This window comes from Adiantum capillus-veneris, chromosome 6, assembly GCF_014529385.1.
Source record: "Adiantum capillus-veneris isolate H3 chromosome 6, ASM1452938v2, whole genome shotgun sequence".
Taxonomy (NCBI): Eukaryota; Viridiplantae; Streptophyta; class Polypodiopsida; order Polypodiales; family Pteridaceae; genus Adiantum; species Adiantum capillus-veneris.
Window position 1 is genome coordinate 105,358,575 of NC_140936.1, and position 288,358 is coordinate 105,646,932.

At 44.1% G+C, this 288,358-nt stretch overlaps 3 protein-coding genes across 6 annotated transcripts; 1 reads left to right on the forward strand and 2 right to left on the reverse strand.

Moving 5' to 3' along the window:
- Positions 1-10,207: 10,207 nt before the first annotated feature.
- Positions 10,208-139,096, forward strand: CAT9 (cationic amino acid transporter 9). The gene is made up of 8 exons (XM_086514600.1): positions 10,208-10,671; positions 43,390-43,802; positions 46,066-46,242; positions 46,338-46,562; positions 97,955-98,131; positions 98,208-98,450; positions 138,513-138,602; positions 138,698-139,096. The coding sequence occupies exons 1-8, from the start codon at positions 10,302-10,304 to the stop codon at positions 138,863-138,865; spliced, it is 1,863 nt and encodes a 620-aa protein (XP_086370726.1). The 5' UTR covers positions 10,208-10,301; the 3' UTR covers positions 138,866-139,096.
- A 16,326-nt stretch (positions 139,097-155,422) lies between these two features.
- On the reverse strand, positions 155,423-157,193 carry LOC147456026 (uncharacterized). The gene is made up of 3 exons (XM_086513793.1): positions 157,143-157,193; positions 156,424-156,897; positions 155,423-155,797 (listed from the first exon to the last, which is right to left on the reverse strand). Exons 1-3 carry the CDS (start codon positions 157,191-157,193, stop codon positions 155,423-155,425), a joined length of 900 nt encoding a protein of 299 aa, XP_086369919.1.
- A 37,232-nt stretch (positions 157,194-194,425) lies between these two features.
- Positions 194,426-207,412, reverse strand: LOC147456027 (cationic amino acid transporter 9, chloroplastic-like). 4 transcript variants are annotated; one of them, XM_086514605.1, is made up of 3 exons: positions 207,031-207,412; positions 194,920-195,009; positions 194,426-194,824 (listed from the first exon to the last, which is right to left on the reverse strand). In XM_086514605.1, exons 2-3 carry the CDS (start codon positions 194,983-194,985, stop codon positions 194,657-194,659), a joined length of 234 nt encoding a protein of 77 aa, XP_086370731.1. In that variant the 5' UTR covers positions 194,986-195,009; positions 207,031-207,412; the 3' UTR covers positions 194,426-194,656. The 4 variants fall into 4 exon arrangements, with proteins under 4 accessions (XP_086370731.1, XP_086370730.1, XP_086370729.1 ...); XM_086514604.1 differs by having other exon boundaries at positions 207,023-207,412; XM_086514603.1 differs by having other exon boundaries at positions 207,009-207,412.
- Positions 207,413-288,358: the final 80,946 nt, after the last annotated feature.

Here is a 288,358-nt window from a genome sequence, read left to right on the forward strand (position 1 = left end):
GGCAACTTGATTGTGCTTACCAGCTATGTGAGCAATATGGAAATTAAATTGCGAAAGAAAATTTGCCCACCTCATTTGTTTGTTGGAAAGCTTGGTTTGCATCATGAAATACTTGAGACTTTGGTGGTCGGTTCGTAGGATAAATGGAGTCCCCAATAGGTAGTGCTTCCATGTGTCTAGGGCATGTAGAACAGCTAAAAGCTCTTTCTCATAAATGCCCAAGACTCGTTCATCATTATTGAGCCTTCGGCTCTCATATGCTATGGCATGCCCTTCTTGAAGCCAAAACCGCTCCAAGGCAATCACCACACGCATCACATTGGACCTCAAATGGCTTTGAGAGATCCGGAAGCACGAGGACTGGTTGGGAAGTAAGCTTCTCTTTGAGTTTTTCAAAAGAATTTTGCTCCTTAGCAGTCCATACAAACTTAACGTTCTTCTTTGTTAAGTCGTGTAGTGGTCCTGCTACTTGAGAGAATTTTGCTATGAAGCGTCTATAGTATGCACACATTCCAATAAAGCTTCTTAGCTCTGTAGATTCCTTGGGTTAGGCCATGATTTTATTACCTCTAACTTTGATGGATCCATACGAATACCATCGTGAGAGATAATATGACCTAGATATTGAATCTCTTGAAGGAAGAATTCACTTTTCTTTTGGTTGAGAAAAAGTTTGTTCTCACTCAAGGCTTGAAAAATCACTTGGAGATGTTGCTTATGTTCCTCCAAAGACTTGGAGTAGATGATGATATCATCAAAGAACACTCCAGTGAATTTACGATATGGTCTAAAAATTTTCTCCATGAGACGATTGAAAGTAGCTGGTGCATTAGTCAAGCCAAAAGGCATGACTAGATATTCATAAAGACCAAATGTTGTGCGAAACGCGGTCTTTAGGATATCTTCATCCACTATCCTTATTTGATGATAGCCACTCTTAAGGTCAATCCTACTGAAGTAGGTAGAGCCTTGTAGCTTATCAAACAGATCTTCTACCCGAGGCACGGGAAATTTGTTTTTGATAGTGATATGGTTTAGTGCTCGATAGTCCACACACATACGGTATGTAGCATCTTTCTTTTGCACTAAAAGGACTGGAGAACAAAAGGGAGAGGAACTAGGCCTCACCATCCCTTTGTCTACCAATTCCTGTACTTGCCTCATAATCTCCTCTTGTTGAGCTTGTGAGACTCGATAAGGAGGTTTGTTAGGCAGTGAGCTTCCTGGAAGGAGCTCAATACGATGGTCATCATCCCCTCATTTTGGAGGTAGGTCCATAGGGATATCATCGATGAACACATCTTGGAATCCTTTTAGAAAAGTAGACAATTCTAACTCTTCTTGATTCCTATCATTTTCATTTGATAAAACATTATTAGCTTTTAGAGACTCTTTGACATAAATCATGTACGCAGAAACTGAGCTCTTCATTGATTTATCAAAAGAAAGAGGATTTACAAGTGGAATAGTGCGACCACGCTCACTAGCATCTATATACATGTTCTTTCCCCTGTAGGTGAAGTAAATTCTCCTTTTAGGGAACTTCATGTTGCTTCATGTTTGTAGCCATGCGATCAAACAATGGTGCCCCTAGGATAACATCCTGATGTTGCAGAGGAGAGATGAAGAAGTCTTCTTTGTCGACATAGCTTTGGACATGAAGCCTCAACTTCCCAATCAAGGGAGTAACAGAGGCTTGTTGTCCCTTGAAAGCTGCATCGGCTGTTACTATATCTCCCATCTCAAAAGCTTGAATGCCCAACTTGGTGGCCAACTCTATTGATATGAAGTTGAGAGTAGAGCCTGGGTCAAACAAGATGAAGGCATCATGCTCTCTTACCTTTCCCCACGCATAGGAAAGTGATGATCCTTTGCAATGACCATCCTCTTTTGGAGCTTCGATGGTGGAAGCCCTAGGAGTCTCATTGCGAGTATTCTTCTTGGGGCAAGAACGATAGCCATGTCCTTGCTCTCCACACTTGAAACACTTATGGTCCTTGCGAAAAGCTTCAAGCTCTTCAGGAGAGAGTTTGTTTTTACCTTTGTAAACTCCCTTCTCCTTGGACCGATTGTTGTTGTTGTTGTTGTTGTTGGAAGTGCCTTGGGAATTATTTTGAGCATTGGATTTCCCCTTTGCATCATTTTTATCTTTGTTTTCCATGGGCTTGACATTACGTCTAGCCCCTTGATGGAAATTGATGCGTGAAGCAACCATGGTGTGGTGGATTACTTCGGTAATAGTACCGGGCCGTTGAGAGTTGATGTATTCGGCCATCTCTTCAGGTAATCCTGCACAGAATTGATGTCTTTGTTCTGCAAAGTCTATCTTTTGAAAGACAGTAGCTTTGAGATGTAAATCCCAAAACTTGTCTACATACTTGTTGATAGACTCATGAGAGAGAAGCTTCAAGCCGCGCCATTCGGTAAGAACTTTATCTTTAGTATCACTTGGAAGAAATTGCTTCATGATGGAAACTCGTCGAGTTTTCCAGGTCTTTGGGGATTCTCCATTGCCACGAAGGCTAGCCCACCATTGACGAGCTGATTTTTGGAAGTGCATAGCTACATGGCGTAGCTTGGAGGACTCTATAAAGCCCTCGTCCCCAAAGGCCGCATCAAATTGCTGGATGAAGGCCAACACTTTGTCGGTAGCACCAAAGGTGCCATCATAGGTGAGAAAAGAGATACTCTTTCCTCCCTCCTTGAACTTCTTTAGATTTTGTGACCTTCGCCATGCAGGAAATGATTTGCGATGTCCTCCCCTCTTGTATTCTCTAGGAGAATAGCCATAACTTTCATCGGAAGAGGAGGAAGGTGAAGAAGAAGGAGAAGAGGGTGACCTCTTCCTAGCCCTTTTCTTCCTTTGTTTCCTCTCTTGCCTTTCAGAGTGATGAGGAGAAGAACTATAGGTTGCTCTTTTCCTCTTGGGAGGAGTAGGCGATCGTCTAGATCGCCGTCTTCGTGGAGCCACATCTTCAGAAGAACTTAGACTGTCATTGCTTTCTTTCTCTTTGGATTCCTCCTCTCGAATGGGAGAGAGTCTTCTTTTGGGGGTCTCTTCAAGAGGCCTCCTAAGCTCTCTCTCCTCTGGGAGAGGAAGGGAAATTCCATAAGCACGAAGTTGTTGAGTAACTTCGGCTTGCAAAACAGGGTTGCCCATAGCTTGTTGCAACCTAGTGACGAGATAATTCACAAACATGGGAGCATCATCATTAGCACCTTCATGTGCAAAATCAAAGCTATCAATGTTCATTCTACTCTCTTGATTATTGTCAGCCATGTTAACAAAATTTATGTTTATACTTAGTGTATGCTTTGGCAATACAAAACCTTAGTTGCCACTCCTCTTAGCCTTTGAAAATCGGCTCTTAAGTATCTACACCCACGGCTCAAAGTGGTTAATTATAGAGAGTAGAGGAGTAGGTCTAACATAGCAGAGTTGCCAAGGGTTAGTTCCTTTCGGACTTCTTATGGCTCAATAATGGTAAAGCCGTAGGCAAGTCTAGAAAGACTCCATTATTAAGTCCAAAGATCCCGAGGTGTGCACCATCCCCCACATAGTGGGCTTAACAAAACCGATAATAGATCCCAATTCCACTTACCCTATTATAATTAACAACATCAACCATTTATAGGCTACTTAAGGACCTCTCTTCTTAAGCAAGAAAAGAGAAACCAAATGCTCTGATACCAATGTAATGGAATTTGCCTATTCAATTTGAGAGTAGCGGAATTTAATGAGAGTACTTTCAAGAAATGATTTTGTGAGCATAGCGGGTTGACATAATTGAAGATAGCAACATAATCATAGCAATTAGTTAACTTGGCATAGACAATACTTTTGCAAGAGAGAGAATTTAGAGAACATGACAACAGTTGAGGACCGGATTTATGTGGAGCGCTCTGATACCAATGTAATGGAATTTGCCTATTCAATTTGAGAGTAGCGGAATTTAATGAGAGTACTTTCAAGAAATGATTTTGTGAGCATAGCGGGTTGACATAATTGAAGATAGCAACATAATCATAGCAATTAGTTAACTTGGCATAGACAATACTTTTGCAAGAGAGAGAATTTAGAAAACATGACAACAGTTAAGGACCGGATTTATGTGGAGCCGGTCCCCCCTCCAATAGGCATTTGTATTATGATTTCTCCCATAAAGAGAGACTTGTTACAATACATTATTTGTGTTCCTTGTGACCTAGGTGAAGCAATGAAGATGGAAAGCTTCATGCATCACCATCATAGCATAACCTAAACTTGAAGAAAGCTTTAACTATACCAAGCCTCAGTCCCAAGACCTCAAACACCTTCGAAGGTGGAGAGAGCTAGCAGGGAATGAGGACAGGGAAGAGGAAGAAGAAACATTTCGTAGGAGAAAGAATTAGTTCCTCACTTATCATACTCTTGTTGCTAGCATACATAATAGCATAGTAATGAAGAAGAAGGAGATGGAAAACTTAAGCATTGAAGCATGGCTCTTGGTTGGATTTGCACTCCATAGCCAAGAGTGTTGGTGTAGGCTCTCAACCTTTACTTGCTTGGAGAGGGAGCTCTTCCACTTTGCATAGCACACAATGAGAGTGCTTGTGAGTGTGTGTGGGTGAGTATACCCCCTAAGCATCCCCCTAGCTTTCTTGGGTCGACCCCCCCTTGTAGCTCATGCTTGAAGCTCATTGGACCCCTCCAGGCCTAGCCAATCACAAGCAGAAGCCATTACAAGCAACAGGGATAGCCTTGGGACAAGTGTCCCCCTTTCCCCTTTGAGAGAGAGGACTTGATAAATGCAAAAACAATTAGATAATTCAAGTAATTTATCATTCGACCCCTTTGAAGCCTAGCCAATAGGCTTCCAACAACACATGAAGGTAACATGGGTAGGGACCTGACATGTGTCCTTGCTGCCTCTTCAAGCTGGGCTTCCCTTGTGAGTGTGAGTGTGTGTTCTCTCTCTAATCCCTAGGAAAAGGGCTCGCCCCCCCTCTTGTAGGGATGCTTTTGACTTTAGGAGCTCAAGCACCTTAGTCATCAAGCATGACAAAGCACTTGGACTAGGGGGTATTCCCACAAGCATCTCAGGCAAGCATGTCAAGGCACCTCAAGCACCTTAATCAAGCGGCAAGTCAAGCACCTCAAGCATGGAGTAAGTCAAGCACCTCAAGCACCTTAATCAAGCACCTCAAGCAGGACAAACACCTCAAGCATGACAAGCACCTCAAGCAGGTCAAGCACCTCGAGCTTGGGCTGGGTTCCCACCTCAAGCTCAGCCCTAGCTTACCTAAGGTCAAAGGAATTTTACACACATTATTGGAGGTCTTCAATGAAGCTAACCCTAAGGTCTTATGCTCCATTGGTTAGCCTTGCTCTTGATAGACCATCTCCCATTTGGGCCCCTTTACTATTGGCCCCGTGTTGAGATACATCTATAAGCACATATCTATATCTTAACACTTGTTCCCGTTTATTCTCCCACATTAAGTGATCAATTTAATATGAGAAAATCATTTGGGTTGGTTAGATATTAGATTTTATGACAGATTTTGTGATGCATTCGGGTTCGCTAGTGATTGCGAGAGGTGCCAGGAGAGGTACAGGTTACCCATTGTATGTGGATCACGGGAGAGACGATGTTGTCTCTGTGATCATGCAGCCAGGTAGACAACGAGAGAGCAGGCGAGTCTCTTTTGCTTGTGGGTTGCAGGATGCTTTGCATGGAGTGCAGAGTAGTGAGCTCGTTGTGCACACAGTTGGGGCACGACTTGAGCAGTCACACAGAGAGGTGACAGAGTCAGACATGCATGCTTTGCTAGTGAGTGAGCAAAGCAGAGAGTCAGTTGTGCGAGATACTTCTATAAAGGATAGACACGTAGAGCGGTCTTGCTCTAGTGAGTCACGACAGGAGGACGTTGTGCAAGAGTCTATGCATACAGAGTTAGAGCATGAGAGCTCTAGTGAGTCACAGCAGATTGAGTGGTCATGTTTGCAGTGGATGATTGCAGAGGAGGCTGAGATGTCAACGATTATGCAGTCATTCCTTTCTATGCTCGACAGTGAGCATGTGGATATTGTTGTGCAGGATATGTCTTCCAGCAGACACCTAGAGCAGCTGGTTTGCTTTGAGGTTGCACGACAGGTTGATGCGTCTTTTGCGGACAGTCAGGAGATGCATGTGGCTGACACGCCTTGTCAGTCAGAGATGCCTATTGCCAGGGATATATATGTTGATGCATGCTCTGTAGAGCTAGCAGGGCCCGCCTAGCATTGCATCGGCATTCGGTGGTCTCATGTATGAGATGCTGATCTTGAGACCGGATATCGCAGCTGCAGTGGGAGCATTTGCAGTTGGGGTTGTGAGTCGTTTGTTGACTGATGATGGCATAGTGCACGAGGGAGATATGCAGGTATTGCGTACATACTTGCAGTACGTGTGCGGTACGTCTGGTGGTGTATGGACTTACACGGGAGCAGGTTTGCCGGATGCACACGATTACAGCCAGCCAGTGGGCATTGGTTGAGAGCGGTTTTCTCTCGCCTTTTGTAGTCTTTAGACTAGGTTCTATTGCTTAAAGGCACAGTCGCCTTTAAGTGGGAGGTTGTTGGGGTATAGGCGCCTGTGCCTTGCCCGGCCGCCCAGAGTCTGGGCGCCCACTGACTTGTATACCTTATACATAGCATAAGTGTATAGGGAGCTGCTCACTCTTGGAGTCTCCCCACCCATATCTGTGTGTCGTGTGTCTCCTTCTCTCGCTCACTCTCCGTCTGTGGTGCTCCCCGATCCCCTTCACTTATGAAGCATGGCATGATAGGAAGCCATCTATTGATCACATGCACCTTTTTGGTTGTTTAGCTTCTGCTTTGGTGCCACGAATGAAACACAAAAAATTGGATGATAAGGTTGTCAAATGCATTCTTGTTGGTTACAGTATTGAGAGCAAAGGTTACAGGTTATACCATCCGCAAATGAAAGGTATCCTGGTGTCATGAGATGTTGTGTTTGTGGAAGATTATGTTCAACCCTTGTTGTCATGTACTAGAGACAGTAATGTAAGATCACATGACATTTACAACAGTTTGTTGCCTCATTTGAGCGGTGGAAGTTCGAATGTAGATTCAAATGAGGCAAATGTGTAGCCTATGGGGGATTCAAAAAATGCTACGGATCAGCCAATTTCTGTTGCAGATGTACATGATGTACTTGATGTGGAAAGGACTGAGAATGAGCAGGCTAGAGGTATGCCAAAATGGCTGGTGACTTTGTGTGTCAGTAAATTGGATGCACATTTGTCTAGTCTTACTCGTTTAGGTTTTCGCCATGCATCCTATGCATTAGATTGTTACGCTTTGGCTTATGTGATGTAGAGTAACCTCTATCTTTTGATGAAGCATAGAATTTTAAAAATTGGATGGCTGACATGCTATCAGAATATGATGTACTTATAGAAAATGACACATGGACTTTATGTGATTTGCCTCCCGGAAAAAAGGCCATTGGTACGAAGTGGGTTTACAAGTTGAAATGCAAGCCAGATGGTGAAATTGATAAGGCTTGACTTGTTTTAAAAGTCTATGCACAAAAGAAAGGTATAGATTATGAAGAGACTTTTTCTCCCACTTGTCATATGACTACTGTGCATTTTCTATGTGCATTGGTAGCTCATTTTGTATGGGATGTACATCAATCAGACATTGTTACTACTTTCTTGAATGGTGACATATTTGAGGAAGTTTATGTAACGCAGCCTTGTGGTTTTGTCAAGAAAGGACAACAGAATAGAGTGTGCAAAATGTAAGAAAGCTTTGTATGCTTGAAGCGGTCTCCTCGTGCTTAGTATGAGAAAGATGACACTCATTTGGTTAAACGAGGATTTTGTAATAGTCCAACAGAAAGCACTTTGTGAGGGTGATGTACTTTGCATTGTTGTTATATATGTGGATGATTTGCTGATCACTGGACCAAATGAGACACATATTACTTAATTTAAAACTGATTTGAATGCTACTTTCTAGATGAATGATTTGGGGTTGTTGCATCATTACTTGGGCATACATTTTAAGGAGTGTGATGGTGGTATTGCCTTGCGTCAAACAAGTTATATAGAGACGTTACTATGTAAGTTTGGACTTGAGAATTGCAAGCCTATTGCTACTCCCATGGAAACATGTTTGAAGTTGAGTCTTCATGATGCTGGTGATCCTGTTGATGTCACTCTTCACCGGATTGTTGTTGGATTCCTTATTTATGTATGCAATACGAGGCTAGATATTCAGTTTGCAGTCTCACAGATCAGCAAATTTATTCATAGCCCAAGGTCTAAGCATTGGCTAGTTGTTAAGAGGATGTTTTGCTACTTGAGTGGCACTTTACATCTTGGGTTGTTTCATCCCAAGGGGGGATCATTGCCACCAGATTTACATGCTTTTTTGGACTCAGATTGGGATGTTTGCTTTGACATGCGAGTGTCCACAAGTGGTTTTTGGTTCATGCTCGATAGTTCATACATATCATGGTTGATCAAGAAGCAACCTACTGTGGCCACTTCCAGTTGTGAGGCTGAGTACATGGTAGTCTTCACAACTACGGTTGAGTGTGTATGGCTCATAAGCCTTATGGCCGATTTGCGTGTTGGACAGGACACTGCCAACATAATCTACACTGACAGTCAAAGCGCATTGGCAGTTGCGAGGAGCCCAATTTTTCATGCTCGCACAAAGCACATTGAGGTGCATTTGGCTTATGTGCCGACATAGGATAACCTTGCAGATATTTTCACAAAGGCATTGCCTCATGAGAAGTTCAAATCTTTCAGCAAAGCTTTGGGCTTACACCCCTTTGTGTACTGATCTCGTCCTTCGGGCATGGCACTTCTCTATACACAAGGTGCCAACCCTTGTTCACCGCATCACTCCTAGGGGGGAATTGTTACCATGTGAACACACTTAGGACCGCCGAGGCATTTTTTCCCTCACTAGGAGTTTTTTTCTTTCCTTTCATTGCATATTTATCTCTATACATAACCTTTTCTTTGCTAGACTAAGGGCTAAGGGTTATCCCTCCCCCCTTTTAGAAGCATGCTTTCTATACATCTCCTATGACTCTAGACCCTCTCTCTTCCAAGGAGTTCCTAGAACCAATCCCCCACCAACCATTGTCAAGGTTCCTTTTTCACTTCTAACCCGCAATCTCAAACTATCCCACTCCATTAACAAGCCTCTCACTAAACTCCTCAAATCCAACCCCTCACAAAAATTACCTTTTCAAATCCATTTTTGCCCCAGGGCAAAAATTACCTGCAATCGGGTGGTCAGGACAACTCGAAGGTGTGTCACTAGGGATGCCAAGCCACAAGAGAGGGACAACAAGCCGGTCGATGAGGCTAGTGACCAGGAGATGACTAGAGAGGAGGTGGTGGAAGAGACTGTCACCCTGGTCGTTGACCAAGATATGTCTTAGGAAGAGGTGGTTAAAGAATCTGTCTACTTGCAGCAGTTGAGGTGTAGAAGACTACAACTGTGAATGGAAAACATTCTATTGAGGCCTCGTTGTAGATTGGACCTTTGCGTGAGAAAAAGCAAAGAGACTGAGAGCCCGGACTGAGGAAATGGAGGATAGACTTGAGCCGAGATGCGGATGTCTAGTGAATCTTGCTAGCTTGAGCCGATTACAAGTGATGCTCAAGACTTTAAAACAGACCCATCAGCTGTATTGTTAAGGTTAAGGGTAATAAGACCAATACTAGCACTGTTAGCTTGCTTAAATAGAAGAAGAAGAAGAAAAGATGACTTTGCTAGTTTCTTCTATCAACGGGTAGTTCCTGGTGCCTTGGCTTGGTGGTCAAGGGGATTGCTGTGACAAAGCTTTCTCCTTGGTGGCAACCCCAAGCACTCTTAGCTCTTCGTTGCTACTTATGGTCTCAGGGTGGATCACTTTGTCAACTGATGTATGGGGTGGTCGTATGGTTTGGATGATATGATGGGTCGGTTGTTGGTAGAAGCCATGGCACATGGCTTCCATTGTAACTTCTTTGTTTTCGTAATATTCATATACACTTACTATTGTGAGTTTGGGACAACCCCCCCCCCCCCCCCCCCCCCCCCCCCCCAAACAAAAACCCTCATACACTCATGTGATACCATAGAATAAACCTTAGCGAATACCCCGGGCTTTTGATATCGAAGAGGTCATCACTTCGACGTCCAAGTTTCGAGAGTTGCTTGAACTCTTGAACTCGAACACATTATAAAGCCGATAGCATTGCAGATCTATGTAGTGAGTCGTGAGGACATCACTTCTACATGTATGCATAGAGGTGCAAAGCAATGGCTCGGGAAGAGAAGACCGACAGAATGGGATAGCGAGAGCCTGATTTTCTTTCCTGCGAAGCTCTCTACCTCTAGAGGAAGAAGCAGCAGCTACTACAAGTCCATGGCCCCACGTAGGCTGGCCACGTGGTGGTCAGATTTTAGCCATGCGGCAATGCGTTCTAAAAGCCCTGCTGTTGGGCATCAAAATGTGCAGGAGAAGCCATCTTCTTCATCGTCCGAAGCAGGAGAGGGTGCCCTCTCTCGGCGCTTGGGTGTCTTTGACCTCATCTTACTTGGTATTGGAGCCTCCATTGGGGCTGGCATCTTCGTTGTCACTGGCACCATAGCTAATGACACTGGCCCGGGTATTTTTGATGCTATTCCATGTTCATGATACACAGCTTACTATTTTGAACTTCGGTTAATACAATGTGTTTGTTCACTGAATCTATCAATGACAGTCCAATTGAAAAAACAAGCAATAGGACACTCAAAGATAAAGTACATAATTATTCATTCTCATGGGTGGAATGAAATGGGAAATGATTGAAGTAATCTCAAAATCTTCTTGTTTTCTACGAATATTAGACCGATGGAGAAAGAGTTTTATCTCTTTAATAGTTGGCTGTAGCTCTTGATATCTCACATAAGGAGAGCATAAGACTCGAGCAGAGCCGTCGGTTGTAAATAACCGACGTATAAAACTTGGAAATCAAAGGCAGAGGACATTCATCTATTTCATTATCTTTGCAAAAATTAGGAGATTGTTATGGAAAACAGAAGAGACTTTGCTGATCGGTCTAAATGTCGAACCTTGCTCCAATAAGGTGATGTTTTTGGAAGTTGAGAGCACGACTAACAGATAATTACAAGCAATCCTTTTCATAGGTATCAATAGGACAATTGGGGTTCTTGTGGGCAACCGCCTAGAGAATCCGATTGCTATCGTGAGCTTAAAACAACTCCGATAATATAGTGATAGGGTACAAGCTTAGGAATGTAAGATCTCTTTAAGCAACACAAATTAAGAATAGAATCAATGTGTCGGTGACATTGTATGTGACCTATGTATTATGGCCTCTCCACCATCGCTATGGGAACAAAGTAGATGTGGCAGTGCGGCTCTTGTAGTGGTTTCCAAGGTGCATGGTAGAGTCTCTACTTAACAGTGCCATCTCTAGGGGTGCTCAATGTGGGTGGGTGGCTAGGCTCTGAATTGCCACTATGGCTCCATCCTTGTTCATGAGTAAGTAATACAACTGGAGCTTATGAACCTCTTGAAATTCCCACCTTTTGTGGCGGGTGAGGCTCCTCATCTCTCTGCGTGGCATTGCATGATCTCTCTGAATGCATGTAGTGCATGGAGCCTTTTGTATAGCTCTCTGCTGTCACAAAGTGATGACTGTGTCCACCGTTTGGCCAACACCTGAACAGAGGAAGAGAGATGGAGCTCAATTGCTGATGTGGCATCCCGAGAATTGCTGATTCGCGATGGAATTTGTGCTGCAAAAAGCGGGCGTCCGTATGCTGGTGATGTGGCAACTTTTCAGCATTCAGTCATGAAGCAATTGAGTGGCAAGCTTTTGGGGTGTTGGTTTTTAGGGGGATGCTTTTGCCAGGGCACCTAGCTTTTGGATCAATGCCTTTAAATATAAGCCTTGGGGGTCTACTATGGCAGATTAGTGCATGTTTGCATAGTTGCAGAGCAGACTCCCCAACAATTGTACTCCACGACTATCAATACAAAAAGAAGTACTGGAAAGGGCGCCAACCTTTCGGGCCAGAGTGCCCTAGCTTTTGGATCAATGCCTTTAAATATAAGCCTTGGGGGTCTACTATGGCAAATTAGTGCATGTTTGCATAGTTGCAGAGCAGACTCCCCAACAATTGTACTCCACGACTATCAATACAAAAAGAAGTACTGGAAAGGGCGCCAACCTTTCGGGCCAGAGCATTTGGAAGTGGAACTTAGCCACTTTGTGTCACGACTTCAGTTGGTTTTGAGTTCAAGTTTTTCAGTTATGTTTGTGTGTGTTTGTGCTGAGGAATTGCTGCCTTGTCATTGTCAATCCGGTTACAACGGTTTCAAATCTTGAGTTGATCCAACTCCTATAGAGATTTTGGTTCGACTTTTCGGAAAACACGGCATGGATTTTGATAGAGAGTCTGATCAAGAATGTGAAATTGTCCCAAGCACAATTTTGAGGGATGACGAACCCAATGGCAACGAAGCTTCCAACAATAATAGATTTGCCAATGATAGAATTCCAGCCCTTGTCTCAAGTTGGCAATGAAAGCTAAATCGACGCTGAAATCTGATACTAGGTCTTCTTTTTCTACTTCTTTTGAAGAATTTGAATGAGGAGTAGAACACGAGGTTAACAAAATGATGAAGCTTAGGAAATACTGTTGCAAAGGGCAGAAGGTCGAGGCTTTTCCCGGATACCTTGGGTGACAATCAACTTTTAAAGATTTGACTGAGAAGGGGTCTAAAAGAAAACAACGCCGATGTGTTCGCTTTGATGACGACTCTAGTTCATCTTTTTCTTTTTTTAGTTCTAGCTCCAACAGGGAAGAGCGGCGGAAGTTGAGTAGAAGAAAACACCAGAAAAGCAGGTCAAGAAAGCATCATGAGTGCTCTCGCAACTCAGATATGGATATTCCTCCATCTTCTGATTATTTTGATGATGGATCATATACTTTCGGCTCTGCTTTGGCAAAAAGAAGAACCATCCGATTCTAGAAACAAAGTAGGACATTTTAGAGCGGAGAAAGGGCAAGAAAGAATAAAAGGATGGTGATGAAAGGGTAAAGCTCGCCACTTTTTCGAGCCACAGGGATACAAATAGAACTTTGTCCTTTATTCAAGAATTCGACACCGCTTTTTGTGGAGGCAACTTTACTGAGACCTCCAAAGTTAGAAAAGGAGATCCATTTTTGAAAGGCAACGCGCAGACATGGTGGTCAACTCTATTGTTGCACGGGAAAGCTCCACGACGATGGGTGAAATTACAATGTTTGTTTGCATCTATTTGCTTGACACCGCAATATGAAGCTGATGTATTGACGGCATGGAACCACCTTTGCATGAAGAAAGATGACACCTTGTCTCTTACAATCAGACAATTTTGGGACACTTTCCTACCGGTAGCTTCTTTCTGAAAGGCATCTTCAAAGGAACAGATGGAGCGATAGTGTTGGTGTCTACCCAAGGAAATTCAACGTTATTGTGTGAAGTAGAAATTGGCTAGCATACAACAGCCTATGGATCATGCTATGGACAAGCACTTTATGTTTTTTGGTTCCTTGACTTATGTTACTGATGAGCTAGTATCCAAAGCTTCAAATGAAGATCCTTTCCAAGGGAAGGAAGAAGGTAAATAGGTGGTTCACAAAAAGAAATTCACAACCTCTCAATTGTTTGCGAAACAGAAGGCGAGATACTACAAGCAGGGAAAGTGCTATGGGTGTAGTGAAGAGGGACACATTCTTGCAAAGTGTTCAAAGAGAGAGGAGAAGATTGAGGACAAACCATGAGTATAAAGCAAAGAAACAAAAGACGAGAAGGGCCTGTACTGGATTGATGGGGATGCTTGTAGATCACGAGGATGAGAGTATTGAGCTCTGCAAAAGGGTTTGGTTCTTCACGAATTGTGTGTCACAAGTTGGTGACATGGCATGACCCCAAGGGGGTTAGGATTATTGGAATCCTCCAAGGGACAAAACCAGCCAAAAATCAAAGAACCCCTAGAAAGTGATGACGTGGCAATAAGTTTGAACGCCCAAAAATATTGCTGCAAATGGTGAAAGATTGTACAGACTCTTTGTAAAACGTGGAAGAGTCTCATGGGCGCAAGCTTTTGGGTCCAAGTGCTTTTGAAGGACAAGCTTTTCATAACAGTTGCTTTTGGGGCCAAGGAAGGTGTAACAACGTGCTGACGTGTCAAAGCCTAAATAATGGAGCCAACTTACAGATGACGTGGCTGCTCGAGAGCAAAAACCCTAACCCTAATTTTTGCCAGAAACCCTAACTGTTGAAACCCTAATTCTGGAAACCCTAACCCTAAAACCTGCAAACCCTAATTCTAGAAACCCTAAGAAGAACAAGTAACAGAAGAAGAAGTCCTACCAACTTATGGGGACCCCGTCCGATGGGGCCCCAAGTGACCTAAAGACATTAAAAATAAAGCAGAACACACTCAAAAGACTTTGCACATTAAAATATGATGATGTGGCACCTGTACAGACGTTTCGGAATTCGCGGCGGATTTTTTAGGGAAATCCCGAAATTTTAGGAAAGTGATTTTTGGGGTCAGCTTTTCATATTTGATGCTTTTAGGCTTTGGGCCTTTAAATATGAGCCTTGGGGGCCCTCTCTGGCACTTTTTAGCGCACAGCTGTTGTACTTTGCGAATCAACAGTAATATAAAGAAATACCGAAAGGGGCGCCAAGGTTTGGGGCCAATACTCTCTAGGGTGGAATTCCACCACTCCGTGTCGCATGTCGTCTCTCTCTATTTCAGTTCAGTTGTTATTTGAAGTGCTTAAATTTGTTCAGTCTGTTCTTTTCTATTGGCACTTGGTGCCCGTCTTGTGACAGTGGTATCAGAGCATGAGGCGTGCGCTTTTCTGAAAGCATACTCGTTCTACAAAAGAGCAGATAGAGCTATTGGAATTTTACCGGACTTATTAGCCACTCCCACCCATACTTCATCGCGCATTGGGCGCACTCCCGTCTTCACCGCTCATGTCTTACAGGGCATAAGCCAATTAAGATCACTTGCAAGAGAAGGATCCGGATTTGTTTCAAGTCACTGTTTTTCTCAGAAGCAGTGCCATGCAGATGTTGATGTCTACAGCTACCAAGGAGCATACTCCAAGTACTTGGCAAGCTTTCAAGAAAAAATAAATAAATTTGCCCGAAGTTATATGGTTTCTGACATCTTTCTTCGGAGTGCAACTTCTGTCAAAGTGGGGTATCTTGAAATGGTTGCCATGGAAACCCTAGCAGATTATAACTTGAAATTTCTGGTCATCTCTCAATAGATGTCTCTTCTCGAGTTGATAACCTTGGAGGTTCGGTGTGATTGCTATCTCCTGGGACTACCATCGCCGCCAAAGAAACACTGTTTGTCCAAGAGCTTATGAACCATGCTGTGCTCGGCTACGACCTTATGGAATGAACCTAACCCTAATTTTTGGTGCAGGTCGCAGGATGGAAAGTCGGTCGACTTTTCGAGGTCGACTGATGTCGAGATTGCTTTTTTAAGTTTCAAATATGTTTGAGAACTTGTTTGGTGATCTTGTTTGGAATTTGTTTGAAATGATTGCTACCTGTTTTGGTGCCAATTTGAATTGTTTGACTCTGGTTTGATACTGGTTTCAATGATTGGTGATTTTACTCCCGGGTGGAGAAGTGAGAAATGATGTTTGAGAATGCTTGTTCATACTCATGGCCCGGACCCTTGTGGTTATTTGCGGGGGGAGTAATGAATGATTGAAAAGTGTTGTTTTTACTCATGGCCCGGACCCTTGTGGTTATTTACGGGGGGACTATTGTTGTTGTTACTCATGGCCCGGACCTATATGGTTATGCGGGAGGAGTATTAAGAAGTTTGAGCAGTGGTTACTCTCAGCACCTCCAAACGACGCAGGCTGCGGTCTGGGGGGCGTTTGGTTGTAAAAGGCCTCTATATCTCATGGCCCGGACCTTTTTAGGTTATTTGCGGGAGGAGTGATGAGGGAGTCGTTGAACAGCTCATGGCCCGGACCTGGATGGTTATTTGCGGGGGGAGTGTTTATCGGCGGCTTTATGTTTCTATGTTTTGTAACATGCATATGTGAGCATTTGTGTTGCATTGTGATGTGCCAACTACTGAATATTCCTAATTGGACGAGATTGCCTGGGTATGTAATTTTAGTGCATCAAGACACCCGTGGAAGATCAGTACGGTCTGGGTGTGGTGGCTAATTTTACTACGCTAGAATATCAAGAGTTCCGATCTGGCTGAAAGGAGAAGCTAACTCCTTGATCAAAACAGCCGAAAGGAGAAGCTAACTCCTTGATCAAAAGAGCAGAAAGGAGAAGCTAACTCCTTAATAAAAAGAGCAAACTGATTGTCCCTCGGAATGTCCCTCGAAAATTTTTGAGCTAACTTGAGTTGTTTTGCAGATATGCTGTAATCGAGGACGATTACTCTCTTTCAAGAAGGGAAGATGTAACAAACTGCTGACGTGTCAAAGCCTAAAGAATGGAGCCAACTTACAAATGATGTGGCTGCCCGAGAGCAGAAACCCTAACCCTAATTTTTGCCAGAAACCCTAACTGCTGAAACCCTAATTCTGGAAACCCTAACCCTAAAACCTACAAACCCTAATTCTAGAAACCCTAAGAAGAACAAGTAACAGAAGAAGAAGTCCTACCAACTTATGGGGACCCCGTCCGATGGGGCCCCAAGTGACCTAAAGGCATTAAAAATAAAGCAGAACACGCTCAAAAGACTTTGCACATCAAAATATGATGATGTGGCACCTGTACGGACGTTCCGGAATTCGCGGCGGATTTTTTAGGGAAATCCCGAAATTTTAGGAAAGTGATTTTTGGGGTCAGCTTTTCATATTTGATGCTTTTAGGCTTTGGGCCTTTAAATATGAGCCTTGGGGGCCCTCTCTGGCACTTTTTAGCACACACATTGTAGAACAGGTGCTCCCCGACTGTTGTACTTTGCGAATCAGCAGTAATATATAGAAATACCGAAAGGGGCGCCAAGGTTTGGGGCCAATACTCTCTGGGGTGGAATTCCACCACTCCATGTCGCATGTCGTCTCTCTCTATTTCAGTTCAGTTGTTATTTGAAGTGCTTAAAGTTGTTCAGTCTGTTCTTTTCTATTGGCACTTGGTGCCCGTCTTGTGACAGAAGGCCCTTTAAATATGAGCCTTGGGGGATCCACTTTGGCATTCTGGTGTGCAAAGGCAAAGGTGGAAGCTCCCCGGCAGTTGTACCTTTGTGAAGCAATATAAAAGAAATACTGAAAGGGGTGCCAAGGTTTTGGGGCTAGTGCTCTAGGAGTGGAACTCAACCACTCCGTGCCTACCGTGTGGATCTCTCTCTCTCTCTCTCTCTCTCTCTCTCTCCAGTTAATTCGAAGTGCTAAAAGTCTGTTTCAATCTGTTCTTGGCACGTGGTGCCCTCCCATAATAGAGGTACCATAGCTTCAGTGGTCTGCTCTTTGGATGAGCAAACTGATCATTTTCCGAATAGATAGGACAAGATGGCGCTTCTTGATTCCACTAAGCATTTGCAATTCCTCCTCGATGAACTTCACAACATACTATTAGAGTTCAAGCATCTCTCTGGATTCGTCTAGTCGGTCCCAATTTCTCCCATGGACAGGTGTTAGGGAGTGAGGGCTGTTTTGTGGTGGTGTCCGGCTAGTGTGAGGTAGGTTTCTCATGTCGGGTTGTGTCTAGTCATGTTTAGCCTTGGGTTTTGGCTTGGTTCCATGGCCATCTGTGCTCCTGCAAGCTAGGAATATTATTGTCGAGCCTTGTGATATTTTTCCCCTATGCCCCATGGGCATCCGGTGCCTCCTTTCCACTCTCCCCCTATTTTTCTCTATTTTATCTAGGTCGTGGAGGTATAGGGCTGGGTTGGGCAGGCTGAGGTTTTGCCTATATATGCAGAGGGGGGGGATCACCTCCAGACAATGCAGATCAGCCCCAGTCAGGAGCGTCCTCCCTTTGGGGCCCTAGGGGGCAGTCTTTTTGCCCATCGCTAGAGGACAGGAAGGAGGCAGCCCAGCGTTTTTGGGCAGCCCTCTCCTCAGTGTTCTCTGGGCAGCCGGTAACCAGCATGCCAGTGTTTTTGGTTGGCAGCACCTGGCGATTTCCAGCCCATGCAGAGGGCAGTGTCTCTATGATGATGCGGGCTCTAGGAGAGCAGAGAATCGAGATAGTCACTCATCTAGAGGGCAGCCGTGCAGTGGCCAGCCTTGAGGGTTGCTAATCCTCTCTCCCCAGATTTGGGTTGGTGCCAAGAGGTAGATCTGTGTTGGGGTTTCCTTCCCTTGATCACTTGTATGAGCAGCTTTTTATCAGGCCTTTCCCAGGTCTCTCTCTCTCTCTCTCTCTCTCTCTCTCTCTCTCTCTCTCTCTCTCTCTCACACACACACACACACACACACACACACACACACACACACACACACACACACACACACATAGATGTCTTGTCTCTTTCTACCTCTGTGATCTCTCTTCTCCATAGGTGTGGCTTGTTCATGTGTTTGGCATTGTAAGTGTTCTAGATCTAAGTCGAGGTGCCTATCTGATCACGAGCCAGTTCTTGTCTTCATTGCATCTTCCGCTGCCACCTTTGACATGGTATCGGAGCCTTAGGTTCACGACCACCTTGGAGGCTTTGATTTGGCTGATCCAGTACCGTTTTGGACATGATTGAGAGAGAAGAATCTTGTTGTTTTTTCCTGGTTTTCTCCAAGTTTGGGGCAGATTTGGGTATGTGGAGGCCTTGGACCCTCGTCTACAACCTCCCCGTCTTTACCCTTGATTACCCGACCTCTCTTCATCGAGGGCAACGCGATCGAGGCTTCAGGGTGTGTAGCAATGCGGGATTGCTTTGGTTTTGTCTCAGATGGAGTCATGTTACGGTGCCTTCTCGCAAGGGGAGCAAGCATGTAGGTGTTGGATCTAGAGGGGGAGCTATTCATTTCCAACTTCTTCTTCAGAAAGAAGTGTTTGGACAACAGTAGAATCTTCTTCAACACTTTTGGAGCAGGTTTCTATGGCTGTGTTTTCTTCGAGGAGATGGATTGGCAGATTTGCCGTGCCTTTTGCAAATGCACGTCTTTCCTGCAATTGTCGACGGAGCTACCTATCTGGGGTAGCAGCTTGATGATTCAATTGCACTTGCGTACCAGATTGTGGATTATGGATGACAGAGGGGGATCTCTTTTCTTCTGGAAGTCGAGGATGCTCTTTGATTTTCCCTTGTCCAAATAAGGATGGAAGTTCTAGTTTTGGCTTCGGTTGACACTTGTTCATGCAATTAAGGTGCATGTGTTGGAGTTGGCTTTGACAGGCAGAGGGGGATACTTCTATCTCCAAAACCACTTCTTGTTTGATCATCTGACTTTCTTGGATGAGATCTAGAGGTGGAGCATGTCGTGCCAGACCCTTAACCAACAAAGACCCTTAACCAACAATGACAATAGTTAGAGGAACTTTTGATGGAGTATGGACTTCTCCTTTCTCCATGTTCTCTCCTTCCCCGCTGGTAGTGTGGCTCTATAGATTTGGTCACTTCTTTGCCCTCTTGTGAGCTTGTCAGCACCAATTTTGGGACAGGTCTGCAACCTTTTAAGGTCTGTTTCCTTGATGTTCGACAGTAAATTTGTCGAGATTCTTTGGATGACAGGTTTGCACATAGTGTCGACAGTTGGTGGGGACATCTAGTTCCTACTCCCGTAGTTAGCAACATTTGGATGCTTCTTTCATACATCCCTTTGGAGAGCTCCAACCTTGGGGAGAGTCCTTCAGGTGGTGCAGATTTTGCCACGATTGACTAGTAAGCAGGTTTTTTTCCCTTGCAGTTGTTTGCCCAGCTTTCTGGCATGGTACAAATCAACCCCAACGTACTTCAAGGGCTTGTTCCCTGAGCCGGTTCCTTTACTCTCCCTTTGAGTATTGGTTTCATGTTGTGTATTGGATATTGATTGCACAATTCAGTTGTGGGTATATTCTCTTTAGTACAAGTACAAAAGACAAATTTATTGAAGATTTTAAGGAAGCAAGTTACAACAGTAGGAGTGTATGTGCTCTTTTGAGTCTGTATGCAGTTTGGCATATTGTATTGGATTGTATCTACAGATTTGATCTTAGCAGATGCAGAAAAGTGGCGGACATTAGGTTTGATCTCAGGGAGTTTGCTTGAGTAGCTTGGTTCTTTCTGGACCCTGATGGCTTCTTTGGTAAACATGATCCTCGGGTGACGACGTTTCAGGTCTTCCTATTCTTAGCCGTCCTAGTTTATCGATGGTGTGATTCCCTTTGAGTCTCGAGTTCCATGAGATTAAGGTTTTGCTATTCAGTTAATAGAGACTCGAGATTCAGGTTTTGCTATTCAGAGAGAAAGCAATTTTACTCCAGATTGTCTCAAATTTCTTTTCGGTGGTACTCATTCTCTTTCGTAGGATTGAGCGGGAGGGGGGACTTCCTATCTTGGGAAGAGTTCTCAGCTTTAGCTCTTGAGCTTTCAATGACAGTGTCTGCTGTGCTCCGATGTGGGATTGAGTCAGTTGTTACCTTGTAGTGTACTTTTAAGGATACTTCTCTTTTAGAGGGGGCTTCCAGGTTATTATCTTCAGTCGACTATTGGTGCTCCATTCAGCGGAGTACCATGCATGGTGTCTTCCAGTCCTTGGTTTCCTTGCCCATTTCTTGAGGCTTTGGATGGTGTGCTTCAACCCACAGTGTAGTCAATATCTTGGCGGATGTTCTTCTTTAGCCATTTCGGTGTTTGCCTTGTCTTTCGGATTTGTGGTGAGACGGTTGCTCTTCCCAGTGTTCGAGCAGTAGTTCCTATGCCTTGTCGTCCAGATTGATCCCCGGAGGCTGTACCATACAGGACACACCTACTTCCCTTATCCTTAGACTGGCATGTTGCTTCGTATAGGTGGATAGTGGTCCTTTCGGACTAGGAATCATTTATCGTTAGCCATGGCATTCTTCAAAGAGGGGAGACAGTTCTCCCAAATTTGGTTCTAGGTTCCACAGGTATATTATTTTCCTTTTGGATTCACATATCTCGGGTGATCGAGTTACATAGGTAGAGACTGTTGGAGAGTTATGACAGTTATCCATGGTTCCGATGTTCTCCCTTCAGAGGGGGATGTGGAGCCAACTTGGGAGTGAGTTTGCGCAGACTACTTCCTTCACTTTAGTGGTTCCACATGCAGCGGACAGGAGTGACAATCTATGCGGTGTCTTTTTATAGTGCCTTGTACTTCTCTTGCAGAGCTTGGGTGCAAGGTCTCTTTATCTTGCTGTATTAGGTGCAGCCTCATTATTGATGTGTGTTGCTCTTTTGCGAGATGTTTGTTCCCGATTCACTCTGAGAGTGGGGTAATATTCTCTCGAGTGGTGTTCGAGGGAGATATCAATATCAATTTTCACTCTTAGTTCCGATGAAGTTCCTTCAGATGCAGTTTGCAGTTCATCATTCTATATGGTGGTTGGTGCAGTTCTTTGGTTCTTTGTCATCAGATAGTTACTTTCTCAGTAGTCTTGGTTTTCCCATTCTTTGGATTTCCCATAGCAGCTTGGAGATTTTGGCATGTGGTATATGACCGAAGGTGTAGATTTTCGACTCTTTCCTCAGGGTGGAGCACTTTAGAGTTGGGAAATGATACGGATACTAGTAGTCTATGCCTTTACCCTCAGTTTTGATGCATTCTCTTGGAGCGGTCAACAACAATACCTTCTGTAGATGCTAGTTGTGCGATTTGTGAGTCGGTTGGCTTAAGGAGATTCTTGATAGAGCTGGATTTACTTTTAGCGGACAATGTTATATTTCTCGGATGTCTTTTGGGGGTAGCGGTTGGATGGTATACTGGCTAGGTACTATTCAACCTTGGAGTTTTGTAGCAGATATCCTCTTCCACAAAACCCTCTCTGTACAGTTGTAGATTGCTTACTCTAGCTCTCTGGTCCGACTTCTTTTCCAGGAGCTAAGAGGGGGTGTTAAGAGTTCAGTCATATCTCTTGATTTGTCCAGTCGGTCCCAGTTTCTCCCAGGGACAAGTGTTAGGGAGTGAGGGTTGTTTTGTGGCTGTGCTCGACCAGTGTGAGGTAGGTTTCTCATGTCGGGTTGTGTCTAGCCATGTTTAGCCTTGGGTTTTGACTTGGTTCCTTGGCCATCTATGCTCTTGCAGGCTGGGAATATTATTCCTAAGCCTTGTGATATTTTTCCCCTGTGCCCCATGGGCATCCAGTGCCTCCTTTCCACTCTCTCCCTATTTTTCCTTATTTTATCTAGGTCGTGGAGATATAGGGTTGGGTCGGGAAGGGTGAGGTTTTGGCTATATATGCAGAGGGGGGGATCACCTCCAGACAGTGCAGATCAGCCCTAGTTAGAGGCCCCGCGCCCTCCCTTTGGGGCCCTAGGGGCAGTCTTTTTGTTGGTTGGCAGCACCTAGCGTTTTCCATCCCATGCAGAGGGCATCATCTCTACGATGATGTGAGTCCCGCATCTAGAGGGCAGCCGTTCAGTGGCTAGCCTTGAAGGTTGTCGATCCTCTCTCTCGAGATCTAGGTTGGTGCGAGGAGGTGGATTTGTGTTGGTGTAACCTTCTCATGAAGAGACCGTGTTAGTGGTCTTGTGTGCAGGAGTAGTTGGCAGTGCCAGTAGGTAGCTGTCGTAGTTGTGTGCACCTCTGGTCTATCCAGTTGGCATGTCAGTGCTATGCCGGACCACCCTTGGTCACTTGTATGAGTAGCTTGTTATCAACATAGAGGGCCTTTCCCAGATCTGTCTCTCTCGTTTTCTCTCTCTCTCTCTCTCTCTCTCTCTCTCTCTCTCTCTCTCATTCTTAGATGTCCTCTCTCTTTCTACCTTAGTGATCTCTCTTCTCCACAGGGGTGCCTTTTTCATGTGTTTGGCATTGCAGGTGTTCTAGATTGGAGTCGAGGTGCCTACCAGATCACGAGCCAGTTCTTGTCTTCATTGCATCTTCCGCTGCCACCTTTGACGCATACTCTCGAGATACCCTCAATAGAACCTACCTATTTTGCAAAACTTCCTGCAATTTTCGTTTCCTCCGGCACTAGAAAGTGCAAGGGCCTCTTTTCGACATACTACATTGTCTTCTATTCCGATTGGGGGAGTTTTCAGAAATATGGTTGCACCATCCGATTTTTACCTTGTCACCTCCTTCGCCACCGCCGTTGCCACCACCTCCCCCATCAATACCCGTGTTTAGCGGTTGGAGCCCGTATGCCCACCCCTACTATCCACCTCTAGGGCTGGGACCAAATCAACTCAAAAGACTTAAAGGATGGTGGATCTATGGTGAAAGTTCACTTTTTTGGGAGTGAAAGATCAGAAGAAAGCATTGCAGTTGCTTCAATAGTTCGACAATATTTGTGCACTGGGAAACTACACTGAAGAATCCACAATCTCTCGAGCATCTTTTTTTTCTCAAAGATAATGCTAAGCAATGGTGTAGTTCTATGATTACAAAGCCTCACGCTCCAAGGACTTGGCAAGCTTTCAAGAATATTTTTCGCCCGAAGTGATTGCCTTCTTTAAAGTCTAGCTTCTAGCGTAATAGGGTAACTCGAAAATACTGGCCACTGAAACTAAGGACGACTACAATCTTAAGTTTTTAGACATCTACCTCCCTGTCTTTTTTTTCATACTGATAACCTTGCAGGTCGAGTGTGAGTGCTATACCATAGGACTGCCATCGTCACTTTAGGAATACTGTTTGTCCAAACAAGTCTCTGCCATCCAAGAGCTCATGGACCATGTTGCTGTTAGCAACAAACTCATGAAGGGAAGACTTGAATTTACAAATGACTATCAATCGGCAAATACAGAGAATCCTCGACCACAATGCACAAGTTCTTAAGATTCTTGCGACACTTCCCTGCATGACCTCGCTTGACTGCCCGCCAACGAGAAACTATGCAACAAGAAGGGAGGTGCTTCAAATGTTTCTAGACGGGGCACACTTCCTAAGTCTGCCTCCACAAAGGTGACAAACCACCAGAGCAACGTCCCGCCAAGAAAGCTAGAGCCACAGTGGACTTGTTCCAAATAGTTATGCAATTTTTGTACTCAATGCTTTCAAGAAATTATGGAGAGCCTATGGAAAGATTCGTGACCACTAAACACTTATGTTCTTCGATCTAGGAGCCATCGAAAACTTCATCCACCCAGAGTTCCTCAAGTAGATGGACTTCGAGTATGACCCATGGATGCATTGAGGCCGAGCTAGCTACAGGAGATACCCGCACAGTTGTCCCACTTATTGTTGGTGCCCTTGCTATCTCCATTCAAGGGTACCACAGCAAGGCAAATTTTTACATCATGAAGTTAGGGCATTGTGACTCTCTTTTGGGCATCCCTTGGCACGACAAAAACGATGCTATTATTCAGATTCGAAACAAAACCATCATTTTGAACCAGGATGACAAGACAATCATCCTTCGAGCTCCTATGAACAAAACCAACCGCGAATGGTTTCAGTTTTGCTTTGTATTTAGATACTTTTTTGAAAATTGTTTCGAAGAGATCATATCTGTTTTAAACTTGTCTTGGTGTCAATTGAATTTGTCTGATTCTGGTTTTAATGCTGGTTTCAAGGCTAGATAATGTAGTCTAGTTGTACTTGGGACCTCTTAACGACGCAAGCTGCTGTATGGGAAGAGTTTAGCTGTAGATGGAAATTTCTGAACGGTGGGACTGTGGCCTGGGGAGCGTTTAGTTGTATATGGAACCCTTTAAATGACGTAGGCCTTGGTCCGGGGAGCGTTTGGTTGTATTTGGATATCTTTTATGTTATGTGTTTGCACATGTGAATTTTGTGTCATTTGTAAAGCATTTCGTGAAGCATATGAATCTGGTGCATCAATAGTTCCGATTTGGATGAGATTGCCCGGGTTAGGAGATGGGACCACAGATGGACGCAGTGTTAGCGACGCCAAGGCATGTGCCATGAAGTCCTTGTAATGCTTGTCATTGGCAAACTTCAGTTGCATTGCTAGAATTACTTGGGGCATGAGGACTTCCACATCATGCCTTTGGTAGGGTGTGATGTACGCTTGGGGATTCCATGGCATCATAAGAACAATGTCCCGGTGGACTATTGGGCTAGGAAATTCAGTAAAAAAATAATAAGTGTGCAGTTGTGATCTTGGATGTAAAGTTAAAAGGCAAGCGCACTTGTATCAGCTGTGGCGGTTTCCAAATTAATGAAATCAAGTCACTCTTTCTAAATAACTGAGCAAAAAATGAGAACTCAAATTTGCGAGAGTTAAGAGTTAGTGTCAATTTTCTTCATGATTTGTTTCTCAATGGGTTTGCATAGTGAGTTACCTTTTGAAAGGTAAGAATATTTTCTGGCAGCACTCCATCGAGCCGGCCACCTTAGAGAGTAAACAAAGCCGAGAATGAAGAAATCATGAGCCAAGTGACCTTTGGGAGAAAGGTTTATTCAGCCCAATTCTTCACCTTTCTGTTCTCCAATGAAGAAAGATGGAGACTAAGGGCTCTTAATGAAATCACCATTAAGAATAGGTTTCCAATACCCAAGATAGATGATATACTTGATTTATTATAGGGTATCTACTTGTTTCAACAGAATCGATCTCAAAAGTGGCTATCATCAGATCAAGATTGCTCTTGGAGATGTATACAAGACCGTATTCATGGAATCTCTCGAATTGTATGAGTATTTGGTGCGGCCTTTTGGTCTCACAAATGCTCGTGCAATGTTCAATAGGATGATGGAAAGGATCTTTCGAGAGCATGGAGAGTTTGTGGAAAGAAGTAAGAGTTGTTTCTGCTAGAGATACACTTTTTGGGACTTGGTGGTTTGTCCTAGGGTATTAGCATGGATTGAGCTAAAGTGGCAGCTATTTGAGATTGGCCTACATTGAGAAATGTACATAAAGTTCCGAGTTTTTTGGGATTATGATCTCACTGCGGGTCGTTCATCAGACAATTTACGGAGATTGCTTTGTTGTTGCATGCCCGACTCAGAAAGGAGTACTATTCACTTGGGGGCCTCAACAGATTGTAGCGTTTGAGAGACTCAAGCAGTAGCTTGCTACAAGGCTAGTTTTGGTTTTTGCTAGACTTACATAAATCTTGTGAGGCTTACTATGATGCTTGTGGGAAGCAGTTTGGGTGCGGTCTTAATGTAGGAAGGCAATGTTATCGCTTATGAGAGTTGGATGGTGTCTAAGCCAGGGAGAGTTGCACAAATTTATGAGAAGGAGCTCTTAGTAGTCATTCATGCTTTGACTCAGTGGAGGCATAACTTGCTTGGGATAGATTTTACAATGTACACGGATTATTAGAGTTTACGATACTTCTTGTCCTTGAACAAGCCTTTTGAGAAGCACATAAGATGGGCAAATATATTGTCGTAATTGTATTTTTTGATTGTATATCTGAAGGGAAAGGAGAATGGAGTGGCAGATGCATTGTCTTGCAAGCCACGGATATCCGTTGATCGTTTAGTGCATCATCAAGACTTTGATGCAATGTGGGAGCGGGAGCAGTATGCCGCATACGCGAATTTTGGTGAGATTTTTGACAAGGTACAGAGTGGGGTGACCGTTGCAAGATATTCTCTCAAGGAAAGTTATTTGATGTGATAAACCATGTTGTCTGTGACACATGGTTTGAGGAAAAAGGTGTTGACGAAATGTCACAATCTTTTTTTTGTTGGGCAGAGGGGCATAGAGGCAACACTCAAGAAGGTGCGAAGAGATACCTATATTGGCCACAACTCAAGAAGGATGTGGATAAGTTTGTGCGAACTTGTTTGGTATGTCAGAAAGTGAAGCATAATAGGGACAAAGTGATAGGACTCCTACAACCTTTACCTATTCTGGATCGACCATGGGAAAGTATAAGGATGAACTTCATTGTCGATCTTCTCAAGACTCAGATTGGGCCTGGACTATTGTAGACAGGTTAGCAAGCAGGCTTATTTTGTACTAGTATAGAAGACAGTGAAGGCTGATCAGTTGGCAAAGCTCTTTGATTTGAACATCATTCAATTGTAAGTTTGTTGTTTCAAATAATCTCCCCTTAGATGCCTAGCTGGGGACCAGATTTGGTCCCAATTTATTATCATGTGAGATGATGTGATATAGTTCTTAGAGTGCCCGGTTATTTATCAAGGCAGTTTGTACGATACTAAGTAGGGCAACTTTGGGGACTCCATATACATGGACCCCTATCCCTTTGCATTGTATCAGTGATTCATTAGCATTCAGCGTTTGGGAATTCTAACACTCAGTAGCATTTCTCTCTCCTCTCTCTAGTGTTTCCAAGTGCATGTGCGATCTTTCTAGAGCATTTTCAAGTGCATGTGCGATCTCTCTTTCTCTCTCTTTGCTAGCGTTTTCATTGCGATCTCTCTACTTCTCTCTAGCGCTTCACTCTCTGCTTCCCCCCTTCTCCTTATGCATGCTTACTTGCAGGTGTTGCACCTGAGGCCTGTATAGTTGGCGGTTGACATGGAGGAGATTTGTTGCTGTAGATTCGAGATTTGGTGGCTGTCTGGTTAAAGAGGAGGTTTGCTCTCGGTAGCAGACTTGATCGTCATGCGATCACCTCTCCTGTTGCACCTTTGACAATTTTTGACAACAAAACTCAAGTATTTGCCATTGGTGGAGTTTGAACTTTGCTTACAACAACACTGTTCACACTTATATGGGGAAGGCACCATTTGAGATTGTTGAGGGTGGCAAAAAGATTTTGCCCATTTTGTGCACCAAGGACAAGATCTTTTAGGCCGATCATTTTGCATAGGATCTGGAGACTCCTTGTGCCAAGGTCAAGGAGGCTTTGTAGAAGCCTCAAGAACGGCATAAAAAAGCAACAGATAAGCACCAACTCGACTTGCGGTTGAAGGAAAATGAAAGGGTATATAGAGGCTTTTCCCAAAGCTAAGTATGTCATACTATGGGCCCTTCCAGGTTTTGGAAAGGATCAAAGATGTGCTCTTCAGACTGAGGTTGCCAGTTACTTGGAAGATTCACAATGCTTTTGATGTGTCTATTGAGACCTTTCAAGGGCGAGGTGCGAGAGGACAAGGAGCCAGAGAAGCAACCAGAGGTAGAAGAAACTTAGGAGATTCTTGTACCAGAATAGGTTGTAACCGGCCTGTTAACTTCAAAAAGGGCGGTAGACTTTACTTCAAACCTTGATTTAGCTTTCACCCATTATTAGTCGTCTATTCTACCTGTGCTATAATGACACAAGAGAGGGGAATGGGATACAGATGCTAGAATGCATCTGTATGCGAGTCAGACACCAGATTGGCCCCTAAATTAAGCGCCCCTTTCGGTATTTCTTTATTCTTTAACAGAGGGAATAAAAGCTGTGGTTCCCTACAAGCTGCCCCGCACAATCTTGGCTGAATTTCAACTGTTCTGGCCTGATTTCGGCAACATAACTGTACTAGGACCCTTCACAGTTAGTATTCCCATGCATTGGATGACTTTCCCGACGCATACGGACACTTTACAAAACCTGGCGAGAATCTGGAGCATGCTGAATTCTCTGTTTTCTGCCCCGAAAATGCGCCAGATCACCTATACAACGGTCCCCTTGCGTCCCCGAACCTCCTGGGGTATTAGGGTCCGTTTAGGGCCAAAACCCTAAACCTGCAAAAATACACAGCAGGCTGTAATTCACTGTTTCGGGCTCCGTTTCGTGTGCCGGTCACATCCGTAGCAAGTCCTCGAGCTCCCGCACCTGTAGGGCCACTTGCCCTTTGAATCGGACGAGATTTCGCACGTGAAACCTCTCCGAATCACTTGTACCTGCGGGGGATTAGCCGCTAGCTAATCCAGTACTTGTGCAAGAGGCTCTTGCCTCGGCAATTGTGCATGAACCCACACAACTGTACATTGGTTGATTGAAAAGCCCACTAGAGGGGCATAACCATAAAGAATAGGGGAGAGAGAGAGCAGTGAGAGGTGTGCAGGTCATGACATCCTGCACCTCACTTTACATAGAGGGTAAGCCAGCACTCCATTGAAGCTCTCCCACCTGTGACAGCACTCAAAAACGAGCTCACAGCTGAAAATCACGTTTTTGCCTTCTCTTTAAGTAGTAAACTGGCCTCAGAGTGCCATGTGTCACTCATTTGTGCAGTTTCCCGCTTCAGACCCTCGGGTCTAAAAATATCTCACCTGCAGCCTCTGTTGACTTGGCCACAGAGTAACAAAATTCTTCTAGGTCATCTGACCCTCTTTGTACACTGCAGCCACACCCAAAAGTGAAATGTAGCCTATGTAGCAAAGGATTCCGCTTTGGCTGGCCAATGACCCCACTTTGGCTAACCATAGTCCTTGTCTAACCTTAGTGCTCTTTAGCCCTCAGGCCTGGACTCTCTCTGAACAGTTCCACACTGGCTATGCAATGCAGGGCAGTTGAGGGGTGTTTCCAAAAGGTAAAACAAACGAAATTCCCCAAAGAAAGAGAAAATAAACAAAAATGGAATTGCCACTGGCTGGTGACATTCCCCCCCTCTTGAAATCTCAAACGTCCTCGTGTGCACCTATGTCGTACATGCTTACAATCAGCACTCGGGTGTCCGGACACCGTGTCGACACATGTACGACACATACATGCTCACAGTCAACACCTCGTTGACACATGTATTGCCGGCGTGTGAACCCTGTCCCAATGACATAGTGGAAGCGTCACACTCTGCCATTGCTTTGAGTCCATAACTTTCCAATGACAAAATGGAAGCGTCACATTTTGCCACTGTCTTTTAGTACACGTTGGATCCAGTAACCTTTCGAGCATACCCAAACCGACAGTTTAAGAATGCAGTTACACATGTACTCTTCAATAGAAATAATTGTTGTACCCTTGACAAACGGACAAGAAATACTCACTTCTATAGCACTAAACAAACTTTTGGACATTCCATAAGAGCAGTTGCCAAACTGACAATCTGTACAGCTCTAACATTCATGTAACATGCACTTCATTTGAGCTCACTGTAAGTAACATGTACATCATTTCTTTCAGAAGCCATTGTCACAGTGACAATCCATGTAGCTCTGAATCTCAAGGGGTCAAGGTAGGTTGCAAACCAAGGTTTTAAGTTCCCATACTTTTAGTTACTGTGCAAGTTCACTTTTTTCCATCCACTTGACATCCAGAGGTGAATAGCTTTTGAACTTTACCAAAAAGCACCTTGCAACCTTGCCTTTTCTTTTCTTTCTTTATGTGCCAAAATCTGTTCCGGGACCAAGATCTCGTCAAGTTCCTCAACTTCCGGCTGATCTTCAGGTGGCATATCTTCTAGCACATCACCCACATAGGGTCTGAGAAGACTCAGGTGAAACGCATTGTGAATCTTCCAACTCTCAGGCAATTTCAGCCTTTATGCAATATCACTGATTTGCATACTGAGCATCGAAAACAATCTTTCTATGCTCTTCATCTTGATCTTTGGAGATTAACCTGTGATCTACCCTTATGCTGTCACTTTTATTGGGCTGAGAATTCTCTTTTTGACCCAATTTTGGCAGCATAACTGTAGTAGAAACCTTCACAAGTGATTATCCACGCATAATAGAGCACTTTTGCAAACTTGTCCTGGAAATTCAGCACGCTGAATACTCTGTTTTTAGCTCCTAAAATGCTCCAGATCACTTGTATTACTGTCCTCTAGCTGCCCCGAAGCTCTTGGGACAAAAAGGCATCAAATAGGGTCAAAACCCTAAATCTGCAGAAAAATACAGCAAGCTGTATTTTCTTCTTTCGGGCTCTGTTTTGCGTGCCAATCGCACCAATTCGTCGCCTTTGATCTTCTGCATCAATAGGACTACTTGCCCTTTGATTTACACGAGATTTCTCGCAAGAAATCTTGTTAAATCATCCTGTACCTGTTTTGAATTAGCCTTTAGCTAATTCGGTACCTGTATGAAATCATTCCAAGTGGAAGGAGTCTGTCCTTGTAACAACAGTGTATTCCACCACTGACTTGCATTTTTTTTTTCCAGAAAAGTGGCAGCTTTCCTGACTTTAAATGCTCCTTCCAACAAATGCTTTGTCAAACTGTTTGAGGAAAGAGAAAACCTTTGTCCTCTCATCAAAGCCATTGAATTTGTCAATGGACTCACTGATTATCTTCTTTGTATGGCTTTAGCTTATCCATTGACTCCAAATTGTCAAAAGAGACAGTTTGCATAATGGGTACACCTGTGGGAGCCATCTGTACTCCTTGGCTAGTAACATGTTGATGTCCTGGTGTCATATTCACTCATGGGATTGAAAAATGAGCCATACCCAAGTTGCCTTGTGACACCCCAAACTGACCTTGTGTGCCCTGAAATCCTGGGTGCAAACCAATGTTTGTATACATGGGGTTGGGCACCATGCCTTGCATACCCCTAAACACTGTTCCTGGCATGCCAAAATTGCCTTGAACTTGATGTGCTTTTTTTTTTTTTTCCGAGAAAAAGATCCTTCTATTAGTTAATGAAAACTGCCCATAGGGCTACATCCACCTCTGCAAGAGAGGGCTACAACAAGCATGATGGGGAGACTCTCCCAATGAAAAAGCAGCATATATACAATGAGGCTAAATCAAGAGATGGGAGGAGGGAAGAGCCACACAGGTGGACAGTAGTGCCATCTGAGCACCCCCTGGACTATGGTGTAGAAAGGCCCAGGGCGCCAGAGTCGAAGGAAAGCCTCGCGGCGCTCCTGCATGCGGTCGGAGCTGCCCTGTAGTCCCTCAAGCTGTCCTCTGAGAGTATGGATCAGCTCTAGCCAAAAGTCACGAACAGTCTCTGCTGGTGGCACAGGGCGAGCCTCAAAGATGCGGAAACAGCGGGCCCGCCAGATGAACCAGAGAGCTAGGCCACTGATGAGCTCCCAACACTCCTCTCTCTCACTGCACCACTCCTGTGGAGTAAGCTCTGTAGCAGGCTGGAGTGTAGGACGTCCCCCCTGCATCACTATCATCCTGTTGGTGGAAGATAGCTCAAACTGAAGTGCCGGGCCCGTGAGGGTGGACCAAGCCGCTGCCCCCCAAGTGTATTGTCGAGCCTTGGAGAGGGCAGGCATCAGCCGAAGAACTCGTAGCCACACCTGCTGGGCCGATGGACAGTCCCAAAGACAGTGACGCTGACTCTCCACCAACTGGTCACAGGCTGCACATGCGGCCGAGAGACCACTATGTACAAGCCAGCTCCCTACTGCTGTGGCTCTATGTGCAACCAGCCATTGGAACAAAGTGACGCGCCTCGACTGTCTGGAGTCCCATAGCCTCTGCCAAAAGGCTGCCAAGAACTCGACTGTGAGGCCCTCCTCTTGCCAATGACGTGCTGCAGCGGGGCGGGCCTCTCTCTGTGCTGCAAGTATATGACGTCCAAGCCGAACAGTGTACTGAAAGAAGGGGACTCCTGGGCGGTCTGCAGAAGAGAAGGGGTCCCTCCATAGCCGCTCACCAGGATTCCACTGTACTCGTGCCAGTGGACCACACTCCCAAGCCCATAGCCTCCAGTGTCCAGTCTGAAGAGCTGCTGGGTCAGGGTCTATGACGCAAGTCCTCCCACAGATGCCCACAACTCGGATCCTCTGGAAACAACACTCTGCTACCTGCGGGGCCTCTACTGCAACTCGTTGTAATCGTCCCCCACCCTGAAGCTTGAAGAACAGGGTTGGGACAGTCTCTGAGCAGGCCCTGACTGAAATGAGAACCTCCAGTCGTGTGAAGGCTCCCATCCACCGGGGTGCTACTGGCTCGAGAGGCGTGAGCCACTCAGCTGGAACTGACTCTGAAATGTCCTGACACATGCTCTGCACCCCTCTCATGCCCTGTAGCTGGACACCCTGCACCTCCTCTGACAAACCTGTGAACTCTAGCCAGTCACCTAGAGAGCGCGCTGGACCTGCTGCCGTGGGACCCCAAGAAACATGAGGCCGACTCCCAACGAAGTGGCCTCTCTGAGTGCTAACCATGGGGTTCTAGACGAGGGGCTGTCGTAGGCGCTCCTCCGTGCACGTCGGCCGTCTCTGCTCTAGGCCACGCCGTAAGAGCTCCCAAGATCGAAGCAAACTCTCAACGAATCGGTCCTCCAGTCTCCTGTTCAAACCAACTCGGCGCACCTCTGTAAAGATCCATCTGGTCGAAGGATGCCAAGGGCCTCCTGACTGAGGCACCCTGGCACGAAGCCTCTGCAGCAAGAACTCCTTCCAGGGCTCCTCGCCTGGAAGAAGTCCTCTGACGACGAACTTCCCAAGAAGGGCTCTGCTCTGCTGTGCTGGATCAATGATCCCAAGCCCTCCCTGAGAACAAGGAAGTGTGATGACCGACCAAGCCACCTTGGCTCGGGCAATCTGAGTGTCACGACCTGACCAAAGGAAGTTCTTGATCAGCCTCTCTACCTGGCTGATACAAGAACTCGAGAAGATCCAGCAAGAAGTGATGTACCACATAGTCGCCACAACACCTGGTTGGCAACTACTACTCTACCGGCCAACGAAAGTCGTGCTGAGCTCCAATGTAATAGCTTTCTCCTGATGGACAGGAGAAGAGGAGCAATCTGCTGCTCGGGGGACAAGTCCAAACCAACCTGACAACCCAAGTACCGAACTGCAGTCCCTGGAGGAATCCACCTGAAACCCTCTCCTGGCATCCAATCTGGCACAGGAGCACTGCCAACCGAGAAAGCCACTGTCTTTCTCCAGTTGATCAGTGCGCTTGAAGCACAGCAGAAGGTCTCCAAAGCCTGCTCACATCTGTGTAGATTGGCCTCCTGGCCCTCGAAGTACAAGGCTGAGTCGTCGGCAAACTCAGCGTCCTGAAGCTCATCTCCCCGTATAGGGAGTGCTAAGCCCCTCAGACCAACCTGCTGTGACACCAAAAATCTGCTCATCGCCTCCGCATAGAACAGAAAGAGAAAGGGGGCAAGAGGACAGCCCTATCTGACCGATCGTGTGAGCATGAAGCGCTCACCTCTACCTCCTGCCAAAAGCACCTGATTGTGAGCCTGTCTGTACAAAGCTGACACCCCTCTGATCCAAGCATCTGAGAAGCCCATCCTGCGTAGAGTGCCCTCTAGAAAGTCCCAGTCAACTCTGTCATATGCCTTCTCAAAATCGAGAAGAAGAATCACAAGGTCCTCCCCACGGAGCCGTGCCAGGGCAGAAGCCTCCCAGAAAGTGAAGATGTTGTCAAGGATACTGCGCTCCTTGACAAAACTTGTCTGAGTCCCATGTATAAGGCTCTCCAAAAGTGGTTGAATCCTCAAACTCAGAGCCTTGGCAAGAATTTTGTAGGCTGATTTGAGAATGGTGATGGGGCGCCACTGTCGAATCTCATCCAAGGAGCCACCCTCCTTTGGAATGAGGTAAATCAGGCCCTCACTCATGCTATTCGGCATCACTCCAGTGTGCAGAATGTACTGAAAGGCACTACAAAGATCTGGGCCAAGCAGGTCCCAGTACTCCAAGAAGAAGCTGAGAGTCAGCCCATCCTCACCTGGACAACTACCACGAGGGAGGGCCCTAAGAGCCGTGCACAGCTCCTCAAGCTGAAGAGACATCTCTAGCCTCTGGCGCATCTCCTTAGTCACAAGACAAGGCATCTGTGCCCAAACCTGCTCCCTGCATGCATCCTGCCGCTCTGACTGGGGCTCAAACGACAGTAACTCACGGTAAAAGTCAGTAGCAACTGCACGCATATCCTCGGGCTCACAAACAACTGACCCATCGGGTCTCCTTAACTAATTGACCTGGGCATGCGAGTGCTGAGGTCCCACTGTCTCAAAAAAAGCACCTGTCACTCTGTCTCCCACCTGAGTCCACTGAGATGCCTGTCGGTGAAAGGCAAACTCATGACGCCTCTCCTCTGTGCAAGCAAGCTCCTGTCGAGCCTGCTGTAACTGCTCCTCCAACCATGGACTGTCTGGATGCTGGTCCTGCATCCTCTCTATTGAAGCAATGCCTCGTCTGAGACGCTGCTCCTCCTCTCTCGCTGCAGCCCGTCGAGCCAGAGACTCCTGGAGAAAAAAGTGGCTAAGCTGAGCTAGGCCTAAGGCCACTCTGTCTGCAGGTAGAGCCTGGCTGTCCATGCCCTCTGTCCAAAGAGCCTCTACCCTCTCTTTGAGTGCCGAGTCCAACAAGACCCACTCTGGGATGCGAAGCATCGTGCTCCCACTCCTCTGCCTGTCTGCCACTGTGAGGATCACTGGTGCATGGTCCGAGAAGGATGTCCTTGCCAGGATGCCCACTGACCCCCCCAAGTCACTGAAGTGGTCACTAGTGTAGAAGCGATCTATCCGCGATAGATTCACTTCTCCCACTCTGCGGTCCGACCTAGAGAAGGCAAGACTCTCTGGAGGCCTCACAAAGCCAGAGTGCTGCCATGTATCCGAGACCCTCAAAGTCATACACAACCTCTCCCAAGCTGCTAACTCGACTCCATGCACAGTAGCATGGCTGCCTCCAATCCTGTCAGAAGGGTCCTCCAACATGTTGAAGTCCCCTCCTACACACCAATGGTCAGCCTGTGGCAAAGACTCAACAATCTGTGACCAAAACTCTGCACGAGCACTCACCACATTGGGCGCATAGATGTTTAGGAAGCCCACAAGGCCACCCTGAACCTGCATAGTAATCCACTGAGCCCTGCCTGGCACAATAATCCCTCTGCCCACAATGGCCTGCTCCACTGAGTCCGCAATAGTCATACAAACCCCACCCTGGATGCCTCCAGGTCCAAAAGCAACTGACCAAAAGGTATCATATCGTCCACGCAAAATCTGACCACATCGCCGAATGCGGCTCTCAGACAGATGGTGCTCCTGTAGCATAAGGAGATCAATCTCTCCTCCCACAAGGCAACGCTGAAGCTCCTGACGCAATCGGCCCCGCTGTCGCTGAAACTGGGGCCCACCTAGTCCCTGCACATTCCACGAGACGATCCTCATGGGGAGCGAGAGAGAACAGATGCTGCCGCAGCAGCAAGACGGGCTATCTTCGAGGCTGGCTTGGATGGGGAGTAATCCGCATCCGAGCGTCCTCTAGATAGGCGAGACTGTAGTGAGTGCCTAGCCCAAGCCCAAGCAGAGCGAGCCGTGCGTAAAGCAACCTCCTCTATCCAGGAGTCCTCATGAATGTATACATAGCAAGGCAAACACTGCGTATGAGCAAAAAAGTACACCACAATGTGTCTACATCCTATTGAGTCTGGGGGTGTCACCGCAAACTTGGCCAGTGGCCACAAAGTCTGCAGCAAATCTGTAACTCCAAGTTCTCCCATGTGGTGAGAGAACTCGAGAACTTGTATATGCAACCATCCCACCACTGAGTCGAGGGACCACTCTGTCTCGGTCCTACCACAGAGGGGGAAGGAGAAACCAACTGTTGAGTCCAAGGCCTCTGTCCCCCTAGCGGTGAGGAACAAAGCATGGACCCTGAAGCAGGCTGCCTCGTGGTCTGCTGCGGAATCGCCGAGAAAGTGAGTGAACTCGTAGTCGAAGAAATCCAAGCGGCGTCGGAGGTCAATGCTCGTCAGACCACGAGGGATAGCTGCAAGGGAAGATGTCTGAATCTGCAGAGGGGGCCGCAAGAAGAGCTGACCCTCTCTCGCTAGGCGACTCGTGGCAAAGGCACTGCCAAGAGATCTCCTAGCCGCCGGCGAGGGACCAGTCTCCTGAGTCGACTGTGGAACTGGAGTAGGAGGGGGGGGGGGGGGGCGGGGGGGAGGAAAAGCGGGGTGGGGCGAAAGAGGTAGAGGGGCGAGGTGGGGAGTGGACGGGAGCAAAGGGCGGGGGGGAGGATGAGGAGGAGGAGGGGAACTCTGAAGGGGGGGCGGTTGGCGAGGGTGAAGCGGAGGTGGAGGTTGGCGTAGGGGGCTCCTCCTGCTCAAGAGGACCAAAGCGGTTCCCCGTGGGAACCCACTGCTGCTGAGTAGGCACCTGAGGGCCACTCTGAGTGCCAGGCTGTCGCTGTGGCCCCTGGCGTCGACGGCCACGGGCCTGCTACCACCCCTCCTCCGCTGGAGCCCCAGGCTCGGAGGGTGACTCTGAATCTGTGCGCTGTGCCGCTGACTGTGGCTGCGGCCCAGCCTTGGCAGACTGGGGCTGGGGCTGGGGCTGGGGCTGGGGCTGGGACTGGGACTGGGACTGAGGCTGAGGTGCAGGTCGTGGCCTCCTCCGTGGACAGGCCTTCTCTAGGTGGCCCATCTGTTTGCAAATGAGGCACTGGTTCGGGAGACCCGAGTACTCCACACTCTGTCTAAACCACCCCCCACTCACCCGAGGCAGAAGGATGACCCTCAGGAGCGTGTGGGTATCTCTGACCAAAACTCGAACAGAGGGGATGCCAGCCGCCTTGGCAGCTACTGATGTTGCCGTACGAGGTGTCTCGAGGACAGTCCCAATGGTGGAGCCAATCCTGGAGAGAAGTGGTAGGTACTCCCTCCGTAAACCCGGAAAGCAGACTGAGATGGGGATGTCTGCCTCCTCTACAAGCACATCCGAAGTCGGGTCAAAACCATGTTGCCACTGTCGAAAGTGGGCGCGTGATGCTCGGATGGCCAGTGGACTCATAGCTATGACCTTAGAAGCCATCTCGGAGGTCTCGAACTCGATCCGGTAGTATCCCCGTCCGAGAATCTGGACATCCAAGATCTTGCCCACCTCTGCGAGAAGGCGGGCCTGGAGAAGGTCACGCAACTCTCCTCTGCTGGGTCGGGTGCCGAGAATCTTGCAAATGACAGAGGTCGCCTGCAAACGCTCTACCTCTGCGGCTAGGCTCGCTTGCTCTGTCTCGGTGAAACAGCAAGTCGAATGGTGGGCTCAGCGGAGTCGGGCGAGGGGGCTTCTGAGGAGTCCCTCTGGGGTGGAGCATGAGCCTCCATAAGTGTCTGCTGCTCTGAAGGAGAAGGGCGGACGAGAAGGCTAACGCTTGAGAGCTCGGCAAGAAGAATCCAACTGAGAATCCACTGCCAGGCAATTCAAGCGAGGCCTTCGGAGGGGGGGGGGGCGTGAGGATAAGGGGCTGGAGAGGCGAGGGCAGCGGGCAGCAAGCAAGAGGGGGGCAGTGGGCGGGGCTGCGTGCAGGCTGGGTGCAAGCTCAACAGCGCTCACGGACAGCCAGCGCGCAAGCAGGGGGCAGCGCGAGGGCGAAGGCGAAGGGGGGCTATGGCGAGGGGGAGCAGGAGCAGGCGGGGGGGGGGGGGGGGGGGGGGGGGAGGGGAGCGCGCAGGAGCAGCAACGAGCCGAGTCCACTTAGGCTAGTTTTCCTCTGAACTTGATGTGCTATTGATGAAGATTGTATGAACTCCATAAATCTTGGATTCTCCATCAATTGCTTGAACATGGTCACAGCAATAACAACCTATAAAGCTTTCTCTGCTTGGCCTGAACTTGCGCCAATTTCATGTGCACTTTGGAATAGGTTGTCTATCCTCTGAAGAGGAACCCTCTTCCTTGTTGCCATCCATCCTGTATTCAAAGAAAGACTCGTAGCCTTTCTCACCTGTATCCAAAGAAAGACTCTCGTAGCCTTTCTCACCTATAAATCCAAAGAAAGACTCGTAGCCTTTCTCACCTGTATCCAAAGAAAGACTCTCGTAGCCTTTCTCACGTGTAAATCCACTCGATTTACTTTCAAACTCTCTGTGTTTTCAAGGTCATCCCAAACTCTCTGTGTGTCTTTAACCCAAACTGGCCAAGGCTCACTTTTTGAGGAAAAAGTGATTTAATCCCGTCGATGGAACCATGTAGCCGGCCTGTTAACTTCAAAAAGGGCGGTAGACTTTACTTCAAACCTTGATTTAGCTTTCACCCATTATTAGTCGTCTATTCTACCTGTGCTATAATGACACAAGAGAGGGGAATGGGATACAGATGCTAGAATGCATCTGTATGCGAGTCAGACACCAGATTGGCCCCTAAATTAAGCGCCCCTTTCGGTATTTCTTTATTCTTTAACAGAGGGAATAAAAGCTGTGGTTCCCTACAAGCTGCCCCGCACAATCTTGGCTGAATTTCAACTGTTCTGGCCTGATTTCGGCAACATAACTGTACTAGGACCCTTCACAGTTAGTATTCCCATGCATTGGATGACTTTCCCGACGCATACGGACACTTTACAAAACCTGGCGAGAATCTGGAGCATGCTGAATTCTCTGTTTTCTGCCCCGAAAATGCGCCAGATCACCTATACAACGGTCCCCTTGCGTCCCCGAACCTCCTGGGGGTATTAGGGTCCGTTTAGGGCCAAAACCCTAAACCTGCAAAAATACACAGCAGGCTGTAATTCATTGTTTCGGGCTCCGTTTCGTGTGCCGGTCACATCCGTAGCAAGTCCTCGAGCTCCCGCACCTGTAGGGCCACTTGCCCTTTGAATCGGACGAGATTTCGCACGTGAAACCTCTCCGAATCACTTGTACCTGCGGGGGATTAGCCGCTAGCTAATCCAGTACTTGTGCAAGAGGCTCTTGCCTCGGCAATTGTGCATGAACCCACACAACTGTACATTGGTTGATTGAAAAGCCCACTAGAGGGGCATAACCATAAAGAATAGGGGAGAGAGAGAGCAGTGAGAGGTGTGCAGGTCATGACATCCTGCACCTCACTGTACATAGAGGGTAAGCCAGCACTCCATTGAAGCTCTCCCACCTGTGACAGCACTAAAAAACGAGCTCACAGCTGAAAATCACGTTTTTGCCTTCTCTTTAAGTAGTAAACTGGCCTCAGAGTGCCAAGTGTCACTCATTTGTGCAATTTCCCGCTTCAGATCCTCGGGTCTAAAAATATCTCACTTGCAGCCTCTGTTGACTTGGCCACAGAGTAACAAAATGATCCCCATGTCAAACTGCACGTAATGACGCGAAGACATTTTGCCGTCCAAAAATAGCAATCCCTAAAATTTAGGAGTTTCTGCCATTACATTCTTCTAGGTCATCTGACCCTCTTTGTACACTGCAGCCACACCCAAAACTGAAATGTAGCCTATGTAGCAAAGGATTCCGCTTTGGTTGGCCAATGACCCCACTTTGGCTAACCATAGTCCTTGTCTTACCTTAGTGCTCTTTAGCCCTCAGGCCTGGACTCTCTCTGAACAGTTCCACACTGGCTATGCAATGCAGGGCAGTTAGATTTCTAGAGGGGTGTTACCAAAAGGTAAAACAAACGAAATTCCCCAAAGAAAGAGAAAATAAACAAAAATGGAATTGCCACGGGCTGGTGACATAGGTCCTAGAGCACAAGGAAAGGAAAGTGAGTCCGTTGAGACTTTTCGAGGGCGAGGTGCGAGAGGACGGGGAACCAGAGAAGCAGAAGAAACTCAGGATTGTACCAGAAAAGGAAAGGAATGTGAAGGGTAAACTGGTTGGCAGGTATTTGGTCAAGTTCAGGAATTATCTAGCTCTTGATGCAAAGTGACAGAGGAGGAGGATGCAACAAAGACGCTTTAGATACTAGAGCTTTACCCTGAGGCTTTCGGTTTAGTTTTAACTATTCTAAAAGTGGACGTCAAATCTGTGGGTTGAAGTTGGCGTGGTGCATGTTGCACAAGAGGGGAGCCACTCCATTCCTTTGTCATAGATTTCCTAGAAGGGAATAGAGTCAATCAATATCTCTCTGAGAAATTGGGGGTGCTGATAGACAAACAATACTCTATGGTGTGATTTTATGATATGTACATAAAAATTTGACTGTAATTTGTGTGATTATGGTTTGAAATTTGTATAAGATCATGATTCGTATCGGAGATCTTGACGGGAGACAATGATGTGAATGTGATTGTGCTCGTTCAATGACTGTTGTCTTTGTGCTAGTGCATGGTTTGCATAGTCAAATGCATGTGTGCATAGAGTCTGTGTCTGCTAAGCCATTCTTCTGTCCACTGTCTGTTTTGCAGGCATAATCGAGGGTTCTTTTAAGGGGAGGTATGTCACTTTGTGATCACATGTTAGGCCAACACCCGAATAGAGGAAGAGAGACGGAACTTGATTGCTGATGTGGCATCTCGAGAATCGCGCCGCAGAAAGCGCAGAGCAGATTCCCGAGCAATTGTACTTTGTGACTATTAATACACAAAGGAGTACTGTAAGGGGCTCCAGATTTTGGGACCAAAGCATTTGGAAGTGGAACTTAGCCATTTCATGTCGCGACTTTAGTTTGTTTCAAGTTCAAGTGTTAAAGGTTTTCCAGTTCCGTGTGTACCGCCTTGTGAGTGTCACATCTGCACTTGTCACGGCATGATCCCAGATAGTGTGGTATCTCTTCAATGTCTCGTGGGGTAAGCTGCTAATAGGTGAAGTGCGTAAAGATGGCGGATAGCTGAATGGTAAGTGTCCCTAGAGGTGCTGAGTAGTCCAATTGGTAAATGCCCTCGCATGGTTGCAGAGCAGATTCCCGGGCAATTGTACTTTGTGACTATTAATACACAAAGGAGTACTGTAAGGGGCTCCAGATTTTGGGGCCAAAGCATTTGGAAGTGGAACTTAGCCATTTCATGTCGCGATTTTAGTTTGTTTCAAGTTCAAGGGTTAAAGGTTTTTCAGTTCTGTGTGTACCGCCTTGTGAGTGTCACATCTGCACTCGTCACGGCATGATCCCAGATAGTGTAGTATCTCTTCTATGTCTCGTGGGGTAAGCTGCTAATAGGTGAAGTGCGTAAAGATGGCGGATAGCTGAATGGTAAGTGTCCCTAGAGGTGCTGAGTAGTCCAATTGGTAGATGCCCTCGTACACATGGTGGATGTGGACATCAGACTTCAAAGAGATTGTGTGTGAAATGTATAGTAGGATGCAACGTTTCTGTGGTTGGTGTGTATATACGTGTGCTATCAAAGGAGAGTGATAGGTATATGTGGTTGGCAGCAGGGGCTACTAGGGGGATGGTTAAGGAGGTGAGAATGAATCCAAGTATGTAGTCCACCGTCTCCTCTCCTCCAAGGTTGTATCCGGACGTACGTACGGATCCGGGTGGTATCGTACGTCCGTACAATACTTTTCCGTACTGTATGGGTCTGTACTGTACGCTTTTAAGAAAAAATAAAAATTAGCCAGGCTTAGCCAGCGCTTGTTTTCGCCCTTGTTCTGGGTTATTTGGGCGCCTTATTCAGGAGAGCTTTCTCTGCAATAGATACAAGAAGTTACCTGCAGAGCCTTGCACAGGGAGATTACAGACTGTATTGTATGTTTTTGGCTCTAAAAAAAAAATATACGAACTTTATGCACCTAACAACTCAATCGAGTCGGTACTACGTCAGGATGGATTGAATACGTACCGTACCTTACGTACCTTTCCACCTTGCTCTCCTCTGACACTGATGGTGGGATACATGTTGATCCTTCCAAGTTGGGTCATTCTGCCATCTGTTATAGATAAGGAGACGGGGGTATGACGCTTGTCTAAGTAGGTGTTGATTGTAGGCTAGAGGGTTCACGGTGTCCTTTGAGATTTTCTCTACTCCTGCCTTATCCAAGGGGTGTAGCATCTTTGACTCTTTTAATACATAAGTCTGGTAGTGCCTCTTGTGCCTGCTTTTGAAGTCTCCTATGAGAAAAACCTCTCCTAGGCTGAAGTACTCCATGATACCCTTGGCTAGGCATGTGTATGGTGAGTGTATCTCCCTCCTCCTCCCTCCTTGGGTAGGCATGTGTATGGTGAGTGTATCTCCATCCTCCTCCCCCTCTTACCCTAGGGCGTCCATCCTTTGAGTCACCATCCATTTTTTGCAAACTTTGATCCTGATGGAGCGAGGTAAGATAGTCTATAGAGCCATGGCATGGAACACTCCCTGTGTAGCTGTAGTGTCACTCACATGGAGAGGGCCTCTACATCTCGTACCATGATCTGTACATAGTAATGTGGAAATATGAAGAGGAATGGGTAACGGGGTTGGGACGGTAGAAGGTAGGGAGCAGAGTCGGCTAAGAACATAGAAAGCCAAGCGCTGAAACTCAGCCCATGTGATCCATAGTCCTCCCACCACCTCATGGTCCCAGTCTTGAGGCGATCCACTTGTGTATCTCCCCCCCCCCCCCCCCCCCCCCCCCCCCCGGCCCCCGGCCCCCGGCCCCCCGCGTCGCAGTTGCTGCACGCTTTCTTTTTCCCATTCGTACTTGGTTCTTCCCTTTTCTCATACTGTTGGCGCCTCAGATTGCTTGTACTGTACCGCTATCTGACACTGTTCTCATCGTTTAGTAAAAATTTCAAGACTCCACTTTCTCAGAGCTGTGCTACTTTGTTATTTTTGGGGCAATTCTTGATAATGTATGGCTACTTTCTGCTACAAGGTTTCACGTGTTTTACCACTTGTGTCATGCAGGGGTTACTGTAAGCTTTGCGTTGGCTGGTTTGGCTTGTGTAGCAAATGCATTGTGCTATGCAGAACTTGCTTCTCGTTTCCCAGCTCTTGTGGGGGGGGCTTATCTTTATGCGTACAGTGCTTTCAATGAGTTAGTAGCATTTATGGTTTTCTGTCAGCTCATGGTCGACTATCATATTGGTGCTGCAAGCATTACACGCAGTTTGGCAGGGTATTTGGTCAATCTTTTGGAGCTGATTCCTGCTTTATCTGGACAAATACCTGTATGGTTTGGGCCTGGAGGGAAAACATTTTTCGGTGGATTCTTTTCTATTAATGTGCTAGCTCCTATCATCCTGCTGGTATTGACAACTGTACTTTGTCAAGGAGTTCGGGAATCTGCTGCAGTGAATGCTGTCATGACAGTCACAAAGGTAAAAGAGTCATTCACTTGCCCTGTCAGCATTAACATACTTTCTAAATGTGTGAATTATTTTGAACATGTAAAGATATTCAACTTTTCTGTTTACATAATTCAGTCCTAGCAGAAGGGCTTCTCTTCTTTGTTGAACATTCCAGCTTCAACTGCTTCATTCAGTAATCATTTAGTTACATTTTTGGGAAGAAAATTCTCTTCACTCATGTAAGGCCAAATTTTGTTGAACATCTTTTTGTCTTACATTTCATTGGCTTCTGGGTCAGTGTGCAGGCCTATCTGTGTCTATAAATACTAGTGGCTGCTACATTCTCTCTTATTGAAAGCACCCTTCCCTTGCCCTTGAGCTATCTCTAGACGTCATGTGGAAGATTATAACGTGGGACCTGTCTCTTAGCAGGAGTATCACCGATTTCGTTAGTGACCTGCTCACAATTACTCAATAACAGGCAACATCGCATGGATTATCTTTTTATTGGAATGAAGCTCAAAAGTTGACAGCCTATATGTATGCAGAGCATGGTGTTTTTTGTTTGATATGGATCTTATCCGTCACCCTCAGTTATTTTAGGGCTCCTACCTCTTTGTTTTCTTGATGCTTTCAGTAAGCAAGTCTTTGTTTTCAACCCTTTAGAAATCGTTTTGCAAAAGCAAAGTTACAAAAAACATGGCAATAGAGACATACATGGTAATGAAATTGGACTGTGAAAAACGAATGAAAACTAAACTTGTTCATCTTTTTAATATCGCATTCCCATCTAGACGGGCTCTTACCAACTCATGGAGTGTGATCCTAGACCTAGACCAGGTCATGGGTGAACTGTCTGGCCTCCTTGCATTTGTAACGCTCATTCATTGCATACTCGTTTCTCGTAAATCTTACTACTTCAGTCCATGACCGCCTTGCTAATTTTCAGCCGCACTCTCTTTCCTAATCTCTTTTCTTGATTCTTGCTGTGTACTGTTTTAACTTGGTATCAAAGCATTGGCCTTTTGACCGAGCCCGGAATCTTGCAGTCAACAAGATCTATTAGGAACAATAATTGTTCTCTTGGCACTTTGTTGAAGGCCAAGGTAGGTGCGGCTAGGGATGATCAAGATAAGACATAGTGTTGGAGTCCCCTGAAGTTCCAGATGGCTTGTGGGTGGAAGAGTGGGCTCTTTCCAATAGACTTGAAGTCCATTTGCTAAACTAGTCATGAGCACACTTCTGTACCAGAGAGTGGTGAACTTGTTGCACCTTATTCCGGACACCTGTGTAAGTTGACACTACTCTTGGCAAATGGCTACCTTTGTGTAGCTCTGTTGCCCCCTCTCCTACGTACTTTCTTTCATAGATTTTTCTCACGCTATATTTTAACGCACTTATGAAAATATGAGAGAAAAATCAAGCACAAGAAAGAGAGCTGTGGGACAAAGGCAATTGCCAACAATCTTTCTATGTACAAAATTTCCAGGCATGGTAACCTACATTGACATGCTTGCAACAGGCTTAAAGAAGCGTTTTGCATTGGAGAGATGAAAATGTTGGGAATCTCATAGAAGTATGACATTTTGTCTTAAGATGGTGAACCCACTCAAATCATCAGAAAATCTATTTGCAAGAATAACTTGTCAAAAGCAATAGAGGAAAGGAAAAAGGCATGCAAGGAATTTTGGATAGCTGTTTAAAGAACTTTTTTTGGAAAGCTCAAATCGGTAGGTGTCCATGTTGCCTAGTTTTTCCCCTTTTTAGCATGCATTCCATGCCATATTGTGCCACTGTGTGTATTAAAGGAGCTGAAAAGAAAGGGACGATTAAATGAGTACCTGGGGTGCTCTATTGTCATGTGTGTCTTAAAGCTCCTAATCTGGTTAAAGATATGGTGTTGACATATTGTTTTTTGATGCTTGAAACAATTCAGTGATTTCAGACAAGAGTAGGCTGTATATATTGCTGCTAATCCTTGCCCATATTCTTTGAGGTGCTTGATCCAACTTCTAGCGCATGCTTGTAAATATGTGTGTGGTAAGATAAGGCAGATGACAAAGCTTTACCTATCATGCACATGACGTGTAAATTTATGAATGGTTGATTGTTGCCATGAGCGGCTAGTGTGAACGATGAGCCATGCATATAAATTTTGTGAGTATTGATTGTGGATTGTTCTCATTTATCTGCTGGCTTGCAGACATAATTTCAAGTATAACTCCAGAAATGCATTTTGATTAGACTGTAAATAAATTATACTAAGTGTGGTTCTGTTTTTGTTTGAGAGCAGGTAGTGATTGTTCTTGTTGTTATTGTACTTGGTGCATTTGAGGTCGACACAGCAAACTGGACTCCATTTGCCCCTAATGGTGTACCAGCAATTGTGACTGGAGCTACAGTCGCTTACTTTGCGTATGTTGGTTTTGATGCAGTCGCCAATTCAGCAGAAGAAAGCAGAAGGCCAAAGGTGACAAGAAAACTGCAGTTACTTCTGAATGCATTTTAGCAATTAATTATTACAATATCTTGACTCGTAGCACTACTGTTTCTTGCTTAGGACAGAGGGATCTGCCAATTGGAATACTTGTCAGCCTTATCGTTTGTGCACTTCTTTATGTCGGAGTATGCTTGGTGATCACGGGAATGGTTCCCTACCAAAGTTTAGCTGGTGATGCCCCCTTGGCTGAAGCCTTTACTGAACGAGGCCTGCCATTTATCACTGCCTTGATAAGTATTGGTGCTGTCGCTGGTCTGACCACTACTGTTTTGGTTGGGTTGTATGTACAGGTAAAGCTAGTACTGATTAGATTGGAAGCAATTACTTGCATCTTAAAAGGATTTTCTCCTTTTTGTCTTACTTTCTTGTACACAAACATACAATTGCAAATGGCTCGAGCTGTTTTTTACAATTTTTGAGCCTTGTATATGCACTTCGTGAAAGCAACATGAGATTTAATAGGGTTTTATGTGCTGCACATGCATGTGAGATTATGCATGCTAGATAGGTACTGAGGTCCTTTAAGTTGCCATCTCTCAAGTTCTCAGCACATGAAGGTAGAATAGCCATGGTATTAATAATAGCCCAAATCTTATGATGATAGATCCCAATCCATATCTATTATCCCAAGAGAAGAGTGAGGAAAAGCTACTACCGAACCCTCAACATTAGCCACATCATCAAACCATATGTACTGCTAATGAGAATGGGACCAGCTTCTGGTGGTTCTCGAATTGCCAATGGATCAAACAAGGTCGTTATTGGCACTCTGGCCTTGCTTATGTAGCTCCTGGTTGCCAAAAGCAATCACCAATGCAATTGCCAAAAACAGCTCGTCCAGTGAAAGAAACTTTGATAGCATCTCTGTTGGTCTGCCACATCAGCTGCTTCCGTACAGTCTGTCCCGTCATCACTACATCTGTACAACCTGCCATGTCAGCAGTCAGCTGTCTGTATGGAACTGCCATGTCAGCTGTCTGTCTGGAACTGTCATGCCAGCACTCAGTAAAATCTGATGTGGTGTCAGTTCCATCTATGGCTCCCGCCTCAAACCCCGAGAAGGAACCACACACATGCAGGTTGTACTGTCCGCACCAGTGACATGTGTCTTACCTCTGGATCTGCTTAAAGTGCATCCTAATCTGGATCTTTCGCAGGCTGACCTGGTCACAAAATATTGCACTGAGCATGGCCTCAATAAAGAGTTTCTCAAGCCTGTTCCAAGGAAGAGACGAAAGCTTGTTCCTATCCGCAAAATCTCCTACAAGGATGATGATATTCCAAGGGAAATGCCACCTTGCCGGTGGAGTGTGAAGGCAAAAAAACTTCCTGGTTATCTTAGAGACAGGAGCGGGAGTGAGTATACCCACGGAAACAACCTGGAAAAAATGGGGTTGATTGGCTCATGGGTGCTCTGGTGTCACTAGGAGGTGTATCCTGGTGTCTACGTATTTTATTTTGCTTTTATTTATTTGATTTTCTTTCGTTTTCTCTGAAGCTCTTGCTACGGGTAAGTGGACAAAGAGCTACTTGCTTGAGGCAGGAGGGACAGCTTAGGGGCACCTAAATCAGTTTCTGGCTGATTTTTGGAAATTTTTCATAGGTTTACACAGCTACGAAGCTCCCCCAGTTGGTGTTTGCATTCATTAGAATGCGCTCCCGCACTCCTCTTCTATGTGGCATGCTCTTTTTGCAGCTGTAAACTCTCTAAAACCTGATTTTCAGTGCGTAATGTTATCCTGCTATATAGGTCCTTGCATTTGTGATGTGCAACAATGTGGGTGATGTTTATGTATCATTCATTGTGGAAATCAGAAAAATACATGGCTGATGCATTGTTTTGCGCATTAATCCGTTTTCATCGCACATAACTTTATGAAACTTGAGGGAATGATGATACAAGAAACTCCATGCTCCCATATAATTACCTCCGCGATTGCTTGCCAAAAAGTAGTCAAAACTGGGGCTGGTTTGTTGCTGCCTTTTTAGTGTTTGGCAGTAAGAATCTGGGTGAGATAGCGGGAGGTGTCATAGTATTCTGGCCTCTAGGTCTCATGTGGGAGTGATGTGGAATTGTTAGAGTTTCATCTTCTATCTGGTGGTGACTCCGGTATCTTCCAAGAGTAGATTAGGGAGTGGGGGCTGTTTTGTGGCCGTGCTAGGCCGTATTTTAGGTAACTGTACCTTTTTCTGTGGTACGAGCCATGTATGTACCCACTTGGTAGGCTGGCATGAGGTAGGATCCCTATTCCTGGGGGGCGGGGGGGGGGGGGGGGGGGGGGTGGGGGTGGGGGGGGGCGGGGGGACCGGGGCGAGTTTCCGTATACTATAGTTTTTTACTTTTAGGTTATCTAGTAGTGGCATAATTGTGCCAACTGCCAATTGGCATGGTTATGCTAGGTATCTACACTTATGGTGACGTGGCATTTTATTCCAAGCACCCTATTTTATTGGGTTGGGAAAGTTGAGGGAGTATCTATATAGGGACCCACGCCCACCCCTCTTGACACATTTCGTTGATGGATAGCAGTGAGCCAGTGTTTTGGGATCTCTCTCTCTCTCTCTCTCTCTCTCTCTCTTTCTAGTACAGTCTGTGGATTTATGCTTTCTACAACTCTGTATTCTCATCCATACTTGTCGACAACTATAGATCTCCATTGACAGTCGGCTCCGTATGTGTAGACATATAAGAGCTTGTAATCCGTTATCTCTTCTAGGTATGGATTTGAGCACCTATAAAGATTGACCTCATTGTCGTCAATGTATCTATATAGTCCTTCACTCTCATGACCAATCATCCAAACTCTCTCAACAAGATGGATCTTTATCAATTGCAAGTTTGGAAGATCCATTGTGGGAGGATATTCTTCTATCGTCGGGATCTCCAAGCTTGTGTAAGCTGCGTTTGAATCTAGGGTAGACATGATTTCTGGGCTTAAGAGCTTTTGCTTGGTTCAAGTAGACTTAGTCCACTGTGTTCAAGTTCTTTGGCTAGGGAAAAGTAGAAACTATGTCCAAAACCGCAACCGTTTCGTCACAATTCTCGCAAATTGTCGCTTTTAGACACCCCTAATTTGCGGATGCATTTTGAGGCCTTAAACGATGTTTTTTTCAAAGTTGAACTAAATGGTTGTCGTTGGCATACATTTAGTTCAAGTTTTGCTCTAAGATCTGTAGAGCCGCTCTAAGGCTACGTTTTGATATAAAAACTTTTCCGATCCGATACCGTTTGTGAAAGTTACGGCCAAAATAGTGAAATGCAGTTTAGACTAGTCAAAATGAGTCCAAATTCAATTTTAAAAGAAGATTTGGGATCTCTGTGACACTATGAACACTCATGTATGGTCAAAATTACAGTTGGACCCTAAAACTGGTCTGGAGACATCCTACGCGTAGGATGTCTATATGCTCAGAATTTAACAAAATTTGGTCCAGAGAGTCCCCTCAAGTCTAAGCAACACAATGGTATGCTCAGAATTTCATTTGGACCTAAAAATGGCCTTGAGACATCCTACGCGTAGGATGTCTTTTTGCTCAGAATGACTTGAAATTTTCACCCCAGCTTCTCCTTGATGTGTTGATCATAGTGGTGTGCTCATTGGCTCCAAAGAAGTTGATTCAAGCACAAAAAAGTCAGGAATTCATTTGGATTCCAAAACAACCACAATATCAACTTTCAAAGCGTGAATCCCGTCCCCAACCAAGCGTACAAGGGCTGAAGAAAAGACCACTGTTGACTCACACAACAAAAAGGTGGATCCCAAAGAAGTCTCTTCAAACACAAACGAAGCACGGGCAAGTATGGGTTCCCAAACGAGAGGCAGCAACAAAACAACCAATAATCGCAAAGAAATGGGTCCCAAAGAAGAACAACAAAACTGCTGTCAGTGCATCGTCGCTTGAATTCTTACAATTCTTCCTACGATTACAGTACAGTTAGAAGAGAGCAAGTCGCTTCAATCAAGCAACGATACAGGAGCTTCAAAGACCATTACATTGCTTAGAATAGGAAGCCTCGCCAACAAATGCCAATAAGCAAATTGCTTATACCCACATCTTGCACAACATAAATCTTTTCCATGCATTGACTGTGTATGCATAATAGGGCTACATTACAAGGCCTGCATAGGCACAACTTTTAATTGCCCAAGCACAACACATACCCTTTGCGATACCCTGTCGTAAATGATGACTCCGAATAGGAAGGGGGGAGGTATTTTGAATGCGGACCTAACATTATGACTATTAGAGGGCAATGTTTTGTGAGATGCATTGAATTTTTGCGTTTTATTGTGATAATTTTTTGACGAAATTTAGAGTATATGCCCTCATAGTAGTGTTATAAAGGAGTATGGGGACAAAATCCATATATGAGCCCCTAGGGACATGTGTATAGTGTACATAGCATTTAGATTTCTATTTGAATGATTTTTCTTTTGTTGAGTTGTTTTAAGATTTTTTTTGTTTATTATTAAGAAAAAATAAAAAAAATCCATAAACCACATGAAAAAAGGACTGACGAGAGGCCTGAGCACTACAAAGAGAAGAAGGTACAGGAAAACGATGAAACTTCACGAAGTATGTCTCAGCAGCCACTACAACAGCGAAGAACTTGTCACAAAGCAGTGTCAACATGCAACCGACAAGTCATAAAAGTCAGAGTCGAGTAGCTAAGCCACAAAATGAGTGAGGTGTTAGTCCCAAAGCTTCAAGTAATATTCTCTGTGGTCTAAGCGTCTTAGCTATTTTAGGTATTGCTCAAGCTGGAAGAGTTGAGCATATTTACGTTGTGTCGCCGATGCTGGTATAGGTGAGCAAAAGAGTCGAAGTCTAAGTACTTAAGTCTGGTGAAGCGAAGGAGAAGGTCCAAACGACACTCACGTACTGAGCACAATGAGATACGAGTGGAGAAACTTCTACATCGAAAACCCTTCTTGGAAAGGTGGAAGCTATTGAGACATCTTTTGATGTCACATGTGCTACATTTATTCCTCGAAACACCCATCATCTCCTTCTTTCACATTGCATGCTTTTGTTGACAAATTTCTCATATGCATATAGAGTGTCCCATAATTGGCACTTGCATCAGGCACTCTTTCCGTGTTTCACCCAAGCACTCACCTTTCATGAACATGTACTTCACGTTCAACTGCTCAACTCCAATAAGAGCGTATACCAAAGGCATTTTTTTTCCCACCGGGTTTTTTCCCTTTGGACATCCAGGTTTTAGACCCTAATCTAAAGACACCTATCACCATCCTCTTGTACATATTCCTTCTACATCAACAATAAGGAAATGCTACTCAAATCAATTGACAAATGAATTGGAGCACCAATTTCAGATCATAGCGTACTTCTCCTCAATGACGGGTCGAAGGATGGCCTACAGTGACAAAGCTGTAGACAACACTAACAACATGATTGCACCGAACAAAGAAGTCCCCAATGAAGAAGAGTAGACATAAAAGTAATCAGAGGATCTCAAAAGATGAATGGTTATGATGATAGATGTCCGCTCTAATGGGATCATAGTTCTTGTTGTGGTTCGACAAAGTTACAAGCAGTGCAACAGATGAAGCCAAAACGACAGCAAAGACCACATCACCATCGACAATGAGGTCATGTCGGGGACGACATGAACGTGGAAGGGGGGAGTGGTTACCGCTGGGTCAACAACACAACATAACTCAAGTTTCGTACCAAAGTCTTATCTTTTGCGAGTTATGAAATGCTGCGGATTATGGCTATAAACGTCATTTGTAATGAGTAGTTATTCTAGTTTCAGAAGCGGGGGTGCAATGGCACTTCCAAATTGTAAATACAAAGCCATTTGACCCTTTTAATCCCATTTTTGGTTAAACCTAAGGTAGCCTTAGTATATAAGGTACCTACGTCATTTTGTAAAGAAGAGACTTTAATCATAATCAAAACTTTAGCACTGCCGTCTACTGTGTGTGAGAGAGAAAGAGAGTGAGCGTGAGCTTTATCCTCTAGCTACGCCCGGCTCGCTCAACACATTGGAGATCCGACTGCACCATTGCTGTAGGCTCGAGGAGAGCTACGCGACAACGCCAAGCATTCCACGTGAGACGAAGCGCACACGCCGACGCATCTACGAGCTATTTGTGGCCGTAAGTGTATCAAACGATGTCTGTTTTTTGCATGCTAGTAGTCTATAGAATCGTGGCGACATAAGCTACGCATTGGTACTCATAAACTTCAGTTTCGGGCACTTTCAAAATTCTGCTCTATCATCTTACACGTTTTCCGCAGATGGGTTTAGAGTTATGGTTTTGAGTGTAGATGCTTAGGGACAGGTATATCCTAGTGAGGGGATGGTGTATCTTTAGTTTCGTACGAATCTGGCATGATTAGGTCAGTTACCTTCCGTATGTGTGTATGCGGCTAGGTGGTGTAGTTGAGAGCAGTGAGGTTCTTGATTGTGGTTTAGTTGGCCTTCCAGAGTGTTGTATGTGTAGGATGGTCTCAGCCTGACAAGCTAAAGAGATTTCCTCCGTGTGCTTATCGTGTCATCTGTGTCCTCGATTGACATTATGTTGATCTAGGTAGTGTTTGCATGCACTTCATGGGTGTGTGAGTCGCTCCTGCAACGAGAATTCCTATAGGAATTCCAAGAAGAGAGCCACCAGGATTCCCTTCAAGAGCGATAACGAGAGAAGGATTGGGAGAGTCTTTGGTTAGACTTGTAGACAATCGACGAGTTAGACCATCCCAAGTCCAGAAATGGGTAAACAGAAAATACTCCGGAGATAAAGATCCGAGAGATCACGTAACGGCTTTTAGAAGAGTGATTAGAGCAGAGGAAGTTTCAGATTTTGCGACACAGTTTGCGGGATTTGGATTGACTGTAGAAGATGATGCAGCTACATGGTTCGACTCGGTGGAAAAATGGGATTTTGAGACCCTAGATGAGCTGTTTGAGGAGTTTATTGAAGAATTCTCGCCAAAAGGCATTGCTCACAACACGGTCTCGCAAATCCATAGATTCAAACAGAAAGAGAATGAATCAGTACGCAAAGCATTATTACGACTCAAGAGATATGTTAAGCTCTGTCCGAGAGCGGAATTACCTACGCAAGCACGACTGATGCTGATCTTTATCCAGGGAATGAGACATGCGGGCCTTCAGAAGGATCTGCATATGATAAGGAGGATGACGCTAAACGAGTTGATCAAAGAAGCTCTTTATCTAGTGGATAACTGTGAGGCATACAAAGAAAAGGACTTAAAGAGTCAAGGAGATGACACATCCTCTTAGCACAGTGTTTCACAGATAAGTGAGTCCATTGCTAAGCCAACGACACCTATTGATCAAGAAAAGCTTATCGACGACTTGGTCAAGGGGTTGATTCCTCTTGTAAGGTCTGATTCGGGAGAGCCGGAGTGGTGTGAAATTGAGAGAAAATGGACGAACCATACGGGGGAAGAGTGCTATTATAGCATGGAAAATGCTAGGGAGAGGTATGTACAACCTGTTCCAGAAGCACCTACTCCACCTAGATACATTACGAAGAATGCACCAAGACCAGTAGGAGTTTTAAGGCCACAGCTTGTCTTAGGACAACAACCTCTGCTGCCAGGTGCTAGAATGCAGGTAGACATGAGATACATGCCAATGATGGAAGCCTCCAATAAACCAACTCCAGTACCAGCTACAATGTGGTATAGCAACCAAAGTGAGTACTACCCTTAAGAGCAACAAAATGTGAGAGCAACACATGGAGTGGTGAGGCCGGTACAACCTCCACCTCCTGGGTTTCAGTCGAACGAAAAAAGGTATGAAATGGACGAAAGGACATTGCGATTCATTGCAAATAACGGCTTATCTAGGTCGAAGCTTGCTTATAGCCAAGAGGAAATGCTAAAAGAATCTCCTCAACCAGAGATAGATTGTCACAAAAGTCGTGACAACCACTTGATCAAACAATGTCCTCATACGGAGATCACTGAAGTAAATGCCTATTGTCTTGAGTGTGGCATCACTCACTTGATCCTCGATTGCCCAAAAAACCAAACCAAATCAGGAAAATCACGACAAATGTATTAGGGATTGTTCAGCTCCCTAGTAGCTCAGAAAATGAAAATGTTGTACCAGTTCAAGTAGTTACGAGAGCACAAGCTCAAAAGAAAGTTGATGAGAATCCAGAGACAAAGAACACGGAAAGTGACACGAGTCCAAAGACAGATGATGGACCAAAGACTGACGTACGTAGTCAGAAAACCAAGAGCAAACGAAATAGTTGGAAAGCTAGAAAGACTAGGATGAAAGCACGCAGGGAACGAGAGCAAAAATCCCTAGCTGAGAAGCTTACCGAAGGTGAGAAGAAGATAAAACAACATGAGGAAAAGGAGACACCTTCTCTTACACAGATGGTTAAACCTCTAGAAGAACCATCCACGGATGAGAAACCGAGAAGTGCTAGTTCAGGAGGATCTGTGTTGGCAGAGAAGGTTAATGAGACATTAGATGCCCTTTTGAAAGCCTATGATGTGAGGCTCAAAAACAACCAAACCCAAGAACACCGGTGGATGACATATCCCTATGCGGAACTAGAAAAGCAAAGGTTTGAAATGTGCCAGAAAATGATTCAAACAGCCCCAGCTTTACTAGAACCACCAGTTGCAAAACTTGAGGATGTGATCCGTGTCATGTCTACACAAGTAATCCCACCAAACCAGGAACTAAAAGAGCCAGATTCTAGTCATGAGCACAGACCAAACCTCAAAGACCCAGCATTAGAACCAAGGATAGTACTGAATACCACGGATAAGTCTTCCGAGGGATTTCACCAAGCTATACCTGAGGATTGTAAAGAGATAGATGGTCTTGACGAATTGTGGAAACAAGTCAGAGGCCAATAAAGCCGATGACCTAAGAAGACGAGTAGACAAGACTGCTGATGAACTAGGAGTGTTTCTACCACCAATAGAGGAATTTGAGAAAGGATCTCAAATGAATCTAGACGTGCGATCGTATTGGGGCGACAAAGGATCTGTACAATCTATGGATAGTCAACCCCATTCGCTAAGAACACTACCGTCCTATACGGGAGAGTACGAGACCAAGTCAGATGTGGTTGCAGTCCCATCACAGAGACTGTCTCCCAACAAGGCCATCGATTCAAAGGGGCTAGTAGATATTCTATCTACCCCAGTCTCCTGTACAATAATGTTAGCCGAGTTGCTCAAAATAAGACTAAACATGTGGGCTAATGTGGGTAAATGTCTAGAGAAATTTGGTGTAAAAACCCCAATGACTCAAATCGAGGAAGGCATCAAAGAGCTTGAAATGCCTCAACTAAATACTAGGCTAGTGCCATTAAACAAAGTAGGCGAGTATTACGAGGGAGAAGATGGAAACACCACCCTTCCTATGGAATTCAATAATGTAAAAACCATGGCAATCCTTGATAGTGGAGCTGGTGTGGCCATTGCAACCAAAGAGGTTTGGAAAAAATGGGGAAACCTGCCTTGATATCCACACGAATGACCCTGCAGCTTGCAGACGGACACAAGGAAAAGCCCCTAGGACTGCTAGAAAAAGTACTTGTTACTTCTTGTGGCATTGAATATGAACACACTTTTGCTGCTGTTGACTTTGGCAAGAAGAACAACTATGACATCATTCTGGGAAGACCATTCATGCGACAATTGAAAATGGTCCAAGATTGGGGTTATGACCATATATACTTGAGACATATGGAAACCATAACAAAGATGAACTTGAGGGACCATAGCTATAGGGATGTGATGAGAACACCGGTTAAGGAGTTTGATTCCGCCACAGTAGCAGGATCAGAACTTCCAGCTTGGTCAGGTAAGCCTAAAGAACTGTGGATGTGTGGAGCTTCACAATGTGGTAGCTTGAAACTTGAGGAATGTATCCTAGAGCGGGTTATAGAGGATATGGACTATATCCCAGAATCATTTCCTGAAAAAGAGTTAGAGCCTTTTGGATGGGAACACATCTTGGCTACTCTGGACGTGTGCGCCGTAGGGGATGCTCCCACAACAAAGTTTTGTGATGAAAATGGTTATGATGTCGTTCCTTATTTTGCAGTGAGTGTAATCCAGGAAAACGAAGAGAAACAGACATCAACAAGCTCTCGAAATAAGGAGCAAACAAAGAAATGTGGAGAATCAAAAGATGAAGAAGACGACGAGTTCTATGACTCTGTAGAACACTTAGAGCTTCCAGAAGATCAACGACCCGGGAATCAATGTCATCGCTACACGAATAAAGTGCATTAAAAGTGGATTCCAAAGTCCTCGGTGAAGACACAACCACCACAAGCATCCTCATACAAGGCTCCTAATAAGGATGCAAAGACTCAGCTAGGAGGAATACGACCAGAGCAACGAGCTAACAATGCTCTAATCAATGGGTTAGAAAAGTCCTCCAAGAAACTACCACCCACGAGCAAACAGACAGTAACTTTTCACTACCTGCCAAAAAATCAAGGGAAAGTACAAGAAGTCAACCTTGCTAAGGATAGTAGCGATAGTGATGAATCTTACGACATCCCCTATCATCAACTCAGGCCATCACTATCACCAACCCCTTCAGCAACAACCATGACAGGTCAAAAGAACATGACAACAAGTCAAAGCCAAAAAGCTCGACAAATCTGGATACCAAAAAGCAAGATCGGCCAAAAACAGATATGGATCAAGAAGACAAAGATCTCTAATGACAAATCACAAGATTCAACACCAAAACAAAAACAAGGAAAGCGTGCACGAACAGGTAAGAATATCACAAAGTCGCAAGCTTTCACAACTCAGGTTTGGGCTCCAAAGAAGTTGATTCAAGCACAAAAAAGTCAGGACTTCATTTGGATTCCAAAACAACCACAGTATCAACTTTCAAAGCTTGAATCCCGTCACCAACCAAGCGTACAAGGGCTGAAGCAAAGACCACTGTCGACTCACACAACAAAAAGGTGGATCCCAAAGAAGTCTCTTCAAACACAAACGAAGCACGGGCAAGTATGGGTTCCCAAACGAGGGTCAGTAACAAAACAGCCAAGAATCGCAAAGAAATGGGTCTCAAAGAAGAACAACAAAACTGCTGTCAGTGCATCGCCGCTTGAATTCTTACAATTCTTCCTACGATTACAGTACAATTAGAAGAGAGCAAGTTGCTTCAATCAAGCAACGATACAGGAGCTTCAAAGACCATTACATTGCTTAGAATAGGAAGCCTCGCCAACAAATGCCAATAAGCAAATTGCTTATACCCACATCTTGCGCAACATAAATCTTTTCCATGCATTGACTGTGTATGCATAATAGGGCTACATTACAAGGCCTACATAGGCACAACTTTTAATTGCCCAAGCACAACACATACCCTTTGCGATACCCTGTCGTAAAGGATGACTCCAAATAGGAAGGGGGGAGGCATTCTGAATGCGGACCTAACATTATGACTATGAGAGGGCAATGTTTTGTGAGATGCATTGAATTTTTGCGTTTTATTGTGATAATTTTTTGACGAAATTTAGAGTATATGCCCTCATAGTAGTGTTATAGAGGAGTATGGGGACAAAATCCATATATGAGCCCCTAGGGACATGTGTATAGTGTACATAGCATTTAGATTTCTATTTGAATGATTTTTCTTTTGTTGAGTTGTTTTAAGATTTTTTTTGTTTATTATTAAGAAAAAATAAAAAATCCATAATCCAAATGAAGAAAAGACTGACGAGAAGCCTGAGCACTACAAAGAGAAGAAGGTATAGGGAAACGATGAAACTTCACGAAGTATGTCTCAACAGCCACTACAACAGCCGAAGAACTTGTCACAAAGCAGTATCAACAGGCAACCGACAAGTCATAAAAGTCAGAGTCGAGTAGCTAAGCCACAAAATGAGTGAGGTGTTAGTCCCAAAGCTTCAAGTAATATTCTCTGTGGTCTAAGCGTCTTAGCTATTCTAGGTATTGCTCAAGCTGGAAGAGTTGAGCATATTTACGTTGCGTCGCCGATGCTGGTATAGGTGAGCAAAAGAGTCGAAGTCTAAGTACTTAAGTCTGGTGAAGTGAAGGAGAAGGTCCAAAAGACACTCACGTACTGAGCACAGTGAGATACGAGTGGAGAAACTTCTACATCGACAACCCTTCTTGGAAAGGTGGAAGCTATTGAGACATCTTTTGATATCACATGTGCTACATTTATTTCTCGAAACAGCCATCATCTCCTTCTTTCACATTGCATGCTTTTGTTGACAAATTTCTCATATGCATATAGAGTGTCCCATAATTGGCACTTGCATCAGGCACTCTTTCCGTGTTTCACCCAAGCACTCACCTTTCATGAACATGCACTTCACGTTCAACTGCTCAACTCCAATAAGAGCGTATACCAAAGGCATTTTTTTTCCCATCGGGTTTTTTTTCCCTTTGGTCATACAGGTTTTAGACCCTAATCTAAAGACACCTATCACCATTCTCTTGTACATATTCCTTCTACATCAACAATAAGGAAATGCTACTCAAATCAATTGACAAATGAATTGGCAGCACCAATTTCAGATCATAGCATACTTCTCCTCAATGGCGAGTCGAAGAATGGCCTACGATAACGAAGCTGCAGACAACACTAACAACATGATTGTACAGGAACAAAGAAGTCCCCAATGAAGAAGAGCAGACATAAAAGTAATCCGAGGATCTCAAAAGATGAATGGTTATGATGATAGATGTCCGCTCTAATGGATCATAGTTCTTATTGTGGTTCGACAAAGTTACAAGCAGTGCAACAGATGAAGCCAAAACGAGAGCAAAGACCACATCGCCATCGACAATCAGGTCATGTCGGGGACGACATGAAGGCGGAAGGGAGAGTGTTGACCGCTGGGTCAACTGTCGACCGCTGGGTCAACAACACAACATAACTCAAGTTTCGTACCAAAGTCTTATCTTTTGCGAGTTATGAAATGCTACGGATATAAACGACATTTGTAATGAGTAGTTATTCTAGTTTCAGAAGCCGGGGTGCAATGGCACTTCCAGATTGTAAATACAAAGCCATTTGACCCTTTCAACCCATTTTTGGTTGAACCTAAGGTAGCCTTAGTATATAAGGTACCTAGGTCATTTTGTAAAGGGAAGACTTTTAATCATAATAAAAAATTTAGTGCTGCCGTCTACTGTGTGAGAGAGAGAAAGAGAGTGAGCGTGAGCTTTATCCTCTCGCTACGCCCGGCTCGCTCAACACATTGGAGATCCGACTGCACCATTGCTGTAGGCTCGAGGAGAGCTACGCGACAACGCCAAGCTTTCCACGCGAGACGAAGCGCACACGTCGACGCATCTACGAGCTATTTGTGGCCGTAAGTGTATCAAACGATGTCTGTTTTTTGCGTGCTAGTAGTCTATAGAATCGTGGCGACATAAGCTACGCATAAGTACTCATAAATTTCAGTTTCGGGCACTCTCAAAATTCTGCTCTGTCATCCTACGCGTTTTCCGCAGATGGGTCTAGAGTGAGGGTTTTGATTGTAGAAGCTTAGGGACAGGTGTATCCTAGTGAGGGGACAGGACATGCCCCTTCTGTAACACGGAACCTGAGACAGAGCTACACTATGCATGCCGCTGCCCTGTCTACTACGAGATACGAGGTCGCTTCCACTGCCTGTTCAGAGAGGGTTTTGGACCACTCTCAAGAGTCATGGGATACGAAGATCAGAGATGTCTGGGTTTGTTCTTACTCGAGCTGCGCAGACACAGAGATAGCCTGATGAATGGCGAGGCTAGCCAGTCTCAAAGACGGATCATAGACTTCTTCAAAGCAGACACGGGACAGCCGCAAGAGCCACTCCCACAACAGAGCCCCCCCTCGTCTGACGGCAGAGGCGCACTGATTGACCGAGTGATTGAACTAGGGAAATCCAGGCGCCCACGACTGCGAAGAACTACACAGCATCGACGGGTTCTACGACAGAAAATTCGGAGCACGTTGGCTAGGCATGCATGACGCCCGGTCAGACTACTAACCATGGAGGAAATTGATGAGATTCGCCAATGACCGATGCTAGATCTCTTGTGATTCAGCCATCCCAACAAGCCGCCCAAATTTTTCCGCTTAGTTTTATGCTTGGCTCACATCGACCAACTTAGGACCCCATAGTAGATATCTTTGTTTTGTACTGTTGTTAGGTTATTTTGTTACTCTGACTTTGTATCAGATCCACCACTTTGTAACTTTCGGGTCTCATAGGTCATTATGGCCTTTTGAAGACGTTAATATAACATTTCATTTCATTTCTCTCTCTCTCTAGCGTTAGCAGATTGTGCCACTTTCTTTCAATTTGTAACGGTTTGGTCTCAGACATGGTATCAGATTCACCTGTTGTAACGGTTTGGTCTCAGTAGGTCATTTTGGCCTCTTGAAGATGTTAATATATCATTTCTTTTCATTTCATTTCTCTCTAGTGTTTTCTCTATGCTCTGACTCTATATAACATTTTACAGTTCCAGCATTTTCTCATTGCAATCTCACTCTCTCTCTTTTGCCATGTGTGTTATGCGATGTCTCTAGGAGGACAACACCCTGTGGTTGCACTAGCCCGTACACAGGGCTGCCCGCTATGGAGGCTGATTTGGAGGAGTTCCATCGCTGTGGATAGGAGATTTGGTGGCGACCTGTGATGAAGAGGATGTGTTCTCGCAGCTGCATACTTGATAGTCATCCTATTCACCTTTTCCATCGCACTGTTGATGTGGTATCAGGGACACAGGGCTGCCCGCTATGGAGGCTGATTCGGAGGAGTTCGATCGCTGTAGATAGGAGATTTGGTGGCTACCTGTGATGAAGAGGATGTGTGCTCGCAGCTGCATACTTGATAGTCATCCTATTCACCTTTTCCATCGCACTGTTGATGTGGTATCAAGGGCACGGTGCTCGAGTCGGATTGGTGATTTCTGCGAGTATCCGCTGAAGAATTTTCATGACAAAGAGGAGCATATGGGTGGTGGTTGCTGTTTTTCACCCTCCTGGGGCTGGTTTAGTGCCGTTTGTGGCCGTCCTAGCCGATTCACATACCCAAGTTTTCCTCAATTGTGGATGTGAGGAAGTTGCAGATGAAGGAACAAAGAGTGACGAGGATTGGGGAGATTGGTCGCAGTTCTACTCCGGTGCGGGAGATCAACCAATCAAGATCCCTACTCTACCCACCTTCCCTACATACTGGCAATCCAATGGCAAGAGTTATGTCATTTGGAAAACGACGATGACGGCGGTCTTTGACTCATACTAGCTTGGAGGCTTTGTCAGTAGCGGTTTCAAGAAGTCGAAGGATCCAACGGGAACAAAGTTGCGGAGACGTGTCAATGCTTGGATTCGGTCATCCATCATCCTTAATAATACACCATCAGTTATTAGTCACACAAGATTGATGAAGGACGCGAAGATGATTTGGGATCGACTTGCCTCTGTATGATCGACTGCCTCCAATGAAGCGGATTGCTTTGGAGGCATAGTTGTGGGCCTTGGATGCCAAGCAGACAACCAAGAGGGACTGTATCAATAAGATGCAAGAACTCCAACAAGAGATTCTTCATACAACAAGAGGATCAATTTGGAGGACATGGCCAGTGAGCGTTTGGTCTAGTTGCCTCCCCATTACACCAATTGTTTCCCTGATTACGAGTGGTTGAGATAGTCCCAATGGTATTGGACCAAGAGGAGTGGTTCAATGTGGGGAGGAACTGAAGCTCCAAAGCCTCGACCGGTTGTTCCTGTAATGTGCAACGGAAGGTGATAACCTAGGATGAATGCTTAGTACTACGTACACAAGGTTCCTTTTATTTCATGAGAGATTGTGCAATAGACATAGAGGGAGATACTGTGAGTGATAGAGAGAGAGAGAAGACTAACACCAGATGGGCTCCCAAACCCCCCTCCAAGGGCCCGCCTCTCTATTGCTAGAAAGGTATTTGCTTTAGATTGCACAATTGCTGATACAATGGATATGGATGCTGGCGATGCGGATGGGATCGTGCACTTCAATGTTGGAGGCTGATGATATGGAAGAGGCTAAATGCTGAAATCTGGAGACGCTAATGGAATCAGCAAGGATTTGCAAACTCGGGCTGATCCGACGAGAGTGAATGCCGAAAACTGACAATGCTAATGCCTTGGACGGGGATTTGCTACATGCGGGCTGATTTGCTAAGGGGAAGGCTGAAAACCCTGATGGTTGCTGATGCTTGTGGCTGAATCTGCAAACGCTAGTGTCCGAGGGTGCTTGGCAATGATGTGGGTGAGGGAAAAACGCTGGTATGGCTGAGTGCTGGCAATGAGTGCTTCTTGAGGCAAAATGATAGTGCTGGGTACATTTTGTTGTCTGTGGGCTCTCCTTTTGTTGCCGACCATGCCCCCTTTTTTCCTCTCTTGACGTTACACCTACGAAGACAAATTGCGAGCGTTTTTAAACGCCGTTGAAGGTGAACCATTGAGAAGGGCATTGAAGGGACCTTGTTCTCATCTGATCAGCTTTGTGAGGCGTGGTAGAGGTTCGCGAAGGGCATTAATCTCGGGATCGACTTTGGGAAAGCGGCTTGCGAAAGCCATGAAGAAGTTTGTGAAGCGGGTTGGATTGTGCGGCCACCCCCTAGAGTCCGGGAAGGAACACATTACTTCCAGATCTTGTAACTTCAATATGGGCCCCCTTGCTCGAGCGCCAACAACATCAACGACCAAAACCAACAAAAGGCTATGGATAGCAGATCGACTAGCTCCCAGTTAGAAGTGGCCTTCGCACAGGAAAAGTTCTCAAGGAAGCCGTCAATTTGTTTGGCTTGAGATTGTGAAGCCAAAAGCAAATGCACGAGTTCGCTAGAGGACAAGGGCAAAGGCAAGCTTGACAAGGACGGCAGTACCAATACTTAGTTAGCTGCCTCAATACCCATGAGGTCAAACAAGCATTGTTATAAATGTGACGCAACGCTTTGTTTGGCTCGGAAGTTTGAAACCAAAGACAAAAGAGGAACTCACAAACGGACAAAGGCAAAGGCAAGCTGGACAGAGATAATGGTGATAAAGATTTGACAGAGGAGATTGGCATGGCACACGTGGTGGCGACCACAGTGGCCACGACACCACATTTCTAGTCATGAGGCTGTTGCCGCCACTAACTTTAGCTAGAGAGAGGCTTATGAGTGGCAGAGAGGGGCAAGCAGTGCTCCCTATAAATAATTTGGACCCTTGTGTTGGAGTTCAAGTTACCTGTGTTTTGAACCCGTGGGTCGGAGTTCAAGGCACATGCATCTGGCAGGGAACCATCCAGACATATTTAAAAGCACTATGGATGAGTGCACCAATTCATTGTTGTTGGTCGGATTATGGACAGGATGTGGTTCAAAGTTCATTGTCTGGAAAGTTTGGACATGATATTCTCACAGTTTACAAATGGGGATTCTTGGACGTAGTGTGCTCTACAGTTCAATTTTCTATAAGGCTCAAGATGGGATTTTTTCAAGTCAAAAAGTTGAGGGTAGCATAACCGGGTTGAGGTGTATCCAATATCCTGGCCGGTGCTGGGGCGTCCATGGCAGCTCCTTCATCAACTTGCGTCCATGGCAGCTCCTTCATCAACTTGGTCTCACTATTTATGTCCAATCTGAGTTGCAAAGAGGGTGTTAAAGTTATGGCATCTCAAGTGAACTGCCCAATGTGATCCCAATATTTATTTTGGCTCAAAGTTTGGGTAGGGCAATTTGCTAAGGTGGCTATATAAGCACACTTAGCCCCCATTGTACTATCATCGATTCATTGCAAAGGTTGGTTGGTTCAGTAGTATCTCTCTCTCTATTTCCCTCTCTTGTGTATTATCCTCGCTTATGTACGCTTCCGCATCGTCGAATTTGACAAAACTTCCTCCTGATGGCTAGGAGGAGGGGGGCAGTGTGCTGCTCTGGGAAAATTCCAAGCCAACTTAGCAGCCCAAGTAGCGAACGGGCGTCCCTGGAGGGATCCAACAAAAGCCCTCTCCAGGCATCCAGTCAGGTGTGGGAACATCACCAACCCAAAAAGCAAATGTCTTTCGCCAGTTGATCAATGCTCCCGATGAACAACAAAACACCTCCAGAGCCTGCTCACACCTGTAAAGCAAATGTCTTTCGCCAGTTGATCAATGCTCCCGATGAACAACAAAACACCTCCAGAGCCTGCTCACACCTGTGGAGATTGGCCTCGCAGCCCTCCATAAACATACCGGAGTCATCAACAAACTCAACATCCAAAAGCTCCTCTCTCTGAATGGGTAACTGTAGGCCGCTCAACCCAATCTCCTGTGAGGCCAAAAATCTGCTCATCGCCTCTGCGTAGAAAAGAAAAACTTGGGTTCTTGAGGGTCTTGGTTCTTGGGGTTCTTGAGTTTTTGAGGTTCTTTTTTCGCTTGCAATCTGTGTTAGAGAAGGATCTTCTCTTCACTTGAGTTCTGCTCTTTTCCGCGGGCGCACCCCTTCGCGGCCTTGCGCTCACACCAAGGTTGCTTTTTCCCACCTCACGTCGATTGGCCGGCCGCTAAGTGCACGGTCCGCTCTCAATGAGTGAAAAGAGGCACAAGGGGAGGCTGGACAAGCCCTTCTTTCTTGGGATTCCTGTCACTCTTCAAAAACACGATTAGGAATCGACACGCCCAACTGAACTTGGGTTCGTGCGACCGCAACAAGCAAAAAAAGTTCTTGTGATTCTTGTGGTTCTTTCCTTGAGTGATACAGAACACTGCCAAAGCTCTGATACCAATGTTAGGTGCAGCGGAATGAATGTTTGCGCTTTGCCCAAGATGAGTGCTCCGAACTGTGCTCAAGGTTCCTTTTGTTCTTATGGAAGGGAGAGCCTTCCGTTCTTAATGAGAGAATGCTATGATCACAAACAGTGAATGGACACTGTGCGTGCAAGTGTATGAGACTGAGAGATAGAGAGAGAAGAGAGATACGACACCAGAGACGTTGTAAAACCCTCCTCCGAGGTCCCACTCTCGTTGGCGAGAGTGGTCTACTATTGATTGCACAAACTGGTACAAATTGAATGCATGTGACTGGTGCAAGTCTAGGCTAGGTCGATGACGACGACGGGGATGGCGAGACCGACCTAAGGGCTGAAATCTGACGCTTATGAACTGCTGTCCAAAAATGCTGCTGGCTGAAATCTGCTACTGCTGAAAACGCTGATTTTGCTGGTCTTTATGGCTGAAAATCTTCTGCTACTTGGGACGGAAATCAGATGGTTCTTAGGGCTGAAAATTGATGATCTTTACCTGCTAAGGCTGCAGATGCTTGGCGATGATGTGACTGGAGCAAAAACACTAGGCTGAGGTCTTCTTGTGGTGGAGCTTGCTGATGAAAACGCCAACGGGCTGAGGTTGATGAAAACGCTAAGGGTCTTTGCTTGGAGGAGGAACATCCACCAAGGTTCTTGCTGAGAAGTTGCCTGTTGAGCTTGGGCTCCTGCTGCCTCTTCTGCCAATTAGTGCTAGTCTAGGTTTGCTTATATACAAACTTACTCAATTTGCCCTACCCACTTTCCAACAAAAGTCACTTAAATTAATAAGTGAAAAATGTCAAAAATGGGAAAATAGGCTAAATGCACTGGAAAATTCCCCTGAAGGATTCTGATGGGAATGCTTATGATCATGCTGTGTGCAACCGGAGGATATGCATCTACACTAAGTGTCTGGACATGCACGGTCTGCGAACAGACTCACAAAAGTGCTAGATCACTTCCTATTCTAGACTTGACTTGATTGACTGAACCCTGGTCATGCTGTAGCTTGTCCACGGACACACAGGGTTGGATGTGTCACGTGAAACCACTGCATTGTAGTATAGAATACCATCACCTTGGTTTTGCCAAGGTTTATGGAGAGCCCATTGTCATGTGCATAAGCATTTAACACATCTAGATGTCTTTGCATACTCTGTGGAGAGTCTGAAATAAGCCCAATATCATTGGCATAAAGCAATAGAGGTATCCACGTACCTCACAACTGTGCCACATTATCCCCTACAGTATCAATATAGTCAGCAATGTCATCAATATACAATCCAAAGAAAGTCGGAGAAAGTGGGCATCCTTGCTTCACCCCAATAGTAGAGTGAACAGGATCTGAAAGACCCTCTACTGTCCGTATTCTCCCTATAATTGTCTCATACAGTGCCATGATACCCCATACAAGCTCCTATGGACTCCCAAGTCATGTAGTTGCTGTATCAACCTGGCTCTCGGGAGTGTGTCAAAGGCTTTGCGGAAATCCACAAAAGCTACAATAAATCCTTATTCCATGCTCAATGATTGCTCTTAAGCGTAAAGATATGATCATGTGTAGAGAATCCCCTCTTGAATCCAGCGTGTCTTGAGGCTTGTTCACCGTCTCTCTTTGCCAATTTGCTCAATTCATGCTCAAGTATAGATGCATATAGATTGGCCAATGAGTGGCCAATCATGATAGTGCGATAGTTAGTTTGCAAGGTTGGATCTCCATACTTGAGTAGTGGTGAAATCTTAGATACTCCCAAGTCTCAAGTCAATCAGATATCTCCCATACTCTATAAACTCCTCAATATCCTGATTCCTTTGAGGTCCCGGAGAGGCCCATCTGTCTGGAGTCTAGTTCTCTCAACATCTCCTCGAAGGTGTCAAAGAAAGATGCTTGATGACATACTATCCTAGCATTGAAATCCCCACGTAGGATGACATCTCCACCCCTCAAGATCTCCCAAATATCCTCATCTAGTATCATGTATGGTGACTGCTCCGTAGGCGACGCATAATGAGATGTGCTAGGAGGGAAGTAACATATGGCAATGTAGAGAGATCTGCCTCCTCCGCTTTAACTCTGACACACATTTATGGGGAACTCTCATCTCTGCGAACCACCTGGATGATAGGATATAACTCGTCCCTAAATACCACTACTACTACTCGTGATCCTCTGCTATTGTGCTCATTACGAGCCACTTGTCTATATGTGCTCTCCCATCTGTATCCAGTCACCCTCGGGAGTGTACTGTCTGGGCTCCGATGCGTCTTTGAATAGAAAATGATGTCCCTCCCTTTGAAGGAATCCTTGAAGGCTCCGACATCCAATCGTAATGAGCCATTGCAATTCCATACCGCAAGCTTTAGGTTGGTCCCATAAGTCGCGCACCATATGCGGTGCATTTGTCAAGTACTATCACTTTGCCTCCTCTATAGAAGGTAAGTTTTCCCTTCTCTCTGGCAGGCATGATATGATGGTGAGGGAGCTGGATGTTGCAGAGATGGACTTATCTAGATTATCACAAGATGTGCATCATACTGAGTATGGATGACACTTGATAGACATGGGGACTGCTTGGATTTGCCATTTCAAATGGCCTACATAAATTTCCCGTTGCAGGAGGTTTTGCATGCTTTCCACACAGACATGGAGCCAGCACAGTGAATTATGTCATGGCACAACCGAGCTTCATCTCTAGTATCCAGGACCTCATAGTTCGACCCAAACCTGTTGGTATGCCCTTGTGTCATGACCATCTCTTTCCAGTTTAGTATAGCACACATGCCACGGGTAGCAGCCCCTACTCGCTACACCTTTACATGTGAGACGGACTCTGTCTATATAGATGGGATCTATAGATGCCTGTGCACTAAGAAGCCAGGGCGACCTCCAGAGGAGCTTACTACTATACTGACACAGACATTGCATGATGCAACAGCAAAGGCATACCCACACACCCAACCTGAGCAGAGACGACGTTCTGGGAGCATACCTTAAAACAACTGGTATGATGAGGAGTGCTGCGAGACGAGAGCCAAACTTTAGAGCGAGGTGCTTTTGGGGGACATCACTCACAGACATTGCATGATGCAGTGCCGCGAGACGAGGGCAAGACTTTAGAGCGAGGTGCTTTTGGGGGACATCACTCACAGACAGTCTTGGATTGCCTTCCGAAGCCTAGTGCGGCGGAAGAATATGGCATTTTTGGCTCGACTAGAGCAGAATCTATATCAGCTATTTTGAGTCAGGATTCAAGTGAGGCATGGTGACTCTTTCATGAGCACTCCCCCCCTCCTGCCATTACTTCTACAGAGGCCTCGGGCAAGTATGCATCATCTCTATACACAGTTCCTGGACAACCGCTTCTTCCCGACCTTCGCGAGCCATGCCCACACACGTGCTTTTTTCACTACTGAGATGGTGAAGAAGGCCATTGATAGGATGAGGACTGGAGAGCATACGATCATGATGGCTTAGTGGCTGAGGATTTTGTACATGCCAGGATCTGCCCGTAGAGCTTCTAGCAACGATGTTCAACCGTGCCATGTGTGAGGGGCTCCCTGATACTTGGAGTTTATCTACTATTGTACCTATATTCAAGTCAGGAGACCCTATGGAGCTTGGGCATTATCGCACTATCATGATTGGACACACATTGGCACAATTGTACGCATCCATTCTTGAGCAGTAGCTGTGTAGATGGGCAGAGAAGGAGGATATACGTGTAGCCGGGCAGGCAGGGTCCAGGAGAGGTTTTTCTACTCTTGACCTCATTCTGACACTCAGAGCCATTATTGAGGAGAGCAGTTCGCATGGGAGACGGATCTATTGTGGCTTTGTGGACTGCCGCAAAGCTTTTGACACAGTGCCCAAAGCTAGACTGATGCGCAGACTACAGGAGATGGGACTACCCAGAGAGCTGATTCGGGGGATCATGGTATTATACAGGTCAGTAGTGGGGCATGTACGCACTCCAGAGGGGCTATCTACATTAGTTCACTCCACTATGCAGGGCTGCCCGCTCTCTCCCACTATATTTGGTTTGTATGTGGATGAGGTTATTGACTATATTGAGAGGGATGGTGATAGAGGTGCACAACTGGCAAGGACATGGATTCCACTATTGTTATACGGTGATGATATGCGTTGATCTCCAACTCTCTGGAGGGGATGCAATGTCACTTGGATGCTTTGCATAGGTTTGCCCACGACAGTGGTTTGTCTGTTAACCTTGGTAAAACCAAGGTTATGGTGTTTAACACCACCCCACAGTGGATCAGGATGCTTACACCTACCTTGGGGTGGTCTTTAGTGGACCAACATTTTCATTGAAGAGAGCAGCAGAGACTAGACTGACCAAAGCCTATGCAGCATTGGGTGGATTGGAGAGGATGTGTTCATAGATGTAGTTTTAGGAGCCTCGGATGAAGCTCTGGCCTTTTGACACTCTGGTGGCTTCCGCATTGCTCTATGGAGTTCAGATATGGGGGCCTTCATTGGACCATCATGGGAGTCTGGTCGCACTGATGGGTGGAGATGCATGGAGAAGCCTCTGGTCTCTATGATCTCGCGGCTTATTAGAGCCAAGGCTTCAGTACCACATGACATTATTCGAGCAGAGCTAGTTGCATGCCCACTAGTGGTTAGCTATTCAGGGAGATACGGCATGCTGGTATGGGGAGATGACATCATGGTTTCAAGTACATGGGTTCAGCATTGATAGATTGCCTCCCTTCGAGTACTAATTGGATGCAATCCGAGACCACCAGGCTCATCTACCAGGACTTGACTGAGCTAGATAGTAGGAGGACCTGGATATAGCCGACACAGGAGCTGGGCACGAAGATGGATTTCTATAGAGAGCATCTTCTCCAGCTTATAGAGGATGGTTTTGTGACGAGGCTCAGATACATGGACACCCACTTATCTAATGAGATACGATGTGCTATTGGCCAGATACGCACATCTTCACACCAGCTTCAGTTCGAGACTGGCAGATACAATGGAGTACAAGTAGAGGCGAGGACATGTCCCCTATGTCACATGGAGCTTGACACAGAGTTGCACTACACATGCCACTATCCAATTTACTATGAGATATGAGGCCGGTTTCATTGCCTGTTCAGGGAGGGTTTTGGACCACTCTCTAGAGTCATGAGGTATGAGGATTAGAGATGTCTGGGTCTAATTTTGCTCGAGCTGCGTAGACAGAGAGAGAGCTTGATGAGAGGAGAGGCTAGCTAGTCTCAAAGACGAATCACAAACTTCTTTAGAGAGGGCATTGGGTAGTCGGAGGAGTAGTTACTGTAGCAGGGCTACAGTGTCACTTCACAGGACAAACAGTTGGACAGTTGGTTACAGTTGGTCTGGTTTACATTGGACGGACCCTCTGGGATGGGGAGTGACACGTGGCAGGGTACCGACGGTGGTCTAGTGGACATCGTGGCCAGGTCACCGCCACCACTCAGTTTGGAGATAGACTTAGCTGACTAGACATTTATGAGCCGTTGGTGGCTCTTTATGATTGTACATGTGAGTAGTAGCTGTTGGGTCAGGATCATCATCTTCTTCACTTCTAGTCCAGTGATGTAGTCGTCTTGATTGAGTCGGTACACAGAGCACGTCTTCACCATCCCGGCACATCTGAGCCTTGACACCCCCATTGTACCTGTGAGTCTTGGGCTGGAGCTGAGTGTGCTACCATGCGAGAGTCTGTATCAGTCTTTGAGATAGTCGAGTCACATGTTCTGGTCTGCTGTTGTGCCTTTGTGAGCTCTGTTGATGTCTATTGTTTCCTTTCTTTTCAGTTTGTTTGAGTGAGATTGTCACGCACATTGCACTGAGGACCACCCACTGTAGAGAGCACGACACATTATCCGCGCTACAGGTGCTCTCATTTTGGCGATCACGGTGGGACCTCAACTGAAATCTCACTCTGTGAGGTAAAAATCTTGAAGCTAGTTGGGTCTATCTAGCTTCGCCTACCTTGCCGAGCTTCGCCCTAGTCATCTCTTGCCTTGGTTGGACCAGTCCTCGTCCCTGGTCTAGTTCTCCTCGGCCCTGGTCCACCCTGGTCTCGTCCCTAGTCCAGCCTTGTCTAGTCACTTGCCTGGTCTAGTAGAGTCTAGACCAGTCTTCAGCCAGTTCAAGGTCTTCTTGCCCAAAGCTTGGTTGGTTGGTGGTCACTGTATGACACATACAAGGCGGTCAGTCGAGCGTCAAAGCGCACTACTGAGCCCTTTGAAGTACTACAACAGAAGACGACCTTTGGTACCTAGTAGAAGTCCATCAACCTCATCATCCATACCTCCACATACATCACCCATTCTTTCATCAGGTTCCACATCTTCCAGATCACCTTCTCCAAGCTCTCTCCTATTCTGCTACAGCAGGCTATTGAGCAACAGGCTCAGCACGGGGCCATGGAGGCTTTGGCAAGTGTTTTGGCCAAGGTAAACATCAAGTTCCCTACCTTCAAAGGACTCTCTTCAGAAGATGCTTACGACCATGCAAGGAGGTTTGTATCTCTCTGTAGGGGTCGAGGTCTTAACAGGGAAGATGCTTATTTGGTACTCTTTCCATCCACCTTGGATGGCTTAGCAGACAAATGGTACAGTCAGTTTGCAGAGAACCATTTTGCAAGCTGGGCAGCCTTAAGGCAACAGTTCTGTGCAGCTTTGAGGCCCGGTGACTACCAGGAGAAGGTGTTGGATGAGTTAGCCAACATGGTGCTCCAGCCAGAGGAGACTTTTGCAAAGCTTATGACTAAGACCAAGTCTCTGGTTGCCAAGCTTCCTCAGCAACCCGGTGAATTCATGGTTAAGAAGTGGGTGGAGAAGGTGCTTCCCAAAACTTCTCAGCAAAAACTCCGAGAGAGTCTCCAACCCGACGCCACTCTAGAGGAGTTCATCGCAGCTGCTACTAGGATAGAGGGGGCTAGGAAGCTGTTCAACAACTCCCCTCACATAGAGAACCCCTCTGTGTTTTCGGAAAGTCTTGCTGATCCATTAACTTCTTTACGCAGGGAACTGGAAGCCCTAAAGTTACAGCGAGCTCTTCAAGAGGAGAGGTCCTTCTCTCTTAGACAGGAGAAGCCTCCACATCATGAGGCATTGGAACAAATCAAGCGCGAGCTAGAAGAGCTCAAGTGTTAGCAAGAGACTAAGGCTACTGCTTGGTGTAGCTCATGCTGCTCTCCAGGGAACCCTCCACAAGAATGTCCCATTTGGGTTTACTACCACTTTTGTGAAAAATCTGGACATGAGGACAAGGATTGTTACTACCTCAAGGGATTGCGACAAATACAGAAAAGTCTTGGTGCTACTCTTCAACAAGGGCCAGCACCTGTATCCAACATGGTTTCTCCTTGTGGCCATCCACACCATATGCCACCTTGCTGACAACCCCTCCTATGCAAGGTATGTAGAGCACTTTTCCCTCTCAGAGCTTTTATCATAGCCATGCTCCCTCACCACCTCAAAGCTTCTATGTCTCCACCTCCAACTCAATGCACCAGGAGCAAGGACCACCTCGCCCTTTGACTCGCCCTTTGAATCGGCCCATTTTGTGCTACAGATGCGGGGAATATGGGCATTACCAAAGCAAATGTCCCCTGCCAGAAGGGTCCCCTCCTTGCCATCATTGCCCTGAAACAAAGGATCACTACAATAAGGATTGCCCTAAACTTCGTGCATCCATGGCTTCGAACTCAAGTCAAAGCCAAACTGAGTTTGCCTTTCCCAAGCTCAATTTGATAGCAGTGAGCACCGTTTCTCAGCCGCCCCCTTCTACCCACGTGGTTATACTCAAAATAAGCCGCCGCAGTTGGCAGAGGAGCCATCGGGCGTCCTCACCCGGACCCAGAGAGCCGCTCTCGGTCTTAGCATTCCATCAAGTTCAACTCCCCCACACATTCTCACACCAGTGGATACCCTGCCTGCAGCAGCTGTTAACAAGCCATCCCCCAGTGCCATGAAAGAATCCAAATCTTTGCTCTTCGATCTTGATGAAGCTTTCTTGGAAGCAGTTTCCGATCTACAGAAGATCAAGGTACCAGAGGAACAACAGGTAGAAAAAGAGAAGCTTACAGCAGAGACAGTCTTGAAGAACACTTTCCAACAAGTGTCCCTCTATGACATGTTGCGGCTAGATGCAAATTTTAGAAGTGACACCCTTGCTGTTGTTCAGTCACTTTATCCTGGAGCAAGTCCTAGTGGCGGGCACCTCCCAGTGCGACCATCAGGGTCCTATATGATATCCAATCCTGCTGCTCCACTCACTGATTATAGAAGCCCTCGCTTGACAGTGTCCGTTTTGGGTTGGTAGTTCTTAGGAGTGATAGTGGATGGTGGATCTGGCATCAACCTAACGCCCGAGTTCACTATGTTAGCTCTAGGTCTACAGCCTACTCGCCCTGCTCCCTTCACAGTTACATTGGCCGACCAACGGACAGTCTACCCAGTGGGCATAGTGGACAATGTGCCTCTGCAGGTACAAGACTTTACTTTTAACTTGGATTTTGTTGTGGTTCGTCTTCCCCAGGTTGAGGGCGGATTTCCCTTGCTCATTGGAAGACCATGGCTGTGACACACTAAAGCACTTAATGATTGGGGAAACGACGCAATGTGGATACATACTTCTGGCTCCCCGATGCAACCCATTCTCTTAGAAGGAGGTATGGATCCAGTGGTGCAGCAAGTTTCTTTGTCAATGGAAACCAACCCTGAACAAGAACAACCTACTACACGTGAAGGGTCAGACGAAGATCTGCTGGAGTGGTTGGAGGCTACCAAATCTATGCCTTGTTATGAAGTCTCTATTCACTCTTTGCCTGAAGGTACACCCTCTTCAAATGTTTCCACAGTAACTAAACCTAAGGAGCCACCTGAGCCTATTCAAATGTTTCTACAGTAACTAAACCTAAGGAGCCACCTGAGCCTATTCAAATGTTTCCACAGTAACTAAACCTAAGGAGCCACCTGAGCCTATGAAGAAGCATAGAAGCAGTAAAAAATCTCCTCTATAGGAGTTCACCCCCCTCAAACATCAACCCCTTTGGTGTCTGCTTCTCCGACCAAAGCTCTCCTCTGTGTCTAGCAAACTCCCTTCACAGAGCCCGTCCTTCAAGATGAATTCCAAGATCATGATAGCTGTCTTGCTCATGATAGCTGTGTGCTCCTTACTTGCCCCTATCTACCCCTATCCCCTCTACCCTACACACAATCAGAATGCCCACATCCTTAGGGTTCACAGTTGTGGCAAAGAGATCATCAAGAGCGCTGAACATTGTTGTTCCCATCATCTACAAGAGAGTCACCAAAACAAAAGAAAGCAGCACTAAGGCTGTCCCCTGCTGCTGTAGGCTCCTGGCGGCAGGCCCTACTCCATTGGTGCTGGCTCCTACATTCAGTTGTTCAGCGGCTGGTGGAGGTGGAGCTAGGTCGAGAGCAGCTGCAGGTGAGCTCCATCATCCCCGCCACTCCTCGTCCCCTCACTTGCCCTCGCCCTCGCCCTCCCTCCCTCGCCCCTATCCAAATTTTCCCTCGCCTGCCCCTACCCACCCCCTCCCTTGCCCTCGCCCCTACCCAATTTCCCCTCCTCGACCCTAGTCCCTTCCCCTCACCAACCCTCGCCCTAGTCCTCCTCACCACCCCTCGCCCCCCTACCCACCACTCGCCCTAGTCCCTTCCCCTCACCAACCCTTGCCCTAGTCCCCCTCACCACCCCTCGCACCTAGTCCCTCCCCTCACTTGCCCTCGCCCTTGCCCTCCCTCCCTCGCCCCTACCCAAATTTTCCCTCCCCTCGCCCCTACCCACCCCCTCGCCAGCTCTCGTCCCTACCCTTTCCCCCTCGCCCCTATCCAAATTTTACCTCGCCCGCCCCTACCCACCCCCTCCCTTGCCCTCGCCCCTACCCAATTTCCCCTCCTCGACCCTACCCTCCCCCTCACACCCCTCGCCCCCCTACCCACCACTCGCCCTAGTCCCTTCCCCTCACCAACCCTCGTCCTAGTCCCTTGCCCTAGTCCCCCTCACCACCCCTCGCCCCTAGTCCCTCCCCTTACTTGCCCTCCCTCCCTCGGCCCTTCCCAAATTTTCCCTCCCCTCGCCCCTACCCATCCCCTCACCAACTCTCGCCCCTACCCTCCCCCTCACACCCCCTCGCCCCCTCTCACCAGCCCTCGCCCCCCTCTCTACCCCTCGCCCCTAGTCCCTCCCCTTACTTGCCCTCGCCCTTACCCTCCCTCCCTCGCCCCTATCCAAGTTTTCCCTCGCCCACCCCTACCCACCCCCTCCCTTGCCCTCGCCCCTACCCAATTTCCCCTCGCCCCTCGCCCCTACCCACCTGTTAGGTGCAGCGGAATGAATGTTGTATTTTCTCAAGATTAGTGATCTTTATTGCTCAAGGTTCCTTTTAGTTCTTAGGGAAAGAGAGAGCTTTCCGTCTTGTAGAGTGCTATGATCACGAACAAAGTGAGTGGATTGTGCGTGCAAGTGAATGAGACTGAGAGAAGGAGAGAGAAGAGATACGACACCGAGAGGTTATAAAACCCTCCTCCGAAGGCCCCACTCTCGGCGGCGAGAGTGGTCTACTTTGATTGCACAAAGGTGTACAATGCGAATGCAATGGACAGATGCAAGTTGGACTATGCCGATGATGACAATGGTGATGACGACGACTCGATGGCTGAAATCTGTAGGCTTCTAATCGCTGAATTCGGGGACTGTTTCGTTGGCTGGAAATGACTGTTTTGGCTGCGTTTTTATGGCTGAAAATGGGGGATCATCTGCTACCAACTTGGGGTGGTTCTGCTACTGTGTCATGGCTGAAAATCTGCGTTTCTTCAAGGCTGAACTGCAGATTCCCTAGCGTTAGTGTTTGGGCTGAAAAACGCTGGAAATGGCTGAAGTCTGCTGGCGTTTTTGGGAAGGAAAACGCTGCTGAAGCTATGGCGATTCTGCAATGAAAACTCTGGCTGAATTGGCACTCTAGGGCGATCATGCAAGGGGGACAAGCGCCAGAAGGTGGAGGACTTCACGGCGAAGGAAGGTCTGTGAAAAACGCCAAGGGGAAGGGAGGTATGGTGAGGATCTACTGCTGGGGGGGTACTGTTGAGAAGTTGCCTGTTGAGCGGGAAGCTCCTGCTGCCTCTTCTGCCAGAAAGTGTGAACTTGGGTTTGCTTATATATTAACTTAGCAAAATTGCCCTACCTACTTTTGTCGGAAAGTCACTTAAACATAATAAGTGAAAATCCCAATAAATAGGAAAATAGGCTAAACACCCTAACTGATGCTAATGGATTTTGATGGGAATTCCGATGATCATGCTGTGTGCAACCGGAGGATATGCATCTATGCTAAGTGACTGGGCATGCACGGTCTACGAATAGACTCACAAAAGTGCCAGATCACTGCTAATCTAAACTGACTGAACCCTGCTGTGGTGTAGCTTGTCCGCGGACACATAGGGTTGGGATGTGTCACGTGACACCACCCCCTCACTTTCCCCTCGCCCCTACCCTCCTCCTCACATTCCCTCGCCCCTACCCACGCCCTCGCCCTAGTCCCTCCCCCTCGCCCCCTACCCACTCGCCCTTGCCCCTCACCACCCCTCTTGCACTCGCCCCTACCCACCCCCTCACCTTCCCCTTGCGCCTACCCACCCCCTCTCGCACCCCTCGCCCCTACCCACCCCCTCACATTCCCTCCTTTTACAGCTTTGAATTGGCAAGCATGGTCTGCAATGCATCGCTGCCTCGGCCGGCACCTGATCCTGGACCCCGTGAATCCTTAAATTGGTCCTCTGTCACACCTTTATCCATGGCAGCTGTTGGAGAGAACCCTCCTTGCACCGTCTTAAGGAAGTGGTCGAAATAGTTTGCACCCGACCACTTTTGATGGGCAAGAGTCTCTATCCCATGTGCCTTCCCTTGCCTCTATATGTTCTGCACGTACGCCAGCATTCTGTGCTTCACAAAACCCTTGGCAAAAGTATCTGTGATGAGAGAGTCCCCATGGAACCCTCCAAGAGTACTGAACTGCCACACATAGCCGAGCTTCGCTAAATCTGGTATAAAGCTTTGTATTTGCGCTTCCGTCATGTTGGCTGCATCCCAATTGAAAGACAGCGAGTCGAGAGATTGTACGCAAGAAATATGTGAGGGTTCATCTGCAATTGTAAGCATGGACCAGGTCATTTTCCTATTACTATGGTTAAGGAAGATAAAGCTGCGCTGGAATCAAACTAAGCGTATCTCCTTGCTGTAGAGCCTCATTTTCTTGCCAATTTAGATTCTTAGGCTATGCAATCATACATACTGGGTTCCTGCTTAGTTAGAGGCTTAAGGCAATTGCAAGCACTGCAATGTTTTTAACTCCACTTTTGAGGTATGTAAGATCATGGGCCTAACACCTGCTTAAAGATAGATGTACGGATGCAGTACCTAGTGGTTTTCCTTCACCGTTTTTTCAGTATTCCTCTCACCGAGACGGTGAGCGGTCTTGTGGCGGGTAACCTGTACAGGGCTACAATGTCACTTCACAGGACGAACAGTTGGACAGTTGGTTACAGTTGGTCTGGTTCACATTGGACGGACCCTCTGGGATGGGGAGTGACACGTGGCAGGGTACCGACGGTGGTCTAGTGGACATCGTGGCTAGGTCACCGCCACCACTCAGTTTGGAGATAGACTTAGCTGACTAGACATTTACGAGCCGTTGGTGGCTCTTTATGATTGTACATGTGAGTAGTAGCTGTTGGGTCAGGATTGTCATCTTCTTCACTTCTGGTCCAGTGACGTAGTCGTCTTGATTGAGTCGGTACACAGAGCACGTCTTCACCATCCCGGCACATCTGAGCCTTGACACCCCCATTGTACCTGGAGTCTTGGGCTGGAGCTGAGTGTGCTGCCACGCGAGAGTCTGTATCAGTCTTTGAGATAGTCGAGTCACATGTTCTGGTCTGCTGTTGTGCCTCTGTGAGCTCTGTTGATGTCTATTGTTTCCTTTCTTTTCAGTCTGTTTGAGTGAGATTGTCACGCACATTGCACTGAGGACCACCCACTGTAGAGAGCACGACACATTATCCTCGCTACAGTTACCACAACAGAGCTCACATTCTCCTCACACCAGAGGCACATTGATTGATCGAGCGACCGAGCTAGGGAAATTGAGACGCCCACGACTGCGGAGGACTACACAACATCGACGGAGGCTGCATTAGAGGATTTTGATCACTTTGGCTTGACATGCACGACGCCCAATCAGACTATTGACCATGGAGGAGATTGATGAGATCCACCAACGACCGATGATGAATCTCCTATGATTTAGCTCTTTTTGAGGATATACCCACATTGTGTTGTATTAGCCCTCATTCACTACTCTCACCCCCTACTCATATCCTACACAATTCCAGCTAGCTGCTTAGTTCGCATCTAGCAGTTAAGGATTCTGTAGTACCCCTTTTGTCCAGTACCTTTTATTTTTGGTACTTAGACATCGTATCAGATTCACCGAGTTGTAAATTTTTGGTCTCATAGGTCATTTTGGCCTTTTGAAGTCGTTAATATAACATTTCATTTCCTCTCTCTCTCTCTCTCTCTCTCTCTCTCTCTCTCTCTCTCTCTCTCAGCGATGGCGGCCATGTGCAGCGCGAAACCACGGCAGCTCGAAGCAACGCGGAGCCACGGCAGCTCGAAGCAACGCGAAGTCATGGCAGCCCTCTGCAGCGCGAGTAACCCCTCCCCCCCTGCTGCCCCCGTCCTCTGCTCTCGCGCTGGCCCCTTCACCCCCGCCCTTTGCTCGCGCGCTGCCGCTGCACCCGCCCCCTTGCTCATGCGTTGCCCCCTTCACCCCCGCCCCTTTGCTCGCGCGCTGCCCCTGCACCCGTCCCCCCCCCCCCCCCCCGCTCACGCGCTGTCCCTACCCTAACCTAGCGCGTAGAGAGAGAGAAAGAGGGGGAAAAGGGCGTAGAGAGAGAAAGAGGGCAGAGCGTAGAGAGAGAAACTTTGCGAGCGTAGAGAGAAAAAAATAAAAAATAAAAAAATTCCTGTGCGCGTAGAGAGAAAGCCTAGCCACGTAGAGAGAGAAAAAAAAGAGAATAGCCGCCTGCCTCTCCCTTCACTCCTATATCCCTCTCCCCCTCCTGTGGCGGCCTTTCGACCATGAGGAAGCAGAATGGCAAAGATGACCCGATGGAGGATGCCATCCAAAAATGCAAAGAAGAGCCGAGCGAGTCCATCAGCATGATCAACCGCCACCTCCTAGGTACTATCAACATACTTGACGCGCGCGTGGCAGCACAGGAAAGCACGATACATACTCTGGAGGATCGCATGAAGGCCCAAGATGAGGAAACCACACTACTCAAGAAAGAGCTTGCAGAGGTGCGATCGCAAAATGTCCTCGAAGAGGGAGAGCTTCAATCCTCAGTTAATTGAAGAGCTTAACACGATTAAGGAACAAGTGCGGGCCATCAAAGAAGGTGGGGAGCAACAAAAAGAAATGACGACCTCGTGGGTAGATGTCATCACAAAGACCCAACAAAAAGCAGAAAAGTCCGAAAAATGGATGGAGATTGTCAAGAAAGGGAAAGGCAAGGAAATAACCCCTACTGTAGCAGGCTACAGTGTCACTTTCACAGGACAATTAGTACAGTTGGTCTTTGGTTGGTCGGTGCACACTGGACGGACTCGCTGGACAAGGATACGTGGCAGGGATACGGTGGTCTAGTGGACATCGTGGCCAGGTCACCACCACCACTCAGTGGAGATAGACTTAGGTGCTGTCATTTATGAGCCGTTGTTGGCTCTTTATGGTTGTACATATGAGTAGTCGTTTTGGGCCATTAGCATTATCTTTACGGAGTCATTTTAGAGTGAGTCTAGACACAGAGCACGTCTCCACCATCCCTGCACATTTGAGCCTCGACACCCCATTGTACCTAAGAGTCCTGGGCTGGAGCTGAGTGTGCTGCCATGCCAGAGTCTGTATCAGTTCTTTGAGCTAGTCGAGTCATTTGTTGTGGTCTACTGTTGCTGTTGTGTGTCTCTGTGAGTTCAGTTGTTGTCTATTGTTTCCTGTTTTCCGACTGTTTTGAGTGAGATTGTCACGCACATTGCACTGAGGAGCACCCACTGTAGAGAGCTCGACACACTATCTGCGCTACAGGTGCTCTCATTTTGGCGATCTCGGTGGGACCTCAACTGAAATCTCACTCTGTGAGGTGCAAATCTTGAAGCTAGTTGGGTCTATCTAGCTTCGCCTACCTTGCCTAGCTTCGTCGACCTTGCCTTGCGGTCCAACTAGTCTAGTCCTCTCTCGCCCTCCTCTCGCCTGGTCCTCTCTCGCCCTGGTCCAGCTTGTCCTCGTCCCTGGTCTAGACCTCCTCGACCCTCGTCTAGTCCTCCTCGTCCCTGGTCCAGCCTGGTCTAGTCACTTGCCTGGTCTAGTAGAGTCTAGACTCGTTTTCAGCCAGTTCAAGGTTTTCTTGCCCAAAGGTTGGTTGGATTGGTGGTCACTGCATGACACATACAAGGCGGTCAGTCGAGCGTCAAAGCGCACTACTGAGCACTATAACAAAAGACGACCTTTGGTACCTAGTAGAAGTCCATCAACCTCATCACCTATACCTCCACATACATCACCCATTCCTTCATCCGGTTCCACATCTTCCAGATCACCTTCTCCAGTAAAGCTCTCTCCTATTCTGCTACAACAGGCTATTGAGCAACAGGCTCAGCAAGGGGCCATGGAGCCGTTGGCTAGCATTTTGGCTAATGTAAACATCAAGTTCCCTACATTCAAAGGACTCTCTTCAGAAGATGCTGACGACCATGCAAGGAGGTTTGTATCTCTCTGTAGAGGTCGTGGTCTTAACAGGAAGATGCTTATTTGGTACTCTTTCCATCCACCTTGGATGGCTTAGCAGACAAATGGTACAGTCAGTTTACAGAGAACCATTTTGCAAGCTGGGCAGCCTTAAGGCAACAGTTCTGTGCAGCTTTGAGGCCCGGTGACTACCAGGAGAAGGTGTTGGATGAGTTAGCCAACATGGTGCTCCAGCCAGAGGAGACTTTTGCAGAGCTTATGACTAAGACCAAGTCTCTGGTTGCCAAGCTTCCTCAGCAACCCGGTGAATTCATGGTTAAGAAGTGGATGGAGAAGGTGCTTCCCAAAACTTTTGAACAAAAACTCCGAGAGAGTCTCCGACCCGACGCCACTTTGGAGGAGTTCATTGCAGTTGCTACTAGGATAGAGGGGGCTAGGAAGCTGTTCAACAACTGCCCTCACATAGAGACCCCCTATGTGTTTTCGGAAAGTCCTGCTGATCCATTGACTTCTTTACGTAGAGAAATGGAAGCCCTAAAACTACAACGCGCTCTTCAAGAGGAGAAAAATATCTCTCTTCGCCAAGAGAAACCCCCACATCTTGAGGCTTTGGATCAAATCAAGAGAGAGCTAGAAGAGCTTCGGTCTCAACAAGAGACTAAGGCTATGGTACGGTGCAGCTCGTGTCGCTCTCCAGGACATCCTCCACAGGACTGTCCTCTTCGGGCTTATTGCCACTTCTGCGAGAAGTCTGGGCATGAAGACAAGGATTGCTACTATATCAAGGGATTACGCAGATACAACAAAGTCTAGGTCCTTCTCTCCAACAAGGGCTTACACCTGCATCAAACCTGGTGTCACCATATAGCCATCAGAACCCGATGCCACCTCTGCTGACAACACCTCCTATGCAAGGTATGCACTCCAATGCAGCAACGGTTGAGACCACCTCGTCCCTCAAATAGGCCAATTTTGTGCTACAGGTGCGGGGAGTATGGACACTATCAGAGCAAATGTCCCTTACCGGAAGGGTCCCCTCCTTACCGACATTGCCCTGAAGTTGAGGATCACTATAGTAAGGATTGCCCAAAACAACAAGCGTCCACATCTGCAAGCACAAGCCAGAACCAACAGGATTTTACATTTCCAAAGCTTAACCTCATCACAGTAAGCTCCATTCCACAGGCACCGCCTTCCACTCTTGTAGTTGCCTCTCAAGAAGGGTTGAAGCAAGTGGAAGAGCCGGCCTGTGTGCTCACACGGGCACAGAGAGTTGCTCTTGGCCTCAGCCTCCTTGGCGGCCCAATCTTTCCATCTCCTGTCACACAAATGAGTCAAACTCCATTAGTAGCTGACAAACCAGCAAGTAGTGTCAAGAGCCAACCTACCTTGCTTCTATCAGATATTGATGGTGCTTTCATCGAAGCAGTAGAGGACTTGCAGAAGCTTTGGATACCAGAGCAAGATCTAATCAAAGGAAACAAGCCCACAGTAGAGTCTATCTTGAAAAACACTTTTCAGCAAGTGTCACTGTACGACATGCTTCGACTTGATGCAAATTTTAGAAGTGACACCTTGTCCATCATCCAGTCTCTGTACCCTGGTGCAGGGCCTAGTGGCGGGCACCTACCTGTGTAGCCCTTGGAGTCCTACATGATTTCATATCCAGCTGCTCCCCTCACCGACTACAAAAGTCCTCGTCTCACTGTGTCTATTCTTGGGCATCAATTCTCAGGCGTCATAGTGGATGGTGGATCTGGGATCAATCTGATGCCAGAATTTACTATGTTGGCCTTAGGTCTGCAGCCTACCCGCCCTGCTCCATTCACTGTTACATTGGCAGACCAAAGGAAAGTCTACCCTATGGGCATAGTAGAGAAGGTGCCTTTGATGATTCAAGACTTCACATTTAGCTTGGATTTTGTGGTGGTCAGTCTTCCTCAGGTGGAGGGAGGATTTTCTTTGCTGATTGGTAGACCATGGTTGCGGCATACTAAGGCACTTCATGATTGGGGAAACGACGCCATGTGGATACATACTCCTGGCTTCCCCATGCAACCAATTCGGCTGGAAGGAGGTATGGATCCAGTGGTTCATCACAGCTCATTGTCAGTACAGTCCAACCCCGACCCTGAGCAGTCCATCCCACCTGACGGGTCTGACGAAGACCTGCTGCAGTGGTTGGAAGCTACCGCCTCGATGCCATGCTATATGGTCTCTATTCAAAACTCACATGTGCCGGTAACACTCTCTCTCCCAACTCCTCAAGCGGACACAGATGTCACAAGTCCTACACCAGACAGTAGTCCTACAGCAGACAGTGGACCAGTCGAAGAAGTAAGTGGGTCAGCCCCAAATTCTCATGATTCAGATGATCCTCCTATGGAAGCCCTCGGCCTCGGGGAACCTATAACACATCACCGAAGGGGGAAAAAATATCCTCTGCATGAACTCGCCAATGATTCCCCCGTTCCTCTAACATCTCCCAGGTCGGATACCCCGCCCACTCAAAAGCACTCTGTTATGTCTGTGTCTGAAGATTTACCCTTCGATGAGCTTCCACCAGGATGGTTACAAGAAGAGTATGGGGAGTTTCCAATCGATCAAACGCCAGCACATGATGTCTCGAAGCTCCAAGAGGCAGCTCATTTTTCAACTTCTGAAGTACCCTCCACAGTTACACCTCTTGACCCTGTCAAAAAAGTCAACGTGGGCGTGACAACCCTCAGCACCTCCTCTTAGCAGCTTGGTTATGGGAGCATCCCGCATTACTTGATCAGGTAGTTTCTTTTATTCACTCTTTTAAGGATGTTTTTGCTTGGTCCTACAAGGATTTGGAAGGGATTCCACTAGAATTGGGTCTCCACACCATCCCTCTGGTTGAAGGAGCTAAGCCTGTCAGAGGCCGAGTTTATAAGCTCAACCCAAAGTATGCAGAGGCTGTCAATTCAGAGCTCGAAAAAATTCAAGAGGCAGGGATTATTGTACCTGTGGAGCACTCTTAGTGGTTATCACCCATGGTGATAGCGCCTAAGAAGCAGTCCAATAAAATTCGGGTGTGTGTAGATTACCGCGTGCTGAATAAGGTAACTATTCTAGATGGTTTCCCCACACCTTTCACTGAGCGTGTGCTCGAAGATGTAGCAAGGCATGTTTTGTACAGTTTCATGGATGGGTTTAGTGGATACAATCAGTTGGACATCCATCCAGGTGATCAGCTGAAAACGGCTTTTGTTAGTCATCTTTTTAAGGTGGACACAACCCCAGAGTGGTATGGAGATGTGTTACATCTGCTCTCTACTGGCCTATATCCTGAGAATGCTTCTCCCTTGCAAAAAAGAAGACTCTTGCTGAAGTCTAGACTGTTCTCTTTGATTGGCGGACAGCTCTACAAATCTGGGCCAGATGGTGTGTTGCGCAGGCGCGTCTCCCCTTATGAAGTAGACCACATTCTGGAGGATGCACACAGTGGTCCTACAGGTGGCCACTACCCTGGTCACATCACGACGCAAAAAATCTTACAGACAGGCTTATGGTGGCCCTATATATTTAGAGATGCTATTGCTCATGTCAAGATTTGTGATGTCTGCCAGCGATGTGCGCCCAAGCCTAGCAAGCAATCAAATCGGCCTCTGGAGGTATCTATGGCGTGGTTGCCCTTTGAGAGACGGGGCTTGGACTTTGTTGGTCCAGTTACTCCATCCGCTCAACCAGGCAATTGTAAGTATCTCTTGGTAGCAACAGATTATGCAACAAAATGGGCCGAAGTGGTGGCTACCATCGACTGTACAGTCGCTAGTGTCGCAAAATTTTTGTATGAAGCATGTTTGGGTGTCCTCTGGAAGTCACCAGTGATCGAGGTAGTCATTTTGTCAACGAGTTGATCGCCACTCTCCTCACGAATTACAAGATTTTTCATCGCAAATCTTGCTCTTACTATCCTCGAGCAAATGGGCAGGCTGAAAGCACTAACAAAGTGCTAATCGCGCTTCTCAAGAAAGCTTGTCATCTGCATCCAGCATCTTCGGCTCAGGCTATCCTCGGCACAGTTTGGGCTTATCGCACCTCCTTCAAGGCAACCACTAACTACACCCCATTCCAGCTAGCTTTTGGCTTAGAAGCAATTGCACCATATCAGTTCAACTCAGGTTCAGCAAGAGTGGGAAGTGTTTGTGTCACAGCTGGGATTGCTTTAGCAAACCTCTCTCGTCTCTCAATGTTAGAAGAAAGCAGGAGGTTAGCTTCACATGCTCTCCAAGCTGAGCAACTTCGTCGCAAAGCGTAGCATGATCGCCATCTCCGAAAGCCAAAAATAACGCAAGGCACCCTGGTGCTACTCTATCAAGCTATGTATCTGAAGAAAGCTAAGAAGTTGATCCCAGCCTGGCAAGGGCCATTCAGGATACGGAGATTTTTCCACAGGGGACTGTCCAGTTACTCACTCTGGAAGGCGTTCCTTTGCCACTGGTAAATGGATCAAGAATAAAGTGCTATCACTCACTTGCTTGACTCTGACTCTTTAGAATCTGGTTATGTTATAACTCCCACCTACAACCTTATGACTGTCCCGTCCTTAGTGTCCCGTCCTCAATCCTCGGCTCTCTCTGGCTTTCCATTCTCCCTCTTCTCAGATTTACCTTATGTCAAGTTCTCATCTCAGTTGTAATGTGTGTTATGGTTAAAATTCTCCTTGTTTAATTGCGTGCATCAAATTCCTTCTCATCTCATTTCATCTCATTGATATAATTCGGGTTGGACTCCAGCTACAATCCAGCTTTTTCTTTTTAATTAGTTGAATCCACTCATAGATTGGATAATCGTCTTCCTCCTGTTTCTGTATCCATGTCTATCTATATCCCTGAGTATCTCTATCTCTAGTCCTTACAGCTTACAGCTCTCTCTCTACTGCCCTCTCTCTGTGTCCTTGTCAATTTCTTCAAAATGTCCGAGGTACAACTCTAATCGGATAGAATATGGATTTTTCTTGGTATTGTCCCTAGCGCTACTTTGGTGCATCTCTCTCTGTCTGTCCCTTACGGTATCTCTCTCACACGTGCTCACACACACTAATGCCGCTTCTCACACACATAGTTCCATAACAAAGCTCCTGCTCCTTAATATCCTTCCTCTATGTTTCCACTCCCTCTCTGTACACTATGTCTCTATCTGTGTGGAAGTCTTGATCAGCCATTAATCCTTCACCATCTACACTCTCTCTCTCTCTCTCTCTCTCTCTCTCTCTCTCTCTCTCTCTCTCTCTCTCTCTCTCTCTACCTTCGACTCCAAATTGCTGTTACTGCAGTTGTATCACAAGGCATCTCTGGAGAACAGAACCTGAAGCTACTGCTGCAACTGCTGGCCTAAATATTCCAAAACGCCATATGTGCTGCTTACCTAGAAAGTTTCCTTTTGTTGTTGCCGCTTTCTGCTCAGTACCGAACTCTTTTTGCTGATGAGCCTAAGCATTGGATTACTGGGAACTGCTGATGAGCCTAAGCATCTGACCCCGTCCTAACCAACCCCTCCCCTCGCCCTCGCCCCCGCCCCTACACACTTTTTTCCTCGCCCCTACCCTCCCCTTACTCCCTCGCCCCTACCCACCCCTCACACCCCCTCGCCCCTACCCTTCCCTTACTCCCCCTCGCCCCTACCCACCCCCTCATCACTCTCGCCCCTACCCACCCCCTTACTCCCCTCGCCCCTACCCTTCCCTTACTCCCCCTCGCCCCTACCCACCCCCTCATCACTGTCGCCCCTACCCACCCCCTTACTCCTCTCGCCCCTACCCTTCCCTTACTCCCCCTCGCCCCTACCCACCTACTCCAACCTCGCCCCTACCCACTCTCTCTGGCCCTCACCCCTATCCTTCCCTTACTCCCCCTCGCCCCTACCCACCCCCTCATCACTCTCGCCTCTACCCACCTACTCCAACCTCGCCCCTACCCACTCTCTCTGGCCCTCGCCCCTACCCACCCCTCATCACTCTCGCCCGTACCTACCTACAAAACCTCGCCCCTACCCACCCTCTCTGGCCCTCGTCCCTACCCACCATCCCCTACTCGCCCCTATCCAACATAACCCTTGCCCCATATTCGCCTCCCCTACCGAGTTTAATTTTAACTTCGTCCTCCTCCTGCATCTGTCACCTGACTCTTCTTCCCTGCGTAATCAAGCTTTTTCCAAGTGCAGCGCTACAGCTGGGGATCTGGGAGTAGAGTTCATCTGCACACTGGCCAGAGAGCGTTACATCTCACACTGCACGATGGCTAGTACAAGCAAACAATCTAGGAAGAAGAAAGCCTTGTCTCGATAGAGGCCAACTGAAACATCCCATAGTTCTACAGAGGAAGAGGATGTGGATACCTTCAGCCATGGCCTCACAGATGTGTCCTCCACTGATCACAGTGATGAGAATTACAAAGCGTCTGACTCAGGCTCTGCTTCCGACTCTGACTCTGACTTAGAGTCTCCTAGCAAAGAGGAGGAAGATGATGAACACGAAGATGTGAAAAATCAAAAGAAGAGGAAAACCATCATGCAGGTACTGGGTCATCAAATTCCTCGGCCTCCTTCTTCGAAAACCCAAACCAAGTTCACTTTGAACTTCCATCTGCAGTAGCCTCATCCGTCTCTTCGAGAAGTCTTATCAAAAGATCAGCTACATACGCTAGGTCTGTCAGCATTAGCAGAGGCCGATCTGCCTTTTGATATTCCCATGGATATGGTGCATGAAGTTCTCAAGTTTTTTCCCAAAGTCAGAGGACACCCACTGACTGCTACATGCATTGGTCACGCTTTGGGGATGACAACCTTTCCTGCAGTAAAACCGACTACGAGAACCTATTCACAACTTTTGAAAGATGCGACCATCGAGGCATGCAAAGAGCTACTTAGTACGAGTCATGTTGACTATGCAAGGAATAAAAAGCTCTGGGTCATTTTCAAGTACTTCTTTTTGGTCAGAGCTACTAAAGTAAGCAAGGGCAAGGGCAAGGGCAGATGTGACGTGCCTACTATATTCTCGCACTGCGAGGGCCTATACTGCCTCATCCACACCATCCCGTGTGGCTTTCATCAATTTCTATTTACCTCTTTACAGTCGCGGGCAAAAAGATTCAGAGCTCAGGTGCAATCTGTGCAATCTAGCTTTCAATGCTTTGCAACTCCCATGTTGGCCTGGGTCATTAACATACCTGTTAGTCCTATGGATGTGGATGCTGATATGTGGCGTAAAAGCTCTAAGGCAAAAGGGAAAGATATTGAATAGACAATGGATCTCCCTGGGAAGCCAAAGAAAAAGAGGGCAAAGGTAGTGAAGGACATAGTAGAATCTTTAGTATCACTGCAAGTTTCGGAAAGCCAGCAGTGAAGCAACCTGTTTGACGTTCTTCGCATGCTGCCGCTACTGATTCGATGGTAAGTTCAGGTGCTGCAGATCACACTATGCATGTCACAGCTGTGGCTTCTACAGTGTGTGTTCCTCTCTCTACTGCTGATATTTTTACCCCTACCACAGTAACTAGCTCCCACGTCCCAGTGGGAGTTGCTTCTTCTCCTATGCCTAGTCCTGCTGCAACCACTCCCACCATCTCTACTCCGACAGAGAGGCATGCTCCCAGTCCACCACCCACCACGAGCAGTGCCACTTGCCACACCAGTCCCACGAGCTGTACCACTTGCCAACTCTCTTCACCCTGACAATGTTACAGGACCTTCCACAGGGTTGGACTCTACATCATTTTTTTGGCTATCTGAGGTTATATTGCAGGAGTCTAGGCAAGCCATTGCCACCATTGAGCTTGGAGCAGAGCGGTTAGCAGCCACACACCAGCGTCACGCAGCTACTTACGCAGCTATGGAGGGATCTCTGCGAGTTGCTGAGAGCGCCATTGCCGATAGGGATGCCACTATTTTCGCACTCCAACAGGCCCTGAAGTTAAAGTCTCAAGTGATTAGTGACCTTCAAAATCAAGTACAAGGATTTAGAGAATTGCTTTTACATGAAATAGGGCAACCTAGCCTACCCAGCCTACGATGATGGGTATGGACTGGAGCAGGTACACCAGTGCAGCATGCAGCAACGGGTCCTTCTCAGCAATTTATGGGACTTTACTCACAGACTCCAGTTCAGTACTACAATCAACAACAACAATATCCTCCTCAGGGGTTTCTGTCGTCACCATTGCCGCAGATGCAGAATGTGACTTGCTGCGACGAAATTGCTGGAGCACATCGCCATGGGTGTGTTACTCGACGTCCTCAGTATACTACAGGACAGGTGCTACCATTTGCCCAGCAGCAGGTGGCTGGTCCCTTCTTCCCAGGGGGCCCAATTACGGACAGGAGAGCTCACATACAGCAGGGCTCCACAATAGATTTGATGGCTCCACCTCCAGAGGCTGATACTTTGGGTGCAACAGTGGCCACCACTCTATCTCTTGGATGACTTGGATGACAGATTCAGGAGCTCACCATTGTACATATGCAGTAGCTAGTAGTTTTCGTTCACAGTTTTTCAGTCTTCCTCTCACCGAGACGGTGAGCGGTCTTGTGGTGGGCAACCTATAGTAGCAGGCTACAATGTCACTTTCACAGGACAATTAGTACAGTTGGTCTTTGGTTGGTCGGTTCACACTGGACGAACTCGCTCGACAGGGATACGTGGCAGGGATACAGTGGTCTAGTGGACATCGTGGCCAGGTCACCACCACCACTCAATGGAGATAGACTTAGGTGCTGTCATTTATGAGCCGTTGGTGGCTCTTTATGGTTGTACATATGAGTAGTCATTTTGGGCCATTAGCATTATCTTTACGGAGTCATTTTAGAGTGAGTCTAGACACAGAGCACGTCTCCACCATCCCTGCACATCTGAGCCTCGACGCCCCATTGTACCTGAGAGTCCTGGGCTGGAGCTGAGTGTGCTGCCATGCCAGAGTCTGTATCAGTTCTTTGAGCTAGTCGAGTCATTTGTTGTGGTCTACTGTTGCTGTTGTGTGTCTCTGTGAGTTCAGTTGTTGTCTATTGTTTCCTGTTTTCCGTTTGTTTTGAGTGAGATTGTCACGCACATTGCACTGAGGAGCACCCACTGTAGAGAGCACGACACACTATCTGCGCTACACCTACGCCCACACCAACCATCATCAACTTGACACTAGAAGAGGAGCAAAGGAGACGTCTGCGGGCTTTACACGTAAGGATATGTGGCCTCAAAGACCAAGATAATGTGGAGGAAGAGGTGAAAGAACTCATGACTCTAGTGGGGGTCAACGAGCAGACGCATACGAGGGCCTGGAGAGTGGGCACAAAGAAAAGCGGAAGCAACGGAGAAACCTTGAAGGAAAGGGCGCTGGAAGCGAAGGACTTTATGAAGAAGAGACCGACCCTAAAGAAGACTGCCATCTTTCTTGGAGATGACCTCACCCTCTCGCAGATTTCTCATATGCAAGAAGTAATGCCGGAAATTAGAGCAGCAAGGGAAAAGGGGAAGATTGCTTTTTACAGAGATGGAAAGGTGGTGATATTGGAGCGACGTCCCGCATGACGGTGCGAGACCTATGGGACCACACTAAAGATGGCAACCTGGAATTGTAACGGGTCACTTCATCTTGATGTAGGGGCCTTTGAAGATAGCTTCATAGGGAGAGACATCATCTTCTACTCTGAGACGCATCAAGCCCCTGGGCAATCCATGCCACATGTGAGCGGGTATAGATGGGAGACAGCCTGCAGACAAGAGACCAGATCAGAATACCGAGGACGAGGCTCAGGGGGAGTGGCAGTTCTATTCATATTGGAGCTGCAGCCGTTGATATATATAGCGCGCAAGGATGAGCATGCTAGGTACATGTGGGTGAGGCTCAGGGCAGAGATGGGCAGACACCTCTACATTGCTATCTGTTACTTTTCTCCTAGTATGTCAGTATATGCATCACCTAGGGGACAATCCCCCTTTGCTATTTTGGATAATGACATATGGGAGTTTTCTAAGGATGGTGACATTATCATACTAGGGGATTTCAATGCTAGGACTACCCACCACCAGACAATATTTTATGATACCTCCGAGGAAATGCTTAGGGAGCTGGACGTTACAGAGATGGGTCTATCCAGATTATCACAAGATGAGGAATACACGGAATATGGCAGATACTTGATAGATATGGGAACCGCACATAGATTGGCCATCTTGAATGGCCTACAAAGATTTTCAACAGCTGGAGGTTTTACTTGCATTCCACACCGACATGGTGCCAGCACAGTGGATTATGTTATGGCCCAGCCATGTCTCATTCCATTCTTTCAAGATTTCATGGTGGGCACTAGGCCAGTTGGAGTGGCAGTTGATCGTGCTATCTTGTCCTTCACCCTAACGTTTCAGTTCAGCACAGCTCCATTAGGAGAGGTCCCTACACACGTCCGGTATACCTTCATGAGGGAGACAGACTCTGTGTATATGGATGAGATATACAAGAAGCTATGCACCCAGGAGCCAGGACGGCCACTAGATGAACTCACTCAGATATTGACAGAGACGCTCCATGATGCAGCATCAGAAGCATACCCCCACAGCCAGCCTACATGGAGACGATCTGGAAAAATGCCCCAGAACAGTTGGTATGATGAGGAGTGTAGAGAGATGAGGGTCAAGTTACAGAGGGAAGTGCTCATGGGTATTACCACACATAGACAGTCATGGATTATCTTTCGCCGCCTAGTGCGACGAAAGAAAAGGGCTTTTTTATCCCAGCTAGTGCAAGATTTGTATCAGTTATTTATAAGTCAGGACTCAGGCGAAGCATGGAGGCTATTCCACGAACATTCACCACCACCAGCGGTCACCTCCACTGAGACATGGGGGGAATATGCCACATCTCTCTACACAGTATCAGGACAACCACCTCTGCGAGACCCACTAGAGACATGCCCGGAGACATGTTCTTTCTTTACTGCCGAGAGGGTAAGGAAAGCTATTGACAAGATGAAGACAAGGAGAGCACATGATCATGATGGTCTGGTAGTAGAGCACTTCATCCATGCCAGAGATATGCTTGCAGAGCTCCTGGCTATGATGTTTAATCGAGCCATGTATGAAGGCTTCCCCGAGACTTGGAGTATGTCCACGATTGTGCCTATTTTCAAGTCAGGAGATTCCATGATTCCCGAGAATTATCGCACCATCATGGTTGGTCACACACTAGCTAGGTTGTATGCATCCATTCTTGAACAGGAGCTGAGTAGATGGGCAGAGCGAGAGGGCATAAGAGCACCACTGCAAGCAGGTTTCAGGAGAGGTTTCTCCACTCTTGACCAGATTCTGACACTCAGAGCTATTATTGAGGAGGGTAGACACCATGGCAAGAGGATCTATTGTAGCTTTGTGGATTTCCACAAAGCCTTCGACACAATGCCGAGAGCTAGACTTATACGCAGATTACAGGACATGGGTGTGCCTACAGAGCTGATTTGGGGGATTCTGGCTCTATACAAGACAGTGATGGGGCGGGTAAGCACCATTGAGGGAATGTTTGGCATGGTCCTCTCCACTATTGGAGTAAAGCAGGGATGCCCCCTATCCTCGACTCTTTTTGGGATGTATGTGGATGAGTTTTCGGACTATGTAGAGCGTCAGGGGGGCTCAGCTAGCAGGGACATGGATTCCGCTGTTACTATATGCTGATGATATTGTGCTGATTTTTGACTCTCCAAAGGGGATGCAATGTCATTTGGATGCTCTGCATACATTTGCTCGTGACAGTGGATTGTCTGTCAATCTGGGGAACACCAAGGTTATGGTGTTCAACACCACACCACAGTGGGTCAGGAGGTCGGCACCCACATTTATGTATGGCCAGGAGGTTGTGGAGTACACAGATGCATATACTTATCTTGGGGTAGTCTTCGTTGGACCGGTGTTGTCACTAAGGAGAGCATCAGAGACTAGACTGACGAGAACATCTGCAGCTTTGGGAGGACTAGAGAGGATGTGTTCGCAGGTTCAATTTCAGGAACCGCGAACAAAGCTTTGGCTTTTTGACACTCTAGTGACTCCAGCTATGCTCTATGGAGTTCAGGTATGGGGACCCTCAGTAGACCACCAGGGGAGATCTGGCAACACAAACGGATGGAGATGTATGGAGAGGCCTCTGGTCTCCATGATCGCTCGGATGATTCGGGCTAAGGCCTCAGTACCACATGAGATTATCTGAGCGAGCCAGCCCCCCCCCCCCCCCCCCCCCCTCGTGGTGGAGGCATTGGCGAGATCAGTTTCCTTTATGCACGGTCTATGGGATCTCCCCAGGGATAGATACGCTCGGCTTGCCCTGGAGTCATCTCGACAACTAGCTCTACAAGGCGATACAGCATGTTGGTATGGACAGATGACAACATGGTTTGAGTCGCATGGTCTCAACGTGAATAGATTACCTCCGCTTCAATACTCCCTGGATGCACCCTCTCTGTCCCTCACACGGACAGAGATCACCAGACTCATACGTCAGGATCTGATTCAGCTAAATACCAGGAGCACATGGATACAGCCGACACAGGAGCTAGGCACGAAGATGGCCTTCTACAGAGAGCATCTTCTCCAACTCACGGAGGACGGCTTTGTGACTAGGCCTGCATACATGGACACACACTTATCTCATGGGATATGATGCGCCATTGGACAGATACGGACATCCTCACATCAGCTCCAAATCGAGACTGGTCGTTTTCGAGCGGTGCCGGTAGGAGCTAGGATATGTCACCTATGTAACTTAGAGCCAGAGACAGAATTGCACTACACATGTCACTGCCCGGCATACTATGAGATACGCGGCCGCTTCCACTGCCTGTTCAGAGAAGGGTTCGGACCTTTTTCTAGAGTCATGAGATACAAGGATCAGAGGTGTCTCGGATTGTTCCTGCTAGAGCTGCGCAGACTTAGAGAGAGCTTGCTGAGGACATCAGAGGAAAGACAGTCTCAGAGACGAATCACAGATTTCTTTACTCCAGCCAAAGAAGAGCCAACGGAGCAGTCATTACAGCAGATCTTAGAGCCTACTCATACTAGAGGTACACTGCTTGATCGAGCCACGGAGCTTGGCAGATCCAGACGTCCACCACCTCGGGGGTTTCTCGCTACCGACGAAGGCTGCAACAAAAGATACAGATCACTCTAGCTCGACATGCAAGAGGCCCAACCAGAGTACTGACCATGGAGGAGGTCGATGAGATCCGACAGCGATCGATGAGAGATTTCATCTGAACCCACAACCCCCCCCCCCCCATTTCCTTTCTCCTTAGTGTTTTAGATATAGTTCTTTGTAACTCTGTAATTTCCGTACTCAGACATGGTATCAGATTCACCAATTGTAACTTTTTGGTCTCATAGGTCGTTTTGGCCTTTTGAAGACGTTAATATAACATTTCATTCCATCTCTCTCTCTCTCTCTCTCTCTCTCTCTCTCTCTCTCTCTCTCTCTCTCTCTCTACACAGCATCGACGGAGGTTGCATCAGAGGATTCGGATCACTTTTGCTCGACATGCACAACACCCGGTCAGACTACTGACCATGGAGGAGATTGATGAGATCTGCTAGCGACCGATGTTGGATCTCCTGTGATTTACCTATCCCAGCTAGTTGTTTAGCTGCTTAGTCCACACCTAGCAGTTTAGGATTCCATAGTATTCTATTTTGTCATTCTGTCATTTTGTCATCTTGTTACTCTGACTTTGTATCAGATCCACCACACTGTAACTTTCTGGTCTCATAGGTCACTTTGGCCTTTTGAAGGAGACGGCTCTATTGTTGCAGTGTGGATTTTCGCAAAGCCTTCGATACAGTGCACAGAGCTAGATTGATGCGTAGAGTGCTGGAGATGGGGGTACCCAAAGAGTGGATTTGGGGGATCATGGCTCTATACAAGTCAGTAGTGGGGCATGTACGCACTTCAGAGGGGATTTCTGATTTGGTTCACTCCACTATTGGGGTGAAACAGGGCTGCCCGCTATTTCCTACACTATTTGGCATGTATGTCGATGAGGTTGCTAACTACATTGAGAGGGATGGTGATAGAGGAGCACAGTTGGAAGGGACATGGATCCGACTATTGTTATATGCTGATGATATTGGGCTGATTTCTGACTCCCCGGAGGGGATGCAACGTCACTTAGATGCTTTGTACACATTTGCCACGATAGTGGATTGTCATTTAATCTAGGAAAGCCCAAGGTTATGGTGTTTAACACCACACCACAGTGGGTCAGGAGGTGATGACTTTTACATATGGCGAGGAGACGGTGGAGTATACAGATGCATACACCTATCTTGGGGTAGTCTTCAGTGGACCGGTCAGTGGACCGGTGTTTTCTTTGAGGAGAGCAGGAGAAACTAGATTGACGAGAGGTTATGCAGCCCTGGCAGGACCAGAGAAGATGTGTTCGTAGGTTCAGTTTCAGGAACCTCGAACAAAGATGTGGCTTTTTGACACTCTAGTGGCTTCAACTATGCTCTATGGGGTTCAGATTTGGCGACCCTCGGTAGGCCACCATGGCACATCTGGTAGCACTGATGGATGGAGATGTATGGAGAGGCCTCTAGTCTCTATGATCTCTCGGATGATTCGGGCTAAGGCCTCAGTGCCACATGAGATCAGACCGGCCTTTATGGACACTCATTTATCCTATGGGATACAATGTGCTATTGGTCAGATGCGCACATCATCGCATCAGCTAGAGATTGAGACTGGCAGATTTAGAAGAGTACCAGCAGAGGCTAGGACATGCCAGTTGTGTCATATAGAGCCAGACCCTGTGTGACAATGGAGCCTGAGACAGAGTTACACTACCAATGCCACTGCCCCGTCTACTACGAGATACGAGGCCGCTTCCACTGCTTGTTCAAAGAGGGCTTTGGACCACTCTCCAAAGTCATGAGGTACGAGGATCAGAGATGCCTGGGTTTGTTTCTGCTCGAGCTGTGCAGACACAAAGAGAGCCCGATGAGAGGAGAGGCCAGTGAGTCTCAGAGACACATCACAGACTTCTTTAGAGCAGACACGGGATACTTGGAGGAGCTACTACCACAGCAGATCTTGTCGCCTCACACTAGAGGCACACTGTTCGATCGAGCGACTGAGCTTTGCAGATCCAGACGCTCAGGACTGCGGAGGACTACACAGCATTGATGGAGGCTACATCAGAGGATTTAGATCACTTTGGCCCGACATGCACGACGCCCCGGTCAGACTGTTGACCATGGAGGAGATTGATGAGATCTGCCAACGACCGATGCTGGATCTCTTGTGACTTGTGATTTAGCAAAATTTTTATTTTATCATTTTGTCATTTCATTTTGTTACTCTGACTTTGTATCGCATTCACCACATTGTAACGCTCTGATCTCATAGGTCATTTTGGCCTTTTGAAGTCGTTAATATAACATTTCATTTCATCTCTCTCTCTCTCTCTCTCTCAGAGGATATGCAACGACAGTTGGATGAATTTCACAATTTTGCAAAGGATAGTGGGTTGTCTGTAAACCTTGGTAAAACCAAGGTTATGGTGTTTAACACCGCACCACAGTGGATCAGGAGATCAGCTCCAACTTTCACATATGGTCAGGAGATTGTAGAGTATTCGAATGCATACACTTACCTTGGGGTTGTCTTTACTGGGCCGAGGTTTTCTTTGGGGAGAGCAGCAAACACTAAACTGACTAGAGCTTAAGCGGCCTTGGGAGGATTGGAGAGGATGTGTTCGCAGGTTCAATTCTAGGAATCTCGGACAAAGTTATGGCTCTTTGATACTTTAGTAGCCTCAACTATGTTGTATGCGGTGCAGATATGGGGACCTTCTGTAGGCCAGGATGGTTGACCATTGGAGACGTATGGAGAGGCCCTTGGTATCTATGATCTCTTGACTGATCAGAGCCAAGGCCTCCGTGCCCCATGCTATCATTCGAGCAGAGCTAGCTGCCCCTCCTATGGAGATTGAGGCGCTTACTAGATCAGTCTCCTTTGTGCACAGCTTGTGGGATACTGCTAGAGGCATATATGCTAGACTGACCCTTGAGTCTTCCAGACACTTGGCTCTTCAGGGGGACACTCCATGCTGGTATGCACATATGACATCATTGTTTCAGATGCATGGCTTCACCATGGACAAGCTGCCCCCTTTCCAGTACTCTCTTTAGACACCATCGATGTCTCTTACACGGGTGGAGATTACTAGACTCATTCGTCAAGACCTCATCCAGCTTGATACCAGGAGGACATGGATAGAGCCGCCACAGGAGTTGGGCACGAAGATGGCCAGAGACAAAGCTACATTACATATGTCATTGCACAGTGTACTATGAGATTCGGGGCCGTTTCCACTGCTTATTCAGAGAGGGTTTCGGTCCTTTCTCTAGGGTCATGAGTTATGAGGATCAGAGATGTCTTGGGCTATATCTACTTGAGTTACATAGATATAGACACACTTTACTGGGGAGAGCTAGAGAGAGACAGTCCCAGAGACAGATTACAGATTTCTTTTCACTAGATATGGGACAGCCAGAGGAGCAGTCGTCAATGCAGAGCTCACTCATTCGACCACTACCGGCACTCTCATCGACCGAGCACTGGAGCTACGGAGATCCAGACAGCCATGATTGAGGAGAGGGGCTTCTAGTAGTAGTAGTATTTTTGTTCTAGTCTTTTTGTACCCAGACATGGTATCAGATTCACAATTTTGTAACAGTTTGGTCTCATAGGTCATTTTGGCCTTTTGAAGACGTTAATATAACATTTCATTTCATTTCATTTTGAAGACGTTAATATAACATTTCATTCATTTCTCTCTGTCAGTTCAGGTTGAAGGATGAAACTTCTGTTGATTTGGCATATTGTTGTTTCTGCTATAGAGACTTCAATGATCTTCGGTTTTTGTCTTGAAACTTTCTTGATTTAGCATTGCAGATAACCTAAAAGTTGTGTTTTCTGTTGCCGCACTTGTATTATGTAGTACACTACTTGGTTTTTGTAAGACGCAAATTGCTACCACAAACAAGCTCTGATTGGTGAAATCTTTTCAGTCACGCCTGTATCTTGGTCTGGGACGGGATGGACTTTTGCCGTCTTTATTTGCAAGAATCCATGTTAGACACCACACCCCTGTTATGGCTCAGATTTGGTGCGGGTCAGTTGCTGGAGTACTAGCAACGTTTTTTGATGTCAGCCATCTTTCTCGCATTCTCTCTGTGGGAACCCTGGTGAGGCTTTCATACTCTCTTTAGCATTAGAATGTTGCTAATTTAGCCAGCCTCTGATAATGATCTTTATGAACAGTCAGGATACTCAGTTGTCTGTGGTTGTGTCCTAATCTTGAGAGCATCACAGAACGATATCTCTGAGGAAAAACCTGAAAGACATTTTTTGACAAGGTCACAAGAAGCTACTAGTTGCCTTGTGGGGGTTGCCCTGTGTGGTTTTGCGGTTGGATTGTTTTTTAGGTTCTCTTTGCACTACGCCCTAATTATTGTGGGCTTGTTGGTTAGCATCGGATTAGCGGTTCCAATGTACATTCGTCAGGTAATGTCAAATTTTTAGTACCTTTTTTATTCTGAAAACTGCTTTAGGATCGTCTCTGATTGTTCTTTAGAATTTTCTTTTTGTAACTTAGTCTGTTGAATTCTCTGTTTTATGGACAAATTTCTTTTTAAAGTACTCGATGGAGCTGACAACTTTTAAAAAACAATGGAAGGGCATAGACCAGCTCCACTCTTCAATATTCTCAAGAAAAAAAGTGATGACTGAAAAAGGAATTCCTTCAAACTCATGGACTTCAGAGCTCATAGGGTATCTAACTTTGAGAGAGGCGTGTGCATATGCATGTAGGAAACATGATACCATTATTTCACTGCAATGTTGATGGCTTGATGCCGTGTCCATTAAGCAGATTGATGCAGTGTCCATTAAGCGGTTTGATCTTTTTCTCTCCAAGAAACGTGTACCCCAGAGTTTCTCCTTCAACTGCTGGATTGAAGCTAGGGGCTGCAAATCTCTCTCCTTAATTACAAATCCTCCGGCTCTTCAAAGTGAAGGACTTTCAAGCATGGCTGGACTCACCCAATGCATCTAATTTGCCACTTAATTTGAGCTCAATCAATCTATGATAAGATCCTTCACCATAAAAAAGAAACTTTCATCTGATTTGAAGGAGAGGATTAAATTAGAGGAGCTTATAGAGATATCTCAAGGTGGACCACTGGGAGATTGATGGGAGAAAGAGGAACTAAAGACACAAGAATATCACTTTCAAACAGATGAGGTAAGAGAGCTTATTGAAAGCTGGCCGCTTTTTGACCTCATTCTTAGGAATACTGAAGTGTAGAGCAATCTGCCTAAAATGAGGTACTGTTTTTGAATCAAGAAGAGAATGGTTATGCAATAATCAAGTCTTCAAAAGGGAGAGGTTTTACAAACTTAAAAAAAAGAAGTGGAGGAAAGAGGCAGATGTGATGTGCACATGGGCTTGGTGAGCCACGTGGACATACTACTACGACTCAGAGCCAAACCTAGATCGGAAACCCCTAGGGATTCTGGGTCGGCACCTTTGTGAGCTTGTTTGCAGGACCTGCATGTTTGGACAGACCCATTAGACGAGTCAAGAGCTTTAAGGGCGCTTGCTCTCAGCCAATCTGGGCGTTTTGGAGCAGCCCTATCAGAAATCCCTCTGCATTGCCCTCAAGCAGCCTTGGTGCTGGCATATTGGCAGAGAAACTCAGCCGCGACCTACCCTTTCTATGCGATTAGTTTTTGTCCTCGCTAACATTGAGACACCCCTAGAACCAGTCATTGCTGCTAGCCGTTTTGGAGGCCTCAGGTCTGCCGCGAATCAAGCAGCCATGGGCAACAACACTAGAGGGTATTGGCTGCCCATAAGGTGGTCCTTGCCCTCTGAGTTTTAGAGGTAGCATCTGTCACCAGCGTGTGACTACTATCTATCCTTTTTGTTGATTTCTTTCTTATTATCTATTTACTTTCACTTTTTGGAAACACCCCTCGGGAAATCTAACTGCCCTGCATTGCATAGCTAGTGTGGAACTGTCCAGAGGGAGTCCAGGCCTGAGGGCAAGAGAGCACTAAGGTTGGACAAGGACTATGGTTAGCCAAGTGGGGTCATTGACTAGCCAAAGTGGAATCCTTTGCTACAGAGGCTACATTTCAGTTTTGGATGTGGCCACAGTGTACAAAGAGGGTCGGATGACCTAGAAAGATATAATGGCAGCATCTCCTAAAATTTAGGGAACTGCTATTTTGGGACCTGAAAATGTCTTCGCGTCATTACGTGCAGTTTGACATGGGGATCATTTTGTTACTCTGTGGCCAAGTCAACAGAGGCTGCAGGTGAGATATTTTTAGACCCGAGGGTCTAAAGCGGGAAAATGCACAAATGAGTGACACTTGGCACTCTGAGGCCAGTTTACTACTTATAGAGAAGGCAAAAACGTGATTTATAGCTGGGAGGCTCATTTTGCAAGTCTCTGTCACAGGTTAAGAGCTATGGAGTGCTTGCTTTCCCTCTTATGCACAGTGCGGTGCCAGGAGTGATGCCCTGCACGCTACGCACTGCCCTCTCTCTCCCCTTTGGCAGTATGTTATGCCCCTCTAGTGGGCTTTTCATTTGACCAATGTACAGTTGTGTGGGTTCATGCGCGATTGCCGAGGCAAGAGCCTCTTGCACAGGTACTGGATTAGCTAGCGGCTAATCCCCCCGCAGGTACAGGTGAATTCGGAGAGGTTTCACGCCAAAAATCTCGTCCGATTCAAAGGGCAAGTAGCCCTACAGGTGCGGGAGCTCGAGGACTTGCTAGGGATGCGACCGGCACGCAGAACGGAGCCCGAAACAGTGAATTACAGCCTGCTGTGTATTTTTGCAGGTTTAGGGTTTTGGCCCTAAACGGACCCTAATACCCCCAGGAGGTTCGGGGACGCAAGGGGACCGCTGTAAAGGCGATCTGGCGCATTTTCAGGGCTGAAAACAGAGAATTCAGCGTGCTGCAGATTCTCGCCAGGTTTTGCAAAGTGCCCGTAGGCGTCGGGAAAGTCAGTCAATGCGTGGGAATACTGACCGTGAAGGGTTCTAGTACAGTTATGCTGCCGAAATCAGGCTGGAACAGTGGAAATTCAGCCGAGTTTGTGCGGGGCAGCTTGTAGGGAACCACAGCGTTTATTCCCTCTTTTGAACAATAAAGAAATACCGAAAGGGGCGCCTAAGTTAGGGGCCAATCTGGTGTCCGTCTACTCATACAGGTGCAATCTAGCAGCCTGTATCCCTCTCCCCTTTGTTGTGTCTTGAAAGTACAGGTAAAATAGACGACTAATAATGGGTGAAAGCTAAATCAAGGTTTAAAGTAAAGTCTACCGCCCTTTTTGGATTGAACAGGCCGGTTTCATGGTTCCATCGACGGGATTAAATCACTTTTTTCCATAGAAGTGAGCCTTGGTCAGTTTTGGGCTTGAAGACACAGGGGATCATAGACCAGACACAGGGAATTGTAATTATGGCTGACAGACCAGATGATGTGACTGAAGAGGTTTCCTCTTCACAGGGTCAACAGACACATGAAGTGGGTGAGTCCTCAAGACCACCACAGACTGATGATGATATATTCAGGACCCAGTTGGCTACTGCTGTGGCTATGTTCACACAAGTAATGCAGAACCCAAGGTTTTTAGCCTTTCTGCAACCTCCTGTTCCGTCTCAGCAAGTTGGGTCACTGGATCATATTCAAAAGCCTGTTAAGGCTCGAGCACAGGTGATTCATACCGCACAGTCAATGGAAACACCTGTACACTTGACGGAGAACATGCAGTCTCCACAACGTATGCCTAAGGTGCAAGAACAGGTGGCTGAGATGCCAGTTTTTCAAGCTGTACCAATTCAGCCCGCCACCTTTCAGCAGCCTATAGCTGGTTCTAATGGGCAGGGAAGCAACTTACAGGCTATGCAACAGGTCTTCCCACCACCTTCAGTACACCCTGGCTATTTTGGAGGTGGATCGGTATTTCAGAGCATGGCTGGTCATGCACCTGGAAATCAGTTTTATACGCCAGGAACAGTGTTTGGGGGTGCTCAAACGATGATGCCTAACCCCATGTATGGTGTCACAGGCATGCTACCAGGGTTTCAGAGCACTCAGGGACAATTTGGGATGCCACAAGCAAGTTTTGGTATGGCTGGAATTACAAATCAGCAGCCAAATATGGCATTTCCAGGTCAAGTTAATAGCGGCCAAGGAACACAGATGAACCTTAATAGTGTTCCCATGTTTCAGTCACTTCCATATGACAATTTAACGCCGCTGGAGAGGCCAACTCCGTACAAAGAAGGTGGCAAAGGAGTGTCATTCACGACCTTTACAGGGTTTGATGACAGGAAGAAGGCTCTTTCATTCCTCCAGCAGTTTGACAAGGCCTATGCAGGGGGAAACTTTACAGAGGCTTCAAAGGTCCGCAAGGCAGCCACTTTCTTGACAGGGAATGCGGGACAATGGTGGACAACTTTATTGCTTCAAGGGCAAGCTCCGTCCACATGGATTTACTTCAAGCAGATTTTTGCAGCAGCTTGGTTATCTGATGATTTCGAAGCAGATGTCATGACAGAATGGCACCAGCTTAATGCTGCCACTTGCAGAAATCTGGATGATTACAATCGGAAGTTTTGGAAAGCTCTACTTCCAGTAACTTCCTATAGGTTTGTGCCATTGACAGAACAGATTGAAAAATACTGTTGTGGCCTACCCAAAGGATTGAGAAAATACTGCACAAAGACCAAAGTCACTACTTTGACGCAGCTCATCGAGGTAGCAAACACTGGCAATGGTTTGCTCAAGGGAGAAGATTGTGAATTTAACACTGGCGTCAAGGCAGGATCAGGCAAGAAAAATTCAGCCAAGAAGCACGTTCCCAATGAGGCTCCTAAAGGGACTCAGGAGTCAGCCAACGCAGGGAAAGACAAAGCTACGGCTGAATCAGAAAAAGGACCAGCAAAGAAATGGAAAAGACGTTTTCCTCGCAAGTCAGAAGAGCAAAAGAAGGTCCTGAGGACAGAGAACAAATGCTTTATATGTGAGCAGCCTGGCCACATTGCTTACAACTGTCCTACAAAGAAAAGGCCAGTTGATTCTGAAGACAAGGAAGACAAGAAAGGAAAGAAGCCCATGGCTGGTCTAGTGCCAGATATGGTGGGCGACAAGCCAAATTCAGATGCAAGTGAGCTTTGCAGAGCATGGGGAAAGGTTAGGGATCAAACAGTGCTTATCTTCTTTGATCCAGGTGCCAAAGCCAACTTTATTTCCCCAGAATTGGCTTCAAAGTTGGGAATCAGACCGGAAGAGATGGGGTATACAGCAGAGGCAGGTTTGGCATGTCCTGGCCATACAGAGGCTGTGACACCCATCATTGGAAAGTTGCGTCTACATATCCAGTCCTATGTAGATGCTGAAGAATTTTACATCATGCCACTGGACGGATGTGATGTGTTGTTAGGTATTCCTTGGTTGTTTCGTGTACAGGGAATCCTGGATGCCTACAACAAAAAGATCACTGTACAGAGCAGGGGAAAGACTCATATTCTGGATGTAAAGCTTAAAGGGGAGTCTATTCCTACTGTATCAGCTTCTGCTATTACTTCTGTAATGAAAAAGCATCTTTCTGCGTACTTGGTTTTTGCACGTGAAGTGTCAGATTGTGATGAATCAAATTTATCTGTGCTAGATAAAGAAAGGTCAATGTTTTTACAACAGTATAGTGACTGTTTTTCCGATTCATTACCGTCTCAATTACCGCCAGAGAGACCCGAGGACCATGCGATAGATTTGGTGCCAGGCTGTAGCCCACCAAATAAGCCTCCGTACAGGGTTAGTGCGGCTCAGCAGAAAGAGATAATGGGCCAAGTACAGGAGCTGTTAGAAAAAGGGCTGATTCAGCCCAGTTCATCTCCATTCTGTTCTCCAGTATTGTTGGTGCAGAAAAAAGATGGCTCATGGCGTATGTGCATCGACTACCGTGCACTGAACAAGAATACCATCAAGAATAGGTTCCCTATACCTAGAATTGATGATATTATGGACAAATTAGAAGGAGCAGCTATGTTTAGCAGGATAGATCTAAAGAGTGGGTATCATCAGATCCGCATTAGATCAGAGGATGTGCACAAGACTGCTTTTAGAACAACGTTTGGCCTTTACGAATTTTTAGTGATGCCCTTTGGTCTCACAAATGCTCCTGCTACGTTTAATAGGATGATGGACAGAATTTTCCGTCCACACCAGCAGTTTGTTGGTACGTTCTTTGATGACATGATAGTCTACTCAAAGAATGAAGAGGAGCATAGGCATCACTTGGCCATTGTGTTCAAAGAGCTACGCAGTCATAGGTTGCTCATCAATGCAAAGAAAAGTGAGTTTTTTCTGGAAGAGATTCACTTTCTGGGACACATTGTCTCAAAGGATGGTGTCAGAATGGATCCTGCAAAAGTTGAAGCGATCAAGTCATGGCCAAATTTGAAGACGGTGCATGATGTCCGAAGCTTTTTGGGACTATGCTCCTATTACAGAAGGTTTATTCGAAATTTCGCTGAGATTGCTTCACCTTTACATGCTCTTCAAAAGAAGGCAGTCACCTTCAGATGGACACAGAAAGAGATTTCAGCTTTTAATCTCTTAAAGGAAAAGATGACTTCAGATCCAGTCATTGTGTTGCCGGATCTTAGGAAGTCATTTGTGGTCCAGTGTGATGCCTGCGGTAGTAGCATTGGTGCAGTGCTAATGCAAGATGGCAGGGTAGTAGCCTATGAGAGCAGAATTTTGCAAGGGCCAGAGATGACCATGCAGGTCTATGAGAAAGAGTTACTGGCTGTGATTCATGCGCTCTTAAGTTGGAAACACTACCTGCTAGGTGCAGATTTCGTTGTCCAAACGGACCATCAGACCTTGCGATACTTCTTGACACAAACAAAGTTATCTGAGAAGCATATGCGATGGGCAAATATCTTGTCCATGTTCCATTTTCAGATTGTGCATGTGGAAGGCAAGAAGAACGTTGTGGCCGATGCCTTGTCAAGGAAGCCACAAATTTCAGCTGTGTCGATTCCTTATCATCATGAACTTGATGATATGAGAGAACAGTATGCAAATGATGAAGATTTTGCAAGGGTCTTCGAGCAACTAATGGATGGACAACGTCATGAACACTATCTTCTTAAAGACGGGTTCATGATGATGCATGGCAGATTGTGTGTCACAAAGCCATTGCGACGCAAAGTTATGGAAGAGAGTCATGTCCCACCGTATGCAGGGCATCGTGGTATCGATGCTACAGTTAAAGCGGTAGAGACATTCTTCTATTGGCCTACATTGAGAAGGGATGTGGATGCCTTTGTGCGAGAATGCCTAATATGCCAAAAGGTCAAGTTTGACAGGCCAAAGGCACCAGGGTTATTGCAACCACTACCTATTCCAGATAAACCATGGGAAAGTATTGCTATGGATTTTATCTTTGATCTTCCAAGAACGCAGACAGGAAATGATGGTATTTGGACCATTATTTGCAGATTCAGCAAACAGGCTCATTTTATTCCTGTCAGGAAGAAGATAAAGCCAGATCCGATGGCACGCTTGTTTATGAGCAATATTTTCAAGTATCATGGCATGCCACAGTCGATTATTAGCGACCGTGATCCACGCATGACTAGTTTGTTCTGGAAAGGCTTGTTTGAGAATATGGGTACCACGCTCAAATTCTCTTCGTCATTTCATCCTCAAACAGATGGACAGTCAGAAGAGGCAAATTCTACTGTCCTAGATCTGCTGAAGTGCTATGTGTCAGAGCATAAAGGAACGTGGGAGCAGTATTTGCCATTGGTGGAGTATGCATACAATAATACAGTGCATTCATCAACTGGCAAGGCACCTTTTGAGATAGTTGAAGGTGGCAAGAAAGTTCCTCCCATACTGCATACAAAGGACAAGATATTTGAAGCAGATAAGTATGTTCAAGACATGGATGAAATGTACAAGAAGGTCAAAGTGGCCTTAGAAAGGACTCAGGCAAAGCAAAAGAAAGCAGCTGATCGTCACCGTCGTGAAGTGGTATATTCACTTGGTGATTGGGTGCTTCTACGGTTTGAAAAGGCAAGGTTAAAGAAGATGAAGGGCAAGGAAAGACTGTTTCCAAAGCTCAGCATGCGTTACTATGGGCCTTTTCAAGTGTGCGACATAATCAGTGATGTTGCATATAGGCTGAAATTGCCTGACAGTTGGAAGATTCACAATGCGTTTCATGTGAGTCTTCTCAGACCCTATGTGGGTGATGTGCCAGAAGATATGCCAGCTGAAGATCAGCCGGAAGTCGAGGAACTTGACGAGATCTTGGTCCCGGAACAGATTTTGGCACACAAAGAAAGGAAAGTGAAAGGCAAGGTTTTTAGGCGTTACTTGGTAAAGTTCAGAAACTATCCACCAATGGATGCTAAGTGGATGGAAGAAGGTGAACTTGCAGAGTCACCAACTGTGTTATCACTTTACCTGGAAGCCTTCGATTTGCAACCTACCTTGACCCCTTGAGTTTCAAAGCTAAATGGATTGTCAGTGTGACAATGGCTTTTGAAACAAATGATGTACATGGTATTTAAAGTGAGCTCAAATCAAATACCTGTTACATGAATGTTAGAGCTGTACAGATTGTCAGTTTGGCAATTGCTCTTATGGAATGTCCAAAAGTTTGGTTAGTGCTATAGAAGTGAGTATTTCTTGTCAGTCTGTCAAGGATACAGTGATTGCTTCTATTAAAGAGTACATGTGTAACTGCATTCTTAAACTGTCGGTTTGGGTATGCTCGAAAGTGTTACGGGATCCAACGTGTACTATAAGACAGTGGCAAAATGTGCAGCTACCATTTTGTCATTGGAAAGTTAGTGACTCAAAGCAATGGCAGAGTGCGAAGCTACCACTATGTCATTGGGACAGGGTTCACACGCAAGCAATACATGAGTCGACGAGGTGTTGAATACACCAGGGTTGACAATGAGCATGTATGTGTCGTATATGTGTCGACATGTGTTGACTACATCAGTGTTGACAGTAAGCATGGACGACATAGATGCAAACGAGGACGTTTGAGATTTCAAGAGGGGGGTATGTCACCAGCGTGTGACTACTATCTATCCTTTTTGTTGATTTCTTTCTTATTATCTATTTACTTTCACTTTTTGGAAACACCCCTCGGGAAATCTAACTGCCCTGCATTGCATAGCTAGTGTGGAACTGTCCAGAGGGAGTCCAGGCCTGAGGGCAAGAGAGCACTAAGGTTGGACAAGGACTATGGTTAGCCAAGTGGGGTCATTGACTAGCCAAAGTGGAATCCTTTGCTACAGAGGCTACATTTCAGTTTTGGATGTGGCCACAGTGTACAAAGAGGGTCGGATGACCTAGAAAGATATAATGGCAGCATCTCCTAAAATTTAGGGAACTGCTATTTTGGGACCTGAAAATGTCTTCGCGTCATTACGTGCAGTTTGACATGGGGATCATTTTGTTACTCTGTGGCCAAGTCAACAGAGGCTGCAGGTGAGATATTTTTAGACCCGAGGGTCTAAAGCGGGAAAATGCACAAATGAGTGACACTTGGCACTCTGAGGCCAGTTTACTACTTATAGAGAAGGCAAAAACGTGATTTATAGCTGGGAGGCTCATTTTGCAAGTCTCTGTCACAGGTTAAGAGCTATGGAGTGCTTGCTTTCCCTCTTATGCACAGTGCGGTGCCAGGAGTGATGCCCTGCACGCTACGCACTGCCCTCTCTCTCCCCTTTGGCAGTATGTTATGCCCCTCTAGTGGGCTTTTCATTTGACCAATGTACAGTTGTGTGGGTTCATGCGCGATTGCCGAGGCAAGAGCCTCTTGCACAGGTACTGGATTAGCTAGCGGCTAATCCCCCCGCAGGTACAGGTGAATTCGGAGAGGTTTCACGCCAAAAATCTCGTCCGATTCAAAGGGCAAGTAGCCCTACAGGTGCGGGAGCTCGAGGACTTGCTAGGGATGCGACCGGCACGCAGAACGGAGCCCGAAACAGTGAATTACAGCCTGCTGTGTATTTTTGCAGGTTTAGGGTTTTGGCCCTAAACGGACCCTAATACCCCCAGGAGGTTCGGGGACGCAAGGGGACCGCTGTAAAGGCGATCTGGCGCATTTTCAGGGCTGAAAACAGAGAATTCAGCGTGCTGCAGATTCTCGCCAGGTTTTGCAAAGTGCCCGTAGGCGTCGGGAAAGTCAGTCAATGCGTGGGAATACTGACCGTGAAGGGTTCTAGTACAGTTATGCTGCCGAAATCAGGCTGGAACAGTGGAAATTCAGCCGAGTTTGTGCGGGGCAGCTTGTAGGGAACCACAGCGTTTATTCCCTCTTTTGAACAATAAAGAAATACCGAAAGGGGCGCCTAAGTTAGGGGCCAATCTGGTGTCCGTCTACTCATACAGGTGCAATCTAGCAGCCTGTATCCCTCTCCCCTTTGTTGTGTCTTGAAAGTACAGGTAAAATAGACGACTAATAATGGGTGAAAGCTAAATCAAGGTTTAAAGTAAAGTCTACCGCCCTTTTTGGATTGAACAGGCCGGTTTCAGCATCCAGCCAGGTGGTCGTAGATTCTGTTGCCAAAGACGACACACTTATCTGCATTTTTGCAGTCATTGGCCAGCCATTATATCTGCTAGTGTACATTCAATGTTTAGACCTAGAGTAGATGCGTCAGTCCAAGAGTTTGCAGAATTTAGCCAAGAAGAAGTAGCTGTCAACACCCAAATTTTGCACCTAGACGTCGTCAAGAATCAGCTCCAAGAGGTGCCTTGTCTTGCAAGAGTTGCTTGGAGCCATTGGGTAGAGGGAATTCAGAGCGCCAGAGAGAGAATGGTTTTTTGTACGCATTGCGCAATGTAGAAGCAAATACCACTCTAGGATATCAAGGTGGCTTGTATGCTGAACATAAAACGAACCACTGGGGTGGTGCACAATGCCATGTGATGCGACCATGGTCCTTACTAAAGAGAATTGAAGATCTCATGTGTGAGGAAAGGAGCATCTATGCTGCTCCGTTGCTGTGGAGGAGCCTGCTGAAGTATCCCATCGACTGTGAAGAGTATGCTGCAGCTCAGTCCAAATGGCTGTCAAAGTGTGGATGTGCTGTGAGCCCAGAATGTGAGTACAACGAGCCTTCCACATGGTCCAAAGAGTGATGCTGCAGATTGTAGTAAAAACTATATCCCGCTGGTAGTTAGAGATGTACTTTACAGCCGGAGTCTTTGAGGAACTGTTTCTGGTTTGTCCATATGATCAGCCTGTATGGATTGCAGTTTGTTGTTTGTTGATTAGAGTGGGCATACATGATGGGTTTGTGATGTGGGGGGATAGTTGCATGGATTTTGCAATTTCTGGGGGGGTCTCACACCTTTTTCGAGGGCTTGCCAATAGATCCAGTCTTTACGCTTGCTTCATTGGGATATAGACCGGGCACTCTACAGATGATTCTAGATGCAGGTCAACATTTTGACCTGAATTGAAAGTTGGCCCTTGTATGTAAACACCTTGACGCTTGGAAGTAATGAGGCAATACCTTGGTGGATAGGGAAAACAAGCGATGGATCCCTCACATTGAAGAAGAAGTCTTTAAACGTTATACTTGAGTGCCACATTACTTTTGATGTAGTCCTCTTAAGATTAGAAGACTGGCATGTAGATGCGTCTCTATGGTCTAGGTTATGAGCAATTGATTGATGGCTCTTTTGCTTACAATATAGCCCCTATGGAAAGACCTCTTTGTAAAGAGCCTATTGTCGACTGTACTGTGTAAAACTCTCCAATTGTGGCTCTATGGCATATGGATTATAGTGGGCTACATAGCAAAAGGGAACTGGGCTGAACAAGATGTGAACAATCTCCTACAACAAATAATGTTGACAACACAGTGGTCAAGTTCTTGCTTCGCCTAGGATGTCCTTGTCGTCTATGCATAGTGGTGCTTGCTAGGAGGTAGAAACACCAACCTCTTCTAGTCTTAATCACTAAGTGCTCAGGTGAGCGATGCCTCCTCTCAAGTAGCACCGACAATTGGTGTGCCATTGGCCATTAGGTTACTTCAAGTTTAACCTATCGAAGCCTTAACCACACGCATAGGTTATCAATTTTCTTAACTGTTGTGAGCGGGATGGAAACACACACAACGCGTCTATAATGACCCGACACACACTCTTGGGATGATACACACACACACTATGGGGCACCACTCGGCTTACACAACCCACCTGGCCGAGACAGGGAACACACCGATGGAGTGACAGGAGAGAGACTATCCATTTGCCCACTCCACACACACACACACACACACACACACACACACACACACACACACACCCCCAAAAAACTCAGCTCAAAAGAGGATAATTTCTGATGTTTAGATACAATTGAGCTTGGGCCAACACCAATGGGGCAAATAGCTCACACAATATGGGTAAAATATGCCAGATACAATCACAAATTGGAGCAGAAGCTTCGCTTATAGGAGAAACTTACACAACCAAAACAGCAGAAAAACAGTGAGGAATTTGGCAAAATAGACAACGCCATCGCGTCTGGAACGGCCCAAAACCCCAGTCTACAATGTCAAAGTGCTCAAATCCGACCTTGGATGAGCAGTTTATGGCCAAAACAGGGTCCAAAAACAACAAAAACTCAGTTGCGGCTGTTCCTCCTCTTCTCTCCACGTTTTTCCTGGTCTTCTCTCTGGTTTTTCAGTTCCCACACTTAGCTTTATTACTTGGGCACCTTTGGCCTTTTAGTTGACCTCAAACGGATCCCGAACAGGCCAAAAAGTGGCCTTGCAACGCATAGTTGTCACCCTGCTGCATCCATCCGCACACCTGACACTCAGCTTTTTCCAATAATGCATCCCGCCAACACGTGAAGTGGCTCCCGAATATAGTTCTGATGATGGCCTTTTTGCATAATTATCACAAGAAAACACCCACGTTGTGTCCGTACTTATCCACGTGCAAGTATTGACCCCATTTGACCTCCTGACGCCATTAGAAGCCATCTGACGCACCTGCTTACTTCATGGCATCGGCCCGCGGATAGCTTCCTTGAGAAGTTTTAGGCGCTACCAACTCCTCATTATTATAGATAAAACACACTGATACTAGTGACGATGAAAATCGATGCACTATGTACATGCTGTCCTACCTCTACACATGTGGGCCTCACGTAACCACTTGGCTGTGGAAATGGGCAATTCTTTATTCGATGCATAATGCATGGGCATGTACATATGCGCAATCACTTCTTCCAAAAAACTCCTAACATAATTTGCCCATCCCCTAGCTTACTAGATCATTCATGATCAGCAACAGCAAAAAGAGATATGAGACTCGCCGCGTCACAGGTCTCCTCATCTCTCACCAACATTACTTGCTCCACAAACAACTCATTTTGCTCCACCATCATTAACCTGGCATGATATAATTTAAGATGCAATCCATTTACCCTTGACTTATGTAAAATCCCATCGAGGTTAGCCAGCTGATATGTACCATTCGGAAAACACTCCACTACCTTGAAAGGGCCTTCCCACTTAATTTGAAACTTCTTTTGGAAGGTGTTGTCCAGCTTACTGTTTTGCGCTAAGTCATGCTTCTTGATACCCTTACTTTTGACCTTTTTATTTATCTTTTCTAAAGCCTTATCTTGCATTTGCCCATAATGTTCCAATGCGCTCATCCTATCCAACTGAACCTCTTGTAACTGTAAGAGCCTCTCTTTGAATGCATCACTAGGCAGCCCAAGTAGCTTCTCTAGCATCTTTACTGCAAGCAACTCTACCTCCACCGGCAATAGTGCTTCCTTTCCAGATGAAATGGAGTAAACCTTGTACCGGTCTTCACCGAAGTACGGTAAGCCCATAATGCACTAGGCAATTCCAAGTCCCAATTCTTTCCTTGATGCTCTGTCACTTTCGAAAGAATTTGTATCAACTCACCATTGAATCTTTCATTTAAGCCATTTGCGTGTAATAAGGAGTGGTATGCTGGTGCCTAATCTTCATCTTCGCGCATAAGAAGTCTAGCAGTTTAGCTCTAAATCCTGGCCCCTTATCTAAAAGTAGCTCCAATGACACCCCAAACTTGCAACATATTTCATCATACACAAATTTTGCCACATCCTTTGCAGTGATTTGTTTTACTGCTATAGCCTCTGCTCATCTAGAGAGATATTCCACTGCAGGCAAAGTATAGCTTTTGCCCCTGCTTGTGATAGGTATAGTACCTATTGCATCAATCCCCAACTTTTCAAACACATCAAAGGCCATAATGGTTTTTCGTAGCTCTGGCTTCAACACTCTCTTCCCAAATGCTTGACACCTATTGCAAGACCTACACCAATGGTAAACATCCTTGTGCAAACTAGGCCATACATACCCCTCTTGCAAGATCTTATGCAAAGTGATCTTTAGAGCAAAATGTCCGCCACATGCGCCTTCATGATTCTCTTCCAACACTTTGTAAAGCTCTTCCCGCCAAGGTACACGTCTCAACACTAGATCAGCCCCTTTCATGTATAAGACATCACCAATCAATTTGTACGTGGATGCTCTACGCACAAAACCATACTTTTTAGACTTTTGAATGTCCTTCGGAATGATTCCTGTTAGCAAAAACTCCTCTTCTTGAGCCAAACTTTCCCGGCCATGATAAAGAGGTAAATTGGTGCTCAACACAAATAGCTCCCCAATCATGCTTTGAGCTGCTTCATGTGCCTCTCCATTTAGAGCACGTTCATTGTGTCTGATGCTCCATGATTCAAACTTTTTTAACAGGCCTTTAATTCTGAAACACATTTCCTTCAATTTGGTGTTCTTGCTCTTCCACACACCCAGCACTTGCTTCATAACTAACAAGGCATCACCTTTTATGCTCAGCCTTCTAATCCCATACTTCAAACAAATTTGTAATTTGGCTTCCAATGTAACATATTCAGCCTCATTGTTACTATGTGCATCCAATTTGAACCCTCTCTTGCATACTAGCTTCCCCTCTAGATCATAAAGTGCTATACTCCCTGAAGCTGCATCATGGCTCTTTTTGTATGAGCCATCAAAGAACAACACATGTGTATTGCTGATCTGTGGCACTTCTTCAACTACCCTTCTCACCACCTCTTCCTTAACAAGGAGGGCATTCTCCTTGTAAGTCAACAAATCAACTAGGGTAGCCCTTGTACTGTCTTCCACTAGAAAAGAGAACTCAAACTCTTGCAGCTCAATTACCATTCCTTGACCACATTTGACATGTTAGTGCCATTAATTAACTGTGGCAAAAAGGCGTAACTCGTTAAGAAAACAAAAGGTCGTGGTAGCAAGTAATGAGGAAATCGTCGAGAAGCAAATATTACACTGGCCATCACTAGCTCTACTTCCGAGAATTTCCTCTCTGCTAGCAACTTCACTCGGCTTGCACAATACACTGGCCTCATATAATGGTTGCCCTTCCCCTTTTGCAATAGCATGGCTCCAATGGCATCATCCCCTACTGATGGATTTACATAAAACACTTGCTCCCAATCAGGAGCCTACATGGTTGACCACCCCCCTAACACCTCTTTCACCTCTTGAAACACTTCTTCACACTTGTCATCCCATTGCAATGGTTCGTGCTTCGCCACTTGTTGTAATGGATAAAGGAGCTGTGAAGACAATGGAATAAACCGCTCCATGTACTTCACTTCGTGTATAAAGGTTGCCAATTGCTTTGTACTTGTAGGTGATGGAAGAAGAATAATAGATTTAACCTTGTCTGGATCAGCCTCAATGCCATTATCTGACACGATGTGGCCCAATAACTTCACCCTTGGCTGTGCTAGATGACATTTCTTTGGATTTAGTTGTCCTCCACATTCATCATATCGAGCCAATACCATCTGCAGCTTCTCATGGTGTTCAATCCTACTGCTGTGGACACAGAATTCGTCCATAAAAGCTTTAACACAACTACCAATGAATGGTTCCAATACCCAATTTGCTCTCTCTTGATAGAAAGATGGTCCATTTGACAACCCAAATGGTAATACCGTGTAGCAATAGCAGCCCCATGGCGTAATGAAAGTTGTCTTTGTTCGGTCCTTAAAGAGCAATCTTCAAATTGAAAATAGCCTGAAAAACCATCACACACACTGTACCTTTCATAACCTGCCACTGAATCCAAGATCTGATCGATGAATGGAAGAGGATATGGGTTCTTCTTAGTGGCTGTATTTAAGGGTTTAAAAATCTACACAAATCCTTCACTTCCCATCCTTCTTTGGGCTGACTACTACTGGACTCACCCATTTTGTGGTTTCCACTAGAACTATGAACCCTATCTTCAATAACTTGTCCACCTCTTCCCGCAAGGCTTCCATCTGCTCTTTACCCATCCTTCTTAGCCTTTTCAGCATTGGCTTAGCACCCTCTTTCAACTCTAAATGCATCTCTTCGCCCTTGAACCCTCTGATCTCTTCATATGAAGTAATGAACAAATCAGGAAAACTAGCCAGCATATGCAAATATATCTCCTTTTCCATAGTTGAGAGGTCTCCACTGATTATTTGTGTCATCAATTCTTGCTTCTTTGACAATTCAACCTTGGTTTGCATCAGCCCTTGAATCACTTCATAAGTCCCTTCACTTTCATCTTCAACCTCATTTGCAAATGCGACTAAACCAGACTCCTGGATTTCTTTGTCCATCAAAACAAAAGCAACATCAACATCCTCATCACTGCTGGTAGTACTATCATTGTCCTCATCAGTCACTGTGGAATAGTCTTGATCACTAGACTCATCCTCATCTTCATAAAGCTCCTCCAATCATTTCCTTGTGTCCATATTATATAGCTTCTTGGCACCTGTCTTTCCATAGAGGCTAATCGTACTATGTCTCCAATCTTGAACAGCTCCCACTGCACGTAACCATGGTATGCCCTGTATAATAGGATATGCTCCCAACCCCGCTGGCATCACATGAAAATTAACCACCGCCTTTGCATCATACGCCTCCAGTTCTAAGCTCTTTACATCACCCAAACATTTTACTTTTTGATGGTTTGCCAATCTAATCCGGAAGCCTGACACCCCAATCACTGTAAGACCCATCTTCTCAACGCATGAGTGTGTTATGACACATATTTGAGCCCCACCATCAACATAACCTTGTCCCAAATTTTTTCTTTCATGCCACATATCTACTATTGGACAAATGTCTGGTAGCTCATCCATCGCCAATACCTTCACTGAACCTCTCTCTGGTTCTTTCTCCATTGGGTTAACCATCCTCTTCCACTGTCGCTTTAGCTTAGACACCATCTCTATAAGCTGGCCAAAAGTAACATTTGCTTTCCTGTTTGTCAAATCCTCCTTCAAGTCATAGCTTAATTGCCCATCCCCTAGTGGAAAATCTGAAACATGAAACTTGCGACGAACACTTCTTTTCCTCTTGGCCTTGACATCCTCGCCTTCATGGCTCTTTCCCTTCTTCTTACAAGGACCTGGGGCACTTCTTCCTTCCTTGTCCTCTGTGGTCCTCTTCCCAAAATAGGCATCACTAATGTATCCTCTAGCTTTGATGCCTTCTCCAAGGTGACCACACTTATCACTTTTGTCTTTCCCTTTTCCTCCTGGGATAACCCATTGGTTCCTTCTTCTCCCTTAATTTCAATGCCATAATCATTGGACCTAATTAGCACCTGTCTTGGCAATGGATACATGTCTTCCCCCATCCTTGGTGGCTGATGTGGTCCAACTCTCCACAATTATAACACGTAGGTGTCTGCCTCCAGAACCTACCATTGCTTTGTCCAACACCATTCCTGGGCCTTTCTTCACCTCCTGGCTGATTTGCAAACCTCCCTCGACCTCGATTATTTCCCACATTACCTAACATGTTTAGGCTGAGATTCTTCATTAAATCTACCACTTGCTCATGTCTTGCTTTAGCCCATCATCTTGTACTGCTGTAGTGACCGCTGCTGGCATAACTTGAGGAGTAATAGAAACCACTGGTTCATGATGAACCCCTGGCATGCGACCTTGTAAAGAGTCCATAGGTTGAAACTCAGACCTCCTTGGCGAAGACTCCACCCCTAGCTGGCTTATTTTCCTCAGCTTCCACTCTTTGTTCCTTGCCACCTCCAATGCATCTTCATATGTTCTAGGCTTCTTTAGCTCCACTCTCCAATGTATATTCTCCCAAAGACCAGCCAAGAATCTGTCCTTCATCATGCCAGGTGGTGGTACTTGTGGTGCTCAGGCCTTGTACATCCGCTCCCATGCCAATGAAAACTTACGTATGTACGCATCTACTGGGTCACCTTCCTTTTGCACCAAACCTTGTACTTCTTGTCATACTTTGTCAGGATCTTTTGTCTTCACAAACTCCACTTCCAATCCATGCCTTAGATTGTCTCAACTCAATTTTACAGGTGGATCAGCCACACGCAACTCCTCTTCAAATGCTTTGGACCAAACTCGTGCATCACTCTTCAAACAAATTTGGAGAAGACGTAACATCTCCGCCGGGTCATGAGTCTGGTTGCTAATGCAGGCAACCTCCATCTTTTCCAAAAAGTCTTCCACATCTTCATCACTTCTTCCATGAAATTCTGGATAAGAGAAAGCCATGGCTACCCAAGTTACGATGCTTTGAGAACCCCTTCGAACACACGTGCAAGAATCCAAATCTTTTGACTGACTCAATCCCTAGAAGCTTCAATGGAGCTTGTCTTTAGATAAGGACAAACACATGCACATCAAATGAGTTTTCATAGTTAATCATCGGAATTACAACAGGCAAAGGGCATTCCAGTATCTCTTTTAATCTTCTTGGCCCGAACATAAAGACTATGCGTTGTTGAAAGGATTGAGAAAATACTGCACGAAGACCAAAGTCACTACTTTGACGCAGCTCATCGAGGTAGCAAACACTGGCAATGGTTTGATCAAGGGAGAAGATTGTGAATTCAATACTGGCGTCAAGGAAGGATCAGCCAAGAAAAATTCAGCGAAGAAGTATGTTCTCAAGGAGGTTCCTAAAGTGACTCAGGAGCCAGCCAACGCAGGGAAAGACAAAGCTACGGCTGAATCAGAAAAGGGACTAGCGAAGAAATGGAAAAGACGTTTTCCTCGCAAGTCGGAAGAACAAAAGAAGGTCCTGAGGTCAGAGAACAAATGCTTTATCTGTGAGCAGCCTGGCCGCATTGCTTACAACTGTCCTACAAAGAAAAGGCCAGCTGATTCTGAAGACAAGGAGGACAAGAAAGGAAAGAAGCCCATGGCTGGTCTAGTGCCAGATATGGTGGGCGACAAGCCAAATTCAGATGCAAGTGAGCTTTGTAGAGCATGGGGAAAGGTCAGGGATCAAACAGTGCTTATCTTCTTTGATCCACGTGCCAAAGCCAACTTCATTTCCCCAGAATTGGCTTCAAAGTTGGGAATCAGACCTGAAGAGATGGGGTATACAGCAGAGGCAGGTTTGGCATGTCCTGGCCATACAGAGGCTGTGACACCCATCATTGGAAAGTTGCACCTACATATCCAGTCCTATGTAGATGCTGAAGAATTTTACATCATGCCACTGGACGGATGTGATGTGTTGTTAGGTATTCCTTGGTTGTTTCATGTACAGGGAATCATGGATGCCTACAACAAAAAGATCACTGTACAGAGCACGGGAAAGACTCACACTCTGGATGTAAAGCTTAAAGGGGAGTCTATTCCCACTGTATCAGCTTCTGCTATTACTTCTGTAATGAAAAAGCATCTTTCTGCGTACTTGGTTTTTGCACGTGAAGTGTCAGATTGTGATGAATCAAATTTATCTATGCTAGATAAAGAAAGGTCAATGTTTTTACAACAGTATAGTGACTGTTTTTCTGAGTCATTTCCGTCTCAATTACTGCCAGAGAGACCCGAGGACCATGCGATAGATTTGGTGCCAGGCAGTAGCCCACCAAATAAGCCTCTGTACAGGGTTAGTGTGGCTCAACAGAAAGAGATAATGGGCCAAGTACAGGAGCTGTTAGAAAAGGGGCTGATTCAGCCCAGTTCATCTCCATTCTGTTCTCCAGTGTTGTTGGTGCAAAAAAAGGATGGCTCATGGCGTATGTGCATAGACTACCGTGCACTGAACAAGAATACCATCAAGAATAGGTTCCCTATACCTAGAATTGATGATATTATGGACAAATTAGAAGGAGCAACTATGTTTAGCAGGATAGATCTAAAGAGTGGGTACCATCAGATCCGCATTAGGGCAGAGGATGTGCACAAGACTGCTTTTAGAACAACGTTTGGCCTTTACGAATTTTTAGTGATGCCCTTTGGTCTCACAAATGCTCCTGCTACGTTCAATAGGATGATAGACAAAATTTTCCGTGCACACCAGCAGTTTGTTGGTACATTCTTTGATGATATGATAGTCTACTCAAAGAATGAAGAGGAGCATAGGCATCACTTGGCCATTGTGTTCGAAGAGCTACGCAGTCATAGGTTGCTCATCAATGCAAAGAAAAGTGAGTTTTTTCTGGAAGAGATTCACTTTCTTGGACACATTGTCTCAAAGGATGGTGTCAGAATGGATCCTGCAAAAGTGGAAGCGATCAAGTCATGGCCAGATTTGAAGACGGTGCATGATGTCCGAAGCTTCTTGGGACTATGCTCCTATTACATAAGGTTTATCCGAAATTTCGCTGAGATTGCTTCACCTTTACATACTCTTCAAAAGAAGGCAGTCACCTTTAGATGGACACAGAAAGAGATTTCAACTTTTAATCTCTTAAAGGAAAAGATGACTTCAGATCCAGTCATTGTGTTGCCAGATCTTAGGAAGTCATTTGTGGTCCAGTGTGACGCCTGTGGTAGTAGCATTGGTGCAGTGCTAATGCAAGATGGCAGGGTAGTAGCCTATGAGAGCAGAATTTTGCAAGGGCCAGAGATGACCATGCAGGTCTATGAGAAAGAGTTACTGGCTGTGATTCATGCGCTCTTAAGTTGGAAACACTACCTGCTAGGTGCAGATTTCGTTGTCCAAACGGACCATCAGACCTTGCGATACTTCTTGACACAGACAAAGTTATCTGAGAAGCATATGGGATGGGCAAATATCTTGTCCATGTTCCATTTTCAGATTGTGCATGTGGAAGGCAAGAAGAACGTTGTGGCTGATGCCTTGTCAAGGAAGCCACAAATTTCAGTTGTGTCGATTCCTTATCATCATGCACTTGATGATATGAGGGAACAATATGAAAATGATGAAGATTTTGCAAGGGTCTTCGAGCAGCTAATGGATGGACAACGTCATGAACACTATCTTCTCAAAGATGGGTTCATGATGATGCATGGCAGATTGTGTGTCACAAAGCCATTGCGACGCAAAGTTATAGAAGAGAGTCATGTCCCACCGTATGTAGGGCATCGTGGTATCGATGCTACAGTTAAAGCGGTTGAGACATTCTTCTATTGGCCTACATTGAGAAGGGATGTGGATGCCTTTGTGCGAGAATGCCTAATTTGCTAGAAGGTCAAGTTTGACAGGCAAAAGGCACCAGGGTTATTGCAACCACTACCTATTCCAGACAAACCATGGGAAAGTATTGCTATGGATTTTATCTTTGATCTTTCGAGAACGCAGACAGGAAACGATGGTATTTGGACTATTATTTGCAGATTCAGCAAGCAAGCTCATTTTATTCCTGCCAGGAAGAAGATAAAGCCAGATTAGATGGCACGCTTGTTTATGAGCAATATTTTCAAGTATCATGGCATGCCACAGTCGATTGTTAGCGACCGTGATCCACGCATGACAAGTTTGTTCTGGAGAGGCTTGTTTGAGAATATGGGTACCACGCTCAAATTCTCTTCGTCATTTCATCCTCAAACAGATGGGCAGTCAGAAGAGGCAAATTCTACTGTCCTAGATCTGCTGAAGTGCTATGTGTTAGAGCATAAAGGAAAGTGGGAGCAGTATTTGCCATTGGTGGAGTATGCATACAATAATACAATGCATTCATCAAGTGGCAAGGCACCTTTTGAGATAGTTGAAGGTGGCAAGAAAGTTCCTCCCATATTGCATACAAAGGACAAGATATTTGAAGCAGATAAGTATGTTTAGGATATGGATGAAATGTACAAGAAGGTCAAAGTGGCCTTGGAAAAGACTCAAGCAAAGCAAAGGAAAGCAGCTGATCGTCACCGTCGTGAAGTGGTATTTTCACTTGGTGATTGGGTGCTTTTACGCTTTGAAAAGGCAAGGTTAAAGAAGATGAAGGGCAAGGAAAGACTGTTTCCAAAGCTCAGCATGCGTTACTATGGGCCTTTTCAAGTGTGCGACATAATCAGTGATGTTGCATATAGGTTGAAATTGCCTGACAGTTGGAAGATTCACAATGCGTTTCATGTGAGTCTTCTCAGACCCTATGTGGGTGATGTGCCAGAGGATATGCCAGCTGAAGATAAGCCGGAAGTCGAGGAACTTGACGAGATCTTGGTCCCGGAACAGATTTTGGCACATAAGGAAAGAAAAGTGGAAGGCAAGGTTGCTAGGCATTACTTGGTAAAGTTCAGAAACTATCCACCAATGGATGCTAAGTGGATGGAAGAAGGTGAACTTGCAAAGTCACCAATTGTGTTATCACTTTACCTGGAAGCCTTCGATTTGCAACCTACCTTGACCCCTTGAGTTTCAGAGCTACATGGATTGTCAGTCTGACAATGGCTTTTGAAACAAATGATGTACATGGTATTTAAAGTGAGCACAAATGAAATACCTGTTACATGAATGTTAGAGCTGTACAGATTGTTAGTTTGACAATTGCTCTTATGGAATGTCCAAAAGTTTGGTTAGTGCTATAGAAGTGAGTATTTCTTGTCAGTTTGTCAAGGATACAGTAATTGCTTCTATTAAAGAGTACATGTGTAACTGCATTCTTAAACTGTCGGTTTGGGTATGCTCGAAAGTGTTACGGGATCCAACGTGTACTATAAGACAGTGGAAAAATGTGCAGCTACCATTTATTTTGTAAAATGTGCAGCTACCATTTTGTCATTGGAAAGTTAGTGACTCAAAGCAATGGCACAGTGCGAAGCTCCCACTATGTCATTGGGACAGGGTTCACACGCAGGCAATACATGAGTCGACGAGGTGTTGAATACACCAGGGTTGACAATGAGCATGTATGTGTCGTAAATGTGTCGACAGGTGTTGAATACATCAGTGTTGACCGTGAGCATGTACGACATAGATGCAAACGAGGACGTTTGAGATTTCAAGAGGGGGGTATGTCACCAGCGTGTGACTACTATTTATCCTTTTTGTTGATTTCTTTCTTATTATTTATTTACTTTCACCTTTTGGAAACACCCCTCGGGAAATCTAACTGCCCTGCATTGCATAGCTAGTGTGGAACTGTCCAAAGGGAGTCCAGGCCTGAGGGCAAGAGAGCACTAAGGTTGGACAGGGACTATGGTTAGCCAAAGTGGGGTCATTGACTAGCCAAAGCGAATCCTTTGCTACAGAGGTTACATTTCAGTTCTGGATGTGGCCACAGTGTACAACGAGGGTCGGATGACCTAGAAAGATACAATGGCAGCATCTCCTAAAATTTAGGGAACTGCTATTTTGGGACCTGAAAATGTGTTTGCGTCATTACCTCCGGAATGACAAGGAGAACATTTTCTTACTCTGCCGTGAAGTCAACTGGGCAACCGGTTGGGAGATTTTTAGGCGACAACCATGAAACGGGAAAATGCTTGTAAATGTGCCAAGTGGCACCTTCTGGTGCACTTTCCTCATGCAACAAGAAGTGGTGCTGAATTTTAAGCTGGGAGAGGCTCATTTTCAGTTTTTGTCACAAGTTACGAGCTATGGAGTGCTTGCTTTCCCTCTTATGCACAGTGCGGTGCCAGGAGTGATGCCCTGCACACTACGCATTGCCCTCTCTCCCCCCTCTGGCAGTATGTTATGCCCCACTAGTGGGCTTTTCATTTGACCAATGTACAGTTGTGTGGGTTCATGCGCGATTGCCGAGGCAAGAGCCTCTTGCACAGGTATTGGATTAGCTAGCGGCTAATCCCCCCGTAGGTATAGGTGAATTCGGAGAGGTTTCACGCGAGATATCTCGTCCAATTCAAAGGGCAAGTAGCCCTACAGGTGTGGGAGCATGAGGACTTGCTACGGATGCGATCGGCACGCGAAACGGAGCCTGAAACAGTAAATTACAGCCTGCTGTGTATTATTGCAGGTTTAGGGTTTTGGCCCTAAACGGTCCCTAATACCCTCAGGAGGTTCGGGGACGCGAGGGGACCGCTGTATAGGTGATCTGGCGCATTTTCGGGGCTGAAAACAGAGAATTCAGCGTGCTGTAGATTCTCGCCAGGTTTTGCAAAGTGCCTGTATGCGTTGGGAAAGTCAGTCAATGCGTGGGAATACTGATTGTGAAGGGTCCTAGTACAGTTATGTTGCCGAAATCGGGCCGGAACAGTTGAAATTCAGCCGAGTCTGTGCGGGGCAGCTTGTAGGGAACCACAACGTTTATTCCCTCTTTTGAACAATAAAGAAATACCGAAAGGGGCGCCTAAGTTAGGGGCCAATCTGGTGTCGGTCTACTATACAGGTGCAATCTAGCAGCCTGTATCCCTTTCCCCCGTGTTGTGTCTTGAAAGTACAAGTAGAATAGACGACTAATAATGGGTGAAAGCTAAATCAAGGTTTGAAGTAAAGTCTACCGCCCTTTTTGGATTGAACAGGCCGGTTTCACCACCCTGCTACACTTCATTACTCTTGGGGGTTTCAGAGACAGCAGGGGAGATTATTAGAGCGACTTGATAGTTTTTACATTGGCCCTTGGGCAGCAGCTCTAAGCGGATTTACTACTATATGGAGAGGGACCAGCCTCTCAGATCATTTACCCATCTCATTGTTTATCTCCTTCACTAGATCCTCTGCACAGAGACGAGGCTGCCGCATCCCTAACAGTGTTCTCACCACTCCAGTATTGCAGCAGCAGATTCGTGACTTATGGGCCACGGATGCTTCTTATTGTGGACCCCCTCGAGAGTTTCTTGCTCATTGCATTACTCAGTCTAGTATTTACTGCCGTGATCAGACTACTATTATTCATCGTCAGTTGAGAGTACGTGAGTCTGATCTTCAAATCCCTCTTGGTTCCACTTAGCGCTTGCTTGAGGAGTGGCCTCAGGATGCTTATCTCGCTGCTAGACAGACATAGCTCACAGAGGAGATTCGTCGCGTACAGGAGTCTAGGTCTGAGTTCACTCATCATGCTTCAGTATCTCATTGAGTATCTCATTGGATAGCTAAAGCTGATTGAATGAATAAAGACTTCTTCGCTGCGCATAAAGAGCGCCCTCCTGGCACCACCCTTCGGACTTTGTGCGATGCTCAAGGGACACTACATATGCATCCTGATGTTATACTTGATATGTTTGCAGATTATTTTGAGACATTGTTCACTGTTGATGTATGCACTACTGGGGTTTTACTTGCCCGTGAGCAGATCTGGCATCACACTTGACATCGTTGTCCAGACACTATGGCAGAGATCTTGTTGGCACCCTTCACACTTGCAGAGCTCAATGCTGCTATAGAGAGTCTTGATCCATCCTCGTGTCCAGGAGAGGATGGCCTCACTAGAGCTTTCTTTTTGACATATTGGGATGTATTGCATATACCACTGCTTCGCGGTTATCAGGACATCTTTGCATCAGGATATATGCATCCGGATCTTTGTTCAGGTCTCATATCTCTTATTCCGAAGGGGGGTGACACCACTCAGCTTCGACAGTGGAGACCTATTACCCTACTCCCTTCGGTCTATAAGATATTAGCGTTACTGATCAACCATTGCTTGTGGCCGTTCTTACCAGATATTATTCATACTTCTCAGACAGGCTTTGTCATGGATCGATGCATCCTGGATAATATCTTCACTTTTTATGAGGCAGTAGAGTGGGCCAGATCATCTTCTGAACCTCTCGCTTTTTTCATTCTTGACTCCGAGAAAGCATACGATCGTGTTGAGTGGGACTTTCTCAAAGGATCTTTAGCCAGGATGGGTTTCCCTTCGAGATGGATCTCAGGCATTTCCGCTCTCTTCAGGACTGCCAGCAGTGCTATTACTATTGGTGGCCGTGTCAGTCGCAGTTTTGAGCTTTCTCGATTTGTCCGTCAGGGATTTCCTTTAGCAGCATATCTCTATCTGTTTGTAGGAGAGACTATGTCCGACTTTCTTCATGCTCAGAGTCATGCATTTTGTGGCTTGACCATGCCAGTACCTACAGCTCCAGACCTTATCGATCAGGAGTTTTCTGATGACACTATGCTCATGTTGCGCTATTTGCTCGTTGCTCTTGACGCCATGCGGGAGGCCCTAGAGGTTTTTTGCATTGCCAGTGGTGCACGCATTAACTGGCATAAATCCTATGGGTTACTGGTTGCCAGTGATGACATACCTACTTGGGGGGTAGCTGATGGTTTCACATGGCTGCAGTCGGGTCAGACATGCAGATATCTGGGCTTTCAGGTTGGATTTGATGTTTCCTCACAGCAGTAGTTTGCACCCGTACTATAGTCTATTCGCAGGAAGCTATGCCATTGGTCTTCACGTCATCTGTCGTTGGCTGGCCGTGCATTGGTCGCCAACCAGGTCATTCTGGCTACAGTATGGTATACGGCCTCTTGTTGGATGTTACATTCTGGTGTGAGCTCAGCTCCGCTGACTAGTGCGGAATGTTTTATGGAGTGGCACAGATGGGAATACTGATACTCGTGCTCGAGTTCGATGGTCCACGATTATTCGTCCTAGGTCAGAGGGAGGCCTTGGCATTATTGATCCAGAGTTACAGAGCCGCGCCCTTCTTACCAAGCTTATTGTTCGGGGTCTTTTCCCCGGCCAAGAACCTTGGAAGATGCTTCTTCAGGCCGCTCTTTGCACAGTGACTCCAAGACTCGGCACTAGAGATGGTCATACTTGGCATACTGGGTATCGTTTTCTCTTTACGGATGCCCCGTTGTCCACCACCACCCTCTCAGCCTTCATCCGATCGCTCCTTCAGATTTGGGTTTCCATGCGACGGGCTATCATACGCTCACCTCCCTCATGTCGTGAGGAGATTGAGCGCCAGTCTCTCATTTGGAATGCTGCAGTTCTTGATTCTTAGGTTAATCCACCCCGTCAGCTTGGAGAGAGGACTCACATTGATTGGGCTGCTTGGGACACTGGCCCTGCTGCCTCTATGCGGTTGTTTCATGAGACACGTATGCTGGATGCAGATTTTGTGGCAGAACATTATGACATTGGTCGCGGGGTGACAGACAAACTGCTTGAGATTGATTCCGTCGTTCCTTCATAGTGGGATGCAGTCATGCGAGGCATGGTTCAGATGCCTCCCCATTGTGGCTGGGAAGGCCTCTTTGCTCAGAGCACTCTCTTATTAGTTCGTTTAGACACCATGCTGTTCACAGTTGATACTGACTACTCTGAGGGGATTCATGCTAGACTGACATATGATGCCACCTCTCCGCACCTTGTCTTCCCCGGCGCTCGATGGGAGGCCATCCGAGTAGTTGGCTCCCGCGGGAAGCGTCGTTGTGTTGACCCCCGTTTCGCTTCCGCTGATGCTGCACTTTGGAGGCTTTGGGTGTGGGAGGGTCGTGCCCTATCTCAGCTTTATTGGGACCCAGGAGAGTGGCATTGGCCTCACTCTGACCCCACTGGTGCACCTGTATCCTTCTTTGAGTACACTGTCAACATTGGAAGGTTAGCATTGATGAGACAGCAACCAGAGCAGCCCACTCGTATGCATTTCTGGTTACATTCAGGCCTCTCCCATGCCTATCTGCAGCAGTTTTGGTCCGCCATCTGGGATTTACTTGCGGCTCGTCGTATTTCTTTTTTCATGTGGATGATTGCACATGCAGGACTTCCAGTTGGGACTTGGCTAGCTACTATGGGTCATGATCCGTTATGTACTCGCTGTCCTTTGCGACTACTTGAGTCACCTGCACACTGTCTTTAGTCATGCTCAGCTTCCTATGTAGTGTGGCTTGCAGTTTGCTTTCTACTTAGCAGAGCAGGTGTTCAGCATGGATTTCTTACTTGGGGATCTGTCTCATGGTTGATGCCGATGCCCGGCCCGCATCTTTTCTACGAGGGCTCAGACACAGATCCAGCCTTTATGCTTACCTCGACTGGTTATCGGCGAGGGACTTTGGCTATGCTACCACAGATTGCTTGGCAGGGGGATTCTCAGACACGTGATGAAGTTTTTTCAGTCATCACTAGTATTACACTATGGAATGTTTGGAGAGCTCGTTGTCTCCACATTCTAAGTGCGGCTCCACAGCTCCTTCAGGAAACCCTCACTGCCATTTGGCTGGACATCATTCACACCCTGATTTGGCAGTGGGATTCTTCCTCAGGTACATCTCGAGCAGCCGAGGCTCACCGGTTTGCCTTCCTTCGGCGTTGGGCCCGATCCCCACTCTTCTTCACACTTACAGGTGGCCAGATTACGTGGCATTATGCCCCTCCTCAATGGTTTCTCCTCCACTCATCACACCGACCACCATGAGATTGTTCTAGTCGAGTTGTCACTATAGTGGCTCTCCTCCTTACATTCAACTTGTACACCCTACATGATAGGCTATTTTGGCATCCGCTGGGGATTATATTGTACTCAGTAATATACAGCCCTGACTTTTTTCAAAAAAAAAAAAGAGAGAGAGAGAGAGAGAGAGAGAGAGAGAGAGAGAGAGAGAGAGAGAGAGAGAGAGAGAGAGAGAGAGAGAGAGAGAGAGAAATGAAATGTTATATTAACGTCTTCAAAAGGCCAAAGTGACCTATGAGACCAGAAAGTTACAATGCGGTGTATCTGATACAAAGTCAGACTAACAAAATAAATTAAACTAGGATAACAAAATATAAATACTGTGGGATCCTAAACTAAGGAGTACAATGTGAAGACAATATGGGAGGGGAGTAGAGATCCATCTTCATCTGCACTCTGGACGACGAAAGAGTATGGCTTGAATCTTTTGCCATAGCCTCCTTCGAAATTGTGTAGCTCCTCTCCTCCCTCGGGGTCGTCTAGATCTCCCTAGCTCCAATGCTCGGTCTATGAGAATGCCAGTAGTGCGGGTAGACCTCTCCACCGTCGCTAGTTGCTCCTCTGTCTGTTCTTCTGGGTGTATAGTATCTAGTGTAAAGAAATCTATGATCTGTCTCTGGGGATGTCTCTCTTCACCTCTCCTCAGTAAGGTTTCTCTATGCTTGTGTAACTCAAGTAGATAAAGCCCAAGACATGTTTGATCCTCATAACTCATGACCCTAGATAGAGGCCCAAAACCTTCTCTGAATAGATAGTGAAAACGGCCTCGTATCTCATAGTACACTGTGCAATGACATTTGTAATGTACTTCTGTCTCTGGCTCTAGATGGCATAAGCGGCATATTCTGTTATTTGTTGGTGTCCCTCTGAATCTGCCAGTCTCAATCTCGAGCTGATGTGAGGACGTGCGTATCTGGCCAATGGCACAACGCAAACCATGCGAAAGATGTGTGTCCATATAGCTAGGTCGAATTACAAACCCATCCTCCGTGAGGTGGAGAAGATGCTCTCTATAGAAAGCCATCTTTGTGCCCAACTCTTGTAACGGCTCTATCCATGTCCTCCTCGTGTCCAACTGGATCAAATCCTGACGGATGAGTCTATTAATCTCTACCCGTGTCAGAGACCTCAAGGGTGCGTGAAGAGAGTATTGAAAAGGAGGCAACCTGTCCATGGTGAAACCATGTGTCTGAAACCATGATGTCATTTGAGCATACCAGCATGATGTATCCCCGTTAAGAGCTAATTGTCTGGAGGACTCTAGAGCCACCCTGGCATATCTGTCTCTGGTAGTATCTCACAGACTGTGTACAAAGGAGACTGATCTTGTGAGTGCCTCAATCTCCATAGGGGGGGCAGCTAATTCCGCTCGAATGATATCATGCGGTACAGAAACCTTGGCTCTAATCAGCCGAGAGATCATAGATACTAGGGGCTTCTCCATACGCCTCCACCCATCCTGGCCTATAGAAGGTCCCCAAACCTGCACCCCATATAACATAGTAGAGGCAACCAGAGTATCAAAGAGCCATAACTTTGTCCTAGGTTCCTGGATCTGAACCTGTGAACACATGCTCTCCATTCCTCCCAGAGCCTCACCAGCTCTAGTTAGTCTAGTCTCTGCTGCTCTTCTCAAGGAAAATCTCGGCCCAGTAAAGACTACCCCCAGGTAAGTGTATGCATCTGTATACTCCACAATCTCCTGACCATACTTGAAAGTGGGTACTGATCTCGTGACCCATTGCGGTGTGGTGTTAAACACCATAACCTTGGTTTTACCTAGGTTAACACACAATCCACTATCCTCTGCAAAATTACGTAGTGCATCCAACTGTCGTTGCATACCTTCTGGTGAGTCAGATATCAGCACAATATCATCAGCATATAGCAACAATGGGATCCACGTCCCTGCCAGCTGTGCACCTCTGTCACCCTCTCTATCGATGTAATCAGACACCTCATCAACATACATACCAAATAGAGTAGGAGACAATGGGCAGCCCTGTTTCACTGTAGAGTGAACTAAATCAGATACCCCTTCCGGAGTGCGTACCCGTCCCATCACTGATCTGTACAAAGCCATCATCCCCCAAATCACCTCTATGGGCACCCCCATCTCCTGTAGAGAGAGAGAGAGAGAGAGAGAGAGAGAGAGAGAGAGAGAGAGAGAGAGAGAGAGAGAGAGAGAGAGATGAAATGTTATATCAACGTCTTTAAAAGGCCAAAATGACCTATGAGACCAAAAAGTTGCAACACGGTGAATCTGATACAATGTTTGAGTACCAAAAAAACAAAGCAGAGGTACTGAAATGGAACTGTGTAGGATATGAGTGGGGGGGGGTGAAAGTAGTGAATGAGGGCTACACTGCTTGTGTGTGTGGTACAAGATGAGCAAGGTGAACAATTCTCAAAAGAGCTAAATCACAGGAGATTCATCATCGGTCGTTGGCGGATCTCATCAATCTCCTCCATGGTCAGTAGTCTGCTAGTCGGGCGGCGTGCATGTGGGGCCAGAGTAACCCGAATCCTTTGATGCAGCCTCCGTCGATGTTGTGTAGTCCTCTGCAGTTGTGGGCATCTGGATCTCCCTAGCTTGGCCGCTCGATTGATCAGCGTGCCTCATGTGAGCTCTGTTGTGGTAGCTGCTTCTCCGGCTGCCCAATGTCCGCTCTAAAGAAGTCCGTGATCCGTCTTTGAGACTAACTAGCCTCTCCTCTTATCAGGCTCTCTCTGTGTCTGCGCAGCTCAAGCAAAAAGAGTCCCAAACATCTCTGGTCCTCATACCCCATGACTCTAGAGAGTGGTCCAAAGCCCTCTCTGAACAGGGAGTGAAAGCGGCCTCGTATCTCATAGTAAACTGGGTAGTGGCATGTGTAGTGCAACTGTGTCTCAAGCTCCATGTGACACAGGGGATATGTCCTGGCCTCTGCTGGTACTCTGCGGTACTCTGCTGTATCTATCAGTCTCGACTCGAAGTTGGCGTGAAGATGTGCATATTTGGCTAATAGCGCATTGTATCCCATGAGAAAGTGGGTGTCCATGTATCTGGGCCTCGTCACAAATCCATCCTCGATAAGCTGGAGAAGATGCTCTCTATAGAAAGCCATCTTCGTGCCCAGTTCCTGTGCTTGCTGTATCCAAGTCCTCCTGGTATCTAGCCGAGTCAGGTCCTGGCAGATGTCCCTGGTGACCTCGGATTGTGTAAGAGTCAGAGAGGGTGCATCCAATGAGTATTGGAAAGGGGGCTATCTGTCCATGTTGAACCCATGTCCCGGAAACCATGATGTCATCTCCCCATACCAGCATGCTGTATCTCCCTGCATAGCTATCTAGGGAATCCAGCTATTCCCAGAGATCCATTCTTTCATGCATGTCATTAGAAGCATGCACAGTAACCAAATGCGAAGGTCCAAATTCAGTTTCAATGAGAAAGATAGAGCATCTACCGAATTTCTGATCTAACAGCCATTGTGGCTTGAGATCTTCTCTAATGCAAGGTGCCTGGATACTTGTTTGACTGTCGTCAGAAGCCATCAAATGGCCTCTGTAATGCATCATTGTTCTTGCTCTTTTGTGCATCATATACTCTTGCACCAAGCCATTTATTACATGTAAAGAGTTTATTGGAGTCATTCAACCACTTCACATTTAAGGTGGAGATCTTCATTGGGGGGTTCTTTCTACTATCTGAGTGTTGGAATCAGAGTCTACCTCTTTCATATTTACCTCCAAGACTGTACTTGGTTGGTCTCCTCTCTTTTTGTGGTGATATTCATTAACCACAAAATCAATGGCTGCTATATTCTCAAGAGAAGGTAGCTCATTAAGCACAATGAACATGTTGGATGAGTCATACCCCAAGGCCAAATTTCTGGCTCCAAAAGTCTTCTTGGCAGGTGGGGATGGGGCTTGGAAGCCCTCAGTCCACAGGGTGTTTACCTTTAGCGACAGGTTTGTGGGAGTGACATGTTGAACAGCAGAAGGCGGAGGTTCTTCTCCATTCCCTACATATTCATCTTCCCAAAGCTCTGTTCCTTGAGCACCAAAATTTCTCTTCCAAGGTAGGAAGGGATAAGGTGCACGTTTCCTTCAGACAGTGTTGGACACCTTTTAGAGAAGTGACCTACTTTTGCACAATGGTAATAGGAGCCTGCAAAGTTCCCCCATTTCAAGTAGAGTACAATTCTGCCAACTCTTTACAATTCTATTTTCATAGTTTTAGGGGTTTTTTAATCAGTGTGCCACATTATGCATGCACTATTCCTATTAGGGCGGTTAATTGTGGGATAGAAGAGGACTTTGCCTAAGAAGGGAGCAATTTCAATATATAGGCCACAGAAAAAAGGGCAGGTGTTCAAACTCCATCCAAACTGGGTATTTGCTTAGGTGCTCTTCTTTAATGAGTCTGACTGACTGCCATTGCAGCACATGAACTACCTGGCCACATAAATTGATGGTATGTGAGGTAAGGAAGGACTTTTGATCCTCCTCTTTAGAAGAGGAAACTTCAAATAACTATGATCCACTGTAGAAGATCTTATCAACTACGATGCATCTGAAGCCATGATCTATGAATCCCGCTATATCTTGATAGGTCAGGGTTTTCAGTAAGGGAATCCTTCAAAACATTAGCCATAACTAAATTATCAAAGGGAATTTTTGACAAACCAAGGAGTGTATCGGATGCAATATCATTAGGGTTGAGCTTGAAAGCATCAGGGAGTGCCATGCTTCACAAATCAAACATGGACCTGAGGAGTCGTGAGCTTGTTGTAGACGAACTGAGCAGAAGAAGGTGCGACCAGGGATTCAGCAGCCATATGTAACAGAGGGTACAGAGTGCAGCCCCGTATGCGGCCAAGAGCTTTCGTCGTGGGCAGAACGCAGCGCAGAAATCGGCCGAAACATTACCCTGCTCTCTCTCTCGTCGGCTAGATCTTTAAGGTCTCTTGGGTAAGTTTCCTACGACGTTAAAACTCTCTTCTTCTCTCTCTCTCTCTCTGTCTCACACACACACACACACACACACACACACACACACACACACACACACATGCCAGAGATTTACTAGCAGAGCTTCTAGCAGTTATGTTTAACCGTGCCATGTGTGAGGGCTTGCCTGATACTTGGAGCCTATCTACTATTGTACCTATCTTCAAGTCGGGACCACCCTATGGAGCCTGGGAACTATCGCACTATCATGATTGGACACACATTGGCACGGTTGTACGCATCTATTCTTGAGCAGCAGCTGAGTAGATGGGCAGAGAGGGAGGGGATACGTGCAGCTGGGCAGGCAGGTTTCAGGAGGGGTTTTTCTACTCTTGACCATATCTTGACACTCAGAGCCATCATTGAGGAGGGCAGATCGCGTGGGAGATGGATCTATTGTAGCTTTGTGGATTTCCGCAAAGCATTTGACACAGTGCCTAGAGCTAGATTGATGCGTAGATTACAGCAGATGGGAGTACCCATAGAGCTCATTTGGGGGGTCATGGCATTATACAGGTCAGTAGTGGGGCATGTACGCACCCCAGAGGGTCTATCCACACCGGTTTACTCCACTATTGGGGTGAAGCAGGGCTGCCTGCTCTCTCCTACTCTATTTGGTATGTATGTAGATGAGGTTTCTGACTACATTGAGAGAGATGGTGATAGAAGTGCACAGCTGGCAGGGACATGGATTCCACTATTGTTATATGCTGATGATATTGTGTTGGTCTCCGACTCTCCGGAGGGGATGCTTTGCTTAAGTTTGCCCAGGAAAGTGGTTTGTCCGTCAACCTTGGTAAAACCAAGGTCATGGTATTTAATACCACCCCACAGTGGATCAGGAGGTCAGCGCCCGCCTTCACATACGGCTAGGAGATGTGGACTATACAGATGCTTACACTTACCTTGGAGTGGTTTTTAGTGGGCCAGTATTTTCATTGAGGAGGGCAGCAGAGACTAGATTGACCAGAGCCCATGCAATATTGGGTAGATTGGAAAGGATGTGTTCACAGGTTCAGTTTGAGGAGCTTCGGACGAAGCTCTGGCTCTTTGACACTATGGTGGCTTCTGCATTGCTTTATGGAGCTGAGATTTGGGGACCTTCACTGGATCATCACGGGAGGACAGGTCGCAGTGATGGATGGGGGGCATGGAGAAGCCTCTGGTCTCTATGATCTTGCGGCTCATTAGAGCCAAGGCTTTAGTATCACGTGCTATTGTACGAGCAGAGCTAGCTGCCCCCCCACCAGTGGTTGAGGCGCTCACCAGATCCGTCGCATGTGGGAACTTCCCATAGACGGATATGCACGCCTTGCACTTGAGTCCTCTCGACAGTTAGCCATGCAGGGAGATACAACATGCTGGTATGGGAAGATGACATCATGGTTTCAGGCGCATGGGTTCAGCATAGACAGATTGCCTCCCTTCCAGTACTCACTGGATGCGCCCTCTCTGACTCTTACACAGTCCGAGATCACCAGGCTCATTCGCAAGGACTTGACTCAGCTAGACACCAAGAGGACATGGATACAGCCAGCACAGGAGCTGGGCACGAAGATGGCTTTCTACAGAGAGCATCTCCTCCAGCTTACGGAGGATGGTTTTGTGACGAGGCCGAGATACATGGACACCCACTTGTCTCATGGGATACGATGTGCTATTGGCCAAATACGCACATCTTCACACCAACTGCGGATCGAGACTGGGAGATACAACAGAGTACCAGCAGAGGCCAGGACATGCCCCCTGTGTGACATTGAGCCTGAGACAGAGCTGCACTACACATGCCAATGCCCCGTCTACTACGAGGTACGAGGCCGCTTCCATTGCTTGTTCAGAGAGGGCTTTGGATCGTTCTCTAGAGTCATGCGGTACGAGGATCAGAGATGCTTGGGTTTGTTTTTGCTCGAGCTGCGCAGACACAGAGAGAGCCTGATGAGAGGAGAGGCTAGCCAGTCTCAGAGACAGGTTAGAGATTTCTTTATAGCTGCCACTGGACACCCGAAGGAGTTACGCCCACGACTGCGGAGGACTACACAACATCGACAGAGGCTCCATCAGAGGATTCGGGTCACTTTGGCTCGACATGCACGACGCTCGGTCAGACTACTAGCCATGGAGGAGATTGATGAGATCCGCCAGCAACCGATGCTGGATCTCTTGTGATCTAGCTATCCCAGATAGCTGTTTAGTTGCTTAGTCCACACCTAGCAATTTAGGATTCCATAGTATTTTATTTTGTCATTCTGTCATTCTGTCATCTTGTTACTCTGACTTTGTATCAGATCCACCACATTGTAACTTTCTGGTCTCATAGGTCACTTTGGCCTTTTGAAGACGTTAATATAACATTTCATTTCATTTCATCTCTCTCTCTCTCTCTCTCTCTCTCTCTCTCTCTCTCTCTCTCTCATGCTGGTATGCTCTTGAGGTTATGGGCATGGAAAGTGTTGTGGAGTACATGATAAAGATGCGTCAAAACCTCTCACATCGACTTCCTACAATTGCATGGGAAGCAAGCAAAAAAGTTCAAAAGACGCATAAAAGCAAGATCTTGAGCACGGGATGGATGCAAGACATAAAGAAGTGGTTTGGGAGATGGGATGCATTACACTTGCTACATGATGCTTCAATTGACTCTCAAGTGAATGAAGCTTTTCTACAACGCCAATGTATTACGGCTTGGGAGAAATCCGGTGGGTCACGCTTCATACATTACACCACCTATATTGCCCCCAACTACAAAACCATGTTCTTCGCTGAAAGAGGAAACCGTACTCACACTTACATGCTTGAGCCTATTCCCTTGTCCGCGATACGCACTATCGCAGCAATTCGGCTTAGCTCCCATTTCCTTCGATGCGAGATAGGGCGTTGGGGCAATGGAGAAGAGTCAAATCGATTGTGCACATTATGCTCACTGCAAGTTCGAGAGTCTGAGTACCACACACTACTAGAGTGCTCAGCTTTTGATCACATCCGAACTTGCTTCTCTCACATTTTCAGCCATAACTTAGACCTACACACTTTCCTCTCCCCGCCAAAGTGTGGGCTCTCCATTGCGACTCTCATCACTACAATTTTGGAGCATCGAGAGGTACTTATCAGCCGTACACATACTACATCACATGTAACTTTGGTCCCATAGGTCATATTTGACCTCCGAGGACGATAATAAAATCTATCTATCTATCTCTAGCTTACGGAGGATGGTTTTGTGACGAGGCCCAGATTCATGGACACTCACCTGTCTCATGGGATACGATGTGCTATTGGCCAGATACGCACATCTTCACACCAGCTGCGGATCGAGACTGGGAGATACAACGGAGTACCAGTAGAGGCCAGGACGTGCCCCCTGTGTGACATCAAGCCTGAGATAGAGTTGCACTACACATGCCACTGCCCCGTCTACTACAAGATACGAGGCCGCTTCCATTGCTTGTTCAGAGAGGGCTTTGGACCATTCTCTAGAGTCATGCGGTTCGAGGATCAGAGATGCCTGGGTTTGTTTTTGCTTGAGTTGCGCAGACACAGAGAGAGCCTGATGAGAGGAGAGACTAGCCAGTCTCAGAGACAGATCACAGTCTTCTTTAGAGCTTCCACTGGACACCCGGAGGAGTTACTACCACAACAGAGCTCGTCGCTTTACACCAGAGGCATACTGATCGACCGAGCGACTGAGCTGGGGAGATCCAAACGCCCACGACTGCGGAGGGCATCGACAGAGGCTGCATCAGAGGATCCGGGTCACTTTGGCTCGACATGCACGACGCCTGGTCATACTACTGACTATGGAGGAGATTGATGAGATCCGGCAGCGACCAATGCTGGATCTCGTGTGATCTAGCTATCCCAGCTAGCTGTTTTAGCTGCTTAGTCCACGCCCAATAGTCTAGGATTCCATAGTATTTTATTTTGTCATTTTTTCATCTTGTTACTCTGACTTTGTATCAGATCCACCACATTGTAACTTTCTGGTCTCATAGGTCACTTTGGCCTTTTGAAGACGTTAATATAACATTTTATTTCATTTCATTATATTTCTCTCTCTCTCTCTCTCTCTCTCTCTCTCTCTCTCTCTCTCTCTCTCTCTCTCTCTCTCGTGTGTGTGAATCAAAAGGAAAAAATGGGTAGTTGCTTTGTCCTTCATGTGTCGTAAATTGGTTATCGCATGTCCCTCTTGACTAAGAGGTGTTGAGTTCAAGAAGAATAAAAAGAGGAATATTGAATAACCTTTCCATCACCCTACTGCGGTAGATTGGTTATCCCATTTCCCTCGATCTTGATGTTTGTCCCTCTAGGCTCTAAGCGTAGGTGGCAGGTGCAGCTTAAGCTCTGGGCCTGCTTGACGTAGGGACACGCATTGCAAGAGAAAGCAGGGGGCGTGCTTGGGCTGCAGTTGCTCTCCCTTTGCCACTTGCTCACACACACATCCTCATATTGTGCACATGTTACTCAACTTACAAACACATTTGATACTTTTCCCTTGCTTTTGCTTGCAGGAATAGACAGAGATGGAGGCCTCGCCTCCACCTTCTCAAAGGGATTTCCGTGAAGCCCCCTTGCCCAACCACACCCTCATATTGTACACATGTCACTCACATACAAACACATTTGACACTTTTTTATATTTTCCTTTGCTTTTGCTTGCAGCAATAGACACAGATGGAGGACTCGCCTCCGCCTTCTCAAAGGGATTTCTGTGAAGCCCCCTCACCTGACCCCATGGAATCCACCATTCAGCTTCCTCTCTTGTCATAGGAGAAGGCGAGCTTAGCAGCAATTGAGGTTGACCGCCTTTAGGCAACCTCAGTCATGTGCAAGATTATGGGCACACGACCCAACAGAGGGGAAGTTTGCAACTTGGTGCAGGCTCATCCTCGGACCTCTTGTGGAGATGGGCATGATTGTTGATGTGTAAATCTTGGGCCGTGGTTATTATCAGATTGAGTTTGGTACTGGCCAATGCAAGAGGTAGGAAATACTCAATATATGCCATCAAGATGGACTGTACAATCCTGAGATGTACATGTTGTGACCAAGTAGATAAGCAACGTAGTTTTGAGTTGTTGTATAACCCAGGCTAATTGCTGAGAGCAAGAGGATGACCATGTCAGCAGATATTACAATTGTGTGCGGCAAAACCATCTCACTTGGCCATAAGATTTGATTGCTTATCTTTGGGATTGAAAGGTAATTGTTTGAATTTTATAAAATTAACATTCAATCCTGCAGCTACTAAGCGCGATTTTGAAGCAAGTCATTGTGCAAGAGAGCCATGTATTGTGACGGTCGGGTCATCATTGATGGCAAGGGCGTTTGAATAGGGACTCCCGGCCCATGAGACATCATACATAGGAGTCACACATTGTGGTGTGGATCAGTAATGGCTCATTAGCGACACATTGTGTTTTTTTTTTTTTTTTTGGGGGGGGGGGGGGGGGGTGTTTAAGAGAGGTGATGGAAGGTAGAGACAGTACGACTCTCACAAAGACACATAAAAGCTCGTAGAGGGGACTGCCAGGCGAGAGTATACGTTTACCAATGAAAGTCATTACATAGGAAGTGTATGCGAACACAACACTTCCAGAGGCTGAGATGGTCTTTTATAGACAAGTGCTACAAGGAGAGAGTACACAATATGGTAGGGGACTAGAGGCCCGATTTAGATAGCTACATGAAAAGCACTTTTATACATTGCTATATGCTACTCCCCACATCAGGGTTGAAGTTTTCTTGGTAGGAGAGACCAAGAGGAGTGAGGCACCATAGACGAGGAGGAGATAGACTTTCACCGTACTCGTGTAGCTAAGGGGATTATGTATTACTCTAGCCTAGGGAAGTCTTCCTCATTGGAGACTTCAATGAGCAAACACAGAGCAAGCATTGCGAGAGACTTGACTTCGAAGCGTCTGAGATGCTACACCCTTTGTATAAGTGAAGAGGAACTGAGAGGATACCGCAACTCACACGACATATAATTTGATGGCATAGTGGTCCAATTCTCGAGGACTGGCATATATTCGACCATTGATTGGAGAGGGAGGCAGCATTGTAGACTACATACTGGGTCCAGAGAGGCAGCACATCTCATAACTTCCTTCACCATCCCTCCATTACCCATTCGTGCTGACCGCACGAAAAGCACTCTCATTTGATAGCAGGCACCCACTTACATACCACCTACGCGCACACCTCAAACCACCATACACTTCAGATAGAGACTGCTCTGTCCTGCAGACGACACCAAGGGCGTAAGTACCGGACCACAAGGCTACATCAGAAGAAGATTAGAGAGATCCAAGCGCGGGCATCAGCAGGTCAGACAGATGAGGGTGGAGCAGGCTTTCTCAGACCCTGCTGCCATTCTTCATGGACTGGTCACCCCTAATTTACCCATGCACAACCACTATTGTGGTACATGGAGCTATATATATTGGCATGCATATCATGGTTGTACTCCAGCAGATAGCTTTGTCCCCACTACATGTACACATGTAGTTCCCAGCTTTCCTCAGCTAGTTTGTAGTAATAATTTTTACTTTGTTCCTTTTTTCTTTTTCTTGGATTGACAGTGGACAAGTACATGTATTTCGATTTGTCTCACAGGACGATTTCGGCCTTTAGAAGACATTAACAAATGTTTCTTTCTTTCTCTCTACTGTTTTGCTGCTGTAGCATTTGCAACTCTTCTCTCCGGGGAGGGGGCTACTGGTTTCTTACTGTCTTGGGGCTTGCAAAATTGCAAATTGATTGCTATAGAAACAAAGTAAGGTCCATTTCTTGGTAGGAGGACATGTGTGGCTGGCATCATTTGGTTTCTTTTGTTTAGTACTGTGGCTCCATAGGTTTCGAGTCTGATAAGGGACTGATGTGACTGCTGACAATGCTTTGCAGGTATTTAAACATCCTACTGGATTTATGTGCCCTGGAGTTCCTACTGTACCTCTTCTTGGACTTTATGTAAACATGTTTCTGTTTGCCCAGGTTTGTTTTGATATGCTCTTGGCCTCTTGCTGTCATTTTGCTACTTGGGTTGTACGTCGGATTTATTCTTACGTTGTCTGATCTGCCTCTGACAGCTTCACTGGGAAGGATGGGTGCGGTTTGTCATATTGGGATCCCTAAGTGTAGGATTTTATGCATTGTATGGGCAGTACAATGCCAAGCATGAGCCTCTCAGAGCTGATGGATATACTTACTTGCCTGTTGATACGCAAGAGAGAAATCCAGATGAAGCTCAGTTGTGAGATGCTCACAAGTCATCCTATGTGGCAACATTGTCACTTATTGTACAAAATTGTTATTGGCTTAGGATTCAGAGAAGGCATAGATTACCCAACTTTTGAGAAGTACATTCTACATTCCTGGGTGGAGCTTGGAACAGTAAAGAGTTCTTGATTATTGCTTGCACATCAGTGATGCTTGGATGCATCGAAATCTTGAGTCCATTTGCAAAGCTCTGTCATGTGCTTTTTTTCTTGAGTTGGTAGCATAGATGCCTTCTGCGGTCCAATGATTTGACGTAGTAAAGCTTTCGTGGTCATGCAATCAGCAAATTTTCATTTTTATTGGCAAATTTCATTAGAACCAAAACTATCCGTGTCAAAAATGATCATAGCTGGAGCACCTCCCAGGTCACATGGTTTAGAAGATTTGAGCTGAATGGCATGCCGCCCAATGTTGCTTGCTTTGGCCTTGAGATTGCTATCTTCCCCCTTTATAGCTCAAATACTTGGTATCACAGCAGGAATGTGCGGTTAAATTGATGTTAATTTCAATAGGATTGTACACGTGTCATGGAAAATATTGTCTTTTGACACCATCCTCCTATGCTACCTTGATTCAAATGTCTTAAAACCAACCACTTAATTTTTTAAATGTCATTGTAGGTTTTCTGTATTGATGAGGTAGGAACAAACAAACATTTGCTCCATGTGTCATGCTCTGCATGACTTGTTCTATATATGCATAAAACATTGCCGTAATGGGAGTTTTTTTTGCAGTTTAAGAAGTGTAGGTACAATACGGTCGTGTATGAATTGGGTGCACGCGCCGCCCTCACACGTGCATGTGTGCACATTTTGAGAGCATCTGTTACAGACAGGGAGTGGGGCTGCAGGCCATATTAAGCTTATGGAGTGTTTTTTCCCTATACCGATGATATCTCACCAGGGTGCCACAACTTATTAGGGAGTCACCCTTTCTACAGCAGAGGAGACCAGAGTGCGTCGATGGCAAAGATCACCCGTTTATAGCAGATCACCTTGACACACTAAGGACATTCCAAGACATCACATCCAGATAGAGATGGGTGGGTGAGTGGGTGGGATCACAAGAACAATGGCTCAAGACACCACAAGGTTTGACCTTTATGAAGGACCAATCAAAGTGTGCAAAGTAGTAGTTACTAGACGAAAGAAATGCCCAAGGACCATATATGACCAGATGCACTCTTATGATAGTGTAGGTCCCAATGTAGGGCACTAAACAATAGACAACAGAGGAACAAGACTGTGTATTGCTACAAAAGGGCCTCTTTTTCAATGTTAAGAAAGTCAATTTCACTAACGAGCTAAATACAAATTCAAAAATGCGGATATGCAAAAGTAATATGTAAAAAGGTTGAAAACTAAGCCAAAGTAAGAGGAAAATTTGGATGCTTTAGATACTATGCAAAGACTTCCCAAAAAAAGTTACATCAACCTTTGTGTCAGTTGGATATCACGCTCCTTAAATCTTTGATTTTGACCTATTTGTAGGAATGAATGCTTTGGGAGATGTAAACAATGTCACTCACATCTCTTCCCAAGGAGAAATTATTTCTCCTTGGAGTTTTTTAGTCATAGAAAGTTGTATGTTGGATGTTAGATTTTTAGAGAGCTTCTCGATAGGCCCTCTGAAGGTGCTTTGAGGGGCCTTCAAAAATGAAGGGTTGATCCATACAGCCTTCAACATTTTGCAGCCTCTCATTCACTCAGGGACATGATCTCAAACACCCCTCTAATATAGGGGTTTCTTCAACCACCCTTGAGATCCAAAAGGGCCCTTTCTTACTTGGTATCTATGTCATTTGACCTTTTGACCTTCAACAAGAGGTTTCCCTCTCTATTCTCTTCAAGTATTTCAATTTTTCAACGTGGAAAGCTAGGAGAAGCCTTTGCTATGCGGTTTAGTGTAATGCATGGAGTCTCTTTACAATGTGAGTGTGTATGTATTTATCTAGTTGTTTGTGTGTGTGTGTGTGTGTGTGTGAGAGAGAGAGAGAGAGAGAGAGAGAGAGAGAGAGAGAGAGAGAGATTTGATTCAATACATTGGGATATCACTGCTTTGACTATGGCTGACTTGGGATTTGGTGCTAAAATGAGGAATGTAGTTACTAATTGTATCATCAAAGTCAATCCTTGGGACTAATTGATTGAGAACTTATAGATGCATGGACTTTAGGTTGACTAATTCGCCTTTGTCATCCTTTCAGTGCATTGTTGCATGCAATTGGAACACATCCTCTCTTGAAATATATGGATCATTACGGAAACAAATCCGTTGCATGGTTTGATTCTTCCTTCATGCAAACATTATTCTGGACAAACATATGCTGATGATTCAATGTTTATGCTTATTAATGATTCTTTTGATGTCAGAACAATCATGGATGCTTTAGACTTGTATGCATTGCAGCCGGATTGAAAGTAAATTTCCACAAATCTAAATTGCTCCCTCTTCATGTGAAAAATTGGCATTCTCTTCTTTGGCCGAGTGAAGTGATTCCTCCAGTGCCATAGTCTGACATGTGCGATATCCACTTGCATGGTCTACTTCCTCTTGCAAGCAAGTTGACTGGGTACTGCATCGAATACGCCAAAAGATCCACTATTGGAAGCTTTCTACTTGGCCATTGCATGTGACGCTTTGAGTTGTTCAATCCATTTTGATTGCATAAATATAGTATTTCTTGCCCTAATCCATTGGTCTCATCATAAAATCACTCTTTTTATGTATGGGATTTTGGAGAACTAATCAACAAAAGAAAGGCGTGCAACTACTGTGTATGAGGAAAAGCTATGCACACCACGAAAATATGGGCGATTGAACATTCTTAATATTCCTATACATGTATTGGCTCGAAAAGAAACTTTATTGCTCCAGTTTATTCAATCAATGTGCATGCAAATGACGTCACATATCTTTGGAAAGTGGCAAACTTTTGCTTGGGAGGTTGTTTTTGGGCGATTTCAAGGCCATATCCAAGGATGTCCCTTTGCTTCTTATCTTTTGGCAGATTGGAAAGAGGTTACAAAGTTGATTACACACAAGATGCTCAACCAGGTGACTCTTTGAGAATCGAAAGTTTACATTGGAGCACTGTCTTTTTTCAAAGCCGTGGTTGAACAACACCTTCATAGAGCATACTTCATTTCTCAGAAGAAAGTAAGGACGATTGAGGATGTGGTCAATGATCAAGGCCATGTGCTTTCTTTCCCACATGTTGTGCGTCATTATGGTCTCGACTTGCATTATAGGCCTTTGTGGCACTTACTTCAGGAAATGGTATCTGCCTTCTTCTTTCTACTGATAGAGATAAAGATTGGTGTATTTTGGGTATTCTTGTTGAGCAAATCTCAACCAAGCATCTCTATCAAAAGATGCAGCCTTGATCCTTGGGTTAGTAAACACTACAATGCATTATGGAACATCTCATGTTGGTCTATTAAGGTGTTATGACAATTCAATATATTTTTGTACGTGAGACGATTCTCACTTATGTTATAACCCAAGATGCAAGATGTCACTAGTCACATGCTCATTTCAAAGAAACTTTACAATCATGGGACTTGATGTGCCAAGTCCTAGAGTAAAAATTTGCCAAACATGTATTATGATACTTGGAAATCATCAAAGCTTTGGCCTTACTCTCCAAATCGTTATGTCTCTAGTTGCCTCCATCACTATCTAATTGCTCTTCTCTCTTCTTTGTTTGGATTCTTCCTCTGTATACTCTCTAAAGTATGGAGATCATATCATTACCTTCCTATGTCTACCATGAGTTGTTCTAAAGGAGTGCAAAATAAAGGATCCCTAGACAATTTATTAGTTAAAAGGAGTCCATGTAGATGAAACTTAGGGACTCGAGAATTGATGGAAGCATGTACTGAGTTGATTCATGCATCGGTTAGTCACTTGGATCTAACAGAGTTGTTGATGTACTTTTGAAGTTTAGGAACATAACAATCATCATGAAGCATATGAACCAAAACACACTACCTATTTTTCGTTTTGAACTTGTTTTCGTTCATTGATAACAAATTGTGTAGAATGAAATTTATGGACTTAAGAATTGATGGAAGAATATACTCTATTGATCCATGATCAAGGTTAGTCACTTTGCTTCTATATGGAGCTCATGATGCAAGTTTTAATTCTTGCCCATAACCAAATTTATCAAGCAAAGGAGCCAAAGCATGCTACCTATTTTTATTTTGAAGATGTGTTCATTGAAAAGAAACTTTGGTGCACTAGAAATAGGAATAGTTGAGTTTTACCACATGTAGTATTACTCTAGAACAAGCCATCAACACTGAGGAACATATTTATAGAGGGGCTATTTGATAATTTCTACATAAGCTAATTTAGAGCATGTTACTATATAAAAATGAGTGTACATAGACACTAAAATTGCAGATACTATCTTCCTTGGAGTGGATAGTAAAAGACAATGTCATTGAACAAGTTTGCCTTTAATTGTCAACCTAGTAGATTCTTTCCATCTATTCTTTAGAAATATAACAACCTAGAATTAAAAGGCCACTTCATGCAATATTTAAGGTGTGAAATCGAATCTTGTATCCCTTATTAGTGTGTTTAGAGAAGTGAGAAGAGTAGCCTTCACTTTGGTTCTCCAACTCTCTTTCTAGAAACACATTCACAATCTCTAGAGCACTGTTAATCCTTTTCAATTGGTGCAAGACCAAGACATGTAACACCATTTTTTCGTTACATGAAAAACCTCTATGCACTATCTACTAGAAAAAAGCATTCGCAAAAAATAATAGAGGCTTGGGCCCATAATTCTATGTTATTGAGCCTTCCACACAAAATTTTTCATTGCTTTAAAGACCACATGGGTTTCAAAGTGATTTTAAGGAATTTGGGTTTGGAATGCCCCAAAACCCTAAGAAAAGAAAACCTAAATTACGCATTGGAGAGAAGGGGCAACGGAATCCCTAAAAATTGGCATCACCATGCAAATAAATATTAGTAGTAAATAAGGAAGGGTCTTAAAAAGGACATTACAACACGAAGAAAATTTGGCCTCTCTAGGTGTTTGATTTGGGTATCAAGACCTATTCCTTTTGGGGGATTGTAGACGTAATTATGATGTGAAAACGAGAAAATAGTACTCTAAAATGAGGCTAAGAAAGAAGATCCTACTCAAGATATTTTGTATTCTTCAAATAACTTGATGTCTATTTCAAAAAATATTATTACATCTCATTAGAAAATTCCTACAGTAGGCCTTAGAAAAGATAGGATCAAAGATGTCAACTAGAGTTGTGGTTTGAAATATCAACGAGAAATAGATGTTTTTCGAAGGAAATTTTTATCACACAAAAGTAAGGAGCTTGGTGCAATCAAAAGACCAAGGTCTACAAATAATAGAGATAGATGCATACAAGATATATAAGAGTGCTTAGCAATTAAATTTGAGATTAGTGATAACATTAGTAGATGGACCACTAACGCAGCTCTTGCCAAATTTTGGTAATGTGGCCATAAATCTATCCAAACTTGATGTATAAGAATGCATAACAATCAAATTAAAGATTAGTGATAACATAAGTAGATGGACCACTAAAGTGGTTGTTGTCAAATTTTGGTAATGTGGCCATAACTTTTGTATACAAGATAACAACTTCATGAAACTTCTTGAATATGGTTTTAGGATATCTTAGGATTTGTAAAAGACTCTTGGAATCATCTTTGACTACAAAAGTCCAAAAAAAAATAAAATTACCTGTCTAAAAATAGCCAAATCTTCATAAAATTGCAATTAATTATTCAACGTAGACAAGTGTTCAATGTCCTTAGTCTTCATCTAGCTATCTTCAAAGTTTGGCAACTCTAAGATTAATATGGAGGTATTTTTCAAGAAAGCTTGAGCATACTGAAAAATTATTTGACCTATGTTTGAGAGAATTTAAAATAATCATGTACATTTTGACAAAAGTTCCAAAAGATGCCATCTAGACATGCATGTTTCTTGCATTGTATTCTTACTATTTTTTGTCCACTCGTACAGTGTATTGGCCATATTTCCTTGAAAGGATGTTCAATTTAGACATCTTAAGAATCATTGAAGATTTTTTACAAAAGTCTTTCAAAGCCACAAAGGTGCCTTTCTCTCTCAAATGCTAGTGATAATGGGGTTGGAGCTATTGAAAGCACTTAATACTCTTTAATTCAAGAGATAGACCACCAATTGGTAAGAATTCATGATTATTAAGCATATTTGTTCTTAGAGTTTTGCGTGTTTCAATATAATTGAACTATGGAATATTGTTAAAGAGTGATTACAAGTTCTTGTAGATACATGACATGTTCATTCCCATTCATCACATTATCTATATAAAAAAAATTGACGTACTAGAAAATGGGAACATGGATTTTTTCATGTATTGGAAGATTACGCCATGTAATTAGGATACCCAATAAGTGGCACATAGCTACTCATTTTGCAACTGCAAGCTAACCAAATTTATAATATGTGCACATGATTATCAATACATTCCAGCTTAGTAAATAAGACTAAGGACCAATTACACCATAATCCATAGTTCAACCAAACTATATATTTTTTATTTAGTGTTTGACTAAAGCCAAGATTCAAAGATATAGGTGAACTTCCTTCTCCTTATAAAAGAAAGAAAGAAAATAAGATTACTTGTTTTTTTGTCATTGTTTATTTTTTCTTTTAAAGCGCTATTGCACCAGCACTGCATCCCCTACTTATCATTAACCACAACTTCTTCTATGCCTTGAACCTGCACTTTGTCAACCTATTACTTCTAATTTGTAATTTCAAATTATATGCTCATGCTTATCACTATCCTCAGACACAAAGTTTCCCTCCTCATCTAACGTCCAACCAATTTTCTTTATTCAACTAATGTCCATTAACTCAACATTGGTAAACATATGCTTCTCCATCAAGCCACTACTATGTGTTTTGGATACTAGTGGATACCCAAGAAATTCTTCGGAAAAAGATGTTTCATAGATGCTCCCTCTAGAAATGTTCAAGCCTGAAGCTTTATGCATACTTTATCAGACATTGAATCTCCTTCATCTTTACATATTCTAGTTCAATAGGAAAGGCTTCTTTTAATGTTACCCATTGCTTCTTCATGATTTCCTCTTTTTAATCTTTAATAATTTACAAGTAGCTCTCTATATCTTTAAATAATTATGCTCCATCATTGCTATAGGTGCATTTGAAACCAAAAACCCTTCCACATTGTTTGATCCCTATTTTTCTAGCATTCATTTCAACCTTAAAATTTCATCCACCACTTGTTCGGTATATTGTCTATCGATAATTGGGACAAATGGAAAGACTTCTGAGTGGTGATATGCAACTTCTCAATTCTGCTTAATTTTTAATTCATCCTTCTTATCCTTCAACTTCAAAGCTTCCTCCTCATGGTCACTCTTTCAACAATATTCTGTCTAGTTATTTCTTGATAGCCAAAGATATTGCTTTTCTTGTACTGATTCATGTTCTAAAATATATATAACCGCAAGTTCTCCTATGACATACTAGTACCATCACACTGCAACTTTTGAATTTTTGGTCCTCTTGTTCTACTTTTTATTTTCTAAGATTTCTTGCAAATGTTTTGCCTTCATAATGTCAAGAGAAAGGTCTCTAATTGGCTACGTTTCTATGGGATTAGGGCCTAAAGAGCTCTCTATTCCAAGAGACGCACCTATGTAAAGAGACTCAAGGTCAAGGGTTGGGGGTAGTAGATCTGCACCCTTTACCTACATTCCATTAGAAACAAAAAATAACCCACTTGGCTGTCAGATGGTTTCGAGCTTAGCAACCATCACAAATAGTGCTACAATTGATGAGTTCATAGAGCAACAATTCTATGGCTGCTAGTTGGCATCATCTATCGCATTCAATAGTCGACACATCTTAAGAAGCTACCATCTTTTGACACATTAGTAGTGCGAAGGCAATGACATTGTGACATCTCAACAATTGGAGTATGGTAGATGACACTTCTTGAGGGTGAGACATCTGATCAACAATAAAAAAGATGACTATGAGACATAGTAGGCATGGTATTGTAATTAGTTGGCCCCCTTCTCTAGACACTTGAAGGCTAGGGATGCCCTTGCTAACCATTCACCAAGAATTAACGCTCCTATATGGCTCCCAATGTTCACCGTGCACCATGCAATTGCATGGATTCTTATAAATGGTTAGCAAGGGACCATTCGCTACACCATATCACTTTCACAACATCTATAGCTCGCCATTTCCACTGCTTTGGGCATATTATTTTAAGGGTGCCCTGAGAGAGATGGGTTGCATTGCTAAGGGAGAGAGAAGGAGCATCTGATTTTCTAAAGAAGGATCGATTTGTGGTTGGGTTATGGCCAATTTTCAAAGAGAAGGTGAGAGGAAGTTTTCTTGCTACGTATGAATTAGCATTGAAGTGCCTGCCTTAAAGATAAGAAGCGACACCTACAAGAAAAGGATAAAAATCAGGGATTTGAGCACCTCTAGCATCAACTACATCAGCTACACAAAGGAGTCAACCACCAAAAGTAGCCGAAGATCATCAATCAACTAGAGAACCTATTACTTCATCTGGTAGATCAAGTGTGTGCACTCGATTGTCATTCAAAGCAAGGGAGAGGACAACAACGGCAAAAGCAAGAGTAATACCGGCATAACTGTGGAGAAGATGGTAATGGTATGTATGATTGCCCTCATCCAAGGAGGCAAGCTTTCAACCGAGGTCCCATACAATAACAACTTTTTCCACCAAGGGTGAGGCCACCATCACCAAGGCAACCATAGCCGGCACCACCTGTCTAGATACTACAACCACCAAGACCACGACAACTACGACCATTTCTGAGGCGATAACATCACTCAAGCAAGAGCTAAATTAGCCTTGCTAAAAAAAAAAACACTATTACTCAAGATATGGCTCATCATCTTTATCAACCCCTTATAGAAGGGGAGCTTAGAGAAACTATCAAACATTTAAGCAAAGGAAAGACCCTTGGATTGATGGCCTGCCAAGTGAATTCTACATAGACTTTCAAGATTTTTTGGTGCCTTACATTCTTATGGTCTAGCAAGAAGCTGCAAGGGTGGGAGATCTTACTTCTAAGAGAAGAAAGGTTTTTTTAAAGGAAAATATATCCTAGATGCTATCATCACTCTATGGGAAGCTATAGAGAATTCTTAGAATACATGTCAAGTGTTCATCTTCTTTAAAATTGATTATGATAAGGCTTATGATAGGATGGAGTACGACTTTAATCACTTCATAACATTGGCTGTGGTAAAGCATTTACCAAGTATGTGCACATTCTTTTGGCCAATGTTAGTTCCTGAATAGCCATTAATGGTCAGCTAATATATATCATTTACCTCAAAAGGTCTATAAGGCCAGGTTTCCCACTAGACCTTTATTATATGCCATAAGTTTTGATGCATTAGGCTGGCTTGTGAAGGACTGTATCAACAGAGGCCGCATTCTTCCTTAATGGAAAATGACATGATATCTATACATAATTTTTGGGAATGCCTCAACATATTCTATATGGCTAGTGGTTCCAATTATCAATCACCAAAAAATAGGCTTTAAGGAACCAAACTATAAGGAAATCAAAGACGAGGAGGTTTTCAAGCTCTTGGGAATTCCTATGGGCTTCAAGATCTCCTTCTCTCAAAGATTTGATTTTATATTTGATAGATTTAAGAAGAAATTGTTTGGATGGAAAGCTATGCAAGAGTCTCTATCCTCAGAGTCTTTGTATTGAACCATTATCTCCTTTGATCTCTAATCTACTTTTTTTGGCTGGAAAATGCCACATGTACAATTAACCAGAAGATTCCTCTAGGGTGGCATTGGGCTGGCTTGTGAAGGACTGTATCAGCAAAGCCCGCATTCTTCCTTAATAGAAAATGACATAATATCTATCCATAATTTTTGGGAATGCCTCAACATATTCTATATGGCTAGTGGTTCAGTTATCGATCACCAAAAAAAAGGCTTTAAGGAACCAAACTATAAGGAAATCAAAGATGGGGAGGTTTTCAAGCTCTTGGGGATTCCTATGGGCTTCAAGATGTCCTTCTCTCAGATATTTGATTTTATATTGGATAGATTTAAGAAGAAATTGTTTGGATGGAAAGCTATGCAAGAGTCTCTATCCTTAGGGGTCTTTGTATCGAGCCATTATCTCCTTTGATCTCTAGTCTACTTTTTTTGTTGTTGGAAAATGCCACATGTACAATTAACCAGAAGATTTCTCTAGGGTGGCTCAAATACTTTTAACAAGATGGCTAAGATTAAATGGGACACTTGTTGCCTCCCGAAGAATCAAGGTGGCCTTGGCATTCTTAATATAGCCAAACAAGCTCACAAGCTAGCCTCTACGTGGATCATGTGGGCAGTCAATTCAAAAGATTACTGGGATTGTCTAATCAAGAGAGACATTCACACCTTCTCTCTTCAATCTTATCCAAGCTAGAAAGGATTCTCTCTTAGGGACATCATTTTACTACACCCCTTCCTCTTAAGCCTGCTAACTTTGAGCTGGTCAAAAGAATGTGGCTATCTTGGTACAAAAATTAAGTAGGGCTACACCCTACCTTCTCACCTGGCTTGCAATTTTCATTTCTTATTGCACGACTCTCTTTGGATAGGTCAATTGGCCAAGAAACAGCACTTTGGACTCACCAAGAAATCACACATGGCTTTCAAAAAAGGGATCCACTCCTAGAAGGATGTCTACAAGGACAATCGATGGGATGTCTACTATTCATTAAAATTTTTAAATATGGTATTTGTAGGTCTTGTGGTGAGAAAATCAAGATAAGGATCACCAAACTGCAAGAAACAATGCTTGTAAGCACTAGATGATGTCTTGAAGCTACACTCTCAAGGGAACGACAAAAGTCATCGATTATGCATACAATCCCAAAGGAAGCATGTAAGAAAATCTCAAAAAGAAGATTAATTGAAAATGGAATCTGAACTAGTGCAAAAAATAGTGGCAATACAAATTCTATTACATTTGGGAATTCCCACAAATCACAAAGGTCAACTTTCTATTATGGCTAATCATTCATAAGGGTGTATGGGTTGGAGCTCGATAAGAAGTTCTTGCATCTTCCTAGTATTTTCCCCAGATTTAATCAACATGAGGAAACTATAGAACTCTTGTTTTTCTACTACCCATGTTATAAAAAAATCTTGAGGATCATTCAACAAAGAATACAGCCCTTGCACACTGGCCCACTTACAACTAAGAACCTGTTGCTAGGCACAATCAAGAATATTGATATTGCATTATGGAATCTCTGGAGATCCTCCTTTCTATGGCACATTTGGATTTCCAAGAATGAAGCAGTTTTTCAGGACAAGATCTCTGAACCTTGTTATCTCGTTGAGTCAAATATTCAAAGGCTCAAAAGACAAGCTCTACAATGTATGAAGGAGATCTCAAACTCATCTCTATTTCATGTATTCAAGGAGTTTAGGTCGCAACAATGGTCCACAACTCCTCTTTCCCTCTACTCCCCTCAAAGGCTTTTGATGGATTCTCCTCTTGTTTAGTTAGGGCCCTTCTCTTTCTTTCCTTCCTCATTCCCTCCTTTTTCCTGGGCTTCTCAACCTCTAATGTTGGGAGTTGTACTTCTTTCTTTCTTTTTTTAATATGTGAAATTAATACATTTTTCACAAAAAAATGATGAATCAATTTTTTTTTTTGGGATAAAAGGGGTGTCATAGCCTCCTCCATTATACGTGTGCCTTGAATAACCTCAATAGTGGGTAGAACAATTGACAAAAATTGGCAAAATTGGTAAAAACTGGTCAAATACCCATCATCTGCATGCATGCAGATGATGAGAGGGCTCCAACCCTCCTTAAAAAAAAAAATAGTACGCAAAGGTCAGAAGCATGGTGCCTTGTATTCCATGCATGTGTCAGATGTTGGTCATGATTACATATCTATAGCCGAGCTGCCGTCTACTAAGTTGTGGCATTGCCGTCTAGGTCATATTAGCCAAAAAGGAATAAGAACTATAACTCATTTTGTCTGCTTACATGTCTTGTATTATGTTGACTATCCTGTTTGTGAACATTGTATCTATGGCAAACAGACTAGGTCCATCCACTTTCCATTGGGTCAAAAGCGAGTTGAACCTCTAGATTTAGTACATAGTGATGTTTGTGGTCCTATGTCAACCAAATCTCTAGGGGGGCCAGCTATTTGTGACACTCATAGATGTCTCTCTACTCAAAAGGTGTGGGCATATCCTTTGAAACATAAGGATCAAGTTCTTCCGGCGTTCCAAATTTTTTTGGCACTCGTTGAGAATCAGTCTGGCAAGAAACTCAAGAGGTTGTGGACTGACAACGGTGGAGAGTATGTCTCCAAGGAGTTTGACAATTTTTGTGCTAAAAGGGGGATTAAAATGTAGTTTATTGCACCATCAACACCAGCTCAAAATGGAGTTCTGAGCGCATGAATCGTACAATTCAAGAAAGAGTCACAACCATGCTTTCTATGGAAAATCTTACACAAGGCTTTTGGGCAGAAGCCGTCTTGACAACAGTGCACATCATAAATCATTCGCCTAGTACGCCATTGAATTATGAGATTCCAGAAGATTTATGGTCTAAATATAAGCCCCACTATGACCATCTACGTGTCTTTGGTTGTGAAACTTATGCTCACGTTGGAGAGGGGGAATGGGGAACACACCCAACACACAAACAACTGCCCCTATATAGCTTAGAGTATTCACAGCACCCCTATCCTCTCGAAAACACCTTCAAAATAAGCAACTCACACTAATAGGGCCTCGCCTGCACTTCGCCCAACGCACACACGCTTTGCAGAGTTTCTAGACAGCGACGAACATACCAATCTTGCCCGCTGCCAGCCCTTCCACATCTCGACACCTCTCTCTCTTTATCTCTCACACACACAGAGGGCCCGGGGGGGCGCACACGCTCACACACATCGGCACCACACACCTTGGAGATGAGCAAAGAAGAAGGGGGGAAAAGGGAGAAAGACAGCACCAAAATCGACAATGATGGTTTTCTCCTTCAAACAAAAGAACCATGTACAAGATCCGTATAGTTTTCTCTAGGCCACACCATGGCCATCACTATTCCACACAGAGGGACATACACATCCCTTGTCACTCGAATTTATCGACACACACCTCGACAAAAACTCCATTGTTAGCTTCACTTCGATAGAAGCAGCTTCTGTTGGCAGCCCTCACTGGCTTCCTTCTCCGCAAGTCGCTCGACCTTCCGAGCCCCTTCACGATGATGTTTCTTCCTTGGGTGTCGACTTCGATCACACTGATCTCGCAAAGTCCTTCCTTCTTCCCCAAGCCCAAAGTAAAAACCAAGAAAAATATGTCCCTCGAAACCTCTGCCCTCTCCCCTTTCTTTTTTCTTTCCCTCTTTGTTTTTCAAAAGCTCTTTTTTTTTTGGCAATGGCGCCTTCTTTGAGCCTTTTTTTTTGTGAGTTTTTAGTATCTCCCCTCCTTTTGCTTTTGAGAAAATTCCATCAAAGTTAAGGGCCAACTTTTTCCTTTTGCACTTATAGCCAAGGGGGCTTTTAGACATGGTTTCCCCACACCGTCAGTGCTTGTGCACGGTTGTACCTGTCGTATAATTTCTCCGATCACACCACGTAGGAGCACTACCTACTGGCCTCGAAATATTTGCACTTCCACAACTCTGCACCATGGCTTCGGAAAACCAGTTCAAGAAACAAAAAAAGGACATCCGACCCCTTTTTGCCGTAACCGCTTGCCAACTTAAATTCGGCCCATCTCGATGCCCATGACTTCGATCAGCGAGCCACAAATTTTGGCTGACTCCCCATGTCGCATGCAACTTTCCAAAACTCTAGTGAGCTCAAAAACACCTGTCGGCGTGCCTATCGATGAGCACATACCCGACCCCTGACAAATATTCCTCAGGCCATAACTTGCCCGTCTGAGCTCCGAATGGCAAACCGAAAAGACCGGCATGCTCCACAGCTTGAGCTTTACACATGTAACCAATGATCCTAGTTTTGGCCACATGTCTGTACCTGCCCTATCCGTCGGGACTTGCGAAGCCTTCTAACTTTGAACTGGCACATCTTTCACACCGAAGCCCCGTTTGACGAGCCGTCTGGACGAGCTTCTAGACCATCTTGAATACCACATTTTGGGACACATTTCCCGCATTTTGAACATATTGACTTGCCATCATCATTATCTCACTTTGGAGGCCCCCCCGGCCTAAACAAAAAAACTTTAAGCATGCATTTCCGTTGCCACTGTCCTGCTGAGGTCTCCCACACTGGCTTTAGCCCTCTACCATGCACTTGTTAGCACCCTTTTCAGTGCATAACACACTTTATAGTGCCGACCAACTTTGGCTGCACCATCATTTCCCACCCCCCTGTTGAACATTCATGTTCAACCAAAAGTAGCTTTATTGAACTTGAAACTTGCAACAATCTACAAACACTCAACTATACTGGAAAACACACCACCATATGTACAATATGTATAATATGTACAAAAATGCATGTCTGTTACTCTTGAGTCCCTTCAAGTGGGATGCCCAATCCCCCTGGTCACAATTTGATGCACATCTGGCACCATTCCCCTATCAGAGTACAGCTTGAGCTGTACGCCATTTACCCTGTACCTGAGAAACTTACCATTGGCTCTCACCAGCTGATAGGTCCCATTTAAAAAAGCCTTTTTTACTTTGTACGGACCTGTCCATTTCTTTTTGAACTTCTTTTGGAAGGTGAAGTCCAAGTAGCTGTCATAGTTCATTACTAGGTCCCCTTCTTCTATCTTTTTTTGTGGCAGACTCTCATTGACTTTGGCCATTATCCTTTCCCGCTGCTTCACGTAGTAGTCTGCTGCTGCCTCTCTATCCATATGCAATGCCTCAAGGCCGACAATCCTATCTTGTAGGACACCTTGTGGAGCGGCATTGATGCGCCACATACCTTTTAAAGCACCCAACTATGCATGCACTGGCAACACTGCCTCCTTACCATAAACCAACTCAAATGGAGTAAAATTGGTTGCCACTTTGTAGGACGTCCTATAGGCCCATAGGCACTTCTTTGGATTGATATCCCATTCTGTCTCTTGCTTATACACATACTTCGTCAGCATTTTGATGATTTGTCCATTGGCACTCTCCACCAAACCATTGCATTGGGGATGATAAGGCGAGGAAAATCGATGTTGAATCTTTAGTTTTCCCACCAATGCCTGCATAAGCTTGCTTCTGAATCATTGCCTTCTATCAGAAATGAGTACCCATGGCACTCCAAAACGGCAACAAATGTTATCAAAAACAAAGTGGGCCACAACCTGTGCATTTAACTCCTTCACAGCTTTGGCCTCGACCCACCTGGTGAGGTAGTCAATGGCTACCACAACATATTTCTTGCCACTTGTAGACTTAGGGAGTGGACCGATGGCATCCAAACCCACTTCTCGAAAGCATTCCGAGCAACAATCGCTCCCTGTGACTCAGCTGCCAAACGCCTCTCTCCTATAGTCTGACATTCATGGTAGGTATTGCACCAATAGTGCACATCCTTCACTACTGAAGGCCACCAAAAGCCCGCTCTCAACACTCGAAACAGTACTTGACCTTTCCCCTGGTGTCCGCTCTCCTCATGACATTGCTCCAGCACCAAGTTAATCTCTTCTTTGTAGAGTACTCTCCTCAGCACCCCGTCTCTGCCGTAGGTCATTAGGTCTTCATCTACTAGTGTAAATTTGCGAGCTTTCTGAACTATCCTCCTCCTTTTTAGTTTAGACAAACCTTGAGGACACTGCCCTATACTCGAAAATCTTCCACGTCCTTCAATGAATCCCTACCTGTGTATGTGGCCAGGGCCACATATATACCTGTGACGTGTACCTGCACCTTACTGCTTGCTAGCTGCCTCTTGGTTGTGCTCTCTCTTCACATGCTTGAATTGGATTTCTCTAAAGGACTTCAACAACTTTTTGATGGCAAAGAACCGATGCTTTAAGGAATCTTGTTTTACCTGCCATTGGCCTAATAGTTGCTTCATGACCAATAACGCATCACCTTTGACCACCAACCTGGAAATTCCGAACTCGATGCATTGTTTCAAACCTAGATGGAGAGCGAGATATTCTACTTCATTATTGGTATGAACATCCTCCAAATCATAGGCTTTTGAGAAGGTTACCTTGCCGTGTGGATCATGTATCACCACACCTCCACCAGCTTTCTTTATCACCCTCCTATATGCACCATCAAACCACATGGTAAAAGCTCCCATCAGGTTGGGCTCCTCTTTGGCTTCATCTCGCACCACTCTTGGATAAATTGGCAAATCTACGGCCTTGCTGACCAAAATGTCCGCCAAATGGGACCGACTTCTATGGTCAATCTTGAACTCGAACTCGAATTCCTGCAACTCTATCACCCACTTCATGATCCGATTCCCTGGCTTCAAGTGTAGTACTATTTCTGACAAAGATTGTTAGCCGTGAACACATAAAACTTACGCACAATGAGGTGCACTTTGAACTTTCTACAAGCAAAAACCAATGCCATGACCCACTGCTCCGCTTCAGTGTAAGCCACTTCTCCAGGACTTATCACCCTGCTTTCAAAGTAGATAGGCTCATAGCTCCTTCCTACCTTCTGGAGTAACACCGCCCCAATAGCTACGGTACCTACATTCATTGCCACATAGAAATCATCCTCTTGGCTTGGAGGGCACACAGTTGGTAGCTGACACAAAATTTCTTTCACCCTCTCAAAAGCTTCTTGAGAATATTCATCCCATTCAAAGCCATGCACCTGCTGAGCCCTCTTCTGGAGAGGATACACATACTGTGACAGCATCCAGAAAAAACGCGACAAGTACTTTAGCTTATGTACAAAGGAGGCCAAGCCTTGCGCACTAGAGGGAGGCTCCATCAAGACTAGCGCTTTGACCTTTTCTGGATGTGCCTCAATTCCATTTTGTGACACCAAATGACCTAGCAACTGCACTCGAGGTTGTGCTAGCTTGCACTTATTAGGGTTTAATTGACCTCCTTCTTCGTGTAGCCTTTGAAAACATAGCCGGAGCTTCGACAAATGATCCGCCCTTGAGCTATAACACCCAATGTCATCCATGAAAACCCTAATGAATCTGCCCAAGTATGGACCAAACACCCTATTAATCCAGTCTTGGAAGGTGGCGTAGGCATTCACTAAACCAAATGGCATCCTGTGAGGATAGGCAAAGCACCCCCATGGAGAGATAAATGTTGTCTTCAGCTGGTCTTCAAGAGAAATCCCTATCTGAAAGTACCCTGAAAATCCATCCATAATAGAGTACCTCTCATGACCTGCCACCTAATTTAAGATTTCATCTTGGAACGGCAGTGGGTAGTGGTTTCTCTTGGTCGCCGCATTCAATGGCTTGTAATCGACGCACACCCGCCATTTTCCATCTTCTTAGGGGTGATAACCACTGGAGAAACCCACTCCGACTCCTGCACGGGGTATATGATACTTGCATCTAACAATTGGTTAATCTTCTGCCAAAGAGACTCCTTCTGAATCTCCCCTAACCTCCTTAGCTTCTGTGCCTTTGGTTTGCACCCTTCTTTAAGAACTATCTTGTGCTCTGCACCCTTTGCTCCTCGTAAATCCTCATACTTCGTCGCAAATAAATTTGAAAAAGAGGCACACAGCTCAACATAGCCTTCTCTCTCTTTATTGGTCAAATCTTCGCTTAGCATAGCAGTTATCTCCTCCACACTTATGCCACCAACCTGTGGTTGCATCTCTCCTTTTACATGGGAGCCTTCAACAGTGAACCCAAACAAGTTGGCATCTATTTTTAGCATATCATCCTTGCTTTCCTCTTTCTCAGTATCTGTGTAGCTTGTCGTATCACCTTTGTCTTTTTTTGCCACAGGGTGAAAACGGCTCTCTTTGGTCTTCAAATCAAGCACCACTTGTCTCCCTCTCTCCTTGTCAGGCAGGGTAAACACACTACTTGCCCAATCTTGCTTAGCCCCTATTGCAAGTAGCCACGGCCTACCCAAGATGATTGGATAAGCATTATCACCTGCTTTCATCACAAAGAAATCGATTAGCACTCAATGCCCATCACCTTCACTCTTACATCTTGAGCCACGCCCAAACACCTTGCTTTGGTATGGTTAGCCATCCTCATGCGTACATTTGATTTATCTATTGCTTTGTCCCCTGTTTCCTTCATAGCAGCCTCCATCATAACGCAAACCTGTGCTCCACCGTCTATATAGGCCTGAACCTGCATCCTCTTTTCAATGACCGCATCCACTAGAGGAAGGACATCCGTCGGGCTACCCACTCTCAATGCCATGTTTTGATTGCATGCACATTCCCCTTAGCCGTTGGCAGCCTCGTGCTGAAACTTGTAGACCACTGTCTTCATAGGTTGGGATTTAAAGCCAAAAACTGACCAAAGGTTATGTTAGCCTTTTGATTTTGAACATCGCTTACCAAGTCATATTCGGGGTAGCCGCGTCCTAGCTGAAAGTCTGCTTGCTTGATTTTGCAACGCCTCCTCTTCTTGCTAGTTTTCGGCTGCTCCTTGCCTTCGTACACTTTCTCCTTACCTTTACGGGCCCTCGTCTCCCGCTTGGTTTCTGTCTCCCTTTCCATCCTTGCTCTTTTGTTGGCCAAAACTTCAACATCTTGCTTATCCACTCCGATGATATTCACCCTAGGGACTTCACCACCATCCGGAAGAGCTGGATGCACTTGATCTCAACTACCTGCTCCCTCGGGCCATTGAGCTATGCTTGGCCTCTACCTCTGCCAAACAGTGGATAAATACCGCCTCTTTCTCTTAGCGGATGAGGAAAATCCGGTGCATAGTGTCCTTCTTCACCGCAATTGTAACACCAGCGAGGCAATGGTCTTGCCCTGTGCCTTGCTCCTCTTGGTTAACCTCTATCTATCACACTTAGCCGCAATTCCTGCATTTTCTCAGACAAATCTTGCACGGTTTGCACCCAATTTTGTGGCACAACGGCTACACCTCAGTTTGCATGGTTCTCATCATGAACAACATCCCTCGGACCCTGAGGTTGGACCACTGCTTCATAACCCGACACACCCTGTTCAATCTTCTTTTTGATTTTCCTGCTTTTTGCCTTTCCGATGGCCACTATACCATTGTAGTTTTCTGGGCTCTCAAGATCCACTTTCTCCCTCACTTTAGGATGCAGGCATGCCATGAATTTATCGAGCTTGAAGTAGTCGCCATTGGCCAATTGCATGGCACTCGCTAACTCTGCCCAACACACTTCAAAACGATCCAAAAACAAATTGAACTCTTCACTTACATCCTGTTTGAGTGCCTTCAGTTTGTCATCCATCTCCACTGGGGACGCCTCTTTGCGGAAATCATATAGGAAACGCGCCCGCAGAGCCGGCCAAGCATGCCTCGACTCACCTTCTAAAGCTTCGTACCATACCTTTGCCTTCCCACGCATCACCAAAGGAAATGTTTGCATCTTGTTGTCCTCGTTCGGCATACGCAACGACAATATATACAACTCAAAGTCTGCAACCCACTCATCAGGATTCTCTTCACCTGTAAAAATCGGCCCATAGCTTCGAGACGCCATGTTGACCAACACCAAAAACTGCTTCTCTTCACTTAACTGGGAGCAATCAGTGTGGTCCTCCGTAGGGGCACCAGAAGATGGAGAGGGGGAATGGGGAACACACCCGATGTACAAACAACTGACCCTATATAGCTCAGGGTATTCACAACACCCTTGTCCTCTCAAAAACACCTTCAAAATAAGCAGCTCACACTAGCAGGGCCTCGCCTGCACTTCGCCCAACGCACACACACTTTGCACAGTTTCTAGACAGCGAACACACCAATCTTGCCCGCTTCCAACCCTTCCACATCTTGACACCTCTCTCTCTTTCTCTCTCACACACACAGGGCACCCGGGAGGGTGCACACGCTCACACACACCAGCACCACACACCTTGGAGACGAGCAAAGAAGAAGGGGGGGAAAGAGAGAAAGACGACACCAAAATCGACAATGACAGTTTTCTCCTTCAAACAAAAAAACTATGTACAAGATCCGTACAGTCTGCTCTAGGCCACACCATGGCCATCACTATTCCACACAGAGGGACATACACATCCCTTGTCACTCGAATTTTTCGGCAGATACCTCGACAAAAACTCCATTGTTAGCTTCACTTCGACAGAAGCAGCTTCTCTTGGCAGCCCTCACTGGCTTCCTTCTCCGCAAGTTGCTCGACCTTTCGAGCCACTTCACGGCGATGTTTCTCCCTTGGGTGTCGACTTCAATCACACTGATCTCGCAAAGTCCTTCTTCCCCAAGCCCAAAGGAAAAACCAAGAAAAATATGTCCCTCGAAACCGCTGCCCTCTCCCCTTTCTTTTTTCTTTCCCTTTCCAAGGCAAAGAAAAAAAACTTCTTTTTTTTTTGGCAATGGCGCCTTCTTTGAGCCTTTTTTTGTGAGTTTTTAGTGACCTCCCCTCCTTTTGCTTTTGAGCACATTCCACCAAAGTTAAGGTCCAATTTTTTTCTTTTTACACTTTTAGCCAAGGGGGCTTTTAGACATGATTTCCCCACACCATGAGTTCTCGTGCATGGTTGTACCTGCCGTATAATTTCTCCGATCACACCACATAGGAGTACTACCTACTAGCCCCGAAATCTTTGCACTACTCCACAACTCTGCACCATGGCTTCAGAAAACCCGTTCAAGAAACGAAAAAAGACATCCGACCCCTTTTCGCCGTAACCGCTTGCCAACTTAAATTCAGCCCATCTCGGTGTCCATGACTTTGATTAGCGAGCCGCAAATTTTGGCTGACTCCCCATGTCGCATGCAGCTTTCCAAAACTCTAGCGAGCTAAAAAACTCCTTTCGACGTGTCTATCGATGAGCACATACCCGATCCCTGACAAATATTTCTCAGGCCATAACTTGCCCGTCTGAGCTCCGAATGGCAAATCGAAAAGACCGGCATGCTCACGTGTATCCAATGATCCCAGTTTTGGCCACATGTCTGTACCTGCCCTGTCCGTCGGGACCTGCAAAGCCTTCTAAGTTCGGACAGTCATATCTTTCACACGAAAGCCCCGTTTGACGAGCCGTCTGGACGAGCTTCTAGAGCATCTTGAATACCATGTTTCGGGACACATTTCCCACATTTTGAACACCTTGACTTTCCATCATCATTATCTCACTTTGGAGGCCCCCTCGGTCTAAAAAAAAATTCTTTAAGCATGCATTTCCGTTGCCACTGTCTTGCTGAGGTCTCCTACACTGGCTTTAGCCCTCTACCATGCACCTATTAGCACCCTTTGCACTGCATAGCACACTTTATAGCGCGGACCAACTTTGGCTGCACCAACGTGTCTAAACAACTTCGACAAAAGCTAGAGCCAAAGTCACACAAATGCATTTTCATTGGATATGGTGAAAATGGAGAGATGGGATATCATCTCTAGAACCCAGAATCTTGTTGAGTCATCCATAGTTTAGATGTGATCTTCAATGAGTCAAAGATGCATAAACAACCTATCAAGGAAATAGAGGTTTGGAAGTCACTTTTGAGGATGTTGCCTCAGAGACAGTGAAATCAACTTAGCGGGCTAGCCTTCCACTGGCAATGCTCCAGAGGGAGTGGATAGCAATGGTCAAGGAGTGAGACAGTCTAATAGAGTCTCTTGTCCACTTGCGCATTCTGAGCCAGGTCTTGATTACATCATGTTGATCGATTGCGGTGAGCCAAGCTGCTACGAAGAAGCCATGTTGACGGATGATGTGGTGAAATGGGAGCAGGCTATGGAATCTGAGTATAACTTGATTCTGGCTAATGACACTTGTTGGGACTTGGTAGATCTGCCAAATGATGCGAAAGCTTTACCTTGTAAATGGGTTTACAAGAAGAAGTTTACCTCAGGTGATCCAAATCCAAAGTACAAGGCTAGACTTGTAGCCAAAGGGCTTGAACAACAAAAGGGAGTCGATTTTGATGAAATCTTCTCACCTGTGGTCAAGATGACAATTCTTAGAACCGTACTTGGTCTTGTAGCAATTAAGGACATGGAACTTGTCCAAATGGATGTGAAGACATCATTTCTTCACGGGGATCTAGATGAGGATGCTTACATGTAGTAGCGTGAAGGGTTTGTTCAGGAGAATGCATCTCATGAGAGGAGCTAGTATGTAAGCTAAAAAGGAACTATTTGTCTTATAGCAGGGTTCAAGGTAGTGGTATCATAAATTTGATGCATGTATGAGGTCTCAAGGGTATAAAAGGAGCAAAGAGGATCACTGCTTGTACACGAGAAAGCAGATGATGGCTCAATAATCATTCTAGTTTTGTATGTTGATGACATGCTTATAGCTGGGAAATCCATTGCGGAGATTGCCAACTTGAAGAAAACACTTAGCAACAATTTTGCAATGAAAGATTTTGGGGATACTACACACTTTCTTGGCATGCAAATCAAAAGAGATTGCAAACATCATATTCTTGAGTTATCTCAGGAAACATAAATTGAGAAAGTTTTGTAGCATTTCAATATGCAGGGGGGAAAGCATTGAGTACCCCAATGCAGGCATTCTTGAAACTCAACAAGGAAGATGTACCCAAATCTGATGCTGAGCGAGTAGAAATGGCTAAGGTACCATATTGTTCAACAGTGGATAGTCTCATGTATGCTATGGTGGCCACAAGGCCAAACATTAGCTTTGGAGTGGGAGTGGTGAGCCAATATATGGAAAATCCTCGCAGCAAGCATTGGGAAGCAGTGAAGCACATTCTTAGGTACCTCAAAGGTACGGTTAGCAGGTGTTTACGCTTTGGGAATAGTGATTCATCCATCGTGGGCTATGCGGATGCAGACCATGTGGGTTGTGTTGACAATAGGAGATCAACATATGGCTATGTCTTCATATTTGCTCGAGCAGCAGTATCTTGGAGGTCATGTCTTCAAGATTGTACGTCGTCTTCCACTACGGAAGCAAAGTACGTTGCATTGTCAGATGCAAGTAAAGAGGCTGTATGGTTATCTCGCTTGGTCAAAAATCTTGGCATTGATGAGACTCCAATAATATATTGTGATAGTTAGAGTTCTCTTGCACTGGCAAGAAATCCTGTGTTTCACTCCAAATCGAAACACATCAAAGTTAGGTATCATCTCGTGAGAGATTTCTTGGCCAAAAATCTCATTGATTTGGTCAAGGTATACACTGACGACAGCCTTGCAGATGATTTATCTTGTTGCAGCTCCTTATTCCTTTGTATTAAAGAATAAGTGTATCTGTGGTTAAGTTATTAGATGGGTTAGTAGGAAGTGGGATGTCCGGCCAGTTGGCCTGAAGCCCAACAAACTCCCACTTGAAGGCCAACACAGCCCAAGTAACCTTGTATGTACAACCGTGAAGCAATCTAGTTGATTCAACCTATACCCATCAACTCACTGCAATGTGTAAACCGCTCCAAAGCTAAGCCTTTCGTCAACGCTGCTATGCGCTCCACCCAACTGTAGGTCTCTCTCTCTCTCTCTCTCTCTCTCTCTCTCTCTCTCTCTCTCTCTCTCTCTCTCTCTCTCTCTCTCTCTCTCTGCTCTCGCACTTGCACTCGCACACACTTCCTGTGGCATCTTCAAGCCAATCCAGCTTTATGCATAAATAAAGCCCAATCCTATGATGTACATTACACTATGCAAAAAGTACTGCTAGCCCCTTTTTGGGGTATTGAGTCCACCTTTTTGAAGTGTGTGTATTCTTTTCTCTCTAGCTATCTGAGCTATGGATGCCTTCACCTTCAAGCCACCTTGAGCCCATTGCCAATCAAACCCTACAACTGGGATTAGAGTCTGTCTTCCGATCTAGAGCTTTGAACCTTTTCTCTTGCGTGTGCAAGCCCGCTTGGATATTAAGAGGAAATCTTTGTAGGCAAACCCTTTTGAGCAAGAACATAGAGCTTGAAGCAATCGAGGGGCTGCAGTGCTTGTTGCAAAGCATCTTGGCACATCAAGTCAAGGCAAGGAGACGAGACTAAGAAAATTATGCAAGGAAATAAAGGCAAATTGAAGCATTGGAAGAATTAAATTGCAAGCAAAAAACGAGCAACGAGGGGCTCTTTGTAGCACCGAGCCAAGCAAGAAATTGAGTGCAGTCCATTGCTTCATAGTAGCGTTGGAGTTGAGAATGCTTTGGCAAGCAGGCAAGTAGATGCTTACCTCTTGAATTTTGTATGTGCCATTGTGTGCTTCATTGCCTTGAAACCCCTACCAATTTACCTTGTCGCAGCCTGCTGCAATGCCAACAAGCTAGCTTGTGCTTGTCATGCTACACCTCCATGGGTCCATGATAATCCCACCATCAAGCCTCACAGTGCATTCACTAGGGCCTTGCCATTGGCATTGGCAGTTTGGCAATTGTACACACACACAAGCTACAATGCTGGCCTTTTACATTCACACAATGCAAAGCAATTAGCCGAAAGGAAATTAATGCAATTCAAAATCTCTACTGTAGTGCTATTTTCACTCACACACACACACACAAGCTGGTTTATTGACAACTTTTTCTTCCAATCCGACTTCGCGGATGCAATCACAGTAGCAAAACGACCCTGATCAGCTCCTCACTTCTCAAAAAGGCTTAAGCCTTCATTCCCAAGAAATTCAACGCCTTCTGCTGGTTTTGGCATTTGACAGAGCTCGCATGCCTTTTCTTTCTTGTGGTTTGTAACCTTTTATGATAATAAGCCCTTGTACCCAGACACAGCTCGTCCAATTTCACCTACCTCAGCATAATACAAACCACCCTTGTAGCCAACATAGTCAACCCCGTGTTCAACCTACGAACTTGATAACCAGTCGCCCTCAAACCCGCATACAAATTGCACAACCTTGCATCAGGCATTTGAGAATTTCAAAGTTTTACGACGATTCTAATTATTGACTTGAACGTACTCACAGTCAAAAGCTTCACAATTGACTCAAGGCACACAATCGAGCCTTTTGACTTCGTGCATTCTCTCAAGTTTGAATCACTTCGAAAGCTATCAAAGTATTGCACAAGCTTATTTTGCAATTGTACAAAAGCATTGCATACTTCTTGTTTCATTATGCATTTTATTTTTCTTTGCACTCAAGGCATGATAACGAAGCCTTGCTTTACATTATGTCTGCCAAATCTATCTTGAAAGGATGTGAGAGGACTAGACACTACCCTAGTTATATATGGAGGTAAGACCTTTATCAAAAGAAACCTTCATGCTGACATCAGTCACACACTGTTATGTTTGCTAAATGTCTTTGTGAAGAAGAGAACCAAAGGTGAAGCTATCGTTGACAAAGCATACACAGGCTGCCGCGGTGGCAGCAAACCATGTCAGATGATGACGACGGCTAGGAGCAAGGGGAGGTGCTACTAAGAGTAGACATTAACAATTATAGATATGATTATCTTTTTAAGGGGAGGAATCCTTAAAGTCTGTGTGACACCATGTCTGTTTGAGAGCATGATGTAGTCTGTGTGACTGCCATAGTTTGTGTGACTACCCAGTATGTGTGACTGCTTGCTTGTGTGGCATTGAGTCTTGACCCATCTTGCTTCAGTATAGTCCATGGCTAAGGGGAGGATTGTTGAGATAGGCATGTAGTTCTTCAACGACTATGGGAAACACCTCTACATGTGCATACCTTTTGCTATTGAAATTTAGCCTATGACTTGTAAGCTTCTAAGAAGGGCTTCATGGAGAGTTATCAGTAGAATAGCCACTCCAACTTTATGCATAAATAAAGCCCAAGCCTATGATGTACATTACACTATGTAGAAAGTATTGCTAGTCCCTGTTTTGTGTATTGAGTCCACCTTTTTTAAGTGTGTATTCTTCTCTCTCTAACTGTCTGAGCTATGGCTGTCTTCACCTTCAAGTCACCTTGAGCCCATTGCCAATCAAACCCTACACATTGGTGTTTTATCCCACGACTAGCTAGAAATGCATTAACTTCATGTGACATATACTCCCCCCCTTGATCGGGACGGAGGGTTCTCATAGTACATTTTGAGAAATTTTCAGCCATAGCCAAAAAAAAGCACATAGATACTTCGGACTTCACTTTAAGTGGATATACCCATGCATGCCTGGAGTATCATTAATAAAAGTCATGAAGTAAAGGTAATTACCCAAGGACGGAGTTTGCATGGGCCCATAAACATCACTATGCACAAGCTGCAACCTGTATGTGGCCCTAATTGAACCATCCTTTGGAAACTTAGAACAATGCATCTTACCTAGAATACAGCCTTCACAGACATGTTTGACAGGTGCTTCAAGAGGCGTCAAAGAAGCAACCATATCATATTTCTGCAAACCCAACAAACTGGCAAAATTCAGATGACCAAAACGTGCATGCCAAAGTCTTGCACATGAAAGAGCCTTTGAATCCACAATTGCATTTGCAAAATTCTACCCACGCTTGTCATACAAAATGAGCTTATACAGCCCACGACATAAAATGCCGGATGCAACAGTTTCATCACCAAAACTAAGATCATGTACTGTACATCTGTCATCCACAAATTTGAATACAAGACCAAGTCTAGCAAGTGCAGATACAGACAAGAGATTCTTTTTTATCTCAGGTACATAAAGTGCATCAACAAGTGTGAAGAAACTGCCATTTGAAGCAGTAAGCACAATCTTTCCAACTCCTTGAATCAGATAAGAGGCATTGTTGGCACAAGTAACTGAATTACCATGAGGGACAAACTCAAGAGAGGTGAACAAATCACAATGTGAGGCAATGTGCTTTGTAGCACCACTATCAAAATACCACACATGTGAATCTGTAGCAACTGACATGCATGTATCATGGACATAAAGATTATAGGTACACTCTGCACTAAAATCCCATTCTGCATCAACATCAACATCACAATCTCCTTTCATAGAAGACTCAACAATAGCTGCATTTGTAGTGGAACCATCATTAGTAGTGGAACCAACCTCTTTCTTCTTAGCCTCTTTCGCCTTCACTTAGGACACTGCTTGATCAAATGATCATTAGCTTTACAATAGTGACATGCATCTTCTTTTCTCCCTTATCACCAGAATTTCTAGACAAATTGCTTCCAGCAGGAGCATTAGGAACATGTGATTTTCCACTCACAGAAGAACCAAGAGAAGTGGTTGCATTACTGTTACCACCTTTTCTTTGAGTAGCAATAAAGGCCTATTCAACTACACGATCTCTAGTCATGTTATTTCAAGAAAGCGACTCTTGCAATAGCAATGTGCATAATGCATCAAACTTGACAACTTCAGGATTTGCTTGGGTCATAAGTCTCCAAGTACTAGCAAAAGTCTGGTAAGAATATGGAAAGGCATCAAGAACAATTTGCACACGGGAACTATCTGAAATGAATTCACCTGTAGAAATAAGTTGCTCATTAGTATCCTTGACACCAACAAGGAAAGTGTGCATATCATCTTCCTCATGCATAATCTTTGATTCCAACTCTTTACGCAACAATGCAATTTTAGCCTCATTGCGACTTGTATAAAGACCAGCCAGAATCCGAAGCTTGTTTTACAGATTTCATTGAACGAATGTGGGGAGTAATAGTGCACTTAACAGACAATGCAATCAATGGATGAGCCTGTGCATCTTTTACATCCTAACGAGCTTGCTCAGTTGTTTGTAGGCAAAACAACTCTAACAGCAGCAACCCTTGCTGCAAGACCTGCAACATCCTTAGAACCATGATATACATCAATTCCCTTCACAATATTCTAGATGCCTTTTGACACAAGAACATGTTGCATCATATAAGCCCACCTAGGGTGATTGTCCCCATCCAATCTGTCCTCAGAAGCAAACATCTTGAACACATTTGTGTTGTTGTCAGCCATGGTAAATGTTGCACCTTATGTGAAAACTACCCGGAAAGAGGAGAAACAAAGCGGGAACAACACGTGCTATATAGCACACACCTTAGAAGACTTTAAGGGCCTTGTTACACAAAAAACGGCACTGACAAATTTTGCACAAAATGACAAAATAGCCTGCACAATACTTCTTGTAGTGGAAACGGAGGACGAAATGAGCCCGAAACTTAAATCTGAGCAAACTGAGCTCTTAGAAATTGCCCAAAATTTTAGTCCACCTACAATTGCTTTCCAAAGCTCACTAAAATTGGAGAAAGTGAGCAGGTGTGTGTTGGAGCTATTGGCGAGTAAGTTCGGGAGGATGCAACGTGCTTTGATACCAATTATTGGAATTAGGGTTGCAGGAAACACACACAGCTTGGAGAAGGCAAAGGAAGCTCAAGGCACACAACAGAGAGTGTTTTACTTAGTCTATAATTGAAAGATAAGTTAGGCCTAGAGTGATGGATGTATATACAATGCACAGGGGAAAAAACATCCTAGAGAGGGAAAAAATGCCCCGGCGGTCCTAAGTGTGTTCACAGACCTCACTACCACATGTATATGGTAACAGAGGATATCTTCTAGGTTCCTAATTTTGGTTTGCTATAAGAATGAGCGTGTTTTCATTCATTGTGTATTGGTTTCTTGTTGGTTAAGCCACATATGAGGGTTTTTTAGCCTCACCTACGCTTACCCAAAATGGATAGTCATCAGTGGCATAAGACACACCCTCAGGTTCTCTCATATGAGTTTTTATAGGCTCTTCATAATAAATCATTGGTGGAATCACTGGTTGACTCATGAGTGGTCCTACTGGCTACGCATATGATCAAACAGTGGCCCGATTGTCTTGATTGGTAAAGGAGGCTGTTGGCCCAACACAGGTTACATTTTGTCTCCTCCTTCTGATGTGTTTTTGGATCCTATTTGGTACCTCAAAGGTGGTGGCAATGGTTGCACCGCTAGAGGTCTGTTTGGCCTTTCCCTCACATAGATTTAATTATTAAAACACTCAATTGTGTCATGGTTGGTGTATTCCTACTCAATTGTGCACCACTTCAATACTCTTGGAGCATTTTCTACTTGTGGCGCATTTGTTGTAGATTGGGATTCTGTCGGTAAGCTTGATTCATCCTTTGAATCACTTCCTTGATTAATTGGTCTACATTTTATGTGATTGAAATAGGAGCACAACATTTTGTAGATGATTCACTAATGGTTGAAGAGTTACTAGTGGTGGTTGTGTCCGCATCCTTGGTTACCTCTCCGTTTGTCTTGCAGTTATCGACTAGATTTAATGCTTCTCTAGTGACGTGCTGAAATGTGGTGCATACCTTGAAGTGCAAGTCCTTTTTGAGATTTTTGTTCCTCAAGTCCTCTATGAAGGGAACTGACAGTCAATCAACTTGCACTAATTAAACGCTTGCCCACTAATAGGTGCTCTAGAGAGAGTTTGGTAAGTTACCCTCTTTTCAAGTCTTGCAACTTTACCCTCGGTTTTGGTGTTTGGAACCATTGTACTATAAATCATGTATAGTCTCACTGCCCCAATGTGTGGTCATTTGAACCCTCAAACTCAAGGATCCCATTAGTCTAGGCTCTGAATAATGTGGTCAAATAATTAAATCTTCCACTCTTGTCCTCACAAGACTTGTTCTCGTGGTTTTTGGCATTGTTTCAGAGAGTTGGTCTATGATTACTGGGGGTGACATAGTAGTACTGAAGTGACCCTCTGAAGTACATATATCCATGAGCTCTTTGTGGTCTATAGAAAAATACCTCCGGCCATACTTGCCCAACATGATCACTTGAGTATCTCTCTCCACTTCTTGAAGTTTTTTGGCAACCTTGCTTTTGGATATTCTGTTTGTATTGGTCTCTCCTACAATCTTGTATGGTCTCTATCCAAAAAATCAAGAAAGGTACATGGATCCTGATCCATGTTCCATCAGATCTGGATCCCAAATTTGACTTGATGATTACCTACAGCCTAAATAGTCTACTCCATCACTTATTTTTGGATTTGGAAATCTTTAATAAAAATGTCTCTTTCATTTATCTACTGGATTTTGGCATATGCACACAATGAAATTCCCTGTATACACTAATTGCAAATGGCCCACACTATGATTTTCCTTTGTTCAAGTGTCATTTTGCATTGGTCAATTAAAATGTAGTTTAAATATAAGTGCATAGTGCAGCGATGGTGTCACACATGTTAGACCATCAAAATACTAGCTTAATGACACAGAAACATAAAAAAACTATCTCAATTCATAAGACATTAATTCGCATTTTGATTGCTAACACTAGTTTGTACAAACCATGACAATAACACAAATACAATATATTGACTCAATGACTCAATCGTTCATAAAATATGGGTTAAAAATCCTAAACACTTCAAAAATCTATGCTAAACCATAAGACGTTAGGAGGACATTAGTTCACATTTTGAATGTTAACACTTCGAAAAACTAGGTTACAATACAAGATATTGGTTCATATTTTGATTACTAGCACTAGATCTATACAAAGTTGATAAAATATGGTACAAAGCTAATACTATACAAAAATGGATAGTTTTTTTCCTTCTAGTTTAGAAAGGGAAGCAAATCTTTAGAAAAATTGAATTTTATAAATAATTTACTAATCTGAGGTAAAATATTTAGTTTCAATCTTTTCATGATAATTGTAAGAATTATACATATGTAGAGTGATATTTTCCTTTTCTTAATTCCATATAGAAGAAGTTTCATAAGATTTCATCTTTTTATTTAGCTCATTACAAATTTTGCATCTGAGTGAGAGAGAGAGAGAGAGAGAAAGAGAGAGAGAGGGAGGGAGAGAGAGGGCATTTGAAGCTTAATTTTGTGATGATATCCAAAGTGCAATATGTTAAAAAAATAGCATTATATGGTGAACAAGATATTAGTTTTGCAATAAAGTTTGTTAACATAATAAAGATAGCTGACAAATAAATCAACAAATAGTTGTTAAATAAATATGATTTTTTAAATTTTTTATAGATGCGTCATGATTTGATACAAGATACTTTGTAAAAAAAACTCAACATAAACACTTATAAACATTATGAAAATTTGTATACGAATATCTTCTACAAAATAATCTTCATGGTCGCATCACCGGCCAAGTATTTTGTGTACATAATACTCAAACAAACAAACAAACAAACAATATATATATATATATATATATATATATGCACATTCATAAGGCCCGATCAACAACTTGAACATCACATTTATGCATAAACACATGCTTCTAATAAACGACACACATTAGCCACATTACGGACCAAGTGCCACTCGAATCTAAAGAGTAAAGACATTTTAAATACGAGCATCATATGGCCGTGTTACCGATCAATGCCCATATGTTTCTTTTGCATGGGGAAGGGAAGTTGACTCACCATAATGATACTAGTATTGCCGCATTATCGACGTTGTACCCATACAAGGAGCCAATACTTACCATAAGGACATCATATTCCCCACGTAACCGAGGTGACGCCCTCATGGTAAGCACGGTTTTGTAAAACGACAAATGCACACACCCATGTTGTGTGATAAGATACCCTGCATATTGTTGTACAATATGACACAAGGCACTCTATCACACAATGCATACACAACAAAAACAGACAAGTCATGTGGTCAGGTACTCTACTATTGTTGTGCAGTGCGATGCTGAGCATGCTCCCATATGACCCCCTTCTCTCTTGTCGATGTACTTGCAAAGGTCTCTCTCTCTCTCTCTCTCTCTCTCTCTCTCTCTCTCTCTCTCTCTCTCTCTCTCTCTCTCTCTCAACCCGTAACCTAGCCTTGCCTTGTATTCTTCTTTCCGAAACACCTGCATGTCTCCCCTGAGCGAGGGTGGCCTAGTTGGGGGCGTTAAGCCACAAGCCCTGCCCCTCTTACCAAGCACGGTGCCCAACTCACCATCACACAGGATGTCGCCCGCGACCTCCAGCTCGTCAACGTATAGAAGGGTCAAGAGACTCTCTCTCTCTCTCCCCCTCTCTCTCAGCATGTAGAAACCAAGCATTTGCTCGCTTTATTTCTCTCTACAGGCTTCATTTCTGTCTACTCGCTTCATTTCTTTGCTACCTCGCTGACACAGGACATGGCAATGCTTTCACCCCCAAAAAATTTATATCAAATAAGCCCCTGATCCCACGCTGTGTTTTTCGATAAGAATCCTCCCTTTTGCAGCCTGATGTTGTCGTCCTTTGGTACCCCTACTATACGCAAGAGCTTTCTTGCGGTGGTAGTGGCACCAAGAAAGGACCCCGCTGCCCGCCAAGAAGCACGAATCACAGCCCTTGAGGCTCATATTCAAGACCTCATTGGGAAGAATGAGAGACTCAAAGACCGCTTACAAAAGCTTGAAGATGCAAAGGAAGTAGAGAGACAAGCTCTGCTTGAAAAAGCACACACAATCAAAGCCTCACTCACCGAAATTTTCATGGCAACACAGAAAGAAGCACATGCAGCAACACATAAAAAGATTGACACTAAGATACAGACGGCCTTACAAGAATGTCGGCTATAAGAATTTCTTGGCCTCATGGTCAGGATTGGGGGACTACACTCACCGTGGTGTACCCTAGAGGACACCCTTGAGGAAGCAATCACCAAGCCCAATGACATTCTTCAACCTATCTACATCAAGCGCGAAGATGTTTCTTGGATCAATGATACACATAGACATGTGCCACCCGAGCAATAGATTGTGGTGTTTTAGTGTCACAAAACCAATGGGTATTTGATCAAATAACTACCATAGTCTACCCAGGGAAAATTAGGCTTATGAGGGTAGGTCCTAGCTTTAGAGGACCAAGAGATGTTGTATTTTGTGACCCTATATCCGACCTACCCATGGTGCATAGGCTTTTGTTATAGGAGTGTTGATGTCCTTGTACATATTAGTTTTCTTGTATCAGTCATTGTATATACCATGAGTTTCTTGGAATATTGTACATCATGTTATTGGAATAAAGATTAGTGGATTTACTATTTGATCATTGCAATGTGAATGAAGTGCAAAATGTTTTGTGATAGGTAAAGTAGAGAAAAATAAAATAAACACTAAATTTCCTAAGTTAATCACAAAGTAATCCTCGCAAAAATAGTCTCTACACTATTACACAAGAAAAGAAACTACTACTAAACCAGTTCCAACTCCTTGTCTTTAAGCGAGAAGGGCCCAATCTAGAGTGGGATGCAAAAGCATGGTTAGAGACTATGGATGATTATTTCATAGCCACAAGATTTTCTCAAGAAAATCAAACAATGTTGGGTATATTCTGTAATGAAATTGACCTATTAACTTGAGAGTATCGGAAATTAAAGAGAGTACTTTTGTGAATTTACTTTGTGATGATAGCGGGTAAACATAATTGATGGTACCAACATAAACATATCATTTCGTTAACTTGGCATGAACAATACTTTTGCAAGAGAGAGAATTTAGAGAACATGACAACAGTTGAGGACCGGATTTATGTGGAGCTAGTCCCCCCTCCAATAGGCATTTGTATTATGATTTCTCCCATCAAGAGAGACTTGCTACAATACAATCTTTGTGTTCCTTATGACCTAAGTGATGCAATGAATATGGAAATCTTCATGCATCACGAGCATAACATAAACTTTTTGGAAAGCATTAACTATCCCAAGCCTCGGTCCCAAGACCTCAAACACCTTCCAAGGTGGAGAGAGCTAATAGGGAATGAGGGTAGGGAAGAGGAAGAAGAAACATTTCATAGGAGAAAGAATTAGTTCCTCCCTTATCATCACTCTTCTTGCTAGCATACACAATAGCATAGTAATGAAGATGGAGAAGATGTCAAGATTAAGCATTGGAGCATGGCTCTTGGTTGGATTTGGTTCCATATCCAAGAGTGTTGGTGTAGGCTCTCAACCTCTACTTTCTTGGAGAAGGAGAGGGAGCTCTTGCACTTCACACAATGAGAGTGTGTGTGAGTGTGTGCGGGAGAGTATACCCCTAAGTAGACCCCCTACTTGCTTTGGTTGACCCCCCTTGTAGCTCATGCTTTGAGCTCATTGGACCCCTCCAGGCCTAGCCAATCACAAGCAAGAGTCATACCAAGCAACAAGGGTAGCCTTGAGACAACCTTTCCACTTTGAGAGAGAGAGGGCTTGATAAATGATAAAACAATTGATTAATTGTGCTAACTTATCATTGGACCCCTTGGAAGGCCAACCAAGAGTCTTTAGGCACACCATGAGGGTAACTAGCTAGCTGGACATGTTTTCTACTTGCCTCTTGGGCAAGGGGTGCCCTTTTGGAGAGAGAGTGGTCAATCAATCACCCTCCTCTTCTTGCATGGCTCGCCCCCTCCTTGTAGGGATTCATTTTGACTTTTGTGCCACCTCAAGCCCCTCAACCTTGGGCCTAGTTCTCACCACAAGCTTGGCCCTTAAGCCCCTCAAGCTTGGACGGGGTTCTCATGTCAAGTATAGCCCAACTATCTCAAGCATGACAAGTACTTATAGCATCTCAATCATCAAGCACCTCAATCATCTCAAGCACCTCAGTCATCAAGCATGACAAGCACCTCAAGCTTGGGCCGGCGGTCTCCCACCTCAAGCACAGCCCTAGCTTACCTAAGGTCAAAGGACTTTAAAAAGTAATTATTGGAGGTCTTCAATGAAGCTAAACATTAGGTCTTTATGCTCCACTGGTTAACCTTGATCTTTCATAGACCATCTCTCATTTGGGCCCCTTTAGTATTGGCCCCGTGTTGAGATAGATCTATTAAGCACATGTCCATATCCTAACCCTTGTGCCCGTTTATTCTCCCACATTAAATGATCAGTTTGATATGAGAAAATCGTTTGGGTTGGCTAGATATTAGATTTATTGACATTACCTCTCTCTTGAAATCATAGTCATCGTCGACTATGAGGTAGAATAGATAAAGACTTAGTCATTACCTCTCATATCAGTTTGATATTAGAAAATCATTTGGGTTGGTTAGATATTAGATTTTTTGACATTACCTCTCTCTTGAAATCATAGTCATCCTCGACTATGAGGTAGAAGAGATAAAAACTTAGTCATTAGTCAAGCTTACTTAGTGGGTAGACGATCCCTTTTTACCCTACAACATCTTTCCAAGATGGATAACTAGTCTATTTGGTGCTTGGAAGACATAGCTACCGCAAGCATGTCTTCTCTTTAGTCCATTTCATTCTCCCAAAGTAGAGTGACAAATTCTACTATGTGTTTGAGAGATGTCATCATCACAAACATGATTCTAAGAATGCATACTATTGAAATTTGTGCACAATGAAAAGGGAACTAGTCTTATAAGACAAAAACATTGGTCATTTAAAAGAAATTTGTACATGTGCTTACTCTAATGTAGCATTGACAAGGTTGATATTATCCTTAAGCTATATTCCTTGCATCCATCTAGCATCTTCAAAAGGATAATTTTTGAGCTTAATAAGATACCTTCGGATAATCTTACCATGTTGTAGTACCTTCTCTTCATGCCGAAGAAAAGCTTCGGGTTGTAGCACCTCTTCTTGGTCTTCAACTTTGGGTCTTCAATAATTGGTTCACTTGGTGGCTCTCCTTTGTAGGGCTTGAGTAAGCCTCAATCATTATTTTTGAACGTTAAGACCCTTCTGTGCTTGTCAGCAATAGCCTTTTGCCTTCGTTGAGAGATGGATATAGCCTCCTTAATATTTTGAATAGATTCTTTTGTGGGTCACGGATATACTCATTGGCAACGAAGATCTTCCCATGTACGTTGAGTAGCAAGGGACTTTTAGGTCTTCCCTCAATGATCTCAAAAGGTGCTTTTCTCGTAGAAGTATGTACAGTATTATTGTAAGCATGCTCTACAAGAGGAAAGTACTTTTTTCATTGTGAGTGTTGATCTACTTCTGTAACATAAGTCTTTAGTAGATTGAGTATCGTAAGATTCACTATCTCACTTTGGCCATCCATTTGTGGGTGATAAGCCAAAGAGAAATTCAATCTTGTTCCTAGATTTTCAAAGAGACCTTTCTCAGAAATTACTCAACATTCTAGGATCTCCATCTGACATGATGGATGTTGGTAATCCATGGTGTTTGCAAATCTGTGATATGAAGAGAGTTGCCATTTGGTGTGCCTTAATAGTCTTTTTGACAAGAATAAAGTGTGCCTGCTTGCTAAACTTGTCACCTATTGTCCATATTCTCGTATTCCCATGGATAGATTTGGGTAATCCAAACATGAAATCCATGGATATACTCTCCCATGGTCAATTTGGGATAGGAAATGGCTGGAGTAATCTAGGTTGCTTCCCTCTATCATACTTCGTCTTTTGGCATACTACACATTTTGAAGCATAATCGTATATGTCCACTTTCATGGTAGGCCAATAGAAATATGTCTCTACTCCTCGGAGAGTAGGTTGAATGCCTCTATGGGGAGGAGCATGGTATTCATACATAACTATTGAGGCGGTCCGGGGTGGGCAACAAGAGAGGCGACCTCTAAACACCCCTCAAGGCTCCCGTGCTACTCAATTGGGGCTGGGGCAACCACAAGCACAACACAACAACAAACCCACAGCCAAACCCAAACAAGATAGGGGCACCACCTAGTTATGGTATGCGAACTAGGACGCAAGAGAGATTTTGGCACAACCAAGAAGATGCACCACACAACATACACAAGCAACCTCACACCAAGACACACATGAAATGGACCAGAGAGAGCTAGAGCAAAGGGAAGAGAGAGAGGAAAGGATCTTGCGTAATACCTTATTTGTGACTTGCAAATGGAGATGGTTCTTTATGATGCTATCATAGAACTTGTACAAAACTCACTCAATGCTTAGTGATTGCTAAACATTGCCAAAACACACACACACTGTCTTAGGGTGTGGGAGACCTCTCACCACAATACCCTCTTACAATGGAAAAAACATGGCAATGAAAAACACACTAAAACACTTTCTAAAATCAAGATCAACCGATAAAAACTCAAAATACACAAGTCACCTTGAATTCACCAAACCATATTGCACAAATGGAAGGACGAAGATTTGAACGTCGAATCACGCCTTTGATGCACCGAACCTCAATTTATTGATGATGAAGGAGCATATACAATAGTGGTTTTGAGATTTTTGGAACTCACGCTCTCTCACTTACAATGTGTAGCTTGAAGGCTTCTCTCACACCAAGAGTGAAGCTCACAAGTGGTTGCTACACCTAAGTCTCTCCTCCGGCATAGAGTGTTGGGGTGCTATGTGAGATATTGGAGGTTGTTTTACAAGAAGGAGAGGGGCCTATTTATAGGTTGGAGACCCCTCATTGAGATTATTGGAAATCCTAATTTACAAGCAAACAAATCAGGATTATGATTTTTTTGAATATCAAAACATTGCGGGCCTTCTTTGTCTGCTTGAGTCATGGGTGTGGGCTCAAAAGAGAGCATTATTGATGGTAGATAAGGTGAAAGTAAGTAAGGGGAGAGAGAGAGAGAGAGAGAGAGTTACTTTGTACATGTCTTGAGGTGAGGTGTCTTTTATGGTTAGGTCAATGCTATTTTGTGTTAGTATGTTAGTGGTTAGTGTTAGTAATCACTAGAAAGTTAATGATATATTTACAATGGGTAGAATGGGGTGGATGGTTGGAGTAAGATGGTTGAATGAAGTGAGAAAATCCTTGTGATGGTGAAACTTGAAGAAGTTTTGGACTTACTTGTGTAGGTTCTCAAAATGACTATCGATCTTCTTCTTCGTCTTCCCTTCTTTACGCCACCGCCGCCAAGGTTGATTATCGTGATGAAAATGGTAATTCCGTTGATGAGATCTCTTGATTTGCAGAGGTTAAGCATGGTACACATGCTGAATTTATGCATATATATATAAGGAGTAAGATGGAATTGTACTTTGGAGATAGTAGAGAGAGGCATAGAGATGGTGTATATACATGTGGAGCTCATATGAGAGCTATGGAAGTAAGTGGGGAGGTTAATGCTGAAGAAGGTGAGGGAAACCATTGAAGATGCAGGTTTGAGTGAGGGATTGAGAGGAATATGTGTGTGTGTAGAAGTGTGGAAAGAGGTGAGAGAAGACTATGAGCTCCACATGTATATACACCAGGAGTCGGAGTGGGTTTCTCCAGTGGTTATCACCCCTAAGAAGATGGAAAATGGCGGGTGTGCGTCGATTACAAGCCATTGAATGCGGCGACCAAGAGAAACCACTACCCACTGCCGTTCCAAGATGAAATCTTAAATTAGGTGGCAGGTCATGAGAGGTACTCTATTATGGATTGATTTTCAGGGTACTTTCAGATAGGGATTTCTCTTGAAGACCAGCTGAAGACAACATTTATCTCTCCATGGGGGTGCTTTGCCTATCCTCACAGGATGCCATTTGGTTTAGTGAATGCCTACGCCACCTTCCAAGACTGGATTAATAGGGTGTTTGGTCCATACTTGGGCAGATTCATTAGGGTTTTCATGGATGACATTGGGTGTTATAGCTCAAGGGCGGATCATTTGTCGAAGCTCCGGCTATGTTTTCAAAGGCTACACGAAGAAGAAGGTCAATTAAACCCTAATAAGTGCAAGCTAGCACAACCTCGAGTGCAGTTGCTAGGTCATTTGGTGTCACAAAATGGAATTGAGGCACATCCAGAAAAGGTCAAAGCGCTAGTCTTGATGGAGCCTCCCTCTAGTGCGCAAGGCTTGGCCTCCTTTGTACATAAGCTAAAGTACTTGTCGCGTTTTTTTTGGATGCTGTCACAGTATGTGTATCCTCTCCAGAAGAGGGCTCAGCAGGTGCATGGCTTTGAATGGGATGAATATTCTCAAGAAGCTTTTGACAGGGTGAAAGAAATTTTGTGTCAGCTACCAACTGTGTGCCCTCCAAGCCAAGAGGATGATTTCTATGTGGCAATGAATGTAGGTACCGTAGCTATTGGGGCGGTGTTACTCCAGAAGGTAGGAAGGAGCTATGAGCCTATCTACTTTGAAAGCAGGGTGATAAGTCCTGGAGAAGTGGCTTACACTGAAGCGGAGCAGTGGGTCATGGCATTGGTTTTTGCTTGTAGAAAGTTCAAAGTGCACCTCATTGTGCGTAAGTTTTATGTGTTCACGGCTAACAATCTTTGTCAGAAATAGTACTACACTTGAAGCCAGGGAATCGGATCATGAAGTGGGTGATAGAGTTGCAGGAATTCGAGTTCGAGTTCAAGATTGACCATAGAAGTCGGTCCCATTTGGCGGACATTTTGGTTAGCAAGGCCGTAGATTTGCCAATTTATCCAAGAGTGGTGCGAGATGAAGCCAAAGAGGAGCCCAACCTGATGGGAGCTTTTACCATGTGGTTTGATGGTGCATATAGGAGGGTGATAAAGAAAGCTGGTGAAGGTGTGGTGATACATGATCCACACGGCAAGGTAACCTTCTCAAAAGCCTATGATTTGGAGGATGTTCATACCAATAATGAAGTAGAATATCTCGCTCTCCATCTAGGTTTGAAACAATGCATCGAGTTCGGAATTTCCAGGTTGGTGGTCAAAGGTGATGCGTTATTGGTCATGAAGCAACTATTAGGCCAATGGCAGGTAAAACAAGATTCCTTAAAGCATCGGTTCTTTGCCATCAAAAAGTTGTTGAAGTCCTTTAGAGAAATCCAATTCAAGCATGTGAAGAGAGAGCACAACCAAGAGGCAGCTAGCAAGCAGTAAGGTGCAGGTACACGTCACAGGTATATATGTGGCCCTGGCCACATACACAGGTAGGGATTCATTGAAGGACGTGGAAGATTTTTGAGTATAGGGCAGTGTCCTCAAGGTTTGTCTAAACTAAAAAGGAGGAGGATAGTTCAGAAAGCTCGCAAATTTACACTAGTAGATGAAGACCTAATGACCTACGGCAGAGACGGGGTGCTGAGGAGAGTACTCTACAAAGAAGAGATTAACTTGGTGCTGGAGCAATGTCATGAGGAGAGCGGACACCAGGGGAAAGGTCAAGTACTGTTTCGAGTGTTGAGAGCGGGCTTTTGGTGGCCTTCAGTAGTGAAGGATGTGCACTATTGGTGTAATACCTACCATGAATGTCAGACTATAGGAGAGAGGCGTTTGGCAGCTGAGTCACAGGGAGCGATTGTTGCTCGGAATGCTTTCGAGAAGTGGGTTTGGATGCCATCGGTCCACTCCCTAAGTCTACAAGTTGCAAGAAATATGTTGTGGTAGCCATTGACTACCTCACCAGGTGGCTCGAGGCCAAAGCTGTGAAGGAGTTAAATGCACAGGTTGTGGCCCACTTTGTTTTTGATAACATTTGTTGCCGTTTTGGAGTGCCATGGGTACTCATTTCTGATAGAAGGCAATGATTCAGAAGCAAGCTTATGCAGGCATTGGTGGGAAAACTAAAGATTCAACATCGATTTTCCTCGCCTTATCATCCCCAATGCAATGGTTTGGTGGAGAGTGCCAATGGACAAATCATCAAAATGCTGACGAAGTATGTGTATAAGCAAGAGACAGAATGGGATATCAATCCAAAGAAGTGCCTATGGGCCTATAGGACGTCCTACAAAGTGGCAACCAATTTTACTCCATTTGAGTTGGTTTATGGTAAGGAGGCAGTGTTGCCAGTGCATGCATAGTTGGGTGCTTTAAAAGGTATGTGGCGCATCAATGCCACTCCACAAGGTGTCCTACAAGATAGGATTGTCGGCCTTGAGGCATTGCATATGGATAGAGAGGCAGCAGCAGACTACTACGTGAAGCAGCGGGAAAGGATAATGGCCAAAGTCAATGAGAGTCTGCCACAAAAAAAGATAGAAGAAGGGGACCTAGTAATGAACTATGACATCTACTTGGACTTCACCTTCCAAAAGAAGTTCAAAAAGAAATGGACGGGTCCGTACAAAGTAAAAAAGGCTTTTTTAAATGGGACCTATCAGCTGGTGAGAGCCAATGGTAAGTTTCTCAGGTACAGGGTAAATGGCGTACAGCTCAAGCTGTACTCTGATAGGGGAATGGTGCCAGATGTGCATCAAATTGTGACCAGGGGGATTGGGCATCCCACTTGAAGGGACTCAAGAGTAACAGACATGCATTTTTGTACATATTATACATATTGTACATATGGTGGTGTGTTTTCCAGTATAGTTGAGTGTTTGTAGATTGTTGCAAGTTTCAAGTTCAATAAAGCTACTTTTGGTTGAACATGAATGTTCAACAGGGGGGTGGGAAATGATGGTGCAGCCAAAGTTGGTCGGCACTATAAAGTGTGTTATGCACTGAAAAGGGTGCTAACAAGTGCATGGTAGAGGGCTAAAGCCAGTGTGGGAGACCTCAGCAGGACAGTGGCAACGGAAATGCATGCTTAAAGTTTTTTTGTTTAGGCCGGGGGGGCCTCCAAAGTGAGATAATGATGATGGCAAGTCAATATGTTCAAAATGCGGGAAATGTGTCCCAAAATGTGGTATTCAAGATGGTCTAGAAGCTCGTCCAGACGGCTCGTCAAACGGGGCTTCGGTGTGAAAGATGTGCCAGTTCAAAGTTAGAAGGCTTCGCAAGTCCCGACGGATAGGGCAGGTACAGACATGTGGCCAAAACTAGGATCATTGGTTACATGTGTAAAGCTCAAGCTGTGGAGCATGCCGGTCTTTTCGGTTTGCCATTCGGAGCTCAGACGGGCAAGTTATGGCCTGAGGAATATTTGTCAGGGGTCGGGTATGTGCTCATCGATAGGCACGCCGACAGGTGTTTTTGAGCTCACTAGAGTTTTGGAAAGTTGCATGCGACATGGGGAGTCAGCCAAAATTTGTGGCTCGCTGATCGAAGTCATGGGCATCGAGATGGGCCGAATTTAAGTTGGCAAGCGGTTACGGCAAAAAGGGGTCGGATGTCCTTTTTTTTGTTTCTTGAACTGGTTTTCCGAAGCCATGGTGCAGAGTTGTGGAAGTGCAAATATTTCGAGGCCAGTAGGTAGTGCTCCTATGTGGTGTGATCGGAGAAATTATACGACAGGTACAACCGTGCACAAGCACTGACGGTGTGGGGAAACCATGTCTAAAAGCCCCCTTGGCTATAAGTGCAAAAGGAAAAAGTTGGCCCTTAACTTTGATGGAATTTTCTCAAAAGCAAAAGGAGGGGAGATACTAAAAACTCACAAAAAAAAAAAGGCTCAAAGAAGGCGCCATTGCCAAAAAAAAAAGAGCTTTTGAAAAACAAAGAGGGAAAGAAAAAAGAAAGGGGAGAGGGCAGAGGTTTCGAGGGACATATTTTTCTTGGTTTTTACTTTGGGCTTGGGGAAGAAGGAAGGACTTTGCGAGATCAGTGTGATCGAAGTCGACACCCAAGGAAGAAACATCATCGTGAAGGGGCTCGGAAGGTCGAGCGACTTGCGGAGAAGGAAGCCAGTGAGGGCTGCTAAGAGAAGCTGCTTCTATCGAAGTGAAGCTAACAATGGAGTTTTTGTCGAGGTGTGTGTCGATAAATTCGAGTGACAAGGGATGTGTATGTCCCTCTGTGTGGAATAGTGATGGCCATGGTGTGGCCTAGAGAAAACTATACGGATCTTGTACATGGTTCTTTTGTTTGAAGGAGAAAACCATCATTGTCGATTTTGGTGCTGTCTTTCTCCCTTTTCCCCCCTTCTTCTTTGCTCATCTCCAAGGTGTGTGGTGCCGATGTGTGTGAGCGTGTGCGCCCCCCCGGGCCCTCTGTGTGTGTGAGAGATAAAGAGAGAGAGGTGTCGAGATGTGGAAGGGCTGGCAGCGGGCAAGATTGGTATGTTCGTCGCTGTCTAGAAACTCTGCAAAGCGTGTGTGCGTTGGGCGAAGTGCAGGCGAGGCCCTATTAGTGTGAGTTGCTTATTTTGAAGGTGTTTTCGAGAGGATAGGGGTGCTGTGAATACTCTAAGCTATATAGGGGCAGTTGTTTGTGTGTTGGGTGTGTTCCCCATTCCCCCTCTCCAACGTGAGCATAAGTTTCACAACCAAAGACACGTAGATGGTCATAGTGGGGCTTACATTTAGACCATAAATCTTCTGGAATCTCATAATTCAATGGCGTACTAGGCGAATGATTTATGATGTGCACTGTTGTCAAGACGGCTTCTGCCCAAAAGCCTTGTGTAAGATTTTCCATAGAAAGCATGGTTGTGACTCTTTCTTGAATTGTACGATTCATGCGCTCAGAACTCCATTTTGAGCTGGTGTTGATGGTGCAATAAACTACATTTTAATCCCCCTTTTAGCACAAAAATTGTCAAACTCCTTGGAGACATACTCTCCACCGTTGTCAGTCCACAACCTCTTGAGTTTCTTGCCAGACTGATTCTCAACGAGTGCCAAAAAAATTTGGAACGCCGGAAGAACTTGATCCTTATGTTTCAAAGGATATGCCCACACCTTTTGAGTAGAGAGACATCTATGAGTGTCACAAATAGCTGGCCCCCCTAGAGATTTGGTTGACATAGGACCACAAACATCACTATGTACTAAATCTAGAGGTTCAACTCGCTTTTGACCCAATGGAAAGTGGATGGACCTAGTCTGTTTGCCATAGATACAGTGTTCACAAACAGGATAGTCAACATAATACAAGACATGTAAGCAGACAAAATGAGTTATAGTTCTTATTCCTTTTTGGCTAATATGACCTAGACGGCAATGCCACAACTTAGTAGACGGCAGCTCGGCTATAGATATGTAATCATGACCAACATCTGACACATGCATGGAATACAAGGTACCATGCTTTTGACCTTTGCGTACTATTTTTTTTTTTAAGGAGGGTTGGAGCCCTCTCATCATCTGCATGCATGCAGATGATGGGTATTTGACCAGTTTTTACCAATTTTGCCAATTTTTGTCAATTGTTCTACCCACTATTGAGGTTATTCAAGGCACACGTATAATGGAGGAGGCTATGACACCCCTTTTATCCCAAAAAAAAAAATTGATTGATCATTTTTTTGTGAAAAATGTATTAATTTCACATATTAAAAAAAGAAAGAAAGAAGTACAACTCCCAACATTAGAGGTTGAGAAGCCTAGGAAAAAGGAGGGAATGAGGAAGGAAAGAAAGAGAAGGGCCCTAACTAAACAAGAGGAGAATCCATCAAAAGCCTTTGAGGGGAGTAGAGGGAAAGAGGAGTTGTGGACCATTGTTGCGACCTAAACTCCTTGAATACATGAAATAGAGATGAGTTTGAGATCTCCTTCATACATTGTAGAGCTTGTCTTTTGAGCCTTTGAATATTTGACTCAACGAGATAACAAGGTTCAGAGATCTTGTCCTGAAAAACTGCTTCATTCTTGGAAATCCAAATGTGCCATAGAAAGGAGGATCTCTAGAGATTCCATAATGCAATATCAATATTCTTGATTGTGCCTAGCAACAGGTTCTTAGTTGTAAGTGGGCCAGTGTGCAAGGGCTGTATTCTTTGTTGAATGATCCTCAAGATTTTTTTATAACATGGGTAGTAGAAAAACAAGAGTTCTATAGTTTCCTCATGTTGATTAAATCTGGGGAAAATACTAGGAAGATGCAAGAACTTCTTATCGAGCTCCAACCCATACACCCTTATGAATGATTAGCCATAATAGAAAGTTGACCTTTGTGGTTTGTGGGAATTCCCAAATGTAATAGAATTTGTATTGCCACTATTTTTTGCACTAGTTCAGATTCCATTTTCAATTAATCTTCTTTTTGAGATTTTCTTACATGCTTCCTTTGGGATTGTATGCATATTCGATGACTTTTGTCGTTCCCTTGAGAGTGTAGCTTCAAGACATCATCTAGTGCTTACAAGCATTGTTTCTTGCAGTTTGGTGATCCTTATCTTGATTTTCTCACCACAAGACCTACAAATACCATATTTAAAAAATTTAATGAATAGTAGACATCCCATCGATTGTCCTTGTAGACATCCTTCTAGGAGTGGATCCCTTTTTTGAAAGCCATGTGTGATTTCTTGGTGAGTCCAAAGTGCTGTTTCTTGGCCAATTGACCTATCCAAAGAGAGTCGTGCAATAAGAAATGAAAATTGCAAGCCAGGTGAGAAGGTAGGGTGTAGCCCTACTTAATTTTTGTACCAAGATAGCCACATTCTTTTGACCAGCTCAAAGTTAGCAGGCTTAAGAGGAAGGGGTGTAGTAAAATGATGTCCCTAAGAGAGAATCCTTTCTAGCTTGGATAAGATTGAAGAGAGAAGGTGTGAATGTCTCTCTTGATTAGACAATCCCAGTAATCTTTTGAATTGACTGACCACATGATCCACGTAGAGGCTAGCTTGTGAGCTTGTTTGGCTATATTAAGAATGCCAAGGCCACCTTGATTCTTCGGGAGGCAACAAGTGTCCCATTTAATCTTAGCCATCTTGTTAAAAGTATTTGAGCCACCCTAGAGAAATCTTCTGGTTAATTGTACATGTGGCATTTTCCAACAACAAAAAAAGTAGACTAGAGATCAAAGGAGATAATGGCTCGATACAAAGACCCCTAAGGATAGAGACTCTTGCATAGCTTTCCATCCAAACAATTTCTTCTTAAATCTATCCAATATAAAATCAAATATCTAAGAGAAGGACATCTTGAAGCCCATAGGAATCCCCAAGAGCTTGAAAACCTCCCCATCTTTGATTTCCTTATAGTTTGGTTCCTTAAAGCCTTTTTTTTGGTGATCGATAACTGAACCACTAGCCATATAGAATATGTTGAGGCATTCCCAAAAATTATGGATAGATATTATGTCATTTTCTATTAAGGAAGAATGCGGGCTTTGCTGATACAGTCCTTCACAAGCCAGCCCAATGCCACCCTAGAGGAATCTTCTGGTTAATTGTACATGTGGCATTTTCCAGCCAAAAAAAGTACATTAGAGATCAAAGGAGATAATGGTTCAATACAAAGACTCTGAGGATAGAGACTCTTGCATAGCTTTCCATCCAAACAATTTCTTCTTAAATCTATCAAATATAAAATCAAATCTTTGAGAGAAGGAGATCTTGAAGCCCATAGGAATTCCCAAGAGCTTGAAAACCTCCTCGTCTTTGATTTCCTTATAGTTTGGTTCCTTAAAGCCTATTTTTTGGTGATTGATAATTGGAACCACTAGCCATATAGAATATGTTGAGGCATTCCCAAAAATTATGTATAGATATCATGTCATTTTCCATTAAGGAAGAATGCGGCCTCTGTTGATACAGTCCTTCACAAGCCAGCCTAATGCATCAAAACTTATGGCATATAATAAAGGTCTAGTGGGAAACCTGGCCTTATAGACCTTTTGAGGTAAATGATATATATTAGCTGACCATTAATGGCTATTCAGGAACTAACATTGGCCAAAAGAATGTGCACATACTTGGTAAATGCTTTACCACAGCCAATGTTATGAAGTGATTAAAGTCGTACTCCATCCTATCATAAGCCTTATCATAATCAATTTTAAAGAAGATGAACACTTGACATGTATTCTAAGAATTCTCTATAGCTTCCCATAGAGTGATGATAGCATCTAGGATATATTTTCCTTTAAAAAAACCTTTCTTCTCTTAGAAGTAAGATCTCCCACCCTTGCAGCTTCTTGCTAGACCATAAGAATGTAAGGCACCAAAAAATCTTGAAAGTCTATGTAGAATTCACTTGGCAGGCCATCAATCCAAGGGTCTTTCCTTTGCTTAAATGTTTGATAGTTTCTCTAAGCTCCCCTTCTATAAGGGGTTGATAAAGATGATGAGCCATATCTTGAGTAATAGTGTTTTTTTTTTTAGCAAGGCTAATTTAGCTCTTGCTTGAGTGATGTTATCGCCTCAGAAATGGTCGTAGTTGTCGTGGTCTTGGTGGTTGTAGTATCTAGACAGGTGGTGCCGGCTATGGTTGCCTTGGTGATGGTGGCCTCACCCTTGGTGGAAAAAGTTGTTATTGTATGGGACCTCGGTTGAAAGCTTGCCTCCTTGGATGAGGGCAATCATACATACCATTACCATCTTCTCCACAATTATGCCGGTATTACTCTTGCTTTTGCCGTTGTTGTCCTCTCCCTTGCTTTGAATGACAATCGAGTGCACACACTTGATCTACCAGATGAAGTAATAGGTTCTCTAGTTGATTGATGATCTTCGGCTACTTTTGGTGGTTGACTCCTTTGTGTAGCTGATGTAGTTGATGCTAGAGGTGCTCAAATCCCTGATTTTTATCCTTTTCTTGTAGGTGTCGCTTCTTATCTTTAAGGCAGGCACTTCAATGCTAATTCATACGTAGCAAGAAAACTTCCTCTCACCTTCTCTTTGAAAATTGGCCATAACCCAACCACAAATCGATCCTTCTTTAGAAAATCAGATGCTCCTTCTCTCTCCCTTAGCAATGCAACCCATCTCTCTCAGGGCACCCTTAAAATAATATGCCCAAAGCAGTGGAAATGGCGAGCTATAGATGTTGTGAAAGTGATATGGTGTAGCGAATGGTCCCTTGCTAACCATTTATAAGAATCCATGCAATTGCATGGTGCACGGTGAACATTGGGAGCCATATAGGAGCATTAATTCTTGGTGAATGGTTAGCAAGGGCATCCCTAGCCTTCAAGTGTCTAGAGAAGGGGGCCAACTAATTACAATACCATGCCTACTATGTCTCATAGTCATCTTTTTTATTGTTGATCAGATGTCTCACCCTCAAGAAGTGTCATCTACCATACTCCAATTGTTGAGATGTCACAATGTCATTGCCTTCGCACTACTAATGTGTCAAAAGATGGTAGCTTCTTAAGATGTGTCGACTATTGAATGCGATAGATGATGCCAACTAGCAGCCATAGAATTGTTGCTCTATGAACTCATCAATTGTAGCACTATTTGTGATGGTTGCTAAGCTCGAAACCATCTGACAGCCAAGTGGGTTATTTTTTGTTTCTAATGGAATGTAGGTAAAGGGTGCAGATCTACTACCCCCAACCCTTGACCTTGAGTCTCTTTACATAGGTGCGTCTCTTGGAATAGAGAGCTCTTTAGGCCCTAATCCCATAGAAACATAGCCAATTAGAGACCTTTCTCTTGACATTATGAAGGCAAAACATTTGCAAGAAATCTTAGAAAATAAAAAGTAGAACAAGAGGACCAAAAATTCAAAAGTTGCAGTGTGATGGTACTAGTATGTCATAGGAGAACTTGCGGTTATATATATTTTAGAACATGAATCAGTACAAGAAAAGCAATATCTTTGGCTATCAAGAAATAACTAGACAGAATATTGTTGAAAGAGTGACCATGAGGAGGAAGCTTTGAAGTTGAAGGATAAGAAGGATGAATTAAAAATTAAGCAGAATTGAGAAGTTGCATATCACCACTCAGAAGTCTTTCCATTTGTCCCAATTATGGATAGACAATATACCGAACAAGTGGTGGATGAAATTTTAAGGTTGAAATGAATGCTAGAAAAATAGGGATCAAACAATGTGGAAGGGTTTTTGGTTTCAAATGCACCTATAGCAATGATGGAGCATAATTATTTAAAGATATAGAGAGCTACTTGTAAATTATTAAAGATTAAAAAGAGGCAATCATGAAGAAGCAATGGGTAACATTAAAAGAAGCCTTTCCTATTGAACTAGAATATGTAAAGATGAAGGAGATTCAATGTCTGATAAAGTATGCATAAAGCTTCAGGCTTGAACATTTCTAGAGGGAGCATCTATGAAACATCTTTTTCCGAAGAATTTCTTGGGTATCCACTAGTATCCAAAACACATAGTAGTGGCTTGATGGAGAAGCATATGTCTACCAATGTTGAGTTAATGGACATTAGTTGAATAAAGAAAATTGGTTGGACGTTAGATGAGGAGGGAAACTTTGTGTCTGAGGATAGTGATAAGCATGAGCATATAATTTGAAGTTACAAATTAGAAGTAATAGGTTGACAAAGTGCAGGTTCAAGGCATAGAAGAAGTTGTGGTTAATGATAAGTAGGGGATGCAGTGCTGGTGCAATAGCGCTTTAAAAGAAAAAATAAACAATGACAAAAAAACAAGTAATCTTATTTTCTTTCTTTCTTTTATAAGGAGAAGGAAGTTCACCTATATCTTTGAATCTTGGCTTTAGTCAAACACTAAATAGAAAATATATAGTTTGGTTGAACTATGGATTATGGTGTAATTGGTCCTTAGTCTTATTTACTAAGCTGGAATGTATTGATAATCATGTGCACATATTATAAATTTGGTTAGCTTGCAGTTGCAAAATGAGTAGCTATGTGCCACTTATTTGGTATCCTAATTACATGGCGTAATCTTCCAATACATGAAAAAATCCATGTTCCCATTTTCTAGTACGTCAATTGTTTTTATATAGATAATGTGATGAATGGGAATGAACATGTCATGTATCTACAAGAACTTGTAATCACTCTTTAACAATATTCCATAGTTCAATTATATTGAAACACGCAAAACTCTAAGAACAAATACGCTTAATAATCATGAATTCTTACCAATTGGTGGTCTATCTCTTGAATTAAAGAGTATTAAGTGCTTTCAATAGCTCCAACCCCATTATCACTAGCATTTGAGAGAGAAAGGCACCTTTGTGGCTTTGAAAGACTTTTGTAAAAAATCTTCAATGATTCTTAAGATGTCTAAATTGAACATCCTTTCAAGGAAATATGGCCAATACACTGTACGAGTGGACAAAAAATAGTAAGAATACAATGCAAGAAACATGCATGTCTAGATGGCATCTTTTGGAACTTTTGTCAAAATGTACATGATTATTTTAAATTCTCTCAAACATAGGTCAAATAATTTTTCAGCATGCTCAAGCTTTCTTGAAAAATACCTCCATATTAATCTTAGAGTTGCCAAACTTTGAAGATAGCTAGATGAAGACTAAGGACATTGAACACTTGTCTACGTTGAATAATTAATTGCAATTTTATGAAGATTTGGCTATTTTTAGACAGGTAATTTTATTTTTTTTTGGACTTTTGTAGTCAAAGATGATTCCAAGAGTCTTTTACAAATCCTAAGATATCCTAAAACCATATTCAAGAAGTTTCATGAAGTTGTTATCTTGTATACAAAAGTTATGGCCACATTACCAAAATTTGACAACAACCACTTTAGTGGTCCATCTACTTATGTTATCACTAATCTTGAATTTGATTGTTATGCATTCTTATACATCAAGTTTGGATAGATTTATGGCCACATTACCAAAATTTGGCAAGAGCTGCGTTAGTGGTCCATCTACTAATGTTATCACTAATCTCAAATTTAATTGCTAAGCACTCTTATATATCTTGTATGCATCTATCTCTATTATTTGTAGACCTTGGTCTTTTGATTGCACCAAGCTCCTTACTTTTGTGTGATAAAAATTTCCTTCGAAAAACATCTATTTCTCGTTGATATTTCAAACCACAACTCTAGTTGACATCTTTGATCCTATCTTTTCTAAGGCCTACTGTAGGAATTTTCTAATGAGATGTAATAATATTTTTTGAAATAGACATCAAGTTATTTGAAGAATACAAAATATCTTGAGTAGGATCTTCTTTCTTAGCCTCATTTTAGAGTACTATTTTCTCGTTTTCACATCATAATTACGTCTACAATCCCCCAAAAGGAATAGGTCTTGATACCCAAATCAAACACCTAGAGAGGCCAAATTTTCTTCGTGTTGTAATGTCCTTTTTAAGACCCTTCCTTATTTACTACTAATATTTATTTGCATGGTGATGCCAATTTTTAGGGATTCCGTTGCCCCTTCTCTCCAATGCGTAATTTAGGTTTTCTTTTCTTAGGGTTTTGGGGCATTCCAAACCCAAATTCCTTAAAATCACTTTGAAACCCATGTGGTCTTTAAAGCAATGAAAAATTTTGTGTGGAAGGCTCAATAACATAGTATTATGGGCCCAAGCCTCTATTATTTTTTGCGAATGCTTTTTTCTAGTAGATAGTGCATAGAGGTTTTTCATGTAACGAAAAAATGGTGTTACATGTCTTGGTCTTGCACCAATTGAAAAGGATTAACAGTGCTCTAGAGATTGTGAATGTGTTTCTAGAAAGAGAGTTGGAGAACCAAAGTGAAGGCTACTCTTCTCACTTCTCTAAACACACTAATAAGGGATACAAGATTCGATTTCACACCTTAAATATTGCATGAAGTGGCCTTTTAATTCTAGGTTGTTATATTTCTAAAGAATAGATGGAAAGAATCTACTAGGTTGACAATTAAAGGCAAACTTGTTCAATGACATTGTCTTTTACTATCCACTCCAAGGAAGATAGTATCTGCAATTTTAGTGTCTATGTACACTCATTTTTATATAGTACCATGCTCTAAATTAGCTTATGTAGAAATTATCAAATAGCCCCTCTATAAATATGTTCCTCAGTGTTGATGGCTTGTTCTAGAGTAATACTACATGTTGTAAAACTCAACTATTCCTATTTCTAGTGCACCAAAGTTTCTTTTCAATGAACACATCTTCAAAATAAAAATAGGTAGCATGCTTTGGCTCCTTTGCTTGATAAATTTGGTTATGGGCAAGAATTAAAACTTGCATCATGAGCTCCATATAGAAGCAAAGTGACTAACCTTGATCATGGATCAATAGAGTATATTCTTCCATCAATTCTTAAGTCCATAAATTTCATTCTACACAATTTTTTATCAATGAACGAAAACAAGTTCAAAACGAAAAATAGGTAGTGTGTTTTGGTTCATATGCTTCATGATGATTGTTATGTTCCTAAACTTCAAAAGTACATCAACAACTCTATTAGATCCAAGTGACTAACCGATGCATGAATCAACTCAGTACATGCTTCCATCAATTCTCGAGTCCCTAAGTTTCATCTACATGGACTCCTTTTAACTAATAAATTGTCTAGGGATCCTTTATTTTGCACTCCTTTAGAACAACTCATGGTAGACATAGGAAGGTAATGATATGATCTCCATACTTTAGAGAGTATACAGAGGAAGAATCCAAACAAAGAAGAGAGAAGAGCAATTAGATAGTGATGGAGGCAACTAGAGACATAACGATTTGGAGAGTAAGGCCAAAGCTTTGATGATTTCCAAGTATCATAATACATGTTTGGCAAATTTTTACTCTAGGACTTGGCACATCAAGTCCCATGATTGTAAAATTTCTTTGAAATGAGCATGTGACTAGTGACATCTTGCATCTTGGGTTATAACATAAGTGAGAATCGTCTCACGTACAAAAATATATTGAATTGTCATAACACCTTAATAGACCAACATGAGATGTTCCATAATGCATTGTAGTGTTTACTAACCCAAGGATCAAGGCTGCATCTTTTGATAGAGATGCTTGGTTGAGATTTGCTCAACAGGAATACCCAAAATACACCAATCTTTATCTCTATCAGTAGAAAGAAGAAGGCAGATACCATTTCCTGAAGTAAGTGCCACAAAGGCCTATAATGCAAGCCGAGACCATAATGACGCACAACATGTGGGAAAGAAAGCACATGGCCTTGATCATTGACCACATCCTCAATCGTCCTTACTTTCTTCTGAGAAATGAAGTATGCTCTATGAAGGTGTTGTTCAACCACGGCTTTGAAAAAAGACAGTGCTCCAATGTAAACTTTCGATTCTCAAAGAGTCACCTGGTTGAGCATCTTGTGTGTAATCAACTTTGTAACCTCTTTCCAATCTGGCAAAAGATAAGAAGCAAAGGGACATCCTTGGATATGGCCTTGAAATCGCCCAAAAACAACCTCCCAAGCAAAAGTTTGCCACTTTCCAAAGATATGTGACGTCATTTGCATGCACATTGATTGAATAAACTGGAGCAATAAAGTTTCTTTTCGAGCCAATACATGTATAGGAATATTAAGAATGTTCAATCGCCCATATTTTCGTGGTGTGCATAGCTTTTCCTCATACACAGTAGTTGCACGCCTTTCTTTTGTTGATTAGTTCTCCAAAATCCCATACATAAAAAGAGTGATTTTATGATGAGACCAATGGATTAGGGCAAGAAATACTATATTTATGCAATCAAAATGGATTGAACAACTCAAAGCGTCACATGCAATGGCCAAGTAGAAAGCTTCCAATAGTGGATCTTTTGGCGTATTCGATGCAGTACCCAGTCAACTTGCTTGCAAGAGGAAGTAGACCATGCAAGTGGATATCGCACATGTCAGACTATGGCACTGGAGGAATCACTTCACTCGGCCAAAGAAGAGAATGCCAATTTTTCACCTGAAGAGGGAGCAATTTAGATTTGTGGAAATTTACTTTCAATCCGGCTGCAATGCATACAAGTCTAAAGCATCCATGATTGTTCTGACATCAAAAGAATCATTAATAAGCATAAACATTGAATCATCAACATATGTTTGTCCAGAATAATGTTTGCATGAAGGAAGAATCAAACCATGCAACGGATTTGTTTCCGTAATGATCCATATATTTCAAGAGAGGATGTGTTCCAATTGCATGCAACAATGCACTGAAAGGATGACAAAGGCGAATTAGTCAACCTAAAGTCCATGCATCTATAAGTTCTCAATCAATTAGTCCCAAGGATTGACTTTGATGATACAATTAGTAACTACATTCCTCATTTTAGCACCAAATCCCAAGTCAGCCATAGTCAAAGCAGTGATATCCCAATGTATTGAATCAAATCTCTCTCTCTCTCTCTCTCTCTCTCTCTCTCTCTCTCTCTCTCTCTCACACACACACACACACACACACAAACAACTAGATAAATACATACACACTCACATTGTAAAGAGACTCCATGCATTACACTAAACCGCATAGCAAAGGCTTCTCCTAGCTTTCCACGTTGAAAAATTGAAATACTTGAAGAGAATAGAGAGGGAAACCTCTTGTTGAAGGTCAAAAGGTCAAATGACATAGATACCAAGTAAGAAAGGGCCCTTTTGGATCTCAAGGGTGGTTGAAGAAACCCCTATATTAGAGGGGTGTTTGAGATCATGTCCCTGAGTGAATGAGAGGCTGCAAAATGTTGAAGGCTGTATGGATCAACCCTTTATTTTTGAAGGCCCCTCAAAGCACCTTCAGAGGGCCTATCGAGAAGCTCTCTAAAAATCTAACATCCAACATACAACTTTCTATGACTAAAAAACTCCAAGGAGAAATAATTTCTCCTTGGGAAGAGATGTGAGTGACATTGTTTACATCTCCCAAAGCATTCATTCCTACAAATAGGTCAAAATCAAAGATTTAAGGAGCGTGATATCCAACTGACACAAAGGTTGATGTAACTTTTTTTGGGAAGTCTTTGCATAGTATCTAAAGCATCCAAATTTTCCTCTTACTTTGGCTTAGTTTTCAACCTTTTTACATATTACTTTTGCATATCCGCATTTTTGAATTTGTATTTAGCTCGTTAGTGAAATTGACTTTCTTAACATTGAAAAAGAGGCCCTTTTGTAGCAATACACAGTCTTGTTCCTCTGTTGTCTATTGTTTAGTGCCCTACATTGGGACCTACACTATCATAAGAGTGCATCTGGTCATATATGGTCCTTGGGCATTTCTTTCGTCTAGTAACTACTACTTTGCACACTTTGATTGGTCCTTCATAAAGGTCAAACCTTGTGGTGTCTTGAGCCATTGTTCTTGTGATCCCACCCACTCACCCACCCATCTCTATCTGGATGTGATGTCTTGGAATGTCCTTAGTGTGTCAAGGTGATCTGCTATAAACGGGTGATCTTTGCCATCGACGCACTCTGGTCTCCTCTGCTGTAGAAAGGGTGACTCCCTAATAAGTTGTGGCACCCTGGTGAGATATCATCGGTATAGGGAAAAAACACTCCATAAGCTTAATATGGCCTGCAGCCCCACTCCCTGTCTGTAACAGATGCTCTCAAAATGTGCACACATGCACGTGTGAGGGCGGCGCGTGCACCCAATTCATACACGACCGTATTGTACCTACACTTCTTAAACTGCAAAAAAAACTCCCATTACGGCAATGTTTTATGCATATATAGAACAAGTCATGCAGAGCATGACACATGGAGCAAATGTTTGTTTGTTCCTACCTCATCAATACAGAAAACCTACAATGACATTTAAAAAATTAAGTGGTTGGTTTTAAGACATTTGAATCAAGGTAGCATAGGAGGATGGTGTCAAAAGACAATATTTTCCATGACACGTGTACAATCCTATTGAAATTAACATCAATTTAACCGCACATTCCTGCTGTGATACCAAGTATTTGAGCTATAAAGGGGGAAGATAGCAATCTCAAGGCCAAAGCAAGCAACATTGGGCGGCATGCCATTCAGCTCAAATCTTCTAAACCATGTGACCTGGGAGGTGCTCCAGCTATGATCATTTTTGACACGGATAGTTTTGGTTCTAATGAAATTTGCCAATAAAAATGAAAATTTGCTGATTGCATGACCACGAAAGCTTTACTACGTCAAATCATTGGACCGCAGAAGGCATCTATGCTACCAACTCAAGAAAAAAAGCACATGACAGAGCTTTGCAAATGGACTCAAGATTTCGATGCATCCAAGCATCACTGATGTGCAAGCAATAATCAAGAACTCTTTACTGTTCCAAGCTCCACCCAGGAATGTAGAATGTACTTCTCAAAAGTTGGGTAATCTATGCCTTCTCTGAATCCTAAGCCAATAACAATTTTGTACAATAAGTGACAATGTTGCCACATAGGATGACTTGTGAGCATCTCACAACTGAGCTTCATCTGGATTTCTCTCTTGCGTATCAACAGGCAAGTAAGTATATCCATCAGCTCTGAGAGGCTCATGCTTGGCATTGTACTGCCCATACAATGCATAAAATCCTACACTTAGGGATCCCAATATGACAAACCGCACCCATCCTTCCCAGTGAAGCTGTCAGAGGCAGATCAGACAACGTAAGAATAAATCCGACGTACAACCCAAGTAGCAAAATGACAGCAAGAGGCCAAGAGCATATCAAAACAAACCTGGGCAAACAGAAACATGTTTACATAAAGTCCAAGAAGAGGTACAGTAGGAACTCCAGGGCACATAAATCCAGTAGGATGTTTAAATACCTGCAAAGCATTGTCAGCAGTCACATCAGTCCCTTATCAGACTCGAAACCTATGGAGCCACAGTACTAAACAAAAGAAACCAAATGATGCCAGCCACACATGTCCTCCTACCAAGAAATGGACCTTACTTTGTTTCTATAGCAATCAATTTGCAATTTTGCAAGCCCCAAGACAGTAAGAAACCAGTAGCCCCCTCCCCGGAGAGAAGAGTTGCAAATGCTACAGCAGCAAAACAGTAGAGAGAAAGAAAGAAACATTTGTTAATGTCTTCTAAAGGCCGAAATCGTCCTGTGAGACAAATCGAAATACATGTACTTGTCCACTGTCAATCCAAGAAAAAGAAAAAAGGAACAAAGTAAAAATTATTACTACAAACTAGCTGAGGAAAGCTGGGAACTACATGTGTACATGTAGTGGGGACAAAGCTATCTGCTGGAGTACAACCATGATATGCATGCCAATATATATAGCTCCATGTACCACAATAGTGGTTGTGCATGGGTAAATTAGGGGTGACCAGTCCATGAAGAATGGCAGCAGGGTCTGAGAAAGCCTGCTCCACCCTCATCTGTCTGACCTGCTGATGCCCGCGCTTGGATCTCTCTAATCTTCTTCTGATGTAGCCTTGTGGTCCGGTACTTACGCCCTTGGTGTCGTCTGCAGGACAGAGCAGTCTCTATCTGAAGTGTATGGTGGTTTGAGGTGTGCGCGTAGGTGGTATGTAAGTGGGTGCCTGCTATCAAATGAGAGTGCTTTTCGTGCGGTCAGCACGAATGGGTAATGGAGGGATGGTGAAGGAAGTTATGAGATGTGCTGCCTCTCTGGACCCAGTATGTAGTCTACAATGCTGCCTCCCTCTCCAATCAATGGTCGAATATATGCCAGTCCTCGAGAATTGGACCACTATGCCATCAAATTATATGTCGTGTGAGTTGCGGTATCCTCTCAGTTCCTCTTTACTTATACAAAGGGTGTAGCATCTCAGACGCTTCGAAGTCAAGTCTCTCGCAATGCTTGCTCTGTGTTTGCTCATTGAAGTCTCCAATGAGGAAGACTTCCCTAGGCTAGAGTAATACATAATCCCCTTAGCTACACGAGTACGGTGAAAGTCTATCTCCTCCTCGTCTATGGTGCCTCACTCCTCTTGGTCTCTCCTACCAAGAAAACTTCAACCCTGATGTGGGGAGTAGCATATAGCAATGTATAAAAGTGCTTTTCATGTAGCTATCTAAATCGGGCCTCTAGTCCCCTACCATATTGTGTACTCTCTCCTTGTAGCACTTGTCTATAAAAGACCATCTCAGCCTCTGGAAGTGTTGTGTTCGCATACACTTCCTATGTAATGACTTTCATTGGTAAACGTATACTCTCGCCTGGCAGTCCCCTCTACGAGCTTTTATGTGTCTTTGTGAGAGTCGTACTGTCTCTACCTTCCATCACCTCTCTTAAACACCCCCCCCCCCCCCCCCAAAAAAAAAAAAAAAACACAATGTGTCGCTAATGAACCATTACTGATCCACACCACAATGTGTGACTCCTATGTATGATGTCTCATGGGCCGGGAGTCCCTATTCAAACGCCCTTGCCATCAATGATGACCCGACCGTCACAATACATGGCTCTCTTGCACAATGACTTGCTTCAAAATCGCGCTTAGTAGCTGCAGGATTGAATGTTAATTTTATAAAATTCAAACAATTACCTTTCAATCCCAAAGATAAGCAATCAAATCTTATGGCCAAGTGAGATGGTTTTGCCGCACACAATTGTAATATCTGCTGACATGGTCATCCTCTTGCTCTCAGCAATTAGCCTGGGTTATACAACAACTCAAAACTACGTTGCTTATCTACTTGGTCACAACATGTACATCTCAGGATTGTACAGTCCATCTTGATGGCATATATTGAGTATTTCCTACCTCTTGCATTGGCCAGTACCAAACTCAATCTGATAATAACCACGGCCCAAGATTTACACATCAACAATCATGCCCATCTCCACAAGAGGTCCGAGGATGAGCCTGCACCAAGTTGCAAACTTCCCCTCTGTTGGGTCGTGTGCCCATAATCTTGCACATGACTGAGGTTGCCTAAAGGCGGTCAACCTCAATTGCTGCTAAGCTCGCCTTCTCCTATGACAAGAGAGGAAGCTGAATGGTGGATTCCATGGGGTCAGGTGAGGGGGCTTCACAGAAATCCCTTTGAGAAGGCGGAGGCGAGTCCTCCATCTGTGTCTATTGCTGCAAGCAAAAGCAAAGGAAAATATAAAAAAGTGTCAAATGTGTTTGTATGTGAGTGACATGTGTACAATATGAGGGTGTGGTTGGGCAAGGGGGCTTCACGGAAATCCCTTTGAGAAGGTGGAGGCGAGGCCTCCATCTCTGTCTATTCCTGCAAGCAAAAGCAAGGGAAAAGTATCAAATGTGTTTGTAAGTTGAGTAACATGTGCACAATATGAGGATGTGTGTGTGAGCAAGTGGCAAAGGGAGAGCAACTGCAGCCCAAGCACGCCCCCTGCTTTCTCTTGCAATGCGTGTCCCTACGTCAAGCAGGCCCAGAGCTTAAGCTGCACCTGCCACCTACGCTTAGAGCCTAGAGGGACAAACATCAAGATCGAGGGAAATGGGATAACCAATCTACCGCAGTAGGGTGATGGAAAGGTTATTCAATATTCCTCTTTTTATTCTTCTTGAACTCAACACCTCTTAGTCAAGAGGGACATGCGATAACCAATTTACGACACATGAAGGACAAAGCAACTACCCATTTTTTCCTTTTGATTCACACACACGAGAGAGAGAGAGAGAGAGAGAGAGAGAGAGAGAGAGAGAGAAATATAATGAAATGAAATAAAATGTTATATTAACGTCTTCAAAAGGCCAAAGTGACCTATGAGACCAGAAAGTTACAATGTGGTGGATCTGATACAAAGTCAGAGTAACAAGATGAAAAAATGACAAAATAAAATACTATGGAATCCTAGACTATTGGGCGTGGACTAAGCAGTTAAAACAACTAGCTGGGATAGCTAGATCACACGAGATCCAGCATCAGTCGCTGTCGGATCTCATCAATCTCCTCCATAGTCAGTAGTATGACCAGGCGTCGTGCATGTCGAGCCAAAGTGGCCCGGATCCTCTGATGCAGCCTCTGTCGATGCCCTCCGCAGTCGTGGGCGTTTGGATCTCCCCAGCTCAGTCGCTCGGTCGATCAGTATACCTCTGGTGTAAAGCGACGAGCTCTGTTGTGGTAGTAACTCCTCCGGGTGTCCAGTGGCAGCTCTAAAGAAGACTGTGATCTGTCTCTGAGACTGGCTAGTCTCTCCTCTCATCAGGCTCTCTCTGTGTCTGCGCAACTCAAGCAAAAACAAACCCAAGCATCTCTGATCCTCATACCGCATGACTCTAGAGAATGGTCCAAAGCCCTCTCTGAACAAGCAATGGAAGCGGCCTCGTATCTTGTAGTAGACGGGGCAGTGGCATGTGTAGTGCAACTCTATCTCAGGCTTGATGTCACACAGGGGGCACGTCCTGGCCTCTACTGGTACTCCGTTGTATCTCCCAGTCTCGATCCGCAGCTGGTGTGAAGATGTGCGTATCTGGCCAATAGCACATCGTATCCCATGAGACAGGTGAGTGTCCATGAATCTGGGCCTCGTCACAAAACCATCCTCCGTAAGCTAGAGATAGATAGATAGATTTTATTATCGTCCTCGGAGGTCAAATATGACCTATGGGACCAAAGTTACATGTGATGTAGTATGTGTACGGCTGATAAGTACCTCTCGATGCTCCAAAATTGTAGTGATGAGAGTCGCAATGGAGAGCCCACACTTTGGCTGGGAGAGGAAAGTGTGTAGGTCTAAGTTATGGCTGAAAATGTGAGAGAAGCAAGTTCGGATGTGATCAAAAGCTGAGCACTCTAGTAGTGTGTGGTACTCAGACTCTCGAACTTGCAGTGAGCATAATGTGCACAATCGATTTGACTCTTCTCCATTGCCCCAACGCCCTATCTCGCATCGAAGGAAATGGGAGCTAAGCCGAATTGCTGCGATAGTGCGTATCGCGGACAAGGGAATAGGCTCAAGCATGTAAGTGTGAGTACGGTTTCCTCTTTCAGCGAAGAACATGGTTTTGTAGTTGGGGGCAATATAGGTGGTGTAATGTATGAAGCGTGACCCACCGGATTTCTCCCAAGCCGTAATACATTGGCGTTGTAGAAAAGCTTCATTCACTTGAGAGTCAATTGAAGCATCATGTAGCAAGTGTAATGCATCCCATCTCCCAAACCACTTCTTTATGTCTTGCATCCATCCCGTGCTCAAGATCTTGCTTTTATGCGTCTTTTGAACTTTTTTGCTTGCTTCCCATACAATTGTAGGAAGTCGATGTGAGAGGTTTTGACGCATCTTTATCATGTACTCCACAACCCTTTCCATGCCCATAACCTCAATTGGAAGAGATCCCGACTCAAGAAGTAGGAGCATATATGGTGTTTGTGTCTTAACTTGGAGAAAGTTTGTAAGAAAACGCTTTTGGACATTCTCAAACTCTTTCCAAGTAGACTTTGAGATGCTCCCACCCCACACTTCAACTCCATAAAGAAGAACCGGTGTCACCAATGCATCAAAAAGATACTTCTTGAGAACCCAACACTTGATGTTTCCCGCATTACACATGTTCTCAAATGCATAATATGCTCTCTTTCCCGCTTCCAAACGACGCATAGCACATTCATGCCACTTGTGATTGGATGGAACCTCAAGGCCAAGGTACTTAAAGCTCTCAACAACTTCAAGTGTCTCGTTGTTGTACACAATGCATGGCTTCTCCTTATGGTTGGTTTTCACAAGCATAACCTTTGTCTTGGATTCATTTACAATCAGCCCACTATGCAAGCAAAAGTTCTCAAGGACAACCATAAGCTTTTGCGCATCTTCTAAAGTGTGTGCTAGAAGCACTACATCATCCGCATACAACAAAAGCATGATTACCGCATTGCAAATAGTGACCTCTTCAATGCCTTCTTCTTGCATAAAGTCAAGTACCATTTGTTCCAATTGATCGATGCATAGACCAAAGAGAGTTGGTGACAATGGACATCCTTGTTTAACCCCAATAGTGCTTACAAAAATTTCTGAAATTTCTCTTCCCATGCGCAATTGACAAATCACCTTCTCATAGATTCGAGAAACCGCAAGCATAAACTCACTTGGCACTTGGAGTTCTTCCATCCTTCTCCACAAATTGTTACGTGGAATCATATCAAAGGCTTTCTTAAAGTCCACAAAACAACAATACAATCGCTTGCCTTTCAACCGACTTTCCTTCATGAGAACACGAAGAGTGACAAGATGATCAATGGTGCTATGGCATCGACGAAAACCCGCTTGTCCCTTTGCACGCTTGTCATTCTCTTCAGCCCAATCACTCAATTTCATCTCCATTATGCACCCAAATAACTTTGTCATAAGAGACCCAATCATTATAGTCCGGTAGTTGCTTACATTCTTTACATCCCCTCCTTTATGCAAAGGCTTAACCCAATTAGTACTCCAATCATAAGGCATACCATGTTGAAGTGCAAGGTTGAACATATCACACATCCACTCATGGGTAAAATCTCCCGTCCATTTGATCATCTCCGGCTTGATACCTTGAAGATCCCCGCTTTGCGAGTGGCCAACTTTTCAAGCCCACCGCATACATCCTCAATAGTAAAAAAAAACGGCATACATGAGAGTGAACCATAAAATGGCATTTTTTCAATATTTTCTTGCTCATATAATTGCCTACAATGTGTGTACATATCCACTAGACTCAAGTTACCAAAATTCTCAACCCGCTTGCCTCTCAAGTTTCTCCAAAATCTTCCACATGCATGTGCCTTTTCTTGGACTTGAAATTCTTGTTGCTTTACTTCCGATCTTCTTCTCTTCTTTTGAATCAATGCCTTGTATGTATGCAAATGACTTTGATAGTTGTTTTTGTCCATAGTTGCATCAAGCTTTATCAAGGACTTTCGAACATCTTGACATTCTTTATCAAACCACCTTTTGCGTGATCTATCTTTGTTGATACCATGGAGATGCTTTATGGCAAAGCATTCTTCCGCACAAGAACAAATAGCTTTCTTGAAAGCTTCCCATTTAGTTTCCAATGGTGCATCACATTGAAGCTTTGTCATCCATAATTTTTGCTCAACCATTTCAATGTACATTGGTGCTCGTTTGAAATCCATACATAGTGATAACTTCTCTTTCCTTTGGCTGAGATTATCATGCTTAGTTGCTTCTCCACATGAAAGGTCAATACATAAGGTGCGATGGTCGGATTCCGGGGTCCATTGACCAAACATAAAACTCTTTATGTGATACATGATGGCTTCAGAGAGTAGCATATAGTCAATCACACTATCCCCATTATGTCTTCTACATGTAAATCCATTGGTTCCACTCCACAAAGATACACCATTGGCAATGAGCATACCCGTGCTATTACACATGTGTAAAAGTAACTTTCCATAGTGATCAGGCTCTTTCTCATCCATTGAAGTACGATCATACAAGTGAACTTCCTCCAACTCCCTTGAAATGTATGGCATATCAAATTGTTGAGTATCATGTTGCAATGTTTTTGTGCGAGCATTCATATCCCCAAATACAATAACATCACCTTCACCTTTGAAATAAGCAATGTCCTCTTCCAAATCAGAAAATGCTTGATCTCTATCCATGCAAGCATAAAAGGGAGAATCATGATGAGGAATGTAGCAACCGGCTACAAAAATGGGTGCTCTTTTTGGTGTCATAATTTTCAGCCATACATAACGTTTGTACTTGTCATCTTTCACAATTGATACAAAATCTTCCAATCCTTTCTTAACCATACATGCTAACCCTCCTTGTCCTCTTCGTTGCTTGAGATTCTTTGACCACATCAATGAATGTACATTGTAATCCTCTAAGCCGTTAATCCTTTGTGTATCATGCTCCCAAGTTTCAACAAGAAGTACAACATCGGCTTTGCTTGTTAGTTCATCAATGCCAACCCCCGCATTCCATGGGTATCCATTACAATTCCAAAAGCATATTTTCAATTGTAACTCGGTCTCATAGGTCACGCATCCCTATTTGCTTGAGAGACTTGCCTCCTCCTTGGGCACATTTTCTTCATGAGAGATTTCCTTGTTTTTATTATTCTTTTCCTCATATGCCTTGCGACGCATATTTTGTTGCTTAATAGTGCGATCTTCACATACAAAACATTTTGTATTCCTCAAATAGATCCAACTATTATCAAGGATAATCTTTCGCTTGGTCTCATCCGGCATGGTGCATACAATTGGCCGTTCTCCCGAGCGAGGAGCTCCTTGCTTCCCCACTCTATGTGCTCCATAGACTATAACTCCGGACATGCCAAAGTGGGTTTTGAAGAAATCTTCAATAACAATGGCAAGAGAAGGAGGTGTCTCTAACTTCTCTTCGGGAATTCCACGAATAACAATGTTCTTGGAACGTCGCTCCCGTTCCTTCAACTCCTCCACATCTACATTCTCAACATTCTTTGTTTGAACCATAGCTTGCATGAGTGAGGAATTAGAAACCACATTGCTACCACATACATCAACCCAAGACTTGTTTGTGCATACATTTTTCATGTCGCATACATCCCGGCTCATAGTGTCAAATTTCTCCTCTTTCAATACATGGTCATGCTCTACTTTGCTCATCCGCTCCTTCAAAGCATTCAAGTCCACAAGAGAGCATTTACATTCCTTGACTTCCTCTTCAAGTTGCATCAAACGTGTTGTTTGCATCTCAAGTGTCCTCTTGAGATTCTCATTCTCAACCACAAGTACCCTTAGTGTGCCATTCTCCATTGCAAGTGCTCGTAAGTCTTCGCCTTGTTTGTTTACCGTCTCTTGCAATGATACCAAGTACTCCATGATCATGGTTTTCGATGTCGTTGGTTGGGTGGTTGTGTTGCTATCTCCACACTTAGGAGATTTTGGATCATTTTCCACAATGGTTGTGGACCTTGTTGAAGAAGAAGAACCCTTGCGAGTGCCGGAAGACATTGTATGTAAAATAAGAGATGAAAATCAATTTTGTTGAACCTGTTCACTTCGGAAATGCTGCTACAGAAACGCCTTCCATAACTCTGAAAGTTTATGTCTTTACATCAATGCGTAGAGGACTTCGTGCTCTTCGATTGAGGCTATAGATCACCCAAATCGGAGTTCGGATGAAGAAGTTATGATCAAAAGAGTGGACTGCTGTCTACTAGGTCAAAAAACGGCTGCACTGAGAGACAGAGAGAGAGAGAGAGAGAGAGAGAGAGAGAGAGAGAGAGAGAGAGAGAGAGAGAGATGAAATGATATATTAACGTCCACAAAAGGCCAAAATGACCTATGGAACCAAATTGATTACAATGGTGAGTCTAGTACCAAGTCTGGGTACAAACAAAGAAAACTACAAACTAGAAACTGAGATAGGAGTGCTACCAACTCCTATGGGTGGCTGGTAAGCTGAGCAATGGTATAATGCCACAGAAGAGAGAGAGAGAGAGAGAGAGAGAGAGAGAGAGAGATGAAATGAAATGAAATGTTATATTAACGTCTTCAAAAGGCCAAAGTAACCTATGAGACGGCCAAAGTGACCTATGAGACCAGAAAGTCACAATGTGGTGGATCTGATACAAAGTCAGAGTAACAAAATAACAACATAATAAAACAAAAAATACTATGGGATCCCAAGAAAAATGAGCAACTGGCTGGGATAGCTAAATCACAGAAGATCTAGCATCGGTCGTTGGCGGATCTCATCAATCTTCTCCATGGTCGAGATGATATATTAACGTCTTCAAAAGGCCAAAATGACCTATGAGACCAATCCATTACAAACTGGTGAATCTAATACCATGTCTAGGTACAAAAAAAGGAGGGCATACTAAAATGAATCTAGAAGTGCTACTAGATGGAACTGTGGGGGGTGTGTTTCAAAATGTCAAAATTCTTGGATTGTCTACATTCAAGAACTCGAGAGAAGGTAAAATTTTGTGCAAATAGCTATATAGATGGAGTCTATTTGGCCAAGGGGAAGAGAAAAAAGATACAAGCAAAAGTTGGAGATGGGCTTGTTGAAGCCTGCAGATTATGTACCTATTTTGAAAATAGTACAACATGCAATGCAACTAAATGCGGTTCCAAGTTGCCAAGATGTAGATCCTACATGATTACAATATATTTTCAACTATGATTCATTAAGCTTTCCTATTAGCGATGTGTCCATGCCGATGGAAAACGAGGTTATCAACGAGGATGAGGATTTTATTGAAGAGGACCTAGGTGCAAGGGAATAACGAATGCGAAGTCTAAAGAGTAGCGTAAAGAGGTAAAAGATCTTGTTCTCAAGAGCTTTATGCATGCAAAGGTGGCATGGTGCAAGCAGGTGAAAGATACTAAGGGCATGAAAATGGAAGAAGATAATGTAGAAAGCCACAGTAGAGGGAAAGCCTTTGTGAAGTAGCACAAAGATGACCACTGATACAATGGGTGCCCAATACAAGAGGGTGATATAATGGGTGATGAATCCATCATCATCTGTACTCTGAATGTCGAGATAGTATGGCTCAAATCCTCTGTTGTAGTCTCTGTCGATGTTGTGAAGCTCCTCTCCTCAGTCGTGGGAGAGAGGAATGAAATGAAGTGAAATAATATATTAATGTCTTCAAGAGGCAAAAATGACCTATGAGATCAATCCATTACATACTAGTGAATCTGATACCATGTCTGGGTACAGCAAAGAGATACTAAGATGAATCTAGAGGTGCTACTGGCTGGAACTGTGTGGGGTATGTATGATCACTAATCCCATGGATGCCCAAAATAAGATCGTGATATAATGGGTGGTGAATCCGTCCTCATATGCACTCTAGATGTCGAGACATAATGGCTTGAATCCTTTGCTTTAGTCTCCGTCGATGGTGTGAAGCTCCTCTCCTCAGTCGTGGGCGTCTCAATCTCCCTAGCTCCAATGCTCGGTCAATGAGAGTACCGCGGGTGTGAGTATGAGTTGAGCGTTACAGCGGTGGTTGCTCCTCTCCTCTGGCTATCCCTGGCTGGTGTAATCTGCCTTTGAGACTAGCTCTCCCGTGATGTCCTCAGCAAGCTCTCTCTATGTCTGCGCAGCTCAGTAGAAACAATCCAAGGCATCTCTTATCTTCGTATCTCACGACTCTAGAGAATGGTCCAAAACTCTCTCTGAACAGACAGTGGAAGCGGCCTCGTATCTCATAGATGATAGTATACCACGCAGTTACGTGTGTAGTGCAGCTCTGTCTCTGACTCTAGGCGACATAAATGACATATCCTCGAGATCGGCCAGTCTCAATCGGAAACTGATGTGAGGATGTGCGCATCTACCCAACATCACATTGTATCGCATGAGCTAAGTGTGTATCCATGTATGCAGGCCTAATCACAAAACCGTTCTCCGTGAGTTGGAGAAGATCATCTCTATAGAAAGCCATCTTCGTACCCGACTCCTCCGCCGGCTGTATCCATGTGCTCTTGGTATCTAGCTGAATCAAATCCTGACGTTTGAGTCCCGTGATCTCTGTCCGTTTGAGAGATAGAGAGGGTGCATCCAAGGAGTACTGAAACGGAGGCAATCTATCCATGTTGACGTAAACCATGATGTCATCTGCCTATACCAACATGTTGTGTCACCCTGCAGTGCTAGCTGTCGGGATGACTCCAAGGCTAGCCGAGCGTATGTGTCTCTGGGGAGGTCCCATACACTGTGTATAAAGGATATTGATCTAGTCAGTCCTCGACCACGAGGGGTGGGGTGACTAGCTCGGCTCGGATAATCTCATGTGGCACTGAGGCCTTAGCCCAAATCATCGGAGAAATCATTCCATACATCTCCATCCATCCGTGCTGCCAGATCTGCCATGGTGGTCTATTGAGGGACCCCATATCTAAACTCCGTAAAGCATAGCTGAAGCCACTAGAGTGTCAAAAAGCCAGAGCTTTGTTCGCGGTTCCTGAATCTGAATCTGTGAACACATCCTCTCCAATCGTCCCAAAGCGGCATAGGCTCTCGTCAGTCTAGTCTCTAATGCTCTCCTCAATGAAAACATCGGTCCACTGAAGACTCCCCAATGATAAGTGTATGCATCTGTGTACTCCATTTCTTGGCCATACGTAAATGTGGGTGTTGACCTCCTGACCCTTGAGCACCATAAACTTGATTTTCCCAAGGTTGACAGACAATCCACTATCATGAGCAAATGTGTGCAAAGCATCCAAACGGCGTTGCATCCTTTCCGGAGAGTCAGAAATCAACACTATATCATCAGCTTATAAAAGCATCAGAATCCATGTCCTGCTAGTTGAGCACCTGTCTCCCTCTCGTTCTACAAAGTCTAAAAACTCATCCACATACATCCCAAAAAGAGTCGGAGATAGGGGGCATCCTGCTTCACCCCAATGTCAGACATACCCTCAGTAGTGCGTACCCGCCCTACCACTATCCTGTATAAAGCCAAGATCCCCCAAATCATCTCTGTGGGCTTTGCGGAAATTCACAAAGCTACAGTAGATCCTCTTGCCATGGTGTCTACCCTCCTCAATCATAGCTCTGAGTGTCAGAATCTAGTCGAGAGTGGAGAAGCCTCTCCTTGTGAGCGCACCTCTTCAAGCTCCTTCTTGAGTCGTGCAATCTCCTCATCTTGGGCCGTCACCCGATCCTCAAGTATCTTTATCGTGCCTAGGAGGCAACAGTTGATTTTGTTAATGGTCTCTTGCATTTTTGGATGGCATCTTCGAGGGGGTCGCCCTTTGCGTTTTGCTTCCTCATGTCCGCTTGTTCTATTTGTGCACTTGTTTCACAATTTGTACAAATCCTCTGAACCACACTATGCATACAGTAGCCTTTACCACACTATGCATACATTGCATACATTTGATGAACACTATGCAACATGAGACCTGCACACAGAAACCTGTGAACCTGCTCGTCCTGCTGCCTGCGCAGGCCTTGTCACAAGCTGCGCCAGCACGAGCCCCCAATCTGCTCGCACAGACCACCTGCCTTGCAGCCCTGTGCGCCGCTCTCAGCAGCTCCCCGCCCTGCGCGTTCAGCCCTGCCTGCGCGCTGAGAGAGATGGTCTGCGTACTGAGAGACACGATGAACTACGCGCTCAGAGAGAGACCTGCTGGGCCTGCTCGCTGCCTGCACGACCTGTTTGCTGCTTGCTCACGACCTGCTGAAACTTGCTCGCGTCCTGGACCTGCAAAACCCCAATCACGACCTACTGAACCAGGAGCAACCACCCTCAGCGATGGTGGTCGATATTGTGTTTTGTTCGTTAGATAGATAGATAGACACACACACACAGAGAGAGAGAGAGAGATGAAATGAACTGAAATGTTATATTAACGTCTTCAAAAGGCCAAAATGACCTATGAGACCAAAGCGTTACAGTGTGGTGAATCTGATACAAAGTCAGAGTAACAAAATGAAATGACAAAATGATAAAATGATAAAATAAAAGTACTATGGGATCTTAAACTGGTAGGTGTGAACTAAGCAGCTAGCTAGGATATCTAAATCACAAGTCACAAGAAATCCAGCATCGGTCGCTGGCGGATCTCATCAATCTCCTCCATGGAAGTAGTCTGACCGGGCGTCGTGCATGTCGGGCCAAAGTGATCCAAATCCTCTGATGTAGCCTCCGTCGATGCTGTGTAGTCCTCCGCAATCGTGGGCGTCTGGATCTCCCCAGCTCAGTCGCTCGATCGATCAATGTGCCTCTGGTGTGAGGCGACAAGATCTGATGTGGTAGTAGCTCCTCCGGGTGTCCACTATCTGCTCTAAAGAAGTCTGTGATGTGTCTCTGAGACTGGCTAGCCTCTCCTCTCATCAGGCTCTCTCTGTGTCTGTGCAACTCGAGCAGGAACAAACCCAGGCATCTCTGATCCTCGTACCTCATGACTCTGGAGAGTGATCCAAAGCCCTCTCTGAACAAGCAGCGGAAGCGGCCTCGTATCTCGTAGTAGACGGGGCAGTGGCATGTGTAGTGTAACTCTATCTCAAGCTCCATGTCACACAGGGTGCATGTCCTGGCCTCTGCTTGCACTCCGTTGTATCTCCCAGTCTCGATCTGTAGCTGATGTGAGGATGTGCGTATCTGGCCAATGGCACACCGTATCCCATGAGACAGGTGGGTGTCCATGTATCTGGGCCTCATCACAAAACCGTCCTCCGTAAGCTGGAGAAGATGCTCTCCGTAGAAAGCCATCTTCGTGCCCAGCTCCTGTGCTGGTTATACCCATGTCCTCCTGGTCTCTAGCTGAATCAGGTCCTCGCGGATGGGCCTGGTGGTCTCGGACTGTGTAAGAGTTAGAGAGGGTGCATCCAGTGAGTACTGGAAGGAGGGCAATCTATCTATACTGAATCCATGTGCCTGGAACCATGACATGCTCTCCCCATACCAACATGCTGTGTCTCCCTGCGTGGCTAACTGTCGAGAGGACTCAAGTGCAAGGTGGGCGTATCTGTCTCTGGGAAGTTCCCACAAGCGGTGTAGGAAGGAAACAGACCTGGTGAGCGCCTCAACTACTAGTGGGGGGGCAGCTAGCTCTGCTCGGATAATGGCACGTGGTATTGAAGCCTTGGCTCTAATGAGCCGCGAGATCATAGAGACCAGAGGCTTCTCCATGTCCCCCCATCCATCAATACGACCTGTTCTTCCATGATGATCCAATGAAGGCCCCCATATTTCAGCTCCATAGAGCAATACAGAAGCCACCAAAGTGTCAAAGAGCCAGAGCTTCGTCAAAGGCTCCTGAAACTGAACCTATGAACACATCCTCTCCAGTTTCCCCAATGCTGAATGGGCTTTGGTCAATCTAGTCTCCGCAGCTCTCCTCAAAGAAAATGCTGGTTTACTAAAAACCACTCCAAGGTAAGTGTAAGCATCTGTATATTCCACTATCTCCTGGCCATATGTGAATGCGGGCGCTGACCTCCTGATCCACTATGGGGTGGTATTAAATACCATGACCTTGGTTTTACCAAGGTTGACAGACAAGCCACTCTCATGGGCAAACCTATGCAAAGCATCCAAGTGATGTTGCATCCTCTCCAGAGAGTCGGAGATCAACACAATATCATCAGCATATAACAATAGCGGAATCCATGTCCCTGCCAGCAGTGCACCTCTATCACCATCTCTCTCAATGTAGTCAGAAACCTCATCCACATACATACCAAATAGAGTAGGAGAGAGCGGGCATCCCTACTTCACCCCAATAGTGGATTGAACTGGTGTAGATAGAACCTCTGATGTGCGTACATGTCCTACTACTGATCTGTACAGTGCCATGATCCCCCAAATGAGCTCTGTGGGTACTCCCATCTCCTCTAATTTTCACATCAATCTAGCTCTGGGTGCTGTGTCAAATGCTTTGCGTAAGTCCACAAAGCTACAATAGATCCGTCTCCCACGGGATCTGCCTTCCTTGATGATGGCCCTGAGTGTCAAAATTTGGTCAAGAGTAGAAAAACCTCTCCTGAACCATGCCTGCCCAACAACACGCATTCCCTCCCTCTCTGCCCATCTACTCGGCTGCTGCTCAAGAATGGATGCGTACAACCGTGCCAATGTGTGTCCAATCATGATAGTGCAATAATTTCCAAGCTCCATAGGGTCTCCTGACTTGAAGATAGGTACAATCATAGACAGGCTCCAAGTATCAGGCAAGCCCTCACACATGGCACGATTAAACATAACTGCTAGAAGCTCTGCTAGTAGATCTCTGGCATGCATGAAATGCTCAGCCGCTAAGCCATCATGATCATATGCTCTCCCAATCCTCATCCTATCATTGGCCTTCTTCACCATCTCAGCGGTGAAAAAGGCACATGTGTGTGGGCATTGATCGGGGGGGGTAGGGAAGAGGCTGTTGTCTAGAAACTGTGGACAAAGATTATGCGTACTGACCCCAGGTCTCTGTAGAGGTAATGGCAGGGGGGGGAGATTGCTCATGAAAGAGCCTCCATGCCTCACGCGAATCCTGACTCAAGAATAGCTGGTATAGATCCTGCTCTAGTCGAGCCAAAAATGCCCTCTTCTTCCGCCGCACTCGGCGTCGGAAGTCAATCTGTGACTGTCTATGTGTGATGTCCCCCAAAATCACTTCCCTCTGAAGTCTAGCTGACGGCATTCCTCATCATACCAACTATTCTGAGGCATGCTCCCAGAACGACATCTCTGCTCAGGCTGTGTGTGTGGGTATGCCTCTGCTGCTGCATCATGTAATGTCTGTGTCAGTATGGTAATAAGCTCCTCCAGAGGTCGTCCCAGCTCCTCAATGGATAGGCGCCTGTAAATCCCGTCAATGTATACAGAATCTGCCTCCCGCGTGAAGGTGTAGCGAGTAGGGGCTGCTACCCGTGGAATGTGTGCTACATTGAATTGGAAAGAGATGGTCAGCGACACAATAGCATGATCCACTGTCACCCCAACAGGTCTAGGCCCAACTGTGAGATCGTGTATACTAGATATGAGGCTCGGCTGTGCCATGACATAATCTACCGTGTTGGCTCCATGTCTGTGTGGAAAGCATGTGAAGACTCCCACATCGGGAAATCTTTGTAGGCCATTCAAGATGGCAATCCATGTGCAGTCCCCATGTCTATCAAGTGCCGTCCATACTCAGTATGTTCCCCATCCTGTGATATTCTGGATAGGCCCGTCTCAGCAATATCCAGCTCTCTCAGTATCTCCTCTGACGTATCATAAAATACCGTCTGATGATGGGCAGTCCTAGCATTGAAGTCCCCTAGGATGATAATGTTGCCATCTCTAGAGAATTCCCATACGTCGTCATCCAAAATAGAGAAGGGGGATTGTCCTCTGGGTGGTGCATATACTGACGTACTCGGGGGAAAGTAGCAAATGGCAATGTAAAGATATCTACCAGTCTTTGCTCTCAATCTCACCCACATGTACCTTGATTGCGCATCCCTACCAGCTATGTGTATCAATGGCTGCAATTCCTCCCTGAATAACACTGCCACTCCTCCTGAGCCCCGCCCTCTGTGCTCTGATCATGTCTCCTATCTACAAACTCTCTCCCATCTATATCCACCAATGTGAGGCATAGACTTCCCAGGGGCCTGATGTGTCTCAAAGTAGAAGATGATGTCTCGCCCAGTAAAACTCTCCTCAAAAGCACCCACATCAAGTCGCATAGATCCATTACAATTCCAGGTAGCAACTTTGAGTGTGGTCCCACAAGTCTCACACAGTCATGTGGAGTGTGGCTCCAATATCACCACTCTTCCATCTCAGTAAAAAGCGATCTTACCTTTTTCCCTTGCCGCTCTAATCTCTGGCATTACCTCCTGCATATGAGCGATTTGTGAGAGGGTAAGATCATCCCCGAGAAAGATGCCCGTTTTCTTAAGAGTTGGTCTCTTCTTCAAAAAGTCCTTCGCTTCCATGGAGGAAAAACGAAGGATGAGTGCCCTTTCTTTCGAGGTTTCCCCCTTGCTCCCATTTTTCTTCCCTGCTTGCAGATGCATAGAAAGATTGTTGCATGCATATGGAAAGCTATGCAGAAATCTAGAGCTATAGAGGAACCCTCATCAAAGCCATGAGTTCTTTTACCTCTTCATCCACATTATCTTTGTCTTTAAGGCCGCAAATTCTCTCATGTAGAGAGCGAACACGCCTTCTTTGCTCCTCTTCTAGTGTCAGGTTAATTATGGTGGGTGTGGACGTTGTTGTTTCCTTGCTTTTCCCCTTCTTGGCAACCTCAATCCATTTCTCGGCCTCATCAACCTTCTGTTGAGTGTTTGTGATGACGTCCACCCAAGAGGTCGTCATTTCTTTGTGTTGCTCTTCCCCCTCTTTGATGGCTCGTAGTTGTTCTTTGATCGTGTTGATCTCTTCTATTACTAAAGGTTGCAATTCTCCTTCTTCCCTCGTGTTTCATGAGCGTGCCTCGGCGAGCTCCTTCTTGAGTGATGCAATCTCTCCGTCTTGGGCCGTCAGTCGATCTCCCAATGCCGCGATCTTGCTTTCTTGGGCCGAAACGCGATCCTCGAGCATTCTTATTGTCCCTAATAGTTGGCGGTTGATATTGTTAATGGTTTCGACCATTTCTTCTTTGCACTGTGAAACTGCGTCTTCTAAAGGGTCTGCCGTATCACTTTGCTTCCCTCTCTTGGATCGAAGGCTCTCTCTCTCTGCGCGCTACTGCACTGAGGGCTTAGAGGACGCAGTCGTGCAAGGCAAACAGGTCGCGCACAGGCAGACAGGTCGCGCAGGGGCAGGGGTAGGGGCAGACAGGTCGCGCAAGATCGTGAGAAGGCCTGCACACAACAGACACAGAAGCGCGTGAGCGCGCACTTGTGGGCAGGATGGGACTTGCGAGGACTGCGCAGGTGTAGGGTTCACCTCACTGCAGGCTGCGCAGGTTTAGAGTTCGCGTCCACAGCTTCAATAGGCTTCGACCACGCACAAAGAGAGAAATGAAATGAAATGAATGTTATATTAACATCTACAAAAGGCCAAAGTGACCTATGAGACCAGAAAGTTACAATGCGGTGTATCTGATACAAAGTCAGATTCACAAAATAAATTAAACTAGGATAACAAAATATAAATACTACGGGATCCTAAACTAAGCAGTACAATTTGAAGACAATCTGGGAGGGGAGTAGAGATCCATCTTCATCTGCACTCTGGACGACGAAAGAGTATGGCTTGAATCCTTTGCCATAGCCTCCTTCGAAATTGTGTAGCTCCTCTCCTCCCTCGGGGTCGTCTAGATCTCCCTAGCTCCAATGCTCGGTCAATGAGAATGCCAGTAGTGCGGGTAGACCTCTCCACCGTCGCTGGTTGCTCCTCTGTCTGTTCTTTTGGGTGTACAGTATCTAGTGTAAAGAAATCTGTGATCTGTCTCTGGGGATGTCTCTCTTCACCTCTCCTTAGTAAGGTTTCTCTATGCTTGTGTAACTCAAGTAGATAAAGCCCAAGACATCTTTGATCCTCATAACTCATGACCCTAGCTAGAGGCCCAAAACCTTCTCTGAATAGACAGTGAAAACGACCTCGTATCTCATAGTACACTGTGCAATGACATATGTAATGTACTTCTGTCTCTGGCTCTAGATGGCATAAGCGGCATATTTTGTTATTTGCTGGTGTCCCTCTGAATTTGCCACTCTCAATCTCGAGCTGATGTGAGGACGTGCGTATCTGGCCAATGGCACACCGCAAACCATGCAAAAGATGCGTGTGCATATAGCTAGGTCGAATTACAAACCCATCCTCCGTGAGGTGGAGAAGATGCTCTCTATAGAAAGCCATCTTTGTGCCCAACTCCTGTAACGGCTCTATCCATGTCCTCCTCGTGTCCAGCTGGATCAAATCCTGACGGATGAGTCTATTAATCTCTACCCGTGTTAGAGACCTCAAGGGTACCTATCCATGGTGAAACCATGTGTCTGAAACCATGATGTCATCTGAGCATACCAGCATGAGAGAGAGAGAGAGAGAGAGAGAGAGAGAGAGAGATGAAATGAAATGAAATGTTATATTAACGTCTTCAAAAGGCCAAAGTGACCTATGAGACCAGAAAGTTACAATGTGGTGGATCTGATACAAAGTCAGAGTAACAAGATGACAAAATGACAGAATGACAAAATGACAAAATAAAATACTATGGAATCCTAAATTGCTAGGTGTGGACTAAGCAACTAAACAGCTATCTGGGATAGCTAGATCACAAGAGATCCAGCATCGGTTGCTGGCGGATCTCATCAATCTCCTCCATGGCTAGTAGTCTGACCGAGCGTCGTGCATGTCGAGCCAAAGTGACTCGAATCCTCTGATGGAGCCTCTGTCGATGTTGTGTAGTTCTCCGCAGTCGTGGGCGTAACTCCTTCGGGTGTCCAGTGGCAGCTATAAAGAAATCTCTAACCTGTCTTTGAGACTGGCTAGCCTCTCCTCTCATCAGGCTCTCTCTGTGTCTGCGCAGCTCGAGCAAAAACAAACCCAAGCATCTTTGATCCTCGTACCGCATGACTCTAGAGAATGATCCAAAGCCCTCTCTGAACAAGCAATGGAAGCGGCCTCGTACCTCGTAGTAGACGGGGCATTGGCATGTGTAGTGCAACTCTGTCTCAGGCTCAATGTCACACAGGGGGCATGTCTTGGCCTCTGCTGGTACTCTGATGTATCTCCCAGTCTCGATCCGCAGCTGGTGTGAAGATGTGCGTATTTGGCCAATAGGACATCGTATCCCATGAGACAAGTGGGTGTCCATGTATCTCGGCCTCGTCACAAAACCATCCTCCGTAAGCTGGAGGAGATGCTCTCTGTAGAAAGCCATCTTCGTGCCCAGCTCCTGTGCTGGCTGTATCCATGTCCTCTTGGTGTCTAGCTGAGTCAAGTCCTTGCGAATGAGCCTGGTGATCTCGGACTGTGTAAGAGTCAGAGAGGGCGCATCCAGTGAGTACTGGAAGGGAGGCAATCTGTCTATGCTGAACCCATGCGCCTGAAACCATGATGTCATCTTCCCATACCAGCATGTTGTATCTCCCTGCATGGCTAACTGTCGAGAGGACTCAAGTGCAAGGCGTGCATATCCGTCTATGGGAAGTTCCCACATGCGGCGAATCTGGTGAGCGCCTCAACCACTAGTGGGGGGGCAGCTAGCTCTGCTCGTACAATAGCACGTGATACTAAAGCCTTGGCTCTAATGAGCCGCAAGATCATAGAGACCAGAGGCTTCTCCATGCCCCCCATCCATCACTGCGACCTGTCCTCCCGTGATGATCCAGTGAAGGTCCCCAAATCTCATCTCCATAAAGCAATGCAGAAGCCACCATAGTGTCAAAGAGCCAGAGCTTCGTCCGAAGCTCCTCAAACTGAACCTGTGAACACATCCTTTCCAATCTACCCAATATTGCATGGGCTCTGGTCAATCTAGTCTCTGCTGCCCTCCTCAATGAAAATACTGGCCCACTAAAAACCACTCCAAGGTAAGTGTAAGCATCTGTATAGTCCACATCTCCTGGCCGTATGTGAAGGTGGGTGTTGGCCTCCTGATCCACTGTGGGGTGGTATTAAATACCATGACCTTGGTTTTACCAAGGTTGACGGACAAACCACTTTCCTGGGCAAACTTAAGCAAAGCATCCCCTCCGGAGAGTCGGAGACCAACACAATATCATTAGCATATAACAATAGTGGAATCCATGTCCCTGCCAGCTGTGCACTTCTATCACCATCTCTCTCAATGTAGTCAGAAACCTCATCTACATACATACCAAATAGAGTAGGAGAGAGCAGGCAGCCCTGCTTCACCCCAATAGTGGAGTAAACCGGTGTGGATAGACCCTCTGGGGTGCGTACATGCCCCACTACTGACCTGTATAATGCCATGACCCCCCAAATGAGCTTTGTGGGTACTCCCATCTGCTGTAATCTGCGCATCAATCTAGCTCTAGGCACTGTGTCAAATGCTTTGCGGAAATCCACAAAGCTACAATAGATCCATCTCCCACGTGCTCTGCCCTCCTCAATGATGGCTCTGAGTGTCAAGATATGGTCAAGAGTAGAAAAACCCCTCCTGAAACCTGCCTGCCCAGCTGCACGTATCCCCTCCCTCTCTGCCCATCTACTCAGCTGCTGCTCAAGAATAGATGCGTACAACCGTGCCAATGTGTGTCCAATCATGATAGTGCGATAGTTCCCAGGCTCCATAGGGTGGTCCCGACTTGAAGATAGGTACAATAGTAGATAGGCTCCAAGTATCAGGCAAGCCCTCACACATGGCACGGTTAAACATAACTGCTAGAAGCTCTGCTAGTAAATCTCTAGCATGTGTGTGTGTGTGTGAGACAGAGAGAGAGAGAGAGAGAGAGAGAGAGAGAGAGAGAAGAAGAGAGTTTTAACGTCGTAGGAAACTTACCCAAGAGACCTTAAAGATCTAGCCGACGAGAGAGAGAGCAGGGTAATGTTTCGGCCGATTTCTGCGCTGCGTTTTGCCCACGACGAAAGCTCTTGGCCGCATACGGGGCTGCACTCTGTACCCTCTGTTACATATGGCTGCTGAATCTCTGGTCGCACCTTCTTCTGCTCAGTTCGTCTACAACAAGCTCACGACTCCTCAGGTCCATGTTTGATTTGTGAAGCATGGCACTCCCTGATGCTTTCAAGCTCAACCCTAATGATATTGCATCCGATACACTCCTTGGTTTGTCAAAAATTCCCTTTGATAATTTAGTTATGGCTAATGTTTTGAAGGATTCCCTTACTGAAAACCCTGACCTATCAAGATATAGCGGGATTCATAGATCATGGCTTCAGATGCATCGTAGTTGATAAGATCTTCTACAGTGGATCATAGTTATTTGAAGTTTCCTCTTCTAAAGAGGAGGATCAAAAGTCCTTCCTTACCTCACATACCATCAATTTATGTGGCCAGGTAGTTCATGTGCTGCAATGGCAGTCAGTCAGACTCATTAAAGAAGAGCACCTAAGAAAATACCCAGTTTGGATGGAGTTTGAACACCTGCCCTTTTTTATGTGGCCTATATATTGAAATTGCTCCCTTCTTAGGCAAAGTCCTCTTCTATCCCACAATTAACCTCCCTAATAGGAATAGTGCATGCATAATGTGGCACACTGATTAAAAAACCCCTAAAACTATGAAAATAGAATTGTAAAGAGTTGGCAGAATTGTACTCTACTTGAAATGGGGGAACTTTGCAGGCTCCTATTACCATTGTGCAAAAGTAGGTCACTTCTCTAAAAGGTGTCCAACACTGTATGAAGGAAACGTGCACCTTATCCCTTCCTACCTTGGAAGAGAAATTTTGGTGCTCAAGGAACAGAGCTTTGGGAAGATGAATATGTAGGGAATGGAGAAGAACCTCCGCCTTCTGCTGTTCAACATGTCACTCCCACAAACCTGTCGCTAAAGGTAAACACCCTGTGGACTGAGGGCTTCCAAGCCCCATCCCCACCTGCCAAGAAGACTTTTGGAGCCAGAAATTTGGCCTTGGGGTATGACTCATCCAACATGTTCATTGTGCTTAATGAGCTACCTTTTCTTGAGAATATAGCAGCCATTGATTTTGTGGTTAATGAATATCACCACAAAAAGAGAGGAGACCAACCAAGTACAGTCTTGGAGGTAAATATGAAAGAGGTAGACTCTGATTCCAACACTCAGATAGTAGAAAGAACCCCCCAATGAAGATCTCCACCTTAAATGTGAAGTGGTTGAATGACTCCAATAAACTCTTTACATGTAATAAATGGCTTGGTGCAAGAGTATATGATGCACAAAAGAGCAAGAACAATGATGCATTACAGAGGCCATTTGATGGCTTCTGACGACAGTCAAACAAGTATCCAGGCACCTTGCATTAGAGAAGATCTCAAGCCACAATGGCTGTTAGATCAGAAATTCGGTAGATGCTCTATCTTTCTCATTGAAACTGAATTTGGACCTTCGCATTTGGTTACTGTGCATGCTTCTAATGACATGCATGAAAGAATGGATCTCTGGGAATAGCTGGATTCCCTAGATAGCTATGCAGGGAGATACAGCATGCTGGTATGGGGAGATGACATCATGGTTTCCGGGACATGGGTTCAACATGGACAGATAGCCCCCTTTCCAATACTCATTGGATGCACCCTCTCTGACTCTTACACAGTTCGAGGTCACCAGGGACATCCGCCAGGACCTGACTCGGCTAGATACCAGGAGGACTTGGATACAGCAAGCATAGGAACTGGGCACGAAGATGGCTTTCTATAGAGAGCATCTTCTCCAGCTTATTGAGGATGGATTTGTGACGAGGCCCAGATACATGGACACCCACTTTCTCATGGGATACAATGCGCTATTAGCCAAATATGCACATCTTCACGCCAACTTCGAGTCGAGACTGATAGATACAGCAGAGTACCGCAGAGTACCAGCAGAGGCCAGGACATATCCCCTGTGTCACATGGAGCTTGAAACACAGTTGCACTACACATGACACTACCCAGTTTACTATGAGATACGAGGCCGCTTTTACTCCCTGTTCAGAGAGGTCTTTGGACCACTCTCTAGAGTCATGGGGTATGAGGACCAGAGATGTTTGGGACTCTTTTTGCTTGAGCTGCGCAGACACAGAGAGAGCCTGATAAGAGGAGAGGCTAGTTAGTCTCAAAGACGGATCACGGACTTCTTTAGAGCGGACATTGGGCAGCCGGAGAAGCAGCTACCACAACAGAGCTCACATGAGGCACGCTGATCAATCGAGCGGCCAAGCTATGGAGATCCAGATGCCCACAACTGCAGAGGACTACACAACATCGACGGAGGCTGCATCAAAGGATTCGGGTTACTCTGGCCCCACATGCACGCCGCCCGACTAGCAGACTACTGACCATGGAGGAGATTGATGAGATCCGCCAACGACCGATGATGAATCTCCTGTGATTTAGCTCTTTTGAGAATTGTTCACCTTGCTCATCTTGTACCACACACACAAGCAGTGTAGCCCTCATTCACTACTTTCACCCCCCCCCCCCCCCCCCCCCCCCCCCTCATATCCTACACAATTCCATTTCAGTACCTCTGCTTTGTTTTTTTGGTACTCAAACATTGTATCAGATTCACCATGTTGCAACTTTTTGGTCTCATAGGTCATTTTGGCCTTTTAAAGACGTTGATATAACATTTCATCTCTCTCTCTCTCTCTCTCTCTCTCTCTCTCTCTCTCTCTCTCTACAGGAGATGGGGGTGCCCATAGAGGTGATTTGGGGGATGATGGCTTTGTACAGATCAGTGATGGGACGGGTACGCACTCCGGAAGGGGTATCTGATTTAGTTCACTCTACAGTGAAACAGGGCTGCCCATTGTCTCCTACTCTATTTGGTATGTATGTTGATGAGATGTCTGATTACATCGATAGAGAGGGTGACAGAGGTGCACAGCTGGCAGGGACGTGGATCCCATTGTTGCTATATGCTGATGATATTGTGCTGATATCTGACTCACCAGAAGGTATGCAACGACAGTTGGATGCACTACGTAATTTTGCAGAGGATAGTGGATTGTGTGTTAACCTAGGTAAAACCAAGGTTATGGTGTTTAACACCACACCGCAATGGGTCACGAGATCAGTACCCACTTTCAAGTATGGTCAGGAGATTGTGGAGTATACAGATGCATACACTTACCTGGGGGTAGTCTTTACTGGGCCGAGATTTTCCTTGAGAAGAGCAGCAGAGACTAGACTAACTAGAGCTGGTGAGGCTCTGGGAGGAATGGAGAGCATGTGTTCACAGGTTCAGATCCAGGAACCTAGGACAAAGTTATGGCTCTTTGATACTCTGGTTGCCTCTACTATGTTATATGGGGTGCAGGTTTGGGGACCTTCTATAGGCCAGGATGGGTGGAGGCGTATGGAGAAGCCCCTAGTATCTATGATCTCTAGGCTGATTAGAGCCAAGGTTTCTGTACCGCATGATATCATTCGAGCGGAATTAGCTGCCCCCCCTATGGAGATTGAGGCACTCACAAGATCAGTCTCCTTTGTACACAGTATGTGGGATACTACCAGAGACAGATATGCCAGGGTGGCTCTAGAGTCCTCCAGACAATTAGCTCTTAACGGGGATACATCATGCTGGTATGCTCAAATGACATCATGGTTTCAGACACATGGTTTCACCATGGACAGGTTGCCTCCTTTTCAATACTCTCTTCAGGCACCCTTGAGGTCTCTGACACGGGTAGAGATTAATAGACTCATCCGTCAGGATTTGATCTAGTTGGACACGAGGAGGACATGGATAGAGCCGTTACAAGAGTTGGGCACAAAGATGGCTTTCTATAGAGAGCATCTTCTCCACCTCACGGAGGATGGGTTTGTAATTCGACCTAGCTATATGGACACACATCTTTCGCATGGTTTGCGTTGTGCCATTGGCCAGATACGCACGTCCTCACATCAGCTCGAGATTGAGACTGGCAGATTCAGAGGGACACCAACAAATAACAGAATATGCCGCTTATGCCATCTAGAGCCAGAGACAGAAGTACATTACAAATGTCATTGCATAGTGTACTATGAGATACGAGGCCGTTTTCACTATCTATTCAGAGAAGGTTTTGGGCCTCTATCTAGGGTCATGAGTTATGAGGATCAAACATGTCTTGGGCTTTATCTACTTGAGTTACACAAGCATAGAGAAACCTTACTGAGGAGAGGTGAAGAGAGACATCCCTAGAGACAGATCATAGATTTCTTTACACTAGATACTGTACACCCAGAAGAACAGACAGAGGAGCAACTAGCGACGGTGGAGAGGTCTACCCGCACTACTGGCATTCTCATAGACCGAGCATTGGAGCTAGGGAGATCTAGACGACCCCGAGGGAGGAGAGGAGCTACACAATTTCGAAGGAGGCTATGGCAAAAGATTCAAGCCATACTCTTTCGTCGTCCAGAGTGCAGATGAAGATGGATCTCTACTCCCCTCCCATATTGTCTTCACATTGTACTGCTTAGTTTAGGATCCCGCAGTATTTATATTTTGTTATCCTAGTTTAATTTATTTTGTTAGTCTGACTTTGTATCAGATACACCGCATTGTAACTTTCTGGTCTCATAGGTCACTTTGGCCTTTTGAAGACGTTAATATAACATTTCATTTCATTTCATTTCTCTCTCTCTCTCTCTCTTTTTTGAAAAAAGTCAGGGCTGTATATTACTGAGTACAATATAATCCCCAGCGGATGCCAAAATAGCCTATCATGTAGGGTGTACAAGTTGAATGTAAGGAGGAGAGCCACTATAGTGACAACTCGACTAGAACAATCTCATGGTGGTCGGTGTGATGAGTGGAGGAGAAACCATCGAGGAGGGGCATAATGCCACGTAATCTGGCCACCTGTAAGTGTGAAGAAGAGTGGGGATCGGGCCCAACGCCGAAGGAAGGCAAACCGGCGAGCCTCGGCTGCTCGAGATGTACCTGAGGAAGAATCCCACTGCCAAATCAGGGTGTGAATGATGTCCAGCCAAATGGCAGTGAGGGTTTCCTGAAGGAGCTGTGGAGCCGCACTTAGAATGTGGAGACAACGAGCTCTCCAAACATTCCATAGTGTAATACTAGTGATGACTGAAAAAACTTCATCACGTGTCTGAGAATCCCCCTGCCAAGCAATCTGTGGTAGCATAGCCAAAGTCCCTCGCCGATAACCAGTCGAGGTAAGCATAAAGGCTGGATCTGTGTCTGAGCCCTCGTAGAAAAGATGCGGGCCGGGCATCGGCATCAACCATGAGACAGATCCCCAAGTAAGAAATCCATGCTGAACACCTGCTCTGCTAAGTAGAAAGCAAACTGCAAGCCACACTACATAGGAAGCTGAGCATGACTAAAGACAGTGTGCAGGTGACTCAAGTAGTCGCAAAGGACAGCGAGTACATAACGGATCATGACCCATAGTAGCTAGCCAAGTCCCAACTGGAAGTCCTGCATGTGCAATCATCCACATGAAAAAAGAAATACGACGAGCGGCATGTAAATCCCAGATGGCAGACCAAAACTGTTGCAGATAGGCATGGGAGAGGCCTGAATGTAACCAGAAACGCATACGAGTGGGCTGCTCTGGTTGCTGTCTCATCAATGCTAACCTTCCAATCTTGACAGTGTACTCAAAGAAGGATACAGGTGCACCAGTGGGGTCAGAGTGAGGCCAATGCCACTCTCCTGGGTCCCAATAAAGCTGAGATAGGGCACGACCCTCCCACACCCAAAGCCTCCAAAGTGCAGCATCAGCGGAAGCGAAACGGGGGTCAACACAACGACGCTTCCCGCGGGAGCCAACTACTTGGATGGCCTCCCATCGAGCGCCGGGGAAGACAAGGTGCGGAGAGGTGGCATCATATGTCAGTCTAGCATGAATCCCCTGAGAGTAGTCAGTATCAACTGTGAACAGCATGGTGTCTAAACGAACTAATAAGAGAGTGCTCTGAGCAAAGAGGCCTTCCCAGCCACAATGGGGAGGCATCTGAACCATGCCTCGCATGACTGCATCCCACTGTGAAGGAACGACGGAATCAATCTCAAGCAGTTTGTCTGTCACCCCGCGACCAATGTCATAATGTTCTGCCACAAAATCTGCATCCAGCATACATGTCTCATGAAACAACCGCATAGAGGCAGCAGGGCCACTATCCCAAGCAGCCCAATCAATGTGAGTCCTCTCTCCAAGCTGACGGGGTGGATTAACCTAAGAATCAAGAACTGCAGCATTCCAAATGAGAGACTGGCGCTCAATCTCCTCACGACATGAGGGAGGTGAGCGTATGATAGCCCGTCGCATGGAAACCCAAATCTGAAGGAGCGATCGGATGAAGGGTGAGAGGGTGGTGGTGGACAACGGGGCATCCGTAAAGAGAAAACGATACCCTGTATGCCAAGTATGACCATCTCTAGTGCCGAGTCTTGGAGTCACTGTGCAAAGAGCGGCCTGAAGAAGCATCTTCCAAGGTTCTTGGCCGGGAAAAAGACCCCGAACAATAAGCTTGGTAAGAAGGGCGCGGCTCTGTAACTCTGGATCAATAATGCCAAGGCCTCCCTCTGACCTAGGACGAATAATCGTGGACCATCGAACTCGAGCACGAGTATCAGTATTCCCATCTGTGACACTCCATAAAACATTCCGCACTAGTCAGCGGAGCTGAGCTCACACATGAATGTAACATCCAACAAGAGGCCATATACCATACTGTAGCCAGAATGACCTGGTTGGCGACCAATGCACGGCCAGCCAACGACAGATGACGTGAAGACCAATGGAATAGCTTCCTGCGAATAGAATATAGTACGGGTGCAAACTACTGCTGTGAGGAAACATCAAATCCAACCTGAAAGCCCAGATATCTGCATGTCTGACCCGACTGCAGCCATGTGAAACCATCAGCTACCCCCCAAGTAGGTATGTCATCACTGGCAACCAGTAACCCATAGGATTTATGCCAGTTAATGCGTGCACCACTGGCAATGCAAAAAACCTCTAGGGCCTCCCGCATGGCGTCAAGAGCAACGAGCAAATAGCGCAACATGAGCATAGTGTCATCAGAAAACTCCTGATCGATAAGGTCTGGAGCTGTAGGTACTGGCATGGTCAAGCCACAAAATGCATGACTCTGAGCATGAAGAAAGTCGTACATAGTCTCTCCTACAAACAGATAGAGATATGCTGCTAAAGGACATCCCTGACGAACAAATCGAGAAAGCTCAAAACTGCGACTGACACGGCCACCAATAGTAATAGCACTACTGGCAGTCCTGAAGAGAGCGGAAATGCCCGAGATCCATCTCGAAGGGAAACCCATCCTGGCTAAAGATCCTTTGAGAAAGTCCCACTCAACACGATCGTATGCTTTCTCGGAGTCAAGAATGAAAAAAGCGAGAGGTTCAGAAGATGATCTGGCCCACTCTACTGCCTCATAAAAAGTGAAGATATTATCCAGGATGCATCGATCCATGACAAAGCCTGTCTGAGAAGTATGAATAATATCTGGTAAGAACGGCCACAAGCAATGGTTGATCAGTAACGCTAATATCTTATAGACCGAAGGGAGTAGGGTAATAGGTCTCCACTGTCGAAGCTGAGTGGTGTCACCCCCCTTCGGAATAAGAGATATGAGACCTGAACAAAGATCCGGATGCATATATCCTGATGCAAAGATGTCCTGATAACCGCGAAGCAGTGGTATATGCAATACATCCCAATATGTCAAAAAGAAAGCTCTAGTGAGGCCATCCTCTCCTGGACATGAGGATGGATCAAGACTCTCTATAGCAGCATTGAGCTCTGCAAGTGTGAAGGGTGCCAACAAGATCTCTGCCATAGTGTCTGGACAACGATGTCAAGTGTGATGCCAGATCTGCTCACGGGCAAGTAAAACCCCAGTAGTGCATACATCAACAGTGAACAATGTCTCAAAATAATCTGCAAACATATCAAGTATAACATCAGGATGCATATGTAGTGTCCCTTGAGCATCGCACAAAGTCCGAAGGGTGGTGCCAGGAGGGCGCTCTTTATGCGCAGCGAAGAAGTCTTTATTCATTCAATCAGCTTTAGCTATCCAATGAGATACTCAATGAGATACTGAAGCATGATGAGTGAACTCAGACCTAGACTCCTGTACGCGACGAATCTCCTCTGTGAGCTATGTCTGTCTAGCAGTGAGATAAGCATCCTGAGGCCACTCCTCAAGCAAGCGCTGAGTGGAACCAAGAGGGATTTGAAGATCAGACTCACGTACTCTCAACTGACGATGAATAATAGTAGTCTGATCACGACAGTAAATACTAGACTGAGTAATGCAATGAGCAAGAAACTCTCAAGGGGGTCCACAATAAGAAGCATCCGTGGCCCATAAGTCACGAATCTGCTGCTGCAATACTGGAGTGGTGAGAACACTGTTAGGGATGCGGCAGCCTCGTCTCTGTGCAGAGGATCTAGTGAAGGAGATAAACAATGAGATGGGTAAATGATCTGAGAGGCTGGTCCCTCTCCATATAGTAGTAAATCCGCTTAGAGCTGCTACCCAAGGGCCAATGTAAAAACTATCAAGTCGCTCTAATAATCTCCCCTGCTGTCTCTGAAACCCCCAAGAGTAATGAAGTGTAGCAGGGTGGTGAAACCGGCCTGTTCAATCCAAAAAGGGCGGTAGACTTTACTTCAAACCTTGATTTAGCTTTCACCCATTATTAGTCGTCTATTCTACTTGTACTTTCAAGACACAACACGGGGGAAAGGGATACAGGCTGCTAGATTGCACCTGTATAGTAGACCGACACCAGATTGGCCCCTAACTTAGGCGCCCCTTTCGGTATTTCTTTATTGTTCAAAAGAGGGAATAAACGTTGTGGTTCCCTACAAGCTGCCCCGCACAGACTCGGCTGAATTTCAACTGTTCCGGCCCGATTTCGGCAACATAACTGTACTAGGACCCTTCACAATCAGTATTCCCACGCATTGACTGACTTTCCCGACGCATACAGGCACTTTGCAAAACCTGGCGAGAATCTACAGCACGCTGAATTCTCTGTTTTCAGCCCCGAAAATGCGCCAGATCACCTATACAGCGGTCCCCTCGCGTCCCCGAACCTCCTGAGGGTATTAGGGACCGTTTAGGGCCAAAACCCTAAACCTGCAAAAATACACAGCAGGCTGTAATTTACTGTTTCAGGCTCCATTTCGCGTGCCGATCGCATCCGTAGCAAGTCCTCAAGCTCCCGCACCTGTAGGGCTACTTGCCCTTTGAATTGGACGAGATATCTCGCGTGAAACCTCTCCGAATTCACCTATACCTGCGGGGGGATAAGCCGCTAGCTAATCCAGTACCTGTGCAAGAGGCTCTTGCCTCGGCAATCGCGCATGAACCCACACAACTGTACATTGGTCAAATGAAAAGCCCACTAGTGGGGCATAACATACTGCCATAGGAGGGAGAGAGGGCAATGCGTAGTGTGCAGGGCATCACTCTTGGCACCGCACTGTGCATAAGAGGGAAAGCAAGCACTCCATAGCTCTTAACTTGTGACAAAAACTGAAAATGAGCCTCTCCCAGCTTAAAATTCAGCAGCACTTCTTGTTGCATGAGGAAAGTGCACCAGAAGGTGCCACTTGGCACATTTACAAGCATTTTCCCGTTTCAGGGTTGTCGCCTAAAAATCTCCCAACCGGTTGCCTAGTTGACTTCACGGCAGAGTAAGAAAATGTTCTCCTTGTCATTCCGGAGGTAATGACGCAAACACATTTTCAGGTCCCAAAATAGCAGTTCCCTAAATTTTAGGAGATGCTGCCATTGTATCTTTCTAGGTCATCCGACCCTCTTTGTACACTGTGGCCACATCCAGAACTGAAATGTAACCTCTGTAGCAAAGGATTCGCTTTGGCTAGTCAATGACCCCACTTTGGCTAACCATAGTCCCTGTCCAACCTTAGTGCTCTCTTGCCCTCAGGCCTGGACTCCCTTTGGACAGTTCCACACTAGCTATGCAATGCAGGGCAGTTAGATTTCCCGAGGGGTGTTTCCAAAAAGTGAAAGTAAATAAATAATAAGAAAGAAATCAACAAAAAGGATAAATAGTAGTCACACGCTGGTGACATACCCCCCTCTTGAAATCTCAAACGTCCTCGTTTGCATCTATGTCGTACATGCTCACGGTCAACACTGATGTATTCAACACCTGTCGACACATTTACGACACATACATGCTCATTGTCAACCCTGGTGTATTCAACACCTCGTCGACTCATGTATTGCCTGCGTGTGAACCCTGTCCCAATGACATAGTGGGAGCTTTGCACTGTGCCATTGCTTTGAGTCACTAACTTTCCAATGACAAAATGGTAGCTGCACATTTTACAAAATAAATGGTAGCTGCACATTTTGCCACTGTCTTATAGTACACGTTGGATCCCGTAACACTTTCGAGCATACCCAAACCGACAATTTAAGAATGCAGTTACACATGTACTCTTTAATAGAAGCAATTACTGTATCCTTGACAAACTGACAAGAAATACTCACTTCTATAGCACTAACCAAACTTTTGGACATTCCATAAGAGCAATTGTCAAACTAACAATTTGTACAGCTCTAACATTCATGTAACAGGTATTTCATTTGAGCTCACTTTAAATACCATGTACATCATTTGTTTCAAAAGCCATTGTCAGACTGACAATCCATGTAGCTCTGAAACTCAAGGGGTCAAGGTAGGTTGCAAATCGAAGGCTTCCAGGTAAAGTGATAACACAATTGGTGACTTCGCAAGTTCACCTTCTTCCATCCACTTAGCATCCATTGGTGGATAGTTTCTGAACTTTACCAAGTAACGCCTAGCAACCTTGCCTTTCACTTTTCTTTTCTTATGTGCCAAAATCTGTTCCGGGACCAAGATCTCGTCAAGTTCTTGTGCTTGAGCTCTAGCACGGGGAGGACTTACTTGTTGTCGAGGACCTCTGACAGGGTAGTCATATCTTCTGGGATGAGGGCAATTATACATACCGTGGCCATTTTCCCCACAATTGTAACACAACATTTCCCTTGCTTGACGTCGCATTGGTGGCCGATTCCCACCATTCCCCTCAATAGGCCTTCTTGCACCCTGCACAAGATTTACTCTCAAATCCTCTAGCTGGTTTGTGAGATTGTTTATTTGTTGGAGCATATCTTCTTGTTGACCTCTATTGAGGTCTGGTGCATTAGGCACATTTGGAGGTACGTGAGAAGCTTCCATAGTTGTGATATTGCCTCCCAAAGCTAGCTGGCCAGCTTGGGCTTGATAGAGAATCTTTCTATTCTTTTCCCTAGCAATTCTTAAGGCATCTTCAAAAGTATTTGGAAATTTTCTCTTTACCTTCTCCCTTATCAAGGGGTACAAACTTGAGATAAATCGATCCTTTTGGAGGCAATTGGGAGCTCGCTCACCAGGGTTTAGTGAGTCTGACCATTGCCCCCAAAGTTTCAGAAAACCTTCCTCATAGGTTGCATAACCATGAGGGTCAACTTGATGAAGGGCGAGAAGCCGTTGCCATTGTTCTTCTGCCGAATTGGCTTGTTGAAATCTTCATAGGAAAGCCGCCTTCAATCCCTCCCAATCAGCTCTTTGGGTTGGATCTAGAGCCTGGAACCATACCCTAGCTTCTTCTTTGAGCACCAAAGGAAAAGCTCTCAATTTCAATGCTTCGTCATCCCTCCCAGAGACAAGGAAAGCCATCTCCAAGTTATCCAAAAAATCCCCAGCATTTTCCCCACTACGCCCAAAAAAATTAGGGAAAGCCATCATAAAATGGGTTGCCTTCCTCTCAATGCAGCACAAAGATGAAAACGTCTAGGCCCAAATCATATCTTATTAAGGGTAGAATAAATGGATTGATAGATGCATTAATCTCAGCTAGACGACGAGGGCCTAGTAAGTTCCTTATGATGTTTTGGAACCTAAGCTTTGTGCTAGCTAATATATGCACAGTTTGTCTAGCAAGAGGTTGGAAAGGTCCATATAAATCCCTATGATTCATAGAGTATGCTTAAAGCAAGATGAAGATGTGAACATCAAAAGATACGTTATACTCCAAAATAGGAAATATTATAGGGTCAGGGGACAACAATATCTCTCTCAACCTCTCAGCTCCAAAATAGAAGACCAATCTTTGTTGGAAAAAAATCTTTCTATCAATGCGCACATTCACCCTAATATTCTGAACTGATTGAAAGTTGTAGAAAATGGGATTATTCATTGGTGCATTAAATACAAACTTCCATGAAGCACTTCATTGAAGTTGAGCTCTCTTGGATCCCACCATTTGAGAGATGCAAAGAATTTGCTCACCAGTGATTAGCCTAGCTTTGGTGTGACCATCTTCAGCTTTGTAGAGTTCATAGGGTTCAATGGCTACCCTCTCAACCACCTTGAGCCTTCTTGCTAGTAGTAGTTGGAGTGCATCACCATATGTAGCCTCTTGCCAATACCGCACCCCATTGATGTGTAGCTCCCCCTCCAAAAACTTGTTAATACTCAAGTTTGAGAGTGCTTTCACCACCTGAAGTCGAGGCTTCAAAGGAAGTGTCTTCACACTAGCCACGAAGCACTCAACACAATGCTTTGACCTAGGGACTTGATGACTACAAGAGTTTCCTTGAAGCAAAGAAGGGTGTATGTAGTTAACTCTCTTTACCCGCATACATGCCGTTTGCCGATAAAGACGCTTCTTTTCTCGAGCTTCTTGGGGAGACCATTGTGGAAGTCTTGGAGAATTTGATGGATCTTCCTTCATAGGATTGACAGAGCGCTGCTTGAGAACTCCTCCGTGGGGGCACCAATTTATGACAAAGGAAATTTGGAATGGCGGCCTCTACACCAAAATAAACTCCATTGCGCCACAAGGGAAATGAGATAAGGGCACCACCTAGTCTTGGAAGCGTGGACTAGGACCGCTACACAAAGAGAGAGAGAGAGAGAGAGAGAGAGAGAGAGAGAGAGAGAGAGCTATCACTATGAATGAAGCATTAACCTTAGTGTGTGTACGAGGAATGGATAACTTCAAGCACTCCCAACACAAATAGCATGTAGATTACTAAACAACAACTCAAGAATTAGCCAAAATCACATCAAGCACTCTCACACACACATAAAAGATTTCTCTTAATTAACATAAGTAAGAGGAGGGGAGGTCACTAGCATAAAACAATTTGCACTCTAGAATGTGCAAGAATAGAGTGAATGAATGAGCTTTATGGGCTCATGGTGAGTGATACAAAGACTCAATGGGGCTGAGGGAGACTTGAAATTACAAAGGGAGGGGGCTCTTTATATAGGAAAGAGAGTGATTAGGAGTGAGGTTAAGATCCAAGTGCAATTTGTACAAATGAAGCTTGATTAGGGACATTCAACCAATGAAGAAGCTCCTTCCAAGTGATTTGTTGACCAATTTGCAACTAATTGGCTCCATCATCACTTGTGTTGTCTTCACTCCTTCCTCCATAGCTTGAGTCCAAGAGCTTCCTTATTTTAAAATGTAAAGAATCTACATAAAATCAATACATATTTAGTAATAATAGAAAGGGGTTGAATGAGAACTTATGAATTACAACAAGATTAAGCATGATTTGAGAGGTGATTAGAAGAGGAATTTGTGATGGTTTTTTGAGCTTGAGAGAGAGGAGGAAGGAGGGGAGGGTGAGAAGACTAATGGCTTATTTTCAGGGAAGGACTCAATGTGGAAAAGGAAGGGTGTGTGTGTAAAGGTAGAGGGGGTGGTCTCCACCACAGTTGAAAACACTGGCGTCCGCCATTTTGGCCATATCTCCTAGACCGTAGATGCAAAAATTATAAAAAAACTATGGTCACAATCTCCAGCTCATCAGCTACAACTTTGATGAAGAAAAATTTTCTTGGATCAGAGTGAAAGTATTTTTTAAAAATCCAGCAAAATCATGTGTCTGTTTCCTTCCTTTACCAAGTCTTCCACCTGGGTCCCATCTGTTTGAATCATCATATGGCTCCAAAGCCATGATGATATGAGCCACTCATGACCCTTGAATCATGGGTGCATGGCTCCACAAACACATCATATCTTTTCTTTTCACATTTACATATTTTTCCTTCCCTTTACCACTAGGTTCTCCCTTTCACCTCCGGTGAACTAGTCAAGGAGAAATTCCCATCAAATCATTTTTTGAATTTTTCCAAGAGGTTGTTCTCACTCTTTCTTTTATTGTAAACCTCTAGAATCAAGGAAAACCAACAAAATATAGTAAACAAAAATTTGTGATAGGCTCGGATCAACGCGTCGATAATATTACCTTTCGATGCGTATATCGACGCATATAACTACAGTTTTGTAGGGACACGTATATCGACGGGATTTTCGATGAGATGCATCGAAACCTACGTCGAAGGTCCCCTTTTTTGTTGTAGTGATATTTTAGGTGACAAAGTTATCCTAATTTTTGCAAGTAGCTTTAAATTTTGAATGTCATTTGAAATTTAGGTGTCATTATTTGACTTGAGGCCATATTATTTGATTATATCTTAGAACTTTGAGTTTCACTCTACAAGCAACTTTAAATTTAGGCAAGATATTTTGATTTATCATAGTACATTTTGAATTCAAAGCAAACTATAGTCAATATTTGACTTTCAACGGGATAGTTTGAATTCAAGTAGGAAAATTTGATTTTATGAAAAAGAATCTAAATTTTGAACCCAAGTAGGAAAATTTGAATTAGAGTGAAAAAAATCGAATTCGAGCAGAAAAATTTGCATTTGAACCGAAAAACTTGAGTTCGAGTGGGAAAATTTGAATTCAAACAAAAAAGTTCTAATCTAGGCAAAATAATTTTAATTTAAGTTCAAATAAAAAAACATATTGCTAGGGATGAAAGTTGATGATAGTTTGGATAGGTTGTGGAGCTTGCATCAGTTCTCCAAGTTAGCTCTCTATGCTTCAATGAAGCTTAGCTTGGACAAGTGGTGTCCAACCTTGTGGTTATTTTCCATGCCTAGCTTAGATTGAGGACCTTGTGGATTTAAATGCTTTAATGGATCCATCTTCCAGTAACCAGCCATTATATTCACCTTCTCTAGGAGACACTGCATCTACCTTCCAAGACTTGGTTAGAGTAGCCAAGTGGTGGATCTAGGGTCTAGGGTAGAGTGGTTCGGAGTGACCAAGTGATGGATCTGGGGTCTACCTATCTGACACACTTTATTTGAAATTGCAAGGTGGTGGATATAGGAGACACCAACGAATGCATCCACCTTCTAAGACCTGGTTGGAATGGAAAAGTCTTGGATCTTGGATGCACCCACCTTCCAAGGTTTGGTTAGAATCGCCAAGTGTTGGATCTTGGATGCATCCACCTTTCAAGGCTTGGTTAGAATGGCCAAGTGGTGAATCTAAGGTCTACCTATCTCACGCACTTTCTTTGAAATTGCAAGGTGGTGGATATAAGAGACACTAATTAATGCATCCACCTTTCAAAACATGGCTAGAATGGACAAGGGGTGGATCTGTAATGCATCCACCTTCCAAAGCTTGGTTAGAATGGCCAAGTGATGGATCTAGGTTCTAGCTTTCCCACACACTTTGTTTAAAAATGATATGTAGTGGATATATGATAACCTAAGCATTGCGTATACCTTGTAAGAGCTAGTTAAAATGTCCAAGTGGTGGATCTTGGATGTAAATGGCTTCAAGACTTGGTTATAATGGCCAAGTGGTGCATCTAAGGTCTAGCTATCCCACACATCTTGTTTAAAGTTGGAATCTATTGAATTTTAGGAGACACCAATGATTGCATATACCTTCCAAACCTCGTTAGAATAACAAGTGTTGGATCTTGGATGCACTCACCTTCCAAGACTTGATTAGAATGACCAAGTTGTGGATCTAGGGTCTACATATTTCACACATTTTATTTAAAATTGAAAGAATGTGGATATAGGAGACACTAGCAATTGCATCCACCTTTCAAACCTTGGTTAGAATGACCAAGTGGTGAATCTTTAATGTGCCCACCTTCTAAAGACTAGTTAAATGGCCAACTGGTGGATCTAGGATCTACTCGTACCACAAATATTGTTTAAAATTGCAAGTCTTAGGATGTCCAAGTGTTGAATGCTCCCAAATTCAAGACATGGTAGAACGGCCAACTGGTGGACATTGGATATACCAACCTACCAAGACTTGGTTAGAATGACCAATTGGTGGATCTAGGGTCTACCTATGTCACACACTTTAATTGAAATTGCAATATGGTGGATCTAGCAGACACCAAAAATGATTGCATCCACCTTTCAAGACTTGGTTAGAATGGATGGGTGGTGGATCTGGGTGGTGGATCTTTCTCGAACCAACCTTTCAAGTCTTGGTTAGAATGGCCAAAGGTGGATCTAGTGTATACCTATCCCACACACTTTGTTTAGAATTGCAAGTGTTAGAATGGCCAAGTGTTGGATGTACCCAACTTCAAGGCTTGGTTAGAATTTTCAAGTAGTATATCTTGGATGCACCCACATCTTAATGACTTGGATAGAATGTACAAGTGGTATATCTAGGGTCTACCTATCCCACACACTTTATTTCAAATTGCAAGGTGGAGGACCAAGGAAAGACCTACCGTTGGATCCACCTTCCAAGACTTGGTTAGAGTGACCAAGTGGTAGATCTTTGATGTACCCACCTTCCAAGGCTTGGTTAGAATGGCCAAGTGGTGGATATATTGTCCACCTATCCCACACACTTTGTTTTAAATTTCAAGGTGGTGGATCTAAGAGAAATCCACCATTACACCCACTTCTCAATAATTGGTTAGAATGGATGAGTGGTTGATGTCGGATGCAACAACCTTCAAGGCTTGGCTAGAATGGCTAAGTGGTGGATCTTGGGTTTATCTATCCCATATACTTTTTTTAAATCTCAGGTGGTGCATCTAGAAAACATCAACCATTTTACCCACTTTTCAAGGATTGGCTAGAATGACCAAGTGGTAGATCTTGGATCAACCACCCTCAAGACTTGGTTAGAATAGAGAAGTTGTGATTTTTTTATGAATCCACTTTTCAAGGCTTATTTCAAATGGACAAGCTGTAAATCTAGGGTATTCCACGCACTTTGTTTAGGATTCCAAGTGTTGGAATAGCCAAGTATTTTATGCACCCAACTTCAACATTTGGTTAGAATGGAAAAGGAGTGGATCTTGGATGCACCCACCTATTGATACTTTGTTAGAATGGCCAAGTGATTCACCTATCCCACACACTTTGTTTAAAATTGCGATGTGGTGGATCGAGGAGAAACCCACCATTTTACCCACCTCCCAAGAAGTGGTTAGAATGGATAAGTGGTGGATGTTAGATGAACCCACCTTCAAGACTTGGTTAGAATGACCAAGTTTAAAATTGAAAGATGTTGGATGTAGGAAAAACCAACCATTGGATCCACCTTGCAAGACTTAGTTAGAATGGTCAAGCGGTGGATCTTGGATGCAACCACCTTCAAAAGTTGGCTAGAATGGCTAGGTGGTGGACCTAAGGTCTACCTATTCCACACACTGTTTAAAATTGGAAGCTTGAGGATTTCGGAGACACCAACCTTGCATCCACCTTTTAAAACTTGGTTAAGTGTTGGATCGTAGATGCACTCACCTTCTAGGACTTGGTTAGAATGGCCCAGTGGTAGATCTAAGGTCTAACTATTTCACACATTTTAGTTGAAATTGCAAGCTGATGGATCTAGGAGACACCTATGATCACATCCACATTTCAATCCTTGGTTAGAATGACCATGTGGTGGATCTTTGATGCACTCATCTTCCAAAGCTTAGTTAGAATGTTTTAGTGATGGTGGATCTAGGGTTTACATAGTTCACAAACATTGTTTTAAATTACAAGTGTTAGGACATTGGACAAGTATTTGAATGCACCCAGCTTCAAGACATGATTAGAATGGTCAAGTGTTGGATCTTGGATACACCCACCTATCAATACTTGGTTAATGGCCAAGTGCTGGTTCTAGGGTCTATCTTTCCCACAAAATTTGTTTAAAATTTATAGGTGGTGGATACTAGAGAAACCAACCATTGTATCTATCTTGCAAGACTTGGTTAGAATAGCCAAGTGGTGGATCTTACTTGCACCCACCTTTAAGGCTTGGTTAGAATGGCCACGTGGTGGATCTAAGATCTACGTATCACACACATTTTGTTTAAAATTGAAAGTTAGTGGATTTACTAGATATTAAACCTTGCATCCACTTTTAAAACTTGGTTAGAATGGTTAAGTGTTGGATCTTGGATGCACCCACCTTTCAAGGCTTGGTTAAAATGGTAAAGTGGTGGATCTAGGGTCTACCTATCCTAAACACTTTATTTGAAAATGCAATGTGATGGATCTAGAACACACCAAAAATTACATCCACCTTCCAAGGATTGTTTAGAGTGTCCAACTGGTGAATCTTTGACGCACTCACCTCTCAAAGCTTGGTTAGAATGAAAAACTGATGGATCTATGATCTACTTATACCACACACTTTGTTTAGAATTGTAAGTTTTAGAACATTAGGAAAAATTTGGAGTTTGCATGGTCCTTGCAAGGAATTATTTAGGAATTAAGGCAAATGTTGTATAGGGTTAAAGGAACAAGGGCATTCAAGAAGCTAGATTTGAATAGGCTTTTCTAACCCTTTTTTGGCACATGTAGGATGTGGACTTAGGAGGTCACTTTCTCTCTCTAGATTTTTGAAAGTGAAGGGAGTGAAGGAGTGTGGACACGTTAGAAAAAACGTGTGTCACTAAGGGCCACAAATTGAACTTTTTTTTAGAAAAAGTCATTTCTAGTTATTATTTACTTAAAACGCCCCCCAACATATATGCATATTAAAAAACACCATTTTTTGACCTTTTTCTGATCTACAAGCACTGAAATTCCACTTTTTCAAAAACAAAATCCCCCCCCCCCCCAAAAAAAAAGACCTTTGTTCTATCCTCCTTCTCCCCTCTCTCTCCCTCTCCCACCTTGCCCCCTTCTGTCCTCTCCTCTCTCTTTTCATCCTTTGCTTCCTCATGCATCAACTGCCATGGTGCTCACTGACATCACAAATTGTGTGTCTCCACCACCACATACTCGGCACGTCAAAATCGTATATATTCACTTGCACACGAAGTTTGCACCGAGCCATGGAGATGGCTCCAAGGAAGGATTTTTTGCTAAGGGCATCGGAAACCACATTTTCTTTTTTGGGCCTGTATTTTATTTGGAAATCATATTCATGAAAAAGTTCTATCCATCGTCTTTGTCTCATGTTAAGGGTTGATTGGGAAAAAATCCATTTTAGACTTTGGTAATCAATAATCATCTGAAATTGGCATCCCAAAAGATAATGTCTCCATAACTTGAGGGCATGTATAACAGCTAATAATTCTGAGTCATGAGCTGGATAGTTCAATTCATGAAGCCTTAATTTTTTAGAAGTGTAGGCAACTGGTTGGCCTTCTTGTGTTAAGACTCCTTCTACAGTGAGTCCACTTGCATCTGTTACCACCTCAAAATCTTGAGAAAAATTGGGTGGCTTGAGTACTGGATCGAAGGTAAGGTATTGTTTTAGTTTTTGGAAACAATCTTTTTGTCTCTCCCATATGAGCTTAGAGGATTTCTTGAGTAGTTGAGACAAGGGTGTATCAATGAGTGCATAATCTTTGATGAATATTCTATAACACCCTTTAATACCTAGAAACCCTCTAATTTCACTGATAGTTTTGGGTTGTGGCCATGGGTTGTGACCATTCTATAATTTTCTTAACCTTTGCAGGGTCCATTGAGATCCCTTTAGAAGATATGATAAATCCAAGATAACTGACTTCAAGAGTGCAAAAGACACGTTTGCTCATCTTGGCATACAACTGATGTTGTCTAAGAATACTCAAGACCTTGCATACATGTTCCTCATGCTCCTTAACATCTTTAGAGTATACCAATATATCATCAAAGAATACCAAAACAAAATCATCTAGGTATTCTTGAAATATGTCCTGCATGAGGCGATTAAAAGTTGTTGGTGCATTTGTAAGGCCAAAAGGCATGACTATGAACTTAGAGTGCCCATAGCGAGTGTTGAATGTAGTCATGTATATGTCTGCTTCTTTGATTTGGTTTGATTATACCCTGACCTGATCTCAATTTTTGTGAGCGTTTTGGCCCTGTGCAATCTATCTAGAAGTTCATCTATGCATGGGATAGGATAATTGTTCTTTACAGGTAGCTGATTAAGGCCTCGGTAATCTATGCAGAGGCATAAGGATCCATCCTTCTTTTTTTGAAATAAAATAGGTGCCCCCCATGGAGAAATACTTGGCTGGATGAAACCTTGCTTGATTAGTCGTCGAAGCTATTCCTTGAGTTCTATGGCTTTGGGTAGAGACATTTTGTAAGGTCTTCCAAAAATAGGTTCACTACCTGAAATGTTTCTACCGCATGGTCTATGTCCCTTGGGGGAGGTAAATTTCAAAGGTCCTCTCGAAACACATCGGAAAATTTCTTAAGACACTGCCAAAGTTGGTTGGGTGGCCCCTGTATCTTCAACTTTGTTTATTTTGACCATGAAGATTTGTTGTCCCTAATAAGTCTACTAGCCTTAACTAGATGGGCTTTTGGCTTTCCATTATGTCCTTGAACTAAAATTTCCTCCCCTAGTTCATTTCTAAAGGATAGGCTACCCTCAGCACAGTGAATGTGCGCTTGATTTTTAATTAACCAATCCATTCCCAAGATCCCATAGTAGATTCCAACAGGTAGAATGCAAAAGTAAGATGATGTAGAAACCCCTCCTAATTCAGATTCTACTTTTCCGGTTGAATGTTGAGAAAGGACTTCTTTTCCGTTTGCTAATTCCACTACCATTCTTTTGACTGGGTATTGATTTAACTTAATCTTCCTTAAACATTTTGGAGAAAGAAAAGAATGGGTGTTACCACAATCTATAGGTAATTCAAACTTTTCACCTTGTCGGTTTGTAGTAGTTTGAATGATCGCATATTGTTGGAGCGCTCCAGGATTGTCAATTGCGGCAAACAAGGTTGCTCTTTCATCTTCCTCATTCATTAGAATCGTCTCTCCTACTATTGCAGAAGCTTGGGCTCCTCTTCCTCTTCCTCCTCCCCTACCACATCCTCCATTTCTTCCTCGTCTTTGTAAGTTACCTTGGTTGACTTGAGGTTGGTGGTTATGCCTAGTCGTAGCTCTAGGGTCTAATTCTAGGGGACAATTTCTCTTGTAGTGTCCCATATGACTCCATCTATAACATCTTACATCAGGGAAGGTTTGATTCAAATTTTCTACAGCAGTTACTATACGACGCTGACTTGGTAAAAATTTTCTCTAGCTCTTCCTCTTTAATTGTTGTAGTTCGGATAGTTTCTGGTGGGGTTGCTTCCTTTAGTTTCAAGAGGTTTGACCCTAAGAAGGGAATCCTGGATTGATATACGTATCATGGCTTTGAGATGTTGTGAGTGGGATGGAAACACACACAACACCTCTATAATCACCCGACACACACTCTTGGGATGATACACACACACACACACACTATGGGGCACCACTCGGCTTACACAACCCACCTAGCCGAGACAAGAAACACACCGATAAAGTCAGCGGAGAGAGACTATTCATTTGCCCATTCCACACAGAGAGACACACACACACACACCCAAAAAACTCAGCTCAAAAGAGGATAATTTCTGATTTTTAGTTTGATAATTTCTGATGTTTAGGACCAACACCAATGGGGAAAATAGCTCACACAATATGGATAAAATATGCCAGATACAATCACAAATTGGAGCAGAGGCTTCACTCATAGGAGAAACTTACACAGGAAAAATAGCATAAAAATAGTGAGGAATTTGGCAAAATGTGTAGTGCCATCGCGTCCGAAACGGCCCAAAACCCCAGTCTACAATGTCAAAGTGCTCAAATCCGACCTCGGATGAGCAGTTTATAGCCAAAACAGGCTCCAAAAACAGCAAAAACTCACTTGCGGTTGTTCTTCCTCTTCTCTCCACGTTTTTTCTGGTACATTTATCTTTATTCCTTGGGCACCTTTGACCTTTTAGTTGACCTCAAACGGACTCCGAATAGGCCAAAAAGTGACCTCGTAGTGCATAGTTGTCACCCTATTGCATCCATCTGCACACCTGGCACTCAACTTTTTTCAATAATGCATCCCACAACCATGTGAAGTGGCCCCCAAATATAGTCCTCATGATGACCTTTCTACATAATTATCACAAGAAAACACCCACGTTGTGTCCGTACTTATCCACGTGCAAATATTGACCCCATTCAACCTCCTGACGCCACTGGATGCCATCTGACGCACATGCTTATTTCATGTTGTCGGCCTGCAGATAGCTTCCTCGAGAAGTTTTACGTGCTACCAACTCCTCATTATTGTAAAAAAAAACTCATTGGTACTGGTGACAATGAAAATCGATGCACTATGTACACCCTGTCCTACCTATACACATGTGGGCCCCACGTAACCACCTGGCTCTAGAAAATGGGCAATCCTTTATTTGATGCACCATGCATGCGTATGTACATATGCATAATCCCTTGCTCCAAAAAACTCCTAATATAGTTTGCCCATCCCCTAGCCTGCTAGATCATTCATGATCAGCAGCAGCAAAAAGAGATATGAGACTCACCGCGTCACAGATCTCCTCATCCCTCACATATATTACTTGTTCTGCACAGACATCTCATCTTGCTCCACCATCATCAATATAGCATAATACAATTTAAGACACAATCCATTTACCCTTGACTTATGTAGAATCCCATCCACGTTAGCCAACTGATAAGTACCATTCAGAAAACACTCCACTACCTTGAAAGGGTCTTCCCACTTAATTTGAAACTTCTTTTGGAAGTGTTGTCCAGCTTAGTGTTGTAGCGCAAAACCAAGTCATGATTCTTGATACCCTTAATTTTGATCTTTTCATTTATCTTTGCCAAAGCCTTATCCTGCATCTGCCCATAATGTTCCAATGCACTCACCCTATCCAGCTAAACCTCTTGTAATTGTAAGAGCCTCTCGTTGAATGCATCACTAGGCGGCCCAAGCAGCTTCTCTAACATCTTTACTGCAGGCAACTCTACCTCCATGGGCAATAGTGCTTCTTTTCCATATACCAAGTGAAATGGAGTAAACCCTGTACCTGTCTTCACCGAAGTACGGTAAGCCCATAATGCACTAGGAAATTCCAAATCCCAATTCTTTCCTTGGTGCTCTATCACTTTCGAAAGGATTTGTACCAACTCACCAATGAATCTTTCATAGCCATTACAATGGGGATAATAAGGAGTGGTATGCTAGTGCCAAATCTTCATCTTCGCGCATAAAAAGTCTAGCAGTTTAGCTCTAAATCCTTGCCCCTTATCTAAAAGTATCTCCAATGGCACCCCAAACTTGCAGCATATTTCATCGTACACAAACTTTGCCACATCCTTTGCAGTGATTTGTTTTACTGCTATAGCCTCTGCCCATCTAGAGAGTTAGTCCACTGCAGTCAAAATATAGCTTTTGCCCCTGCTTGTGATAGGTAACGGGCCTATTGCATCAATCCCCCACTTTTCAAACACATTAAACGCCATAATGGCTCTTTGTAGCTCTGGCTTCAACACTCTGTTCCCAAATTATTGACACCTATTGCAAGACCTACACCGATGGTGAACATCCTTGTGCAAACTAGGCCATACATTCCCTCTTGCAAGATCTTATGCGAGGTGATCTTTAGAGCAAAATGTCCGCCACATGCACCTTCATGATTCTCTTCCAACACTCTATAAAGCTCCTCTCGCCAAGGTACACGTCTCAACACGAGATCAGCCCCTTTCTTGTACAAGACATCACCAATCAATTTGTACTTGGATGCTCTACGCATAAAACCATACTTCTTAGACTTCTGAATGTCCTTCGGAATGATTCCTGTTAGCAAAAACTTCTCTTCTTGAGCCAAACTTTCCCGGCCATGATAAAGAGGTAAATTGGTCCTCATCAACACAAATAGCTCCCCAATCATGCTTTGATCTGCTTCATGTGCCTCTCCATTTAGAGCACGTTCAATGTGTCTGATGCTACATGCTTTGAAATTTTTTAACAGGCCTTTAATCCTGAAACACATTTCCTTCAACGAGGTGTTCTTGCTCTTCCACACACCCAACACTTTCTTCACAACTAACAAGGCATCACCTTTTATGCTCAACCTTCTAATGCCATGCTTCAAACAAATGCGTAATCCAGCCTCATTGTTACTATGCGCATCCAATTTGAACCCTCTCTTGCATACTAGCTTCCCCTCTGGATCATAAAGTGCTATACCCCTTGAGGCCGCATCATGGCTCTTTTTGTATGAGCCATCAAAGAACAACACATGTGCATTTATGATATGTGGCACTTCTTCAACTACCCTTCTCACCGCCTCTTCCTTAACAATAAGGGGATTCTCCTTGTAGGTCAACAAATCGGCTAGGGTAGCTCTTGTACTATCTTCCACCTAGAAAAGAGAACTCAAACTCTTGCAGCTCAATTACCCATCTCTTGACCACATTTGACTTGTTAATGCCATTAATTAATTGTGGCAAAAATGCGTAACTCGTCAAGAAAACAAAAGGTTGTGGTGGCAAGTAATGAAAAAATCCTCCGACAAGCAAATACTACACTAGCCATCACTAGCTCTACTTCTGAGAATTTTCTCTCTGCTACTAACTTCACTCGGCTTGCACAATACACTGGCCTCATATAATGGCTACCCTTCCCCTGTTGCAATAGCATGCTCCAATGGCATCATGCCCTACTGATGGATTTACTTAAAACACTTGCTCCCAATAAGGAGCCTGCATGGCTGACAACCCCCCTAACACCTCTTTCACCTCTTGAAACACTTATTCACACTTATCATCCCATTGCAATGGATCATGCTTTGCCAATTGTTGTAATGGATAAAGGAGCTGTGAAGACAATGGAATAAACCGTGCCATGTACTTTACTTTGTGTATAAAGGTTGCCAATTGCTTCGTACTCGTAGGTGATGGAAGAAGAATAATAGACTTAACCTTGTCTGGATCAGCCTCAATACCATTTTCTGACACCATATGGCCCAATAACTTCACCCTTGGCTGTGCTAGATGACATTTCTTTGGATTTAGTTGTCCTCCACATTCATCATATCGAGCCAATACCATCCGCAGTTTCTCATGGTGTTCAACCCTACTGCTGTTGTAGACACAGAAGTCGTCCATAAAAGCTTCAACACAACTACCAATGAATGGTTCCAATACCCAATTTGCTCTCTATTGATAGAAGGAAGGTCCATTTGTCAACCCAAATGGCAATACTGTGTAACAGTAACAACCCCATGGCGTAATGAAATTTGTCTTTGTTCGATTTTTAAGAGAAATCTTCAACTGAAAATAGACTGAAAAACCATCACACACACTGTACCTCTCACACTGGATCCAAGATCTGATCGATGAATGGAAGAGGATATGGGTTCTTCTTAGTGGCTGCATTTAAGGGTTTAAAATCTACACAAATCCTCCACTTTCCATCCTTCTTTGGGCTGATTACTACTGGACTCACCCATTCTGTGGTCTCCACTGGGACTATGAACCTTGCTTTCAATAACTTGTCCACCTCTTCCCTCAAGGCTTCCATATGCTCTTGACCCATCCTTCTTAGCCTTTGCCGCACTGGCTTAGCACCTTATTTCAGCTCTATATGCATCTCTTCTCCTTTGAACCCTCTAATATCTTCATATGAAATAATGAACAAATCAGGAAAACTAGCCAGCATGTGCAAATATATCTCCTTCTCCATAGCTAAGAGGTCTCTACCGATCATTTGTGTCATCAATTCTTGCTTCTTTGACAATTCAACCTTGGTTTGCATCAGCCCTTCAATCACTTCATAAGGCCCTTCACTTTCATCTTCAACCTCATTTGCAAATGCGACTAAACCACACTCATGGATTTCTCTATCCATCAAAAGAAATGCAACATCCTCATCAAAAGATGGTAGTCTTCATCAATAGACTCATCCTCATCTTCATAATGCTCTTCCAATACTTTCCTTGTGTCCATATTATATAGCTTCTTGGCACCTGTCTTCCCATAGAGGCTAATTGTACCACGTGTCCAATCTTGAACAGCTCCCACTGCACGTAACCATGGTTTGCCCAGTATAATAGGATATGCTCCCAACCCCGCTGACATCACATGAAAATCAACCACCACCTTTGCATCATACGCCTCCACTTCTAAGCTCTTTACAACACCCAAACATTTTACTTTTTGATGGTTTTCCAATCTGATCCGAAAGCCTGACACCCCAGTCACTGTAAGACCCATCTTTTCAACGCATGAGTGTGTTATGACACATATTTGGGCTCCGCCATCAACATAACCCTGTCCCACATTTTTTCTTTTGTGCCACGCATCTACTATTGAACAAATATCTGGTAGCTCATCCATCGCCAACACCTTTACTGAACCTCTCTCTGGCTCTTTCTTCATTGGGTTAACCATCCTCTTCCACTGTCGCTTTAGCTTAGGCACCATCTCTATAAGCTTCCCAAAAGTAACATCTACCTTCCTGCTTGTCAGATCCTCCTTCAAGTCATAGCTTAATTGCCCATCCCCTAGTGGAAAATCTGAAACATGAAACTTGCGACAAGCCCTCCTTTTCCTCTTGGCCTTGACGTCCTTGCCTTCATGGCTCTTTCCCTTCTTCTTACTAGGACTTGGGGCACTTCTTCCTTCCTTGTCCTCTGTGGTCCTCTTCCCAATAGGAATTACTAATGTATCCTCTAGCTTTGATTCCTTCTCCAAGGTGACCACACTTATCACTTTTGTCTTTCCCTTTTCCTCCTGGGTTAATCCACTGGTTCCTTCTTCTCCCTTAATTTCAATGCCATAATCATTTGACCTAGTTAGCACCTGTCTTGGCAATGGATACATGTCTCCCCCCATCCTTGGTGGCTTATCACATTGCGGGCTGATGAGGCCCAACTCTCCACAATTATAACACGTGGGCGTCTGCCTCGAAAACCTACCATTATTTTGTCCAACACCATTCCTGGGCCTTTCTTCACCTCCTGGCAGATTTGCGAACCTCCCTCGACCTCGATTATTTCCCACTTGACCTAGCATGTTTAGGCTGAGATTCTTCATTGAATCTACCACCTACCTCATGTATTGGATTAGCCCATCATCTTGCACTGCTGTAGTGACCACTTCTGGCATAACCTGAGGAGTAACAGCAACCACTGGTTCATGATGAACCCCTGGCATGCGACCTTGCAAAGAATCCATAGGTTGAAATTCAGACCTCATGGGCAAAGACTCTACTCCTAGCTGGCTCATTTTCCTCAGCTTCCACTCTTTGTTCCTTGCCACTTCCAATGCATCTTCATATGTTCTAGGCTTCTTTATCTCCACTCTCCAACGTATATTCTCCGAAAGACCAGCCTAGAATTTTTCGTTCTTCATTATGTCAGGTGGGGGTACTTGTGGTGCTAAGGCCTTGCACATCCGCTCCCATGCCAATGAAAAATTACGTATGTATGCATCTACTGGCTCACCTTCCTTTTGTAGCAAACCTTGTACTTCTTGCCACACTTTGTCAGGATCTTCTATCTTCACAAACTCCACTTCCAATCCATGCCTTAGATTGTCCCAACTCACTTACAGGTGGATCAACCACACGCAACTCCCATGCAACTCCTCTTCAAATGCTTTGGATCAAACTCGTGCATCACTCTTCAAACAAATCTGGAGAAGACGTAACATCTACGCTAGGTCATGACCCTGGTTGCTAATGCAGGCAACCTCCATCTTTTCCAAAATTTCTTCCACATCTTCATTACTTCTTCCATGAAATTCCAGATAAGAGAAAGCCATGGATACCCAAGTTACGATGCTTTGAGAACCCCTTCGAACACACGTACAAGAACTTAAAACTTTTGACTAACTCAATTCCTAGAAACTTCAAAGGAGCTCGTCTTTAGATAAGGATAAACACATGCACATCAAATGAGTTTTCATAGTTAATCATCCGAATTACAACAGGCAAAGGGCATTCCAATATCTAAAGGGCATTCCAATATCTCTTAATCTTCTTGGCCCGAACATAAAGACTATGCGCTGTTGGAAAAAAATCTTTCTAGACACATAAACATTTATCTGGATTCTTTGTGTTAAATGAAAAGGAGTAAATTGAGGTCCGTTTTTATCATCCATTAAAGCCAACCATGCAGCTCCCAAGAAGGCACACCTAACTTATCCTCTAATTTTGCCAGAATTTCAGTAGCATAACAGCATAAATGGCTCAAAAGACCAAAATCTGAGCCATCACAACTTGGAAAAATTTTGGCAGAGTTTCCCTAGAAGTAGAGCAGTAATAACCCAAAATATAGAATGTATATGTATGCATAACCTGCCAACAATAGAACCCGAGCATCAAGTAGGAATCACTAGTACATAGCCTATGGAGAGGTCATGAAAAGGGTGTTGCAGCCACGTGTATCACCGAAAGGATCTCACATTTGAGAATCCCCCAGCTCAATATAACCTCAGGCTATTGACCGTCTCACAGAATCTTATGAAAATCTCGTATAGTCAAGTCTCAGAAATGACTATCTTCCAGACCAAGTCTGAGAAATGGTTGGGATTGCCAAATAAAACCAAGTATGTCTCCACAAAGGTGTACAATGGTAGTATCCACAAGTAACATACAATACCAGACAATGCGCTCAAACATGCGCCAAATGATGCATACCCACGGCAATTGCAAGTGACTTCCACTTGCCAGTGTATCACTCTACTCCATCTACATGTAACTGTGTGAATCACTTATACCTGTACCTGTACCTGTCCCTGTATCCTGTAACCTGTAATCTGCAATTTGTACTCCCAAAGTTGAAGGTAATCAAAGAAGATCCTCAGTGGGAGTGCCAAAAGAATGTGAGCGGCATAGAAACACACACAACACCTCTATAATCACCCGACACACACTTTGGGATGATACACACACACTATGGGGCACCACTCGGCTTACACAACCCACTTGGCCGAGATAGGAAACACACCGATGGAGTGAGCGGAGAGAGACTATTCATTTGCCCACTCCACACAGAGAGACACACACACACACCCAAAAAACTCAGCTCAAAAGAGAAGAATTATTGATGTTTAGATACAATTGAGCTTAGTCCAACACCAATGGGCAAATAGCTCACACAATATGGGTAAAATATACCAGATACAATCACAAATTGGAGCAGAGGCTTCACTCATAGGAGAAACTTACACATCCAAAACAATAGAAAAATAGTGAGAAATTTGGCAAAATGGACAGCATCATCACGTCCAGAACAGCCCAAAACCCTAGTCTACAATGTCAAAGTGCTCAAATCCGACCTCGGATAAGCAGTTTATGGCCAAAATAGGATCCAAAAACTCACTTGCGGCTGTTTTTCCTCTTCTCTCCACGTTTTTTCTGGTCTTCTCTTAGGTTTTTCAGTTCCCAGACTTAGCTTTATTACTTGGGTACCTTTGGACTTTTTAGTTGACCTCAAACGGACCCCGAACAGGCCAACAAGTGGCCTCGCAGTGCATAGTTGTCACCCTGCTGCATCCATCCGCACACTTGGCATTCAACTTTTTCCAATAATGCATCCCACAACAACGTGAAGTGGCCCCCAAATATAGTCCTCATGATGACCTTTCTACATAATTATCACAAGAAAACACCCACGTTGTGTAAATATTGACCCCATTCGACTTCTTGACACCACTGGATGCCATCTGGCGCACCTGCTCACCTCATGTCGTCGGCCCGTGGATAGCTTCCTCAAGAAGTTTTCCGCTCTATCAACTAATCATTATTGTAAAAAAACACATTGGTACTGGTGACGATGAAAATCGATGCACTATGTACACCCTGTCCTACCTGTACACATGTGGGCCCCACGTAACCATCTGGCTCTGGAAAATGGGCAATCCATTATTCGATGCACCATGCATGTGTATGTATATATGCGCAATCCCTTTCTCCCAAAAACTCCTATTATAGTGTGCTCAAGGTTTTGTTGATACCTTGACAGAATCAAGAAATTTGTTGTTCCATGGTCTTCTGAGAAGCATAACGTCGTAAAGATACAAATTTTGTATAGTACTCCTCCAGTGAAAGTCCTAACTCGCGTAGACCAAAGAATTGATTCATCTTAATGTCTTGGTGACCTGGAGGAAGATAGCATTTTATAATGGCCTGCTTCATCTTCTCCCAAGTTGGTTTATTAGTGGGATTATCTCAACAGTGTTGTTTCCACCACAGCTTGGCATCTCCACTGAGACAGAACTTGTCATAAAATCTAATATCTAACCAAACCAAATGATTTTCTCATTTTAAGCTGATCATTTAATGTGGGAGAATAAACGAGCACAAGGGTTAGGATATAGGCATGTGCTTAATAGATCTATCTCAACACGGAACCAATAGTAAAGGGGCCCAAATGAGAGATGGTCTATCAAAGAGCAAGGTTAACCAATGGAGCATAAAGACCTTTGGGTTAGCTTCACTGAAGACCTCGACAATAATTACTTTTTAAAGTACTTTGATCTTAGGCAAGCTAGGGTTGTGCTTGAGGTGGGAGCCCGGCCCAAGCTTGAGGTGCTTGTCATGCCTGATGACTGACGTGCTTGAGATGCTTGAGGTGCTTGATGATTGAGATGCTTGAGATGATTGTCATGCTTGAGATACTAGGGCTGTACTTGAGGTGAGAACCCAGCCCAAGATTGAGGGGCTTAAGGGCCAAGCTTGTGTGAGAACTAGGCCCAAGGTTGAGGGTCTCGAGGTAGCACAAAAGTCAAAATGAATCCCTAAAAGGAGGGGACGAGCCATGCAAGAAGGGGGGGTGGTTGATTGACCACTCTCTCTCCCAAAGGGCACCCCTTGCCCAAGAGGCAAGTAGGAAACATGTCCAGCCTCTAGCTAGGTTACCCTCATGGTGTGCCTAAAGACTCTTGGTTGGCCTTCCAAGGTGTCCAATGATAATTTAGCACAATCAATTAATTGTTTTAGCATTTATCAAGCCCTCTCTCTCAAAGGGGAAAGGGAGACACTTGTCCCAAGGCTACCCTTGTTGCTTGGTATGACTCATTCTTGTGATTGGCTAGGCCTGGAGGAGTCCAATGAGCTTCAAGCATGAGCTACGAGTGCAAAGTGCAAGAGCTCCCTCTCCTTCTCCAAGCAAGTAGAGGTTAAGAACCTACACCAACACTCCTGACTATGGAATGCAAATCCAATTAAGAGCCATGCTTCAATGCTTAATCTTGCCATCTTCTCCATCTCCATAACTATTCTATTTTTTATTCTAGCAAGAAGAGTGATAATAAGTGAGGAACTAATTCTTTCTCCTATGAAATGTTTCTTCTTCATCTTCCCTAACCTCATTCCCTACTAGCTCTCTCCACCTTCGAAGGTGTTTGAGGTCTTGGGACTGAGGCTTGGGATAGTTAATGCTTGCCATAAAGTTTATGTTATGCTCATGATGCATGAATCTTTTCATCTTAATTGCATCACCTAGGTCAAAGGAACACAGAAATTGTATTGTAACGTCTCTCTTGATGGGAGAAATCAGAATGCAAATGCCTATTGGAGGGGGGCCCGGCTCCACGTAAATCCGGTCCTCAACTGTTGTCATGTTCTCTAAATTCTCTCTCTTGCAAAAGTATTATTCATGCCAAGTTAACTAAATGCTATTTTTATGTTGCTACCATCAATTATATTTACCCTCTATGCTCACAAAGCAATTTCACAAAAGTACTCTCTCTAATATCCGCTACTCTCAAGTTAATAGGTCAAATCCATTACATTGCTATCAGAGCATTTGGTTTCTCTTTTCTTGCTTAAGAAGAGGTCCATAAGTATCCTATAAATGGTTGATTTTGTTAGTTATATTAGGATAAGTGGAATCGGGATCTATTATCGATTTTGTTGAGCCCACTATGCGGGATATGGTGCACACCTCGGAAGATTTTGACTTAATAATGGAGTCTTTTAGACTTCGCCTACAATTTTACCGTTATTGAGCCATAAGAAGTTCAAAAGGAGCTAGCCCTCGGCAACTCTGCTATGTTAGACTTACTCCACGACTCTCTATAATTAACCAATTCAAGCCGTGGGTGTAGATACTTAAGAGCCACTTTTCAAAGGCTAAGAGGAGTGGAAACTAAGGTTTTGAACTACCACAGCATAGTACGTACGTAAATTTTGTTAGCATGGCTAACAATAAACAAGAGAGTAGAATGAACATTGATAGCTTTGATTTTTCACATGAAGGAGCTAATGAAGATGCTCCCATGTTTGTTAATTATCTCGCTACTAGGTTGCAGAAAGATATGGGAAACCCTATTTTGCAAGTCTAAATTATTCAACAACTTCGCGCTTATGGAATTTCCATTCCTCTCTAAGAGGAGAGAGAGCTTAGGAGGCTTCTTGAAGAGACCCCCAAAGGAAGACTCTCTCCCATTGGAGAGGAATCCAAAGAGCAAGAAAGCAATGAAACTTTAATCTCCTCTAAAGATGTGGCTCCATGAAGACGGTGGTCTAGATGATCGTCCACTCCTCCGAAGAGGAAAAGATCAACACACAGTACTTCTCCTCGTCATTCCAAAAGGGAAGAGAGAAAACAAAGGAATAAAAGGGCTAGAAAGAGGTTACCCTCTTCTCTTTCTTCTTCACCTTCCTCCTCTTCCGACAAAAGCTAAAAAGGTGGACATTTTTTTGAAGATTATCCAAGAAATCCAAACAACAAGAACACATCAACTGCCAAGCAATTCTATTCTCCTAGAGAATACAAGAGGGGGAGGACATTGTAAATCATACCTTGCATGGCGAAGGTCACAAAAGATAAAGAAGCTCAAGGAGGGAGGAAAGCTTGTATCTCCTTTCTTACCTATGATGGAACCTTTGGTGCTACCAACAAAGTGTTGGTCTTCATCGATCAATTTGATGCGGCCTTTGGAGATGAGTGCTTCATAGAGTTCTCCAAGCTATGCCATGTAGCTATGCACTTCCATAAATCATCTCGTCAATGGTGGGCTAGCCTTCGTGGGAACGGTGAATCCCCAAAGACATAGAGAACTCTATGAGTTTCCATCATGAAGCAATTCCTTGCATGCGATGCAAAGGATAAAGTGCTCACCGAATGTCACAGCTTGAAGCTTCTCTCTCATGAGTCTATCCACAAGTATGTAGAAAAGTTTTGGGATTTACATCTCAAGGCTACTGTCTTTCAAAAGATAGACTTTGCCGAGAAAAAGCATCAATTTTGTGCCGGATTACCTGAAGAGATGGCCGAATACATCAACTCTCGACGGCCTGGTTCTATCATCAAAGTAATCCATCACACCGTGGTTGCCTCACACATCAATTTTCATGAAGGGGCTAGACAGAATGTCAAGCCCATGGAAAACAAAGACAAAAATGATGCAAAGGGGAAAACTAATACTCAAAATTCTTCTGAAGGCACTACCAACAACAACAACAACAATCGGTCCAAAAAGAAGGGAGTTTACAAAGGCAAAAAAGAACTCTCTCCTAAAGAGCTTGAAGCTTTTCGCAAGGACCATAAGTGTTTCAAGTGTGGGGAACAAGGACATGGCTATTATTCTCGCCCCAAGAAGAATGCTCACAATGACACTCCTAGGGCTTCCACCATTGAGTCTTCAAAAGAGGATGCTCATTACAAAGGATCATCACTTTCCTATGCTTGGGGAAAGGTAAGAGAGCATGATAACTTTATTTTGTTTGACCCTGGCTCTACTCACAACTTCATATCAATGGAGTTGGCCACCAATTTTGGCATTCAAGCGTTTGAGATGGGAGATATTGTGACGGTTGACACAGCTTTCAAGGGATAGCAAGCCTCCGTTTCTGCCTTGATTGGGAAGTTGAGGCTTCATGTCCAAACTATGTCAACAAAGAAGAATTTTTCATTTCTCCTCATTAACATGAGGATGCTATCCTAGGGGCGCCATGGTTTGATCGCATGGTTGCCAATATGAAGTTCCATGAAAGGAGAATCTAGTTCACCTACAAGGGAAAGAACATGTATATAGATGCTAGTGAGCGTGGTCACACTATTCCACTTGTATATCCTCCTGCTTTTGATAAATCAATGAAGAGCTCAGTTTCTGTGTACATGATTTTTGTCAAAGAGTCTATAAAATATCCTAATGTTTCATTTAATGTAAGTGATAGGAATCAAGAAGAGTTAGAATTATCTAGTTTTCTAAAAGGATTCCAAGATGTGTTCATTGAAGATATCCCTATGGACTTACCTCCAAAATGAGGGGATGATCATCATCACATTGAGCTCCTTCAAGTAAGCTCACCGCCTAACAAGCCTCCTTATCGAGTGTCTGAAGCTCAACAAGAGGAGATCATGAGGCAAGTACAAGAATTGGTAGACAAAGGGATGGTGAGGCCTAGATTCTCTCCCTTTTGTTCTCCAGGCCTTTTAGTGCAAAAGAAAGATGGTACATACAAAATGTGTGTGGACTATCGAGCACTAAACCATATCACTATCAAAAACAAATTTCTCGTGCCTCGGGTAGAAGATCTTTTTGACAAGCTACAAGGCTCTACCTACTTCAATAGGATTGACCTTAAAAGTGGCTATCATCAAATAAGGATAGTGGATGAAGATATCCTCAAGACCGCGTTTTGCACAAAGTTTGGCCTTTATGAATATTTATTCATGCCTTTTGGCTTGACTAATGCACCCGCTATATTCAATCGTCTAATGGAGAGACTTTTTAGACCTTATCACAAATTCACTGGAGTGTTCGTTGATAATGTCATCATCTACTCCAAGTATTTGGAGGAACATAAGCAACATCTCCAAGTGATTTTTCAAGCATTGAGGGAGAACAAGATTTTTCTCAACAAAAAAAAAAACACAAATTTTTCCTCCAAGAGGTTCAACATCTAGGTCATACTATCTCTCAAGGTGATATCCGTATGGATCCATCAAAGTTAGAGGTAATAAAAGCATGGCATAATCCAAGGAATCTACATGAGCTAAGAAGCTTTATTGGTATGTGCGCATACTATAGACACCATAGCAAAATTATCTCAAATAGCAAGACCATTACATGACTTAACTAAGAAGAACGTTAAGTATGTATGGACTGCTAAGGAGTAAAATGCTTTTGATATGCTCAAAGAAAATCTTACCTCCCAACCACTCCTCATGCTTCCGATTCTCTCAAAGCCATTTGAGGCCCAATGTGATGCTTGTGGTGATTGCCTTGGAGAAGTTTTTCTCCAAGAAGGGCATGCCATAGCATATGAGAGACGAAGGATCAATACGGATGAACGAGTCTTGGGAATTTATGAAAAAGAGCTTCTAGCTATCCTACATGTCCTAGACACATAAAAGCACCATTTATTGAGGACTCCATTTATTCTACAAACTGACCACAATCTCAAGTATTTTATGATGCAAACCAAGCTTTCCAACAAACAAATGAGGTGGGCAAATTTTCTTTCGCAATTTAATTTACATATTGCTCACATTGCTGATAAGCACAATCAAGTGGATGATGCACTTTCACGACGACCAAAAGTTAATGCGGTGTCTATCCTCTATGATAGATGAGTATGCTACCAACCCTGACTTTAGAGACATAATGTCAACCCTTTCTTTGCGGAAGAAAGAGGAACCATTTACCTTGCAGGATGGTTATCTTCTCCATGGCAATAGGCTATGTGTTACCCATTCCATTTGTGAGATAGTGATAGCCGTTTTTCGGCTTTTCATAATTGCCATAGTAAGCTACCTCACCCTACCAAAATCACCCAAACACTATGGCTATCCCTACCATTTCACTGTAAATAGGCGTGTGTGAGTTAGGGGACTTTCCCTATATTTTCTTAAAAACCCTCAATTAGCTAGTCACTGGGCTAGTTGAGCCAAAAAAACAAAAAAATAAAAAAATAAAAGTATATTATGGCCTCTTTGTGTGTAAATATTTCATTGTATATATGGCCTAAATATAGGGATTTTTTATAATTATTTTGGTATTTTATTTAAATATTTCTACTTAGGTGTGTGTTTTATTAAACCTATGTACACCTTCTTTCATCCTCTTACACCATAATTATATTTTTTGCCAATATGTACATACTCTAACCTCATATTTTTCCTTTATACAAATCACTCCCACATTTTCACCCTCACCCTCGTGAAAACAAAAAATTGATTTCTACTCATTGGTCACGTTTATTATATTATTTACTTGCATACCTTTTCCTCTTTCACCCAAAATAATTCAAAGAGGGACCATATCATATGATTCCAATATCTTTCCATATCCATAACTCCTCCATATTTTTATTATTATTTTTACTCATTATTCTAACACCATGTGCTCATTGAGCTAAAGTCCATGAATAGTCCATACACTAATCCCACCATGTATATATTTCTTTATTCACCAATAATCCTCCTCCATGCATGTGTCAAGGGCAACTTGGATGCTTTGTATTATGATATGACAAAGGAGGGGCTCACTCTTGGATGCATTGTACAAATTCAACAAAGGAGGGGGCCACTGAAGACTTTTTGTGAAGAAAAAATAGGTCTTTTGGTGGGATGTTTAATATCTATCTCCACTCCGAATTTGGAGCGGTGGTCAAAAGAGAAAATGTAGCCCACGCTCTGAATAATCACCTCAAATGTTTTCATGATTTTTGGAGCTACCATCGGTGAGATATGATTTTTTGAGTGGACCCCAGTCTGCCCACTTTTCTCACAAGTAGCTCATAGTCTTCTCTCACCTCTTTCCACACTTCTACACACACACATATTCCTCTCAATCCCTCACTCAAACCTGCACCTTCAATGGTTTCCCTCACCTTCTTCACCATTAACCTCCCCACTTACTTCCATAGCTCTCATATGAGCTCCACATGTACATACACCATCTCTATGCCTCTCTCTACTATCTCCAAAGTACAATTCCATCTTACTCCTTATATATATACATAAATTCAGCATGTTACCATGCTTAACCTCTGCAAATCAAGAGATCTCATCAACGGAATTACCATTTTCATCACGATAATCAACCTTGGCGGCGGTGGCGTAAAGAAGGGAAGACGAAGAAGAAGATCGATAGTCATTTTGAGAACCTACACAAGTAAGTCCAAAACTTCTTCAAGCTTCACCATCACAAGGATTTGCTCACTTCATTCAACCATCTTACTCCAACCATCCACCCCATTCTACCCATTGTAAATATATCATTAACTTTCTAATGATTACTAACACTAACCACTAACATACTAACACAAAATAGCATTGACCTAACCATAAAAGACACCTCACCTCAAGACATGTACAAAGTAACTCTCTCACTCTCTCTCTCTCTCTCTCTCTCTCTCTCTCTCTCCTTACTTACTTTCACCTTATCTACCATCAATAATGCTCTCTTTTGAGCCCACACCCATGACTCAAGCAGACAAAGAAGGCCCGCAATGTTTTGATATTCAAAAAAATCATAATCCTGATTTGTTAGCTTATAAATTAGGATTTCCAATAATCTTAGTGAGGGGTCTCTAACCTATAAATAGGCCCCTCTCCTTCTTGTAAAACAACCTCCAATATCTCACATAGCACCCCAACACTCTATGCGGGAGGAGAGACTTAGGTGTAGCAACCACTTGTGAGCTTCACTCTTGGTGTGAGAGAAGCCTTCAAGCTACACATTGTAAGTGAGAGAGCGTGAGTTCCACAAATCTCAAAACCACTATTGTATATACTCCTTCATCATCAATAAATTGAGGTTCGGTGCATCAAAGGCGTGATTCGACGTTCAAATCTTCGTCCTTCCATTTGTGCAATATGGTTTGGTGAATTCAAGGTGACTTGTGTATTTTGAGTTTTTATCGGTTGATCTTGATTTTAGAAAGTGTTTTAGTGTGTTTTTCATTGCCATTTTTTTGTCCATTGTAAGAGGGTATTGTGGTGAGAGGTCTCCCACACCCTAAGACAGTGTGTGTGTGTGTGTGTTTTGGCAATGTTTAGCAATCACTAAGCATTGAGTGAGTTTTGTACAAGTTCTATGATAGCATCATAACGAACCATCTCCATTTGCAAATCACAAATAAGGTATTACGCAAGATCCTTTCCTCTCTCTCTTCCCTTTGCTCTAGCTCTCTCTGGTCCATTTCATGTGTGTCTTGGTGTGAGGTTGCTTGTGTGTGTTGTGTGGTGCATCTTCTTGGTTGTGCCAAAATCTCTCTTGCGTCCTAGTTCGCATACCATAACTAGGTGGTGCCCCTATCTTGTTTGGGTTTGGCTGTGGGTTTGTTGTTGTGTTGTGCTTGTGGTTGCCCCAGCCCCAATTGAGTAGCACGGGAGCCGTGAGGGGTGTTTAGAGGTCGCCTCTCTTGTTGCCCGCCCCGGACCGCCAAATTTTGGTGCCCCCACGGAGGACTGACTTTGTGCTTATTGTTGTTGTATTGCATGAATGCTTGAATTTTAGCATAATCAAGTAGATTATATGAATCATGAAAACTTGTATGACCGAGTTTAATTTGAAGGCAACAAAAATTGATCTAGAATATGGTTTGGATTAGCATAACATAAGAAAGGAAAAAAACATTTTCACATAAGAATCTAAAATTCATGTTGAAAGACCTTTCAAAACTTTGTGTAGTTAGTTGATGTCATGAGAGAAAATGATTGTTTGGAACTAATCTTTGTGTGGTTCTAGCATTGAGGGACTATGACACGCTATACCTTTGAGGATATCCCAATCTTCTTCGGGAATCTAGAAGAAGATGTTGATGATTTTCTTGTTGATTTTAGAATGGTTTGTCGTATCCTTGGTAAAAGGGATGACATTGAAAAAGGGGATTTTCTATTTCTATGCCTTAGAGGCAACGCTGAGAAATGGTTTTGGAGTATGTCTTCTCAGATTGAAGATGGGTATACCCAAATTTCCAAAGCTTTGAAGGCCAGATTCTCTAAAGTTCCAACAACGGAGAAAGCATGGGCTTCACTACGGAGACTTCAACAACATGGTGAAGACTACTATGATTATGAGGATATTTTTTCTGGTCAATGGGAAGGATGTGGATTTAGTTCTACATTTCCAGATTATGTAAAAATGGATCAATTTATTTCGGGCTTCATCTCGCACCACTCTTGGATAAATTGGCAAATCTACGGCCTTGCTGACCAAAATGTCCGCCAAATGGGACCGACTTCTATGGTCAATCTTGAACTCGAACTCGATTTCCTGCAACTCTATCACCCACTTCATGATCCGATTCCCTGGCTTCAAGTGTAGTACTATTTCTGACAAAGATTGTTAGCCGTGAACACATAAAACTTACGCACAATGAGGTGCACTTTGAACTTTCTACAAGCAAAAACCAATGCCATGACCCACTGCTCCGCTTCAGTGTAAGCCACTTCTCCAGGACTTATCACCCTGCTTTCAAAGTAGATAGGCTCATAGCTCCTTCCTACCTTCTGGAGTAACACCGCCCCAATAGCTACGGTACCTACAGTCATTGCCACATAGAAATCATCCTCTTGGCTTGGAGGGCACACAGTTGGTAGCTGACACAAAATTTCTTTCACCCTGTCAAAAGATTCTTGAGAATATTCATCCCATTCAAAGCCATGCACCTGCTGAGCCCTCTTCTGGAGAGGATACACATACTGTGACAGCATCCAGAAAAAACGTGACAAGTACTTTAGCTTATGTACAAAGGAGGCCAAGCCTTGCGCACTAGAGGGAGGCTCCATCAAGACTAGCGCTTTGACCTTTTTTGGATGTGCCTCAATTCCATTTTGTGACACCAAATGACCTAGCAACTGCACTCGAGGTTGTGCTAGCTTGCACTTATTAGGGTTTAATTGACCTCCTTCTTCGTGTAGCCTTTGAAAACATAGCCGGAGCTTCGACAAATGATCCGCCCTTGAGCTATAACACCCAATGTCATCCATGAAAACCCTAATGAATCTGCCCAAGTATGGACCAAACACCCTATTAATCCAGTCTTGGAAGGTGGCGTAGGCATTCACTAAACCAAATGGCATCCTGTGAGGATAGGCAAAGCACCCCCATGGAGAGATAAATGTTGTCTTCAGCTGGTCTTCAAGAGAAATCCCTATCTGAAAGTACCCTGAAAATCCATCCATAATAGAGTACCTCTCATGACCTGCCACCTAATTTAAGATTTCATCTTGGAATGGTAGTGGGTAGTGGTTTCTCTTGGTCGCCGCATTCAATGGCTTGTAATCGACGCACACCCGCCATTTTCCATCTTCTTAGGGGTGATAACCACTGGAGAAACCCACTCCGACTCCTGCACGGGGTATATGATACTTGCATCTAACAACTGGTTAATCTTCTACCAAAGAGACTCCTTTTGAATCTCCCCTAACCTCCTTAGCTTCTGTGCCTTTGGTTTGCACCCTTCTTTAAGAACTATCTTGTGCTCTGCACCCTTTGCTCCTCGTAAATCCTCGTACTTTGTCGCAAATAAATTTGAAAAAGAGGCACACAGCTCAACATAGCCTTCTCTCTCTTTATTGGTCAAATCTTCGCTTAGCATAGCAGTTATCTCCTCCACACTTATGCCACCAACCTGTGGTTGCACCTCTCCTTTTACATGGGAGCCTTCAACAGTGAACCCAAACAAGTTGGCATCTATTTTTAGCATATCATCCTTGCTTTCCTCTTTCTCAGTATCTGTGTAGCTTGTCGTATCACCTTTGTCTTTTTCTGCCACAGGGTGAAAACGGCTCTCTTTGGTCTTCAAATCAAGCACCACTTGTCTCCCTCTCTCTTTGTCAGGCAGGGTAAACACACTACTTGCCCAATCTTGCTTAGCCCCTATTGCAAGTAGCCACGGCCTACCCAAGATGATTGGATAAGCATTATCACCTGCTTTCATCACAAAGAAATCAATTAGCACTCAATGCCCATCACCTTCACTCTTACATCTTGAGCCACGCCCAAACACCTTGCTTTGGTATGGTTAGCCATCCTCATGCGTACATTTGATTTATCTACTGCTTTGTCCCCTGTTTCCTTCATAACAGCCTTCATCATAACGCAAACCTGTGCTCCACCGTCTATATAGGCCTGAACCTGCATCCTCTTTGCAATGACCGCATCCACTAGAGGAAGGACATCCGTCGGGCTACCCACTCTCAATGCCATGTTTTGATTGCATGCACATTCCCCTTAGCCGTTGGCAACCTCGTGCTGAAACTTGTAGACCACTGTCTTCATAGCTTGGGATTTAAAGCCAAAAACTGACCAAAGGTTATGTTAGCCTTTTGATTTTGAACATCGCTTACCAAGTCATATTCGGGGTAGCCGCGTCCTAGCTGAAAGTCTGCTTGCTTGATTTTGCAACGCCTCCTCTTCTTGCTAGTTTTCGGCTGCTCCTTGCCTTCGTACACTTTCTCCTTACCTTTACGGGCCCTCGTCTCCCGCTTGGTTTCTGTCTCCCTTTCCATCCTTGCTCTTTTGTTGGCCAAAACTTCAACATCTTGCTTATCCACTCCGATGATATTCACCCTAGGGACTTCACCACCATCCGGAAGAGCTGGATGCACTTGATCTCAACTACCTTCTCCCTCGGGCCATTGAGCTATGCTTGGCCTCTACCTCTGCCAAACAGTGGATAAATACCGCCTCTTTCTCTTAGCGGATGAGGAAAATCCGGTGCATAGTGTCCTTCTTCACCGCAATTGTAACACCAGCGAGGCAATGGCCTTGCCCTGCGCCTTGCTCCTCTTGGTTAACCTCTATCTATCACACTTAGCCGCAATTCCTGCATTTGCTCAGACAAATCTTGCACGGTTTGCACCCAATTTTGTGGCACAACGGCTACACCTCAGTTTGCATGGTTCTCATCATGAACAACATCCCTCGGACCCTAAGGTTGGACCACTGCTTCATAACCCGACACACCCTGCTCAATCTTCTTTTTGATTTTCCTGCTTTTTGCCTTTCTGATGGCCACTGTACCATTGTAGTTTTCTGGGCTCTCAAGATACACTTTCTCCCTCACTTTAGGATGCAGGCATGCCATGAATTTATCGAGCTTGAAGTAGTCGCCATTGGCCAATTGCATGGCACTCGCTAACTCTTCCCAGCACACTTCAAAACGATCCAAAAACAAATTGAACTCTTCACTTACATCCTGTTTGAGTGCCTTCAGTTTGGCATCCATCTCCACTGGGGACGCCTCTTTGCGGAAATCATATAGGAAACGCGCCCGCAGAGCCGGCCAAGCATGCCTCGACCTCCCTTCTAAAGCTTCGTACCATACCTTTGCCCTCCCACGCATCACCAAAGGAAATGTTTGCATCTTGTTGTCCTCGTTCGGCATACGCAACGACAATATATACAACTCAAAGTCTGCAACCCACTCATCAGGATTCTCTTCACCTGTAAAAATCGGCCCATAGCTTCGAGATGCCATGTTGACCAACACCAAAAACTGCTTCTCTTCACTTAACTGGGAGCAATCAGTGTGGTCCTCCGTAGGGGCACCAGAAGATGGAGAGGGGGAATGGGGAACACACCCGATGCACAAACAACTGACCCTATATAGCTCAGGGTATTCACAACACCCTTGTCCTCTCAAAAAAACCTTCAAAATAAGCAGCTCACACTAGCAGGGCCTCGCCTGCACTTCGCCCAACGCACACACACTTTGCACAGTTTCTAGACACCGAACACACCAATCTTGCCCGCTTCCAACCCTTCCACATCTTGACACCTCTCTCTCTTTCTCTCTCACACACACAGGGCACTCGGGGGGGTGCACACGCTCACACACACCAACACCACACACCTTGGAGATGAGCAAAGAAGAAGGGGGGGAAAGAGAGAAAGACGACACCAAAATCGACAATGACAGTTTTCTCCTTCAAACAAAAAAACTATGTACAAGATCCGTACAGTCTGATCTAGGCCACACCATGGCCATCACTATTCCACACAGAGGGACATACACATCCCTTGTCACTCGAATTTTTCGGCAGATACATCGACAAAAACTCCATTGTTAGCTTCACTTCGACAGAAGCAGCTTCTCTTGGCAGCCCTCACTGGCTTCCTTCTCCGCAAGTTGCTCGACCTTCCGAGCCACTTCACGGCGATGTTTCTCCCTTGGGTGTCGACTTCAATCACACTGATCTCGCAAAGTCCTTCTTCCCCAAGCCCAAAGGAAAAACCAAGAAAAATATGTCCCTCGAAACCGCTGCCCTCTCCCCTTTCTTTTTTCTTTCCCTTTCCAAGGCAAAGAAAAAAAACTTCTTTTTTTTTTGGCAATGGCGCCTTCTTTGAGCCTTTTTTTGTGAGTTTTTAGTGACCTCCCCTCCTTTTGCTTTTGAGCACATTCCACCAAAGTTAAGGTCCAAATTTTTTCCTTTTACACTTTTAGCCAAGGGGGCTTTTAGACATGATTTTCCCACACCATGAGTTCTCGTGCATGGTTGTACCTGCCGTATAATTTCTCCGATCACACCACATAGGAGTACTACCTACTAGCCCCAAAATCTTTGCACTACTCCACAACTCTGCACCATGGCTTCAGAAAACCCGTTCAAGAAACGAAAAAAGACATCCGACCCCTTTTTGCCGTAACCGCTTGCTAACTTAAATTCAGCCCATCTCGGTGTCCATGACTTTGATTAGCGAGCCGCAAATTTTGGCTGACTCCCCATGTCGCATGCAACTTTCCAAAACTCTAGCGAGCTAAAAAACTCCTTTCGACGTGTCTATCGATGAGCACATACCCGATCCCTGACAAATATTTCTCAGGCCATAACTTGCCCGTCTGAGCTTCGAATGGCAAATCGAAAAGACCGGCATGCTCACGTGTATCCAATGATCCCAGTTTTGGCCACATGTCTGTACTTGCCCTGTCCGTCGGGACCTGCAAAGCCTTCTAAGTTCGGACTGTCATATCTTTCACACGAAAGCCCCGTTTGACGAGCCGTCTGGACGAGCTTCTAGAGCATCTTGAATACCACGTTTCGGGACACATTTCCCACATTTTGAACACCTTGACTTTCCATCATCATTATCTCACTTTGGAGGCCCCCTCGGTCTAAAAAAAAATTCTTTAAGCATGCATTTCCGTTGCCACTGTCCTGCTGAGGTCTCCTACACTGGCTTTAGCCCTCTACCATGCACCTATTAGCACCCTTTGCACCGCATAGCACACTTTATAGCGCGGACCAACTTTGGCTGCACCAACGTGTCTAAACAACTTCGACAAAAGCTAGAGCCAAAGTCACAGAAATGCATTTTCCTTGGATATGGTGAAAATGGAGAGATGGGATATCATCTCTGGAACCCAGAATCTTGTTGAGTCATCCGTAGTTTAGATGTGATCTTCAATGAGTCAAAGATGCATAAACAACCTATCAAGGAAATAGAGGTTTGGAAGTCACTTTTGAGGATGTTGCCTCAGAGACAGTGAAATCAACTTAGCGGGCTAGCCTTCCACTGGCAATGCTCCAGAGGGAGTGGATAGCAATGGTCAAGGAGTGAGACGGTCTAATAGAGTCTCTTGTCCACTTGCGCATTCTGAGCCAGGTCTTGATTACATCATGTTGACCGATTGCGGTGAGCCAAGCTGCTACGAAGAAGCCATGTTGACGGATGATGTGGTGCAATGGGAGCAGGCTATGGAATCTGAGTATAACTTGATTCTGGCTAATGACACTTGTTGGGACTTGGTAGATCTGCCAATGATGCGAAAGCTTTACCTTGTAAATGGGTTTACAAGAAGAAGTTTACCTCAGGTGATCCAAATCCAAAGTACAAGGCTAGACTTGTAGCCAAAGGGATTGAACAACAAAAGGGAGTCGATTTTGATGAAATCTTCTCGCCTGTGGTCAAGATGACAATTCTTAGAACCGTACTTGGTCTTGTAGCAATTAAGGACATGGAACTTGTCCAAATGGATGTGAAGACATCATTTCTTCATGGGGATCTAGATGAGGATGCTTACATGCAGTAGCGTGAAGGGTTTGTTCAGGAGAATGCATCTCATGAGAGGAGCTAGTATGTAAGCTCAAAAAGGAACTATTTGTCTTATAGCAGGGTTCAAGGTAGTGGTATCATAAATTTGATGCATGTATGAGGTCTCAAGGGTATAAAAGGAGCAAAGAGGATCACTGCTTGTACACGAGAAAGCAGATGATGGCTCAATAATCATTCTAGTTTTGTATGTTGATGACATGCTTATAGCTGGGAAATCCATTGCGGAGATTGCCAACTTGAAGAAAACACTTAGCAACAATTTTGCAATGAAAGATTTTGGGGATGCTACACACTTTCTTGGCATGCAAATCAAAAGAGATTGCAAACGTCATATTCTTGAGTTATCTCAGGAAACATAAATTGAGAAAGTTTTGTAGCATTTCAATATGCAGGGGGGAAAGCATTGAGTACCCCAATGCAGGAATTCTTAAAACTCAACAAGGAAGATGCACCCAAATCTGATGCTGAGCGAGTAGAAATGGCTAAGGTACCATATTGTTCAACAGTAGAAATGGCTAAGGGGAAAGGGGGACACATGTCAGAAGGCTATCACTTATGCTGCTTAATCCCTATTGGCTTGACCTGGGGAGGTCCAATGAGGCAAAAGCCAGACTAACTTAGCAGCTAGGGCTCGCCCAAGAGAGAGAGGGGGCTGATTTTTGCTTGGCATTGACACACACACTCTCACACTTGACCATGTGTGAAGGGAAAATACTCTATCTCCTCCCAAGCTTTAATGGAGAGCTCATCACCTACTCCAAGCTTGTGAGATAGAAGCCTACATCAACACTCTCTTGGCATGTGGATGCAAATCCAACCAAGAGCCAAGCTTCAATGCATGCTCATCTTCTCTACCAAGCTAATTACTAAGCTAAGCTATGCTAATATGAGTGATTATGTGAGGAGATGTACTTCTTTCTCGTAAGATACTTCTTTTTCCTCTCAATCTACTCTCATACCCTGCTAGCTCTCACCATCTTCGAAGGTGTGTGAGGTCTTGGGTCTGAGAACGGGGATAATTCAAGTTGTGTTTGATTAAGTGTTTTGCTTGGTGTATGAAGCTTCCATCTTCATTGCACTAGCTCGTCTTGAAGGAACACAAAGAATTGTATTGTACAATGTCTCTCTTGATGGGAGAAACCATAATACAAAGCCTTTTGGAGGGGGGACCGGCTCCATGCAAATCCGGTCCTCAACTGTTGTCAATAGCTTAATTGCTCTCTCTTTTGAAAGTATTGTCGATGCTATCTAACTAGGTGTTATGCTTTTTGTTGCTCTCTCCACCCAAGCACTCTTGTAATTCTCATTAGGAATCAACTCTAATGAAATGCTCACTATGTTCATGCTAATTTCCGCTACACATAAGATTTTAGGCCATTAAATGTTACATTGGTATCAGAGCTCAAGGTTTCTCTTTTCTTGCTCAAGAAGGGAGGTCCTCAAGCTAGCTACAAATGGTTGGTATTATTAATTGCCTGTGAGTAAGTAGAATAGGGATTTTTCAGCCTTGCAGTGCGCCTGCCTTTGTGCAGTTAACGGGGCATCACCGTCGAGAGCTATGGTCTTAATAGTGGAGTCCTACGGGGCTTGCCTACGGCTTAACCACTATTGAGCTATTAGAAGCTTGACAGGAGCCGGTGCTGTTTTGGTGTCGAAAGACCCTCTCTTCTATTCCTTGCAATTAATGGTATTCGAGCCGCGGGTACAGTAGCCTGAGTGCTTTTTCTAAAGGGGTAAAGAGGAGTAGCAACTAGGGCTTGAAGTGCCAAAGTACACCTAAAAAGTTTACACCTAAAAGTTGTTAGAATGGCTGACAATATTAAAGAGAGTGAAATTAATGTTGATAACTTTGATTTTGCTCATGAGCAAGCTACTAATGATGCTTCAATGCTTGTTAATTATCTTGTTTCTAGGCTTCAACAAGCCATGGGCAATCCATCTCTCCAAAGTGAAGTGCAACGGCAGCTCCGTGCTCACGGGATTCTCCAAGCTCATCACCATGACGAGAGAACACCTAGGAAGCCTCCTTGTGAGACTACCAAAAGAGGTCTCTCTCCGATTCGGGAAGAAGAAGAGAATCCATATGAAGGGCTCAAGAACTTACTTCTTGATGATGCATCTCCTTCCCAAAGGAGAACTCAAGAGCCTCCACCGAAGGAACGAGAAAGAAGCGAGTCTCCCGCCACCTCGGCGGAGATGGCTCCACGAAGACGGCGGGCTAAACGCTCTCCATCACCACCAAAGCGGAGAAGACCATCACACTCTTCTCCACGCCATAATTCTAAGAGGGATGATAAAAAGCAAGAGAAGAAAAAGGCGAGAAAGAGGACACCCTCTTCTCCATCTTCTTTATCCTCTTCCTCTTATGAAAGCTATGGTGAAGACGACAAAGATCAAGACAAGAAAAAGGCGAGAAAGAGGTCACCCTCTTCTCCACCTTCTTCAAATTCTTCATCTTCTGAAGAAAGTGATGGTGCAACTTTTGAACCATCAAAAAGAAGAGGCCATAGGAAATCCTATGCCGCATGGAAGAGGTCGTCCAAGCTGAAGAAATTCAAAGAGGGAGGGAAGAGCATCTCTTTCCTTACCTATGATGGCACCTTCGGTGCTACAGACAAAGTTTTGGCCTTTATCCAGCAATTCGATGCGGCGTTTGGAGATGAGGGCTTCACGGAGTCCTCTAAGCTACGCCATGTAGCTATGCACTTTCAAAAGTCCGCCAGACAATGGTGGTCTAGCCTACGAGCCAACGGTGAAGCTCCACGAACATGGAAGGCTTTAAGAGCTTCCATTATGAAGCAGTTTTTGGCCACCGATGCCAAAGACAAAGTACTCACCGAATGGCGAAGCTTAAAGCTCTCTCCCAATGAATCCATCCACAAATATGTAGACAAGTTTTGGGACCTACAACTCAAAGCCACTGTCTTCAAAAAGTTGGATTTTGGAGAGCAAAAGCAACAATTTTGTGCGGGCTTAACCGAAGAAATGGCGGAGTATGTCAACTCCCAAAGGCCACGTACCATATCGGCGGTAATACACCATACTATGGTGGCCTCGCGAATCAATTTCCAAACGGGGGGTAAAAGAAATAATAAGCCCCCGGAAAACAAAGGTTCCAATGAGCCTAAGGGGAAGGACAATGTCCAAAAGTCTCCTAAGGGCAATTCCAACAAAGCTAAAGAGAAGGGAGTTTACAAAGGAAAGAATAAACTCTCTCCTGAAGAGCTTGAGCGTTATCGTAAAGATAACCGGTGTTTCAAGTGCGGCGAACAAGGGCATGCGTACCGCGCTTGTCCCCAAAAGAACAACCGCCAAGATCCTCCTAGAGCTTCTTTGGTTGAAATCCAAGAGGAGGAGATTCACCAAACTCACCACAAAGGATCTCCTCTATGCCATGCTTGGGGAAAGGTAAGAGAACATGATGCTTTTATTCTCTTTGACCCTGGTTCTACTCACAATTTCATATCTATGGAGTTAGCCACCAAGCTAGGCATACAATCCTACGAGATGGGAGATATCCTACCCGCAGACAGTGCCTTCAAGGGGCAAGAAGCTTCAGTCACTCCCTTAATCGGGAAATTGAGGCTTCATGTCCAAGGCTATGTGGACAAAGAGGATTTCTTTATCTCTCCTCTCAAGCATGAGGATGTAATCCTAGGGGCACCATGGTTTGACCGTCTGGCTGCCCATGTTAAATTTCCTGAAAGGAGAATCTCCTTTAAGTTCAGGGAAAAGGACATGTATATAGATGCTAGGGAGATGGGTAACACCATCCCCATTGTACATACACCAGCTTTCAACAAGTCAATAAAGAGCTCTATTTCCGTGTACATGATTTTTGTTAAAGATTCTCAAAATGAACCTAATGCTTTAGCAAAAGAAAATAAAAGCAACCAAAAGGAATTAGAGTTACCCAATTTTCTCAAGGGGTTTCAAGATGTCTTTATTGACGACATCCCTTCTGAGCTACCTCCTAAACGAGGTAATGACGACCATGCAATTGAACTTCTTCCAGGAAGTTCACCGCCTAACAAACCTCCTTATAGAGTTTCTCAAGCTCAACAAGAGGAGATTATGCGGCAAGTGCATGAGTTAATTGAGAAGGGCATGGTTAGGCCTAGCTCATCTCCATTTTGCTCACCTGTGCTATTAGTGCAAAAGAAAGACGGCACATATCGTATGTGTGTCGACTATAGAGCACTAAATAGGATCACTATCAAGAATAGGTTTCCCGTTCCACGGGTAGAAGACCTATTTGATAAGCTACAAGGATCGACCTACTTCAGTAGGATTGACCTAAAAAGTGGCTATCATCAAATAAGGATAGTTGATCAAGACATTGTAAAGACCGCATTTCGTACTACATTTGGTCTTTACGAATACATTGTCATGCCTTTTGGCTTGACTAATGCACCAGCCACATTTAACCGCTTGATGGAGAAGCTGTTCAGACCTCATCGAACCTTCACTGGAGTGTTCTTTGATGATATTATCATCTACTCTAATTCATTAGAGGAACATAAGCAACACCTCCAGGTAATATTTCAAGTTTTAAGAGAGAATAAACTTTATGTTAATCGAAAGAAAAGTGAATTTTTCTTGCAAGAGATTCAATATTTAGGTCACATTATCTCTCAAGATGGAATCCAAATGGATCCATCCAAGTTAGAGGTAATAAAAGGATGGCCTAAACCAAGGAATCTTCATGAACTAAGAAGCTTTATAGGTATGTGTGCATACTATAGACGCTTCATAGAAAAGTTCTCACAAATTGCGGGACCATTACATGACCTAACAAAGAAAAATGTTAGGTATACGTGGTCTGCTAAGGAGAACAATGCTTTCGAAAAGCTTAAAGAAAAGCTTATCTCTCAACCTGTGCTTACACTACCGGATCTCTCAAAACCATTTGAGGTCCAATGTGATGCTTGTGGTGATTGCCTTGGGGCTGTTTTGCTCCAAGAAGGGCACGCCATAGGCTATGAGAGTCGAAGGCTCGACCTTGTTGAGCAAGCTCTAGGCATATACGAAAAAGAACTCCTTGCAGTTCTACATGCCTTAGACTCATGGAAGCACTATTTATTGGGGACTCCTTTCATTCTGCGAACGGATCACCAAAGTCTTAAGTACTTCATGACGCAGACCAAGCTCTCCGACAAACAAATGAGGTGGGCAAATTTCCTTTCGCAATTTCATTTTCATATTGCTCACATTGCTGGCAAGCATAATCAAGTAGCCGATGCACTCTCAAGACGACCGAGAGTGAATGCGGTTTCCATAGCAACTCACAATGATCTATCTTTAATGATAGATGAGTATGCTATTGATCCCGATTTTAGAGATGTGATTTCAGCCCTTGCCTTAGGGAAGAAAGAAGAACCATTTACTTTACAAGATGGCTATCTTCTCTATGGCAATAGACTATGCGTTACTAACTCACTACGTGAGAAAGTAATGTATGAATCTCATGCTCCCCCATATGCGGGGCATAGAGGGATTCATTCTACCCTAAAGGGAATTGAAACATATTTCTATTGGCCTACCATGAAAGTGAACATACATGAGTATGTTTCCAAATGTGTGGTATGTCAAAAGACAAAATTTGATAGAGGGAAGCAACTTGGATTGCTTCAACCCTTGCCAATCCCTAATTCACCATGGGAGAGCATATCCATGGATTTTATCTTTGGATTGCCTAAGTCTATCCATGGGAATACGGGAATATGGACGATAGTAGACAGGTTCAGTAAACAAGCTCATTTTATACCTGTCAAAAAGATTATCAAAGCCCATCAAATGGCAACCCTCTTCATTTCGCAAATTTTCAAGTACCATGGCTTGCCAATGTCCATAGTGTCGGATAGAGATCCTAGAATGACCAGTAATTTCTGGAAGGGTCTCTTTGAGAATTTAGGAACAAGGCTAAACTTCTCTTCGGCCTATCATCCACAAACTGATGGCCAAAGTGAAATAGCTAACCTAACTATTCTCGATCTACTAAAAGCCTATGTAACGGAAGTAGATCAAAGATCCCAATGGGAGAAGTACTTACCCTTAGTAGAGTATGCTTACAATAACACTGTACATACTTCTACAGGAAAAGCACCTTTCGAGGTAATTGAGGGAAGATCAAAAAGTCCCTTGCTACTTAAGGTACATGGGAAGATCTTCGCTGCAGATGAGTATAGCCGAGACCTACAAGAATCTTTCCAAAAGATTAAGGATGCTATCTCTATCTCACAGCAAAGGCAAAAGGCTGCTGCTGACAAGCACAGAAGAGCCCAAGCCTTTAAAGAAAACGATTGGGTCTTGTTAAAGTTTCCCAAGGCTCGATTAAGGCACACGACGGGCAAGAATCCTACGGGCCACCAAAAGTACTATGCTAAACTAGCAAAAAGGTACTATGGTCCCTTCCAGATTCTTAGGCCAATCAATGAGATGGCCTATCAACTTAAGTTGCCCAATCATTGGCTCATACACAATGCTTTTCATGTGAGCCTCTTAAAGCCTTACAAAGGAGAGCCACCTCAAGAACCAACTATTGAAGACCCACCGGAGATCGAGGACCACGAGGAGGTGCTGCAGCCCGAGTCCATTCTCCGACATGAAGACAAGGTATTAAGAGGCGGTAAGACTATCCGACGATATCTTATTAAGTTTAAGAATTATCCTTTTGAAGATGCTAGATGGATGCAAGGCATACAATTAAAGGATAACCTAAACCTTGTCAATGCTTACAATGCTTCCCAAGAGTAAGCAAATGTACAAAATGTTAAAAATGAACAAAATTTTTTGTCTTATAAGACTCTCTTTTTCTTTATTTGTGCACAAAAATGAAGTAGTATGCATGCTTAGATCAAGTTTGCGGAGACGACGTCTCCCGAACACCAAGTAGAGCTTGTCACTCTACTATGGAAGACTGATAGGACTAATGTGCAGACATGCTTGCGGCAGCCTCAGGCTCTCAAGCGCCAAATGGAGTAGTCATCCATTATGGAATGATGTCGTAGGGTAACATAGGGATCCTCTACCCGCTAAGAAAAGGACTCATGCATATGCTTTATCTTCTCTACACCATAGTCGAGGACGACTATGATTTCAAGAGAGAGGTAATGTCATAATAATCAATATCTAATTCTCCTAAATGATTTTCTCATATTAAACTGATCATTTAATGTGGGGAAGTGCCAAGGGAGAAAAAGCTAGAATATTGGTTAAGTTAGCAGACCGGCCACAGTAGGGATCCAAAGGAGGGAAAATAGGGATCCAAAGGGGGGGCCATCTGCAAAAGAGCCATGTGAAACAACGGGCTAAAAAGACCCTAAGGTTCAGCCCATTAAGACTTCCAAAATGCTAAGGTTCCAAAATTCAAAGGTTGTGTCCAAAGGTCAACCTTAGGGAAAATTGGATGCTTAGTGTGTGCCCAAAAAGTCTTTCTACATCCCTACATGGGAGGGGGCGAGCCCCAAAGCTAGGGGATGAGAGAGAAAGCCACACACACACACACAGGCTCCCTTTACACAAAGGGAATGAGGGACACATGTCAGAAGGCTATCACTTATGCTGCTTAATCCCTATTGGCTTGACCTGGGGAGGTCCAATGAGGCAAAAGCCAGACTAACTTAGCAGCTAGGGCTCGCCCAAGAGAGAGAGGGGGCTGATTTTTGCTTGGCATTGACACACACACTCTCACACTTGACCATGTGTGAAGGGAAAATACTCTATCTCCTCCCAAGCTTTAATGGAGAGCTCATCACCTACTCCAAGCTTGTGAGATAGAAGCCTACATCAACACTCTCTTGGCATGTGGATGCAAATCCAACCAAGAGCCAAGCTTCAATGCATGCTCATCTTCTCTACCAAGCTAATTACTAAGCTAAGCTATGCTAATATGAGTGATTATGTGAGGAGATGTACTTCTTTCTCGTAAGATACTTCTTTTTCCTCTCAATCTACTCTCATACCCTGCTAGCTCTCACCATCTTCGAAGGTGTGTGAGGTCTTGGGTCTGAGAACGGGGATAATTCAAGTTGTGTTTGATTAAGTGTTTTGCTTGGTGTATGAAGCTTCCATCTTCATTGCACTAGCTCGTCTTGAAGGAACACAAAGAATTGTATTGTACAATGTCTCTCTTGATGGGAGAAACCATAATACAAAGCCTTTTGGAGGGGGGACCGGCTCCATGCAAATCCGGTCCTCAACTGTTGTCAATAGCTTAATTGCTCTCTCTTTTGAAAGTATTGTCGATGCTATCTAACTAGGTGTTATGCTTTTTGTTGCTCTCTCTACCCAAGCACTCTTGTAATTCTCATTAGGAATCAACTCTAATGAAATGCTCACTATGTTCATGCTAATTTCCGCTACACATAAGATTTTAGGCCATTAAATGTTACACTCTCTCTCTGCTCTCGCACTTGCACTCGCACACACTTCCTATGGCATCTTCAAGCCAATCCAGCTTTATGCATAAATAAAGCCCAATCCTATGATGTACATTACACTATGCAAAAAGTAATGCTAGCCCCTTTTTGGGGTATTGAGTCCACCTTTTTGAAGTGTGTGTATTCTTTTCTCTCTAGCTATCTGAGCTATGGATGCCTTCACCTTCAAGCCACCTTGAGCCCATTGCCAATCAAACCCTACAACTGGGATTAGAGTCTGTCTTCCGATCTAGAGATTTGAACCTTTTCTCTTGCGTGTGCAAGCCCGCTTGGATATTAAGAGGAAATCTTTGTAGGCAAACCCTTTGAGCAAGGACATAGAGCTTGAAGCAATCAAGGGGCTGCAGTGCTTGTTGCAAAGCATCTTGGCACATCAAGTCAAGGCAAGGAGACGAGACTAAGAAAATTATGCAAGGAAATAAAGGCAAATTGAAGCATTGGAAGAATTAAATTGCAAGCACAAAACGAGCAACGAGGGGCTCTTTGTAGCACCGAGCCAAGCAAGAAATTGAGTGCAGTCCATTGCTTCATAGTAGCGTTGGAGTTGAGAATGCTTTGGCAAGCAGGCAAGTAGATGCTTACCTCTTGAATTTTGTATGTGCCATTGTGTGCTTCATTGCCTTGCAACCCCTACCAATTTACCTTGTCGCAGCCTGCTGCAGTGCCAACAAGCTAGCTTGTGCTTGTCATGCTACACCTCCATGGGTCCATGATAATCCCACCATCAAGCCTCACAGTGCATTCACTAGGGCCTTGCCATTGGCATTGGTAGTTTGGCAATTGTACACACACACAAGCTACAATGCTGGCCTTTTACATTCACACAATGCAAAGCAATTAGCCGAAAGGAAATTAATGCAATTCAAAATCTCTATTGTAGTGCTATTTTCACTCACACACACACACACACAAGCTGGTTTATTGACAACTTTTTCTTCCAATCCGACTTCGCGGATGCAATCACAGTAGCAAAACGACCTTGATCAGCTCCTCACTTCTCAAAAAGGCTTAAGCCTTCATTCCAAGAAATTCAACGCCTTCTGCTGGTTTTGGCATTTGACAGAGCTCGCATGCCTTTTCTTTCTTGTGGTTTGTAACTTTTTATGATAATAAGCCCTTGTACCCAGACACAGCTCGTCCAATTTCACCTACCTCAACATAATACAAACCACCCTTGTAGCCAACATAGTCAACCCCGTGTTCAACCTACGAACTTGATAACAAGTCGCCCTCAGACCCGCATACAAATTGCACAACCTTGCATCAGGCATTTGAGAATTTCAAAGTTTTACGACGATTCTAATTATTGACTTGAACGTACTCACAGTCAAAAGCTTCACAATTGACTCAAGGCACACAATCGAGCCTTTTGACTTCGTGCATTCTCTCAAGTTTGAATCACTTCGAAAGCTATCAAAGTATTGCACAAGCTTATTTTGCAATTGTACAAAAGCATTGCATACTTCTTGTTTCATTATGCATTTTATTTTTCTTTGCACTCAAGGCATGATAACGAAGCCTTGCTTTACATTATGTCTGCCAAATCTATCTTGAAAGGATGTGAGAGGACTAGACACTACCCTAGTTATATATGGAGTTAAGACCTTTATCAAAAGAAACCTTCATGCTGACATCAGTCACACACTGTTATGTTTGCTAAATGTCTTTGTGAAGAAGAGAACCAAAGGTGAAGCTATCGTCGACAAAGCATACACAGGCTGCCGCGGTGGCAGCAAACCATGTCAGATGATGACGACGGCTAGGAGCAAGGGGAGGTGCTACTAAGAGTAGACATTAACAATTATAGATATGATTATCTTTTTAAAGGGAGGAATCCTTAAAGTCTGTGTGACACCATGTCTGTTTGAGAGCATGATGTAGTTTGTGTGACTGCCATAGTCTGTGTGACTACCCAGTATGTGTGACTGCTTGCTTGTGTGGCATTGAGTCTTGACCCATCTTGCTTCAGTATAGTCCATGGCTAAGGGGAGGATTGTTGAGATAGGCATGTAGTTCTTCAACGACTATGGGAAACACCTCTACATGTGCATACCTTTTGCTATTGAAATTTAGCCTATGACTTGTAAGCTTCTAAGAAGGGCTTCATGGAGAGTTATCAGTAGAATAGCCACTCCAACTTTATGCATAAATAAAGCCCAAGCCTATGATGTACATTACACTATGTAGAAAGTATTGCTAGCCCCTGTTTTGTGTATTGAGTCCACCTTTTTTAAGTGTGTATTCTTCTCTCTCTAACTGTCTGAGCTATGGCTATCTTCACCTTCAAGTCACCTTGAGCCCATTGCCAATCAAACCCTACACATTGGTGTTTTATCCCACGACTAGCTAGAAATGCATTAACTTCATGTGACATATACTCCCCCCCTTGATCGGGACGGAGGGTTCTCATAGTACATTTTGAGAAATTTTCAGCCATAGCCAAAAAAAAGCACATAGATACTTCGGACTTCACTTTAAGTGGATATACCCATGCATGCCTGGAGTATCATTAATAAAAGTCATGAGGTAAAGGTAATTACCCAAGGACGGAGTTTGCATGGGCCCATAAACATCACTATGCACAAGCTGCAACCTGTATGTGGCCCTAATTGAACCATCCTTTGGAAACTTAGAACAATGCATCTTACCTAGAATACAGCCTTCACAGACATGTTTGACAGGTGCTTCAAGAGGCGTCAAAGAAGCAACCATATTATATTTCTGCAAACCCAACAAACTGGCAAAATTCAGATGACCAAAACGTGCATGCCAAAGTCTTGCACATGAAAGAGCCTTTGAATCCACAATTGCATTTGCAAAATTCTACCCACACTTGTCATACAAAATGAGCTTATACAGCCCACGACATAAAATGCCAGATGCAACAGTTTCATCACCAAAACTAAGATCATGTACTGTACATCTGTCATCCACAAATTTGAATACAAGACCAAGTCTAGCAAGTGCAGATACAGACAAGAGATTCTTTTTGATCTCAGGTACATAAAGTGCATCAACAATTGTGAAGAACATTTGAAGCAGTAAGCACAATCTTTCCAACTCCTTGAATCAGATAAGAGGCATTGTTGGCACAAGTAACTGAATTACCATGAGGGACAAACTCAAGAGAGGTGAACAAATCATAATGTGAGGCAATGTGCTTTGTAGCACCACTATCAAAATACCACACATGTGAATCTGTAGCAACTGACATGCATGTATCATGGACATAAAGATTATAGGTACACTCTGCACTAAAATCCCATTCTGCATCAACATCAACATCACAATCTCCTTTCATAGAAGACTCAACAATAGCTGCATTTGTAGTGGAACCATCATTAGTAGTGGAACCAACCTCTTTCTTCTTAGCCTCTTTCTCCTTCACTTAGGACACTGCTTGATCAAATGATCATTAGCTTTACAATAGTGACATGCATCTTCTTTTCTCCCTTATCACCAGAATTTCTAGACAAATTGCTTCTAGCAGGAGCATTAGGAACATGTGATTTTCCACTCACAGAAGAACCATGAGAAGTGGTTGCATTACTGTTACCACCTTTTCTTTGAGTAGCAATAAAGGCCTATTCAACTACACGATCTCTAGTCATGTTATTTCAAGAAAGCGACTCTTGCAATAGCAATGTGCATAATGCATCAAACTTGACAACTTTAGGATTTGCTTGGGTCATAAGTCTCCAAGTACTAGCAAAAGTCTGGTAAGAATATGGAAATGCATCAAGAACAATTTGCACATGGGAACTATCTGAAATGAATTCACCTGTAGAAATAAGTTGCTCATTAGTATCCTTGACACCAACAAGGAAAGTGTGCATATCATCTTCTTCATGCATAATCTTTGATTCCAACTCTTTACGCAACAATGCAATTTTAGCCTCATTGCGACTTGTATAAAGACCAGCCAGAATCTGAAGCTTGTTTTACAGATTTCATTGAACGAATGTGGGGAGTAATAGTGCACTTAACAGACAATGCAATCAATGGATGAGCCTGTGCATCTTTTACATCCTAACGAGCTTGCTCAGTTGTTTGTAGGCAAAACAACTCTAACAGCAGCAACCCTTGCTGCAAGACCTGCAACATCCTTAGAACCATGATATACATCAATGCCCTTCACAATATTCTAGACGCCTTTTGACACAAGAACATGTTGCATCATATAAGCCCACCTAGGGTGATTGTCCCCATCCAATCTGTCCTCAGAAGCAAACATCTTGAACACATTTGTGTTGTTGTCAGCCATGGTAAATGTGGCACCTTATGTGAAAACTACCCGGAAAGAGGAGAAACAAAGCGGGAACAACACGTGCTATATAGCACACACCTTAGAAGACTTTAAGGGCCTTGTTACACAAAAAACGGCACTGACAAATTTTGCACAAAATGACAAAATAGCCTGCACAATACTTCTTGTAGTGGAAACGGAGGACGAAATGAGCCCGAAACTTAAATCTGAGCAAACTGAGCTCTTAGAAATTGCCCAAAATTTTAGTCCACCTACAATTGCTTTCCAAAGCTCACTAAAATTGGAGAAAGTGAGCAGGTGTGTGTTGGAGCTACTGGCGAGTAAGTTTGGGAGGATGCAACGTGCTTTGATACCAATTATTGGAATTAGGGTTGCAGGAAACACACACAGCTTGGAGAAGGCAAAGGAAGCTCAAGGCACACAACAGAGAGTGTTTTACTTAGTCTATAATTGAAAGATAAGTTAGGCCTAGAGTGATGGATGTATATACAATGCACAGGGGAAAAAACATCCTAGAGAGGGAAAAAATGCCCCGGCGGTCCTAAGTGTGTTCACAGACCTCACTACCACATGTATATGGTAACAGAGGATATCTTCTAGGTTCCTAATTTTGGTTTGCTATAAGAATGAGCGTGTTTTCATCCATTGTGTATTGGTTTCTTGTTGGTTAAGCCACATATGAGGGTTTTTCAGCCTCACCTACGCTTACCCAAAATGGATAGTCATCAGTGGCATAAGACACACCCTCATGTTCTCTCATATGAGTTTTTATAGGCTCTTCGTAATAAATCATTGGTGGAATCACTGGTTGACTCATGAGTGGTCCTACTGGCTACGCATATGATCAAACAGTGGCCCGATTGTCTTGATTGGTAAAGGAGGCTGTTGGCCCAACACAGGTTACATTTTGTCTCCTCCTTCTGATGTGTTTTTGGATCCTATTTGGTACCTCAAAGGTGGTGGCAATGGTTGCACCGCTAGAGGTCTGTTTGGCCTTTCCCTCACATAGATTTAATTATTAAAACACTCAATTGTGTCATGGTTGGTGTATTCCTACTCAATTGTGCACCACTTCAATACTCTTGGAGCATTTTCTACTTGTGGCGCATTTGTTGTAGATTGGGATTCTGTCGGTAAGCTTGATTCATCCTTTGAATCACTTCCTTGATTAATTGGTCTACATTTTATGTGATTGAAATAGGAGCACAACATTTTGTAGATGATTCACTAATGGTTGAAGAGTTACTAGTGGTGGTTGTGTCCACATCCTTGGTTACCTCTCCGTTTGTCTTGCAGTTATCGACTAGATTTAATGCTTCTCTAGTGACGTGCTGAAATGTGGTGCATACCTTTAAGTGCAAGTCCTTTTTGAGATTTTTGTTCCTCAAGTCCTCTATGAAGGGAACTGACAGTCAATCAACTTGCACTAATTAGACTCTTGCCCACTAATAGGTGCTCTAGAGAGAGTTTGGTAAGTTACCCTCTTTTCAAGTCTTGCAACTTTACCCTCGGTTTTGGTGTTTGGAACCATTGTACTATAAATCATGTATAGAGTCTCAGTGCCCCAATGTGTGGTCATTTGAACCCTCAAACTCAAGGATCCCATTAGTCTAGGCTCTGAATAATGTGGTCAAATAATTAAATCTTCCACTCTTGTCCTCACAAGACTTGTTCTCGTGGTTTTTGGCATTGTTTCAGAGAGTTAGTCTATGATTACTGGGGGTGACATAGTAGTACTGAAGTGACCCTCTGAAGTACATATATCCATGAGCTCTTTGTGGTCTATCGCAAAATACCTCCGGCCATACTTGCCCAACATGATCACTTGAGTATCTCTCTCCACTTCTTGAAGTTTTTTGGCAACCTTGCTTTTGGATATTCTGTTTGTATTGGTCTCTCCTACAATCTTGTATGGTCTCTATCCAAAAAATCAAGAAAGGTACATGGATCCTGATCCATGTTCCATCAGATCTGGATCCCAAATTTGACTTGATGATTACCTACAGCCTAAATAGTCTACTCCATCACTTATTTTTGGATTTGGAAATCTTTAATAAAAATGTCTCTTTCATTTATCTACTGGATTTTGGCATATGCACACAATGAAATTCCCTGTATACACTAATTGCAAATGGCCCACACTATGATTTTCCTTTGTTCAAGTGTCATTTTGCATTGGTCAATTAAAATGTAGTTTAAATATAAGTGCATAGTGCAGCGATGGTGTCACACATGTTAGACCATCAAAATACTAGCTTAATGACACAGAAACATAAAAAAACTATCTCAATTCATAAGACATTAATTCGCATTTTGATTGCTAACACTAGTTTGTACAAACCATGACAATAACACAAATACAATATATTGATTCAATGACTCAATCGTTCATAAAATATGGGTTAAAAATCCTAAACACTTCAAAAATCTATGCTAAACCATAAGACGTTAGGAGGACATTAGTTCACATTTTGAATGTTAACACTTCGAAAAACTAGGTTACAATACAAGATATTGGTTCATATTTTGATTACTAGCACTAGATCTATACAAAGTTGATAAAATATGGTACAAAGCTAATAATATACAAAAATGGATAGTTTTTTTCCTTCTAGTTTAGAAAGGGAAGCAAATCTTTAGAAGAATTGAATTTTATAAATAATTTACCAATCTGAGGTAAAATATTTAGTTTCAATCTTTTCATGATAATTGTAAGAATTATACATATGTAGAGTGATATTTTTCTTTTCTTAATTCCATATAGAAGAAGTTTCATAAGATTTCATCTTTTTATTTAGCTCATTACAAATTTTCCATCTGAGTGAGAGAGAGAGAGAGAAAGAGAGAGAGAGGGAGGGAGAGAGAGGGCATTTGAAGCTTAATTTTGTGATGATATCCAAAGTGCAATATGTTAAAAAAATAGCATTATATGGTGAACAAGATATTAGTTTTGCAATAAAGTTTGTTAACATAATAAAGATAGCTGACAAATAAATCAACAAATAGTTGTTAAATAAATATGATTTTTTAAATTTTTTATAGATGCGTCATGATTTGATACAAGATACTTTGTAAAAAAAACTCAACATAAACACTTATAAACATTATGAAAATTTGTATACGAATATCTTCTACGAAATAATCTTCATGGTCGCATCACCGGCCAAGTATTTTGTGTACATAATACTCAAACAAACAAACAAACAAACAAACAAACAAACAATATATATATATATATATATATATGCACATTCATAAGGCCCGATCAACAACTTGAACATCACATTTATGCATAAACACATGCTTCTAATAAACGACACACATTAGCCACATTACGGACCAAGTGCCACTCGAATCTAAAGAGTAAAGACATTTTAAATACGAGCATCATATGGCCGTATTACTGATCAATGCCCATATGTTTCTTTTGCATGGGGAAGGGAAGTTGACTCACCATAATGATACTAGTATTGCCGCATTATCGACGTTGTACCCATACAAGTAGCCAATACTTACCATAAGGACATCATATTCCCCACGTAACCGAGGTGACGCCCTCATGGTAAGCACCGTTTTGTAAAACGACAAATGCACACACCCATGTTGTGTGATAAGATACCCTGCATATTGTTGTACAATATGACACAAGGCACTCTATCACACAATGCATACACAACAAAAACAGACAAGTCATGTGGTCAGGTACTCTACTATTGTTGTGCAGTGCGATGCTATGACCCCCTTCTCTCTTGTCGATGTACTTGCAAAGGTCTCTCTCTCTCTCTCTCTCTCTCTCTCTCTCTCTCAACCCGTAACCTAGCCTTGCCTTGCATTCTTCTTTCCGAAACACCTGCATGTCTCCCTTGAGCGAGGGTGGCCTAGTTGGGGGCGTTAAGCCACAAGCCCGGCCCCTCTTACCAAGCACGGTGCCCAACTCACCATCACACAGGATGTCGCCCGCGACCTCCAACTCGTCAACGTATAGAAGGGTCAAGAGACTCTCTCTCTCTCCCCCTCTCTCTCAGCATGTAGAAACCAAGCATTTGCTCGCTTTATTTCTCTCTACAGGCTTCATTTCTGTCTACTCGCTTCATTTCTTTGCTACCTCGCCGACACAGGACATGGCAATGCTTTCACCCCCAAAAAATTTATATCAAATAAGCCCCTGATCCCACGCTGTGTGTTTCGATAAGAATCCTCCCTTTTGCAGCCTGATGTTGTCGTCCTTTGGTACCCCTACTGTACGCAAGAGCTTTCTTGCGGTGGTAGTGGCACCAAGAAAGGACCCCGCTGCCCGCCAAGAAGCACGAATCACAGCCCTTGAGGCTCATATTCAAGACCTCATTGGGAAGAATGAGAGACTCAAAGACCGCTTACGAAAGCTTGAAGATGCAAAGGAAGTAGAGAGACAAGCTTTGCTTGAAAAAGCACACGCAATCAAAGCCTCACTCACCGAAATTTTCATGGCAACACAGAAAGAAGCACATGCAGCAACACATAAAAAGATTGACACTAAGATACAGACGGCCTTACAAGAATGTCGGCTATAAGAATTTCTTGGCCTCATGGTCAGGATTGGGGGACTACACTCACCGTGGTGTACCCTAGAGGACACCCTTGAGGAAGCAATCACCAAGCCCAATGACATTCTGCAACCTATCTACATCAAGCGCGAAGATGTTGCTTGGATCAATGATACACATAGACATGTGCCACCCGAGCAATAGATTGTGGTGTTTTAGTGTCACAAAACCAATGGGTATTTGATCAAATAACTACCATAGTCTACACAGGGAAAATTAGGCTTATGAGGGTAGGTCCTAGCTTTAGAGGACCAAGAGATGTTGTATTTTGTGACCCTATATCCGACCTACCCATGGTGCATAGGCTTTTGTTATAGGAGTGTTGATGTCCTTGTACATATTAGTTTTCTTGTATCAGTCATTGTATATACCATGAGTTTCTTGGAATATTGTACATCATGTTATTGGAATAAAGATTAGTGGATTTACTATTTGATCATTGCAATGTGAATGAAGTGCAAAATGTTTTGTGATAGGTAAAGTAGAGAAAAATAAAATAAACACTAAATTTCCTAAGTTAATCACAGAGTAATCCTCGCAAAAATAGTCTCTACACTATTACACAAGAAAAGAAACTACTACTAAACCAATTCCAACTCCTTGTCTTTAAGCGAGAAGGGGCGAATCTAGAGTGGGATGCAAAAGCATGGTTAGAGACTATGGATGATTATTTCATAGCCACAAGATTTTCTCAAGAAAATCAAACAATGTTGGGTATATTCTGTAATGAAATTGACCTATTAACTTGAGAGTATCGGAAATTAAAGAGACTACTTTTGTGAATTTACTTTGTGATGATAGCGGGTAAACATAATTGATGGTACCAACATAAACATATCATTTCGTTAACTTGGCATGAACAATACTTTTGCAAGAGAGAGAATTTAGAGAACATGACAACAGTTGAGGACCGGATTTACGTGGAGCCAGTCCCCCCTCCAATAGGCATTTGTATTATGATTTCTCCCATCAAGAGAGACTTGCTACAATACAATCTTTGTGTTCCTTATGACCTAAGTGATGCAATGAATATGGAAATCTTCATGCATCACGAGCATAACATAAAATTTGTGGAAAGCATTAACTATCCCAAGCCTCGGTCCCAAGACCTCAAACACCTTCCAAGGTGGAGAGAGCTAATAGGGAATGGGGGTAGGAAAGAGGAAGAAGAAACATTTCATAGGAGAAAGAATTAGTTCCTCCCTTATCATCACTCTTCTTGCTAGCATACACAATAGCATAGTAATGAAGATGGAGAAGATGTCAAGATTAAGCATTGGAGCATGGCTCTTGGTTGGATTTGGTTCCATATCCAAGAGTGTTGGTGTAGGCTCTCAACCTCTACTTGCTTGGAGAAGGAGAGGGAGCTCTTGCACTTCACACAATGAGAGTGTGTGTGAGTGTGTGCGGGAGAGTATACCCCTAAGTAGACCCCCTACTTGCTTTGGTTGACCCCCCTTGTAGCTCATGCTTTGAGCTCATTGGACCCCTCCAGGCCTAGCCAATCACAAGCAAGAGTCATACCAAGCAACAAGGGTAGCCTTGAGACAACCTTTCCACTTTGAGAGAGAGAGGGCTTGATAAATGATAAAACAATTGATTAATTGTGCTAACTTATCATTGGACCCCTTGGAAGGCCAACAAAGAGTCTTTAGGCACACCATGAGGGTAACTAGCTAGCTGGACATGTTTTCTACTTGCCTCTTGGGCAAGGGGTGCCCTTTTGGAGAGAGAGTGGTCAATCAATCACCCTCCTCTTCTTGCATGGCTTGCCCCCTCCTTGTAGGGATTCATTTTGACTTTTGTGCCACCTCAAGCCCCTCAACCTTGGGCCTAGTTCTCACCATAAGCTTGGCCCTTAAGCCCCTCAAGCTTGGACGGGGTTCTCACGTCAAGTATAGACCAACTATCTCAAGCATGACAAGTACTTATAGCATCTCAATCATCAAGCACCTCAATCATCTCAAGCACCTCAGTCATCAAGCATGACAAGCACCTCAAGCTTGGGCCGGTCTCCCACCTCAAGCACAACCCTAGCTTACCTAAGGTCAAACGACTTTAAAAAGTAATTATTGGAGGTCTTCAATGAAGCTAAACATTAGGTCTTTATGCTCCACTGGTTAACCTTGATCTTTCATAGACCATCTCTCATTTGCACCCCTTTAGTATTGGCCCCGTGTTGAGATAGATCTATTAAGCACATGTCCATATCCCAACCCTTGTGCCCGTTTATTCTCCCACATTAAATGATCAGTTTGATATGAGAAAATCGTTTGGGTTGGCTAGATATTAGATTTATTGACATTACCTCTCTCTTGAAATCATAGTCATCGTCGACTATGAGGTAGAATAGATAAAGACTTAGTCATTACCTCTCATATCAGTTTGATATTAGAAAATCATTTGGGTTGGTTAGATATTAGATTTTTTGACATTACCTCTCTCTTGAAATCATAGTCATCCTCGACTATGAGGTAGAAGAGATAAAGCCTTAGTCATTAGTCAAGCTTACTTAGTGGGTAGACGATCCCTTTTTACCCTACAACATCTTTCCAAGATGGATAACTAGTCTATTTGGTGCTTGGAAGACATAGCTACCGCAAGCATGTCTTCTCTTTAGTCCATTTCATTCTCCCAAAGTAGAGTGACAAATTCTACTATGTGTTTGAGAGATGTCATCATCACAAACATGATTCTAAGAATGCATACTATTGAAATTTGTGCACAATGAAAAGGGAACTAGTCTTATAAGACAAAAACATTGGTCATTTAAAAGAAATTTGTACATGTGCTTACTCTAATGTAGCATTGACAAGGTTGATATTATCCTTAAGCTATATTCCTTGCATCCATCTAGCATCTTCAAAAGGATAATTTTTGAGCTTAATAAGATACCTTCGGATAATCTTACCATGTTGTAGTACCTTCTCTTCATGCCGAAGAAAAGCTTCGGGTTGTAGCACCTCTTCTTGGTCTTCAACTTTGGGTCTTCAATAATTGGTTCACTTGGTGGCTCTCCTTTGTAGGGCTTGAGTAAGCCTCAATCATTATTTTTGAACGTTAAGACCCTTCTGTGCTTGTCAGCAATAGCCTTTTGCCTTCGTTGAGAGATGGATATAGCCTCCTTAATATTTTGAATAGATTCTTTTGTGGGTCACGGATATACTCATTGGCAACGAAGATCTTCCCATGTACGTTGAGTAGCAAGGGACTTTTAGGTCTTCCCTCAATGATCTCAAAAGGTGCTTTTCTCGTAGAAGTATGTACAGTATTATTGTAAGCATGCTCTACAAGAGGTAAGTACTTTTTTCATTGTGAGTGTTGATCTACTTCTGTAACATAAGTCTTTAGTAGATTGAGTATCGTAAGATTCACTATCTCACTTTGGCCATCCATTTGTGGGTGATAAGCCAAAGAGAAATTCAATCTTGTTCCTAGATTTTCAAAGAGACCTTTCTCAGAAATTACTCAACATTCTAGGATCTCCATCTGACATGATGGATGTTGGTAATCCATGGTGTTTGCAAATCTGTGATATGAAGAGAGTTGCCATTTGGTGTGCCTTAATAGTCTTTTTGACAAGAATAAAGTGTGACTGCTTGCTAAACTTGTCACCTATTGTCCAGATTCTCGTATTCCCATGGATAGATTTGGGTAATCCAAACATGAAATCCATGGATATACTCTCCCATGGTCAATTTGGGATAGGAAATGGCTGGAGTAATCTAGGTTGCTTTCCTCTATCATACTTCGTCTTTTGGCATACTACACATTTTGAAGCATAATCGTGTATGTCCACTTTCATGGTAGGCCAATAGAAATATGTCTCTACTCCTCGGAGAGTAGGTTGAATGCCTCTATGGGGAGGAGCATGGTATTCATACATAACTATTGAGGCGGTCCGGGGCGGGCAAAAAGAGAGGCGACCTCTAAACACCCCTCAAGGCTCCCGTGCTACTCAATTGGGGCTGGGGCAACCACAAGCACAACACAACAACAAACCCACAGCCAAACCCAAACAAGATCGGGGCACCACCTAGTTATGGTATGCGAACTAGGACGCAAGAGATATTTTGGCACAACCAAGAAGATGCACCACACAACACACACAAGCAACCTCACACCAAGACACACATGAAATGGACCAGAGAGAGCTAGAGCAAAGGGAAGAGAGAGAGGAAAGGATCTTGCGTAATACCTTATTTGTGACTTGCAAATGGAGATGGTTCGTTATGATGTTATCATAGAACTTGTACAAAACTCACTCAATGCTTAGTGATTGCTAAACATTGCCAAAACACACACACACTGTCTTAGGGTGTGGGAGACCTCTCACCACAATACCCTCTTACAATGGACAAAAAAATGGCAATGAAAAACACACTAAAACACTTTCTAAAATCAAGATCAACCGATAGAAACTCAAAATACACAAGTCACCTTGAATTCACCAAACCGTATTGCACAAATGGAAGGACGAAGATTTGAACGTCGAATCACGCCTTTGATGCACCGAACCTCAATTTATTGATGATGAAGGAGCATATACAATAGTGGTTTTGAGATTTGTGGAACTCACTCTCTCTCACTTACAATGTGTAGCTTGAAGGCTTCTCTCACACCAAGAGTGAAGCTCACAAGTGGTTGCTACACCTAAGTCTCTCCTCCTGCATAGAGTGTTGGGGTGCTATGTGAGATATTGGAGGTTGTTTTACAAGAAGGAGAGGGGCCTATTTATAGGTTGGAGACCCCTCATTAAGATTATTGGAAATCCTAATTTACAAGCTAACAAATCAGGATTATGATTTTTTTGAATATCAAAACATTGCGGGCCTTCTTTGTCTGCTTGAGTCATGGGTGTGGGCTCAAAAGAGAGCATTATTGATGGTAGATAAGGTGAAAGTAAGTAAGGAGAGAGAGAGAGAGAGAGAGAGAGAGAGAGAGAGAGAGAGAGAGAGAGTTACTTTGTACATGTCTTGAGGTGAGGTGTCTTTTATGGTTAGGTCAATGCTATTTTGTGTTAGTATGTTAGTGGTTAGTGTTAGTAATCACTAGAAAGTTAATGATATATTTACAATGGGTAGAATGGGGTGGATGGTTGGAGTAAGATGGTTGAATGAAGTGAGCAAATCCTTGTGATGGTGAAGCTTGAAGAAAATTTGGACTTACTTGTGTAGGTTCTCAAAATGACTATCGATCTTCTTCTTCGTCTTCCCTTCTTTACGCCACCGCCGCCAAGGTTGATTATCGTGATGAAAATGGTAATTCCGTTGATGAGATCTCTTGATTTGCAGAGGTTAAGCATGGTACACATGCTGAATTTATGCATATATATAAGGAGTAAGATGGAATTGTACTTTGGAGATAGTAGAGAGAGGCATAGAGATGGTGTATATACATGTGGAGCTCATATGAGAGCTATGGAAGTAAGTGGGGAGGTTAATGGTGAAGAAGGTGAGGGAAACCATTGAAGATGCAGGTTTGAGTGAGGGATTGAGAGGAATATGTGTGTGTGTAGAAGTGTGGAAAGAGGTGAGAGAAGACTATGAGCTACTTGTGAGAAAAGTGGGCAGACTGGGGTCCACTCAAAAAATCATATCTCACCGATGGTAGCTCCAAAAATCATGAACACATTTGAGGTGATTATTCAGAGCGTGGGCTACATTTTCTCTTTTGACCACTGCTCCAAATTCAGAGTGGAGATAAATATTAAAAATCCCACCAAAAGACCTATTTTTTCTTCACAAAAAGTCTTCAGTGGCCCCCTCCTTTGTTGAATTTGTACAATGCATCCAAGAGTGAGCCCCTCCTTTGTCATATCATAATACAAAGCATCCAAGTTGCCCTTGACACATGCATGGAGGAGGATTATTGGTGAATAAAGAAATATATACATGGTGGGACTAGTGTATGGACTATTCATGGACTTTAGCTCAATGAGCACATGGTGTTAGAATAATGAGTAAAAATAATAATAAAAATATGGAGGAGTTATGGATATGGAAAGATATTGGAATCATATGATATGGTCCCTCTTTGAATTATTTTGGGTGAAAGAGGAAAAGGTATGCAAGTAAATAATATAATAAACGTGACCAATGAGTAGAAATCAATTTTTTGTTTTCACGAGGGTGAGGGTGAAAATGTGGGAGTGATTTGTATAAAGGAAAAATATGAGGTTAGAGTATGTACATATTGGCAAAAAATATAATTATGGTGTAAGAGGATGAAAGAAGGTGTACATAGGTTTAATAAAACACACACCTAAGTAGAAATATTTAAATAAAATACCAAAATAATTATAAAAAATCCCTATACTTAGGCCATATATACAATGAAATATTTACACACAAAGAGGCCATAATATACTTTTATTTTTTTATTTTTTTGTTTTTTTGGCTCAACTAGCCCAGTGACTAGCTAATTGAGGGTTTTTAAGAAAATATAGGGAAAGTACCCTAACTCACAGACGCCTATTTACAGTGAAATGGTAGGGATAGCCATAGTGTTTGGGTGATTTTGGTAGGGTGAGGTAGCTTACTATGGAAATTATGGAAAGCCGAAAAACGGCTATCATTAGCCCCCCCCTTAGATAATGGTACATTCATGTACCATTTATCCGATCATACAACATGTAGATTGTGTAACGTTTGTCTTTGTCTGCTCTCATCTTTGAAGAACCGTTGTTGTATGATTAAAAAAACTTGTGTGATATGAAAGGTTCTCGAGCCAATAGCATGATGAAATGAAGTGACAGAGTAAACCTCCTCCATCGAGAAAGTTTCCATAAGCACCCCCCAGGATCAAAGATCTTGAAATATCTTTCGCAAAGCGAGATGTATGGTATGGAATCACTTACTGATTTTGATTGAAGAAACTTGTAGATTTTACTGTTGTCCATCATTGCATCTATTACTATGAATGTGATATAAAAGATTGGTTGCTCTTCCTCTTGTGTAAAGTTGATGTATCTGCTACGATCTTCAAGATCTTGTATGAGCAAATTCCTGAACTGTAGCTCATAAATTTTGTTCAACCTGGGTAGGCTCATCAAGTCAAAAATTCTATGACCTTTATGATTTAGGAAAGCTTGATCCATGCTTCCAGCTGCTATTGGAAGATATTGCAGATAGTTTACCACATAAGTAGATAATAGATGAAGGTTTCTATTGCTTCCAACACATTGGAAGAGAATAGATTTCGGTACTGATTGATGAAATATCCACATGTAGCAATCAACAAGTTTTTCATCTATGATGAATACCAGAAGAATCACAATGTGCGACCTCCATACAACAAAGAACCAAGTGAAGAAGATTTGGAAACATCCGTTTATCACCAAGTATTCATGTCCTCTTCCACTTAAGAAGGTATGGTGTCGCCAATGAAAGGTATATGTGAAGAGAGGAGAAGTTGACCTTGAAGAGGTGAAACCCAATGTGAAGATGATTGGGGCTTCAAAAGCTTGGATTTTCTTGCTAAGAGATTGTCCCATGAATGAAGAGCCACCCACTAAAACACCATTGGAGAGAATGATACCCTTCTGATAGTTTCCTTTTATGATTTTATTTTTTACTACTCTCCCATGTTCTTCATCCCCTTCTACGCCCCCCCTTTGGCAAGGTTGTAACTCCTCACATTGTACCACCTCAAAGGTTGATGGAATACTGTTTGATTTTGTGAAACATTTGGCTTCTTGCATGATAGGTTCCTCTATGCTTAACATACATGGGTCATACCAATGCTTTTCAACATCCTCAAACACTTCTTGAAGATTATACTCAAATGGATTCAACTCACACTCTTCTACTTTGTTTTGGAGTTGGCATTCCATGTACACAATCATCTCTTTATGATCAATGTGGTCTATGATCTCTCCACCTATGATTTCATCTTCTTCTTCACTCTCTTCTTTTAGACAAGATACACTCTCAGAACATTCCATAAGATCAAGGTTACCTTCAAGTTCTTCATTCTCCATAGAGTCATGTTGCACAAAAGATTCGTCTGCTCGGACTAGAAATTGATCCTCCGCCAAAAGGTTGGATGTATCCATTATTGAATCATCAATGCCATTTGAGATATCTTGTGTCGATTTTTGCATGCTTGTGATAAAGGTAGAAGAAAGAGATTCCACATTTGAATCTTGGCCACACACTTTAGCACTTGAATAATCAGTTGGCACATAAGTAACTTCTTCAACATTTGTCGGAGTAGAAGGAGACAAGTATGGCAAAGGAGATGACTCCTTGATAGAAACACTTTCATAATGGTTGGTGCTTCCAGCATGATGGAAACCATTTTTGATGTAGAAGTACTTGTGAAACTTCCTTCGGGAAATAGTGACCGCTTCTTCAAAGGTAGAGGGTCCACTACAAGTAACCTTAGTCTTTAGGAAAGGAGACAAACCCGAAATAAATTGATCCATTTTTACATAATCTAGAAATGTAGAACTAAATCCACATCCTTCCCATTGACCAGAAAAAATATCCTCATAAGCATAGTAGTCTTCACCATGTTGTTGAAGTCTCCGTAGTGAAGCCCATGCTTTCTCCGTTGTTGGAACTTTAGAGAATCTGGCCTTCAAAGCTTTGGAAATTTGGGTATACCCATCTTCAATCTGAGAAGACATACTCCAAAACCATTTCTCAGCGTTGCCTCTAAGGCATAGAAATAGAAAATCCCCTTTTTCAATGTCATCCCTTTTACCAAGGATACGACAAACCATTCTAAAATCAACAAGAAAATCATCAACATCTTCTTCTAGATTCCCAAAGAAGATTGGGATATCCTCAAAGGTATAGCGTGTCATAGTCCCTCAATGCTAGAACCACACAAAGATTAGTTCCAAACAATCATTTTCTCTCATGACATCAACTAACTACACAAAGTTTTGAAAGGTCTTTCAACATGAATTTTAGATTCTTATGTGAAAATGTTTTTTTCCTTTCTTATGTTATGCTAATCCAAACCATATTCTAAATCAATTTTTGTTGCCTTGAAATTAAACTCGGTCATACAAGTTTTCATGATTCATATAATCTACTTGATTATGCTAAAATTCAAGCATTCATGCAATACAACAACAATAAGCACAAAGTCAGCCCTCCGTGGGGGCACCGAAATTGAGGCGGTCCGGGGCGGGCAACAAGAGAGGCGACCTCTAAACACCCCTCAAGGCTCCCGTGCTACTCAATTGGGGCTGGGGCAACCACAAGCACAACACAACAACAAACCCACAGCCAAACCCAAACAAGATAGGGGCATCACCTAGTTATGGTATGCGAACTAGGACGCAAGAGAGATTTTGGCACAACCAAGAAGATGCACCACACAACACACACAAGCAACCTCACACCAAGACACACATGAAATGGACCAGAGAGAGCTAGAGCAAAGGGAAGAGAGAGAGGAAAGGATCTTGAGTAATACCTTATTTGTGACTTGCAAATGGAGATGGTTCGTTATGATGCTATCATAGAACTTGTACAAAACTCACTCAATGCTTAGTGATTGCTAAACATTGCCAAAACACACACACACTGTCTTAGGGTGTGGGAGACCTCTCACCACAATACCCTCTTACAATGGACAAAAAAATGGCAATGAAAAACACACTAAAACACTTTCTAAAATCAAGATCAACCGATAAAAACTCAAAATACACAAGTCACCTTGAATTCACCAAACCGTATTGCACAAATGGAAGGACGAAGATTTGAACGTCAAATCATGCCTTTGATGCACCGAACCTCAATTTATTGA

Bases quoted from the DNA above. Each gene is read 5' to 3' on its own strand.
- CAT9 (XM_086514600.1), top strand. From the start codon at position 10,302: ATGCATAGAGGTGCAAAGCAATGGCTCGGGAAGAGAAGACCGACAGAA. The intron at 10,672-43,389 runs GTATTTTTGATG...TGTGTCATGCAG, and splicing joins AGCTAATGACACTGGCCCGG to GGGTTACTGTAAGCTTTGCG. The intron at 46,563-97,954 runs GTAAAGCTAGTA...AAATCTTTTCAG, and splicing joins TGGTTGGGTTGTATGTACAG to TCACGCCTGTATCTTGGTCT.
- LOC147456026 (XM_086513793.1), bottom strand. From the start codon at position 157,193: ATGGAGGCTGCTATGAAGGAAACAGGGGACAAAGCAATAGATAAATCA. The intron at 156,898-157,142 runs GTACGCATGAGG...CTTGATTTGAAG, and splicing joins AAGCAATAGATAAATCAAAT to ACCAAAGAGAGCCGTTTTCA. The intron at 155,798-156,423 runs GTTATCACCCCT...ATGCTGTCACAG, and splicing joins CGGAGTGGGTTTCTCCAGTG to TATGTGTATCCTCTCCAGAA.
- LOC147456027 (XM_086514605.1), bottom strand. From the start codon at position 194,985: ATGTGCCCTGGAGTTCCTACTGTACCTCTTCTTGGACTTTATGTAAAC. The intron at 194,825-194,919 runs GTTTGTTTTGAT...TGCCTCTGACAG, and splicing joins ACATGTTTCTGTTTGCCCAG to CTTCACTGGGAAGGATGGGT.